A 247,756-nucleotide genomic window follows, 5' to 3' on the forward strand; every position below is an offset into this window, starting at 1 on the left:
TCTTTCCCCAGCTCCTGCAGATAGTCTGGCATGATTTTGGCCTAAGAAAGGCAGGACGGAGAAGAGTGTTTGGTTGAAATGACAGTTTTAGAGTTCGCTGTGGACCTTCCATGCAAGGTTGCCATCTGTGCAAGGAAATGGAGCTCGCAGAGCTTGGAATATGTCAGCTTGCTGGGGTGTACCCAGGGGCTGCTTATCGCTGAGCCCACACCACACTCAGATCCTGCAAAGAACTGGCTTTCCTTCTTTTTTTACTCTAAACTTTGATTTTCAAACTTCGTAGGCTTCACGAAAGTCAGGACACTGAACACCACCAGCAGATATACCCAATATATCACAGTAGATCCAAGCATTTTCAAGAAGCACTGGAAGTTGTCTGCTTTGGCATAGGAAGAGACCACCCAAAAGCTTTTCTTACGTGCAGATTGGCTTTGGATTATCAATCCTCAGGTTTCTTGCCTTCTCTGTGAAGTAGCTGTTAGGGATGAGATGGGATCCAGCCAGACAATTCCTGCACTTTGAGGAAATTCAGACTCAGCTGCAGCTCCTCAGCCAGGGTTCCTGTCCAGCTGAGCCCGTTCAATGGTTCCAATCTGTCCACAGCGTTTTGTTCAACTCCACTCGTGATATTTTGTTGTCTCTCTGGCACACTAGGGAAACGGCACCACTTTTCACACTGAAAAAATTGACCAACCCCAAATAGGAAATTACCTGAAATTGTAAGGCAGCTATGATTTTTTACTTTGCGACACGGGTATGTTTTGTGCTTCCATTGAGTCTCTTATTATAGGAAATTTAGATATGGAGCAGAAGCATCTGGCCTTCAAAGAACTCTGAAATTGCCATGGGATGTTATGATAATACTGCTTTCATGTGACTGATCTTTTCCATTTGTCCTTTGCTCTCTAGGTAACAGCTTGGAAAATGTCACCTTTTCGTAGGTAAAGAGAACGCTATTCTGTGTAGGGTTTGCGATACAAACTTTTATTGTAATCATTCAACACGAGATGCAGATCTTTCAGCAGCCAGCAAATTCTTGTCAAATGAACCCAAATCAGGAAGGTCAAATGTTCTCATGAAAAATGCAAGATAAAGACGACTTCTGTGTCTGTTTTTGAATATAGCATCTTCTTTGATTGTTCGGAAAGATATTTAAAATTACTTCTAGCAGCAGGCTGGGTAACAATATACCCGTGTGTGCCAGGCTAAAAATAACCATTGGAACTACATTTGTACTACACTGTGAAGTGTGTGATCGCTGGGAGAGATTTCAAAGCTTACTTTCCTTTTTTGCTTTCTGTCTTACATTAATTACACTTTTCCTACATATCGTTAACATATTGGATGTCAGGTTTTCTTCCTCAGTTCCATGTTCACCTTGGTTTTTGGAACGTGTCGCTGGATTTTTGGTGGTAGTGTAGCTATTATGAAGGTGGATTTTATTACATTAAGTGTTTAAAGAAGTTACTGTTAAAATAAATTACAACGTAAAGAACACACACATAGAAATAGGTTTTTATAAAATCCTATGGCAATGGTATAGATCCTGTAATTTAGCCAAAAATCAGTGAAAAAATCAATTATAGAGCTTTACTTTAAAACTGTTCCTATGCAGAGCTTGCAAATTAAACATTACATACAACAAGCTGTTATATGAAAGAAAACAAAACAAAACAAAACAAACGTATTAGTTAATACAGCTTCTAAACTGAAGCATATTTTCTTTATGGAAAGTGAATGGGACACCTAGAACTCAAACTACTGCTGGGCTAAAAGCCACCAATGGTATAAAAAATGTATAGGTTGCATGATGAGGGCTCTGGTCGGGTTGCTGCTAGTGGTGCAGATGGAATCTGAGCTCTGGAGCTCTGCAGCTCTGCAAATCTGTGGTCAGATGGGGATGAGATTTGGGATCTCCTGAGTCCCCGGGCACTTCGTACCCACTGTGTGATCCCATCCCCTTTGGCTGCTGTTTGTGCAGAACTCTCACTCCAAGAGAAAGCAGCTGGTAGATTTTGCAAAGATGGAATTGAAGCTCAGTGGAACATGGGGCAGTTGGTGTCTTTGGAAGATCTACATCCAACATCGCCTGCCCCATCTCGTGTGTGTGCTGCTGTCTAGTCATACCTGCTGTGAGTGCACAGAGGAACTTGCTGCTGTGGGGAAAGGGTTTTGCTTTAATGTCCTTCATGTTTCTGAAAAAAAACTCTCAATAACACGCCCATATAGAGAAGATTTTCTTTCCAGACAGCTGTGAAATGCACTGTTGAGAATTTTTTATTAAGCACCTTGAAATTTGTGGAGTGAATACAGACTCTCACCAGCAAAAAGACAAGAAGACACATTGGTTATGTGGCCACCAGAGATTTGGGGAGCCCAACAGAGGAGAGGAGATGTTGGTGTCCGTTTGCTGTTGAGGAAACTGAGGCACGAACTGTGATGGTGGGGGCAAAATCCTAAATTAGGGTAAGGACAGTACTGGGACCTCCGGGAGGAACCTGAGGATGGTGGGTGCTGAGGGCTCTGCCACAGCCCCTGGCACTGCAGATGGTCCCTTATGGCCGCGGTGTCACCAGCTCCCAGCACTCACAGACGTGTTCCCACAGCACCCACGGCCCTTCCCTGTGTGGCTGCCTGGATCATGGGATCGTCCTCGTTTCTGTATCTTAAATACCTGCAGCACAGCAGGTGACTTCTCACACCTTTCCTCCTAAAACGTAGCTAAAAAATGAATTCCAGGTCTCATGATACCCAAAAGGGAGAGAAAAGAGGCTGGATCTATCCACCCCCTTCCCAGTCCCTGCATTTATCTGCATGCAGAAAATGCTCGGAGGTGTCTGGCAGAAGCTATATTTCGATAACAAGAATGGAACGAACATGTGTACACAGTTGTTTTCTCTGACTGGGGTCTGTGTAGTTCTTCCTGAAGGTTAATAAATGGTATGCAAATCCTCTTAAATGGCCGTGTTTACACCAGAGCTTAGTGGCTCCAGCCATGTCCTCTACTTTTAACTCCCTAAGTTTTAGTGCAAAAAGAATGTGCTTCCCCACACTCTTTAGAGCTCTCCCAGGTTTGTTCATGCTTTTGTTCAGCTATCTGTTCTTGGGATCATAAAGGACATCACCAGAAGAAAAAAAAAAAGCTAAATTTGCCTTATTGAAAGAAAAAAAAAAAGATGTTTTGCTTAAAGACAGGAGGCTACTGTAGTGTAAAATGAATGATTAATAAGGATAAGAAAAACCTAGTTCAACAGGGCAAATGCTCAATAACAGCTCATTTAATCATTGGCAGATTAGCTGCAAATGCAAAGTGTCTGCTGCAGCACTGTGTTAACTCGTGCTGTAAAGTGTTGGCTATTTCTTTAATGACAGCATAACCTTTCATTGTGCATTTATTTTAAACTCTGGTCCTTAAATGTTGGAGTGCTTGATTTATTTATTTATTTATTGCTTCTGTTGCTCTCAATGGATTTTACAACAGAGGAATATGCTGTGAGCTGTGTCACCTTTGCTGGAGTTGTGTCTTTGGGGGAGAATCAGATTTCATAAGGTACAGGCTTGGCTTTGGCAACACTGACTTCTCTGGATTTCATTTTCTGGCAGCACTGACGCTGTCCTTGCATAATTGTCCTTATGAGAACCAAGTACACCATAACATGTGCGTTTATTTGTGACCATGAGGAGGGTTGTCTAGCTTGGAGAAAGGCGCTGATACAAGATCTTCTCTTAAGCAACATAATCATTGCAAACAGAGGATCTGATTCACAAAGGTGCTTTTAAAAAATATAATTATTTCTCTTGTTAATTGTCCAAAGGATCATTTGTTGTGTACAGATTGTATTTATTATTTGCATTCATGGTGAACATAGGAGCCTCTTACTAATGGACAGTGGGCAGGTTGGGGAAAGGTCTAAGCAGCTTTTTGGGATGATGGTGGCTGTTCGCAACTTTCCAAACCAGGGCTGACAATCAGCAGCATCACCCCTGGCCTTGGGTTTGCAAGGCCATGCAATGTGGATTCCCCACTTGTTTTTATCAGGAAACGGGCTGTTTCCCCACGTCACCTACGTAGCCCTTCTCTGCATCTACTTCATCTTCAGTTGACCTTGCTTAAGTGTGGACTACCACACCTGGGTCAGCTTGGGACACAAATAAAGGTAGTGGTTTAAATAAAAAGAAGATTTTGGCCAAAAAGGTGCAGAATTGGTGACTGAATTAGTAGTAAAATTGATAGAGAGAGCTGGGCTGGGAGACAATCTATTTGTTATTCACAGTGGCCTCCATGAGCAATTCCTGGTGCATGGAAACACCACGGCTGCTCTTTGTCACGTCTTTTGTGGGACCGGCCGCTTCAGCCTCATAGCATCACTCCCCACATGCAGGTAAGTTCTGTGATAACAGGATAAGCAGGAGGTGATTTCCCTGGTAACATACAAACCTTGGGTTTCTGCTCAAATTCGTAGCGTAAAGAAAAATAAAAGAAAAAGGCTGGGTGAGCCGCAGTGCAAATGCTGTAAATTCTAGTTCACAGTAATGTTAATAATGATTCTGTTTTGCATTCATCCTTTTGTTAATCATCATAATCACTGAGCGTTTTCAAGCAGCAGGGGCTGTTTATCAATAAAATGTACTTCTTAGCCGAGCTCACCGTTCTCTCCCTCCTCGGACGTGTTTGACCAGCTCTCTTGGCAATTGTGCTTTCTGTCGCATTGTAATTCTGCAGATCGCCTGTCACATTGCTGAAGAGATAGAAACAAAGTCATGTGTATGGGAATTTGATCATTTGAGCTGGTTTTAAGCTCATTTCAATTAACTTGGTAAACTATTGAAGATAAGCTGCCCCTGCCTGGAGTCACCTTCAGTGATAGTCAGGAATGGATGTGAGATATATGAAGTTCACCATGGATTCAAATTTATTCCCAATAACTATACAGTGATGAGAGGCTGATAATGCACACTCTGTCATTATGTTTAGCACTTTATATATATATTTGGCTTCCATGGCAGAAATGTTCTCGTGGCTGTTGTAAGTGAGGCATCACCTGTGTAACAGATTTTCTGACGCTTCCACTCGCTTTTCAAATTCAGAATAAGAGGTGTGAGCGCGATGGGCTCTGGAAGGTGGTGGGAAGGCTGCGGAAGACACAGGAGAATCGCAGTAGCTATCGGAAGGTCTTACACAGGCTGGAAGCATTTGTGTTCCCCATTTGCAGGTGAGACTGTATCACAAAATCTGTTTTTTAGATGCATTATTCCCCAGAAGGATGGGGCTTTCCAAAGCACGTAACAGCTTTAAGAGCAGCAGTGCCTGGTCTGTGACCTCTGGTATCTGCAGAAACCTTCTCCTGGCAGCTGCCTGCAGTACAAGCAGCTCCACAGTAATGAAACCCAACATGAACAAGGGTGTTAGGAGCTGTGTGGATCTGGTCTTTCTTAAAGCTTGACTGCAAGTCCCAAATAAAACATTGAACTACCTTACAACCCACCAGAGCCAAATACCTGCTTTTTAAACCATTCTGCAAGGGACCTCTGAGACAGAACACATTAGATAGTTGCAGCCTCCAAAACATTGGCAGTTTTAGAGATTATTTCTATTTTAGAGATCAAAGCTCATGACAGCAATTACATTTAGAAGAGACAGGTGATCAGGGACTAAAACTTCTCATAGGAAAGACAGGCTTGGCATAGGAAATACAGAGTAATGTTGAGATTTCTTCTTTGACTATTAGTTACAAGTTGAAGAATAACATCATTAAGATATTAACTAAGTACCCAGAGAGCAAACATTCATTGTAGGTTCTTCAGCTGTACTGTGCTCACTGAGCTCTTTTTATATTTCTCATCCCATTTAGGACTTTTTTCTTTTTATAAAATATAACCAAACCACCAGAATTTAGTTAATAAGCAATTCTTCTTTTCTGCCACAAACTTTTTTTTTTTTTTTATTTTAAAGTGAGTGTAAATCCTAGGCACACATTCCTTGTTCCCCTTGGACTGGTGTTTGTTGAGGTGGTACAGACCTTTGGATTTCGCTGACTTTCCAAGCAGCAGCAATACAGGGCTGTGATGAGGAGGGAGCGTTGCTGGGCACTGGGAAAAGCCATTTTGCGATCCCCCGGCTGGCCTGGCCTCTCTCTGTGGGGAACACAGCCCAGCTGTACAGAAACCGTGAAAGAAAATAAGCCTGTGGATGATGCCACTGAGTTTTTGCTGTACATTTTCTGATTGTCTCTGCAAAGCACTCAGACTGTGTCCTCTTTTCTGTGTTTCTCTGACATCAGACCTGTACTATTAAGCACTGGGTTCTCTTGATCAATAACCAATATGTATTTCATAAACACTTGGCCAAGGTCAGTAAAACAAACCCAGGAACAGACCCACAGTACCCTCTCACTAAGTCCATAGGTCTCTAGGGAATAGTCACTGCTATTGGGGTGCAGGTGTTATTTCTGCTTCTCTGTTTTAATTCAGTTGGTCCCTGAAGAATCCTTATGGGCTTTGGAGACCTTCTGGCCACACCTTTTATCATCTCACACTATCCATCTGTGGCACTGTGCTGGCCTTTCGTGTGACCCATCTTCAGTGTGACCTTGATGTTGCCCCATCACTAATCTGTAGAGTCAGTTCTGGCTCCTCGACTATTTAACCCTTCACTATTGTAGGTCTGATTTTTCTTGCACCACAATGGAAATAGAAAACCAGCTATACAAGCTGCTGCTGCAGAAATGCCCGTAAACAAGGGACGCAGGTGGGCACATTTAACCAATGAGTTTTATTGAAGCCTTTGGGTCAGTCATTGCAAAGAGGCACCAAAGATCATTGGAAACACCTGGGTGTGGTGCTGGGTGCCTCACACAGGTGGGATCACTCAAGCTCAGTGGTGCAGCCAAGTTTATAAAGTCCGTAAGAGCAGCTGTTACTTTTTTCTCATCCTTGAACCATACAGGTCTTTGTGCTGATGAAGTCAGAAGGTAATAACTCCATCTTTAATTCTTTTTGTTTTAAAGTTTTTTTAAAGAAGTTGTTTGTTGGATTAGTGCTCCAGGAATTGGAGCATTCAATCAAAAATATGGATTGAATATTTGGATGAGCTCAATTAATTGAAAAGCTGCTATTCATAATGAGAGTGTATCTGCATGTTGGTGATCAGGCCCTGGTACTGCTCTGCTCACATTCAAAGCCCTGTTTCTCTCCCTGTCAAATACTGTAAGGAAGGAACTTCATCTCTGTAAACCATCCAGTTTAAGTATTTGAACACTAAGTGGAAGTTTCTGGTGATCAAAGTAATTTCCTTAAATAATGTATTCATACATAAACCTGAAAGAAATGTCATAATTGCAATAAGGTGTCTCTGGAGAGTTTGGTTATCATGATATAATCACATCCCTGGAGAGGAAGAGGCATGAGGCATAGCCTTGTGCTTAATAACACCCCAAGGGTGTGATTATCTTATAGCAATTGCACCCTCATTGTGCCATGTGGCCCAAAGAACTGCAACAGGGATGGCAATCCACAAAATTTAAGTGGAGGCAACAAAAACATGGAAACCTTGGGTACTTGGACACCAATTTCTTCATTTTTTTTTAGATAAAAAGAAAAAAGCTAGGAGCAGCACGATAAACAGCAGAGAGTGAAGCTGTTCTCTTGCAGAGCAAGAATGGGATGCAGTATCTGTCCTCAGCCATCTGCTATGCCTTGTCCTGCCTTCCCTTGTCTATGTTTTTTTTTTTTAATCCACCAAGTTGAATTAATGCGATAGGGCTCGTTCTGACGCGGCGCGGATCTGACAGTGCGTTGGCAAAGTGGCACGCTGCCTGCGGTACCTGGGCACGGGAGGCAGATTGCTGCCTTCTATGGGGAAAAAAAATTAACGAAGCTTGCAGGGAAGGATTGAGGGGTGGAGGATGGGGAACAGTGCAGCTCCGTGCAACCCACCCTCTCCCCATCCTCCTCGCTTCTCCCAGGCTCCTTCTGCTCTGGGGCGGTGGGAGAAGGGAGCCTACGAGGCTGAAGCATTGGTAGGAGACGCAGCAGGATGCTGTGATATATGGTGGCCGTGCTGTTTGTGTAGGAGGCTTTGAAACCCGGGGACCTCTCTCCTTGATATGGATCTGCTGGCACATCTATAAGTTGGATATAAAGACGAGATGTCCTTGCAATGGCTGATACCGCTTAAAGTTGCATTGTGTTCTGTGCAGCGTCTCCATTGGTTTCCAGGGGGGTATGATGAGTGTTAATGTGGGGTTTGCTCCTCGCCCATTGTTGCACCCTGTCTGCAGATGCAAAACATGTTACAAGACCCTCAGATGCTGTTGCTGAGGCTGTTCTGAACAGTCTCAGCAATAGGATGTGAGTGGGTCGATTGAGTACAATATTACAAGAAAATCACTGACGTTTGTGTTTAACCATAAGGACAAAAGGAATGAATTCCCAGCGCTATTGGAAGGAGTCTACTCGTGCTGCTCACAGAGGTGATTTCTGAGATTCACTCCTACAGCTTCTCCTGAAATGGAGCCCTGAAGGTGCACTATGCTTATCAGCAAAAGGGCAGTCAGAAACATGTATATATACACACACAAAAAAGTGTTTTGTTGTAGATATTTCTCCTAATTCTCAGACACAACCCATCTAAAATATAACTATATGGGTCTACTGCCGTAGCATTTGATTGGAAGAGTGTACTATTCATCAGGGAGAGTCAACATTTTGCTTCTCTAAGTCTTTTCTTAACCCTCTGATTGAAAAGAGCCTCAATTTGACTCTTTTTTTGATAATGTTGGAATAAAGCGGTTGCCCAGAAAGCAGGAGTTTTACAGCTTTCCTTCCTGCTCTCCCTGCCCCAGCTCAACAGACACAACCTTTGTGTTCAGGAAAGAGTTACCCCCTGTATTCACAGGATGCTGCAGAAAATGTATCATGTTCATAGCTGTTTTTTGAATCTATTGTGTGCTCCCTAAGGTTTGAAAAATCAGAGTTGTTTGGGAGGGAAATCATTAGCTATATTTTTTTTTTTCTTGCTGGATGGTGTTTATGCAGGTATGGAGAAAAAGCTGTTTCATTGTGCTTTGTAGTTTGCAATGACTTGCAGATGCAGGTAGGAAGGAAGAGAAGGGCTAAAATTCCTACAGTGCAGCATTTCTGGGCCATTTCTGATTCGGCCTTAAGGGTTTTGTAACAAAATTATTGTTTTCTGTAGCATGGTTTGCGGCATGTCCTGTTGTTGCTTTACTCTGTTTCTAACAGCTGGGGCAGAAGAGGTAGGATTTTTGGTAGCTAATGAAGTGCAACCTGAATTGTCTGGGATGACGAGTTTGTGGTTTGAGTTGCCACTGCAATTTGTGCTGGTGTCAAATGTTCTTAGGATGACTTGATTCCGAAAGGCGAGCGCTGTGCTTTCCTCCACATCCCGACTCCGCGTGTTCCTATCCTTCTCCATGGCTGTGAGTTTGGGGAATTTCTCAGCTGCTTTTCCTTTAGTTTGTGAGATTTTTCACATATTTCACAGTGCTGAAAAAAAGGTTGGTAACAGACTTGGTAGGACCTCATGGGTGTTAGATCAGACCTCTCATGATAGGCAGAGGTGGTGTTTCCATTCTGAGTAGTTACTTCTGAGTTTTGGGTACTGGGGAGCCTTTTCTAGAGACTCCCTTTTAATTTGGTTTTGGGGAAAACACTCCATGAATAAATCTAGTGAAAAATCCTGGTGAGAGAGGAGAATAAACTAAAACAAATTTGAGAGGTTGGGTGCTTATTGTCTAGTCAGCTTATTAGATTTCTTCTACAATGTTTTTTCAAAATCTGAAAGCCTCCAAGGTGTAACTAGCATACTTTATGTTTTTATAGAGTCTAGGCAATTTCCACAAATTGAAAAATTATTTTAAGCTTTCAGAACATGTCAGGATGATGAAATGAGTAAATTCCATCTATTTTTTTGATGACATTTTCTCATTCTCATGCATGGTAGGCTTATTTTTGTTTACTGTTAGATGATGTCAATGAGTTCTGAGATGGGTTGTTCATTGCTAAAATAACAAAACATATGCTTGATCTCAGGAGGAAAAAAACACCCCACTCATGTCAAGGGAGATCCAGTACACAGGGAAGTGGGGGAATGGCTGGTCAGGCTGACCGCTCGTGACAATGTCTCTTTAAGAAAGCTCTGTACTCTCTTGCAATGTTGAAGTTGCTAAGGTAACTGTGCATTTTTTTAGAGCACAGCAAAGTAAATAGGTACATGACCTGTATAAATTCTCAGTGCATAAATTACTAGAGCCCTCAAGCTAGAGTAACTTATGCACTTTCTTATTTCCAAATGACTTTTTAGCTTCTCTGCATGTCTAATGCAGAAGAATTTGATGTGCACAGTTCATGCTGCAAAACCTCCAGACCTGGGGCACTGCTTTCTCTGATGGTTTTGGTGCAAAGAGGAGCCAGTATGGCTTAATGATTTGTAATGGGCCCTCGAGGAGTGGAAGAGTGCCTGTATGGTCTTTGTCCCTCCAGACTTGCACCACAGCACGTGTCACCAGTTCATTCCTATGTGGAAGGTTCTATAACATCCTTGTGTTTGGCAGCCAAAGCAGCTTGGGCTCTCGCTGGAAACCTGTCTGTGTCTTTGCCTGGTCTCCTACACACCTGGGTGAAAATGCAGTTGTTTGAAATAGGCTGCCTGGGTCCACAAATGTTAAGTAAGAGGTGCCTTAGTGAGTCCTACATCGTGTGCATAACTCACAGCAGCATTGTTTGGTGGCAGCTCTGTGTGGTACCCCTTGTGTGCTCCTTGGGTTGCAAGAGGCCAGACTGAGAAAAACTGAAGTTGAACAGCTTCTGCTTTGGTGCCAGATTCTGCAACCCGCATCCTTGTCCTTTGTCCTCTATTGTTATTGTATTTTTGCAGCATCCCCAAATGCAGAGTTGCTGGAGGGGATAATGCAGACCAGTTAATTTTATGCCTGTGCACACTTGCTGTGTCTGTGCACACAATTGTGTGTGTGGCTTGAGAGTGGTGTTGGATGTTTGGGTCCTGCTGCCTTATGATAAAAGGTGTCACGCTCCTTATTGAGGTTTCTTGTACAGAAATATGTGCATATACACTGTGTAACATGTGTACAGTGATTTTTCAAGCTGTGTTAGGCCTGCTGCACATATGTTGCAAAAATAGCTTGACCACTTGCAGCAAAAACAAATGCTCTGAGATGTTCTGTGTGTGCACAGGGGCCACTTGTCTGGGGTTTCTGGGTGCCCACATGGTCAAAATCTTCATCCTCCATCCAGACAAAATGTGCTGAAAGAGGGATGAAATGGATGGGAGCATCCAGGGGCAAGGCAGCCCTACCTTGGTGGGACTTACTGCTGATATCAATTAGGAGGTGAAATGATCTTATTTCTAGAAATATCTGCTTGCTAACATCCGACTACCCACATGTGCCTAGCAACATCCAGAACACAGCTCTGCGGTGAGGTCATGGACCACCACGGGGAACGCGGGACTGGCAGTGCCAGTTCCACAGGCTCCTTGTCAACAATACCATCTGCTGGATGGATCACTGCTTGGAAAAGGATGGGAGGACGTGGCAGTTGACCATGACGTGCAAGACTTATTTTCATACTTACCTGTGGATCCAGAAGGGCCCCTGCATAAAGAAATGCTTTGGCCAGGTTGCATCTTACCCTTCACAACCCATTAATTTCCCTAATGCTGTTTACTAGGGCTTTGGCTCAGACTTCTCAGATCTCCAAAGTGGAATCAGCTTGTGCCGAAAGAGTCCCAGGGGATGTCACATTGGAGAAATAATGTAACTCGCTCTTTTCCTTTAGTACCCCAGTCCTTTCTTCTTTCTCAGCCAGAGAGAAAGATCTCTGGAGACTTCTCATGTGGTGTAGGAGGACATGAGCAGCCCAATGCTGACAGACCAGAATGGTGTCTGAAGAGAGGGGGTTCTATCTGGAGGCCAGTTTGGAGGGGCTGTTCCTTCCCAGGCACCAGGACTTGATGGTTCACTGCCTGAATCAGGTCTTTTCTTCTCAGGCTGCTGGTTCCTCCTTAAGTGTTGTGGTTTTACAGCAATAGCAGTCACTCATCAGAGGCTGGGCGGAAGAAAACTGGGAGCTTGATTTTGGCCATTGAAATAGGCCAAGTATTTAAGGAGCAATCATTTCAGGAACAGGAGGTTGCAGGAACTGCTGTGGGGAAAAGTCTGGTACCTCAACTGGACTGATTTGGTATTTGCTCCCATTGTTGTACATAGTCTTATTTCTAAGATAGAAATAAGTTAATCTGAAAAAGTCCCATCTGCTGTAGTGGGGCTGGAACTGGTAGGTTCTGGTACAATTATACTGAGACTCAGTGGAAAATACTGGAGAATTTATGCAGAGATTATTTTTCCTTTTTTCAAGCAAACCAACAGGAGGTGGGAAAACTCCTTCCCTCGGCTTTCAAGGAGAGTTGCTGTCTTATGACTCCTTACTGCAATGAAAAGTTACTTCCTCCAGGGCAGAAGCCTTTGCAACCAGATTACTTTAAATCAAGCAGGAAAATTCAGCAGTCAATGCATTGTTTTTTCCCCCAAATCCCACGGGCTGGTTCCTGGTCCTGTGACACCATCCATGGGTCCCCCATCCATGGCAGGTGACAGTGCTGTCCTGGGGACTGGGCAAGCGGTAGCATGTGCAGCTTATTTTTTTATTATTATTGTTTTTTAACTGGTGCACTATTTTCAGGAGGAGATGGAGTGGGCTGGCACGGGGCCAGAGGCAGCCCGGTCCTTGCCAGGAAGCCAGATGCATGGTCACATTGCCTGGCTCTCCCTGGCAAGACTGGGAAAGCTTCAGCAGGTGTGATCAAACAGCATGCGGGAGCCGCAGGTTCAGAGCAGCCTGCCTCTGAGGTGCTGCTAGATTTGTCGTCAAAGCCCCTGGACAGCAAATGTCACTGCGTTAAACCAAAAAAAAAAGAAAAATAAAGTCCTTTGGGTAGCTGTCCGTCCTCGGCGAGACCGGAGCATCCTCCGCTGGGCTTGCACACTATGGCTTTAAGGGATGGCTTTGGAGCAAGGAGCAGCAGGAGGATGAAAAGGCTCTTTTTCCCCCGCCCTCCTCCCCCCACAAACCTTCCACCTCCTCAGCAATGTTGCGGAGAGAGCAGAGACTCACAGTCAGCAGACTGCAGTGACAGATGGCAGGTCATAAGCCCTCTCGCTAATCTAACACTGCAAAAGAAAATAGGGCTGGGGGTGATTCAGCTGCTAGGCCTCAAAGCAGGAGGATGACGGGATAGCGTGCTCCTCTGACATGTCCTTGAAGGATGCTACATCCCAGAGGACCGCGGGAACAAAAGTAAAGTGGCGATGAAGCAAAAATCCGTTTGCAGAATAAGGCAAAATTTGCTAAAAATGGATAATGTGCTCCGAGTCATTCTGAGTAATTGGATTTCTATTAGCAAGATGCAAATATTACTAATAGAATCCTCTAGCAGGAATAATTTGTACTTTGGAGCTCAAGCTACTCGGACATGGTCGTCTTCCCATCCGTAATTGTCCGCTGACCGGAGCTGTCTGCACCCCTAAACGTATTTATCTATCAAGCTGTCTCTTTGTATGTGCGGATCTGAAAGCAAACTGAATCCTTTTAATTCAGCACAGCATTCTGGAAACATTCATGTGGCAAGAGGAATTTCTTGGCATTTCTAAGCTGTGACTTGCATTTAAAACTAATATATTTTATTTTTTTCTGAGGAAGAATACAGGCTGCATCCTGAGCCGCCTGCTCCTGCTGGCAAGAGCCCATCTTGCCGAAGTGGTAAAGCTTGTGACACCATGTTGGAGGCCAATGTCAGAGACTGTCAGTTGCCTTCATCCTACCATAAAATCGGTTTAAGGTCGGGAGATAAGTGTTACTGATTCACAGGAAAAACCTTGCGGGGGGCACAGAGGATGCTACAGATGCTGCTGGGCTGGATGGCCCCGGTGAAACCAGTTGGGCTCTTCGCTGTGGGAGGCCACTTGTTAAGGAGGGGACAGAACAGACCTTAAAGCATCTGGGAGTAGGGACTACGGGCCAAGTTTGCAGCTATAAAGCTGCTGTTCTTAAAACCAGCTCCTGAAGAGAGTATTTTAGGGATGTTTAAGAAGAAAATGTCTCTTCAGTGGAATGAATACCTGTACACGATGTGCTTCATATTTTCTGGGGAGAAAAATACCCTAATTTTTAAAACAGCTTTTGCAAAAAGTGTTATGAGTTTTTTCAAGCTACGGTTCAATTATTTTTAACCCAAATATTTGTTATTTCCCCCAACACTTTTAAAAAATATTCAGTCTTGAAAACATTTTAAAGTGACAGGAAATCAGGAAGTTCTACAAAAGTCACTCTGCTGGAGGAGAAACACTTGTGGGCTGGTACCAGTCTTGACATCATTTCTGATCTTTAACGTAGTAGCAAGTTTGAATCGGTAGAGGTTTCTTCTGGCCATTCCTGAATCCCATTTGGTTTATTTTTGGAGCCAAAGGAAAAAGGCTTTAGAGAGAAGACTCTTGTTTGTGTGCTTTTGGATGCTGGTATTGTTGTAACGGGGAAAGAGGGTTATAGAGAAGGAAAAGATTCTTGTCAGTGTCTAGCTAGAACTTAATACTGAAAAGCAGGACATAGTATTGAAATTATACTGGCTCTTCAAACCTTTAGGAATATCGTCAGTGATGAAGCGGCCCCAGTTCATGCCATTTCGAAAGTCTGCCCTGAAGGTTGTCTTCAAGCAGAGTTAAGCTGGCCTGACACAAAAGTGATGTTTATAAAGCACCGGGATGCTGCTATTTTAGTGATATTGACACGAATATAAACATTCACATGAAGGTTTGGGATTAAACGAAAGGCACATGGTGTGCAAAGGCAATTCCTCAGGAGGTCAGATGAGGAGAGAAGAGCTGTCTTTTTGGTTTGTCTTGTCCTTGAAGTGAAAGTCTTTGGCAACCTCATACAGGCAGAATGAGAGGGGGGAGCTACTGTGCCAAGGACCAGCTTCTCTATCTTTCAGGTGCAAAATAAATGGTGTGACCGTGCTTATAAATAACCATGTGTGGGAGTGGAGGGAAAGGTCTGAGAGGACATGCTGGCTTCTCCCAGCTCCAGGAATGCTTGAAGTTGTGCAACCCGTTCTGTATCCGAGATCAATCTCTTCCAAGGATCCTGCACTCCATTGCTAATGACCTGCTCATTGATCTGACGGGAAAGGTCCATTTAAAGATGCAAAACCCCCAACAGATGACTAAATGTAACGGTTCTCACGACCACTTCTTGGAGAAGATTTAGCCTTTCTGAAATCCAATATAGATCAACCTTTGCACCTGAAAGCTATAGAAATACAACCCTTTACTAAATGCGTTGATCTTTGCATTGTAGTTTGATCTTGGGAGAAGATGCCTTAGAAAAGAGTTTCACCAACTTTTTGTCTAGGCAGATGGCAGCAAAGATGGCTGAGATGGGCAAGAAGGGTGGTGGTGTTGTTTTCTCAGTAAAGACATACTTAGTAAGAAGGTATAAGTTCTAGGAATACATGCCATCAAGTAACATTTCCTTAATGGGGTCTTTGGTTTATCCAGCCAGGGGCAGGGTCTTGCTGAGAATCTGTTGTGCTGTTTGGGAATCATAGGAGCACATACTATTTCCATCTGCTCAGAAATCCAGGGGATTGTTTTCACTTATGGCTTGGCTTTTTCTTGGAAAGTGGGATTCTTCCCACCATTATCTTCCCTGAATATCTGCCCCGGTGAAAATAATTACAGATGCAGAAGAGAAATCTATGTCCTTTGGTATCCCCACTCTGCTGTTGGAATGCTGAAATAAATAGGATAAATATATATAGTTTTACTGGAAAATAAAGCAAATATGGAAGGGAGATGAACAAAAGTGTCAAATCCAGGGTCCTGGGTTTAGAGTCCTTCTAAAGTAAAGGTAGCCAAGGCGCTGGAGGTGAAAGAGCTGCTAGCTTCAGTTATGCGATGATAATAATAAGGAGTAAAAACAGTGGCAAAGCTGAAGGAAGGAGCTTGGGCGAGGGAACTCTTGCTGTGTAAGTCGGTTTGTGTAATTCCCACAGCTCTCCTTATCTCCCTGTGCCTTTGGTTGGCATATCAGCCAGACAAAGAGCTTAACACAACTTGGCATAGCAACTGGGGAAATCATTTAAAATTTCCAGCAACTGGAACAATTAAGTAAGCTTTCGAAAGAGGGAGAATAGTTGTCCCCTTAGGATTCCTATCACCGAAGGATAACATTTCCGGGCTTTGTCCAGCAAGAGATGTCACTTCATTTACAGAGATCTTCACAATGTTGAGGTATATTGGATATTGGTTATTATATGTGAAAGACTATCAGGAATCACTCAGCTGGGCTAATTGTTCCTGGGTTCAGGGCTGGCGGAATTTTAATTTTAGTGGTGGCGATGGCTGGAGAAGATCCCCAGAATTATAAAAGATGTTAAAAAGCCATGTTTTTTTTGAAGTAATAACAGTGTCCTGAATTCAGGGAATTTATTAAGACTTCAGTCAAGTGTATCCCTGTGTAAGAGAGCTTCCTGAACTGGGATTTACTGCTGTCAGCTTTTGGGATGGAGACGGGATGTGAAACTGACACCTACAAGAGATGACTGTCGCAAGGGCTTGATTCCCTAACAGTCATGTTGACATTGCATTCTTCAATGTTTGTTTATACAGCTTGCAAAAAAAGAGAAGTGTTGCCCTATTTTGTGTTACTGCTGATCTTTACATCCTTTCTAGGGTGCTTCCCTTGCCTTACGCTTATTTTCTTTGTTGAAACTGCGCTAAGCATGTCCTGCCTTCACAACCTGCTCCCTTTGGGTGGGGGAAAAAGTGGAAAAGGGGTAGGGGGAGAAGTAACACGGTGGCTCTGTGGTACTGTATAAATAGTTGCTTTATTATCATAAGAAAATCACGCTCTAAAGATTTTTAGGATCAAAACATACCAAGGAAAATGTAAAACAAAATTAAAATCAAGTCGGAATCCACATTGTCAGCAGTTATTTTGTCACTGCAAAGCATCTCCTCAAAGGAATATTGTGCAGCACAGCAGCAAGCGAATGAAGCAAGCAGCTCTGGCGTTTACTTAAAAGAGAAGTGCAGGGACATCTTCAAACCGCAGTAATGGATCCCTGGGGTTTCTCTAAAGTCTGATAGTGGCACTGACATTTCCTGTGAAGTTGGAGGCTGGCAGGTTGTTAAAACTTCCTGGTTTTTAACTGCATCAAGTGTTGCTGCAGTTTGTTGAACGTATAAAATAATTTCTCCACCTCCTTTTTTTTTTTTAAAAAAAAAATCCAGATATCAATAAAGAACTTGAGAGAGGAAAACACTATAATTATAGCCAAAAAGCTGGCACAATGCCTGCTGTATAAACCCGTTATTTTGGTAGCATAGTATTCGGTACTGGAATAATTCTCTGGGTGGAAACTTGGCAAACATGATCTCAGCCTGTGAGCTAATCTTCTCTTTTTCGTCCTGTAATAACATTTTTTTCTTCTCTACAGATTTAGCCATTTAAAAATTGTGCATCCTATTACAGAGATTGTGTATGCACAAATGACCTATGTTATGGGTCTCTGGGGTGATGTGAATGTAGACAAGAGATCTGCGTGTTAGATTAAAACCCCGTCGCTGGAAAATTGGTACCCTGTAGATTCAAATACAATCAGCCTTGATCTGAACTGCTGCCACGATGGGAACCAGCTATAGCTGAGGGTGATAGTGGAGGATGGGGACCTCGAGAGCCTGGGCGGTGTTTGGGGATCAGGCTTTTGGTTTGTGGTGATGGGGAATGTTTCTGGTTTGATTCTTCACTATTTCAGTGTCTACAGCCTTGCAGCTATTTGTGTGCTAGAGCTTACCGGTCTTGAGAAGTAAATACCTAAATACTTGCATAGATTTGAAGATCTGAGTCCTTTGTCAGATGGAGATCGGTTCTATCTCTGTAGCGTTGTAAGAGGTTTCATGAGCCACACACAAATACCAGGCTTTATTGTTAACCCTTATTTTTAAGAGGGCTGAGGCACCAGAGCACCTCTGTGAAACTGTGAAGAGCTTAGATAACACAAAGCTCTAGTACATTTTTTTCTCTTTTGACCTACATCTTCAATTTTTAAAGAACAGTATACTTGCCTCCACTTGCAGGTTCTGGGAGCTGCAGATGCTATGGGAAGAGAGTGAGGCTTGCATTGAAATTCGCATCAGCCTGCCACAAACATCTTTCTAAATGAATATAATAAGATCAAATCTATTACTGCTGTTGTCGCTCCATCCGAAGCGCCTGGCTGCTCTGGCAGCAGAGAGACCGTCCGATGTGTTGTGACTGCCTCGGCGGGAGCCCGGGGGGCAAAACTGGCCCAGTGGTGCTTCAAAACTGCTGTGTAATTAGTTCCACTTCCCTGCAGCAGAAAGGGGGGACTGCAGCCGCCTTTGAAATCTTCTTACCAGAAAGTGGGATGTGCAGTTTGCTGATGTGCTAATTTTCAGAGAAGTCAGTCCCTCGATGAGGGATTTTGTTTGGGGGCTCAGAAAAAAAAAATAGTGCTGTTGAAGCTGGAGTAGGTTCGACCAGAGATGCTCTGTGGCTGCTCGTGCTTGTTTTTGGTGGTCAGTAAAGCTGTCTGTAGCTTTAACCTTTTCAGCTGGAGACACTGGTGTTTTTCCTCCAGCTTATGCATGGATTGACTTTGTTTTTGTGTGGTTGTTTTTGTTTTGTTTTGTTTTTTACTTCTGCTTCCAAAGTGATGCTGAATGCAATTTGCAGCCGGGTGCCTTGGTGAGGAGGTGCAAGCAGCATTGGTGCTGGTGATCAATCCCCTGTGTATCGCTTTGTTCTGCATTAAAGTTAAGTGTGATTCAAGATGAAGAACCTAACATTCAAGGCATCTATCTGCTCATGAGATGTACTTAAAAAGATGATGACTTTTAGCTAGTATTAATTACTATGGCACTACTGGAGTAAACGAGCCTTTGGTGCTTCATATCAGCCAGATGTTGTTACTCTTGAATTGTGCTGACTGCTGAAGGTTCCATGTGCTTGGGTTGAAGTCAGTGGATAAGCCATAGTAAATTTTGAGTCAGGAACAGCACTTTAAATATTTTACCTGTTTGAGCTGCTCTGGGCTTTCAGAAAAGCTGCTGTTGTCTCATGGCAGGTAGGAGACCTAAAATGATGGTGCAGCTGTTCAGTGAGTGTGAGGCTATTCTACCTCAGCCCTGGAAAGCTCACTGTTACCGTTTGGGTACAAACATGCAGGTTTTGTACCAATTTTCAGTGCAGGGCTTGGGACTGATCACTTGTGAGAGGTTTGGTCCTTGAGAGCAAATTCTGGAGAAATAGCCCAAACCCTCTCCATCGTGCTTGAGCTGTGAGCCCTGAGCTCAGTCTGGCCCAGGGGAGCCACCAGTGAAAGGCATTTAAAAACACGAGGCTGATCAGCTTCCCTGCTAGTACCTGGATGAATCACGTGAATCACTTCATGATGAATCACGTTCACCATGAAGTGTTCCCCAAAAACCTCATGCTCAAAAAAACAAACAATTGTAAAGGTCCAAGGGGAAGCAAACCCAGTGTATTCCTTTCTCTTGCCTTTTCCAGAGTTTGTTTTTTTAACCTTCTTACTGCAAAATGTACTGGGAACAGAGAAAAAAGCATCACGGAAACAAAACGTGATTATTAACTTCCCTCTGCAAACCCAAGTGTGTTTTCTTGGAGGGGAAGGTGTTTTGGTGGGTTCTTGGTCCCTGGGAACTAGATTTACGTCTTTCATCTCTGCTGTCCCCATGGACAAGAAGAGAAAAACAAAATACCAGCCCTCAAATATTTTTATCCTGCTCTGCAGGACCTTAGTGGATCTCTCCCCAGGGACCATAAATTCTTTCCTGACTGTCACCGCTGCTCCTGAACTCTGGTGCGGCACATCGGGAGAGTGAGCTGTGTTCCTCCATGGCGCAGAGGACATGCCACAAATAATTTAAGGCACCATTTTTCTTTTTATATGTCGTTAAATATTCTTTACTTAACGAAAAAAAAATCATCCACACCACTTGGCATAAAGTAATATATCCAGAAGAAGGGCAGATGCTGTTTAATGAAAGACACAGCGTTTGCCTCTGCTCTGTGTCGAACCTGCTGGATCCTTTCCTTGGTGGCGGCAGCGAGCCAGCCCCTTCGCACCTCTGCTGTGAGGACAAGAACACGCTCACTGCTGGGCCAAAACTCTGTAAGGACATTGTTTGTACCTGCAATTTGACTGCAGGAAAGAGAAAATTGTGATTTCATTGAAGCTGGCTGGAATGATGATTCCATCCCCCCCACACCAATTTGAGCATCTTCCAGTCTTCAGGAGAAATCAGGTGTTGAAATTCTGGCTGAGGCTGATGCTGCAGCCTTTTGAAGGATGTGTCCTCCAGGACTTGCTCTGGTTTCTACCCAGAGGTTATGATTAAGCCTAGAGAGGGTGTTTTTAATAGTAACAAAGAGCTTGAGGCTGGGGAAAAAGTCCTTTTTAAGAGTAAACAGGTTTCACTAAGAAAGCAGTAAAAGAGCAAACATCCAGAACTCCTCTGGTATATTGTATTTGGTCTTTTCAATGGAGAAATGTGTAATGAACTGTTTGCAAATGGCTATTATAGCAGTGAAAAGCAGGTGTAAAGGGGGAAAAATCTGATTTCTGACTCACTTTCTCACTTCTAGTCTGGGGGAAGTTGTGGGAGTTTGTCCCCCCACTCTCTTCTTCCCTTTGCTTTCCCTTCTACAGAAACAAAATTGGAAAGAAATCATATATAGGGAGATGGCAAGCAGAGAAATGTTATGGGAAGGGAAGGAAGAGAGTGAGTCAGAAATGGAGTAACACCAATCCAATTGTTTTTCAAAGACCCTAAAAATATTGTAATGATTCAAGCAACTGAAAGTTAAGGACACCTTAGACTTTGAGAAAAGCAGGTTATTTTCCAGCCCCTCACACTGTCATACCCCAAAAGAACCCTCTTGAAAACTTATTCCTCAAACTTTCTTATTTCTTTAATGGAAAGTTTGCCACCTGCTTATCTCCTTCCTTCTTTGAGCCTCTGAAAGGCACCTTCACTTGTTTCTAAAACTTTCCTTCAGTGCTAAGGTATATATACATTTTACTGTGTGAGCAGAGATTTTTGGAAACAAGATTCAACTATGTAAACTTTGTGATTTCTGGGTAAAATAGGAAATAGCTTTTTGATTAATTTAACTACCGTGTTGAGGCTCTTTTTGACATTTGAGCCTTTTTCTTTTCCCTTTGTAATATATTCTAATTTTATTAGTATTTTTGTTGGTTTTGCCTAACACCTTATTTATAATTTTCAAGCAGTTTCACTTGGGCATCTGAACTCGTGAATTAGTGGTGCAGGACTAGAAGAAGATGACTTGCAGATTCCTGGTTTTGTTTGGCAGCTTCTTATCCCTTGTACCAATTTCATTTCAAACACCCAGGAAACTGGTTTTGGAGCAGCACCAAAAGAATTTCATAGGTAACATGGACACAGTCAATGCAAAACCACCTATACCCCTGTAATGCAAACACAGAAGCGTGCCCATAATTTTGACTATGGCTGTTCCAAAAAGGTGCTGGTGGTGTTATCACAGCTGGGGCCTCAAAATTGTCAAACTGCTGCTTTTTTCTTTTTTTCCCCTGCTTTCATATGGATTTTCATGAATGACGTATGCATTTGTGCTTTTTTATGCTTGTGTCATAGTGTGTTTGATCTGGCTATATTAGACATCTGCCTTGCATAGTTCCCATCTATACCATGTTAATTACATTGCTCTGGTGACATAATAAACACTGAGTGAGTTGTGAATAGATTATTTACGATGCCACCTGAACTCTAAGTAATTATAGCTGTGTAATTTAGCTTCCCCCTATTTCATTTTGTATATAATGCAATATTTCAAAATATTCCAGTGCACATCTATCTTTAGCCCTGTGTTTGAATGAATAAATTGTGATTCTCTTTCAAAAATGATATATCAGCAATGCCCTTAAGGGAGGGCGCTGTAGCTCTGTCAAGAACAATCCATACACTAATTTGCACATAAACAAAGACAATGAATACTTATAATGAATTTGCACCTTCATTCACAAAAAATAATACCATACTTACCTGCCCTGGTGTACTTAAGTCTGATGTTCCACTGTCAGAGCAGTAAAGGAAGGTACATAGTAAGTCTCAACCTAATGGTTTTTAGTACAGGACCTTTCCTGTAATTTAAGCTGTTGGGACAAAACTAGTGTTGGGCAACAAATATCTTGCAGTAAATTGAAAGTATTAATGTTTATAGCTGGGGAAGTAAACTTACTACTTGTGGAGTGTTGTTTCAGGCTGATTGTTGGTATTTGTTTATGGGCTGCAGAGATTTAACTTCAATACCTACTACAGCAGCCTGGTACTTGGGAAACTAGACCTTGGCATTACTTAGGGGATGAGTGGTACTTGGAGGGTGCTGGTCCCTTCAACACTCCTGGATCTGACTGGTCAGTACATGCTGGGGTGTCTCAGCACCATTCCTTGCTCTGACACCCAACAGCCCTTGACTTTTGGACCAATAGTCCCAACCTCCATTTGCCTCAGTTTCCTCTGCTGTAGATGTTCTGAAATAATGCTTGCTTTTTAAATGGATGAGGCAATGTTATTCAATGTTCAAACTAGGGCAGGTTGGCTTACTAGAAGGTGCTGAACAAGAAGTTATAGATTGAAATGATGCTTTCATATTGAATTCGGAGTCAGGAAAGCAGCCTCAAATGTTCGCATTTTGCAAAGTACTTTGAGATCCTCATATCAAAGGCGATGGAAGTACAGTGTATTATCTTGTTGTAGCCTTGAAAACCCATCCAGTACGATTTTGTCCTCTTTTTATTTCCTTAGAGCCTTGCGGGCTCATTCTTCTGCTTCCTTAACACAAAGCCATGGTTAATGACAGTGGCCTTGAATGGGTGAGTAATGCCACTGGCCTCCATTCTGCAAGAGCCATCACACCCAGGGCTCCTGCGGTACCAAAGATGTGCACACATTTATGTCAATTAAAAGGTACTTAAGAGAGTCAGATTTTTTTTTTTTTTTAATTAAAAATGTCAGGATTCAAACTTTACATGGGATTTGTGATGGCTCCAATTCCCGGTTGGCATGTGCAAGGCGACACCCAAGAGATTCGAGGTTTCCATGACATCATACGGTAACTGTGAGCCTATCAGTTAATTAAATACTATATCCATGTATTCTAGTTAATTGATGCTTCCTTTACATGGTTTATTGTGCTGCAAACTGGTATTGCTTCTGTCTCACTGAGCAAACACAGAGAGGGAGAGAGAGAAAGAGGCGGTGGGATGCTCCAGCCACGGCTGAGGGAGATTGGAGCTGTTGGCACGTTGCACTGTGCCCAGGGGCATCCTCGAGGAGAGCCCAGTGTCACCTACACACCCGGGCTTTGGGGCAGCTCTGAGGGTCAGCTGGAGATCTTTTATGAATGAGCTGAGTTGAGTCTTGGGAATTAATCACAGGCACAAGCAAGCCCTGCCTTTTTCCAAGTCCAGCTTTGTCTCAGGCTTCTGTGGTTCTGTTTATGCAGATGAGGTCATGCAGAGAAGGGTGCTCCATTATGTTTGTGCAATGCACAAATGTGACATCACCTCTGTAATAACCATCCTGCAGGGATGTGACTGTGCCCAGACCAGGTTTGGGGATGCAGCTGTACTGCCTGCATGCTGGCCTTAAGGGAGGGGAAAAATATCATCTTTGTATTTTCAGCAAATAAAAAAATCCAGCTTGATTTGGAGTCAGTAACATGATGTGATCTGGCAGTGGGGTCTGACCTCCAGCAGCACACCTCGGCCTCCTGCTGTTTTCCTAAAGGGTGTGAAATCCCGTAAGTAAAAGCCAGCACAGGTTGGCTGCTGTGCTTGGGCCACCTGCAGAATAGGGCAGGACATGTCACCAGGCTTACCTAGAGATGAGCACGGCGTTAAATGCTGAGCCCAGAGTGAGCATGACCTTGTTTGCTGACAACACAACCGTGTTAGAGTGGGAACATGATAAAAATATACAGTGCCCACAAAAATGCTACCTGATATCTGCCCCTTTCCCCTGCCTTGGTCAGCTCCTGGTGGCAAAATTCCAGGGCATCAGGACACATTCACCTGTCCTCCTCAAACTTGAGACTCAGCTGCCACTGCAAGGGGGAAATAAAATATTTTTGATTACAGGATTTCAATCCAGAATATAATTTCTGCGGCTTTTTGCTATGAGTTCATTTGCCTTGTAGTCTGTGACTGTGACAGATTTTCTGGTCTCCTGTTCTGACCTTCTGCTGTACTGGGGTGATTTGTGTGCCTGTGTGTGGGAAGGAAAAGGGGATTTGTTCAACACTGAGGCAAGGCTGAGAACACTTCATTCACAGAAGATGAAACAAATCCCAATTTTAGCTCAGACTCCAGATGTGAAACTCTAAGACACATCTGTATGCTGTTGTGTATTGCTGTGTCCATGTTGATACCGGAGATCCTAAAACTTGAGACACTTGAGTTGGCAGCAGGAGCATTTCTCCACTTAAAATTCCCAAGGAAAAGCTATTCCAGAGGTTTCATATGAGAATGTTTAAAGAAAAAAAGTGTAATACTCTACATGCAGATGGAACACTGGCTACCTTCTATCGCTCTTCTTTGTCCTCTTCTATTCCACCTCTTTTTCTCACCAAATGTACAATTTCTCCTCTTCTAAAAGAAGCTGAGAACACTACAAGCATGATGAGAAACATTTCTAAGGATGACCTTGTAAGGTTTCCATGTTTATTGTCTCTTGGCAACTTTCAGGCTGAGTTTTTTCAAGCTCACAGTTCTTGTCCACTTGCATCTCTATACTTCTGGTGAGGGGAAGAAACCCCATGAGAGCTGCTTTCCCCCAAAATATTTGCTTGTGGGTGCTGACCTGGCCTTCTTCCAAAAGGCAAAGTGGCCTCAACCCTGTGAACAGACACTATAGACGAAGCCAGTTCAGATGGGAGGGGAAATGCAACAAATTTACATACCATTTCAGTAATACCCCTCCAAATTATCACCTCTCTGATCCTGCCACCATGCTAAGTGCTGCAATGGTGGTGCACTTTGGAAAATGGTGCTGTCTTCTATTAAAGGCAGGTATTTTTTTCTGTAATTCTCTTTAGTGTTGCCTTTAGAGGCCCCTCTATGTGGCTCCTTTCACTTCTAATTACTGCACTAGGAGATTACAGTGTGGTGCTGGTGACAGAGAGAGAGAGGAAGGGGGAGGAATGGGATGGTGGAGAGGGAAAGATTTCTGCGGCAATTTGCATTTAAAGCTGGCACTCAGCATTATATCTCCCTGTTCACCCATTGTCTATAAACATTTTAGCTCTTCCTTCTGCCTCATCAGAATGAATTAAGCATTTTCATTGCACCACCAGCCTAATTAGAGTCATTTACTATGTTGACACAAAGGGTTTTTTTATGAGCATCTCAGCTTTAATACACTACAGCAACATTGGAAACCTCCGATCAAAAGGTAAATGTTTGGGGGTCAGAGATATTTTTCAACATTCTCCCAAGAATACAAACAAGTTCCTGGAGAGGTGACATGCGCGTTTGCAGCTCTGCTGGGGCTGGGTTGAGTTTGCACCAGTGCACTCGTGTGCTGCTCCAGCCTCCTGGTTGCACTTGTTGAAAGGGGTTGGCTCAGTGTATAGGTGATTTCATGTTCTGTAAATGCTGAGCAGCACGAAGTGTTTGTTGGGTGAAATAAAAAGGCAGATACTTTTTGTTGGTGGAGCGGGCACAGAGATGAGCTGCTCTGTTTCTGGAAAGCATGTGCAAGTTGAGCACTTTTGACTTGGGGTACATCTCAGGGCTTCCTTGGAGCTGGGGTCTCCATGTGGGCAGCTCTGTGCACTGAGGCGAGAAGGTTTTAGGTGGGTCTTGGCATCTCGTAGGCTGCAATATCAAGTGAGACAGTGCACCCTCTGTCTGGACAAGATAGCAGGACATGAAAGTCTGGTTTTGAGGGCCCACAGGCACACCAAGAACTAAAAAGAACATTCTGTCCTTACTTAAAGCCGGAGGCATTGCTTATAACTCTCCCTAGCCTGATATTCAAAGATGTTTGCATTAGCATAGGAAAGTTGCCTCACGCACAACCCAACCCAAGATTTAGAATTGGTTTCAAGTTGATTTCAAAGAGTTTTGCTTTCTTTCCTTTCCTAGTACATGTTTTCCCAGTGTCACTTCTCTCATGCAGGAACATGTTTGGTTTTGCCCGATTCAAGGTACATGGAAATTCCTATTCAGGGTCGCATGCAATGGGGATTTTTTCAGACAGGTTTGAGGAAAGTCATGTTGTTGCTATCTCTGGGCAAATTGATCTCAGCACCTGACTGTGTGCATGCAGAAGTTGTAAGATAACACAGGCTTGGATGTACAATATATCATAATTTTGGAATGTAGTCATCAATCACAAGAACAGAGATGTGCAGTGGCATGACATGTGCAGGACAACCAAGAAAATCCTTCTGCACTTGCATTTCAGTAGCCTCCAACTTGACAGCAACATGTTTGGTGCCTGTCCAGCAGACCTCTGGAGTCAAAGCTGACCTCAGGTCTGCTCTTGTGTGAAGTTTACACTCACTTTGTATTGGACAAATACTATCCCCCACACAATCATAGGCCAGGATGAGTATGAAATCTATTGCTGAGAATCCTGTAGAGTGCAGATGCCAGTAAAGCATAGGGGGACGCTGGCTATTTACTTCAAGTTAGAAGTAAAAACCTTGGTTGTCAGATGTAATGCGGACTTTGTGTCCCTGCAGTGGTGCAAAAGGTCTGAAACAAATGTGCCATGCAAAGTATCAGGATGACCAAAGAGATATGGTGAGGGTTTTTCTGGTCCAGCATACTCTGTTCAACTGTGGAGAGGCCTCCTGACAAACAGCGGTGTTATTTTTCTGTATATCTGCTTACTGATATTGTTTCATTATTCTGTCAGCAGGCATAGTGACATCTTTTAGAAATAAGTAGTAATCGGTTGTTTTAAAAGGGATGGTTCTCAAATGACTTTTTACTGGCTGCAGACTTTGCCCTCTTGTTGTTTGAGACCTTTTCCAGGTCACTTAAGCAAGATGAGCACCAGGGTGACTGGGGCAATCTATTGGCAACTTCATCCAGGCGAAAGCTTTTTCTCCCTATCTTTGACTTCCCATGTTGTCACCAGTTATGAATCTAGAAGGGAATGTTCCCTCTTATGCTACAATGGCTCAGTTTCTGTAAGAGATTCTGGAGAGGGAAGTGGCCGGAAGCTTTTCAAAGATGCAGGTGTTGTCACAATAGTGTCACCTTTGTGTTGGATGAATTAGTCACATTTCACAAATCTACTGCAGATCTTAGGAATTTGTGTATGTACACATAATTGCAAATACTTTTTACTAGCTATGTGAGTTGTACTTACAAGTCTGTAGTCCTTGGGTTCGGCTTTGGAGCACTTTTAAAAACTGCTGTGGTATTTCATGCTTTTAGCCATGGCTGATTTCTTCTTGGATTCCTTCTATAAAGATGTACTTGCCCAAGGCAAGGAGGCCACCCTGTTGGTGAAGAACCCTGGATATGCACAGAAATCTTTGCTGTAGGCTTGATCCTCAAAGTTTTGAACAGGAAATGTCCCCAGGTGATCTGGCTGTTCAGATTTCTTGCAGTCATCAGCGCTGCTATTGCAAGGAAATCTGAATAGTTGTCTTTTCAGAAATTTTGCAGATTCTGAAAGTTGTTTGCCTTCGTAATAAAGAAAATGTTTATAAAGCTGTATCTGAAAAGTATGCACCAAGATGTTTGTTTGAAATTTCATCATGAGGATTTTTTTTTTTATTATTTTTTTAAAAAAGCAAGTTTCATAGAATCACCGAATGGCTGAGATTGGAAGGCATCTCTGAAAGTCATCTGGTCCAACCCCTCTGCTCAAGCAAGGTGATCTAGAGCTGATTGTCCAGTACTGGGGCCAAACTATTTTTTAGTATGTCCAAGGATGAAGAGTCCACGTCCTTGCTGGGTAACCTGCACCAGAGCTCAGTCACCCTCACAGTAAAAGAAGTGTTTCCTTATTTTCATACATAAGAATCTTCCCGTGTTTCAGTTTGTGTCCATTGCTTCTTGTTCTGTTGTAGGACACCACTGAAAAGAGCCTGGTTCCATCCTCCTTTCACCTTCGCTTCAGGTTTTTATATCTAATAAGAAGATCCTTCCTGAGCCTTCTCTGGGCTCAACTGTCCCAGCTCTCCCAGCCTTCCCTTGTATGAGAGGTGCTCTGGTGCCTTAATCATCCTTGTGGCCCCTTGTTGAACTCTCTCTAGTATGTTCACATCTCTCTTGTACTGGGGAGCCTGATCTGCAGGCTCTGGAGTGATATTCCAAGCAGGGAAACAGCTTGGAGAGCTGAGGTTCCTCCAGTAATCATCGCCACAATCATGGTCCACAGCAGGAGATTGCTGGATGACATCTCTTTCAGAGCAGCTCCTTGTTCGCTGGTGCACAAGTCTGTCTCAGACTGAAAACTGTGATCGCTCCCCAGCTCTCACCGTGTGATTTGGCATTGCAGTGCTACAGTCAATGTTTTGCTCTATCTAAACATAATGTAAAGCAGATGTGAATTTAGAGTGGGGGCAAGGACTTAGCTCTTGGCTTTCTGGACTTGTACAGAGCTTTGGGTTTTTTTCCCCTGTCTAAATCTATTCTTAAATACAGTGTTTGCTTGGTCTGTGGGAATGGCATCAGTGTCTTATTGATTTAAATGCTTTCTGCATGTGGCAGGATTAATTTTTCTACCTGTAGGTGCTTTTATCACTTGGAAAGTGGTGCAGAACATTATCACATCCTAGGATCCTCGTGTTATTAAGTCCTAGGCCAGTCCTTACTCTGCATCCCCCATCCATGGAGGGACTCGATGCTGCTGCCATGCCCATCGCTCCCTGGGGTCAATGCTGTGCAGCATGGCAGGAACCAAGGGGCACCCACAAGAGAGACCTGTAACTTAAATACCTTTCTCCCCTCTTCATGAGATCTGTTATTATCTTACTGTGTAAATCCCATTTCTCCCTGTCCTTGAGTGCTGTGGTGGAACTTTTAGCGTGTTCTCATGTATTGCACGTATATGTCCATGTGTAGCCACATGTAAGCTGGCCACAAGCTCTTTCTCTTCTGGGAAACTAAATACCTATTTCCATATTCCTGCCAGGCCTAGATAAAGCCTGATGCTGTTCCCTTGAACTCTAAACTCGTTGCTCTGATTAGACGTGGTTGTGTCCTGTGCTTCCCAAGTAAGGGCCAAATTGCAGCCAGAGCAAATAGTGCCTATGACACTGAAGAGCAGCAGGATGGTCTGGAGGAAAAGCCAGATCTTATAAATGTATCCCTAGGATCACCAAAGCCTCAGGCATCTCTAGCTACATCTGCATGTAGTAATTATTCTACAGACTATGAGGAGTGGTGAAGTGTTGCTTCAATTTACGCATTTTCTGGGCTCTCTGCATTTGTTTCTTAGTCAGAGACTAATGGCTAGAGCACTGGACTGGAACCCAGGAGACCTAATTTATTTCAGGCTATGTTACCAGCATGCTGGGGAGCTCTGACCGAGCCTTTCCCCCCCGGTCTGTTGTTTCTTCCCCTCCGTAAAGCAGAGATAGCGATAGTGAACTTGTTTGTAAAGTTTCTGATAAAATAGTAGCAAGTAAGATTGGGTATTAATAATGTAGTCCATCACTATGAAAAATTGATTTTACGCACCAAATTATTAGAGGAACTGGTTAGTTACCATGTTATTTAAGTGCCAGTTGTAGGGGAAAAATTGCTTTTTCTTATCTTTGTTTTTTTTTTTTTTAGCCAGTCTGTGAACTGCTCTGAATGTCCACAGACCCAAAACTTGGCACCGGGGTAAATGTGGCCAATAACAGAGCTCGGAGGTAGGGGAAGATGGAGGGAGCAAGGATGAGGGGCTGAAGAGGAGGGGAAGGTGTTAGAGGGGGGGATATTGGATGGGAAAATAGAGCAGAGTGGGCAGATTGGAGAGCGACAGATTGTGAAAGCGGGGGAGAGAGAGAGAGGGGAGCAGAGATCCTATTAGAAATACCATGTGTGTGCGTGCATGGAGGGTACGCAGGGAGGAAGGGATGTGGTGTCTACGATCGTATTATTCAAGCAATCACATGTATCACGTACTAGATAACTCTTCTGGTTGGTTAGCATTGCGAGGACTGGGAACGTGTTTTGCTTTAATCCCAGACGCATCACGTTTTTAATCTCAAACACATCAGGCTTTTCCTGAAGGGTTTTGGAGGGGGGAGGGTTTGTTTTTCAAGAGCAGATAGATGCAAAAGTTCAGCATCTCTGCAGCTTTGGGGTGAACCTGCTCACAGTGCTTTGGAGGGGGTTGATCGTCCATCAGGTCACTAAAAGCGAACAAAGAGGAATTTATTCTGCCTGGGAAAATGGCTACTGGCTTGAGACAACATGCACAGGATGACTTGGGGGGAGTTGGGTGGGAAATAACCCCCTGGAAAATATGTAATTTCAAAAGCAGATTAGAAAGCCTCAAGCCCCCTTCCTAAATCGTTGAAAAATCAAACTTAAGGGGTCTGAATTAAACAGGTGCAACGTAAGAAATGTTGAAATAGGGCTCAAAACTCCATATTGACACCATCAGCCTTAATTTACCCCAAGTGCAGGAATAAAAATTCATAGAGACATGATGAAAGGCTGAGAGTATCAGACAGAAATCCAGAGACTTGACCCTGAATTTACTGCTCCTGCAATGGGTTTGTGGTCAGAGTATTTTCCATTGTGTGGATGTAGATTCTGGGTTTGTATTTTTGTGGTGGGTTTTTTTTTTTAATAGTTTATAGAATTTGTTGTATACCTTAGAACCAGGATAGATGCTGTTTATTGTCATTTATCTGTGTGTGTGTGTGTATGCGTGTGTATGCGTGTGCACACATGCACACGCCTTTGAGCATTTTTTTATGTCAGTGTGATTCACAATATAAGCACAATAATCATGTAGTTCTTACTCTTGTGGAGGTTTTGAACTAAAATGCTTTTCACAACTCAAGGATGCAAATTTTACCGAGAATAACATTATTTAAAAAAAAAAAAAAAAAATAAAAAAAAATTAAAAAAAAAATAAAAAAATCCTCCTCCAAGTAGAAAAAGAGAACTTGATTCACATGGAAAGGAGATGAAGAGAATTGGCAAATTGTGGGCAGGTGCTGGGCCAGTTTCCTCCGTATGAATTTGTTAATGCGTCTTAATCCTGACCTGCAACGCCCTGCCTGGCTAATGCTGTGGCCTCTCATGACCAGGAATTGCCGAGTTGTGTGGCACTGGGTTTTGTCTTTTCCTTCCCCCCCAGTATTGTAGGTTGCTGATTATGTTTCATTAGGGACCCAGTTAAAATTTGAAACCAATTCTCTAAAGTTTGTGGTTTTTTTTTTTGTCAGAATGGTATTATTCTGTTTTCTTCGTATGTGTACATCTATGTTTGCAGATTGCCCGCTGTGAAGAGATTTCCACTGCACGTGGCTGGAAATGTATTATTTTGAAAAAGAGCCCTCAATATATATTTCTTGTGATTGAGCGTGGCAGCTTAATACAGTCCCCTTTTCTTCAGTTGTGCTTTTAATTTTGTAAATAAGTAATTATTTGTTGTGGCTCTTTCTTTGGATTTGGGTAAATGAAATGTGTTGCCCTGCGGAGCTCAGTGTTGCTATGCAGATTTCTGATTTTGATGGTAGAAACGTAAAGCCCTGAAAAGAAGGGCGGCATCTCAGCAATCCGGGAGCGCGCACACGAAATCGCGGCTGCGATTCCACCCTCCCGGCAGCGTCAGCCGGCGTGGGCTCAAACCCCGACCGCTCGTGGAGTCCAAACAGGTGCTGAATGTTTCGGTTGCAAATGAAAAGATGAGAAGTTGGGATAACGGCATTAATAGAGGGATGATGTACACGCAGCGAGTTTGCAGAGAAATTGCTTGTGGTGCTCCCAGAATACAACTTGCATAGGAAAGCGCTGGTTTTTTGCAATTTAGTGGCATGTTGAAATAGCAAATATCTGTTTTTATAACTGCGTTTGTATACAAACACAGAAATATTTGTATCTTCCAGCAAAATAATAGAGAAGCCTGGATGTCTGTGGAGTTTATATAATGGAAATTGATTATTTTATTAATTCGCAGTCAAAAATAATGCAAACTTTCCCAAATCGGTTATATTCTGTCTCACTTCATTCCTCCCCCACTACTTTTCCCCCTTCTTTTTGCTTGCAAGTAGCTGAATTTCGTGTAGAATATTAGAAGTCAGCATTGTCTTACCCCACTGTAGACTCTGCCTTTTTCTGTACCTTTCTACTTCAGTCACGGACAAAGACACAAACCCAGAATCTGTGTGATCATGTTCAGGTTTTCTATTCTATCCATCAGATATATTCCTTACAACCATTAATAACTCCCCTCCAAGAGGGTCATAACCATAATGTAAATGCATCTTTCTCTGACACAGTTCTGTATACGTAATAAGTAAACCTAAGAGAGTTTTCAAAACAAGGCAAAGAACATGATGAAAATGAATGTATTTTCCAAGGTTAGATTGTAAGGGCTGAATTCACAAATGTGGATTTTTTTTTTTTTTTGGCCAACAATTTTTCATTTATTTTTAATTTAATCACATGTTTTAGTTTGCAGGCACTTTCTGAAAAATGATCTTTATAAAATATGCAGCTCTCTTCGCAGTCTTATTACATCACTAGTGCACTGGGAGGAAGGCTTCTCTCTAAATTGAAAACCATTTTTAATGAATTGTTGTTTTATTTTAGGATCCCTTTAGATTTCCTAGAACATTCAGTCTGAGTGGTCTGTCTGAAGGAATCCTGATCTAACAAATCAGAATAAAAGAGATATTCCACAGCCCTTGACCTGGCTCACAGCAACTCTCCGTGTTATAAAACATAGGGTTGTGGCGATGGGGGGGAATCCCACTGTGGAGTAAATAATTAGCATTATTGCTTAGCCGTGGATTTTTGAATTAAATCGCATATGAGATTTAAAAACTTGATGGAAATCCTGTGACTTTCTGGCTTACCTACAGCTGTAGTGGGAAGACAGTGACCCTAGAAGAACATGATTTAGTGGTGAAATAAAGAGAGCCTTAAAATCTGAGTAGGATGGGTTGTTGTCAGTAAAAAGCATAAAGACAAGGAAAAAAAAAATCTAAACTCTAATTGCCACTGTAAGGAAATATAGAAAACGAAAGAGGGAGATGAAGGGGAGAACAAGAGCATCCCCAGTGGCAAAATGGTTAAAAGAGATGACTAAAATCCAGCAAAAAATCAAGCAGTCAAGTAGTTAATTGACTTTGCTTTAATCAGCCCAATGAATATTCATTAGTGTGCTGGTCCTAATCATGGGGGCCATGTTGTCCGCATTTAGCAAGCGCACGCTCAGCATCATGCATGCCTCAACAGCTTCCCTTCCTCTCCGCACTGACATTAAATTTAGAGGCTTTGCGCCTTCCCAGCTCGCGGGGAGCGGGGATTGGCCCAGCTGCTCGGCTCCGAGATGCCATAGCAACCCCTGGCTCGTTGCCTTGGCAACATTTTTTTTTTGTAAGGGCCTGAGCCAGTAATCCATAGGCTTAACGTAGAAAATATGCCTTTGTGGGGCATGTGTATATAGATATATAGATGTAAGGGAGAGATTGAATGGGCGGAAGGCGTGTGTGTCTTCTATTGTGAGGCTTTAACGACAGGAGTGGGTTGCGGGATCTCCTCCTTGTCTCGAGCTGTATTTTGGGTGATGGACATTACAATTTTTTTTTTTTTTCCTTTTTTAACAAATTTGCAAAATACCCCAGCTTTCTAGCTGTGCGGTTCATTCCCAGACCCACCTAAAAGGAGTAGGAATATTGCTCTGTACCATAATTCCCCCCCTCCCCGCCCTGGAATGAAGCAGCGACTGTTTTAAGAGATATAGGAGCTCATTATTCACACCGAGTTGAAGTTCCTCCTCCTGAAGGAGGTGGGTCTGGAAATGAGCTGCCCCATAAATCAATGGCGAAGCGCAGGCACGAAGCTGGAGTCACGCAGCAGCGAGTGCGGCTGCTGCTCCTCACGTTTGTGGCTGCTCCTTCCCTCCTCGCGAGCGGGGGGAGGCTCCTGCCCGAGATTGGTTCAGCCAACGCGACTCCAACCCCGTTCCCGTCTGTTAATATTCCAGATGTTGCTGGGGAAAAGATGATGTCCTGATCCCGGTGGTTTAGAGGAGTAGCTTGTGTCTCTGCCTTCCTGAAGGCAAAATATGGGAAAAAAAAAAAACCCAACCCAGCAAAGTCCCCAGCTGTGTCAAATGCAGCATTCCTAGTTTTAAAAATAGAATTTAAAATTAAAAAAAAAAACAAACAAACAAACAACAAAACACAATAAACAATATCAAACTAATGCATTCAGAATGTCTGCAAGGAATTTTGGAGCTGGAAAATCCAAATGGTTAATGTTGTTTTGTAAATAAAGCTCATCCCTTAAACTGAAAAAAAACACCTCCACATCCTGACCCAGTGAGGCATCATCTCCAATGGAACAAAACAGCTGCAGGGGAAAATGCGCAAAACCAGCCCATCCTCTTTGGAGCCGGGCTGTGAGTGTGCGCGGTGCCGTGTAAAACAGAGTAAAGACGAAAGCTGCACAGGAATCCAGAAATAGTACTGCAGAAGATTAAGCAATAGGTGCTTTCTAAAAGGCATTAGTAATTTCCTAATATTCCCTTCTCTCGTGCTTCTTTTTTATAGCTCTTAAGATAGAGCAGAAGAGGCTACAAGCGAAAAACTAATTCAGAAGCCACGAGAGGAATTGGGTTTGGTCTCCAGGAGAATTTTTTTAATGTTTCTATTATCGTTATCTTAAATTATTCAAAAGTGTCATTTTGAGCTCATGGTGCAGGCACATGGTTTAATACAAGCACGTGAAGATTCCTTCTTATTTCAAATAAGAAAAAGGGGAGCGTTGTCCTCGCTCCTTCCATCTCTAACGGAAAAGGTCCTGCTGGCTCAGCATCACCCATGATTTTTCTAACTTTTTTTTCCCCATCAGGAAAGTATTTTGCAGTGATGCTAAAAATGTAAGGATATTCAGGGATAATTTCCAGATCTAGTTGTAGGGCAGCATGGGAAGGAGTAAACTTTATTTTCCCTTGATTCTTACATTCTGAAAGTCAGAAAAACCCTATTAATGGTCTGTGCAGCATGTGGAGGGTTTAGGGCTCGGGATGTGCGTTGGCTGATGGTCCAAAGATGGTTTCTGGTCAATGTGAGTGGGAAATTATTGCTCAACATCTGCATGGGCACATAACAAGATAAGGTTAATCAGCCTCTCTGTTCACCATCAAATAGAACTACTCTGGTTTTCAACTTTTTTTTTTAAAGTGTGAAAGGAAGAAATCTGCCACCCACAATCAAATGTCAAAATTGAAGGCTGGAGGCTTGATCTCTGAGGTCTTCAGCAGCTCCCATCTGGCTTGGGCAGCCCCGCTCCATCCTGAGCACCCATCACTGGGGTCATTTCTGGCAGGAAGAGATGAAGATTGTGGTGTTTGGTTTTGTTTTCTTCTTGGGGGGGGGTAGTGTTTTTTTTAGCTTTTTAGGGTTTTTTTTTGGTTGGGGTTTGCTTTTTTTTTATTTGTGATAAAATGAAACCCACCAGTAATTATAGCTGTAAGAGTGGAGAGGAGAGAGAGAAATCATGAAATGCACAAATTGTAAAAGGCTGCTTTAAATCAGAGTCGCTGGTAAAGATCACTTTATCCCAAGAAGCACTGAGGCAGAAGGACTCATAGGATCCAAGAGTGGCAGAGCACTGATGTGAAACAAAGGGCTCCTGAGGAGGGAGCGAGGAAGAAAAGTAGGTTAAAAATATTTATGGTGAATTTCCAGGGGAAATTTTTAATCTTGATAAATCCGTCTTTCTAAAATAAGTTGTTTTAGGAAATCTCTCAAATACGTTTAAGAAGTCCAGACCGAAGTATTCTGAAGAAATTTATGTATGCATCCTACTGAGTTGTATTTGTTTTTTTAAAAAAAAAAAAAAAATTATAATGGGGATAATTTTATTTTTCTAAAGATTCAAATATCTGAATGGAGCTTCTCTGCTTCCATCTAGTTAAACTCTGGCAGCTGTAGGTGGTCCACTGAAAAATCAATTAATTTACATGAGGAATGTACAATCAAATGCTGAGCATCATGACACCATCCCTTAGGCCAGTAGTGATATGTGCTTGGTATCTCCTTTTGGTGCTTTCCTTCAGTTTGAACATCACTTGTGCTGATACTCATGACGATGGGATATGTGGAGGTGAAGGACAGAGGGACCCTTCATCTTGGAAATGGAAATGGAGGAGAAATAAAAGGCAAAGAGCAGCCACTCACAAGGGAAAGCAGCATTTGCTGCTCGGAGGAGCCACCTCTGCTCCTTCGCTCTGCATTCAGAAATGGTCCAGGAGTTTTCTGCAGTGTTTGCTGGTGGAACTGGAGGAGATTGTCCCGATTTGTATGAGTGATTGTCCTGAAAGTCATGTTGGTGGTACCTGGAAATTAATCCCTTGTTAACCTTGTGTGGTTTTAATTGTCCAGCTGGGGAGCAGAACCATAGACTGAGTTTGTGATAAACTACCCAGGTGCATATGACAAGATGTCCCAGAGCAGTTCTGGGACCCACATTTATTTCAAATGTGGCCAGTGGTGATGAGGAAGGAAGGGGCTGGAAGGAAAGGAACAACACTAAAGATCAGAGCACTAATGTTGCCCAACAAAAATGAGGATAGACCTATGATGAATCTTTTTTTGCTGAGTTTAATCTGATCAGCTGTAATACTATACAAAAGTCAAAATAAACCATGAAACACATGCAGCTTTTTAGAACCGGTATGCTGATATAATGTCTTATTTTGATTTGTTCTCATAATATTTTTCTTTTTTATTTTTTTTCCTCTAGTTACAAGAAGCCCAGTGAAGCAATCCCCATTGGAGAAAAAGAAACCTCCAAGCCAAACCAGCCAAAATCCAAGGTAAGCATAAATTATTGTTTTTCTTTATCTGTAAGTTGTCAGTACCTCAGATTTCTTTAAAACTATTCTAACCTTGGAGCATGACAGTGTTGCATCTGCTGAGCCACAGACACAGTGTCTGAACAGAAACACGCGGTTTTTTTTTGCTAGTGATGCAAATCCAGGGAAATTTTCCTCACTGGGTCTGCCTGTTAAAGGTAAGCACACCATACAGGGTGCAGATTTGATATGACTGCTCCCTCCGCACAAAGGCTGCTTAGAAAAGCACAAAGCATCGTTGTCGGGACCATTTCACGCATGATGCCCTTGATAAAGCTGCAGGCAGGAGCCGGGGGTCATGGGCAGGCTTGGCTCGATGCATCGCACAACCTCCCTCTGCATCTTATCTACCCAGCCCGCGATGCTTTTGCAGTGAGGCGGCATGCAAACCAGTCCCCCTCTATGATTAAAGATGGAAAAATCCCTTCTTTTATGCAATTGCGTCTTTTCTCATCTCTATTTTTGTCACTGGCTGACAGGGTGGGAATAGAGAAGGGAAGGATGGGAGAGAGGCACCAGGGAGAAGGAAATTATCACCAGATAAGGAAACCGAAACGAGAAGGGAGGAAAGGGAGGGAGAAGGAGAAAACAGATGCAAATTCCTGAAGCTGTTCCTTGCAAACATAGTTCAGGCTCCTTTACAGGTGCTTTGGCTTGGTGAGTCTGTGTCAGGATCATAAAGCCCAGACTTGAGCAGGTTTCTCTTCCAAGGAGGGCTCAACCCTTACATGGTTTAGCAACATCAAGCAATGTGCTTCAGAAGATACAACACGGCCATGGTGGCTGTTGTGAGGCCTCTGCACCACTGGGTGGTTTATCCTGAGCTCCTGAGGGTATCAGCCAGATGGGCGTTTGCTACTGTGTCTGCCAAAGGGATGCTGACACTGGTTGCAAACAGAATTCACACTGTGAATGAGGAATTGGTTTGGTCCGTGCACAGCTGCCTTCCCTCAGCTACAGCACGTTCCAAGCAGAAAGGCAAAAGCAAAGGTGTTCTGCTTGTGAACCATGGCAGTGCTGCGGAGATCTTGTGTCTAGTGGTTACCTGTTGAAACTAGGAGGAAGTCCATTGCTTGGCTTAGATTTACTGATTCAGGAAGTTCTCTAGAGTTTGAGATTTCAGAGACATTTGAATTATGCCTTGGAAAGACTGGCTTTTTCAATGATGACCAAGCTACTACACAGCTAGATGCAAAGTCTTGAATCAGGAAGAATATGTTTTGTCAAATTGTTCTGCAGAACAATGATTTTGGAAAACAAAACGGCATCAACCAGAAAGAAAACCCCAACAAACAAAATAATATTTATTTCTGCCATGGCAGCTCTGTGAACTGAAAATGGGATGTTTTGTTTTGCTGGGCTTGTGTGCAGAAAGTGATTGTATCCAGTTGCAGACAAAAAAAAACCGTCTGGGCCTTGGAAGGGGGATGAGGAGGGCGGGAAGATCTATGTCTGCAGAATCACTGATGCAGGAAGATGCAAGTGCTGTGTTGTGTCTAGTTGCATCATGTGTGAATCCATCAGCGACTTAAAGGAACAGCAAACTCACTGCGACCTCTTACCGTGGTTTTTCCATCTGCTCCCTGATCTGCTCATGACAAATGTTCAGCTTTGTCATCTCCTACCCTCGAGAAGTCCTTTGTGGGAGCTCCTGGTGATTTTTCTTAGCTGAAAAAATACCCAGGAATGTCTGCTAGCTTTAGTGAAAAAACCTTTGTGAAATTGTTACAATGGCATGCTGCACTGTTGTATTGGTAAAAAGTAATGTTAGGGTTGTCGATGACTTTCTTAGAACGTGTTTTAGTTTTGTTGTACATGACTCTACACTCCAGTGGGCTGACAGTTATGGGTGGAAAAGTAACTGCTTCAGCTTCTAGTTTGGACCTTTGGGTGCAGCTGTGGGACTTAAGTTGGTAACGTGCAGGTTGCAAGGCCAAAGCTACTCTGTGAAACTGCTGATTGAAGTTAGTCTTAGGAAGAATTGTCCCCCTAAAGCATTGTGTATGGCTTAGTGTTTTACTCTAAAACAAATCCTTCTCCCTTACGTTGCTCATTGAATCTCGAGAGAGCTGTCTGCCTCCAAAAGAAATCTGTCAGCTTGCTACCAACAAGCTCATATCCGCGTCTTGACCCACTCAGGGACTGACCATTTTCACTTTTAGCTTATTTTTTCTCAGGAAAGCAGGTCTGTGCCATCCCAAGTATTGTGTAGGTGTCTCTGTCTATCAGTTTCCATAATATTTTTCAAGCCTGTCAGCTAATTTCTGCCAGTTTTGACAGAGGTAGAAGTCTCAAGGGTATTTAATTCCTAGAAGTTTTCCAGCATGGGCAGTGGGGGAGAGGAGAGATCCCATTGCTCCTCTCCCTGAAATGAAGGGAACTGCACAGTTTATATCTTTATTATACATCAGAGACTCTACCTGGGCAGTAGGTATTTTGAAAAATCAAACAGAAACACCACCAGTTCATTTGTTTGCTATTTGCTCACTTGTTGAAGGACTAGTGTGTGCGTGGTGTGGGGTTTTTTGTTTTGTTGTTGTTGCTTCTCTTTCTACCTGTCCCAGGACCTCCTTTCCCAGACAATACATCACCTTCATTTGTAATTATTACAAAAGCATGTTTTAATTGGTATCTGAAATACAGCCTTAATTACTGTGGGTGCTTTCAATATTTCTCACATTGGTACCATATTGAATTTGGTCATTGTACAAGAACACCTGTGATTTTGCTGACCCACAATGAGAGCAAGGACAGTGCTTGACACAGCAGAACCCTCCAGTTTTTTTGCAGTGACAAGTGGCACCATCCTGCCTTTGCTCTGTAGCAATTACAGGAATAGTATATTAGTGTGAGGCAATACATTGCACTGGTGTTAGGCAACCTTTGTGCTGCAGAACTTTATACTATGGCATGCATGTAAAGTGACTTGGGTAAGACAAGAAAGAAGTCAAAAAACTGTCTGCTGCTACAGCAGAGATACTATAGCAGTTGCACATCCACTCCATTGTGCTATCATTTGTGCCCACGAGTATATTACTATAGAAGGACTGTTGCATTAGCAAGGGCTATCCTCAATGGTGGTAATTTGGTTTTGTCATGGTAATACAAAGGCGATACACTGCAGACACAAAAGTGAGTTCTGCATGGCTTGGCAAAGAGATTTTCACAGAGCTGCTGGGTGAGTCCATTGGTTTCTCAATGTTTCTAAACAGGAATGGGTCAATGGTAATTTTTAGGAAGGCAGATGCCCCTTGCTGAGCTTGTCTGACTATAAAGTGCTACACAAGACATGCAACGTACATAGCATCCTCAGAGCCTCTGTGTAACTTGCAGGCTGTTAAAACCGCACAGCAGGAATGAGGACTCTTTTAATCCACTGAATTTGCTGTTTAGCATGACCTGAATAATCTGGTAGGGCTAACGTGATCTTCAGCACTAGCCTGTTATCCTCCTTGAAGCTGCAGGATATCAAAAATATCTGACTGGTTTGGACAGAAGAAAGTTGCTTGGAAGGTGTCTGTGTAATTTGTTTTTCAGTGACATTGTTCCAGGCTGTGCTATTCTCAATGCCAGTAAGTCTCTGCTTCTGTGTGAACTTTTAGATAGGAGCTCTCTCAATCATGTCACTTCTGTTGACCACAGCTGCCTGTTCATCATCACTTTGTTTTCTCTTTGGGTAAGTTAAAGCAGAGGAGGGAAGAGCCAGCGTAGGGAAGTTAAAAATGTGTCAGTAACTGCCTAGCAGGAGACAGACTCTTTTCTCCGGATTGCCTGACAAATGAAAGTAGAGCTTTGCTTGGTGTAAATTGCCACAGATGAAAAAGTATTCTTATTCAAATTTATAGCGGCTATATGGACGTTTGAATTCCACCCCCTGTTCAGCAGCAGCACAGAACTGATGGGATGATGGTTATGAATAATTGGATCAAAATGTCTTTTTCCATGGCTGGTGATCTTAGTGGTCAATATTTGGTTACATCTTTCCACACACTGTAACTAGCTGAGTGCATACTTGTCCTCTCCAACCTGTCTGAAAGAAATGATCATGTGGGAAAGGGAGGTAAATTTTTGGGAAGGGTTTCCTGTAAATCCAAGTGTTCTGTGTCTGTGTCTGACTTGTAATCTACCCAGTCTTTCTATTGCTAATGTTAAGAGGTTCTCTGGGGTTATGAGAAAAGGATGTTGATAAAGCAAACTTTCAAACCTAGCATCCTTAAGAGGGCATCCAAATGCTGCACTGTACAGAGGAACTGAAATTAGCTCTAAATGCAGTTGGCTTTACCTGCCTTATCGAATAAGAGAAATATATTTTAAAAGGATACATTTCATGTAATCACGCTGGGTTTATCAAGTGCAGAAAGATGTCTCCTAACAATACCCAGGAAGATTATTATTGTCAATCAGAGCAGAGGTCCTGTTTTTGCCTTGTTGCCTCCCTCCCCTGTCACTCTGCTTTTCCTTGGCATAGCAGCACTGAACGAGACAAAGAGTGTAAAGAACTATTTAACCATCAAAAGACAGTGCCAGCCAAGCATGGCACCGACTTTCAGCTCTTAAACATGCCAATAATGAAGTTTTTAAAGGGAGAAACATGCACAAAAACAAGAGTTGAAGCCATCCTGTGTGGCCTGGTGAATGGTGCACACTCTCCTTCTGGGGCTCCTCAATAGCATGAGGGCTGCTGCGAAGTGGGCAAAGCCCTTCTTGAAGTTTGAAGGCCTCCTGGAGCTTTCCAGCTCATTGCAAGATCCTCAGAAACCCTCAGCATCCTCCTCCTCTTGGCACGGCAGGGTCGATAAAATCAGATCAAGGCTTAGCATTTCTAAACAAAAGGGAGTGGTTAAATGGGCTTTTAACCACTGGAACCTGTCCAGCTTGTTGGGAGGCAGAGCCTGGAGAGGCGGGGGTGAGGAGCAAGCGCGCGGTGCCAAACTGGGAGTAGAGTGGCACTTGTGAGCAAAGTTGTTGGAAAGTCATTTAGTTGCTTGTGTTGTGCAGCGTGTGTGTGTGCAGAACAGATTGGCAGACGCCTGTGCCCACCACGGCGGGCTGGGGGCCGGGGGGAAGCTGCTTTGGAGAGGTGCCAGTTGTTCCATGGGCTTTCTGCCATCAGGATTTTTTTTTTTCCTTTTTCTTCCTCCCCATCCCAACCCCCAAACGCACATGAACAGGCTGGCAGGAAGAGCATGCTGAAAAGGATCTGACAGTTTGAACAACACTCGATGACTTAGTTTGTTTTCCCTGACTTTGCGCCAGCAAGCAGGCCCATGGATGAAAGACTTTATTAGGCTTTTAAAGCCACTGACACAGGTCTTTCTTTGACCTGAGGTGCTTGAGTAGAAATGAAAACAACATGTAACTTTCATGGAGTTGAAAGACTGCCCATATTGAAGAATAAGGTTTACAAGGGATCCAAAGTATCACAAAAATGCTTCCCAGGGTGAAGCACGGCAGAGCAGAGCCGGGGGGAGAGCCCGTCCTGGGCAGAGGGAGGGGATGTTCGGTTGCTGCTCGTGTTGAGGAGGAAAGCTCATCTGGTTAATTAGGATATAACATGATGATTGCATTCAGAGGAAGGTGCCATAACTAGTCATCAGCTTTCTGGGTGTCCAACGTAGGTAAGTGATGGAAATTAGCACTTATCACCAGCAGTCTGTAGCTGCCCGGGTACCACTGTGGGGCTGCGTGCTCAGCAGCTGCTCAAGCCTTTGGGAGAGCCGTGGAAGAAAAGCCATGCACTACTAGTGATGGCAGCATCCATGAGGAGAATGTAGGACAGTCAGATCCTCCTTCTCCTGTAGCGATGCTGGAGAGTCTTAAAAGGGTCAGAACTGGTTCTGAATATCACCTAAATTATCCCTTCTTCAATCCTCAGTGGTAGGGGAAGAATTTCTCATTAACTTTCAGTATGCCTACTTTACTCCTCAAGGAGCTGGCTTGAGGGATTTTAACAAGAAAACCAAGAATAAGGCTTTGCTTATTAAAAAAAAAAAAAAAAAATAGAAATAAACAAGACCCTCCGTGAAGGAAGAGAAAGCATCAAAGAAACTGCAGGTGCCAGAGAAGGAATGGCGCAATGGATGCTAGAAGTAAGTAACAGTGTGAAGTAGCCCCCAACTCGGAAAAGCAATGAAAAAAAGGGTGATTTATCCTCTTTTTTCTTTCTAAAGCTTCATAGAAGGAAAAAGATGGCAGGCTAGGTTTGTAGAACTGAAATAGCTTCTCAAAACTGTAGACCAGATGACAGATATAAGTAATACGGATGCTGGCTTATCAGACTTGGAAAAGAATCACAGAAACTGAAACTGCATCTATTGAAGCCTCGGTAGGCTGGGGAAGGAGTTTTAGTGGTTACAAGCCATGACTGAGAAGTTTTTCTGGAGCTCACTACAGGGTCTTATTCTTCCTCAGACTGAAAATAAAAGGCTGCAGTCAGTGGAGACCACAATTGGGGCAGCTCCGGGATGAGCCAGGGTTGTCACACAGCGACATCTTCTAGGAGAATTGCAGGGAAAAAGACCATGTTTTCCTTGCAGGGCCAACACCACCTTCTGCTCTCTTCAAACCCTTGTTCTGTTGGTAGCACAGAGGGATGAGGTGTTCAAGGCTCCATTTTGCTGTCACTGAGGTGGATGTGTGTGACAAGGGCCACCTTTGCACAGAGCCACCACTACCTCCAGTCATCTCAGCACAGCTTTGCTCTGTCTAGCAGAATTGCTTTCCAGGTTGCTCATAGGCAGGATTTTGTGGAGCTGCAGCTCGGTGGAAGCATTAGGTGGTAGCTACTCGTCAGCAACGCAGATCTAAAAAATGTACCCGGAGGGCTGGGTTTGCACAAGTGTCTCCATTGCACCCGCAGATGGTTCATCTGCATAGATGTGTCCCACCGGAGGGGCTGGGATCGCCGGGATCTGTGCCCTGTGTGGAAGCAACACATGAACAGTCTCTCCAAAGGTCTGATGTTCACAGTGAACTTGTGAACATGACCCCTGGAGGAAGGTGATTTGGATGCAGAATTTGCTCCTGTCCCTTTTGTTTCAGGTTCCAGTGCCACCTTTGTGTGTGTGCAGGAGCACAAGGATGTGTCTGTGTTTCTTGTGTCTCTATAGGACTGAATGTTCTGAGTGATCATGTTATTGTATGTGTCTGTTGAGCCATATGGAAGCTGTGAGGCTTCAAGAGTGTTTTGGGAGTATAATGCCAGGAACTGATAATCTCAGCAGTTCTTCCTTCTTACTATTGCAATGCTGTTGCTGCCATACCCATTTAGTCCCTTGAAACTATTTACACCCCCTCCCCGAGAAGCTGGTATTTCCCCATCGCAATCTTCGTTCTCCACAGTGTAAAAAGGCTTTGGGAAATGCTGTGTGAGGCCCGTTGCAACTCAGTAATGCTTTGCAGAACCCGTTCTGTTGTCAGGCTGCCTGCGAAGGGCTTGTAGCATGAAATAACTCAGCCTCTCTGATCGGCAAGGTTCAGTTTTTGCAGTACTATTAGGCAGACAAAAGGTGAATTAGCCCCACTCTGTGAAGCAGCCCTGACACGGGGTGGTGCTGCTCTGTCACCAGCATTATTTTGCAAACTCGTTTTCTACGGTCTTTGATTCCAACAAGGCAACTTGCAAAATACACAAAGGATCAGATTGTATCTCCTGGTGCTGGCCAGCATTCCCTTCCTGTGGGACATCGGCGGCTGCTGCTTTCTCTCTTTCCACACCTTTGCTTCTCCTGACCTCCTTCCAGAAAACCCACTGGCAGCTGTTTAACAGTTTCACTAGCGACTCGGGCAGTGGGCACTTTTCCATACTGTGTGTTTTTCTCCTCCTGCGTTTGAAGAGCCTGTTCTTCCCCTGCACCTGTGGAGCTTGTTAATCTCTGCAGAAGATTCGGTTCCTTGACTGCAATCCAAGCCTGAGCCATCTGAAGCAAACTGCTTCCTCCTGTCGTTTGGATGATCCTGATCTTGTCTTTCAGTCTGGCTCAGCCCTGCACGAGCAAGGAGGGCTGACAAAACTGGGCTTGGATCATGTAAGAGGGGTGGACAGTTGGAAAAATTATAATCTTCATTTCTGTGCATCCAGTGTCTGAGATGTGATGCTTGACCCAGGGGTGAAGCTAGGGCTCCATGTGTGTCCTCTCCATGGACATGACCTGTTAACATGGCTGTACTGGAGAGTCTCTAAGTACCCAAAATTATGATTCCTCCATGTGCCTGATCAACTAAGCTACAGCAGGGATAACAGCACCCTCTCCTCCAAGGGTGCTTATTGAGGTGTTTGGACCACAGTGTTTGACCAGGACGTCTCAGTGGCACAGCTCTTTTCAGGAGATGGGTTGTTCAATGTCCACTGCAGCCTCAGTTCAGTCTGGAGCAGTTCAGGATAAATTCTGTTTACAAACTGTTTGTTTTTTTTTCATGCAAAAGGCAGGAAGTGTGAGACCCATGCTAAAAGTTTACCTCCCCTTAAATAGATTAATGCAACTTTACTAACTCGAAAGGCTTTAATTACCATTCAGTTCTGGCAACATTGGAGGGAATGTCTAACCTGACTTAAATGCTTTTTGAATCCTTTTAGCCCCTTGAGTTTTCTTAACCCCTGTGTTATGTTTTGTGATGCACACAGCCTCTGTGTGCTGGGCTGGGGATAAATGCCAGGCAGTTTGAGCATTATGTGTGTTATGCACCCAGCTCATCCCTCTATGGGCTGTTCTTTTGCATATGAAACATTTCTTTAAATAGCAACAGTCTCAGGGGCTGAATTTTATTGTCCTTGCTGTGGCTTATCTCTGGCATGGTGCCCTTTTGAACATCCTGGCTTATTGTTTATTTGGGGTGATCTTTGTGGACCTGTAATTACTTCTCACCCATCCATTTTTCATACCAGAAGATTTACGCTAGTCTGGTCCCAGATATTTGCCATGTTCCTGGTGGTGTGTCTCTCTCTAGTAAGAAAGTCCTGGTCTTTACGATCTGTCTCACCTTCCCCATATCTCTCTCCTAAGGACTAAAGAGGCACTTGCATCACTCTTTGACTGTCCTGGAGAGAAAGGGAAGAGAAACCACATCCCAATGTACTAGGTGTTGAGGGTCCCATGGGATGTCTGTGCTCACCCATGTGGTCCCAGAGGACAACCTCACCATGCTGGAACCCAAACCCCACTGCTGAAGGGAACCAACTAGCACCGGGTGGGGGGAAAAATTATTTCAAAAGCAACACATAGCATTTCCAAAGCAAGGAAGACAAGCCAATGAAGTGGATATTTTATTTGAAGGCTCCTTGGTGTTTCTAAAAGGATTTGTTTTAAATAAAAAGGCTTGCAAACGAACAGGTTTGTTTTTTCAGTAAGTCCCTTTGAATGTACATCTCTTTTTGATAATGAAACTGCTTTGTACATGTCCCCTCTTTCAATTTCCTTTCAAATTTAAATTTCCCCTATAGGAAATAAATGTGCCTGACTATTTCCAAATAGCTTCTCTGTTAGTCCTTGCAAAGCTGTCCATATGCATACATCTGTATTTTTTTCCAGATTTTTCTTCCTTTCCCCAAATATGTGCGCTGATCTTCTGTGTTCTTTTAACGTCCTCCAGGAGATTTCCATTCCCCACATCAAGTCATCCTAAATTCTCTCTTTAATCCCCAGGTTCTCAGTGCTTGGCAATGCTACTTGTTCTGAAGTGCTGTGATGGGAAGGTGGAGTTTATTTTTTTTTTTTTTCCCCTCATTAGCTGCTTTTAACATTCACCTCCTTTGTTTGTGTATCTTCTTTAGATTCCCTTCCCTTTGTGGGCAGGGCTTTTGCTCTTCTGAGGTGTTAATAAGCCTCTGGCAGAGACGACATCTGTGGCAGAGGACATTAAGTTCTGAAAAACATACTACTTGTGTTATGAGCCCCGTTACCTCATCTGAGCAGCAACTACAGCTTTTAAAGAGCAAGGACAAAGGAAACACTGTTTTAGGGCTGCTTCATGGTGGTGTATATAATTTTTTATATCAAGATGTAGTTCAAAGTGTTTGGGAGAGGGGGGAAGAGAGTGCTGGGGGGGGGGTTGAATATAGAGGAAAACTTGTGAAGGGGAAAGGAAAAATAGAAAAGGCTATTTAAAAATACTGTGCATTTCTTAAACCAACACCTAGCGAAGGATAAAGGCTTTACAGTGTATATATGTGATCCATCCATCTGTTCATCCCTTTTATCCAATCCTATAGTCATGGGTATCACAAGGAGGAATAAGAGCGGTTAAAGCCTCCCCATCACAGGCATGTCAGATGTTCCACACGGAACAAGATCAAACCAGGGATTTGCAGCCTGTGGGATGCAAAAAGATGTCATGGGGGGATAAGTGCTCGTCCCTTCCTACAGTAACAAACCGGATGGGGATTGTTTTTAGCAGGATGGAGAAGAGGGCGCTGGTATCACCTGCACAAAGGGATGTTAGCAACAGGATTACCACCTCACTGCTACCAGGTGTAACCATGTCAAAAGTTCCAAACTGAATGCATCAAGGCTTCGTCTCCTTCTTAACCTTATATCCTGATACGACCTATTTGCAAAACATTTTGGGGCAAAAAAGGGCTGGTGCCAATTCAGACTTGAGTGAGGCGCTGTGGGAAGTGTTTGCACTCCAAACTAATTTTGAATTGGAATCAAACAGTTTTCTCTTTCCTTTTAAATTTCCTCTGATTTACCTGGGAACATTCTTCTGTGATATTTTCATTAATTTCACGTTGTTCCACAGGATGCTGTAACAGAGACATGACAGTATGCTTTCTGGTCTGTGAAAGCCAGTCTGACGTGAGATCTAGGTGACATATTCCAGTCTATTTTTAAACGAAGGTATCAATTACTTTGCTGCTAGCTGAGCACCTTCTTGGCTATCAGATGGTTCTGTTGCTTTATTTTCATAGTTGTTGGTATCTTGAAAGCTGAATAAAGCAAAAAAGGTTAGTCGCATGAGGTGCAGATCTTGATCTTTCCATCTCGAGCTGTCAGTGCATGGAAGAGAAGTCCTTGCCACAAACTGGGAGACTGACTGGTGGCAGTGATGTTGTACTGTGCCATTACACAGATCTCGGCAGCGATGAGGGGCTTGGACTGTGCCTCCTTGATACTGCTTCTTTATTTCATCAAAATCCTTTCCCTGTTCTGACCCACCATGTGGGACCAACCGCACAGACCCCAACGTGTGTCCTTCAGCAGCAAGAGCCCTTTGCCTGGGGGTTGCTGTCACCTCCCCAAGGACAGCTTTCCTGGAGTAGCTGTTCTCTGCTCCTGAAAGGCATCCAAACCCCTGCGCAAAAACTGAAGTGAAAAAACGGCTGGCACATGTTTTTGCGGTGGAACTAGGTGACTCCTGCGCCTGCAGATTGACGGTATCGCTGCTGCTGGCATGACAAGTCTCTGCGTGTTGTAACCTGGCACCAGTCAGTGCCATGGATGCGAGCTCACCTCCTCTTTCATTGCTCTCAGTAGCTCCTTCCCTTCCCTGCTTAGGAAAAAAAAAAGAGCTATTTATGGACCTGGACAAGGTGACCTCCATATGGTAGATTCTGCCACTCACCGTGGGGACTCGAGCAGGCACATGCTCCTCGGGCAAGGCAGAGAGACGCTCTCAAAGCGGTGGGCACGTGTGAATTGTGTTGCTTTCAAAGCAGCAGACTTTTTTTTTTTAAGATATAGTTTAAAAAAAAAAAAAAATCAAGACCCAGAAAGCAAATGCTTTGACTTCATGCCTTTTAGGAAAACAATTCATTTCTGCAGATTGCATGTTTGTAAAGTTCTGAACTTTTATCTGGAATATTATTAAAATAACCTAAATATTTGTCTACATGTTCCCTCTGCCCATGCCCTCAAAATGAGATAACTCAGTTCCTGTGCACAGAGAGCTGTCTGTATTCCTATAGCATCAATCCCTACTTTATTGTCACCCTGGGAGCCTGCACAAAAGCAGTTTTTGTTGGGTAAAGCTGTGTTGGTGTAAGCAAGGTGACCCAAATTTTGAAAGAAGTGGAGAGGCTGAGGGGAAGGGTGAGGAAGGGAAGAGGATCAGGAGAAAAGATGCAGAATTCCCCGGGATGGGGAGCGGCTGTGCAGCTCAGGTAGGTCGCACAAGGCTGCGTTTCTGCATTTGATCCATTTAATTTGCTCAGAGTGAGCAAAGTTAGAGGAAAGGAGCTCTGTTCCCTGCAGTCTCAGACAAGCAGAAGTGCAGGTTACCACCGTTCTTTGCGCGCTGTGTCCTAGAAAAGGTAGGTGAGCCCAAGTGCCGCCGACTTCATGCCAAATTCTGCTTTTTGACCTGTGTGTGGTTCGGCCTTATTGTTATAAATAGATTTATACCGGCTTAGTCATCAGCCACTATTTTTTTCCCCAAGTGCGTCTAAATAACTGTCAGTATTGCAGTAACAAAATTGTAATTTTAGTGAAGAATCACTCTTAGTTATATCAGGGCTGCAAGGGAATCTGTGCTCTACAGCCCTAATTTTGGACTGTGGGACCCAGACTGTCCCAAGGCTGCAGTATTTTCTGTGAAACCCTCTGGGTGCAGCAGTAGGTTTTCAACAGAGGCATTATGTGCTGAAAGATCCTAGTTGCATGAAGCAGCTTTAAAACAAATATATGTGCTCTCCGTAAGGCAAAAAAGAGCATATTCTGCCTTGTGTACCCTTGCCTCCTATTGGATTTACTTGAGGCGATGCGATTCTCCATAAGCAGCTTCCCAAGCGAAATGTTCTGTCTGGTTTGTTGCAGGACAAATGCAACATGCACAAAGGCAAGATCTTGTCTTTCTGTTTGTGTCAATTTTTATTTGGAGCTGCTCGAATGATTCATAGCAGATCTTAACTATTTCTTTCTATCTCATAGTTATTCTAAGACAATCTTACTCATGTGACTATTTTTTTCTTGTACATTTTTGATATATAGTAATACAGGTAAACTAGTAAGAATCACCTCCTTTTAATGCTGAACAAGAAACTTCATTGCAATGAGCAAAACAGTAGCAGCTCAACAGTGTCTGTTTTATTGGCCATCTGAAGAGATGTGCTGTAATGTCTTCTCTCTCCCTTTCTGCTCAGCTCCTCACTAGGATGCTTGTCAAAAGCAGGTATCCTGCTCATAAATCCCTTCTTCAGGCAGGGATGAAAGCAAACACAACAAAAAAGCGTTTTGCAGCCAGCAGCAATCCGTGGGTATAGAAGTGCACAGAGTTTCACGAGAGGCATACATTAAAAGTATTTAAGAGTTTGTTTTAAAGGATATGTTAAATCCATCTTTTTGTTGATGCACAAGTTAATATTCTAAATGCATTTGCGAATATGAATACCTTGTTTCAAATGTGAGGGGATGTCTCAGGATGGTATTTCAGCTCTCTTTGTGCAGATGCATGTGAAAATCTAGATTTTGCTAATCACACCCATCATTCTGCTCTACTCCTGGTGATGTTCCTGCCAGACAGGTCTTATTTCCACTCCGTGCTGGGTTCAGTAAAACAGCAAACAAGGCCAAGTTCCTACTTGGGGGGCTGCAATCATTGTGACATTTTTTTTTTTTTTAGCCTCCAAATCCATATTCTAGATGCTTCATTAGAGTGGCCACACTTGGAAACTGGTTTTTAGGGACATGATCCAGTGTCTATTGAAAGGAGGAAAACAAAAACCTCCCATTGATAATTGATATCAGTTTTAGTAGGCTTTGCATCAGCCTTTAAATGTTTTTCTACTCAGCATGTTTTTATTTTCCCCTTTTGAATTACTATTTGTCCCTCTCTTTCCCTCATCCCTCCCCTTTCAAAATCAAAGTCAGGATGTGATTCTGCTTTCCAATCTGGGCAGATTTGATCCGTTGTGTGAATTCCTTATAGAGAACAAATATATCTGGAGGATGTTAACTGTCCTATGTGACCAGCTGGCTATTACTTGCTTGCATAATTTATTTTAGGGTGGGTTGTTTGTTTTTTTAGTGGTTTTGTTTGTTTGGGATTTTCTCTTTGTTGAAGTGGTTGTTGTTTGGTTGGGTTTTGTGGTTTGGTTTTTCTTTGTGGTTTGCTTTTTGTTTGTTCAGTTTTGGTTGTGTGTTTTTTTTTTTTTTTTTTTTTTTTTTTTTTTTTTGGGGGGGGGGGGGGGGGGGGGTTTGTTGGTTGATTGTTTGGTTTTGTTTGTTTTTCTTTGGGATTTATATCTAAGAGCATCTCTCCTAAGCTCTAGATGCTTGCTAACCCTGCCCGGCAGCCTGCCAGTTCCAACCAGCCAAAAATATATCACCTTACTTGGCTTGCAGGCATTTTTGTGTCTTTAAAAGTTAATCCAGATCTAAGCTGGATTAATAATGGAACATCCCTTTAACCAAAGGCACGTAAGGTCAAGGCAGAGCAATGTGGATATTCTGGGCTGGTAACCACAGAAGTAATATTTTTTTGTCCTATATAGAACCTGATATGATTTATTTCAGCAGTATTTTTCCTGCTGGACTGAACAAGGAGCAGAGGAGTGGGAACAGGTCTGGGCTGAAGGAGGGAAAGGCAACCTTGAGAGGTCAATGGTGTTGCAGGGGATGGGATGAGCAGGTACCAAAAGGGAAGAAGACGGACCAGAAAAGCATCAGCCTTTCAGTGGGGGGGGAACAGGGGGGTGAGATGAACTCATTGCACAGATAAAGCAGAAGCAGGCTGGCACGAGGATGCCTTTGGAGATGCTGGAGCGACAGCAAAGCAGGCTCAAGCTGCGTTCGTGTGGCTCGTGTCGTCACTGGGGTACTTTGATGTGCTCGTTTCGCCTTGTAAATCCCGGCTGTCTGGCATTTATTCGGCAGCGTTATATAATGTGCCGTTCAGATCACTGACTGTGCACCCTCGGAGAAGCAAAATGCTTTTCCCTGCTCCCCCTTGAATAAAGAAGGCACACAGAGATCTTCAGATAGTCACCTCCTCCCACTTTCAGTTCTGAACCTTTAAAAATAAAAAGGAAATGGAAGGGCCTGGGTTTTGCTTTCATGTTTCTATCAGAGGGTGCTTGACTGGAGCCAGCTGAATTGCCCTGGGCTTGGGAGCAAAGTGAGAGAAGCATTGGGCCTCTTGACCTCCGAAAACATGATGGCAGGAAGTTGGGTGGTTTTGTATCGGAGCCGTGTCCTCATGAAGCTGATGTTGGAAAGATCAGATCCAGCAGCACAGGTGTTAAACCACAGTGAGCCCAGACTAAGACTCCTGAAGGCAATAGAAAATTTAGGCATCTTGAAGTCTGTGGTTTGGGGGCTGTTATTTTTCTCTTGAAATGTTATTCTATTCCTTTTCCTCCCTTGAAGCCCAGAAATCAATGCTTTTAAAAGATCCCCGATGGATAGGTTTCTGAAGTGTTCTCTTTATTGTCTGTTTTAGTGCTTTTTTTCCCCCCGATTTCTCCTGCTCTCTGACAAGAGTTGCTGGGGTGGCTGAAGCATGGAGGTCACACTGTGTCTCATCAGTGAGGGACATGGAACAAGCCATCGTGGCTCCATCCTGGGCATATGCATGTCCTGTGAGCTGTTTGTATGGACACAGCGGGTGCTTTAGGGGTCTGGAGGGACAAAGGACTTACTCAATGGGTGGATGTAAATCAGAACTCAGCTAGCCTTAGTCTTTGGAGAAAAAGACTGAAAGTCTTGCTTTCTCCACCCAAATCTATTTCATTTGTTCCCTGAGAATCTTCAGCTGCTTGGTGCTGTATAAGGCTATAAAGAGCAAATAATATAACAGAAACTGGCTGGAAATTTCTTATAATTTGGGGTTAGTCTTTTTCTTCCTGATGCTTCCAGGAGCTGGGACAGCTGAGGGGTCCCAAACTCCACCAGCCTTCAGACCCTGCACTTCCATAGATTGCAGGTTTTAAATTGTCAGAGTATGAATCTTGAATTTGAACATAAAATACCTTATAGCTCAGACTGTTCTGGAGGGATCGTGCTTGAAACACATGTAGGAGACATATTCTTCTATCTATATATACATACATACAGCTGAAGCATCTTTATTGAACTTCTCAGCGTGTTTATCAATGATGGATGAATCATTGATATTTTTAATGCCAGTTCCTGAAAATACTAAACCAAATGAGTTAGGCAGTGAGATCGTGAACGGTGCAACACAGAGATCTCCTAACCAGGCCCATGTTATAAGATACATTAGCTGTAAATTCCTAACAGATGGGGCTATAACAAGCTGTTGGAGAGCGTCTCCTCTGCTGTGGGGATGTGCTGCTAAAATAAAGCCACTGAGCCCTAACAAAACGGTGACGAGCTGGAGGCGGCTGTCATCCATCTCGGGTGTCGATGTCCTGCTCATCACCGAGAGATCTAGTCAAGCCATTGACCCCCTGTTAAACTCGTTCAGCTTCTCTGCATATTTACGGAGGCATGAATGCCATGATGAGACTTCCCTCTTGTTAAACATGTGCCTTTGCTGTCCCGAACATTTCACAAGTGATTTGGAGATGGTGTAGAGAGCGCAGGGCAGCAGAGATTTTTTTTTGGGGGGCACATCACATGAATCCATGGTGCATTAAAGAGTCTGTTGCATGGAGGGTTTTTCCTTTCTCCCATCTTCTCAGGCGATGGAGTCCTGTGGAGTCGGAATGAGACTTTTTAAGAGCGTTGGCTGAGACTGAGTTCTCATGTATTTTGCATTGATGTGCAGACCTGTCGTGTAGTGTGTGCATAGCTATGGGAATGTATATAAGCAGCAACATGTTCACAAACATATATAGATGCATTCATATACTTGTTTGATGAGCAAACTTGTTTAACAATAGGAAGAATTGAGGAGTGGCTCATTTTCCCAGAAAATAAGGTTGATCTATAAAATTTCGACATGATAAAATAATTTTAAAGTATTAGAACTGTTTTTATAATGAGGTGACATATTTCATCAACCTTGTGTAACCCCTTGAAACAATTCCAATATTCTTTATGAATGAAGAAGAGAGAAGACAAATGTTTTTTTCCTGTTTTTATAAAATACTTTGGCCTTAATTTGATGTTGTTGTCCTCCCTACCCTAAATAAACTGGAGGTCTTCTGAAGCCTGTTAAATCATTGCTTCACTAATCCCATAATGAAAAGCAGGATTACCTCCAGTGTAACATGTGCAGGACACATCTTTGCATGATGCTCTTGCTGGGCTCATCACCTGGATGGAGGTTTGAGGTCTCTGGCATAGAGGTTTGCCTGGATCCCTGCAGCACCTTCACCCCCCATGGGCTCCCCATCCTCTGCCATGGCAGTCTGCAGGATTTCAGTCTACTATTTTATTGGACAGTTTGCCCTGAAACTGAAAAAGGATCAGGAGAACATTAAAATGCTCACTAAAATCAATTAACAAAAAAAATATTACTTTCCTTGTGTGGGTTTTTTTTCCTCTCCCCTAAAATCTGTGAGATTACTGTCCATTTTAAAGACTGCACCATTTTCTAAAAGTGAGGATTTAATATATAAAACCCATCCCCAACTGTTGGATTTGGGCTCTGTTGTAATATCAGATGGAACTTGCTCTTAGCTGTATTTAGCGCACGGATGCAGAAGTGTCAGGCGCAGGAAATGGGCCCCTCGTGCAACTAATTCAGGTACCTCAAAATCACACAAGGGAATATGTCAAGGGTTTAATGAGACTCCAGAAAGGGCCATCTCTAAAGAGCTGCAGATTGAGCTTGTGTGTGTAAAATACATAATTTTGTCTATAGGTGTGGTTACGTATATATACAAATTCACGACCATAATAAAGTAGTTGGTGAAAGTATTCCCATGAACGCTTTAAGAAAAAGGGGATTCAAATTAATTTGGCATGACCTAGCTGATACACTTTTTTTAAAGTGATCTTCTGAATCTTCAGGATGTCCTTGTTTATTTTCTTTGATTGTGCTTTGATTTAAAATTCTAGGCTCATTAAATGCCATAAAAAGAAACATTTACATAATTTACAAGCTCTTTATATGAACATTTTAATAAAAGAATACACCTTTAAATCAAATCACAAAGGCATATGACATCTTTGAAGGAGAAACTTATATTCCCAAACACAATAAACATTCTTCTATTACTATGTTAATTTGGAAAACAGGTCATGGGAAATTAAATTGCTTAAAATAGGTCACCAATTATAACTCTGCATTCTATTAAAGCAAATGCATCTCTGAAATCTTTATTAGTTTATTTTAATTAAAGGCAGAAAATATTCAGTGTTAAATTATTGCCATTTGTATGTTTTACATTGATATGGACACGCATTTATTATGCAGTGGAAAATGCTGCACATCATCTTCATTATGATGCTTGTATTGTTCTTACTTACTTTTCCCATAAAGTAAGTCTATAATAATGCTGTGGCTTAAACATAAAAGGAGGGGGGTCCAAATGAAGTAATGGTGCAAATTTAATTTGATCATTTATAAAAAGAAACACAAAAACAAATGTTATCTATATTTGTAAACAGTTATTGACCTCCTTAAAATTGTTATAGTGTAGGAAAAGCCTGAATTCCATTTGTGTCAGGTGTTCATTCACAGTATCACTGTTCCTATTACGTGTCTAAATTAAATACATTGGGGTATATTCCCCATTGATGTTCTCTCATAAATTCATTAATACTAATGGTAATTATTGTACTAGCCTATGGTGAGAACTGGAATCTACCCCACACGCCTGTGTTTGCAAACACCCTTCCAAATGATGTTTGCAGCCTTCAACAGAGATTGAGATGGGCTGAGTCCCCTGGGCCAGCCTGGGACCTCAGAATTAACGAATGTGCAAACGCACTTGTCCCTGCACAGATCCAGCCAAGGTGCTTTAAGGCAACCTTAGATATAATCTGTTCCTTTAGGCTGAAAGAGGGGCCTAAGAGTGGCTTTAACATCAGTGAATACCAGAACTGTGTAAAGGAGAATTTTACCAGCAGGCACCATGAAGCACAAATGTTGCCTCTGTGCTGGTCTTGGGTCTTCCCCACCTCTTCTGCTATCGAAGATAAGGAATGTTAACTTTTTATGCATATAAGAAATGAAAACATTGGATGTGGGAGAACTGACAGGATGTCAGCAGTGATTTTTATAGAACAGCGGGAGCACCTGTGTGGGGTTTTTAGAATAGTGTTAAAGAACTATCCATGTCCATACCATTGCTTGAATTTGTTTCATGTTCTCGTGGTCAAAGTCGTTGCCCAGCTTGGCTGGAGAAGGTCACCACAGCTTCACAGAGATGTTTAGAAATGGTTTGCCCAGATGTCAAGAGGAATTTTATTCTGTAATCCTTCCAAATCAGGATAGTGAGGAGTTTGGATGATCTATGAATTAGCAAAGAAACATAAATGCCCTTTTACCTTTTAGCTATTGGTTCAAATTCAGGATGGTAGTTTTGGCTTTTTGCCAATGGAGTCATCTATAGATTTCTTGTGTGCATTTTTTTTTTTTTCCTTGGCTGCTCAAAGCACATCCTTAAAAGAGGCTCAAGAGATCTTTAAGTCTAAACAATAAAAGACCTATTACTTACTCAGGAGACCAACAACAGCTCTCAAGGGTAAACTCACATTAATTATGTATTTGGGCATTTGTATGTTATGCAGTTAGACAGCATACACGTTATTTACTGAATAGCTGGTAATGGCTGTGAAGCAGTTGTGATGATCCAGGGTAAATATGGATATTGGAGGATTCGAGGTGAAGTGGTGATGGAGCACCAGGCATCTCATCTCCCTCGCCTGGCTGAATCGTGCCCGATGCTGATATTTTGTCAGCCTCAGGATGATGGAAATATGAATGGAGGCAGTGGAAAGCCATATACTTTTGTTGTTAAGGTCCTCAGATTGTTTTGTAGCCAAAATCTACCTTTTCAAACCCAATAAGCTGTATTTAGTATGGTGGTTGCAAAAGAAAGGAATGCTTGTTTCTGTGAGAGTCCCTGGAAGATGGAAGTTCCTGAAAATTCAAAATTTTTTCCCTTGTAACCATGAATTTGAATTTCCTTAAAATAAGAAAAACCACATATATGGTACTCCTGTCTGAATGCAGTGCTTCCCCTCTATAGAAACAACAGAATTTCACAAGGGATTGTTATCAAAGATTGCTATGTCCTTCAACAGAGGAAGGAAAAACAACCAGTGGGCCATCAACCTGACATGCAGGTTTGCGGCAGAACCAGAAATGAAACCCAAACCCCATTCCGGTGCTGTCTGCTCTGTTGCTGCTGTCACAAATCTGGATTCAGCAGCAACTCTTACGGAGAAACAATCTCTCTGCAAATCCACCCCTCTCTGGGGACCATCTGATAGAAGAGAGGTGGATTTGGGCCGGTCCTTCTCCATGTTGCACCAAAAGCTGTTTCGAGGAGAGTTGCTTTCTTCCTGCATGACTCTGTTTTTCTAATATTTATTCCAATGCAGTGTTGTAAATATCAACTAGATGGTTTTATGAGGGTAACTTTCATTAGTGACTGTGTAGCTATTACATCAGGTAGCAGTAAAACTGAACAAGCAAATCTAAAAAAATTAAGATTCATCAAGCACTTTTGTTGATTCTCTTCTGGAATGAAATTTGCCAAAGCTACATAAAAGTGCATTATTACTTTCCTGGAGTAGTGTATATTTATTTTTTCCCACCTTTCTTACAGCTGGAAGCATTGTTTTCAGTAAAGTTATAATTGAATAAGTTACAATCATTATTGATCACGTTTAGAATGTCTATTTTTCTCTGTCGACCTGATACTCTTCCCATTAAAGCCAGTGAGTATTTACACTTTTGTTCACAGTTTTGACTCTGATACCTGAGGAATTTGCACAGACATAAGGAGTCTCATGTCACAGGGTTTGCTTGTATGAGTTCAGAGTAGTGAGTTGCAGGATTGGGTCCAAAAATGAGATGTGTTCTCTAAAATCTTGAGTCAACAAATATTTCCTTCAGAGAGGCACTGAAACATATGTCAATATGTCACCGCAATCAGTGGGATTTAAACGTGCTTAAAAATGAGAATAATCTCAAATATGGATGGGTTTTAGTCTGTTCTTAAATGCTTTTAGAGCTGTCGTTTGGATCTGTTAGATTGTACACTGCACTCAGAAAAGATAAATTTTATATAATTAACACAAAATACAGTCAGCTGAATGTATTCACCATGTCTGCAGCTTCAATTCTATGTTTCTGTTGAAGACTGTTTGGGTTTTTGTTTTAACTTGCAGGGTATCAGGTTTGGTTTTGATTTTAAATCTTAGTCTAGGTGCTTCAAAATGAAAAAGTTGAAATTATACAACTGTGCAAACAGCATTACTATAATCTGCATAAAGATGGGGCCGGAAGAGCTGTGGTATTAGCAATTCATTAATATGCAATGAAAAGCTTATTTGCACTTTGTCTAAAAGTAACAGTAACTTCAGTTTTTCTCTCATTTGCATAAATGATACAGCACAAGACTAAACCACTCCAATAATAGTCCTTAGCAGGATAATCTTTTAAAGGTTTTATGTATAGGCTACTGAACTGTCTATTTAGGCACATTTAAGTTAACACACAATATCCAGCTAGGAGGATCATGTTAAGGAATGTGCTAATTTACTGAATCTGGTTTCCCAGGCAGCATTTACAGGGGTCATTTTTCATGAACTACCATAGTCACTTAAACCATAATATTTCATAATAAACTTCAAAGGCTACTGTACGGTGGGGATCATAAAAAGGCAACAAAGCTGCCCCATGCTCATATTTGCCTTCAGGTTGGGCCTTTGCCTGGCTGGGTGAGCATCATCCCTGATTTTCACTCACGAGAATTTTAAACGTATTTACAGCTCCATACCAGCGAAGTTTGACTTATAATGGTGCTTGCTAAACCTGCATAAATATCCAAAATAGGCTTCCCTAGAGGTGCACTTGCCCTCTGGAAAATAAATCCTCGCCTCTCGTAGATAAACAACTGTATCTTTGCTCACAACAATCCTGCTGCTGAGAGTTGCGGCGCGGTTCTGGGAAAAGCAGCCTCCGAAAGCTGCTCCCACTGTGCTGGTTTTTTATTTGTTTGGTGTTTTTAACTTGTGCTCATAATTCTGCAGTGCTTTTTGGGATCGTACCCACTGGGCTGCCAGCGCTGCCAGAATCAATCCCCTTCACACAAACATTTAACCATATAAGCGCTTAAGCAAAACATGCTTAATTTTCCTTTTAAACCTGTCCTTAAGCCCAGCTGCTTTCACTGAGGCAGCTAGTTTGCTGAAAGCAGAACCTGTCCCTGCTCTGTGCTAGATGGGGAGAAGATGCTCAGGGTTGGGACAGGATTTAGGCAGCAGCTGTAGAGGGTTGGATCAAGGACCTTCCCTTTTTCTTTCCTTTTTAGCAGAAATACCATCATTTTTCTAGGCATACATCAACTGCTCCCCGATGGGGTGAGGCAGCTTAACGTGTGAATCGCCTGCTAGTGAGATCCTTGCCTTTTCCTCTTCTAGTAGCCCCTGCAGTGGGTGCACCCTGGGATCACCACCCTTCTGCGCCTGCTCTGTCAGCGGAAAAGCAAAGATCCTTTTAAATGAGGCATCGGTGACAAAAGTAATCACCCTCATCTTTACTGGTGCAGTTTCCCATGTTAATTTAAACTTGAAGGAACTGAGCTGGCGGTGTTGCCTGTTGCAGAGGTGCACACAATTGTGAAAAGCCCTTTCCAGAAGCGTAGCAGCTCCGTCTTCCCTTGGTACAGCAATATTTCAGCTTCAGAGCTTGATCCTGAGCAGCGCTGGCTGCCCATCAATGTCAGAGCCCGCAGAGCAGCTGATGGGTACAGTTATGTCCTTTTAAGCAAGGTTTTCCTCTCAGGGTGGATTTTTACTGATATAAATCCATTGATTTTTGTGTGTTTGGCTGTCAAGTTGCATATGAGAGTCTAATCAAGCCTAAATGTCTCTAACTTCTATAATACTGGCAACCTCTCTACAGATGAACCTTGATCTGAAATATTCATTTTGGTGGCATGTCTTAATTGCATTGCAATTATTTCTGAAGTTACTCTGAGTGCTTTTCCTTTGCTGCCTCTACGTTTTCCATAGACTCTTACATCATTCTTTAAATCAAATGGTGCTCAGATACCATGGTGATGGTTGACCTTATTATTATGGGTGACCTCTTTCTTTTGGCCTCAGACAGCAATGGCTGACAATAGAGAAGAGCGTTTGCTGTTTCTGTGTCAGGATATGTGGGTGTTTTACAGTACGCATGTGAGATGGTGGGTGCAGATTAAACTGTGGATTTTAAATCATAAAGCCAGAAGAATAAAAAAGTCAAATGTGCAAATGCCATTATCAGAGGCTCAGCTGATTTCTTTACATTGCCACCAGCATCCCTGACATCACGAATTCCAGTTACAGGGAAAACAGATTACACCATTTTTGCAGGGGTGGAACACGTATCTGCTGAGAAAGCAATGTGATTTTCTGCCTTGGCTTTGTGTGTGTGCAAGAACATACTGGCTGGGGAAGGGTTAGATATTAAAATCTTTTGCCTCAGTAGCATAAATGTCTTGATTTAGTCTTGTAGAAAAGAATCGGGTAGGAAATTCAGCCTGCAAACATGATTTCATAGGGGTGTCTGTCAATTCGTTTTTCAAAATAATATATGTATTTGTACACACACATGCAAACACAGGGAGATGTTTCCCTTTGGACTCCAAGATTTTCATTACTTTCTACACAACAGCCCTGGTCAAGCTCAGGAGAATAAACTGTAAAATGCTGTAGTGTAGATAGATTTATAAACCAAAAAATCCTTATCAAAAACAAAGAAAAAAAAAAAAAGTCTGAGTCAAATTTCTGACTATTTTATTTGACCATGAGTAGGGTTTGGAATTTGCAGCCTGAACCTTAGAGGCTCTGAGCTGGAGAGCAACTGCTAAGCCGGCTGCCCAGCAGCCAGTTACACTCCCGCTTTGAATGTTTAAACATCCTCAAAACAGAATGAATTTTTCATCTATCACTTCGGCAAACAATCTGGCTCCTGTGTGCTGAGGGGATGAATAGCTACGCGTGTGGGATCTTAACGCAAAAAGACAAGAAAGCATGAAGTGATGCTTTTTAAAGAGCGCGAGAGGAGCCCACCTCACTCGCGTTTCAGGAGTTAGATGTCAAGAATTGCGTTTTGCAACAGCGTGACTTAATAAATTCTCTTTTTGCCTTCTTCTGTGATGTTGTCTGCTGCGCCGACAAAGGGTTTTTTGCTCGGTTATAATTTTAGGTTGTGGGATTTTTCTCTGGGTTTCGGAAGATCACACCTGATTTAAAGAGGTTGTGACAAGGTCTATTGAGCTACTGCGTCCCTGGCTCATCTTTTATACAATGCTGGAGGCTTTGATAGAGCCCGTCAGCACATCCCGTCCTGCCTGTAAGGCTGCGATGGAGGTGTCCAAAACATGGACCACCTCCCAGATCCCTTCTGTTGCAGAAACACAGGCAAGAAAGGGTATTTATAGAAATGAAAGCACCTCTTTACAGTTCCTGCCACATTTCTTATTTCTTTTTAATCTCTGTTCTCCATATTGGTGACTAAGTATTAGCTTGGCTTGCTATTTGTAGCCTGCAGATTGCTTGTAAAAATAGCAAATTTCCCATTTTGTTTCTTTTATTTTTCTATATCTGTTTTATTTTTATGCTCTCAAGGTTTTAAAATTAATTTCCTCTTTACACCATAAGTATTTAAAGAAAAATTGCTAAATCAATGTGACTCTAAATCTGATCTGTTGCCCTGAGAGTTTTACTTTGGCAAGGAGGGCATGACAAGCTCACAAAGTTTGAAGATGATGGAGATGGCATCTCTGGTTTCCCCAGTCTGAACAAGGTGGTTGGATGCAGTGCGTGAGAGTTAAACCCCAACTGATTTAGGGAAGGGTTTGGTCCAGTGAGGTCCCAGGGCTGACAAAGCCCTTTGAAGAATTTCCCCATTACAGAAATACTGTAGAATTGTGGTTTCATGCCAACCTCCAGAATAAAAACAAGCAAGAGAGAAATAGGGCTGTAAGAAACGTGTTTGTAAAGAGGGGAGATCAGCCCCAGAGGATGCTGTGAGCAGCGTGTTGGTGGGTACCAGAGAATGCAGAGGGATACATTTTAATTACCAGCAGCATTTCTGGCTGCTCTGGCTTATGCCAGTGGCTGCAAAGAGCTACTTGTGGCAGTAAAAGTTAATGGTGCATGTGGTTATGCAGGATGGGGCTTGTGGAGCAGCTTTTCTCAGGAAACCTTGCTTTTATGTATGTGTTTCTGCCCTCACCATTTTAGTCTTAATACTTGGAAAGCAATTTGTATATTAGAAGTGCACACCGCAAAAATACACATGAAAAAACAAGTATGAGGCATTAATATCTCTTTGTAATTTCATTTTTATGGTTTCACAAATATACACTGCCAGTCTTTAATTGCAGACAACGCACTGCAAAGCAAGGAGGGATATCCTGGGTATGTAATAGCTGGCCAGAATTAAGCAATAGCTTTGCCCCACCTGCAGAATCCTCGGTGATTTCCTACAGTACTCAGTACAGTCGTCGGTATGTGTGGTGCATTAGTTAAGTTAATTACAACAGCACAGAGATTCATTGCAAATTGTTTCTAGTTAAAACTGAAAATTCACTGGAACAAGGAGTGCTAATTATATTCCACTTGTTACTGCTGTGTCTAGTTAATATTCCAACAGCTGCTTTGGCAAGATAATGATGGCTCCAGCAGAAATTACTGAACAAATAGATTTTTAAATCAGTAACAACATATTTACCAGGATTTTTTTTTCCCTCTTCATACACAAAGTTAAGCCCTGCCAGAGTTGAGCATTCATATTCACTGAAAAGTAGAGATAAAAAAAAAATCAACATTGCCATTATTGTGTTAATTTGGCACACTTAAAAAAAAAATTAAGCAAGAAAATATTATCGATAAATAAATGTTTCTGTCCTACTATAGGGATGTAGTGCACTTCTCAGGTTCACAAAACCTGGTGTAGCTTCTTGGTTGACCGTACTCAGTTAATTGCCCAGTGCTGTCGGAGGCAGCATCAAGGATGTTGCAGGTGCAGGGACCAGCCTCTGGACCATTGCAGTGAGGCACGGAGGGGATTTGGCTGACACTCGCCCAGCGTTGTTCCCAGTTTGTCACAGCCTGAATGTGCACATGGCTTTCTCTTACTGCCCTTATTAATGGGGTTCAGGCATTTGACAAGGACTCAGGAGGGAGGGCTTCCAGCACAAGGTTTCTTGAGTAATCTGGAGCAAAATACTTCTTTTCCCATGAACCTTTACAAATCACACGGACTCGCTGCACAAACCATCATGCAGATCTTGTTCTTCCTCCACAGACTGAGTAATGAAGTTAAACACTTGTGAGACCTTGTGAGGCAGAAAAATCCTTCCCTTAAAGTTGCAGAATGTGACATGGGAAAGGAGGAGCTGCCTTCTGGGAGGGGCAGCAGGGGTTGCTTGGGCTTTGCTTTGTGCAGTCTTAACCAGATGGTAAATGCCTTGTCCCTGGAGACATCCCAGGCCAGGCTGGACGGGGCTCTGAGCAACCTGAGCAGGTCAAGATGTCCCTGCTCGTGGCAGGGATGGCACTGGGGGAGCTTGGAAGGTCCCTTCAACCCAAACCATTCTATGATTCTAACCCACAGCATGTGTGGCATGGGGACACTCTTTAGGCAAAAGTTTTGAGTTGCATCTAACAGACCAGCACTTGTGACCTGAAACAAATCACTTCTGTGTCTGAGGTAGAGTTTCAGGACTTTTGACTGTTGATGTCTCTGCCTGGGCAGGAGCTCAGACCCTCCTCCAACCGGACGAGGAGACCATCTGTGTGCTGCAGCTCAGACCAGTGCTGCATCCTGGTAGTGATAGACAGCTGTGTTTTGATAGAACACGTGATCAGCCACCTTCCATGCCTGGTTATACCTAAGACAACTCATTTCTAAGGTTTTCAGATATTTCTCAGTAGAAAAGCATCTGCCTTATGGGACTGTGTAAGACACCACCGCCTCCATCCTGCCCTTTGAGCAGCTGAGGCACAGCGAGGTGGAGACAACCACCTAACTGAGGGTGAGAGCTCTGGTTTTGTTCCTCCTCCCATCTTGTGTGCTTATCTCTGGGTACACATAGTAGCTTGTGCATATGAAAAGATGCAGGGCATTTTTAATGAGTCGCGAACAAGGAGTTCAGCTGGCGCTGAATGTTTAAAATCAGAGGCAAAACAAACATGCTAGAGTGTCTGGGGTTCTTTTTAATGGATAGCACAGCTTCTGGTTTATTATTACTGCTATTACAGTTCACAGCTGCAAAATGATCTGAAATTTCAATAGCAGCATGCCTCTTCATGCTGCTACAGGAACGTATATGCTCGGTTGTATAAATCGACATGCACCTCTCATCCAACCAGTCTGGAGCTCTGGATCACACCATTTTATAATTCATCTCCCGAAAAGGTGAAGAGATTCACTTTAACACCTCAGCTAACGAGGGGGAGTGTTTAGCAGCGCTACCACTGAGAGAGACGCTACTTTCCAAGGGGGAGCATGCAGCAGGGCTGTCCTGCTGGAATTACTTACATTTTCAATTAGTTTTCTTTGGAGAGAGGATTTTCTTCCCACTTAGTCATAACACCAGGATGTGTTAACTAAATTCACTCTGGGTTGTTCCCTATCTGGCAAAATGATTTGTGAATCAAGGTGGGGGGAAAAAATCTAGTTAGCAGCAACTGAACATATAAAGTGGGGTGACCGGTAACTCTCTGCTGCTGAGCCAACATTGATATATGTCCTATGGTGTCTTATGGTGGTTTCTAATTGCAATATGAGTTTTGTGTTGTAACCTACTGGGAGAAGGGGAGAACGCAATTGCTTATCAGTTTATCATTACAACCTTTTATTAAGGTTTTTTTTAATTAAAATGGAGCGACAAATGTACGCTCTTATCCCTATAAGCAATCTTATCTAGTGTGACTGCTGCTATATTAGTGAACTAAATCCTCTTGATTACATTGGATGTGATCTTATGAAGTATGACAGCTTTACATATTAATAATAGGAACTGTCTGAATAGGCTGTCGCATGACCCTCTTCTCTGTGGCTCTCCACCAGCACAGTTTTAATCTATTTATCTCAGTCGTTTTGCAAGATAAGCTGTCATACTCTCAGGAAAGTGCACTTGTCCCCATTTCACAGATGGGGAGAGGAAACACAAAGTCCAGGAAAGAGCCAGGGCCAAATCCTAGGGCCACAGCCCCTTTGTCCCAGGATCTCCAGCTCAATCTCTTCCTTCTTTAGCAATGCAGAGCAGGAGGGACCTGTATTATTCTCCTGATCTCAAACTGAATCTCCTGACATCAAATCTCCACTTGCATGACCTGATCAACCACTTTTGTTTAGTCACCTCTGCAGTGCCAGGAGTGAGGGGACAGTTCTTCTGGGTGACTTCCTTGTGCAAAAGTGCACTTATAATGGGTGTGCAAGTGACTTGTGGCTCCAGGTGGCTACATGCATCCAACTGAGATGACAAAATGAGAAAAGGGGCCTAAATAATGGGACTGAAGGATTACATGTAGCCAAATATGGGTATTTGTATACATATATGTATTTCACATGTCCAAATTTACCATCACTAACACAGGTTTTGTATTATGCAGCTACGTGCTTTCTATTGCATTTTTTTTACTAAAATTGCTCTGATGGAGAAGAAAATAAAGCTCTGTGGCATAATGAGAGTGATGAAGTATGAAGAGGGGTCTCATTCACTAGCTCATTTGCTTGCCTGCTTTTCCTGACTCTGAATTAGGATCCCCTTTATGCCAAAGGAAACCAGAGCTGCTCCGCAGCCACTCAGCTGCTGTAAATCCATGGGGCTGTGGTGCTGTAAGAGCCATTCAAATCCAGCTTAGATTTACTGAAAAAAAAAATACGTACTGTCCTGCTGTTTTCAGTCAGTGGCCCAAATTCTGCTGCCCTCAGCCTGGGTGCAACGTGCTGAAGTTAGTGGCGCAGTTGCAGACTTGCAGTGGTGTGGGATGGAGCCGTGTGCTCCCACGGCGCCGGCTCTGCCACTCATGGGAAGCTCCTGACATCTGCGCCTTTCATGGCGAGCCAGTAGACCCCTCCAGAGCTGGTGGGTTTTTATGGCACACAGAAAAATCAAAATGCTCTCTGTGGGTTAAAATTTAGCAAATGTGGAGGTACAAATGAACGAAAAGAAGGCATTGGATGTGCGATGCAGTTTAACTACTGTGGTCCCTTCAAATCAAAAATGCGGCTAGAAGTGATCTCTGAAATCCTGTAAACCAACATCAAGCCAAAGAGAGTCCCAGGCACTTACAGCTTCTGTGACTGTGTCTAAATTGGAGTCTAAATGTCTCTTCCCCCTCACAACTCCACATTGCAGTATTGTTCCCTTAATGCTTGATCTTCATTCCACAGAAGTTCTGGGGGAGGTTATGTTCTGTTTCACCCTTGCAGGTGGTGGGACCTTGCTTTATAACTTCCAATCACTTCTCTTAGTTGTGTTTTAGAAGGGCAGTTCATTACTATTTCTACATTAATTCTACTTTATTATTTCAAACTTCATCTCTTTAACAGGACAGGCCTGCTTTAATAATGATATTTTGTTATCTACAAACAACTGAAAGAAATAGCCTTACTTCCCTAGAAATTCCCATGTCAATACAGTGGTACTTCACACATGTTCACAAGACTTTTACAATTCTTTTCAACCAGTCTAGATCAGAGGACTTGCGGAGTACCTGGAGGATCAGCACTGGTCTTTGTAGGCTAAAAAAGATGAGCAGTGAAGTTTGCTTTCTGCGCAAGGAAAAGGATGCACAAGGAAATGTGTAAGACAGTCCAGAGGAGAAAAAACAATTCTATTCCCCAGGGAAACTGGAAATACTGGTGCCCAGTGGCTCATTCAGGTCCTGATGGGGGTTTCAGATGGTGCAGCTGGGCCATGGTATTCGTGGCCTATTTGCACCAATTATTCACCTTACAAGTTGCTGAACATTCGGACGCCTGGGAAGTGTAGTTGCTTAGATAGTGCTCTAATACATAGGCTTACAAAGAATTATGGTAAAGTGAGTGTTAAATCTAAGAATAAGTCTTCTATACTCAGATCTGAAAAATACTTCTCTACCTGCGACAAAAAGCTTGAAAATATAGAGGTCATTAGAAATGCTCAAATTCAAATAAATGTTTTCAGTACTTGGCATAAAGTTGATTCAGAACTGAGGTTGTTCCCTTCCGCATTAGCAAATAACCACCAAACGATTAATCTGAAGGGCCTCAGATGCCCCAGCCCAGCAGTTGACGTGAATGATGTTTATGGCCCCATGTAACACACACAAGGATCATAAACAGTTAATCTCAGCCAAAAGGGAGAGTGAAATATTGTTTGATATCATTTTTAATAAAGAGAATAAATTAGGCTTTAAATATCATAGCACATCTTTAAACATTGGTTACAGCTCCTGCATGCAGAGAGAATTAGCAACTGAATACGTGTGTCAGGGGTTATCGGCTGAATTATTACCTCCCGGTCCACTTTGCATTATACTGGTCGTTGTGTCCATGGTAGCCAGCAAGCTGGCCACCTGCTTACGATGTGTACGGATAACCAGCTTTGTCTGATGAATTAAAATGGTGGCTTTAATCTTGTATTTAATTCCTAATTCCGCTAGTAACATCAGTCACGTGAGGGAGGAGTGCATTGTTTTCCTGTGTTACTTATTGATATTTTAGGTTTTGATGATGTCCATTCTCCCTGCAATGGCAAATTTAACTCTTCAGGCCTGGCCTGGAAATGCAATAGCCACGGTGGTTTATTATTCGCCATAAATCCAATGTTGGCAAACAAAAAAGGAAGGGGTTAAAATGAAATTCAGTGCACACGTCCCTTCCCTCTGGCTGTGCATCAGATTGAATTCTAAGAAAGATTGATGGTGGGCTTTAAAATTAATTGCAAGTACAATTGTTATTATTAATACACATGCATATAGATCTAATAACACTGCACAAGTCTTAGGAGTAACCATGCTATGAGAAGGTAAATCAGATGTAAATGCATGGTTTGGTTCTATTTATCAAATAATGTTCACCTTTGTTATAATGCTGCCTTCAAGAGCAAGAAACTGTCATTAGAGCAGTTGATGCAATGAGGCTTATTATGTTGGGGTTTACAGCAATCCATGAGGAACAACGAATTGCAGACCCCACAACAGCAGTCGTGGAAGTGACATTGTTGCTCCTTGCACAGGACTGGGATTTGTCACACTCTGATCTGTCCTCCTGCTTCAGGATCCATGCAGACCTAGAGCAGCCTCTGTCTGCACCACCAGAGACATTCAGTGCCTTTGTTTCCCTCTTTATAAAACAGAAAATGTGATGATCTCACTGTGCAACCAGCAGCAAACAAGCCATGTGCAAGCTAATTTATAGCTCAAACTAATGTTAAAAGTATGAAGATATTTTCGCCCTTCTTTTCTAAACAGAGGCACGAATACTGCTGGTCTAAACCCATAGATGCTGGTATAAACCCAGCATTATCATTGGTATGACCAAGTATAAGTCCCAGTGGGGTGCAGAGCACAACTGCGATGCTGCTGGGACTCAGGGTCATGCTTCTGCAGGGCATTTCTCTGTGTGGTTCAGCTGTAGCATTAGGGCAGGGTTCCACACAATGTGTCCGTGGCTTGATTGGAACCCAACACCTTCCCTGCCTTGTTCTTCTGGAAAAAGCCCATGAGTGAGGAGTGACACTCCCCTCATCCCAATTGTACTGGCACTGAGGGCAAATCAGTTCCTGTATTTCTGATTCTTCCTGTTCACATACCTTATTAATTATAGCATCTAAAGCATTTTTCCAGAAATATATCTCTTTTGGAAAGAAACCTACATTTTGCTCTGCATGGTTAAAAAAGGGGAAGAACTTGAGAATATCAGGAAAAAAATAGAATTGGAATGGTTTTCTTTGTCAAGAATTATTTGATCTTTTTTATTTTTGAGGGGGAGGGGGAAATCCTAAACTTTGCATTTCAATGGATTTTATTATTATTATAAATCCATCTGTGCATGCACACACATACACACACACACACAAAAGTCTTTTCTGTTCTGTACGAGGCACAATTTAAGGCAGCTTTCAGAAATAAAAGGCAGAAAAAATGTTATTGTTATTCCTAATATACAGATGTTTATTCTTATCTTCCCAGCGCCCCCCCCGCCTTCCTTTCTTTATTTCTACTACTGTCTTTTCAGTGACATCATAAGTAGGACTTGTCTCTTTATCGTCTTGCAAAGACTTTTGTTTTCTGGGACAGGAGCCTATTATGTCGTCACACGCTGGAACAGTAATAATCTCCCCCCTCGCCTGGAAGTCTTAATAGAAGACAATGAAAGGAACCATATTGTTTTCTGCTGGCACTAAATAAAGGAAGCAAGGGAATCTGAAGGGGGGAAAAATTACATGAGAGAGGCAGTCACTCTGGCATTTTGCTTTCTAAATTAATGTTTGGGTAAAGCAGGAGAGGGTTTCCACACTTAATAGACAAGGCAGGACATCTTAATTACTAGGTCAGGCACCAGGCTGAATGGCATGTCAGGTGAGAGGGCCTGATCCTGGAAGGAGTTGGGCACCTTGGGAGAAATGATCTCTTCTCCTTACCTTGCGATATCAAGCTGCTATGGTTTGCCTTTGCACAAGGTGACATTTTGTAGATGGAGTTCATGCAACTCCAGATGCTGAAGCACTTGAACTGCTCCAGTGCTGGCCCATCTTCTCCAGCTGTGCTCAACCTCCCTGCAGCTGGATGGTGGGATTTCAGAAACAGGGAGGCTCTTGTCATTGCTTTGTAACTCCTTTCCTAAGCAATAGAGCTGGCACAGCCTTGCTCCTTGCTTTGCTCTCAATAGCCAGTGTCCAAGGGAACATCTGGAAAATCCAGATATATTTTGCCTGTGTCTTTCTCATGGTCACAGACTCACACCTTCGTCAGAATTTACCTATAGGATGTAAACCTTCTTTCCAGTTTCTGGGATGCTCTCCTCTTTGACTTTATTTGAAGCAATAAGGGAGGGCTCAGACTCCAGGGTAAGAACAAGCCCTAGATGTATCACCTCCAAAGGGCAATGCCCACCTAAAGACTTATCATCCTGCAAAGGAGATACATGTGTAAGTTATGATCGTGAGCATCCGAGTGATCTCCTAGCTTGCTCTACCTTCTTCTTTCTCCCTCTGATCAGATAAAGATGATTTCTTGAGAAAGGACTGAGATGCTGCAGGAGGAGAGAATTTTGAATAGGCAGGATTTTGTCTTCCTGTGGGCAAATAGACTAGAAGTCCTGAAACAAAAGCAATTCTTTTTTTCTTTTTTGTTCCTCATATATATATTGAGAGACAAGCAGATAATCCCCTTACTTACTGTAACATTGTGCAGCAAAGAAGGCAATATAATAATATCATATGGGAATTCAATGTTCTTCACACCGTGGCTGCCTCTTTGGGAGTTCTTGTGTATAATGTGTTATCCCTTTTTATCTCTGATTTTCAAACACATTGAAGTGCTTGAAAGGAAAGATAATGTATACAAAATAAACGTACATTAAACTAATATTGTGGCACAAGAGTGAGCCTAGAATCCCATGTATGAAATAAAAGCCATAGGAAGAAAGTTTGCATGTATGGGGGCAAAATTTTCTAGGACAGGCTTTGCTCCAGGTGGGGACACCTTGTTGTGAGTAGGGCACTAGCTGGGACAAAGAGATCTCTATTTCTCTACCTGCTATCAACCTGCTCTATGATCTTACCTCATTTCTTTGTTTTCTCTCTCTAGCTAAAAATACCAGCTCATCTAAAAAAAGCAGCTTTTGCTTCTTGTTCTTTTGGAGCACGGCTGGGCCATTGGCCCTCAGAGCTCTCTGCACCCCTATGAACTCCTGAGCAGTAATGAAATTCCCTGGCTTCACCAAGTCTGGGGCTTTTGTATAGGACAAACTAGATAATGCTTGTGTACTCCTCAGTCATAAAATGGGAGGGTTGGACACCAGCAGCACAGAGTGGTATCAACCCCCTCACTGCCAGTCCTGGCTCTAAAGGAAAACCTGGCCATGACCTGCAACTATATTCTTCTTTTTTTTTTTTTTTTTTTAATATTATAAAGCACTCATGTCTATAGATTGCATTGAATACATCCTCCTAGGCAGCCCCATCAACACTGAAAACATCCCTTTAAAAAAGTGATCCCAGAGGAATTTTTAAGGTGCTATCTAAAATAACGTAGAACTCTGTTATATGAATGTGGTTTTCTATTGAAGTAAATATTTACCAGTAAATTTGCTGTGTACATTCCTGTAACAAATATTTTTTTCATGCATAGCTCTTAAAGAAATCAAGATCTTTCATCTTAGAAAGGTAACCTCTTCTAAATTGGCCTTAACTCTGCCAAGGCTGTGAAGAAGAGCAGGTGCAAACCTTCTGACTCAGAGCATGTTGTGTGGTTTGGACAGAGTCACAGTGCACAGTTCTGGCTGGGATGAGATGGTCACAGATGCTTTTCCAGAGGCAAAGCTGCATGCAACGGGGCTTCTCTTTTTATTAACGAATTCCTCCCCTCTCCCTGTTCATCCCCAACAAGTGACATTTTTCGTACTCTTCATGCCTCCAGCCGGAATTCTAAGCACTTTTCTCAGGGAATTGGCTTCTACATGCAACGCTGGGCAGGTTTCTCGCTCCTGTGATGCCACTGCTTCAGTCTGGTCCATACTCCAGCACTCAGAAATTCTGCTTTTTCTGGTAGCGAGATGGAAAAGACACTACTCCTTCAAATCCAGAAAATGTAGAAATCCGTGTGACATTTCAGTGAAACTCTCCCTGAGAAAGCGTGCTAAAGCAAGACTGTCCAGCTCTGGCATCTCAGAACCTGAGAAGCTGGTAAACCCCATATGGGGAGAAAAGGGCATGCTGAGACCAGAGAATTTGGTCACAAAGCCCAGTGATAGATGGATGCATCCAGTAGTCTGTGTGCAAAGTGTTCATCAGACATTTCCAGAAGCACAAAGGCTTGGCCCTTCAGCGAGTAAAGCCCACTCATTACTTTGGATGTGCACACACATTACAATTGGTGACAGTAGAAGTGACCTGAATCACTCATAAAACAAGAACTTTATAGCTGGTGGCACAAATACAAAAGTAATTCATTGACTTTTGGCCATGTTTTCTCATAAAAGAAGTCTGCACACCTCCTCTGAACACTGCCTTGCCTGATTAACTCACTCCAACATCTATATGGGATTGCAGTGATCTAGGTCAGACCTGCAGAAAAGTCCAGCTCCAGATCTGATGCATTCATCACAATCTGCTTTTTTCAGAGGGGTTCCTGGCATATGACACAATCCTAGTGAAGTGCCCACTGTGTAACCATCACCCAGGCTGCCGAGTGCTGCTGAAAAGCTGGATCTGTTGATACATACCACATTTATTTGAACACCTGGTGGTCTGTAACTCTTAATTTTTATAAAGACTCTCTGGCACACTATCAGTGGCCTCATCCACTTTGCCTTTTCAGTTTACTAACCATGCATCTGTGTCTCCATCCTCTTTCCATCTGTAGAACCTGCCTGTCAGAGACAGATTCTTATAGACAAGAAGGTCCTGGGTCAAAACACCCTGAAATGATATATATTGGCCAGACAGAAAGTTAAAAGGCATTTGGGATTCAGAATAGATAGAAGGTGTTTCACTGGACCTTTGCAGAAAGTGTGGTATTTAGCCTGACTGAGGTTTGAGATATATTTGCCTTTTTGAAGTGGTTCAGTTGCTCATTTCTGTCAACTACCAACTGTGTCCTTAATTCCACTGAAGTAGAAAAGATGTTGCTAAGATCAGCTTTTGGTCTGTATCATTAAAGCTTTTTTAAAAGCAATTAAATTGCATACTATTGTGAGGAAAGGTGTAGAGCAGAAATCACCCCGTAGTGTTGTCGTGGCAGAATGATTAATGAGTACCGTTTTTTTCCCTCTGCCTCTTTAAAGTGCTGCTGACTTTTGAAAAGGTGGTTTTTAGGTTGAGAAAAAATATTGTCGAAGGTCTCAGGGCTGACAGTGGCATTAGCATCTTGTTAAATTGCCAGTAACTTTTCAACCAGGCTCATTTTTTGATTTGCTTCTGGTCAGCAGAGAAATGAGTGTGAGGTGCAAGGTGTAGGTGATGCTGCCTGTCGGGTGGTGGAGATGCAGGTCAGTGTGCCTGGAAATGCCATCTTGGTGTGTCACCTCAAACCCCTGGAATCAGGTCTCAGCCAGATCACAATGATGTTGCCAGAAAGCTGAAATGAAAGTAAGAACAGAATCGCTGCTTCATAGGTCTTATGCTTCTTTTCTCCTGGGATGTAGAATTTCTCAGTTAAATGTAGCCAACATGAGCAAGCTACTCATGTTAAAACATTGGTAAAGACAAATTAACTAATGGATCATGAAAAGCAAGGCTAAACTTGCCTTGGTCTATTTTCTTCCAACCTCATTTAAAACTTGCTGCCTTGACCTCTCTAGTTGAACCCCAGGAAACACAAACTCACTTTTCCTGCACTCTCCATATTCCAGCCTCACATTCAGATGAGTGGCTAAACCCAGATCTTAGCTCAGATAAATCATCTCTGTTCTCATAGATTTGAGCCAGTGGAGACTGTGACATTTAACTTCTCCTTATGGTAACTAAGGAAACTCCCACAAGCTGATGTCCTACCAACTGCCTTTTGTGCTCATGCAGTGACAGCCTTGGCTCTGCGATAAGAACATTCCACCCTCGTCTTCAACTTCAGAGCCAGCTTGGGTGGCTTTCAGGGCGATACTTGGTTTCCAGATGCGTCTGTTCTAATCTGAACAGCTAGTAGGGACTGACATTTGATTTTAAATTGGGCATTCGTGGAACTGAAGAGCAAAAAAATCACTGTCCAGATCTAGATCTAGAGTTGCAACCTTCTTATATCTCAGCTCAATCTGCCTAGAAATAGAGGTGTTTTTTCTACTCCTACCTCTTTCCAGAAAGCCAATTTGTGGATAAATTATGCACTGGGATCAGGACATAACCCTCGGCTACTGTTTCAGAAATTTATCCTCTCCCAGATCAAGTGATGCTACTTGAAGACATTAACTTTCTCCAGCTGTCTATTACCAGCCCTGCAGGGAGGAGTAATGGTACATGCGCTCCCTAATCCACTTCGGGCAAAACCAGCCAGGTTAGTTTAAACTGCCAGTGACTGCAGATAGGAGATGGATGACGGCGTGGAACTGATTAGGGAGCGTTCGCACGCTCCCGGCTGTTGGCAGGAAGGAAAGCTGGAGACTAGTAAAATCTTCAATCAGTTCTGCAGTTTGCAAAGAAATAGATTTTATGCTCTTAACTTGCGCTCTCAGCTACTTTGGAAACCTTCTTCCATGAGGACAAGGTGATATGTGGAGCACGATGCTAACTGCACACACACAGCTTTGTGATAGTCAGTGCCCGTAAATAGGTGACTGGCACTTTCCAGGAAAATTCAGAATAATTTTACCTGCTCTCTCTTCTAATTTTGCTCTTGAAACTTTGAATCCTGGGGTCAGTTTTGGGCCCGTCACAACAAGAAAGCCCCTGAAGTGCTGGAGCAAGTTGAAAGAAGGGAACGGAGCTGGTGAGGGGCTGGAGCACAAGTGTGATGGGAGTGGCTGAGGGACCTGGGGGGTTCAGCTGGAGAACAGGAGCTGAGGGGAGACCTGATCTTTGAACTGCCTGAAAGGAGCTTGGAGCCAGGGGGGTCGGGCTCTGCTCCCCAGGAATAAGGGCCAGGACCAGAGGAAACGGCCTCAAGTTGCACCAGGGGAGGTTGAGGTTGGATCTGGGGAACAATTTCTTCCTGGAAAGGGCTGTCGGGCATTGAAACAGGCTGCCCGGGGCAGAGTCACCATCTCTGGAGGGGTTTAAAAATGCACAGAGGTGGTGCCTAGGGACATGGTTTAGAGGCAGGCTTGGCGTGTCTGGTTAACGGTTGGACTCGATGATCTTAAAGGTCTTTTCCAATGTAAAAGATTCTATGACTCTGTATCTCAAGGACAGTCTCTGAAATGCGAATGAGGAGGAAATTTTTGTACTATCAGGAGAATGATATTGGGGTTTAAAATGAGGTTAATGACAGGTATTTTGCTGTGGATGGTGGCAGCCAAGATAAGCTATTAATGGGAGAGCAAGGAAACACAAAATATCTAACTATTAGAGAAAGATCAAAGGAAAACAAAAAGCTTAGATGAAAAAATATTTGTCTGGAAATTATATATAGGCCTTTGGATGAAGGCTGGCCTCCAGAGGTAAACATGCAGGGGGCTGATGGGGATTATCAAAACCTGGGGAAAGATATCAAAAAAGATGGGGAATGGCATTGCCAGTTAATGGCAGAGATTTATGGATCTGTTATGAATCACATTGACCTTATGAAACACTTTTCTCTCTCCCCAGCACCTCTTTTGCCCTTCCCCTCCATGTCCTTTCGTTATTAAAAATGCATGTTTCTGTCCTCAATTTCATACATGGGAACACAGTGACAATCAGTCCCATTAGTCTTTGGAGCACCAAAGCCATCGACCTAAGGTTTGAACAATGAGCAGAGGATGTCAGAGTCCTTTCTTTGTCCAGATTACAGCCATCGCTGCCATCCTGGAGACATGGTCCTGGAGCAGTAGCTCTCCCCTGGATTTCCTTGGGCTCTTGTTTAGTTCCTGGCCCTAAGGAAGGTAAAAACTGAGCCTGAAATACAGCCCAATGTGGGAGGGGGAAGGCATTTATGTGACTCAGGGATACCAGCCTGGGAGCTGTTATTCCTTCCCCATCTCTCCATTTGCAGATGCCTTTCCGAATGTCAGGGTGGTTGACCGTCCTGAAGAACAAGGGGCAGAGGAGGTGTTTTCCATCAGGAAAAGAGAGTACAAAAAATATGCAAATAGGTTCATAATGGTAAGAAGTAGGAGGAAGGCAGAAGTAAGGAAATGCCTGGGATCTCCCAGAGACGTAGGGAAGTACAGCAGGAAACTCTCCTCCAGCTGCTTTTCTTCAGGCAGGTAAAATATGGGGAATCTCCTATTACAACACATGTTTTTGAATTGCCTGTTGAGTAAATTGTGGTTTTCCATCCCCATTACTCTACTGGTAGCTATCACTCATAACGCAAATATACAAAATAAATTAATTAAAAAAAACTTGTAATGATTTTTCCCTGCTTAAGTTTTCAATTACATCAGCTATCTCATACTCATTAGAAGGACATGAGCTCATATTCATTAAATGCAAAACTAACTTTCCAACAGCAAAAAGGCTTGGGTGAAGAGGGTAATGATTTAATTTTCTTCATTTCAGAGAATTACATCTCTTATCCTGGGGCAATACGTCTGTAAATGCAGACAAAGTGCTGTTTCAGACTCAGTTTAAATTCCTAATTTGGTAGAGCTACTTGGTAGGAAAGCCTGAGTAAGGTCCAGGCCCCTGTTTTGTCTTTTACACTCAACCACAGCAAACTAATTATAACAGTTATTGAGGATTCCAGGTAGCACTTTCAAAAGCAACCAGCTTCAGAAGAGTATTTTTCTGCATTCTTCTGTATTCATCCCTGCAAAGATTACTCCATGTTTGTAAAGACTCTTCTCTACCTGAAAATTCATAGAGCTGTCTAGTGCAACTTTCAAAACTTGTGGCACCTAGCTGCTGTTAAAGAAGACATTCGTGAGCTTTCACAAATCACAGTGTGGACATATGCACCTTCAGGTGCCAAAATATTTTTTAAATTGCAGTAAAAGTTGGTCTCTGAGTATGTAGATATGGTTAGTCCTTGTCTGCTGGAGAGGAAAGGGCATCAGCTGCAAGTAAAACTTCTAGAATAGGATTTCTTGAACTTGCCCGAGTACATCAGGTATTTAATTCTCTTTGGTTTTTAGTGTAATCTGCATCTAGACTTGTGAGACTTAGAAAAAAAAACAACAACTCAATACTGGGGGACAAGAAAAAACTGTTATTTTTTCTTCTAAAGATCTGTAAAATCACATACCAGCTTCTGCGTGTAAATAATTGAAATGGAAAGTTTGCAACTGGCAGAATTTTGCCCATGAGAATAAAAAGAAATCACAAATCAGCTGGTGTGGTTGTGCATCCCCTGAAGGTTCCCAGTCCTGGCAGTTTCATGAACACAGACTGTGTGATAAAACACACTTGCATTTTGTGTGCAAAGTTGCCTGTTAAAACAGAAATATCAAAATATGATGACAAATATCAGATACGTGTCTACCTTTATGGAAAGCTACTGTCTTAAAAAAAAATCATTAGCTGTGTGCTTGGTCTCTTACATAGTATATGTGAGCAAATGTGAGCTGCTTCTTCCCTGCATCTCCCTGTGAACAACACTAACTGGGGCAAACTGGGAGGGTGTATTCCAGTTCCAGTGCTGTCGCCTTGCAGTGACCGTTACTATGGTTCATTAAGAGGTGAAAGTGGTCATACAGTGCAGCAAGGAGAAATGTCAAAAAAATCTGCTCATTTTGCCTTTGATAAATCTTGCCCCAAGTCTTGAGTATGAATCTCTGTCTTCTGGATGTCAGCAGAGCAAAGTCCCTTGGACTTGACATGGAAAATTATTTGGAAAAAAAAAATCTAGAAATACACATCTCTAGTGTATTAATGGGTTAGAAAATGAATTTATTGATTGACTAAAAAAATAAAAAGTTAATTGCTAACAAGTGCACTTAACTGTGTTCATCCCTTTTAATCATCATGGATATTCAAGGTGCAGGGAAATATTTCTAGAACTATTGCTCTTGCCTGCTCACCTCATACATTAAAGTCACATAGGAGGACTGAACAATCGCTTTCCTAGAGAGGATTTTTTTATCACTAACCACTGATAAAACAGATGCAGGAAACACTGATTAAGTGTGGGCCATGCCCCAGAGTCCCAGAACTTATAACATACACCAAGTATATGGCTCTTCTGTATCTGAGATATCTGATAATTCAAGACTAGAGCAGATAGATTTGTTGTTCACTAGACAGACCTGTTTTCTAACAACACTTACACCCATACACATCTTTGGCACAACATACTTTGGCTTAGCTGTTCTTCAGAAACCCTCAGAGCCAATGTCTTCCCTGTTTGTGAGTCCTCAGAGATACAACTGTGATGTTTCTGTTTGCCTGTTGCTTACTGTAGCTGCTCAAGATACTGGGGAAACCCAGAATTACCAAAATTCTTACTGGTTTTAAGTATTTTTTCATGTATTTCTTAAAAGATGTACATGGCTTTTGTGAGATATGTCAGAACATTTCCCAATTTTTTATGGACTGAATCAAATCATGAGCTAAAATGAAAAGTTTTAACGGAAATGTCACAATGGTTTCAGCAAGAAAAATGTGGCCAGTGCCAAAAATCCACGCTGAAAAGCCATTTGTGTTCAAACAAAAAAAATCTTTCCTTAGAGCAGCTCCTCAGATCAGGTTCTGCCCACCTGACTTCCTCTGTAGCTCTCTGATTTTTTCCCATTCCTTGTCCAAACTAATTAAACAGCTGCATTTTTATCAACTGCTCTCTCCACCCCAGGGGCAGCTGCATTTCACTTGAGGGAGAAGCAATTTTTATATTCAGTGCCACTTACAGAGCTTTGCTATCGCATGTGAGGTGGGGGCAGCACCTCCGTGCAAGCTCAGGACAGCACGGGCTGGATTTCAACACGCCTTTATATTGCAGTAGCGTTGCGACAACATCTAAGTGCAGATATTGCTTTCAAGCAAAGCTTTTTTTTTTTTTTCTCTTGAAGTTTTCCACTCTGTTTAATAAAGGCACAACATTGGGTTTCTCATTTCTTTTGCTGGTGGTGGCTACAGGGCTCTGCAGGCAGAACGATCGAGAGAGCAAAATGTTCTGAGCAGCAGCTCAAAAGAGATGTGAGTTTTCTGCTAAAATCTGGGTCCGTGTTAATGCATAAAGATCAGCTCTAGTTCCAAAATAGCTACACGAGGCTTTGTGAAAGTCGGCAAGCTCCGGCTGTGAAGTCAGCCGCCCAGCGTGAACCGAGGGGACGTGGAACATTTGATCATTTGGCCTTTTTCTTATGTAGCCATAAAGATAAAATACCCTTATACCGCTCTAAGCCTATCACAGGGCAAACTGAGCCAGGCAGCTAGGGCAGGATTTGCTTTGGTTTGCAGAAACCTTTGCAAACAAGAGAATTAAAACCGCAAGTGTGTGGCCCAGGCTCCATCCATTCAATGCCATTAAACCTGCAGCTTGTGGTTTAAACAGGGCAGTTTCTGTGCCAAGATGACTCCTTCAAAGCAGACCAGGATGCTCCTCCAGGAGCACCACTTTGATATAATCTCCTAAATTAATTTTTTGAGGCTGTTTTTAGGCAGGATCATGTTCAGATTTAGAAGTCAGGTTCTGAGTTTCAGCAAACTGCCCAGATTTGGTTCTCTGGGGGGGACTCACTCAGTGGAAGACGTTATCCCACATTGGGATGAGGATGAAAGGTGTCCCAGAGGGACTAGAGGATGGGCTATTTCTCCTTGTTAGAAACATTTCCTTACGTCTGCAGCAGCATTTTTCCCTGAAGGACTCTGTGCTGGTTGTAAATCTCAGAAGCAGCAGTGCACATCAAGAAAGAGCAGTAACAAGTCAATTTTTTTTTTTGCTCCGTTTTGGAATTAAGATCTAATTTCAGTTGTGCTTATTTTGGATTATTACTGTGCAATAGAGCAGGGAGAGGCAGAATTTGCAGGGAAGTCCTGGAGGACCATAGCAAAGCAGTATCCAAATAACTGCCAAAGTCTGAATTGTGCTATTTAATTCCAGGTAACTTCATTTCGTTCACCTGACTGACTCCTGAGCTAACTTCTAAATAACACTCAAAATATTTAAGAATAGAAATTGTGATCTTGCAAGTGATAGCAAACAGGAAAGCTGCCATCTGACTCTGGAAACCCAAAGGGGATCCCCAGATGTCAGCTGGACCCCACTGTGCTGCATTTGCCAGCAGCCGCAGGGTATCCCAAATTAATACTGTGACATGAGCACGGGAGCTACGTGAACATGTTACATTGTCACATTGGGCTAGTTTTGCAGAAACATCTTTCTTTCAGACTAATCTGAAGTCTCAGCACTCAATGTGATTTTAAGTACAATGATTTTTCTGTCAAGAATAAACTTTGCTCTTGAAATAATTAGCACATCATCAGTTGGAAATAAGCCTCAGCTTGAGTGAAAGAATGGAGTTATGTGGGTTATTTTTAAATAGCACAACAATAAATGCTAGAAAAAATAATCACTTAAATAATTTACATTATTTACACTATTCTCCTGAACAGCATCTTCAAAAACATCTTTTTTTAAAATGACATTCTTAATTGAGGATTTTTTTTGAAGAACATTTTTTGAAGTTTTCGGAGAGCTGATAAAATACCAAAAATGACCTCAAAACGTATCACAGAATAATTTGTCATCTTACTGGCGTTTAGATCATGTGTGGAGTTTGGACCAGTACAAACACCTTCCCAGGGTGGGCGAGCATCTCCTTGTGAGAGCCAATCCAGGGCAGTCAGACTTCAATAATGCAGGGAATCAGCCATCTGGCCCCAAATGAAACGACTTACAGCCTGATTCCTGTCATTTTACTCCTATGAGTAGCCCAAACACATCTAGTCGTGCGTGTAGGAAGATGCCCCACGTGTAAGGAGGTTGCAGTGGAGAACATTGCACTTGGAGATGGAAGCTGGGTGAGGAACAGTGCTAAACCAGACGGTGTTTCACACCGTGGCTTATACCTATCAGCAGGACCTGGAGGCTTCAATACAAGGTTTTCTGGTGAAAATCATTTCAAAACTCAAAGCTTGTCCCTTTGGTGCATAAACCAAAAGTCCCCTGTGTGTCCCTGGGACGGATGCTGGGCTTTGGGGGGTGGCTCCATCTGCGTCCCTCTGCTTCGGACGAGCAAGACGGGGTAAGATCAGGCCTGAGCTCTGTGCCGAAGCCTGACCCTTTGTTTCGGCGGTGTCTCTGTTGGTGACAGATGGTGATGCTGTCCTGGTGAATTTGTTACCTTCTTGATGACATGCAATATGTCTGCATCCTGACAGTGAGAGGAGAGACTCCAGCTGTCCCTCCAGTAATTGACAGCAAGGAGCTGTTTTCACTTTTGACAGAGCTAAGAAGCATTAGCATCATATTGGCTACTAGGAGGGGCTTTATTATTATGTTTATCATCTAAGAAAAGTCATTGTGATGTGGGGATGGGTGGGTTTTTTTTACAACTTCGCTCCTGCAGCCACCCAGCCCTCCCATTGCAAACTGTCGCGTGCCCCAGAGAAAAAGAAAGGGAAGGAAACGTGGGCTCCAGCCACCTCGTCCTCAAACAAGCCCCGCTCCTCTCATACTGATGGAAATGACAAAATCCCACCTCCTTTCTTCAGATGCAGTGGAGGAGGCAGGAGAGGAAGGATTATTTTAGGATAATGAAAGTGCAGGAACCAGGTTGCCAAGGTTAGTCAGGAAGAGGTCCTGTGGATTCCTTACACACCTGATACCTGCTGAAGTCACTACTTGCTGTTATAGTTTGGGTCAGATCCTCTGCTCTTTGAAAAAACAAACAAAAATTAAAAAAAATCTTGCTTTTCCATGGGTTTTAGGCTCTGCTGGCTGGCATGCAGGATGATTTATGTCTGGTTTTCTTCCCTTTCACTCTTCCAATCATGCATGCGCACCCCTTGCTAGCAATAAAGGGCACCTCTCCCATCCCCTCATGGACTCTGCAGCCGTCTTCACTCTATAATAAGTCCTTAATAAGATTGAGGGAGCAAAATCAACTCTGAGCACATAAGTCACAAAGACATCCATAAAACAAAGATTCTTCCCTAAATTAGATTCGAGCTGACCTAAAACAAAGGTTGGGTCTCATTGCAGATTGAGCAATAGCAAAGCTACCGAGACAAGCGGTTGCTTCAGAAAGAGCTGAGTATTTCCTGTTGGTCCTACCAGTTTTAGTTCCCTGTGTGAAAACCAGGCACCGTTACACTGCTGAAATTATAGGAGAGGAAATAAGCCATTGCCATGAAATCTGGAAATACCCAGAGAATTTTTTACAATCTCCAAAGTGACTTCTGTGAATTTCTGAAGAACAAAAGTATGAACAAATAAAATATGTGTTCTGCCATAGTTACAAAAAGTCCTTCAAAGTTTATTGAATTGTAATCCTGAATCTTTCTTTAAAGAAACATGTCTTCAACTCCCGAGTTCACAATCAGGTCCCCCATGAAAACAAATCCACAAAGTAAAAAAAATGCAAAAAGTATTTGTCAGCTCTGATTTGTTATTTATCTAGGCATTTTAACAATGGTTGCTACAATACTTCACCCGTTTCTTGAAATGAGGATTGATTTTTAAGTCTCATTGAATACCTTTGTTGAAAGGTCCTCTTCCCAAATAGCTTTAAATATGCAAGGATAGCACTCTGTTGTGAGGCTGTTTGTGCTGACTAAATTCTGCACTTATCGATCTGAAAGCATGGCACTGACCTCAGAAATTAGCTGGCTTGGGTGCAGCATCAGGCTCCTAAACTCATATTGGTGTTGACATGAGTGCATGACGAAAACTCAAGCCAAGTTAGTGCTACGCAGAAAACCCGATTGTTGGTGCTGATTTGGGGCCAAAAGCTTGACTCACACCTTGGACTGGAGTTTGGAGGAGGGTAAATTTTACTTTCCGGCATTTTCATTCAGTAATTCCTGAGACCCAAATCTTAATGCAAAAGAAATGCACATATCCATACCTGTGCACACAGGGATGAACGAGGGCTGCTGTACGTTTGGGGTTGGGGGCCAGGACCAGGATCCACCTAGGGATGCAGAGCCCCTGAAAAACCCACTCCTTTGTTTAAGAGTGAAGTAGATAGCTTAAGAATGAAGTGGATGGTTTAAGAGTGAAGTGGATGCCACAGAAGCCCCATACTATCCATTACGTGTCTTTATGAGCTGGTATTAAATAATTCCTATTCCTTTCAATACTGTGATATGTACTGCACCTTAATGGTTCCAGATGTGAAAGAGAGTGAGGGAGAGGGCACGGGACCGAGAGCAAGGGGGGAACCCACTGCGTAACCAGTACTTGTCAGAAACAGGAGTAATTGCTGCTTTTTGGTGTGATTTATTGAGGTAACAAAGGTTAATAACAATGTCACTCAGTCAGTTTATTCTATTCATTTTCATGTCATTACAGAGGATCAGGCAGGGTGTGTGTTGCAGCTGGGGTAAGGACAGTGTCTCTCCTGGAGAGATGCTCCTTTCTGCCTCCTGACCCCAGGGCCTTGGAGCTGGACTGGTCCATGTCCATACAGGATGGTCATCACAGGTGTCGAAGGACTGTCCCTTTGCATCTTGGAGGCCTGAAATTTTAAACAAATTTTAAACAAATTATGGAAGGAGCTAGCATGAGTAGAAGTTAAAGTGGGGCCAACATATCGGAGTGATGCTTTGCTGGGAGCACATAGGAGTGAGGGGGTAAGAAGCAGCCTGAGATAGCAGATAACCCCACAGGATGCCCAAGGGATGAATGGGGCTTCCCTGGGAAGAGGTGGATAATGCAAAGGAGCTGTCTGTCATGCAAATGTGGCAGTGAGAGGAGTATTCCTGGGTGAGCTCCTTGTCCAGCTCCTAGGGAACAGGGTAGGTTTTAGAGTGGGATGCTGCTGCTCCAGCCCATGGGGCTGCGCAGGGAAAGCCTCTTGCAAGGGGAGATGACGGAGAAGAGCAGGGCAGGTTGGGATTGCTTTGTTGTTTTGTTTAGGATTTGGCAAAAGCCACCAAAAAAAAACACAACTGGGATGTCAGGGAATGAAGGAGGCTGGCACTTCAAACTAAAGAGATTCTTTGTCAGCTGATGAGGCTTCCACAACCCAAACCCTCACCCCAGCTTCCCCTGCCTAGATGAATTTGTATTTACGGTGTAGGGATTTAAAGCACACTCCAAGCTGAGCCTGCATTTATCAGTAGCTTTTACTGAAACCTTCTTGTTCCTACCATGTTTTTTTATTGCAAAGGGCTATTTTAGGTGATCACAGTATCTTCTCTGGGCTTGCAGAAAGAAGTCATCAAGGCTTGGAAACTTAACGGCAGTGTGAATCCCTGCTTTTCAGGAGTTGGGGCTTGCTGCTGAGTTGTGTGTACAGAGGGAGATGCAAAGGGACTGAGTTTCCAGAGTTGCTCAACAACCACAGCTCCCAACAAACTCAAGCATTTCCACAAATTAAGTCAGAGATGTAAGAAATCCATCAGACCTCTTTTCCCCCAGTACTGAGTACCAGTATCCACAACACACAACCATAGAGATGCCCTCCCGTGGGCTTAGCCCAGATCCATCCTTCAGCTAACCTGTGCTCAAACATTTGCAGCCTTAAATCTCCATGTCTCAACCCCAGACAAATGGGTGCATGGGCGGCTCTTTGTGTGAGAGAGGGTTAAAGAAAACCCAGCATCTTTCTGCAGATCATCCCTCCCTTCCACCCACTGGCTGGCAATCTTGCTCTGTTCTTTCATCCAAGTGGGCATCAGCACCAGCCCCATGTTCATAAGTGTCAAGAGGTGTTGATGCACATTGCATACGGCAGTCGGCTGCTTTTGCCCACCCCGGAGACTAAATGCCTCGCACCTCCGCTCGGCTGCTGAGACTTGGCTGGCTTTCAGGTTTTAATTTTTAGAAGGACTTTGAAATTTTTCCAGCTCTCTCTCTCTGCTGTTTTTCACCGCTTGCTCAGTGAGGTACCTGGGCTGCTTTGTTCTCGGGAATGCATTGATAAATTAGCAGTCACAAGCTATGGTAAACTTTGCTTTTCTACACTGTTTTGACCCATCTCAGCTCCTGTTGTAAGGCACAAGATAGACAGCAGAAGACAGCAAAGCCTCAATGTGCTACAGAACTGTCCATCTAATTGCTCCTGCTGCAGTTTAGGGGAGAGGATGTGGATTGATTTGGCTGGAAAACAGCAAAGAAAAAGACAAACCTTCACCCACAGTGGTCAAAGTCCTAATGCTGATGGTAGAGCATCCAGCTCATGTGTCATCTGATCCCTCAGCTGTTTGAGAGAGGTGGTTTCACTCAGAAATCTGTCTGATGCAGATTTCCAAAAGGGTCCTATGACAGTCTTTGGTACTGAAAGAACATTTGGTGTGGGTGAAAGTTTCTTCAGACAATTTTGGAATACTTTGAAAGTCCTTGAGTATTTTCTTGGTGTTTTCTAACCCTTTGAGGACAGGTCATGACAGTGCATGTTTGCTGGTATCTCACAGATATGACAGCAACCCATGGAGGAATATTGGAGCAGGTTAGTGCTGCCTGGCTTGGGACTGAGCTCTATACAGACCCAAAACTCAGCCAGGAGTAGTTTGGCATATAGTCCCATAAGGAGATCTGTGTTTTTATACATATCTAAGCTAGCTTGTTTAAATCTTGGTCTGTACATCTTTGTTTTGTTGGGGTACTAGCAGCACTTGACTAGATCCAAAGTTGCCTGGAGAACTGAGTTTTTAGCTCTTCTGATTACAAGTGAAGTCTCTCAGTATTTTCCAAGTATATTGGGTTGTGAAAGGCTCTGTCACAGTCCACAGTTTGCAGCACTAACCCTGGGGGCTTTACTATCTGAGATCTCCAGGCAGGAAGGCAGAAATCTGCTCACAAACCCATCCCTCGCCTCAGGTGCTCCATGTCACCTTCCGTCACTGCTTTCGCTTGAGGAGCCAAAGGGCTGAACTGATGTAAAGAAGCATAAACTGAGGGTGGTTTTGGTTCTTTCCAATTTTGCTTTTGAATTTTTGTGTATCCATTTCCCCTTTGCACCATTAGGAAATGTTTCCCTTCAGATACTCCACAGTTCTCCTTAGGAAAGAGAAAACCTTTTTATTTAACCTCATGGCAGCTCTCAGACTCCAAAACATGTATCTGGAGATACGTTCACTTTTCCTTTAGTAGGGAAGTAAATAATCTCTCTCTCCCCCTCCAGGTGCCACAGTCCTTGTCTTTGAACAAGGCCTAGGGGTGCAGCAGGATGAGTCCTGCTGACCTAAGCTCAGCTCATGAATCACTTGGTTCTCCCCAGCCTTCCCCCACCGTGTAACATCAAGGTCTTTCTTCTTTGTAGCAAGGTTGGGCTCTATATGTCTTAACCATGTGCCCCAAGTGAGGAATTCATTAGCATTCATTATGCATTCATAAGAAACAAATGGGCAGGGGAGTGGGAGGTTTTGCAATTCGTCTCAGCTGCTCCGTCACACCCGGCATGGTGGGAGGGGGTCCCACCAGCTGTTGGGCCCCTGCCAGCCCCACCTGCCCCTGCCACGCGTGCATGTACAAGACCGACCATCCTCCCCTGCACACCCACCTTTGCACACCCATCCACCGTTGCACACTGATTCACCATTGCACACCTACCTTTGCACATGTACCCTTGTACATCCACCTATGGTTGCATGCCCTCCCTTGCATGCCTGTATTTGCATGCCCACCCTTGTACACTCATCTGCCATTGTACATCCATCTGATGCTGCACACTGATTTGCCATTGCACACCCACCCTTGCACACCCATCCTTTCGCTAAATCTACTGAGAAATCCAGTTCAAGAAAAAGTTTATAAGTTTCACCTGATGTATTCAGAGATAAATTCCTGGTGTCTTTGGTACCCAGGCATCATCTGGGACCCCTCCATGGGGAAAGAGAGCTCTTGGCTAGAGCCGTTTCTGCTCTTTGCTGTGCCGCTGTAAAGCCCGACTTGCCTCCTGGTGGAAGGTCTCATTACAGCAAGGACAGTTTCCAGCTCCATGAGCTATCAGAAAAGAAGCAGGACATGAGCTGCAAACACCTTCAGATGAGGCTGACAGGAAGGCAGGTGACTGGCAGGGTGCTAAACCAGTGCGAGGAACTCACCAAGTCCTCAGCTCCACGTGCACCACCACGGCAGGAACGAGATGTCCCCGTCACGTACATCGGCACAGGGGTCTCCTAACCCAGCAGACTCCAAAAGCAAAGCAAACAAAATGAAAGAGCCCACAGCCCTGGGAATTAGTGCAAATCTGCTACACTAGCGATGCTGCAGTTCTCCCCATAAGCTCTCCTTTGGACTCTCATCAGTGTCCAGCTGAACTTACAGATGCCTTATACAAAGGCTCACATGATGGTCAACCAGGTGAGAGAACTTAAAACTATATATTTTTCTGTAATCAAAGCAGAGGTTTTCCTTTCTGAATCACAGCGACACAGGCACAGCCTCACGCCTGTCCTCCTGTCCTTCTCGGTGATTCCCCTACAGCTAATCGCTTTTTCCCCTGCCCAGAACCTTTACAATGCTTTAGGCATCACTGCCATGTACACCACTGTCCTTCAAAAGTGTGAGATCTCTGTAAGCCAGGAACATGTTAGGAAAGCATCTGTGATAAGTACTTGAACTCCTCTCGTGCATGAGTGTTTTTAAAGCTAGGAGCTGCCAATGAGCAGAGGTCCTCAGAGGGTTTCAGAAGTGCAGGTAATGGGTGGAAATTTCAAGCTATTGACAATCCCAGCAGGTCTATGTACATCCCCCAACTCCCACCCGCCTATTTGCGATTCGGATGAGCCTGTGCAGCATCCAGAGCTGCATTGTGCTGCTCCCTGCATGGATTGCTCACACCATGTGTACAACCTCCAGCGCATCATCTCTGCAATAGCTGGAAACTCCTCTTTCTCTTTGCTTCTCCCAGCTCTGCTGTCGGAGCATTATTCCTTCAGACTATAACCTAGAAATGGCTGTATCTCTGCCATTCTCTTCTTGCAAACGGGTCTTCTCTTGTTTGCATTTTTATTTTTTTTTTACATGAAAGAAATTTCCTCTTTGACCTGGAGGGAAATGTAAAGGTTTGGTAACTGCTCTTATCTATAAACCTCTAACCAGCACACAGTTCTGGCTCTCTACCTGACTCTCCATCCCTGAAAAGGGCAGCAAGGCAGGAAACAAGCATTTCCTTTGCAATGAGCAGAGCCACTCTCCAAACAAACACCAAATCAGAGCTGTGTGGCCCCCTCATTAGCAGTCTAACATCAAGGACTTTCATGCAGCAAAATTAACTATTTTTTGTAGGATGTTTAACAAAAGAAGAGATACTAATGAGGTTAGTTAAAGGGTGGCCCTCTTTCATTAGCTCTGCTGGGCTAAGTCTGCCAGTGAGGAACTATCAAGAAGATTGCTTTTTTTAATTACTCTGTTAATTGATATAAAACAAAAAGGACGCAGATTAGTTGCATGCAATTAGCAAATTAATTCTTGGCAATTACAGACTTAATAATGGAGTACTTTTGCTGCTGTGTGTTGGTTTCCTTGGCCTATATTCATTGCCTGTATGAGCTGGATAATTTATTTTTTATTTATTTTTGAAAAGGAACAAGAGTTAAATATAGACATGCACACGTTTCTTTGGAATTATCTCAATAACATGATGAGGAAGATAAAACGGGTTTTTCACCTTTGACACAGAGGCGCCTCATAGCATCTCTATCGCCTTGTTAACACAGGAGCCTAAAGGTGACGGTAACGCGGCCCTGCCAGATCGATGCCTTCTGCGTCGTTCTGACTCCAGCGTGGATAACTCCAGTGAGACAAGAAGTCAGGCAGAATTCCCAGTTTCTTTCTGAATGGGGCCGATGGGTAGGAATATTAGAAATCAGGTCTTTAGCATCTAACCTCAATCTAGGACTCTCCCCAGCACTCTGACGGAGCAAGTAGGCTGCAAAATATCTCAGTTCTCCTTGAAAATTCACTGTTTGGTGGTGGTTGCTGTTAAATGATGGCAGCAGAATAGTGATGGTGGCAAATTCCCTTTGCAATACGTAGATATTCCCTGGCAGTGGAATACTATCCTCTTTCCGGGACAGGGCAGGAGGAGGAGGAGGGCTGGCAGTGACATCTCTGGTTGAATCAGTCTGGTGACCTTGGGATGGAGAGATTATGGTAGATAAATAACGAAGATTGAAACATATCACTGTGTCACCAGTACCACCCAGCACGTTTGTCCTCCCTCCTCGGTCTTAACTGGGGCAGGAACAGCCAGCTGAAATGTCTTTTTTCCCTTCCACAAGGAAATCTGGACTTTAGAGGCTGCTTGGTAGAGGTTTTTGAGGAAGCAGCCACATGGGAAGGCAGCTTGCTGCTTTGTGCTCTACTTTTGTGGTGTTTTCTCATTCCTCCTCTCACTCGTCTTCAGTAGACAGCAAAGCCCAGCTATTGTTTAGGATATATTCCTTCCCATTTATCCAAGCTTTTCAAGGGGAATTATTCCATGTAACTGTCCTCTTTTCACTCACTATTTCTTTCCTGCAAAAAAACATGTGCTTGACTTTAAATTCTCTCTCTCTCTTTTTTTTTTTTCAAATGAGACATCTTGTTTATTTTTTTCCCTGTCTTTTCTCCTCGCTTACGGCGGCTGCTTCTCCTGCTGGTGCTGCATTGCTGCTTGCCAGAGAAATGTTTTTCTTTCACTTTTATTATAATTTATTGATTTCCCCCCCCATATGGGCTCAGAACCTTTTGCTTCTACAAAATAAGGCACTACACATTAACAACATAATATACACAACTTATAGTTAAAATAAGGAGGGTACGCTCATGTCAGACACAGACAGTTAGAACATGGAAAGACCTGAACCACAAAACAGAAGCCAGCAGTGTTATCTGTCTGACCTCTCCCTCTCTTCACACACGTCGAGGACATTTTTTCTCACACTTCTGAGGAGTTTCTGCCTTCTCCTCAGCTCTGTCGTCAGCAGTCCCTCTTGCTTCCCTCTCTGTCTGTAAATTGGTTGCGATTTGTTGAATTCAATCACTGCTTCTTCCCCAGAGGCTCTGGAAAGGAAATCCATGAGCATGGACTTCAAGGAGTTTGTTCCGTCTTCTCTGTTCTGATGTTTCTCCTTCCCAGCCAATGCTCGCAGTCCTTCAGGAGAACTTCAATAGTTATTTTCAGGGGACCTCTACAGAACTGGAGGAATTTATTTTCTCTCCAGCCCTTGCTCAGTGTTCCATGAAGCTACACCCCTGTTTCCTAGACTGCTTTGGTTTCCACTCCCTTTTTTGAAGGACAATCCACACGCATTAAAAGATCTCCATACAGTTATCTAGGAGGGTATGATCTTCCCCATCACAATTATTTTTGTCCTGATTATCAGACATGACACTCTCGTACAGATCCCATTGGCTTCAGAGTTGCATGGGCTGACATCCTACAAAATCCAGATTTTTGAAGACTAACTTCCCCCCAAATCTGTCCACTAGTATCTCTTCTGAGCTGACTCTGAGCTTTCAAAGACCTCTGTTCACAGAAAACACAGCACATAGATGGGAAGATAAGGTAATACAATATACTATTGTAATAACATATGTTTGGCATTAATTTAAATAAGAAACACAAAGCTTAGTCAAAGATTTCTAAGGATGGTGTTACCTTTCTACTCAGTTGCCAACCTGCAGATCCCTTCTGCTGCTCTTCCCTCCCACCCCTAGTCTCTTGATACAACATCAGCTGTGTGTGCAGCAGGGTAGGAATTGCATGTTAGTGCCCAATAATGTGTGGGGCAAAACTCTTCTGAAAGTAGTTTTTGGGGTTATTTTTTAAGCTGAGAAAAACAATTGTGGAAGAGAGTGCTGCTCTGGGGCTGTGTCTCCTCAGCACTGTCATAGTAACAATTCTTTATACGTTGTTTTTCCAGATTTTTTTTTTCACTGGCTGCAGAAGGACTAAACAACAACAACAACAAGCCAACGTTTGAAGTATCAGCATCTTTTTTTGCAGATTGTTTTTTCACATACACAAACCATCAGGGATAGAAAGATGCGTTTGCCAGTTCATCAAGATATACATCAGTCTTCATAAGTATAGGTTCAAAAATATGTATCAGATCCTCCAAGTTTTTCTTACACCTACGACCATATTTCATCAATAAATTCGCTATCTAGACAGTACACAAAACTAAAATTGGACCAGCAGCTGACAGCCTAGGGACTGTCAGAGTTGGCAGGGTTTGCTAATTGAGTTAAAAGCAAGACACCCTTTTTCGTAACTGGGAGAGTCTGACACATTTTCTGGGGTCAGGATCCCTCCCCAAACAGTCACCAAAGGGTCTGATTTTAAGCAGTAAGACAGGCTTGGATTCAGGTATCCAAAAGCTTGCATGGCTCAAACTGTGTTATTTGTTTTTCACAGTCAATAGGCAATCGTACATGACAACAAAATATTGGATCTCGCCTGCAGCGCCGTATAGCCTTTTTCTTTAATGTGCCAGCACTGAGAAAGAAACTTCCACAAGTTGTGCAAATCACTGCTGGTCAAAGGAAAACTTCGCTGTAGCATGAAATGCAAAGTGGCACCTTAGATACAGCTAATGGAGCTATCATGGTTCTGAAAGTAACTCTCAGGGCACCTTAAAGGGATTTGTTTCTTCACATTCAGCCTCTCTGTCTTCTGGGGACATTTTTCATTGCTTGTCTCTTAGTCTTCACTCGAGCTCATTGTTAATCATCAGGTGCTGGGACTTCCAGGCATGTAAGAGCGTGCTTGGCAAGACCTTGGACAATGCATCATTTCAGGTGAGGATAATGCTGAGCTCATCGTGACCTTGAATATACCATAGATAAAAATACCGTATGGCTGAGGGACCAGGGGCCGTTCAGCCCAGAGAACAGAAGGCTGAGGAGAGACCTTCTCAGTCTCTGCAACTGCCTGAAAGGAGGTTGGAGCATGCAGTGTGTCCGTCTCTTCTCTCAAATAGAAAGTGATAGGATGAGAGAAAATTGTCTCAAGTTGTGCCAGGGGAGGTTTAGATTGGATATTAGGAAGAATTTCTTCCCAGAAAGGGCTGTTGGGCATTGGAACAGGCTGCCCAGGGCGGTGGTGGAGTCACTGTCCCTGGAGGGGTTGAACAGAGATGAGGTTCTCAGGGACATGGGGTAGTGCCAGGGGTGGGTTAAGGTTTGGATTCGATGATCTTGAGGGTGTCTTCCAACAAAAATGATTCTATGATCTGTTCTTGGAACAAACTCAGGCAAGATACCAGGAGTGCTGGAGGAGGCACTGTTGGCTTCCAAGGTCCAGATGAGGACAAGGGGGGTCCGGATGGAGTCCAGCCACAGGCCCACCTCAAGGTCCAAACTGGTCCAATGACACTGGGTGTGGCTTGACCTAGCTCACAGCCCATCTTTAATATGCCAAAAGCCCCTTTGTAAATATAAGAAACTAATTGTGGAAATGGAAGCGGAAATGTCATTACATTTTCAGACTAATGAGCTAGGCCCCCACCCTGCAGTTAATTAAAACTGTAGAAGTCTTAATTCAGCAGTAATCAACCTAAATCTGAGCTATGAACATAGTAATTTTTTTTTTGTCTGGGTGTGTGGCTTTGCTTTTATGTTAGTAAGTGAGCTGGGGAGGAGATAGTGTGTTTTCCACCATGGCAGGAGTAGGTATTTTGACCTTATTCCTGGACTGTGTGATGCAGTTCCTATGGGGGCAAACTCCGTCCTGCTCTTATTTAGGTCCAGTCACCAAACACAGATTTATTTCAGTGCTTCAGGTTTTCAACCTGATTCAGGATGGGCAGACACTTCAAAAATAATAATCAAAAAGATAGAAAAATAGGTAACTCATCCCTCTTGATCTTCAAAAGTGGGTTGGTTCAAATTTTTAGGTTCGTTGTTTCTTACTTCATCTGCATTGCCTGTTCTCCCCAGCTGAGGCACATTAATGCAGAGATTGACATCCTCTTCCCAGTATTTCTAAATGGATGGAGAAATCCTCCTGAGGCACATGTGAGGTGAAGATGTGTAAGAAAAACGTCAGTTTAGTATTCTAATAAAAATTAGGCACCCAGATTTCTTAGGCAGCTTTGCAATATCAGACATGAAGCACAAAGGGACCTTTTCCTGAGCTCAGGGCCATGACATGCTTGGTGGACCAGGCACAGAAGAACTGTTCTGGTCTTCCCCAAATTACATTTTGCTTCCTCAAAGGTGCTTATTTTTATTTATATCATGAAATAAGGAGTTGTGGAAAAAAATCCTGATCCTTTAGAAAGCTGCAATGCTGGCAGACAGGCAGATGTTACATGTGCTGATAGGGAAAAGATAGAGACACCTTTTTCTGCAAGCTTTTTTTGAGAGAAAGAAAAAAAAGATAAGGTATGTTTAAAACACTAAGCACACAAATGTGTGCACACACAAACCCTCCAGCCTCTACGCATGAATTCACCAGGGGTTCAAATTAAACTCCAAATTGTGCAACTGTGATCTGTACAGATAAGAAGCGGGCTTAGATTGCAATTAAGTCAGGGGAAGTCAAGAGCTTAGATAACGATTATCATTTTTTCCTATTTGGAAGAAGCAATTGAAAAAAAAAAAATAAAGAAAGAAAAGATTAAAATACACTATATCTGTGCACATACACTAGTAAATTGTCATTAAACAGTTCCATCCTTATTGTACAAATGGAGATACTATGAAATATTTGTAATTAGCAACACAATTTATTAAAGCCACACTATCTTGGCTTGGTGCTGTTTCACAACCAAATGCAGTTTGGGATTTTGCAGCCAATCATTTTTTAATCACCGGAGCACTTCATTTTTAGTAAATCCAACCCTAATTTTTCTTATCCCCTGCTGGGCTTTACTTGAAAAAAAAGTTTAATTTGGTTGAGATCCCCTCAAAATCATCTCTGCTTAATGCCTTCCAGCCTTCTGCAGTCTGTCTGCCCATTTTGTACAAAACATACAAGTAAGAAGTAATCAGCAACTATACCCAAGTCTTGCTTTAAATGTCAGTTTTGTGCTTTGGGATTTTTCATGTGCTTTTGAAAAGTGCATAGCAGGATGCAGCCCACATAAAAAAAAAAAAAAAAAAGAGAGATACAGCAGAAAAATAGTGTTCATTATCAGAGAGAAGTAAGTAAATGATAAGAGATGATTTAGAGGTCCTGAATGTAAAATGCATGATCCATACGCTCAGAAATGGACTGCTCCTAGACTATTAGAAGTTGAAGGTCATGCCACATGTTATTGGAAAGGTAATTTTCTCTAGATTTTGAAATAGGATCTCAGATTTGACCTATGCCCTCTGTGTCAAGAACATCTGGGCATCCTTAATACATTCTATTCCTTTTATTTTTTTCCTTTTTCCTTTGTTCCCAATGCTAGCGGACAGACTCTGGGTTTGAAGAAAGAGAAAAAGAACTCCTAAATTTCAGTTTTAGAATTGCCATGGACTTGTCTGTGACCCTGGACAAGTCATTTCATGCCTTTTAGTCTCCCCTTATCAGTAAGATGGGCTTGGCATAGAAAACCCTGGATAGCTCATGCTTAGGTCTCGATACTTGACTAATTAGTGCTCATAAGTTCTTTTGTGATCCTCACGTGAAATAAGTTACTCACAGTGCATTCAAAAATACTTCCATTGGTTTAACAGGTTTGGGAATTAGACTTGTTTCCCATAAATAAAACAACTTTTTTTACATCAGTAGGAATTTAAGTGTGATCCCACAGGGTGCAAAATAGCATGGATAATTTGAAATACTTATACTGGATACTTTTCACTACCTTTGGAAACCAGAATTAAAACATCCTTCTCTTAAGACTTCTGTTCTTGTTGAGCTTGTCTAGAAATACAAATATTTAGTGCATCTGGAATCCAAGACATCATTTTCTGAAGTCAAGCATCCAAAAATATAGTTCTCTTTGAAAAATATAAGTGCCTATATGCTTCATTTTCCCTCATCTTTAGACTGGGAAAGATGAGATTTATATAAACAAACTAAAGGGAGGAAGGAGGAAGAGAAAGCAGAAAGCTCCCAGGCAGTCCCTGCAGATGTCTTTGCTAAATATTTTGAGACATCTTCTCCACATAAGTCACAACTTCAGCCTCTGTGCAAAAATCCAGCTATTCAGCACACTTGGGTTCCTGATTTCCAATGAACTCTTCAAGAACTAGAGGCCAAAGTTGCTCCAAGGCTTATATCAAAATCCTTTACCTTCATAAAAATGTTCTTTTCACACCATTATAAATGCTGCTCTGTAAAGATGCTGAACAGCCATAAAATACGTAATTTTTCCTGGTGTAGCAGCAGTGTTTCAGGAGGGGAAGCTCATTCTCCTGGTGTTGGATGTTTGCACCATGATTGCTGGATGAAATCAGGGGAGCTTTGTGCTGCTGAACAGACCAGAAATCATCATTTCTGCTTTGGCATCAGCCTTGTTGGGGTGTTCATCACTGGGCTCCTCTGCTGCTCCCCTTCAATTCTTGTTTCTGTTTATCTTCTCCTTTTGAATGGAGCTAATCAGCTAGATGGCATGTTGGAAAACATGCAGAAGGATGTAAATCCCTTTTCCCTCCTTTAGGAAAGTATTTCCCTGCAATGGAAAAAGGGTTGGTGCTTCTGGCTGCCTCTGAGGTGCAAGAGAGCAGGGGGTCGGTTGTGACACTCGGGGACAGAGCAGCTACTTGCAGACACAGACTTGGGTTTCACTTCAAATTGCCGGCTAAACATCCTGTCTAAGGTGAACTTAAAAACAAAAGTCGTCTTGCAAATGGTTCCCCCAGCAGGTTGAGCACACGCTGTTGAGGATAATGTTAACTCCCTGCAGTCTCAGAGAGACAGGGAGAAAGCAGCTTATTTCCATATCTTAATTAAAATTTCCATTAATCCCATCTGAGGCCTCATAACTTCAAAAACTTGGACAAAAAAAAACCCCAACACTTATTTCTGATAAATATTTTAGACTAATTGTTCTGAGGTAGCAGACATCTCTGGCTGGTGAATATCAACTAGCTGCGGGTCTTGCATATTATTTAAAGGCGAACCGCAAGGGTTTTGTTTGTTCGTCTGAAAATTAGTGAACATCTTAAATGCCCAAGATAGGAGGCACAGAGAGCAAATGCGCTGGGCAGAGCTGCACAGCCCCAGCTCACGGAGGATTGCTGGGATGGTACAGAAACATGGTTCTGCAGTTTTGAAGCTGTTTTTGTGGCTCGCAGGCACCTTCCCACAGGCTCGGAGTCCTAGTGCTTCCCAGGCAAGGGGAGGTGATGGGCTCAACTGTCCCTTTTGCATGGTGCTAATGTCACCAGAGCCCACAGCCTATCTCTTACATCCCCACTTGCCCCTCTGCTCACTTTCTTCATTGCCCTAAAGTGGGGCACTGTTTTGGGATAAGAAAATACTGATTTAGGCTTTGTGGAGTGCAGATAGGTTTGGATGAAAATGGGTATCGGTTGTATTGGGTTCAGGCTCTTTCCTGCATACAACTCAGCCTTGTAGACAGATCATCAGGTTGATTTAATGATCTTCCACTTAATTTTATTAAATATTTATTGATTAATTTGTTCCATGGAAAGAAGCATTTTTTAGTCTTTGAACGCATGCAGCAATAAGCAAAATGTATTTAGATTTCTACTGGGCACTGAAATGTATTTGGAGATGCACAGAGAGGGGATCTCCATCCATGGCAATTTGTTGTACAGTGTTTAACAGGTATAATGGCTTTTCCAGTACCTATGTGAGAAATAACTAAGTTAAAGCTGAAAGCTGCTGTGGGAAGAATGGGGTGGAAGGCAGAGCAGGAATTCGTGTGTAACGGCTGTCGGTGAATGGAAATGGGAAAGGGAAGAGCCTCTCTCCAGCTTTTCACTTATCATGTAAGTGGCAGCCAAGGAGAAGAGCAGCCACGATTAAATCGTGATGTTGAGCCCTGGTGCCCTGGAGGTAACATCCTCGAAATAAACTGAACATTGAGAATGGCAAACTGCAAGGGATGTGGTGACAGATTCTCCGTGGTCGTAGATCACCTCTGAGTGACAGAAAATTGGACGCAGATCATGAGGAAGGCAGGAGAGAGCACTGGGGAGGGGGGAGGAAGGGGAAAAAACAACCATTCCTAAAACAAGCCTAAAATCTGCCTGGTTGCTAGGGAAGTGGGACTCCTGGTAAGTAATTTCAATTTGTACCTATATTTATAACAGTATGAAGATACGTTTTATAATCTGTGTAATAAAGAACCTCATCAGCAACTTCTCAAAGAAACTTGTTATTACGAAGAATGACACTCTAATTGCCTCCAGACATTTAGCTTGTCTAGTGAGTGAAGTAACCTGATAAGCTATTGAGCTATTAAGTGATGTAGAATCAATTAATGTACTTAGATAAGAAAGTAATACCCTACCTAGGTAAACTAAGTAATATGTGTCAAAGTAGTCACTATTAATTCAGGTCCAGAAAAGCATAGTAGACCAGTTAAATTTCCAGGAACCTTCATAAGATTGAGGGGGTTTAAATTTTGACCAAAGAAGAGTAGTTTTCAGGATATCTTTTACAAAAAAAAAAAAAAAAAAGACAAATGCAGAATTCATTTCCATGCTCATTTTCTCAATAATATCTTCCATACATTTAAGACATAAACAACCAAACAACAGTTTACAGATGGGGAAGGGTCACAGTGGCTTGTATAGATACAAGCAAGAAATGTGTGAGGACTGAGTTCTAGTTCCAGTTAATTTTGTCCCTGTCTGATCTGGCTTCGGGTGTGATTATCTGGAGTGTGTTAGAACAGAAGAAAGGAGAATGGGTGAGAAATTATCATCCTGTCTGTCTCGCTGCTGCTGCAAGTTTCCTGTCCTGATATATTGTCTCTCTACTTGGGGAGTGCAGAGGGAGGTTAATGAATCTTAAAACATTTGCAAGTGGCAAGTGTAGCTCCAAGCAAGCCAGGGTATGCGGGAAAGCGAGTGGGAGTCCCCAGCTCTGTATCACTGTGCTAATTTGGTGCTCAATGATTGCTAATTAGCCCAACCAGGGAGCGACCAGCACCACGGGGACAACGCAGCGGTACGGACCCCAGGGCTGGTGGTGCTGCCTCCAGCCCCGCTGCCTCCACATCCCCATTTTGGGGGCTTTCCTCCCATCTCCTCAAGTTTTTGGGAAGAAATGTTTTCAGCTATAAAATTACAATCTGGTCTAGGTCTTGCTGTAAGGATTTGTTCTCATCCAAGCCTCCAGCCTGCCTAGTTAGGTGCAGTGCTACATACCCAGCTGCAGTGTTTAGAGATCTTTGAAGTGCCTGAGGTTTAGGACTGAGCCCAGGAACATTTCTCCCAAAATCACGTCCATTGTGGAAGGAGTGTTTTCATATACCAGTCTGGTTTGTACAGACTTTTTGCTCTACTGCAGGACTCGAGGCGGAGAGTCAGAGGTGGGAGAATAATTTCGGCTCCCGATGGGACAGTTGGCATCAGCATAACCTGCCATGGTTAGGTACCAAACTTGCTTAAAGCTCTTCAAAAATCCTTGGAATGGCTATTTGCAGCTTTGGAAACATGAGCCCAAAACTGTGGGGAAAATGGCAAACTCCTGCTGGAAGCTTTTTTATGTATTATGTTCTGGATAATCTTATGACAGACTGTTTGGGGAAAAAAATAACATTAACAGCTCTAAAATGTCTTCCAGCCCATTACATGGTGTGTACCTACATGGTACACTTAATATTCCTTTTATTTGAAAAGATCTTCTGTAAAGGACCACAGCAGTTCCTTATGGACCACAGAGCAGCAGTAAAAGACTGATCAGCTGTATTAAATGCAGTAGAATAAAAATAACAATAGTGAATGTTTTAGTGCCTCAGCTCTTGCATTTAGATGTGGTGCAGGATTTGAAATTTTGTTCCTGATCTTCTTTAAACAAGAACAACTCAGAGCCATCTGAACTGATTTGCTTAATGTGCTGTTCAGCATTCACGGTGTAAATTGAATTGTTAGCCTCTCTGTCTTTGCATTTGAATGTTTTGATTCTAATATTACCAGCAGAGCAACCTTCCCTAACTCAATTGTTCTCACAAGTAATGTTGATGCTTTGCACTCCCACTCAATTGATGTCATTGTGGCTACTGACAAGAAGGTGCCTGTTAGAGCAAACAGGTTGAGACCAAATAAGAGAAAAGAGAGAGTGACAAATCAGAAATATCTTATTTTTCATCAATGTTCTTCATTTTTTTTCACCCGTTTCCAGTTACTTGCTTCCTGCACTTCTGACAGAGATGGGCTTGCAGTTGCTTTACAGAACTTTTGTGCTACCGCTCCTTGAAGCCATACAGGAACTAATCAAGCTACATCCTTGAGCTTTGTGCTACCACAGCTAAAGCTGCTGAGGACCTGGCTTGGATGTGTCTATGTCTTTGCATACAGCATAGAAATGTCCATCATGAAGCCTTCCTGCAGCTGAGCATCAGCCCCATGACACTCGTATGTCTGCACAGTCTTTGTGCACAGTGCTTGGAGATGACCTAGCTCGTACTATGCCAGCTGGTCCAGATTGTCCATACTGCTGGAAACCAGCATCTTCTGGGGTGGGTGAGCTTCACCAGGTCATGTCTAGGCCCATGTGGACCCACTGTAGCTCTGAGATACATATATACAAAAATATTACTGTTTTTCAATGCATTGGACCTGAAATAACAGAGTAACATGCAGCAGCTTGACAGCTGTGGACTTCTGGAGAGCAGTTAAAAGCATGGATTGTGCAGGGGATTTGAGGATGCAAGACCTTGTGGAGTTGGTGTTTTAGTTCTTCTGTGGAGAGAGAGATTTTAAAGTGTCTCTTTGGTGCTGACAATGGCAAAGAGGTGGTGCCTGGGTCTCTGCAAGTTGGATCTTGGCAGCAAACCAGGATGGGTGCAGCCAAGACCGCCAAGGACCACAGCATTGAGGTGGAGAAGGGAGCAGTCAAAGTGACAATGCAACCATATCTGTCAAGAGCTGAGGAGCAAAAGGAAGGGATTTGCAAGGTAAATGTAATAGCCATGGAAAACAGTGTGGAAAAACAAGTGTAGGGTTTGGGATAAAACAGAAATGAATTTGTCACTACTAGCTCTCAGCAGAGTTTTGGAGAACTATTACCAGAGAAAGAGAAGAGCAGGACTCCACTCTGGGATCCTTCATACTTGAGTAACTATTGTGACCTACGTGGTTTTCAGTCCTTTCCAGAATTTGATGTTTCATGCATAGACAGTTGCCAGGGGAAATTTTGCTTACACCGTTATTTTCCATTTGCTGCTAGACTTCAGACAGATGAGTGCAAACTGTTCTTTCTGCAACTCGGGAGATAATTTTGCAGTCAGTGTGAACACTGCGAACCTTCTAATTTTTTTCTCTAATAACAGTTTGGCAAATCAAAGTATCTGTTCAGTTAGTCAGTAAAAACACCTAGGAACAAAAATATGTAATAAATATACAGAGGCATAGAGATGGACTCTCAGCTGGCTGTGTCTCAGATTAGATCTTCCCAGTGATTAGGGGTATCGGCCATTTTTTATTTTATCTTTTCTGCATTGAAACAGATGACTATAGAGGGAAGAAACTAACACACACACATTTTCTAAGTATTTTTATTTACGCAAATTCCTTTGCCATATTTTCCAACATATGAAGACAATGGTCATCAAGATACATTCAGAAATCTAGCCACTATTGAGAGGAGGTCAAATGGAAGGGCAGAGGGGAACAGAATTAATTAAAAAAAAATTGTGCTCAGTAGGATAAAAGTTAGGGAGACATGATTGGATTTCTTACCTTTCAAATAATTTCCATTTTAAGCCAACAACCCTGATGGTGGGGCAGCAAGTAGGAGGTAAGGACTTTCCCAGTGAATGGTTTTTAATTATTTTAAAAAACTGGTAAATTTTGACACATTTACCCAGATTGGTATATCCACAGTAAATAATAGCAATAAACTCTCTCATCCATTTACGTCTTGCATATATACAAGCACACATAAACCCAGGTTAGCAAAACCACACTTGCTTTTGTTCTCTTTGTTCCCTTTGTTCGCTATGCAGTAATGAAAAATGACAGTCATATTTATTGTAACATTCCTCCAGGAATGCAGAGATAATTACCTGCCCTTAGCATGGGAGAGGAGAACGGGCACGAGCTGGAATCCAACCTGGAATCCAACCGTTGCATTGGCATGAAACGCAAAGTGGAGGATGTTGGGAGCAGAGATCTGCTGCCTTGTGAGGTTGTGTTTAGGGTTCAGTTTTTTGTCTTTTGCAAAATAACACCTGAAAAGAGCTCAAATGCCTCTGTGTAAATGGAAACTGCCTTGAATCCTACCTATATTTCTATTTACCCATTTCTAAAGAGAAAGTGTCTGCGTGTTTGTTAAATCAGTTTGAAGTAGTCTTGACTTTATCGATAATATCCGTGTTTTCATTGGGACTCTTGCTGGGTCTGCCTAGCAAATCTGACTTGAGCCCTGACCATTTTACTAGCAATCTAGTCATTTTGTTTTCCATTAAAGGAAACCCAAACTTCACCCTATGTATTATTAAGAGGGGTTATGATATCTCTGAAAAGCACTAGATTAATAGGCATAGAAACTGGAATGCACTCATCTAACAAAAAAACAAACAAAAAACCCACCACATTTTGGTGCTGTGAGAGTGTGTGTGACCTGGTTCCTGGTCCCCCCTCTGGTCTGTGTGGTGGTGATGAGCAAAACCGTGATCTCCTCCCGGAAAGGGCTGTTGGGCATTGGAACAGGCTGCCCAGGGCAGTGGTGGAGTCACCATCCCTGGAAGGGCTGAACAGACGTGGAGATGAGGTTCTCATGGACATGGCCTAGTGCCAGGGGTGGGTTAACTGTTGGGCTTGATGATCTTGAGGGTCTCTTCCAACCAAAATGATTCTCTGATTCTGTGATGAGACAGCCTGTGCATGGGAAGGTCAGGGGAACTGAGCATCCTTCCCTTCCCACTGCACAGTGGGAGCCCCGGTGTCAGGAGAGGTCCTGCTTCCCTCTCTGCCTCTGCTTTTTTTGGGAAGATCACCCTGCATGAGCATTTCCCCATTTCTAAGATCCAGCACAGGAAACTGAGACGTGGCTCTATCATTTTTACTCTTTTGTTTAGCCTGGTATGGGCAAGAACATTCTATCTCAAGGAGGTCAGGTAACTAGGTGCTTCCCTATGGTGTTTTATGATTATTTTCTGATATGCACTTCTGTTTAATGGGAATTTAAAAACAAGAACTATTTAGCCTTTAATAAGAAAAATCTTTCCATATCTTAATATTTCTGTCCTCTGTATTTATTTCCTCACTAGCTGGGATTTTTCAGCTGATTATTTTTAAGGTATTAAAATATAATCCATGTGATATATTAAAATATATTTAAAAGTGTTATCATATTTTCAGCAGCATGTTATGCCTAGGGAGATTTTAAAAGTGCAATACATTTTTGCATCATCCATGCTAGTGAAGGAGACCAACTGACCATTGCTAACCCTTTTTACTGATAAGAAAATGGAAACAAACAAAAGAGGAGAAGGATTTTTTATGCTCCCAGGTGTTTCACCTTGACAGCATTTTCTTTCTGATCCAGAACGTCTCCCAGCGGTACCAGAAATGGAGATAAGAATTAAGTTCACAGCCTGGATTGGCGTGTTTTTCAGGTTGTGATGAAGAAGTTCTAGCATGGCAGGGTGATGGGGAAGTGGGTGGTCTGGGAATGCAGAACGGTAGTTGTTTTGCATGATCTGATCTCCTGCCAACCTGGGGTGGGAAGTTACTGGAGAAGCCCTGATCTTGGGTGTTTGTGATTGTGCCCTCGTGGCCAGATGTAGGCTGGATCGCTTTGCAGAACACAATGGTTTGCTGGGCACATGGCATAAACCAGACAGAATGGACATGAACCTTGGGATTTGCAGCTGCACACCCCAAATCCCCTGCCCAGCCCTCCTCTCAATCTCTTGCCTTTCCAGTGCCATTTTCCAGCCCTTGGATGAGACATGACACTTTGCAGAAGGCTGATATTCATGGCAGTGCTGCAGCAAGCTGGGGTGCAGGAGACATCTGGCTGTGCAGAGGGAAGTGGTCACTCCTGAGAGGGGCCAGCAGCAAATTTTCTTAATGGGGATGAAATGGGTGGAATCATGGTTGGCAAGTGGGTCTTGAGCTGGAAGCATCTTGATGCAAACAAGATTGAGTGGCTAATAGGGCTTTTTTTGGTAGAGGGCCTTCAAGTTCTCATCTTGTCTAGCCCAAACCCAGAAGGGAGCCCTGAAAGTGTTGTGAACTTGTTTATTCCTCAGTTGCTTATGGAGAGATCAAGGGTTCAGAAATGGAGGGCTTGGTGGCTGGAGGATGAATCGGAGGGTAGCATCACGAATTACACTGGTGCAGGCAAAGAGTTAAACCGTTGTGGGAGTCTGCTCGCAGGAGTGTTAGCAACAGGAAAGTAATTGAAAATAAATATGATCGAAGTGCCCAAGTGTTTTAGGAACTCGATTCTCTTTATTCCTTCTCTCCGCTTTTTCTCTGTACTCCAAGGAACTACTTATGTTCCTACAGCTCATGTTTTCAACAGCCTTTAAATAAGTGTTTAATGGGATTTATAAAACCACCTGAGCAGGTTAGATAGGTTATAATTCCCACTGATTTCACTGACCTCTCTGGAGGTGGGACTCAGGCTCCTATATCGCACAGGCTTATTTGAAAATATTATTCAAAATATGTTAGAAAATGTTAGTCATATTAGATTTGTGGTTCAAGTTCTGGGACGTGCCATCAAAGTTGGACTGATGCATAGAAATATAAATAAACATAAGGGTATCTTGGTGCCTTCCTGTGCATGTGTGTGTATAGTCTTTATTGGTGACTGAAAACCCCTGCCTGCTCCTTGGTTTTCCATTTTAGCTGGCCTATTATCAGAGATTTCTGGAGTGTGAGTTTCATAAGTATAGGTTATCGTACATTGCAGGCCATCTCTCCTGCTGGGGAGCAAAATGAAGGTTTGATAATGAGATCGCCCAAAGGCAGATAAGAGCTCGAGCTTGCTGAACAGTCCCTCAAGGTTTCCTGTGATGGCAAAAAGGAGGGAATGCAATTTATTATCCTTCCCTCCTTGTACCTTCCCATTGTTTGAGAAGTCAAAGCAACAAACTATGTGTGTTCAAAATAAATAAGTTAATGACCAGAGCAGGAGACCTGGTGTGCTGTTGTTTTGCTCTGAAGAAGGCCTGTGTGCTCTAAAACCACTAAGGAAGTCTCTGAACACTAAATCATGAAATCCCATTTAAAGGACAAACTCTCTCCCCTTTTCCTCTCACCCTGCTAGGATGGATGTTCTAAAATTGAGTCAAGTGCTTTATCTTGATAGAAGATGGAGGATGGCTCCATAACCACTGCCGATAACCTCCCCATCTCCCATTCTGTTTGCTCTTCTTTCATGCTAAACGCTACAAAGTGCATTACAGTAAAATGAAAGGTCAGATTTAAGCCACAAAACGTGGAAGATTCAGAGCTGAGGTTGCCACATCATTAAGTCACAGCGTCTTCATGCTTATGTTTTCTAGCACATATGGTATATAAAATCACCTAGTGTTTCACAACCCTCTTAAATAATTAGGCACAACAGGGTTTGCTGGGTGACCACCTGGATAAAGGCAAAACAGTGGCATCTGCATCAACCAGATGGGAGGCTGCTCTTCGCTGCCATCGGGAAACGGACAGCCGGCTTCCACTCGAGTGAACCAAAAGCTGCCTTCTTCCAGATAAGAAAGGGAAAGGAGAGTTTAGGAGAGACCGATAAATGTGTCTTCCTTCAATTTTCAGGTTATCAAGTCTCCACCGAAACCAAAAGGATGAGATCCTGTTCCCCAGCCTGGGAAGCAGCAGGGAGCAGGTAAGGTAAATTTGTACATAATCAGCAACCCCTGTACCTGGCAATGGTATTTTGAAGGCAGGTTGAACAAAGGCTTATATTTTTGTTTCTGTCATTTAAAAGAAAAAAAATAGTGTAGGAGAGAGAATATTAGCAATTTAGTGTGAAGCTCTATTAGATCAGATCAGTGCCGATGATAGTCACTTAATTCCTCCATTTCATAATGATTTACTCTGTAAATTAATGTCTGCCTATTTAAACACACTCAGTGATTCAGTTCTGGGTACCATGGCAATATGTGACAGGGAATAGGGCTGAACCCACCAGTCATATGGCTCTCCGTGCTGTCATTATGCTATATGTGCGCCGACGCTATGGTAATGGGGGGCTATGTGAGAACGTAGACAGATATTATGCAAACATATACTGACATAAGTATCAATCTGTCACTGGTGTAACTCATTGTAATGGCTCCACCAAAGTCATTACAGAATAATATGCATTACAGCATGTTAAACATCTATCATGGGTGGAGGTTCAGAGAAGTCACGAAGAAGTTATAAGAAGCTACCAACATCCAAATCTGGAAGATTACGCAGATGTAATGTTTTCAGTTCAGCAAATCCCTAGCAGGGTGTTCCTTTTTTTCCCCCCTTCCACTCCAAAGAGATGAATCTGAAAAAAAAGGCTCATAGCTTTAAGAAGAAAAAAGGAAATAAAAGAGAGAATTCTCTTGATGTCGTATGTATGAAGCACATGCAAGTTAACTGCAGCAGTTAAATTCAAATCTCTTTTTCACGGACATACACACAGGTACAAATATGGTTTGATGGTGGGAAAGCTTTAGCCTGGCTGTGCTACATGGCAGGTTTAGTATGTGATCCCTTCTCCTGTTAGCTCTAGGAGTCACTCAGCCCGATTTTGTGGTACAAAAGTGGAAAAAGGGTGTAAACTCTGCGTCCCTCTTCAGCTGATCCATGACCTCTCCCCTGACACACCAGGGTAATGTATTAGCACATCCATAACCCAGATCAGTCCTTTCTCCAATACAGAATTTGTCTGGTTAATAATAACCTGGAGTCTTCAGTCCCAGGTTTTGCAGTGGGTCGTTCCTCTTTCTGACGGATCCTGTTCAGTACCAGACAGGGTCAAACACCTCTTGGATAACCATAGTGACTTAGGTTAAGCTCTGCCCCAACTCTGCATTTTGTTATTTGTTTTCCAAAGAATGCTGCAGCGCTAGCTCAGTGATCTAAGGTGGAGAGAGCATTTGGCATGGGCAGGTGAGGATATTTCATTGTTTGGTGCAGACTTGGTTATTTTGCTGCCATAATATGTGTTCTTCAGCCAATCCAATGGACTGAAGAAGAACTCTATTGAAAGGTTAAACAGTTGATGTTCCATCAACATGGATGGGAGGTAACAGACAAATCCAAAGTGATCCAAAGCGACTGGCTCAGTCTCCAGTCAGCTTGGTGGTGTAGCCAAAGATAAATGGCAAGTGCACAGATTTGTAAAGCGACTTTACCCACTGCTTACTGCTCAACCTGGGCACTCAGCGGTGCATTTACTCACTTTTTTGTGTACTAAAGCAGTGCTGATACAGCTCACAGCATCCTCAAGCAGTTGTATAGAGGGTCAGGAAACAGGCTTAATAGGCTGAAGGTGCCTGAATGCAGCATTACAGCAAGTAACCGACTCTCTTAAAAAGAGAGACTGGTAAAAGAAAAAGCCCAGGGAACAAACACTGGATCTGTTGTGCTGTTACCATTTAACCTGCATTCACTGCCAATTGAAATGCACTTTACATTACTTCAGTCAGATACTTCAAAGGAAATCCTGGAGATGGGAGCACTTAAGCAAGAGCACTTCTGGTGGTAATGTGTGTATTTGAAAGCCTGGCAATTGGGAAGGTTGTGAATGCAGTAGCATAGCCAAATATAGCTGTAGCTTGTTATGTGTAAACGGTAAGACTTATTCTGAGATTCCTGTTCCTATTCTGCCCTTCCTTCCTGCAAAATGGTGCGATTCCTCCATCTGTCAACATCTCCAGTATTTGTGTTTGCATGTAACAATGTTTGCCTGTGCACATTATCCCACACAGCAGCTCGGTGAGAATAGCTGATGCAGGATATAAAAAACTCAAAGGAGACACTCAGGAAAGGATCTTGGAGGAAAGCATTGTTGTTTCTGCAGCCCTGCCTGAGCCTTACAGACCAGGGGGAGGCAGAAGTGTCCAGCAAAACCATGCTGCGGGCAGGCAGAGTTTATGCTTGGTTGGTGCTAACTTTGAGCTTGTTGGGTCAAGCATCACCAAGAAGATTACTGGATAAAGGTGTAAATCAGGTGAAAGGTTTGCATGGAAGCTCTCAGCTCACTGCAGCTCACTGCCCAGTCATGAGTCTGTCTTTCTACCTGACCTCAAAGGCTGTGGTTTGAGCATGGTCAACGCAGAAAACATCCCAGGCGTTTGCTGCTCTTTGTCTTCTCTTGCTCTTCATTTCTGAACTGCACCGTGGCTGGTTTGCTCTGATCATCACGTGCAGTCTGGGGAGGGATTTCACACAGGCCGCTACAGCAGCCGTTAAGTGCTCAACAACTTCCCACGGCCTGCCATGAACAGTTGTGATCAGCGCTAATTAATCTACGGCTATATTAATTGCAAGCAGAAACACTTACTGGAAAAGCACGCCTGGTTCCTGCCCTTTGCAGGAGCAACTTCTTGTGATCCTTCCGCAGAACCTGCGAATAGCTACCAGAAACGGGCAGATGGAGAAATGAGTTTAGTGGCTTCTCTGCAAAGCTGATAAATAGCCCTGAATTAATATATCTATGTATATACGTACATATTTAAGAGCCCTATGATGAGATGTGAAGCTTTTGTTGAGTCATTTCACTCCTGCAAGATTCTAGTCTTTAAGGTCTGTATTGCTGAGACCTTCCTGACATCACCCACACTCATGTTAGTCCTCTCTGAAATGGAAACCTGGTTATTTCTTGCTGTCTGGGAGAAAATACCACCATCGGTCTGTTTTTCTTCCTCTCCTGCATGCTTGTTGAGCACTTCTTGTCCCATATACACCCTTACTGATCCAGCACAGCCAGCTGGATCCTCACCCAGAGTCCTATGCCTGGCTGAACAATGAAAAAAAGAAATCATTTGAAACCTCTTCACGGTGAGCAGGACTATGATAGAAGTTAATATTTTAAAGTTCAACTTATGAAGTAAAAATGCTGGCCATCAGCCAAGGGAAACTCAGGAAACTAGATAGTTTTAGTAATTAGAGTATCCTGTAAAAATACATGCAAATTCCCTTGTAGAGATTTGTTCTTACTGCACAAGCAAAGTAGCTTTGTTGCCATTTTATTTGTAATTTCAACAGATATAAGCTATTAATTATTTGTTGCATGTTCAAGAGTAAACACTCACTTCAGGGAGGAAACGAAAGCTTTTTAAAGTTCAGCTGTTTCTGCCTCCCTTCTCTCGGACACAAACGTCCTGGGAGCACCACAGGCAGGGCCACAGTGCAAATAGGAATTTGTGTTCATTTGCGCTTTTATCTCTCATTTATAGGTAAAGGTACTTTTTCAGTTTGTACTCCAATATTCCACACTCAAATTAAGAAAAGCAGGAACGTGTTTGTACCTCGGCAGCATCATCTCCTTGTAAGTCCCCCTGCAATCAGTAGGGACAAACCTATGAGCAGAATTCCTCCTTGTTCTCATCTCCAAACCCACAAAACTCTTGAATTAATTTTATTTTTAATTTAATAAAATAAAATTAATGACTCAAGTAGGAAACATTTGAGGACAAGTTTCAGCTCAGAGTAGTTTATTATGGCCGAGTTTTAATCCTCGGTGCATAAGAAGGATTATGCTGAGAACACTGACATCACCTTAAATATAGCAGCATGAATATGTCATTGTAATAAATCTTTTCAGCTTTTAATTTCAATTCAAGAAAAATGTTTGGTTGAAAATATCTTCTTTCCTGGTAACCTTCTTCTGTCTCAAATGTCCCGCAGTCCCAGGCACCATCTGGCACAGCCTTGTTATTCGGGAGGTCCAAGAGGTGCCATCTCCACCCGACACAGCGTGTCTGGACAAAAAATCTTTTGCAGATTCACATATAGTAGCAAAATCCTGGTTTTACCTTTTGCACTTGCCACCTGGGGAGAAGGGATGATAAAGCACCTTGTTAAACCATAACAAAAGAAGTTTGACCAGTAAAACCTGAGCTCACAGTGTGAAAATTTCCCCCTTACAAAGATTTTTGGGAGACATGAGGAAGGTGGAGGTGGCCTCGGTGCTGGGCTCCCAGGCCATGCTCAGCAGGAATTTGCTCCCGCAGCTCAGGAGCGGAATGAAACCCAGCCAAGTATCCAGAAAGGGGAAATTTGATTTATAAGTGAAGCATCAATACATGTCTTAAAATGTCTCCTGGGAATTTGTAATACTCTGGAAGAGCTGAGAGTAATAAAATGGAATAAAATCGATTACAGAGCCAAGTTTCTAGCCTGACTGGCACACCTAGAGGAAATCGAGCACTGTGTCTCGCAGGCAGAACAGTCTCTGCAGCCGGGGTCTGAATGCTTTCCTCCCCCAAAGGTGAGGAGTTGGGAATGGTCCAGCTCCAGCTGAGGTCTGATGACCCTCACCAAGAGCTTCACTGGGTATAAGAAACATCTTCCCAACCCTTCCAGTATCGTCCGGCACTTTTGTAATTACCCAGGGAGTTTGTCTCCTTCATCTTTAAGGTATCATGGGACTGTAGATCCATTTGGAGGTTTGCATGGTGACTCGGATGAAGATAATACGTAGGTTTCTTGCAGAAATGGCAGATGTTGAGAAATTAATCTATGAATAACATTATTTTGTGCTCACAGAATATTTGCCGGTTGGTTTTTTTTGGTGGTGGTTTTTTTGTTGTTGTTTTGTTTTTGTTTGTTTGTTTCGTTGTGGGTTTTGTGTGGGTTTTTTTAATCGGTATTATAGTTACTGTAAGCAGAGTGCTGTAGAGCCAGCTACTACAGTACATAGATATCACCAGTTCTGGCCTGCCAGTGATGTGCGAGCAGGATCCTCTCTGGCAAGAGATGCGAAACATTACAGCACTCAAAACCAAATCCCAGCTACGATACCACCCGTCTTTTATTGCATATGGAGTCTTACTCCCAAGTGTCAGTGTGAGCACCTGAAGCTCTAAGGCTGCCTGATAACACACCCGCCACGCAAGACACGTGCACACAAACACATGGAGCTGCACCGCTGTTCACAGCTTCAGCAGCCAGAGAGAAGGGTGCAGTTCCATGGAAAAGCACAATTCACAGCATTGGTGGGTGAATAAATGCAAATCGGCATATGAATCAGGCTGATGAAGCTGCTGCAGTCACCACAACCCCCAAATAAGTGTCTTTTTTTCCTTTAGGCTAAGGCTAGCACTCGCTGAAGTAACAGCTGCATGAGCCTGATGAGACCCATGCAGCCCATTAGAGCCCCTGTCTGTGATGGGTTGAATGCAAAACGCTCTTTACAAATCTCTGGTCCTGCTAAAGTTTTTTTTCCTTTGGTAGTTCGATCAGCATTGTGCTGTTGCATATGTTTTCCCAGAAGGGTCCGCACAGGGCTGTTACTTCTATGGTGGGGATAAAAATTACTTTTTTCGTCTTAATTCCTAGTTTTAAATTAACATTGCAGTTATTTAAAACAGGCTTAACTGAGAATTGCTAAAATCTTTGCTTCAGCCTGATCTGTCTGCTTTAAGGCTGTCAAAGTGAAAGGAATTAAAATGCAGAGGAAATTATTTAGAAAAGAAAATGCAACTTTGCAATTTAACTTTGCTACAGGGATGAAGTTTTAAATTATGATGAGCAGTTTGGATGTCTTTCGTCTTGGGAGCTTGAGGCTGGACTCATTAGATAGAAAGAGTTTCCAGAAAATGTTGAACACCCACCTTTGGAAAATCTGTTCTCTACAGGTAGCTAAAAATGGGCCCTGAATTCACTGGTCTGTCTGAAAGACTCAGCTTAGCCTTAAATAAGATTTAAATAAAAAATGTGAAGTAACTGCGATACTCCACATGCAGGAAGGCAAAAATATGTTTAACAAAGGGAAGCACTGATGTAAAGGCAGCAGTGATGCTCATGTTTGGAGGAGATGAGGTGGAAATAAAAGCTATTCTGGGCTAGTGATAGTAGACACAGAGTAGTGGTAAAACAAGAGGGAAAGCTGACCAATCTTCATCACTTATGTAGATAAAGACCACAAGGTCTGCAACATCTTGGGACTTGTTGCTGCTAGTTCTGAAATAATGCAAGTTTGAGGACCTCTGTATTTTTGAATGGATCTGACTGGTTGACTTCCTTTCAAGCTGAGTATTTTGATGACATTGGGATTTTGCTGCTTTAAGAAAGATTAATCTGGGGATTAAAAATCTTAGATGTGCGTCTCGTCTTTTAATTTAGGTTTAAATAAATAAATAGTCAGGAATAAAACCAGAGTGATTTGGTGTCATTTCCAGAACTGGATAAGGGGCTGAACCTAACTAAAACCCACTGATGGTGAAAGATAAGCTAGGAGTTTAAAATTAATCCCATTATTGTGCTCTAAAACATTACTAATAGGTGCAGAGATTTTGGCAAATCCTGTTATTTTTATACTAGCTTTTCTCCTAAAGATTTCATACCCGGTTTTAATTTCTTTTGTTAAATAGTCGGTTTAGAAGAAAGATAATCATAGAATGTGCTGAGTTGGAAAGGACCCACAAGGATCATGGAGTCTACCTCCTCTCCCTGCACAGGACAACCCAACAGTTCACACCTCACCTCAGCTGGGACTTGAACCCACAAACCCTGCTTTAGGAGCCCAGTGCCTCTGGCCATTAGGCCTCTGAGGGTTTGGTCTATATGAATGACTCTTCACTCTATGGCTGTGCTGGCCCCTCAATGTGATAATGTTGCATTTGCAAGATGATAATATCATATTGATCAATTCAGAACCACAGATAGACCATATTCTGTAATCCCTACACACGCAGAATAATAACCGCACTTTGCAAGTAGCCCCATTCATTCCAGTGGGACTCTCTTGTAATCAATATATTTGTTTCCAAATTATAGTGTTATTGGTCCAACCTGATCTTTATTCCAGTTAACCAATTGCATGTGCAGAAGGCCTGGAAACGATGCCACAGCGAGGGCTGCTCTCATCCCACTCCCATTGTTCCAGGACTCCCGTCCTCCTAGTTATTGTTCAAGCTGCCAGTTATCTCCAAGTGCTCCCAGCAGATGTTGGGGGGAGGGGGCAATTTTGATTTTTTTTTAAGAACTTTGCCTCTTTAAGGACCCACCCTGATGAGAGTAGTTCCGTTTGCTCTCCCCTGCACTGTGTTTTCTATCTTTAAGTTGGAAAATATTTAGAGAACAAAATGTGTTTTCTTGCTATTCAAAAGAATAGTAATTTGCCTGGGAAATTTATTGCTGACTTCAAAGGAAGACCTAAATTTGCTGATAGTAAATAAGGGGCATTCCTGGTTTCACCACAGTCAGTGTAACTATTCTTGTGGGCCTTCATAGGCACTGATTTTAATGTGGAGATATCCACAAGATGATATTTCCATTCTGTGAGCATCCTCTGAAGTTCAGCATTCATTTTTGTCTGTGGTGGAACAAAAGAAAAAGAGTTTTGAGCTGTTTTTTTTGAAGATATAGGATTTGTATAGGATTTGTATCAAAATATTAGTTTTCAAATCAAACCCTAGCTATCATAAGAAGGTTTCTCAGATTTAGGACCGTTGGATGATCTAAATAAACAGAAGAATTTTCTGGGTCATAACCTGACTCTGGGGTGGTGGTCATGGTCATAAAAGATGCAAGGTTCAAGCTTCTTCTGAAGAAGAGATTTTCACTCTGCATCTTCTGCTTGATGGTCCACTCAACCTCAAATGAAGTGATGGAATATGACAGCTCTCTCTTTTCTGCTCTCTCTCATGTGCACATGAGAAATAAACAGGAAAGCTGCTTAATATGGATTTATCTCCATGGAACTTTTTTGCTTTAATGATTCATCCTGTTTTGGTGACATTTCATGAAGATGATGATGTCCCAGCCAGTTCTGCTTTGACGAAGGTGAAGGTGTAGAGCAGCTCAACGAATGAAGCCAACAAGATCTACATGAAGGGCTCATCTCCTACACTTGGAAGTTCACATCCCATCCGAAGGGACCTTCTTGGCTTCGCTCCCTCCCTAACCCTAACCTTATTGCTGGATATTTAACCAGAAACTAAACAAAACAAAATTAATCCATGCCATGCCTTGATTAGGGATTAGAAACATTAACTGGCCAGTGCCTTTTCCTGCAGGAGTATGCAGCCCCTATACCTTTTATTAGAGTAGCCTGTGGTACTTGCCATAAAGCTGATAAGTAATAAATAGCTGCCTTTGTCACATGCAAGTTCAGCATTGTGAAACGGCACACGGACGGCTTTAAAAAGCCTTTGATTAAACCCAGCACTACAGTAAATCTACAAACACAGAGGAAAGAAAAGAAGCTATTTAGTCTGTGCCAGTTCCCGGCATTAAGTATGCAAATTTCTCGGTGTCTTCAGCTCCCAAGAACAGCAGGCGCTGAATGCAGCAGCAGCAGCAAGCGGCACGACATCATTCATTTCAATCATTAAAACAAAAGCGGGATAAATCGCTACCTAATTTGTAAAATATGCTTATCATATAGGCTCTTTGGTCTTTAAGAAAAGCACCAGCTGAATGAGAATCACTGAATTATTTCGGAAAAAAAATGCCTGAATCAATTCTGGTTTTCCCCCTTCTCCCAATGATTGTTCTTTTCTTTCTTTTTCATTTCTTTTTCTTTCTTACCCCTCCCTTTCCCTTCCTCCTTCCCTTTCCCAGTTTCAGGTGAAACCAATCCATAGCTTTCCCTCAAGCTCCCATCCCAAGCCACCAGAAAACCAGAATCTTTTCTGGCCTCTCTCCCATTCCTGGGTGCTCAGCTCAGTCTCCGTCACTGTTTTAACAAACAGCAGCAGTGAGGATTACTGGCACACAGGTAGCATCACCCCGGGATCCCTAAACGGGTGAAATTCTATCCCATCTGAATGCACAGTGGCCTGTAGATAACTTGTTTTTCCAATTAGATTGTTTTTTTTATATCAACCAATTCAGTTTTTCTTCGACTCATGGCTCCTTGGGGTGCAGAGGACACGAACGCTCTTCCCGAGGCTGCCCCTACAACATGTCGTGTATGTGGCTTCTCTGCCCCAGCTCCACAACTTGTGTGCATCAAGAATCGGGGCCAACAACCCCGCTCTTCTGTGAAAAGTGTCCTTGGATGATTTACCAGCTGTTCAGTCATTCAGCTGTTCAAGAACAGTGCCTCTGGCAGTACAGCTCCCCACTGTTGTTCTGCTGGGGCGTCAGCAGATGGAGCATATCGTGGTTATTGAAGTTGGATACAGTGACTGTCAGAAGCCTTACGCTGCTTGGCATATGCAAATAGATCCCTGGCATCTGGTTGTGTCTTGGGCTGGCCATATTAAAAAAATATTAAAAAATACCCATTGGTTAGGGAGACGCACCGACTGTAGCCTGGATGTTACTGTGCAATAGCTATTGTGCGATTCATGATGTGGTAGATAAGCCAGGGAAGGAGGAGTTTTCAAAGATAGTAGGTGTGTGCCTGGCTGTGCAAAATGCCAACCTGATGGCAGACCTGGGTGCTGGTGGGACTAGATGGGTGTGGTAGCAAAGCCACGGCTGGGTGCAGCACCCACACACCACCACAGCACCTGGGGGGTTGTTATCAGAACAGCGGTTTGAATTAAATCCTTGATGCATTTTGGATTCTTGTGCCACCTTTCACTTCACTTTGGTATTGATTTAGTTTGCCATTGGCAGAACACTCAAGAAAGGGGAATTCAGTGCTAGCTTATCTCCAATGTTCTTCTGGGTGACTGCATGTCACCTGTTCAATGAGCAGATGAACAAACCAAGTGCATGAAAAATCCAGCCCAAAGTGGTGCAGTTTGCTTTTGAGTGTAAAGTTTACACCTCTGTATACAGAGCTCGTAGTCCTGCCACAATTTCTAATGATTTCATGTGATCTTCTGCAGCCAGGCCTTACATCTTTCCAGTTGAGTCTGAGAAAGGATTTTCATCCCCAGTGTCAGTAGGAAGACTCTTAACACTGATGTATTGCACAGCACTGGAGATGTTCTTGCATTAAACAGCATCACTGCAAAACACCTGAAAACCACAGTTTGATGCTAGACCATTGAACTCTGATCTATAATAAGGGACCACTGAAATTTAATATTTTGATGTGCAGGTATCCCCGGTGTCAGTGCCCTGGAGCTGTCCCAACTTGGCAGATGCAGTAGAGTACAACCCCACTCTTCTTTCATGGGGCAAGTTGGGAAAGTGATGTTTTCTTTCCTTCCCCAGCAATACTTGGCATTACAGAACAGCTAACCAGAGAGTTCTCTTTGCTTCTCATGTGGAAATGAAACATGTTCTCCTCTTGCCTCATCTGCTCTGTTTCTCTGGAGGGTGTGAATGGGACCACAGCATCCCAGTGGGGTACACAGCACCAGGATGGCTCGGGCACATCAAATCTCCCCTGCTTGGCCCAGCAGTCTCCTGGCACTCTTTACCATGCAAACACCTTTCCCAGCTACTGCCTGGTCTTGTGCTTCATCCTTGGTTCCTTTTCCAACATCAGAGAAACATAAAATGGGGGGAAAAGAAGATAAATAACAACCTGAATATTGTGTCTTCTAATTAGGCTGGCAGTGATCAAACAGCTTTTCATGAGCCCGCTGTGGCAGGCTTGCTGGCATGGGGCTTTCCATCCACGAGGGTTATTTCTAGGGGAAAAGAGAGCTCCATCCTCATGTAAGCATCCGTGATCTCCTGGGGTCACAAATCAGCTTTTAACTAATCCTAGACCTGGAGAAAGAGTTGAAGTCCAGATTCCTCCTCCAGCTTTGGTTACTATGTCCTTACAGTAAAGGGACTTGTAGAAACTTCAGCAGCACAAGCTGTTCCTGTGATGTTGTTGTATAAATATGTTTTATGTATAAATATGCATTTGAAGCCATGTTTGGACTCAAACCTGTCTGTTCATCCAGCTGTCGAGTAACCTCTGCAAACAGCAGGGTCCTTTGTGACAGATTGAAACCAAGAAAACCACTGCCTGTTCTGCAAAACATATTTAATTTGTTAAAGAGATGGGAACTTTGTTGAATTAATAAGACGTGTTGAAGAAGGGAGCTGCTCTCTGAAGAGCTGAATCCTGGTTACAAGTGCAGTTTGCAGCTTGCTGGTAATCCTGCAATTAAAGCTACAGTACCAGCGTATCACAAAAATGAGATTTGCATAATTTGAAATTTGAGGAAAATCTCTAAATACTTTAATTTTGATAGAAACTGTTTCCACTGCTGACATGTGTCTACACCTATAATTTCAGTTGATAAATTGCTGTAATTTCTCCTCCATTTCATGTTCTTTCTAACATTAATTGTCAGTTGTAGAGTAAAACAGTAGAAAGAGAGAGAGAGGGAGAGAATAATGTCATTGTGCTTTTGTGGTGTGAATAGCCTTGTGAGGAATGATTATCTTCCACACAGATGCAAATAAAAAAAAGAAAGAGAGAGAGAAAGGGAGAGAGACCTCTTGGTTTGCACAAAACTACCACGATGGCTATCAATGTCCCACTGTGAGACAGGGAAATAAGGGGTTAAAGCCATGTAAAGGTACCCAGGAGTGGATGTGGCCACTTCCCAGGCTGCTGGAAGGAAAGATGGACTTTCCACTGGGATGTGGAGCTGGGGAGGATGGATGCACAGTGATGTACAGATGGGCAGGGGAAGGCCTGGGCTGTAGGAATCCTCTGGTCCAGCCGTCTTACCTGCCCCAAGCAAGACCCTCATGGAGCCATCAGTGATGATGGACTCACCTGGTTGGGTTTCCCCAGCCAGGTAGTGAGAAGATCCTCCAAACTGAGGGGGATGAAGGCAAGTGAAAGGTCCCTGCACCGTGCAGCCTCCACCCTGGGTCTGCTCCCCATCCCACATCCCTAAGTGCCACTTTTCAAGCAACTTTTAAACAAAATATGCTTTCAAGTAGAGGGCTAGTTGTATTAAATTATTCTATTAATTTATTATTCATGATGAAAAATCATTCTAATAAACGGTGAAAAATTATTCTAATAACATTCTATCCTATTAATATTCTGCAGCCGAGCAGTTAAACTCACTTCCTGTGGCTGCTCCCCTCCTTAGCGCTGATCTATTTCTTACAGAGTTTATTGAAATTAAAATCTGCTTCTTTGGAAATGTGCTGCATTTAACAAAACCAGTGGGGGGATATGAGCTGTGAGTGAGGAGAGACCCAAATACTGATTCTTTTCCCTGCAAGGGGCTGCAAGGGGCGGCGTGAGCAGAGCAAATCTATACAGTAGGTGGGATATGGTCCAGCATGGGTCATTTGGGTGCTGGCACCCTGTCAACCATTAACTTTTAGCACCAGGCATTGCTAGTCCAGCATCTCCCTACATTTCTCAGTGCAGGGAGATGGCTCCTTGCCTGTCCCCTTCCCTTGGCAGAGGCCCTGCAAGCTCCACTCATGCACCTACATCGAAATCCTGAACTTGCGTCTCTTCTCGCTTCCGTTCCTCACTGCAAAAACCTCCCTAAAACCCAAAAAGCTGCATCACCTGGACATCAGCCCTCATGGGAATGAATGGAGGTTGTAGCCAAATCTGAGGTTCTTAGGGACATGAGTTAGTGCTAGAGTTAGGTTATGGTTGGACTCGATGATCCTGAGAGTCTCTTCTAACTGAAATGCTTCTATTATTTTGTTCTAAGGATCAAGCTGGGGACCCTGTTGTCACCCGGACCTGAGGGTTGGTCCCAGCAGCATCCTGCCATCCCTCCTCCCCGCAGCCTCCCTGTGCGCTGGCACCACGCGCTTGCCAGGCTTCGAGCCAGAGATATTTTCCTAATGGTTCCTCTGCCTGCTTTGCTCACCACTCTCCTTGCCTGCCAGCTGGCTGGTGTGGTTCTGCGCTGTTGCAGGCATCTGGGGTGGGGTTTCATGGGTATGTGGGTTTCGGGAGCCCTGCATACAGGTGGCAGAGCATCCCCAGCACCCTCTGCAAGGTCTCCTGGGAGCCCCACTGCGACCCAGCAGGACCCAGGGCACTTTCTGCATCCCCACGCAGGGCAAAGGGATGCGGGAAGCTGTGATGGGGGAATTCCTGGTCCCCTGAGCTTGCAAGTCCACACAGGCATCAGAGATGCATTGAGGAAACGTCCTACAGAGATGTTGCAGAGAGGTTGTAGATAACTCAGGGGTTCTCTTGCAATGGTATGCGCTGTCTGCAGGATTTTGAAGGGTGGACAGTGGGTGAGCAGGTACAACTGGGCACTTCTGAACCTGCCTGACCAGCCACTAAAGCTCTGCATCATCTGGTTTTGCTCTCCCTGTCATCCGTACAACTTGTCAGAAAAAAATTTCTAATTTTGCAAGGGAGCAGCATGTCTTTGGGTCTGTTGGCCACAAGTGTTGCTTTCTGCAAAGCTTCTCTGGTCGTCCTTGGTTCTGTCTGCACATTATCTACTCCATGCCAGAGCCAGATCTTCTTCCAGTCCTTTCTCTTTCCCATCTTTTTTTTCTGATGTTCTCTACAAATCTAATAATTCCTTACACAAATATAACCATTCCTACTTGCACCTCCCCAGCTGGCACAGGTAGTTATACCCATTGCATGGCAAATTAGATGCACAAGTGTGTGTTAAATGTTCCTGTGACTCTAAGTCCTAACAAAAAAGCTAACCTCCAGGTGACATTATTACAGATTTAACAAGTAGAGTGCCTTCGTAAAAGGACTTCATCTCAAAGGATTTTCACTGAAGCCATCTTCTTCTTTGTGCGTTCCTCCCTCACAGCATGGGTAATTAAAGGACCAGCCACAGCTCAGAAGATTCCTTAGCTTCTGCATCTGAGGATATCTTTCACTCTATTTTTTCCCCTCTTCCCTGATGGCATATTAGATCAAGCCATTAAGCAACATCCTCTGTTTCTCCTGAGAATATTCGTCAATAATAATGAATAGTATTTGCTCCAGGGCTGCCTCCTCCTTGCCCATATCACTGGCACACGATACAACCCCGTTGGAATGACTCTGGCATTTGTGTTTATTTCTGAGATTCATTTAATGTGTAATTTTTTTTTCTCTCTGGGACTGTAGGCCCCGTATTGTTCTGGGTTTGGAAGCAGATAGTCAGATGAAGCTGAGATTTTTATCTGATCCAGTGGGGTTTACATCAAAGTAACACACAAGTGGAAACTCCTTAATACCAATTGAGTGCACCAGTGTACAACTGCCTGACCTTAATTACAAAAGGACTCAGCTGTCGCATGCTTATCTCTTTTTGCCCCAGTACAATTAGTGGGCTCGCATGAGAGCAGAACAAAACCAAAATATTTTAAACGAAGTTTCCTAATATTGGCTTATTTGTCCTAAACCCAGATGGCAATCTCAGAGCCACACACTGTGCAGCCTGTGAAGGGGCTTCTCTGAGGGATTGTCCTGCTCCTGTTCAACAGATGATGGACAAAACCAGGAAATAAAAATTCAGTGAGTGAAATAAAGGATTGGATTCAGGAGATGTGGGCAGTGCTCTGGAATTAGAAATGGGAGCACACGGCTAGAGCCTCTTTGAGCAGCAGAGAAGCTTCTGTTGTTCTAACTCTGTGCACACCAATCTTCTTCGCCCTGGTAATTTTCTAGATTCAATCAGACTACGAGCAATGTAAATCTTGCTTTGCACCCTTCCAGCATGCCTCTTGCATAAGGGACTTCCAAGGAAGTAACTACATCAATTGCAAAAAGGGAAATTATTGTAGACAATATCTTAAGATCCATTTGTCTCATACCACTTATTTCTTCCTTTTCCAACAAGTGAATCAAGAGGTTTAATTCATTCACATAGGTGAATTTTTTACAGTCAATATAGAACACATGCAGCTGTCCGGTCCTGCCCCATTCGGTCACCAGGACAGTCCACGTTATGCGGGGACCTGAAGGCATGAGGCGTTCAGTCACTGCTTCAAACCCAGTGCAAACCTTGTGCATGGAACTAAGCAGCTCTTGCTCCTGAGCTCGTCTGTTCATCCCTGTTTGCCCTCGGTGTAGCATGAGCTCCTGCTTTGCAACCATCGGTGCTTATGGCAAACCAACAACTCCACCACTCCCAACCTTATTTGAGAATCAGGATCAGTCACTTTGGCCTCTCTGGGGTTTTATGAGGTTGCTGGTTTCTCTTTTTTTTTTTTTTCAAGCATGATTTTAACTTTTGCAAGACAAGCACTTGTCCCAGAGACAATTATCGCAGCGATGAAGGGCAGAATCCCCCTTTGGTGCCGGAGACCCCCTGACTGCTCTGGAGAGCCTTGGCACATCCCTCTGTGCTGCTCTGCTCTCCTGCAGTGCCTCTTGATGTGGGGATGTTTATCTTCTCTCAGTTCCTACCCATTGCTGTGTCTCTCAGATAAAGTGCTTTTACTCAGGTTGTGAAACCCACTGTAGTCCCGGCTTTGTTAAGAAGATAAGCTATAGCAGGAAAGCAACAGCAAAAAAAAATATATATCCTCTAGTGTGTTATATCTTTTTTTCCCAAGGAATATCACACAACTTGGAGAGCTACTGTAATGCTAATATACAAATCAATACTCTGAGGAGCCAAATAGAAACATCCAACCACATTAAATAAGTTTTTTGTGTGTGTGTTTGAAAGCTCACAAAAAATCTAGGTATTAAATTGATGTCCTGGCACTTGTGTGGTGTAACAGGCAGATTCAATTAAAAGAAGAAAAATATGTCCAGTGTGTAGTGTGGGCTAAGCAGCAATAAAAAAGCAAATCAATTTTTCAGGAGTTTGAAACCCTGGTGCAGATTTCCAGAAGGCAGAAGCCAAAAATATATTTATTAAAAAAGACCCTAGGGGCTCAACAGTGTCATTTTAACCAAACTACCGCACCTTCAATATGATGAACTGTCACTATATCTGCACAAACACTTTGTAAATAATCCATTTATACATATAGATATAACATGTTATATATGTATAGAGAAATGCATATTCTTATGTTGTACTTATTCAAAGTCATCGATTATTTGATAGAGGTGCAATGGTATACTGCAAAGAAACCCCACAGATGGAGCTAAACTATAGTCATTTGCGTTCTCATATACCTGGTCTAACAGTAGCAGGGAGTTTTCTGTGTAGTGTTAAATTAGGGAACTGTATATGTATATATACACATATATCTGTATAAGTGTGGGTGTATATATGTGTATGTATATGTATGTATGCATGCACGTACATCTAGATACACAGGTTGATGGATTATTTGCAGATTATTCCAGCTGTAACTACATCAAAACTTCTGGTTTGAGGTTCTTTTTGTCATTGTTGTTTTCCGTAAGTAGAAAGCTCGCAGAAAATGGTGCTGCTCAGTGTGCAGGACTGAAATCCGAGTTTATCTGTCCAGAGCCAAGTGTGGCAGCTCCAACTTCCCGCTTCGCTGCAGTCACCCCCAGCAACCTACAGAAACCAAAGCCGGGGGGAGCTCCCATCTCCCTTTTATTTTTAATCCTATTCCAGCAATATGTCGCAGCCAAACCGCAGTCGTGACCCCGTTTAAATCAACTGCAAAACTGCTGGGTGAGTAGGATAAGAGTTTCCACCAAAAATAATATCTCAAGGGATCCATTTCACTAGGTAGCTGGGTCAAATCTAGAAATCAAGAACAGCAAATCCCACTGAAAACCGTGGACTCAACCTGCTTCTGGTTAATCCTGAGAAACTTCTTCACGTTCACACATTTGTTGCACCAACAGGGAGGTTCTGCCATCCAGCCAGCTTCCAACACTTGCATGAGGGATTTTTACTGTCCCTTTTCTTCCCCTCTTTGTTTTTTTTGTCACTGTTGTTGCTAGAAACAGGTGATCATAAAACGTCTCACCCTGTTCAGGCAGCGAACTGAGCAAAAATAATTCTTTCTCGTTACACTGAGCCACAGATTTATTTCCCTGAAGAAACCCAAGTGTGACCGCAAAGATTAAAAATAAAACAAAACAAAAAGACGGGTAAGCAGCATGGTGGTGATGATTAAGGTGCCCTTCCAAGAAATAAATAAATAACCTCAACCTCCTGGCACCTTTGTGTAGATTGGCATCCCACCCGGTGTCATTTCACCCGCGTTCTGTATAATCAAGATGGGAAAGAGCTCAGCAGAGTGAGGACCTCCCATCTCAGACCCTCAGTGCAGAGACAATATCCACCCAGCTGGCAGGATGGAGGTGGTTTTTATTTAAAACACAGACAAACATGCACACAGAGGGAAAGAAACCCTGCAAAGCCAAATTTACTTCTAAATCTATTTACGTTTTGCAAGACACAAGATCACCTTGAACCATCTTTGCTGTTTCCCTTTCTTTTTCATTTGAAGTTGTAAGTTCTACATAAGCCCTTGAGAAAAAAAAATAAAATAAAATTTTAAAAAAAAAGGAAAGAAAAAAAGGAAGTCTATAAAGAAGCTATTTGTGAAATGTATTTTTTAATACTGACATTTTAAAAGGTTGAAATGTTATGGCGTCTTTTGCAAAGTTATGCCATTTAAACAAGATAACATGGCATTTTACCATTAAAGAAAAGACCTTCTTTTTTACTCTTGCCTTTGAACAATTTATCATTTTGCAATAATATCCTTCAGCTATGTAGCTCTCTGTTCTTTTTCAAATGGAGGACAACATCTTATTCTAATTGTGCTTATGATACCAATTAGCATTGGGGTTTTCTGCTTTTATTAATAAACAGCCTTTCTAAGAGCACTGTGACTGTCCTAAATATTTTTTCTCCTATATGGGATTCAGGAAGAAATTGTAATTAATTCCTCTTTCAGTGAAAAAGCAAAGCTATTTTTAAATTGCATGCCTGATTGAATTAACAAAGTGTTAGACAATTAACAGTCTTTCTTTTTATTTTTGTGTTCTTTAAAATGCAGATTCAATTTAATACTGGTTTTCCCTTCATCCTTTTCATGTGCCCTAATTGTTAGCTAAGTAGTGTCAGGACTGCATGTTATCGGCCAAGGCAGGTGTCAGGTTTAATATTATTAAAGATGCAATTACTCCTTTCTCAAACGCAGCTTGTCGGTTTAGCTCGTCAATGGATATATCAATACATTTTTAAATGACAAACAAACAAACAAAAACCCCTCTGCTTCTCATCCATAATTTTCTCCTTGGTATCTTGCCCCTTGTTTGGAAATGTCTCTCTAACCTTAGCACGTAGGAGTCCTGGGGAATGTAGTGAGGTCTGACAGTTCAAAGGAGCTGCACAGCCAAATTCTCCAACATAGAGAACAATTTAGGTTGGAAAAGACCCTTGAGATCATCCCAAAGCCCCGCCTGTGAGACTCCAGGTCTGCTGTGCCTTCTCCACTTTGGACAAGGACAGCCCTGAAATCTTGGGGAAAAAAGCAATAACAGAGGGTTTGATTGATCTCCTGCCATTGCACCTGCGTCACATAAGGGACACAGGAAAGTTGTAAGAGAAAATGTTGGTTTACGATGCCAACACCCATAAAAGAGATGGGAAGGAAGGGCTGGGGATTTCACATACTGCCAAGCAGAGCTCCCAGTATCTGCTCTGGAAGCATCATGGGGGAAACCCTCTGAGTTACATGGAGTTGAATGCCTCCTCCTCTGTCCTTGGAAAGCCAGTGGGTTCAAAATGCCGCTATCCCAAATTAAAACTTTTGGGCTCAGGTTTTTCTCCAATCACCATCACAACTGACTATCCCAGAGAATGCACTGGATGGATGGTTTAGTCGCTGTAAGTCAGATCCAACATAAATCAAAACTGTTCACTAAATATGGTTTGAATTCATAAATTGTTTAGCTGGCAAAATTTCCTAAGTTATACACTTCCAAAATTTCTAAATCATGTTGTCTTTTCATCTCTGGCTAAATTTTATTTTAAAGGAAGGTTTAGGGATCAGATGTTTCATTTTGGATTGAACAACGTGCTCCATTTGACCCAAAGTGAAGCACACATGCACACATCCCTGCCATTTGGCCACCATTCAAAAAATCAATTATTCTCCAAGCTTACACTGTGCCCCTTGAGGGAAATTGTTCTCTGACCATTCCTGGTTCAGATGAACCACATCCTGAAGGGTATGTAAGCCAAATAACAGTTTAACAGATCAAGTTATGGTTTATTCAGGCATGTTCTTCCAGCATCAGCACACCAAAGGTATTTTCACTCTGACACATTCCTATTCATCTACAGCAAGCTCTTTTTCAAGATGGGTACCCAGAAAATCCACAGCCCATTTTTATTACCATCCCAACCTGCATCTTGCAGACCGGCCATTTCAGCAAGAGGATGATGCACGTTGCCAAGCCAGCTTCCATTTACTCCGGAAATGTGCAGATATTTTTTGCTGTGGGACCTAATCTGCTGCCAAAGAGCTTCTGCGCAAACCCAGCTGAGAGAAAAGTACATAAAATGCAATGAGCTATTTTACTGAAATCTAAACACTTATGGGAAATATATGCTTCTTCACTGTTTTCTCTCAGAATGTCGTGCTCGGAAAGTATTTTCAGCAAAGGAAACTTTGAAAATAATTGGCCAAATGTGTGAAAAAATTGCTAATACCCCTCTCCTGCACCCACTCTTTCTGCCTTCCACTGATGAAAACTAAAGTGTAAAAGCCTCCCACAGCATGATGCTGCTTCGGCATGTGCCAGTTCCTCCACCCTGGCAATGCTGTGACAGGTTTTGGTGCCGCAGCTGGAAATCAGCTCATTGTACATCAACTGGAAGCAGAGTGGGAAGAGAGGAGCTCAGTTTTGGGACTGTTTTTCGGGTATTTCCAGTTATCCTTGATTAACGACAGTGGTTCCCTGCTCCGGTGGGTCACGCGTGTCCTTGTATGGGCTCCCCACGCTCCTGCGACCATGCCGGTGGCTGCACCTGAGCTGGGATCCCTGCCAGAACGACCGTGGATCCTCCGTCTGCCAGCTCGGTGCGTGGCTGGAGACTGACAACTAATGGTTAGTTTGCAAATAGCTGCATAAAAGATCAGAGGATAATGTGTGAGGGGCGGGGAAAGGAGAAGGAAGGGGAATGACTGGTAGTACTTTAACGAAAATTGATTCCTGATTAATTTTTATTTGACTCGATATTAATTCTCAGCAGTAGGATTCTTAATACAGAGTCTCAGTGAGATTCATGCCATACCAGGATCTGGCAGGGTGGTAGAAACTGTGACTGTAATTAAAAGGGCCACATATTAGTTTTGAACTTAACTTCTCCAGGCTTAATTCTCTTCCCAGCCCAGGACAGATCAGAAATCATTTCATTTCAATTAATACATTTCCCAGCCATATGAATCTGCTGGAACAGCACAGCCCTTGAAGTCCTCCATTCCTTGTTGAAGAGAAGACATTACGTGTGCCACAGCATTACTGAGAATAGGAAATATGAGATCATGAGATCAAAGCCTCAGAATAAGGAAAATAGAGTAATCTTTTTAATGAGAGCCTTTTAAAGACAAGGCAACTTGGGAAAATTTACGTTCATGCAAGTAGAAAGTCTGATCAGTTCTCATATTGTTATAGACAAGGAGGGCAGAAAAGACAAGGGCGGGAGGTCAGAAAAGCCTGTAAAATAGGATTTCTGGGAGACCGCAGTTCATTTTGGGAAGACAAGGCAGGAGGAACAAGAGGTCCTGTGTCTATGGGCTGTTGACAGAGACTCTGTGTCCAGGGAGGGCAATGAAGAGCTTAGAAAAAGGAGGACCTGCTGCCTGGAGACCCTCCAAGCTTCAGTGCCGGAGGCTGAGAACAAGAGCCTTGTGAGGGCTGCAAGGAGGAATGTGAAAGAGGAGGATCTGAGACACCGAAAACATCCAGTTCTGTGTGAGCTACCTGGCTACATCCTTTCCTCACCTTTGAAATTCTCCACTCATGAATTTTAGCTCTGAATTTTGCTGTCGCGAGGCAGTCGTGCTACTGCTCCAAGACCCTTTGCGTCATATTGGCAATAGCATTTGATTGTTGCACTTTGATATAACTGAATAGGTAATCAGAACACTCTTTATTTTAGCCTGAGGATATGCCTTTGATTTGTAGAGGTTGGCCATTTCTTATCTGAGTTTGAAAATGGGATTATTTAAATGTGTATTGATGTTTTTCATGTGGTCTAACTGTGCAGTTCAACATGGTAATTCAACTCATAGCTATACCAGATTGTTATCTAATCTGATAAGATATGAACAGCACAAAGCCGAGATGATGAAACAATCAGGATTGTTGACTCACTGGGGTCCTGCTAAATCCAGTCTGCTTTCATACTTAATTATCCTGTCAAGTTCCTTGAATCTTAGCTCCTCCAGCCCTGCGATGGCAAGAACGGTGGTAGTGACACCACTTGGTGAATACATAAGTTGATCAAAATAATTTCAGCAGATACAATGGCTGTTTATGCCTCAGCCACAATATGAAAAGCTACTGATTCAAATACCCTAGACTGCAAAATTGGCCCTCTTAGCATTTCTAGGATCACTGAAAGCTGTTATTAAAGGCCTCTGCAAGTTAATATTTTGCTAACATGAGCTGCCACCTGACTGTCTCATACCAGAGGGAAAAAAAGAGCAAGTGAAAATTCAGCCTGTCTGATTTATTCCTACACCAGGCACTTTACCTGACCCTGAAAACTTGCCTGGAAATCTACAGCCCATTCCTCCTGATGCTGCTTACACAAAATTTTATTCTTATGATCACTACCATTTTTAGTAAAAGATAGTTAAGCTGTGTTAACTAGATCTAAAAGATAAATTTTAAAGGCTCCCTCCGCTGTTTGCAAATAACTTATATTTTCAGTCTGATTTTCTTGATCATCTATGGGCATACTCACGAAAATGAATGTCTTATCACAACAAGTGATGGCAGTAATGTTGTCTATAGCAGGTGAAAACAGGTATTTCAGGTATTCAAGAAAACAAGCATTAAGGATAAAGCAGAAGTAATGGAAATATTTTAATGGTCTGAACTGAAATCACACTCCTGTAAGTTTTACAGGAGTCTATGCAGTTAATTTGAGGTCAATATTTTGCTATTGTACAGTGTTTAGCTGTAGATTAATATGAGAATGAAGGGGGCCCATTGGTAGTGATGTTCTAAATGGTTAGAAAAGGGAAAAAGAGCCCATAAATTTTCATAGAAATCCTAAAGGTCAAAATATCACTGTGTCAAGCACGTTTTGCTGATTGGTTCACTGTCAGATTCATCTGTGAATGTATCTGGAAGAATCATTAAGAGCTTTGTCACGGTATAGAGCAGCCAGTCAAGCATCCTTGTATTTAAAATCGACACTAAAAAATATCCAGATATTGAAAGATGCTACTATATCTACCAGGTGTATTCTAAAGGGAAAAGCACTGCTACAGTTAAAAGCTTTATCAACCGTGGGACTGAGTGATCTAGAGCAAAGCCATTAATGTTCCCATCCAGAGATGACACAAAATACCCAGTTTTCAGAAATCTGAGCACCTCACTGTGGAGATCAGTGCTACCAAACTTCTCAGCATCTATAGCGTGAAAGCTTCTGGCCACAAATGGTACAGGACCCTCCAGCCCCTGGCCTTTCATGTTGGTCCTGTTGAAAATTGTAGCTATTGTGTTTAAATTAATTATGCTATTTTCTGTGGAAATTGCAGAGCGCTGTGCCAGAAGCCTTGCCCAGCCCTGGTACACTCAGGGTGACAGGAGGCCCTGCCCTGGTCTTTTGGAAAAGCTGTAATTAGCATGGAAAGGAAAGACCAATTGTTGTTTGAAAATGTTCATGCTAAAGGTCTCGTTTAAGCCGGTGTCTCTTGTAGAAGCCCATGTCTTTCATATAAGCTGATGATAAAAAGAAGTTACTTTTCTGCTCTGGCTCTTGCCTTCCCCCCTGTGGGGAGCTGTGCCTCTCGGGGGCTCTTGGAGGTGGATTTGAGCATTTTCTCCTGCTCATCCACCTCCCTGGCTCCCTCTGTACCATTCTCTGGTGTTTTCAGCCCATTTCTATGCAACCGCGATGCCAGGAGGCTTTCCCAGCTCCTGCTGCCCACCATCTCACTTCCATCCCTTCTTCTGTCTCTCTTTGTCCTTCCACCCAAACACCCCATGGGTGAAGGTTAAAGCCAAGCCAGGAAAGGATTGAGCAATAGCTGCTCTGTAAAAAATATAATGATGGGGAAACCTCCCTACTTGGGCACATATTGAAGCTGTGTGCCAGCCCTCTGCTGGAGACTGTCACCGCTGACGGGACCCCAACCTTGTGCTTCTGCCTAAAGATATAAACACATGTTCAGCACCACAGACAGACAGACAGCAGAGCAGCCAGATGCCGGGGCTGCAAAAGAAGGTGTTTTCTCTGTGGTGTTTCTGCGGGTTACAGCCTAAGAAACCCAATCACCTGCATGTGTATGACAATGTTTCCAAACTGGATGAGCAAAGGTGTGTGAGGAGAGAGGGATAGAGATGTGCTTTTCTCTGCTTGTCCAAACCATTTGCATTTGAGATTAGGGGTTGTTCAGTGCAGGGACCCAGATCCTTAAATAGTTTTGCATGTAGCAGAGCTATGCAAGCTCATCCCTCTGGAGCATCCACCCCTTGCACCTCCATGGCTTGCAGATAGATGCAGAGCATCAGACCTCAGGGTTCACATTAGTGTTTGGGCTGACCAAACCTCGCTCATTTGGGAAAGCGTTGAGTATTTATTTTCCTTTTTGTAACTGCAAGCCTTCTTCTCATCCGATACGTCTTCCACCCCTTTGTGTGGCTGCTGCCACCCAGGGCTGCTGTCACGTAACCCCCGGTGCACGTGGACCTGGGGGTGACCCTCATTTCCAATCACACCTGGGCTTGCTGATGAGGTCCAGAATGCCTTAAAATAGATTAATTTGTAGGAAGGTGACAGAAATAAATTGCTGGCACTTTTGTGTGCTGATAAGTTTAACCTTTTTTTTTTCCTCAAGTAGCTAAATTGCCAATCATCCGGAAACACACTGGAGTTCACCCATTACATAAAGGAAGCTGTTAGTCTCATTTAAAACAATATTGACCTTTTTCCCATCCTTTCCATTTTGACTAAATTACAGGGTACATTTTTTGAAATGTGGCTTTTGTCTGACTGTAACCAGGTGACCCTGATTTTTCCTCTTTTTTTTTCCTGTTTTTTTTTTTTTTTTCCACTTTAGAGCTTTCAACCTTTTCTTTCTACTTCTAATGCATTTCTTAGTTTAACCACTGAGATTTTAAAGTCCAAACATATTTAAAAAAGAGTTCACATGATACCTATATTTTCCAGTTTCAAAAATCTATACCTTGAAACTAAAGCAAGTTTAGCTGGTGCACACTGAAATACATGGTGTGGGGGCAGCAGGAGGCATTTTGAAAATGTGTCCGTGTTCTTCCAAATTCAGATCAGTGAGTGTGTATGTGACCTTTCAGTTTCACTCAAAATTTTGGTATTTTACGTATGTCTCCTTCATTATTTCCTGAAGAAATATAAAGAGACAAAATCTTAATACTCCACCTTCCTTCCTTCCCAGTTAGTGCCCAGTATTTCCATAGTCTGAGCTGGAGCCTCAGCTGGGCTAAATCCCTGCATGTCCTTTGCTACAAATGATGGAGGCTTAGTTCCATCAGCTGAGGAGCTGAAACATCCTCCTGTACATCCATTAATTTGCTTACGGCATTTTTTTCTTGTATTAGCTTTTCCTGGATTAAAAAATTAAATATTACCATGTATGTTCTGCTAGCTTTTGACTCATGTAGAAATGTGTCTTCTAATGGCAAACTTAAATTGATAGAAACAATTTTTTTTAATTGAGACATATGTTGGTTCTTCATATTATTTTTTCTAAATCATTGAAGTGTGGGTTTTTTTCCACTATTCAGTCCTATTTTAGTAGTTCCAGCGATTTTTGCAAGAATCCTGAGATGTAGGAAGCTTTAGGATTCCCTGGCAAGGGAAGCATTCATATTTCTATTTAAGTTAGAAAATACAGTCCTCTTCTGTGGGAGCATTTATCCCACAGGATCCAAACATCCTTTTCTAAGTACACGATGCAATGATCTGCACACTGGACTCAAAAGCTATAGAAATAAAATAGTCCTACCTGCTGTATGCAGCCTTTAGATTATCTGGTTTTACTCAGCTTTAGTATTTGCCTGCATGTAAAATTGCCCCGCACAATTATTCAATCTCATGGCAACTATTCAGTTTGCAAAGCAAAAATAATCATGTGATTACTCTGTAATTAGCTGATAGTTACTAATCAATTACATCTGCAGAGTTTGCGTTCCACTGAGGCAGTGCGTTGCGGTGATTTGCAGGGCAGGCACAGTGTCCGCCCCGAGCAGCTTACAGGCGTCCAGCTTTGCTTTGCTTGATAAAGGAGCAGTTGCTGTGGCTGGAGCAAGAAATATGGGATCAAACTCTCCATCAGAGCTGAAGAGCAGGAGCTGGGCATCTCATGTTCCAGCTACAGTGTCGGTGAGGTCTGGGTAGGATGTGCTTAATCTTCTTATGGGGAGATTAAAGCTGAACAGGTTGGCTGCAAAAGTGTGTTTAAACGAGGCCTGAGTGAGGAAAACAAATGCATTCCCAAAACATTTGGATATTCCTGTTGTCACTTGTCTTCTCCAGGCTTAGCACAGCCAGGGCTGCTTCATTCACTGGGGCGGTTTAACACCCCTGCAACAGATATAAAATCAAAGTGATGTGTATTCTACAGGTATTTATTTAGCTTGATATTCCTCATTTCCTGAAGGGATGAGCACTACAGTCTGTGCACAGGCAAAAAGTGAATTTTAGCATATACATTGGCAGCACGAGTTTGCTTTTCTGGCGTGCAGCTGGAAACAAGGCACTGGGTTTACCTGTCCCTTCCCCACTTAACCACATTGTCTGAGTCTGGAATATTTACCAGCGGGTTTGAAGAACAGTTTGGTAAATATTTCTGCCGTGAAAGAAGGAAATAAGACATGACAAGAATAGAGATGTGTCTGTGAGAAGTTAGCCAGGAGTTTAAAGGGAAGGCTGAAAACTTGAGCTTGATGTTGCAAGGGAGGTTGTTGACAGAGGTGGGGGGAAAGGGTGACAATATAATGGAAGAGGGAGAGGGACAAACCCTGAGGTTATAAATGAGGACAAGCCATGCTCGAGGGAGCAAGAGGGAGGCGGCTTGAGGACCTTTGGGCAGAAAAATGTGTCGTCGGGTGCAAAAACATGTCACCTGCCCAGCCAGTCATGAAGCCTGGCAGGACTGTGCTGTGGTCCCGATGCTCAGATCCCAGGTGGATGCTTCCAGCAGTCTGCCAGAGCTGAGGACCCTGATCCAGCTGGGAAAAGCTTTGTGGCTGGGGACTGGGGCTGGATGTGAGCGCACTGGTCCCTCACACCTGCACAGCATGCGGGAAATTCATCCTCCTCGACAGCACCTTCCTCCCTCCCTGTCCACCACCCCAACCTCCTATTAAGAACGATTCCAATGACACCATTAAAATGTCTTGCATCAATTGCAAATTCATTGTTCGCTAAAAGCTAATCAAAGCGCGGGTAAACACAATGGTCCCCTTTTCCCCCAGCCTGACGTTTCATTTACACAAGAGCTCAAGCCCTCGCACCGGCGCTCTGCCATGCAGCCGTCAAGTATCGATTGTGCTCTTCAGCAGGATGGCTCAATAATTACAGCCCCGGATCTCCAAACCACACCAAAGAGCAGGCTTACCACTGCTTGCCTTTGTTACTAATTGTCCTTCAGGATACTTGAGATGAATTACCGTGGCTTACATTTTCCTGTTTTTCTTCTATTGGGTTAAAAAAAAAAAAAAAAAAAAAAGAAATCTTTCCACTTAGCAAAGCTGGACGGATCAGACAAGTGTAGCATTGACTGTTGACAGCACTTCATAAGAAAACACTCTGACTACAAACTGTCTCATTGATATGTTCAGCTTGACACATCTGATTGATTTTTTATTGTTTTACAAAGCTCGCTTGTGCATGTTTTCATTATCAAGGCTGGGCAGTTTTCATACTAACACTTACAAAATGGTAGAGCTACCAATATAATTTGATATCATCTATAGTGGATCTAATTCTAACAAGTAATCCAACAAATTAAGCCCCTTTCACCAAAGCTCTCTGAAATGGATTGCGCTTCTGATTATCCTTTTAGTTTGTTTTGTTTGTGGGCACTTGAAACAGTAGCAAAATTATTTTAGGTCAGACTTTATGACTCTGCAAGTCGGGAAGACAGAATTAGGGCTAAAAGTTTTAAATTTAAGACAGGTGAATGCAATCAGCACCAAATCTGTCCTTATTCCCAGCAGCTTCCTTGGGAACTGGATTGGTTCCCGTGCAAACTGTGCTTCCTCCTAAGACCGATTGAAGACATGGGTTATATTTGAGCAACGTGATTGCTGTGGGTAATCAGCCCGTATAGAGAATACATTCCTTCTGCTGCTCCTGTTTAGCAGTTATCTCTCAGAAAAAAACACAGCCTGCACTGCCTTTGCCTTTTTTTTAAATGTGGTATGTAAACAGGAGGAACGAAACCATCTAAGCTGAATTTATAAGGAGGCCCACGGTCCAGATGTGAAACTGCAACTGGTTCTGCTCCCACGTTCGCTTTATCTGTGTGCGTAGCCGACGCAGCGCACAGTGACCAGGCATCCTGTGTTTCACAAAATTGTCCTTTTTTTCTCCAGTCACAGGAGAAAAAAAAGTAATTTCCTATCACTTTCCCCCCCCAATAAATGAAAATTTAGTATTTTCATTTTTCTGAACCCAAGATACGATTATCCCAATTTCCATCAACTGGAGAGCGGCTGGAAATTTCCACTTGTGAACAAATTCCTTTCTTGGTTTTCTTTTTATAAAAAAGTGTGGCCCTAAATAACGCGTAAGCACCCTCCTTCCTCATAACCCTTCCACTTGAACCAAGTGGTTGTCTGAACTGAAAGCGCTTCACTGAGATGATTAAATTAGTTCCTACATGCCAGAGATGTACAGAGGTCTTGACATTTATATTTGGGTACTAGAGTCTGACATTGAAATGCATTCATGTTTGAAAACTGCATCCTTTTAAAAGTAGCATAAAATCCATTAATGTAACAGGAAGAGAGGACGATGTTTTGTCTTGTTTGGGGTTGGTGCAGGCAGGGAAGACCTGTACTCCCCAAAATCTCTGACACACCAACACTCCGTGTGCTGGGCTGAAATATTAAACCCACAGCAGTCCGGGTAAAACCCACCTTGGTCTGCAGATGGCTGAGATGTGTCTAATTTCAATAGGTTTCTTTTGACATGGTATAAACCACTATTTCTTCCTGCAGCTTGAACTCCACCTGTGACTGGGATGTCAAACCAGCAAGCACACAAGGGTTAAATCCCCAAAAATGCAAAATAAACAATTAAAGATTTTTCTAAGTGATCCCTGCAAGTGAAAAGCAACAACATATTTGCAGGCAGCTTATTCCAAATTCACCCACCCCCCTACAAAGTGAATCTGACCCAACATTAAGTTCTGTGTTATGTGATGAGGATGCTGTAGGTCATTGATTGCCATTAGTTAGAAACCAAAATTATACAAGTTTTTAAATTATTTTTGGCCTAATGATATATTTATTTACCATGTATATTAAAGACCTCCATCAGAATCCAAATCCCATTGTTTTATCACAGCTTGGATACCCAAACAGACATTCTCTTTTGCCTGGAAATACGACTTCTTACTTTAACACAGAGCAGCATTGCCACTTTTCAATGCTATTTTGAATGAGTGTACGCAGATGACGTTATTCAATTTGCAGGAATGGTTTCATTCATGATGTGACATTAACAACTGGTACCTAAAGGAAACATTCTTTGCCAACTAAAATTAAAAAAAGTCTGATTGATGGATTCCTGAGAGCAAACTCTCCACTACACCAGCAGTGAAACAGCCCAGTAGTTTCATTCTTCTGCATCAAACCATAACTCTGTGTCGGGATATTCATGTTTTTCCCAGGATGTTCCTCAAACATCGGGGAAGGGGGAAGAATTTAAAGGTCTAGGCTGGAGCACACGAGCATGCATGACCCAGTGGAAAAGAAGAAGGATCCAGTGATAAATATGTGTGCCCACATTTTGATGGTGTGTGTTGGCACATATTTATTGTTCTCATCTGCAATATTGATGGCCAAGGGCCGATCTCACTGCTCATGCGTCTTTCTGTCTTTCTCCCCACATCCTTTCTCCTTGACTTGTGCAGCTGAAAAATGTTTGGATCTTTTTTGTTCTTGTTGCTGGTTTGTTTTTAGGCAGTGAGCGAAATGCCCAAATCTTAATGCCAATTCATTTTCTTAGGCGAAAAATTAAAAAAAGAAAGAAAATAAATCAAACCAGCAAACAGAGGAATCGGGGCAGGCCATTGCAATCAACAGCCAGCAGGGCTGGGAGATGTTTTTTCAGCTGTTGGGAGCAGGTCAGTAGAGGAGAATATATTGTCAGTGCTAAATATGGGGATTTTATTATGCAGGGGAACCCTCATTTTAAAGGGGCAGGATAAAACCACATTCAGAATCAAGATCAGCCTTCAAAACAGTGAAAATTACTCACATGGCTAGGATGACTGGTATCTCTTTTTTGGAAAAACAACTCTTAATTAATTGGGAAAAACCTGGCACAAGAATAAGTGTGAATATACATATGTATAAATGGTGTGTGTACATATACATAATACACTTATTTATTATGCACGTGCTGGAGTGTGTATACGCGTGTGTGTGTGTATGATAAGAATAATGAGCTATAACAAAAATGAAGAGACAATTATTCTGATCTTTTGTAACCCATCTTGGCTGGGCAAATTATCATTTTGAGCAGGCTGAAAAGAGAAAACTAAGCATAATAGACTATAGGGAGGCATATTTAAAAAATAAATTAAGGAATAAAATGCACAGAGACAGAATGCCATGTTTTGTTATGTCATTCCCTGCCTGCCTTTCTTCAGGAGGAAGATTTCGAATTAAATTCAAAGACTCTACTTTTAAATAAATTATGAAAATTGAAAATAGGCTTCCTTGTTAAAATATATTAATATATATCTCTATTTCCTCTTTCTTTTTTTTTATTAAGTAATGCAGTACTGTGCAACGGTACAAAAAGAAAAAAAAGGACAGCATTAGGTATTAGGATTCCAAACGGGATAGTACATCTTTAATGATACATATGATAATTAAAGAATACAATAAACACAATTAGCATATGTTTTAAACAGTTTATTAGTGAAGCTTACCATAAAATCAGAATATATAGAGCTCCAGGGTTTGTTGGGATAACAGCTTCTAATCCTTAGAGTCATAAAATCCCTGGCTTGGAAGAAATGGGCATCTTTAAAATGATTGAATCAGCAGGCCTCGAGTGAAAACACACAAATTAGCAAACTCCAGCAGTCGGGCACCGCGCGATGCTGCGGCGCGCGGAGGCGAAGTCAGCGCCGCCACTGCCCCGGCAGCTCTGATGGAGCTCAGCAGGGATGTGGTGCTGCTGTGGACATCCGAGGAGATAATGACTTTAACTCCTTCCAGACCAGGGACAGCCACGAAATAATATAATAATCCTAAAAAAAAGTTGCCTTTATTTTGCAAATAGTCATCATGGGGAGAAAAGAATGTCTGAGTAGTCTGAGTAAGTGATGGGTGTAAAGGGGGTTTGCTTGGTTGACCTGTCCCCCCTCCCTCCCACCCCTGGCAGAGGGACCCATGGGTGGGTGACCTGCACCCTGGGGTGTGCGGGAGAGCTGGGACCCAGGGGAATCACTGCAGGAATCACCAGGAGTTTAAAGGGTGAATAACCCAGTTAACCAGTCTGGACAGGGCTCTGGCAGCACTCTCACATAAGGACAAATAATATAATACTCTTGGCCGTGGCACTTTGTATTTCTTGCTCTTGCATCTTTTATTTTCCCAATGTCCGTATTCTCCCTTTATCTCGCCCTTTATTTCCTTCTGACTTCAGGGCAGTGTGAGCAGTTAGAATTTTTTTTCTGCTAATGATTAACATATAAGCTCTTTACATTCATCACCCTACCGTAGAGATAATTTCTTCCCTCTTTTCTTATTTGTTTGCTTGTTTGGAGGGGGCGAGGATGGGTTTAATCCTGCAGTTCAGATATTTTAGGTTTCTTAAGAGCAGCAGGGAAGGTTTCGGATGAGAGTCGGTGTGGGCTGAAAGGAATGAAGCTCTGCTGAGTTTTTTTGAAGGGAAGGGGCAAATTGTCAACTTTATAATGAATCCTCATCAGACGCGATGACTTTCCAGCTCTGCAGCAAGGGAGAAGAATAGCAGACAAGCGGTGTTTGAACACATTCTTATGGGGAAATTGGAGTGTTTAGATCCTGAAATTAGATCTGAAGACAGCCAAACATCTCCATAAAAATAGGAGCTTCACTCAAATGAAGGCATTTTGAGTTTGCTCAGCTCCTGGTCTAATCGGAACAAATTCAATCCCAGCTCAGCACAAAGCCAGCAGTTTCTTTTCCTGCTGCATGGCAGAACCGGAGGGCATGGTGCTGCTTTGCGTTAAAGAGCCTGCCTGCTAATTTGGGTGGTTGGGAACAAATTTTTCTGAGTCATCTTCAACATGCGAAGAATACTGAAAACACACAGTGTGTGTGCATGTATGGAGGCAGCATGTTGCTTTACCTTCATCCCATAGCTTGGAATTTGTGCTGGTATTATTTTCCTTAACTTCTGGCCAGAGACCTCAAGTCCAGGAGATGGATGCACTATGTAGTAGCAATGCAAATGTGCAACATAAGCCACGTTTTGCCCTATAGATATTAGTGTATTGTTACCCCGTATAAGTCTAAATACAAAAGAAACAAGCTGGAGGAGAAATGAAGGTCCAAAAAGATGAAGTGACTTCCCCAAGGTCAAACAGCAGGACGGTGGCAAAGGCAGGAATATAAACATGAATTATATTGTCACTCTGCTAGAGAAGAAGGTTGAAATGCAGCTTATTTTCTTCCTGTGGTTTAGACCCAGCTTGACATATTTGACCTCTGTGCATCTGGCCAAGGTCCAGGGAAATAAATAAATATGAAAAATAGGATTCTCTGTCTACTCTGGGGAAAGAGATGAAGGTAAAGTGACGTGTGTCATGGGTTAACTCAACAGTATTGTCTGGTTTAAGCAAACCAAGGGGTGAGTCAAGGTCTAGTCAACTGATTTTTCTATTGACTTCATTGGCTTTAAGTTGCATTTAGAGAGAGAAAGAAATCTGTCCCAGCAATCTGGGAGGAAGGGAGAAAAACGTAACTGCACCCATTTTTTATTGTGATGTTTCGCTATTGACATTCTCACACTGATTCATAGCTGATGGCGCTCGCCAGACACGAGAGTCAGTGCAGTACAGGGATGTTTGATCACAAGTCCTGAATTTTAGCTCCATCTCCAGCTTTTAGCAGAGGAAATCAGCATCTAGTGGAGCATTCACAGCAAACTGACAGGGAAGCGCAAAGCAAAAGCAGCTTCACGCTCAGGTCATTATTTCAGCCCCTAAAACCCTCACCCTGGGTTTGCCCTTACCTAGAAGAAGGTTCTGCAGATCTCCAACCCTGCCTTGGATTTACACGATCCTTTTGGGGAAGAGTTTATAATCTGGGAGGTGTAACGTTGTATGCAGCTGTCTGACGATGGCATGTGAACCTACTGGCACATGGGCTTTAAAAAATAATATATTACATGTGCCAGATGCAACCCAGAGCTGGCTGAGCTGGAGGGTACCGGTCGCTGCTCCCTTGGGCCGGTTACCCACCAGTGTCCCTGAGATGGGGGGACTGGGGTAAAACTGCAACTCTCAGGAGCAGAATATCGTCCAGAAATAAGCGGTTATACCAGTAAGAATGAAACTGGCTCAAAAATCAGAAAGAAAGTTTAACAAAAGTCAGTTACCCCTCTGTGCTCTTGCCACAACAGAAAAGGACATGACGTTTTATAAATCTGAGATTTTCAAGGAAACATTTTAAATAACAATATGTGCACTGTTCTCTTTTTCAGTCAGGTGTAAGCATTAACTCACTTTATTTTTCTTTATTTATTTTAGCCAGCTAGACACATGGCACAAGCAATTTTGCCATCAGTACTTGCATTTTGAATATAAGATCAATTTAGCAAATGCAGAATATTTTCCCGTTCTCTTTCCATCTGCGTTTTACATTTATTAGTGAGAAACTCAGAAATGATAGATGCTGAGTTCAGCTAAAAACTAATTCTACACTGAATATTTGACTACGACATTGCCTTTAAACTGTGTTAGTTATTTTTATAGGTATTCTAAAAATAATACCATAGTGTTTATTACCTAACCCATATCATGCATAATTTGACATTTGAATGTTGAGGGCTCATACATGTGTTAAAACAGTGAGAAAATATGTACAGAAATTTGTCAAGACTTCTTTAAAATAGAAATTAAAAAAATCAGAAATTGATGATGTGCCCCAATGACATTGTAAATTGAAAAACTGACAGTGGTGGGTAGCCTACACACCAACATTTATTAGCTTGGTTCCTCTGCACAGATTTTTAGGATGCTCTATCACGAATTAATATCTCCTAGCAAAGGACGTGCTATAAAAAATAAGGAATGCAGCTGATAAAATTAATGAAACAAATCATTGTTGAAAAGCATTTGGTGAGGTGTGAATTTGAAAGCTAGTTTCCTAATACAATATTTGTAAAATAAACAGAAATTAATATCCATTAATATTAACATAATTATCTGAACTGAGAATGTTGAACTGTTGCCTGTTTTGTTCTTTTCAACTGCAGCATCTCACTATAACTGTTTCTGTAGCTGCAGAGTAATCTGCTTGTATACACTGTAATGACACAAGAAATAAAATGTAATGAAAGGAATAAAATCTGAATTCCCATCTCAGCGAAAAGTAATTCCACAATCCTTTTTGGGGTGTGTGGTTTTCCTATGAGGTGAATACTTCTGCATGGCTTTATTTCCTAGACCCGTTTTCACAGCCACCTTGAGCTGGGCTCGCATGAGAAACTCATTCTGCTTAGTATAAAAGCCTTTCCCCAGATCTTAAAATGACTCTGAGTGATCCTAAATTTCGGAAGATGATGTGAGTGGGTACAAACAGACATTGGCCCTACTCAGGAGCCAGGGGGTCCCTCTGAAATGACGTCCACTGCATGGGACAGCCCTTTCCCACAGCCTTTCCCACCTGGTAGGATGGGTTTCCAGGTGGACATCCCGACTTTTTGCAGGCATAAACTTCAGATGTTCACAGCTCCACACGTAGCTGCCTTTCAGACCAGCTAAAATCTGGAAAATGTAACAATTTCTGTGAGAAATGGCACATACTGCTGTACTGACGAAACCAGGCGCTATGTGGACTGACATAAAAATACCAACACCTCATAAACACAGACCACGGAGAGAAAAAAGGGAATTTCATCTTTGAATCACCAAAGTAATACGACACATATTCGCATCGCGGTAGTTCCTTAGGTTACAATTTGCCAAATGCAAACACCACAGTGCCAGATGATGATGATGGGTGAAGGGACAAGAGTTCTTGGGCAGTCTGGGAGGCAGGACAAGCTGAGTCCATCCCTTTGATGTTCAGACAACTTGGTGCTAAAACCAGAGAGCAGCCGGTTTTATCGTGAGGAAGCCTCGGCAAGCAGGACGGGAAAATCTGAGCTTTGGTTTCAATAAGATTTCAGCTCTAATTTGCAGTTTGTTAGGTCCCACAGTAGTGTTTATATGCCTGCTCAGGTAAAGATGGTAACATGTTTTATATAGGATCCCTTCTTTGAAGCAAAATGAAACAATGAAGATTTTCTTAGCAAATTCTCCTTTTGAAAACTTCTCCTTGTCCACACAACCATACATGAATTAGTGTCTGTCCGCCACATCACCACTAACACTTATGTAAAGTGCACACCAGGTCCAGTCTGGAGGGACTGGAGAGAGAGGAATAACTGACTTTTCAACTCATCAGCTCAATAACCTCATTAATTTCACCTTAATCAAATTATAGCATCCAACCCTCCCAAAAAAATATGTTTTACTTAGACATTTCTTAATCACATCTATTATTATTATCAAGATCTTAAATGTTGTTTTTGAAGAATAAAAGCCCTGAAACATTTTGTTTTGGAAGTGTGGAAGCAAAACTTTTTTTAGTCTCTTTTCCAGCCCGCCACGTTGCCATATTTACCACGGCGCTAACAGTTGTCAGAGATTATCTGGCTGAGTCACAGCTTTTATGGGCTCGACTTCGGTACTAGAGATGCGAAGCAGCTCCTCTGCAACCCAAGGTTTATGTTGGCATAAGTGAGATCAGAATTCGCCCTTCTGTTTACCATTTAGCTGAATCACCCCATCACAGACCAACTGTCATCTGTCACTCCATACTTTTAATGGTACATTGCACTGATGTTGTCTATTTTTTCCCCTTCCTAGCAGCCCTGTCACTCTGGTATGTGCTAATCTCTTCTTCCAAGCTTCTGTTGGATCTCTTAATGATGATGCCACTGCAATAAGGAAGAAAGGCTTTGGGGAGCTAGAGGGAGAATCAGATTTGCCCTGTAACCAAAGTTGCAGACTAAACAGACCTTGATTTTTTGGAAAGTGCCCCCAAGAAGCTCCTTATCTATCGTTGTCGGAGGGGAGCGGGGGAGCCACCCCTCCCATGGTCAGGACGGGGCTGCCTCTCTCCAACTAAGTGCATTGCAGAGAATTAATTAAATTTAAAATTACATTCTGTTCTTAATGATAGTGCCTCACTGCAGCTCTGTATTCCTATGGCCAGTGGACCAGAAATCTTTACCCTGTGCTTGGCTTCCTTGGGGCCCCAGTGGTGACAGCATTTGGATGCTTATTAACCCGTGTGGTGACAAAGGACTCATGTGGCCCTGCAAGCACCTTTGCAGCACGTCTAGTGCCTGGTTTGCATCCCAAGGTGGGGCGGTGCTTTTCTAGCACCTCCAAGATGAATCTCATATTCTTTTTGTATTGCAATAAACAGCATGGGGAGAGCAGTGCCTTGCAAAAGGGAATTCAGTTGTGGGAGGAACGGCCCACCTACGGCAATAAAAAATATTTAAAGAGATTAATATGTTTTGCTGCCCTCACAGGGGTGTAGGCAGGTGTGGGTGTGGGGGGAAATTTATGCTACAACAATCTTCAGTGCGTTTTTCTATGTGTATTCCGTTTGTACACAGTTAAATTGTTCATCTAAGAATTTTATCCTTTTTTTTTTCCAAAATCTACAAAAAAAAAAAATGAAGTTTGTTCGTGATCTTTCCAAATTTACCCATATGTATGTGAAACAAGCATTAACACTGAGCAGTGAATTTAGTGTGAACTATCACTTAGCTAATGTGGGTAGCGCCTGTACATTTTAACCCATTTGGGGGTCCACATGTTTTTATATTGGCAAAGGTTCTTCTTCCCTGCAAAATGCAATTTAACATATGCACCATTTTGATGAGTCCAAGTTCAGGAGAAAAATTGTTTTGCTAGTTCAATTGCTATATGTATGCGACATACAGTATATATAACTTACAGAGGTCCATCTGGTAAGAGAAATAATTTCGTGTCATTGCATAATATGTGTCTGGGTGTGAGTGTATCTCTCTGTATTCCTTCTTCGTCATGATTCCACGGTTTAATTTAAATACATGTTTCACTTGGCTCCATATTTCAGGTTTATTACAGAGTACGAAAATCAAGAAGCTTTTTGTTCACTTCATACATCTCTTCCAACAAAGCCAGACATCAGAACCCAGTGCAGACTCCAGAGTGATTATTGTTACACATGATCTATGGAGCAGATAAATTACAGCTTGATTTTTATAAGGTATGTTGAGCCTGCAGGCTTCAGCAGAAACAAAAACAAAACAAAACACAAACCCTTGGTTTAACTAGTAATTTGAGGAAGTATGACAAACCTGACATGGAAGTCACAGAGCAAATAAATATGCACATCCATCATTTTGTAAAATAATGCCTTTGCTAGAGAGACCTCTGCTTGCTGTAGTCTGCAGTGTAAAATTTCTTTGTGGTTTGCTACTCTCAGATCCTGCTACATGAAGAATCAAGTCAGTTATAGTTGAAAGAAACAATTGTATGTATGAGAAAAACAGTGTCGTACAGTGAAATAGTGCAAATATCAATTTGTGTGAGTCAAAACTAAGCTGATTTTATGACATATTGTAACATTCCTGGAATGTTTAGGTGTGGGCTTTTTTCATAGTATGACTGCTAAAATACCGATCAGAGAGTCTTTTCTTTTATTGTAAAATAATCTATTTCCTAGAAATAAAATCACCTGGTGGTTATTGCAGATATAAAATCATACTTCATACAAAATACAACAAAAGGTAGTTTCAGAGTCATCTTCTTAGTACAATAGGGGGTTTTTGGTGCACTGAAAAGAAATTATGTACAAAATTCTCACTTCAGGAATCGGCTCTTGGTACCTACTTTTTTTTTTTTTCCAGCTTGCCAATATTTGGAAGGTTTTGAGTGATGCTGAGGAGGCACCATCAGTGCCTTTTGTCAGTTATTCCTGAGTTTGAGTTCACAACACAGAGAGGTGTACCTGCCCAAAGAGGAGGCTGCGGTACGGACACCGATGGGGATGTCGCCTTTGATGTTGGGATGTTGATGTTGGTTTTACTTAGAGAGTTTAAGAGCTAAACCTGATGATTTGTGTCAAACTGCCTCTGGACAAAATACAAAACAGAACCAAATGCTCCACTCCTAAAGAAGCATTTTCATCAAAGCCACAATCCCTTTTGTGTTCTGTTCCTGATCCAATGTGTCCTCAGGTGTTTCTCCTTTTCCAAGGTATCAGAGAGCTCTAACATCCAAAGTTGGAGTGCCAAAAAAGTAAATTGTTTCAGGTTAATAGGTCAGAAAGTAAGGCTGAAGTCCCCTTTGAGGTGTTTGCCTCCTTCATTAGATATGATCTGCATAGCCTGGCTGGGAAGTCTGAAGGAAACTAAGTTGGACTATGAGCCTCATATCTTCTGCTCTTCACCACAAGATCATCCTACATATACATCACGGGTGGTGGTTAGAAAAATAAGTCTAAGTTTGATCTCTACAGCAACTGTTCCAATCTGACCTTGTAGCTTTTGGTCCATATGTATGATCCTATGTTTTGGTCCAATCCTGTAGTTCTTGGTCAGGCAAACCTTTCTTGAGCCACTTGGAGCGTGGTCTGTGTGAAGAGCCCATGGTCTATTTCTCTGTGTCTTCCAAATCACATCTTGCAATTTAAAAGCAAAATACATCTTCACTCTTTGTAGCATTGCAAAGTCAAGATAACTGTTTTGTGCTTCATCCTTAAAACTGCTAGCTAAATTTTCATTCTGGAATCATTACTCCAGGTGTTTGTCAAGGAAGATGTACAAAGCAGGCAGAACACGTTTAGCATTTCATATACCAGGTTAAGCTGCTGGAATGACAGGTTGAAAAATCTTGTTTGGACTTGTAGACTGAAACCATTTAATATAGAAGTCACTGGTGGATTATAAATATGGAAAACCAATGTGCCATATTTCCACAGAATGCCCATTCTGCATGTCTTTTAAACATATTAGTACTTCAGAGAAGCTGTAGAATCTAAGCTCACCAATTTTTGCTTTGAACATCTACAATTCTTCAATGGCTGAACCTTCAGAAGCCCAAATGTCTGCACAATCTACAATTCATTTGAATGTGCACTTATATTAACTGACCCTGCAAAAGCCAACTGTGTTCATTTAGGCCAGGAATTACCCAATTTGCTCACATAATCTCAGCAATTACATGTTCACCTTGTTTAAATATCAGACCTATGGTGTCATTTACGTAGTAGCTGATCTTTCTACTTAACCTCAAAGATATTAATCTTTATTAAAGGGGATGAGAAGGAAAGAGGGAGAAGAGCGTCTGGTGACAGATATTCTGACAGCTAGGAGAAGTCATTTGTAAAATGAACATCAGTAAACATTAGGGGTGACATATTGATATCAGCAGCAAGTAAACGGAAGGCCAAGCTAGGATAAAGTATTGCACCTTAAATTGTAGCAACCGTTCTTTTTCCCAAGGTTGATCTTTTATATTTTTTAAAGAGAAATTTACTCTTATTCCTCCTGCTTCCCCTATGGTAAAATGCTAGAAATTTGACTGAGATTTACTTAAAGTGACAGCGATGCCCCATTTTGTCCAAGAAAGATGATCACTAAATGTCACGTCTATCTACTCTCGTGTGGATCACTTATTTGACATGTTCATGTCTAAGCTTCATAGCGCTTTGCAACATGTTTTCTGTTGCTCTGAGGCAATTTGAGATCTTTGTGGTGAAAACGTGAGCTGGCCAAGGGCGGTTCATTCAAATAAATAAATAAATGATAAAGTTGGGATTTGTTCCCCTCCATCCCAAGGGTGTCAGGCCAAAAACAGGCATAAAAGGCCCTTACAAAAACAGACCAAGAGCGTATGCTTCTGGTCAGGCTGCCAGAAGGGCAGTATTGATGGGATGTGCTTGCCATCCCAGCTGAAAAAAAAGAAAACATTAGTGTTTAAACCCAGAAAATAACCTCATACAATTTATTCTTTTTTTTTTCCTTTTTTAACTGTGAAATGCTACAAAAATCTAAGTCAGGGAAGAGCGTCTGTTATTCCATTTTGCTGCAGAACTGGCTTCTTTTTTCCCAGTTTTGCTCAGTTCCTGGAGGGGACAGATATGAAAACCACAACTGGACTGATGGAGTCACAAGTCTGTTTACGTCTCATGCTTTGCTGAGCCTTGGAAGTAACCTAAGGAAAGCAAAATGGAAAGCAAAGTAGAATGTTTTTTGGCTCAAAATAGAACAGTAGATCTCAATAATTAATGGATTTCTACCTTCTTTGCTGTTTTAGCTTGTCTTTCTTCATAGTTATTGCCTTCCAGTCTAAAAGTGTGTCTGTAGATTGATAAACTAATCCATGCAGGTTTTGGAGACCATAATGCAGCAGCCTGAAGAGTCAAGAATTAAGGTGTGTGCTGGAAATGTGAATTCCCACCAGACCCAGGTTTCTTGCACAGTGGTTTTCTTCCCATCCTTTTTTAAAAATTTCTACCAGTCCTACTCAAATAACAACATTTAAGAATAAAAGAGAGAGCATAAGATCTGAATACAAGGACATAAATACATCTAATGAGAATTGTACACCTTTGTATTTGTTTTAGCATCAGAACCAATCAGCCTTCACAGATCCCCAAATATTTATGAACTTTGAGGCAGCAATACAATGGTCACAAAATACAGCAACAATACAGAGTCATGGCTTATCCCATTGAGTGCCCTGTGCTACCTGTGCAGTCATAACCTCAGTCATGTTTGCATCATCAACCTCTCCCAGACTAATGACAGATCTATAAAATTTTGCAGGTTTTTTTGCATATATGCCTCTAGATGCCCAGTTACCAGCTCCCACATCAACACTCACTTTAGTCACAGTTTAACTCCCAGAAAACCTGCAGGAACAACAAGACTAGCTCTAAATGTATCCTGTGTAATATGAAAAGGGGAATTTTTTTTCTCTTTTTTAGCGTATGGTGGAAGATTAAAGCCATTCCAAATGAAAGTAGAGTGTGTAACTGGATACAGGATTTCTAAATAGGTGGCATATGTCAGCAGGAATTACAACAGTGTCTTTAGGTGAGCCTTTGATACAGACTGCTGAATAGTTCAGTGAGATAGATGCGACCATGAGAGAGTTTCACAGCCTTGATTTGTTTTCCAGCTAAAATAAATCTGAATAGAACAGACTTAAATTACCTGTGATTTTTCCGTCTTTAAAAGGACACATAAAAGCTCATGAGATCACGATGCTCCCTGGGAAAAAAAATAAGAAGGAAAGAATAAAAAAAAAGGCAGGAAAACTATGAAAGATTCATTTTAATGGAATCCAGGTTTAGCTGTTTCATATTTAATAATGTTTAATATTTCATTTGCTACTGGGGACTCACCTTTTTCAGAAGAATGTAAGATTCAAGGCACTATCATGCATTAAGATTTTATGTCTGACTGTAGCAATATTGTAAGGGTTGGCTTTGGAGCTGCTCAAGCCTGATGCCGAGAGCCTGGAAGCAACAAGGTTTCTTTCTTTTTTTTTTCCTACAGCCAAAATAGGAGCCGAAGCCCCGGAAAGCGGTGGAGTGGAGCTGTGAATCCTAGCAACAGGCGGAGAGAGAACTGTACATTTCTTCATGTCCTCCAAGTGTTGGTGCCTTCTGGTACATAATTCACAGGGAGCAACAGAGACCTTGGAAAGGCCCTTCATGCCATTCCATCGAGAAAGGGCATGAAAACACAGAGTTTTTCCAATGGGGTGGGTGACTTATTACAGTCTGGGGGGAAAAGCAAACAAAGCAACACTCCAGGGTTCATTCTGGTGTTGCTGTTGCACTTTCCTTCATCCCAACTCACTGCCTGTTGGTGCGGTTTTTTTTTTCAATTTTCTGTGCTTTTAATCTTTTTTAAGCCCTTCCCAGCGATAATGTGGGCTTTTCTTTTTAAGCGAATGCTGAAAATTTACACTCCAAAGTGTGAGCGCAGTGTTCTGCAAGAAAAATCCATACTTCTGCAGTCTGCAATGAAAGTACGAGTGTTAAAAGCTATCACCTGCATTTTGCAGAAAGGAAACTGAGACCTGAGCACATCTTTCCTGGAAGGAGAGGCTCCTTTTCAATATGCAGCAGGTCTTGTCTTGCCAATATTAAACTAGCTTTTCTTCCTGGAGAGTCTGTCAATACAGTTTGACCTCTCTCTGGATATTCTTTAGAGCCTGAAGCGCTCAGATAATCTAAATGGGTCCCCCGACACCACCGTAGGAAAGTGGTTTTCAGTCAAATGACTTCCATGGAGCCTGGGACAATGAGCAAGACTCCTTGGTCCCATCACCTCATTCAGAAATGCACCATTTCACAGCAGATGCCAGTTTGTTAGTTTTTGCCACCAGTTTTCCTACGGGGAGAAGCTTGCAGAGTTTTGCCTGGATGCATATGGTGGGAAGAGGGGCACTGAGAAGAGCAGGGATGTGATTCTGTGGTGCGATAGAGACTGCTGCTTCTGTTAAAATATTAATTTTGCAGTAAGTAGCACCAGTGGGCTGTTGCCTCGGATTGGACCAGCTGCTGCAAAGCTGAAGCACAGACTCAGACAGAAGGTTGGAGGAGAAGAGAAGAATTTGGCTCCCAGGTAGCACCAGAGCTCAACAAGGGTCCTACAAGACCTTCTGTCTGGTGGGGGGGCATGTTCAAAATACACCCCCTTCCTGGAGCAGCTAGCTTCAAGATTTTCTAAAAAGATTTTATTGCTAGGAGAGGGCAAGCTTATTTTTTTTTTCAGTTTCATATCTCATTGAGGGGCTGTGGCATTTGCATAACTTCCCACGGAAACTGAATCAATGTTTGACATCATGGAACAGAATCTCAGGTGTGATTTAGCACTAGTAAGCCACTAGTCATCAGCATACTGTCATTCCCCTATATCTGACATCTTAATATAGTCAGCCCCATGCACACACATGTTCAGCAGCAGCAAACTCTTATGCTCACACCATGCATGCGTTGTTTAACATGGGCTTGCATGTATGAACATCCAAAAGACACTGGTCCAATCTGATCATTTCTCAGTGCTCAAAATGCATTTTCCTTTTAGGTAAAAAGAGAATTTTAAGTCCTCTTAAATAATTGAAGATACTACTGATACAATCAAAAGTCAGGCTTCCCAAGATGAAAATGTCTAGATGATGAATAAGTTAATGGAACTAAAATCCCAGTCGTAGCTGATTAGGGGGCCAGGAGAGTTTATCAGAGATGGAATTGTACAAGCCCAGTCACAGCCTGACCTTGTAACGAATGAGAGCTGAAAAGCAATTAATTGAGAAATTATCAGGGAAAAGCGAAGTTGTATGGTTGGTTAGGTAAAGCAATATGTCAATGGGCCAGGGATTGATTTGGCTGGAATACCTCAAGGTCTCTGTTCTGATGATTCAGGACTTGAAGGAACTGGCCCGAGCCAAGCAATAAAAATAAAACAGGGTCAGCAGAGGGAGTCAGCAGTCAGCACGGTGGATCAGTGGTCATGTATTATTTAGCTGATAGTTAAGGGAAGTTGCCAAACAAGAGCAGTCTTTAAATCCAACATTTTTCCCCCGGGTGAGAGGAAATGAAGGGAGAGAAAAGAAAATTCTCCGTTGTGCAAACGCTCACTGTCCTCAGCTAAAACATTGAGCTAGGGGGTGGTTCCTGGGAACCAGAGTTGCCCTCAGTGTGTGTTCATGGCAAGTGACAGCTGGTCTCACTTGGGGCCGCAGTGACACAGTGACAAAGACCTACATTGACAAAGTTCAATTTTCCATACCCAGCCACCGAATCCCATAAACCAGTACTGCCCCATCTCCTTCCCTTGACTTTTCCTTCCTCCCTTTGCCTGCCAGCTGACATTTAATGTGCATTAGAGCACAGACAAACTGAGATGTGGTTATTCAACCTCTGCCCTGCTTCGACTTGACAGTGGGCACCATTTTCTGCCATGATATTTTCTTCCTTCCTGCTGCCAACAGGCTGCACAGGACTTCTGCTCCCACCTCCAGTGGCTCTCCCGGGCCACCAAGCCAATGGTGACCTCCTGCCCCTTTGTATCTTCATCATGTCAACTCATCCATACATCAGCCTCCCACATCCTACACATTTGGGAAGCTATTGCTGAGAACAAGGCTTTATCATGCTGGTCTGAGCTGCAAAACATGCCTGGAAACACAGTTCCTGTCCTTCACAAGATGCTTTAGGAACTAAATATGAAACAACCTGAATGAGCATGTAGTATCCTGTAGCTCAGGAGAACAGCACAGCAGAAGAAATTATATATAAAGTATTCTAGAAAGATCAGTGGGTTGGGTGGGAATAGCTGTCTCTGCTTGTCTTGTGACAGTTTGCTAAATAACACTAAACTATGTGTGTCTCTCTCTCAGAAAAGCAGAGTAAACCCCCACAGAACCAGCCAGCATATATTTCGTGGCAGGATCGGGGCCTCAGACACCACAAACTGTTCCTTTTTGGGATCAAGATCCTGAGATGCTGCAGGAAATTTGGGCTGGAGGTTTGTTGGAAAACTACAGCTAGCTTTCCCATCAGGACAATGTTTTAAGTTCTGGGGTTTTTTTTGAGAAAGGCTTTCTAAACATTTCAGATTTGATACTGGGTCTTTTTGTCATTTCCTTGACAAAACCTAAATGACAGCCGCCTCTGTGACTGAAAATAGGAACGTCATTAACATCATCGCTACAGTAGGGCAAGAGAAAAAGGTTTGGCAGATAAATATAAAGTGTCCGGTGATGCAGATATAGGATGGGCACATTAATGTCAAGGCTAAGGAGTGCTGCCTGGAGATAACAAAATTAAGAAAGATTATAACATGAGGACACATTTGCATATCCCCATCACAGCAGAGAGGAGTTGGACTGGGCTCTGCTTGTTGCACTGCGAGGATGCAGGTGGGTAGTGTGGCCGAGATGCACGTGGATCTGGTTTACTTGTGGGGGTCTTGTGGAGGAGAACCCCAAATGAGGAGTTGAAGGAATGGAAGGAAACTAAACTGATGGGCATGAGAAAACAGTTTCCTTGCTGAGCCTGGTCTCTGACTGCAGGAATGGTCAGAGTCCAAGAACACCAGACGGGGAGCTAAAATCCCCACTTATCAAAATCAGACTGAAGCTGATTTTAGCTTCTTAAATTTCAATTTGTAATAAATAGAAGAAACTCTAGTATTGCACTGCAAATAGCCGTTGCTGCTACCAACACAGGTTTTTAGAAGGAGATTCCAGCAGCAACTCGGAGATAAAGGAACGACTTTATCCCGCTGCCTATGGACATATCTCCACATGCACTCATTTCTGGGACTCGCAGTGTGTCACGCTCCATGTAATGCATTTTCCATTTGTCCTGACCTGAGAGCTTTGCATTCAAGGAGCAGATCCCCCACGTGAATTCATCAGGAGGAATAATAACCAACACGTAAGGCAGGAGTTACTGGGCCAGCAGATCCATCCTGCAGTTGTCAGTGTGCTGAATTTCAGGGCAGCATAATTGCAGTTTCCCTTACTTGAGGACCAGAAGGTAACAGCAATATCTTTCCACCTTATTTTATTGAAATGTGAATGGAAGAATAGAGTCTAAGCAGCAGGAAATGACTAAGTAGCAATGCCCAGCAAGGGGGTCATCAAACAGAATATATTTTGTGAATAAAGGATAACGGTTTCAACGGTTTCTGTCATTCCAGCAGATCCTCTCACACAGGACATCAGATGTGATCTGCTCCAGGCGTGGGATCCCCAATCCAGTCAGATGGGATGGGACAGGTGAGCATCACGTTCTTGCTTTTTTCCTGACTTCAGGAGCTATGTGCAGTCTTGGCTGTGTAAATCAGAAAAGTTGCCTTGCATTTGTATGATTTCATGCCAGGAGAGCATTCAGTCTGATGGCCAACCTGGGAGAAATATATGCACTTTCTAGAGTGATTTACTACCTTGCCCCTCTGAGCATTTCCACATCAGTGAATTCCACGCATTTTTAAACCCATAGCCAGATTTTGTACTCCAGGATCTGTTAAAAGCCAGGCGCATAGCCACTGCTTACTATTAATAGTGGATCACTCAGAGGAAGGAAAACAGGATTTGCCCCAGTATGAGCAATGTGTTTTTTTCTGCCTTTTTTCCTTTTGGGGGCTGCATCCTTCCTCACCCCTGAGGCTGAGCTGCTGTGCAGCCTCTGCACAGAATCTGAGAGTTTATGAGGTGGTAGTGGAAGTGCTGGCATGTCCCGGTACTAATCACATATTATCACCTTATGGTAATTATCAAAGCTGATTCGGAATGAATCCTCTTTGGAGAAGGTCCTTGGCCTGCCGTCTGCTCTGAAAAATGCACGAGGAACCACGTGTAGAAACACAAGAATCACCAGCAGCAATATCAGTGAAATCCAAGATATGATATTACATTGCATGAAGCAACTAGCTAGCTATTAGCACTGAGATGTAATAAATTCATGTTGATACAGTAGGAATGAGGAAACATTTGTAGATACATGTAAAAATTCTGTCTGAAAGAATTCTGCAATCCTCTGACAGTTTGCATGTCACACTTTATAGTTGGTGGCATGATCTTACTAATATGGGTTTGTGCTTTTGCAAGCTGTGTAGCTGCAAAACCCAGAGCCCAATTGCTTGCATGATTTTTTTTTTACTTAAATGTACTGATACCTGGAATTCTTTTGTACTCCAAATACGAGTAGAAATAAGAGAACACAGGCAAAGCAGAGGTACCCGAGTACAAAGAGAAGATTCTTGGCTTTCAAAGCACCCTGCTCTGCAGAAGGTGAGCTGGACCACTCTGGTCTCATATAGCTGGGGTGAAAGTCACAGATTTGGCCTCTATCCTCTTTATTGTTTTCGCTGACAGTCAAAGACTTTGAGTATAAAGGCTGCGATGCGCTAATACTGTCACAATTTGGAAGGGCAGGAAAGTGCCTAATTTAATGTCTTTTCCATCATAAACTAAATGAAGAAAGCCCACCAAATGCATGGGACAATCCCAGGCATCACTGAACTGGGGATCTCTGTGATCACTGGTGTACTTGCTCCCTGTATTTCTGCCCTTATTTGTAACAACAAATCAATTTATATTTGTGATTCTCTGAGGAAAAAGAAATAATTCAAACAGGTAGGCTTCAGGTGTCAAAGGGGACCCTCATTTCAAAATATTGTGTACTAGGCTCAAACAGAGCTGGCATGAAACACAGGCTTAGTTAAATCTGCAAATCTCCCAATTGGGTTTGTGGTTGCTATTGTGAAGGGTTAACAGGCACAGAAAACATTTCTAGGATGAAGTGCTAAGATTTAGTGCACTGAATTAATTCTTAAATTAGAACAGGGGATTTGCACATGATTTCTAAGGGAAATTATCTTCTGGGTAAAATTAATACAGGAGATGTTTCAACATCTGGGATGGCATTATTATGAGCAATGATTACCCAGACATTGCCAAAAGAAAGAGATCACAGTAAACTCTGCTTTTTCCTAACCAAAATAAGCTGCTCACCCTGAAGGAAGAAGACTATTTGCAACAGCACTGGCTTATTTAGAAACACACAAAAAGTAAATTCTATATGAAAAAAAGCTGCATGCTTTGCTAATGGGAGGTTGGGAAATGGAACTGCAGACAGGGAAGGTTCTGTACACGGGCTCCGGGCATCAGGCTTCCTCGTCTTCCAGCTCTTCATCAAAAAAAGTGCTTAATGCAGAGCTACAGCTGTCCAGGTGTTTAGCGTTCGGAGGTTAAAAAGGAAACATGCTGGCAGATGTGACCTGGAAAACCTCAAAAAAAAGGATCCATTCCCCACGCAGAGACCACAAAATTCATCATATTCCTCCACCCTTTAGAGGGCTGGTTTTCCCCCCACCTAAAATTTAAATAGGGCAGAGAGTCAAGCCAAAGCAAGACCTGCGCAAGTTGTTTTGTCAAAACAAACACACACCAGGAGGAGCTTATAAATATTTATTTTGCTTCAGAGTGTTTCATTCTGTCAAGAAAAGAGGAGGGTGCTTGAGTGGGAAAAAGAAGACGGGTGGCACACTGGCCCCTGCTCCTTTCCCAGGGAAAAACACCGATGTTTAATTTAAAAGGGCATAAATATGAGAGAAATGCCTCTTCACGTTCATGTTAGAAGCTGGCTATTAAATTACATCACAAGTGCTACGTGTGGGACTAGGCGAGTGCACGGTTATTTCTGTCTTCTAAACCGGAGTGCAAGTCTCAAGGTAATTACTTGGGATCCAAGTGTAATTACCAACTGATCTGCAGGAACATCCGCAGTGGTGACATCCATCCCAGGCAGCATTAAAGCCTGATGATAACCCGGCGTCATTAGCACAGCTTAGCACCTCCAGACGTGGCTACAGGCCACGGTTTTCCTCGGGAAAGAGCTCACAGTTCTGTGACCAAGTCTGGAGATCTTGTCAGGAGTCGCCTCAGATCCTGCCCCCATCATCACGTCTGCGTGCACGGGTGCATGCAAACAAATCAGTGCAGACAGCAGCAAACATGACATCCTAAGCACGGGAAATTCAGCCAGAACAGACTTTTTTCTAAGATATATCTCCTTGTTTTGGTAGTTCTGCAACCTGCCTTTTAATTGTTGTTTGTTTATTTGTTTGTTTTTCCCAAAGCATTGAACCCCCTGAGAAGAAGGAGGGTGCTGAGTCCTGCTGCCACCCCTGGGGTCACTCCCTTTTTATTTAACTTTTATCTGTTTTACTCAGCTTTACTGTGACAGCATCATGCTCAGATTTTGGAATATTTTCTCTTGAGCTCACACATCATCTTCCTCCTTTTGGCAGACAGCAGGTATAGGGATTTTCTTTTATTTATTCTTTTATCTTTCTTTTTTTTTTTCTTTTCTTCCAAGGATGCAAGCATCACAGTAAACAACCCATTTATTCTGATGGTCTTGAAAGCTTTCTCTACACCTCCAAGAAGGTCAGAGAAAAGCTTCAGAAAGAGAAAATGAGAAAAAAAATCCTCCTTTCTTCAGAAAATTGCCTGGTGTGTTACCACACCTTCCTAGGGATACTGTGCTCTAAAGGCAATGCAGTAGACCGATGTTAGAAATTCAGAGGCATTAAAGAGAAAGAATTGTTCTTGGTTTTTAAGTTAGTGTTTTCAGGTACCTTTAGTTGTGTCAGTTCTAGTGTATAAACACAAACAAATGAAAATATGACAAAACACAGCTTGACATAATTTCCTGTAAGAAGTATGGGAGAGAAGATTATACAAATAAGCAAGAAAATCTCTCCCAGCTCCTGTGGGTAACAATATATTGGCACACAGCTCAGGTTCAGTGATGTTAAAGGGAGATTGACAGGGTAACTAACCCCTGTAGAAGCGTTTCCATGTTGGACAGTCCCGTTAAACCATGCTTGATGCTTTGAATGAGCTCAGTTGCACAAATATATCCGTTTTCCCCCAGTTTTTCTTATACGCTGTTTTTATCAGAGCAGCTCCACAGATGTCAGTGAGACACATTTTGTTTGCGGTTCCATCAGTGTAAATCACAACTGATCTAGTGAACTCCGAGATCCCCTCTTTACAGTGATATGGGTGACATTAAGAGTTTGGTGCCACCGTATTGTGACAGCTGAAAGCCCCTCCACACAAAAACAAAGTCAGGCTCAGCACTGTCCTGGAACGCAGTACAAAACATGTTTATTATTGCGAAGAAGACAGCATTTGCCTTGGCTGTGAAAAAGAAAACCAGATCTCTAACAGCTAAGATTTCATCTCTACCATCTATCCAATGAGATTTCCAATCCTCTTGCACAGATACCCTGCTGCTAACATAGCAGTCAAGATCAGAGCACTTAATCAATCATTCACTGAGGACAAATATGCGTAATCTAAATTAGAACAAACCCAGGCATATTTTATATGACAGCCGTACAGATTTTTAAGAAAAAGCACTGGCAAGAAAATTGCATGAGAACAAAATTGTCTTGTGTTTATGCTTAAAGTGGTAGATTTCCTAAAAGCTTCTGAAGAACTAGGTAGCCTTGAATATACAGGGGCAAATTCTGCTTTCACTGCTTTCCCTTCCACATTTTCATTAATAAACCAGAGTTCCATTTGGCCCCTCCGGCTCTGAAGCAAAATAAAACTGCTGCAGAGCTCAATATGATGTAGACTCCTTCTTAAAAACCTTTCATATTTTATGATCACTGTCGATTCTGTGATGATCAGTGTTGGTTCAGGCTCTCATGAATCAAAAATCAGCTCGTGGCACGCATCTTACAGCAACCTATTTGTCTGCAGGTAGCAAAGGAAAGTGGCACTTTGAAGAATAAAAACCCTTCAGAAGGAAACACAAAACACAGGCTGCACGGGAGGCTGGAGCACAAGCCAACAACTTCGACCCCGTTTTCAGGCTCAGCTTTAGGCTACCGACCTTGTGTTCTCCCATTTTCCCCTGGGTGAGGTATTATTTATCCATGATAATACCAGGTGTTTCAAAAAGATGGACTCAATTTCAAATTGAAATTACTTTGAAACTGGATCCATCTTTTTGAAAAGCCCTGTAAAATACAGGATTCTTCAACTCCAAGTCATGGTTTGACCTAGCATGTCAACTTGCACAGTTCCCTTGGGGGAAAAAAAGAAATCAGAGGTATTAAAAGGCATAAAAAACTAAGCATATTTAACCAAAGCCACACATTTCAGTTTATTGCCATGTTTGGGGACTCTAAAATAGGCATTTCAGCCCCTGCATGAAAGCAGGTCTGATCTGAAGAGCAGCAGGGCTGATTTTCTCTCCTCTGACTCGTGGTTTGGAGACACTTGTGAGGTTTTTCAGGGACAGTTGTCAAAGATGTCAAATTCTTCTACCAACCAGCTTGCTGAGGTGAGGCATTGCTGTCACTGCTGATGAAGGTGGCAGGGTTGATCAGATCCTTTAGAGAAACGGTAGGATCAATGACCCAACGTTGCTTGAACTAAAGGCAATGGTGAATACCCCAGAAACACCTGGCGGGGCGGGGGGGGGGATGTTAGGGCAATACTGAGGACTTTTAAAACTTTATCTTGGGTGTTTAAGCAAGAATTTATATACCTACTTGCTTATTTTTGCATCCAAAGTTCCAATATGTATTTTACTAAGATCTCTAAGCACAGGCAACACTGTAAAACGCAAAAATCCTGTCTCTCTCTTATCTCCAGCAAACAAAAGAACCTCTGCCCCTTCCTAAAACCCATATATATTTTTAAAGTGTTGACTTCTTTCCTGTTTGAATCAGTCTCAGTCCACCAGCTCTTGACAGCTCCGATCAAACGTCTGCCCAAACCCAGATGGCCCAAGGAACCGGCATGGTTGAGGCACGGTTCAGAGTGATACGGTTAGCATCACATCTTGGATTCACCAGCCTGATTTATTAGGTACCACTGACAGCCCGGAGGACTGGGGGATACACAAGTCCAAACTGACACCATCTCACTTGGAAAAAATAAATAAATAAAAAAAATCACCATGTCCTTGTCATCGTTGGGCCTTTGTTTTATTGTCCTCCCTCCATTTCATGGAGAATTTCTGCAAACTGGAGCCAACTATCCCAAGCAGAGAGGAAACTCTGCAGGTACCAGTGATGTGGGAGCAGGACTCCCACTTTTTAGCACCCATACCATTTCCAGAAATCACTTTGAATTACATTTTAAACTTAGATGCTCGGTTAATTCCCCCGCAAGCCCCTGCTAAAGCACCTCAGTGCATGGCCTCGCTTATTTTTTAACGTAGCTTTGTTTTTTCTTTTAGCTTCTCAAGTTTTGACTCAGTCACTTGAATGGGAGGCTGCTGTGTGAAGGTGCACAAGGATGGACTGGAGCATCTAAATGGAGACCCCCAAACGTGAGCGTTTTTCCCTTAACCTTCTGCACCATTGGGAGTAATAATTCCTCGCAGGGCTGTTGCACAGCTTGATTCATTAAGGTTTATGAAGTGCTTTTAGCTCCAGTACTGGAAGGCTCTGCTCAGGTTATTTTGGACTGCTCAGGTGTTTGGAAGAGAGGCACAGCAGAAGGAATACAAATAAATCAAGAAGAGAAACTGCCCCTTTCCTCCATCCAGACCCTGCCCCCCGCTGTTCTCCATCACTGTTGGTGTCACACAGTTAATTTACAAGCCCAGCACTTTACAAAGCCCCTGGAGCATCAATTGTCCCTTTCTCGTGCAACATCAGCTCCTCAGAAACAGCCAGCTGAGTCTCCGGGGGTCATCCTGCTCCTGCCCTTCCCAAGGCGACTTCAGCCTCTATGCAAAACCACCTGGGTATGATGCTCAAAGCACTGAAATAACCCAGGGGTGCAGGATGGCTGGTGTTGCGGCTCTGAAATGTGCCATGGAGGCAATATTTAGTTGGTGAAGGTTACCCACATGTCCCATCGCCCACGAGGGCAGCGTCCCCACGCACCGCACCAGAGCCACATAGGGACATGGGGACGCTCAGCCTGGCAGGACAAACCAGTAGAGCAATAGGTAAAGAAACAGGCTTGTGGCTTGGGAAGGTAAAGGCAGCAGATCTCTCACATGGCTTTTTTTTTCCTCCCTCTCTCCCTCCCTCCTCCAGTCTGTTGCACAGGAGCTGCCGGCCGTGCTGTTCCAGTTCAGGGGCTCCTGCAACAGAAAAGATCAGCTGTTGGAGAACCCATGGAAAGCCCTGGGGGAGAGCCATGGCCGCAAGGTAATCAGCAGGCAAAGTTATTACCATTATGCTGCTAATTAATTCCCAGCTCATTACGTTTCCTGTGGCTAATTTGTACTCGCCGCTGATTTGATTAAACTCATCTCTATGCTAATAAATGTGTTTTCCATTTGTTTTAGCGACTGTAGGAAGAGAGCCCGGTATTTACATATTTTGACGTTTATCAAATAAAACGCGGCGCCTGAATTAATTCTGCTCTGATTTATAAGTGGAGTCGGGGGGAAGGGGACGCTGAGGGTCAGGCAGTACAAGTGTGTGCAGCAGGGAGGGGGCTGCATGGATGGATGATGCTCCTGGGAATTAATCCCCACCAGCCCCATCCTGCCCAGTGACGGCTCCTGCAAGGTGCATGTCACCTCATCGGCCGCTCCCCTGCCATTTATTTCCCCTTTCCCAGCCACATTTCCAGACGCGGGGCTTTGGTTTGCCAACACTTCGTACGGTTCACTAACACCTGATCAAGTAGATTTTCCTTTGTCTTTCAGAAATTGCCCCAAATGAAGATTAGATTTACACTGCAGCACCACTTTATAAGCAGTGACTTTGTTTCCCAGTTCCCTTTGGCAGGACTCACTACAGTAATGTTGGATGGCTTGGATTTCTGGTTACATAGGGAAACACAGCCACTTTGCAATGCATACATGCATATATGTATTTTAGGCATGATTTTACCCTCTGTCCCTCTGGTAAACAACTGGGCAGAAAGCTCTGTCTGGCCCTTAAGCAGCTGCCTTTTAAAGCCAAAATTTAATCTTCAGGGCAGATCCTCAGCAAGTGAAACTCCAGTCAAACAGTTGTCCTGTTTGCTGCAGTATCAGCCTCCTCTTCATTTGGGGCAAATTCTAACAGAAAAATACTCCAGGACTGTAAGTCAGCAGGATTTGTGCTATTACATCACTTAGAGGTTTGTGAAATCCTGATTTTGCTTTCTGTAGGAAAACTGGCAGTTGTCACCAAGCACATCCTCTGTCTCTACGTGTGCGTGTTCATATATATTGTATAATGTCGGTGCATGTACATACATATCACATAGAATGGAGGACAAACCCTCTGTATTCAGCAGGGCTGGGTTGGGGGAAATGCTCTCTTTTGGGGCTGGAAAAGGTACCCTAGGATGCCTGGGTAGGTCTGACCCATCCCAATCCTCCTCCCTGTTTTTTCTGTGAGTTTGGCTCAACCCGAGAGGGATTTTTTTGCTCATTTTTGGCTGGTTTCTCTGGTTTCTCTCCCACTTGCTTCACGTTTACGTGTCACACAAGCAGCCGCGGGGCAGCCCACAGCTTTCATTCACACCCCCAGCAAGTTTCCCAGCAAAGAGGGGCCCCGATGCTGCCACTTCTCGCTCTGGCAGTAAGACACTTTCCACTGCCGCTGCTTCACCCCAGGCAATCTGGAAACAGCTTGATTGCTTAAGTAACAATTAACAGCCTTGTCTTTTGGGAATGTTTCTGGTGCCACACGTGCATCCCCTGCTCCGCAGCCTGTGCTCTCCTGCCGTGGTACCCAAACTGTGGACATCCCCCAGCTCCTTTCCACTCCTCATCCTTCCATGTGGAAGGGTAGTGATGGGCTGGACCATGTCTCTGAGCCCACCCCAGGCTTGGCCGCAGCCAGAATGACACTTTTACTCCTCTTGAAATTGCTGCGAAGCTGTACAGAGGTACCTGTGCTGCTGCCCAGGATGGGGAGGATGCGGGTGTCCAGCTGGGGATGACGTGCAAGTCCCTCGCAGGGACATATCCAGCTGTGCTGCCAGAATATGAGTTGTTTTTAAATCAGGTCCTCAAACTGGACCTGAAGAGCCCTGTCTGGAGTGATGCTGAGCTCAGCTCCATGTTGTGCCCAAGCAATGGGGCAATGCCAGATCCCGAGCACTGGTTGCAAATCCAGGTTCCCAGGCGTTACACAGTATTGTCTCAGTATCACTAGAATAACCAGCTAAGCTATGCAGCAGTGCAATTGCTGGACCTTTTTCTCCCTATAAAAGGTTTTAAACCTTTGCAAAACAGGGAAGTATTATTGAGAAGAGGAAAAAAAAAGAACAAGCCTTGTTTCACATTAACAGTCTTTGCTTTTCCTGGTGAAGGTGTGACAATAGCCACACGCTGCATGGTATCAGTGTCACAAAGAACGGACCCAAAAGGCTTCAGCTCAGGACAAATAAAAGTAACATTGATTCCTTTTTATTTTCTTTTTTTTTCTTTTTTTTTTTTTTTTTTCCAGCTGGTATCAATACATTAAACAGCCACGCTGGAAAAGTGAAATTGATTCAAGGCCTTCAGTGCTCCCTGCCAAAAAAGCCTCCTGCAAGGATCTATTCTGTATTGAATTACAGTCTGGAAAAGTTCAATAGGTTATTGTACAAACAGAGAGCAAAAGCCCATCAACAATGGAGCCAAAGTGATTGTGCAGCTTCTTTGTGTTTGCCGGCCCCGCGCCCCTCGCAAGCTCAGATGTTAAATCAGTTTAATTAAAATGGTGGGCTTCAAATGCTTTGCATTTTTTTAATGCATGTCCCTGTGTAAAGACATGTAGGCTGAGCAGTTTAAAGCTGCTGCCTGTGCTGACAGCCCCTCCATCCCTTTCTAGGTCCTTAAATTCCAGCAGATTTTCACAGCTGCAAGTGCCAGGTCCGAAGAGCATCCTTGGCCTCAGCTGCATCCAGAACTGCTCCATGTCCCCTGCAACCCATCCTGCCAGGACAGGTGGCCCCAAGGCTGGTCACTTCTCCCTTTAGCAGAAGGTGTTGGTGACAGGTGGCACCTGTGAGCTGAGGACATGCATGGGGTGGCACTGGAGGTACGTGACCCTTTGGCCAGCCCCTGTCTCCACGAGCTGGAGCTGGGCTTTGGGGTGGAGGGGACTTGGCTGTGGGACCCTCCAGCACTGGTGTCCTCCCCAGGGGGACCGAGCGCTCCCCAGGGATCAGCAGTGTGAGGTCCTTGATGCTGCAGCAGGTTTGTCACAGGTCCTGCTGAGGGTCCCCCCCAAGCGAACAGGAGAAATGCACAGCATTGTGCTACATCACAGTTTCTAAATCCTCCTCCCCATCTCTAATTAAGATTCAAATTGAGTATAGAAATCATGTGTAAGTAAGATGCTAATTATTAAAGTCATTGATCTCCCAGACAATAAAGCAGACACGCTTTTCTGGCCTGCCCATGTTTTGAGGTAGCTCTGAGCACACAGGATCATAAACGCCTGGGATATCTGGAAGGCACTTTGGAGAAATATTTAAGTGATTGATTTTGCGAGGAGGTGAAGTCCCCATCTTGCTTTGAACAAAACCTCTTTGTGGCACCCCCAGCTCCAGCCGACCCCGTCCACACATCTGGCTTTGGATGTAACTCCCAGTTACATCCAAACTCCAGCTCCCAGTAACGACAGCAGTGTTTGGAGAGACCAGGTCCCTGTGGGCATCCTTGCAAGGACGCTGTCTGTCCATCTTCTCCACACCAAAGCTGTCCCCGCTGTCACAAGGAAGGGAGGCAGCGCATCCTGGCCGGGATGCAGGAGCAGGGCTGAGCAGGTTTGTTCATGAGCTATATAGCAAATCCACAGGGCAGGATGCATAGAGGTTTGTCCTCCCCAAATTAGACAACCTTCATGGCTGAACATCCTGCCTAGGAGTCATGGGGCTTGGGGAAAAGGTGCACATAGCTTGAAAAAAATATATATAAGGATGTCTGAAAAATTAGAGAGAAAATTATATAGAAAGTAGAGCATAAGCAGCATGGAGCCAGGCTGCAAGGTGGGAGGGTGAAGGTGGCTGGTGCTTTAGAGGCTGCAGCAAAGGCAGAATCCAGAGAAAGAAAGGGCTCGGGCTGCAGAAGAGAGGGATGCTAGCCTGGCAACATAAAGTGCAGCGCCACACTGCACCAAAATGCTGGAATTAACATCAAAGCAATCCTGGAGCAAATGAGATTACAGTATGCATGTTAATGAGGCAGCAGCGCTAATCAGCAAGGATGCCTCGCTAGGAGGGCTGCGCTGCCAACTTGCGATTTTTGTTGTCAGGCTGGACTGGGCTTCCATTTGGAGTGAAGATTTTGTTTGGTTTAAAAAACATCAGTATTTTTGTGGGGTTTCTGGCAATTTCAGATTTGATTTCATTTCTTCAAGTAGATGTCTGGCCCTCCAGGGTACAGAGAAGAACTTGGAAATGGGATTGAAGTGGTCCCCTGAGCCAAACTGAAAACCACTCCAAAGCCAAGGAGCACATGAAAGTTGCCCAAAATGTATTTTACTCTATTTTTAAACCTCATTATTTTTAAGCCAACCTCACCAGCTTGCAGAGAGCTGAATTCATGGCTCTGCACGTAACAGGCAGTGTATTTGTGTGTTAAGCTTTCCTAAGGAGTATGAAGCCACTCAAAATCCAAGAGGTCCAGCTCTGCTCACACTTGTAGCGGGATTTTTCCCAGTGTCACAAGGCTGATGACAGAGTTATGCTTCACCATTGAGCTCCAAAAACAGAGCCGTTTTAAAGTCAAGGCCCTTTAAAAAATCACTTGCTTGGGAGTCATGTGGCTTCAGGCAAAAACCTACGAAAGGGGCAGCCCCTCCCCAGGGAGGCTGAATGGGGAGGGGGGCAAAGGATGGCAGGAGGGTTAGGGTAAGAAGGGCATCATGAAGAAGGAAAGGATTGAGATAAGGAAAGGCAGATAAGCTGCTCAAAAGAATTAAAAGGGCAGGACCCGGGACAGAGGACAGGATTGAGCTGTGTCTTTGCTACCACTGAGCTGCCTGAAACCTGGGATGCTCCCATAGGCCAGGGAGCAGATTCAGCTTGGTCAGGGAACGTTTGAAGCAGGGTCAGGGAAAAGGGAAAACTTTCCGGAGCTTTTCATCCATCTCTGTGGCAAACTAATGCCTTGGGAGCCAGAGGAAGGCGGAGAACCACCCGCAGCAGGGGATGGGGACATTGTAGCATGTGCTATGAAGGTGCGAACCAGGCTGGGGAACCAGCCCCAGCATCCTCGCAGTCCCTCTTGAACCCTTTTTATGGAAAGTGCTGTTCTGATCTACTCCCTTTGCAAGGAAACTAGGCTTGTTTTGATCTGTTTTTCAAACAGCCTTTCTTCTTGATTGGAGAAATTGGCTTAAATGGGTCTCTTTCCCTTTTCTTAAGCAAAGCTGCAATTCATTTCTGCTTCCTTCTCTTTTCACTGATAATCTTATTTGCTGAAGTCATGCATAAAACAGAATTTGAGACATTTGAGTGTTTACAGAGCAGAACACTGTGTTTTATGTTTAAGTTTACCATGCAAACACGTACATTGTGCAGGTGGCTCTGAGGAAGGTGCAATGGCGGAAGAGCTGAAACTCAGTTCCCAGCTCTTGTCCAGCTCTAAGGAAACACCTTCTCACTTTTTGATTCAGCAAGGACAGTGACGTGGTTCGGCCTCACAGAAATCTCACATGCCTTAACGCTGAAATGCTGCAGGAACCAGTTCCCAGAGCTGCATTTCACTCGCTGCGTCTCCCAAGTGAGTAGATCTGGGCAGAGCGGCAGAGGGACGGGGAGTGGGAAGGTGCAGATGTCCCTCCCTTCTGCTGCTGATTTACATGGCTGGGAAAAGAAGCTGTTCAGTAGCGCTTTCCATGCCAGGGAAATCATTAACAAATTAATCATTTGCTAATTAAACGGCATGATACTCATGTAAAGGGAGTGTGATTATCCTCTTTTGTAAGTCAGGAAACTAAATGGCTTTCTGATTTTAGACTGAATATGTCCTTCTTGCAACCACGCAGCTTCTGCTGCCGCGACCTTTGCTCTGTGGCCAAAGCAGCTTCTTCAGAGCCCCCGTCTCTGCACAACCAGTGGGAGAAACCACCTCGATTTGCACCATGTCAGGCACCAGTGCTGCCTGGCAGCTGTTCCCAGGCTCCTTTTGGAAAGCTTTGGAGGCTTGGTTGGGTTTTTTTCATGCCTATTCAAGGCAGTGTGGATGCCAGAGGGCTGGAAAAGCCAGGCAAGGCGATGCGGCATCGTGAAGCCTTGCTGGGTGTTCACACACCCTTTGCCACCCCTCCCGATGAATCATGGTCTGCAAAACTCATCCACAGAGTCAGAAGAAAGGAGAGCCAAAGTCTGATCTGCTTCTTTTCTCTCTTCTGATTATATTTGGATCACACACGTGAGGTTAAACCTCTGCTTTATCCCAGATGAGCAGCCTTTGGTAACAGGCAGGGTAAGTGAAAATTAAACTGCAGCATACAAGCATAAATTTATTTTAAAATTGAGAAGGAGTTAAATTGGGAAGGCAGAGCAGTGACAATGCTGTTCAATGAAGATGATGGAAATACCTTCCTGATTGCATGTTTGAAGCAAGTCTTGGGGATGCAGTGAAAGAAAATCTAGAGTCAAAATGCCAAGTTCTTGCATCACAGGAATGTTTGTCCTTGCTAATACCACTCATACTGCCCCGACCACAATGCCTTCCAATGAAGTGCTCAGATATAGCAGAAACTTCCCAGAAAAAAAGCCAAAATGTTTCCCCTTACCTTGTGATCTCAAGGTGTAAAACACACGAGAGCTGACACGGTGCAGCAGCCCCAGCCTCGTGCGCCTACATGGAGTTACCACAGGTATTTACTTTTGCTAAGTGCAGCTTATTATTATTGCCTCCTCTGGACTTGTAGTACAATGAAAACTAATTCCCCACGGCCTTGCCCAACAGCTTTTGGAACAATATATCTTCCAGTTTTCTTTACTTTGTGTGATGGTTTCATATACTCAATCAATTGCGGATGTCATGCAGCCAAGTGGTCCTACCACAGAGAGAAAAGCGCCCTGGACTTTGCTGTGCAGTTGTTTGCTTTGTCTTGTATACACAGAATAAAAGCTAATTCAGGAGCAGCTAGGAAAAAAAAAAAAAAAAGAAAAAAACACTGAGATTAGGAGCACGGAGATATAATTGTTTGAAAACTAAAGCCTTGCTGGCTCCAGGAAAGTAAGAGATATCTAAGACAGTTCCTTTCCCCATCATAACTCAATACAAGTAAGTAGAAGAAAGTGGATGGAAATTGAGTAAATTACTTCACTGCCCAGAGCAATAAATGAGCAAAAACAACTGGGCTGGCAAAAAATGCCATGCGCAGCCACCTGCTACCGAACTTCATGGTGGTTGTCCATCCAAATATTACCCTAACCGGGCAGCCCAGTATCATTTTCCAGCTTGATTTCCTAAGCAGCATTTTGTAGAGTTAAGGTGACACAGAGATGGTGCCCGAGAGCCTCCTCTCCCTCAGCCCTTCACCACTCCTGGGGACTCCAGGAAGATTTTAACCCTTGAGCACAAGAGCTGCCTGTAGAGAATCACATCTGGGTTTTTGCTCCTTTTGGAGGCTCCTTCCCCACCACCAAGTGCCTGAGCGCTCCAAGGACCAGCCCCGTTTTTCTAAGTCAGAGCACATCTCTAATTCAAACACAAAGTGAAAGGATGCTGGAAAGCCACTGGCCTTTATGGTTTATTAAGCTCCTTGTGCAGGCAAATTTTAGGCTTTTTTTTTTTCTTTTTTTAGTCTAGACTATTTCACCTCTGTGTTGCACTTTGCAAAACCCACCAAGCCACCATCCTTCCTTCAAGCTGATGGGAGAAGCGAAAATCCCACCTTTTTTACTGAGAGATTATATAACTTTTTTTTTTTTTTAAGAATAACAATCAGATTTCTAAACAGCTCTTTATTAAACCATCCAAACACATCATCTGCACAGGAGGATGTAAGGGCTGACACCAGACAAAACCATCAGATTGCTCTGAGAAAATGCATTGGCTTGTCTTGACAATTCAGGACTCCGTGGAATACCCTGTTCACATTAGCTGTTGATTTTAAGGCTGAAATTTGCAGTATGAAAACAGACATGTCCAAGAAAGCATTGCTCAGCTTAAACTTAAAAGGACAGAGATGCAAGATTACAGCAGAGAGATGCAGCTCCTGGCTCCCAGCCCTTTCTTAGGAACCAGCTTTCACTTTGCTTTGGGCTTTTGGTCTATCAGCATCTAATGAAAGATGACAGTGCAGCCTCCCTTAGGGGCTAACGTGGGCAATTTCAGTTCTGGCATTTTAATTTATCTGTAACCAGCAGTTTTCAAAAGGGTAGAGCTAAAAAAGAACTTGGCTTGGTCACACACACACACAGACAGAAAAAGGGGGAGCTGTGACATAAAATGCATGAGGAGGTTTGCTGCATTTTAACTCCTTGGGATCCTGCTACGCGGACGTTCTGCCGTGGCGTTGGCTCAATGCTATTAACCCTATACACCAAGTAGCTGTTTTTTTCTTTAGGTGAAGTGGATTTCTCCATGGTTTATGGCTGTTGGTTTTAGTGCCGGGCACATCTACTATATTCCTGACAGATAAGGTCCCGACTTTTCCCGTTTATTAATCCCCAAAGTTGCATTCAGACACTGTGATGGCAAAAGGTTACCTTATGATCAGTAGCAGCCATAAATCCGGAATTAAAGGCTGAGGGTTCATCGCTAACCCACCTCATGGTGTGTGGGTGCTGGGGGGGGCGGTCAGAGGCTGATGTGAGTGGACACGAGCACTAATGCGCTCATTGCACATGTGCAGCCACCCCTGCAACATCGCGGGCAGCCCAGGAAGGGCTGAATGGGAGGTTTTCATGGCAAAATCTCCGGTGCTGACACAGCCCAACACTGCGGCACTGCTGAGGGCAGCACCTGGCGCTGGCTCACATCCGAACCCCATCGGGAGCTTTTGACGCTGCTGTTTATTTGTTCCCTGGCAAGTGCAACATACCCTCCAGGCACCTGCGAACCTCAGGGCACCCGATATCACCGTGTGAGTTCCTGAAGGATGGAGCCAGTCCAGCCTCTGCCTGAACCGGGTTGGGGTTACAAAAATGTTATTCAGGCTGGAAGGGGTTAATTTAAAAAAAAAAAAATAACTTCTTTCCATGGAAGAATTTCACTTTGCCTTTTCTTCTCCCTGCTGCCTCTAGAGGACCAGGCGATTCAAGACACAACTCTAGCAGATGGTTTTGGTGATGTAAAGCACAAGGGGATCGCTCCCAAGAGCTGCTGAGGCGGTGAAGTCAAAAAGGCGCTGATGCGAGCGGCGTGCCACAGCCCCATCCCGCCAGGGTCTGACGCTTTCTTCTGCAGCCTGCGCTGTCCCCACGGCCTCCGCAGCGATTTATACCCAGAGCTTGCTCTGCATCTGATCCAAAATCTGCTGAAATATCCCTTTGCACAACCCACCACGAGAGCTGCACTAGACCGCGGGCAATGCAAGCTGCAATCTAGCTGGAGATCAGGAGAATATTTTTCTTTCATGTTTACATGCTATCATGTAAAACCTTAACCTTTTGTCCATGGCAAATATTGCCAAAGTTGTTGGAGACTGAGAAAAGCTAATCCATATTTTGTCAATAACAGTCCGATAAACAAAATTTGAGAACTAAACACATTCTGTGCTTAGCAAATGAAAATTAATTTCTGATACATGAGAAGTGACTTTCTCATAAGATTTCCCTTGCTTTACTGAGATAGTCCAGAGCTATATTAGGAAATACAAACATTTTTCAGAAGAACTATACATAATTCATAGAGAAGCAGATCTGAATTAGCTGTAGCATTGCACTGAGCTTTACGACAGTCCATACGCCTCTCTCGCCCCAAAGCCTGGATCTCAGCTGTGCACAATGACTCTGCGCATCTCTCTGATGAAACTCTCTCCCAGCAAGAGTTAAACACAAGAAACCAGAACTGATCCATAAATTAGGCCTGGCTATAGGTTCAAAATCATAAGTTATGGCCTATTGACCTCATAGTCTGAGGGGAAATCAGAAGCATTTTTCTAAAGAGCCACCGCTGGAGGAAGGCAGGTTTAATATATGGCACAGCAGAGCACTGATGCAAATAAATACAGCGCTGCATAATTGCAGGGAAAAATCAATACATGGCATGGTGGTTAAAAATAAAGATGTGCATATTGAGGTTTCTGGTTTATATGTGTGAATGGCTTTTTCCCAAGAAGTGGAGGAAGATTTTTTTCCTGCATAGAGCCTTTAAATACAACAAAGGCGACACCTCCACTGCCCCTTTTACGAGGAGCAATTTTCAGCTATTGTCTTCCTCGGAGCAGCTATCTTGAGTCAGGATTATTAGAGTAATTAATAAGTGCGGTTTGCTCATTTGAAAAAATCCGGCAACGTTTGCCACTCAGGCATCATGTCAGTGCAAGACACGAAAAATCGCTGTGACAACTGTTTTGCAAGTTACGGTTTTTATTGACGAACACCACAAAGGGATGAAGCCCAGAGCAAGTCCCTCTTCACTTTAATATTTAAACCTCTTTTAAGAGGACGTCAATATTAACTCTCATAATTGATGCTGACAGTTGACTGTCTGACCATAAAAAAAGACAAGCGATGTAATTAAAAAAAAAAATTAGTAATAGCAAATGCAATGTGCTGGCCATAGTGAAGGACACTGGGATGAGGGACTGAGGTTTCCTGCATCTCTAATGCCATCGATGGAGCTGGTGATGCTGCCCAGGAAGGGCTGGGACCCTTTGGCCAATGCTTTTAATAACTAAATTCCATTTGTAGCTAGTTAACCTCCAGATTTCCAGTATTAAAGATATTTCCCACAGGAACCAGAGGAATGGATAAAGGCTAAGTTCAGGGAAGTCAATGGGAAACAGCACATGGCCCTTTGCAAATCCCGATGTGCGGGGAAATTACCCAGCAAGTGCACTCTGCTCCAAAAATAGTTATTTATTGGACAGAGCTTATGATTTTCATTGATCTTATTCTGAGGAAGGAGTCTATTGTTTGTGCTTAAACTTCAGGCTAAAAGGAGTTCAAAATATTAAACAACCTAAAGCTGAGTTTTAAGGCGAAGTGCTTGATAACTTGAGGTGTGTTTATCATTGTTGCTGGGTCTATAATACAACCAGAAGGAATTGGGCAGTAGATCATCACCTCCGTGGTTTTTAATGGGGGTATAGAGTAGTTTTGATGTCTTTGAGTTCTACTAATATGCAGAATACAGCATAAAATCAAAACCCGAGAGAGAACGTGGTTAGTAAAGCTGATACTTTAATTTCTTTAGTTTTAAACTTTTTGAAATTAAAGGCAGGGAAACAACTACAATATCTTGTACACACTGAAAAATTGAGCTGAGTTCACTACAGGGAAAAGTATTTCATTGATAGAAATCTGAGATTTCTAAAGGGTGAGGTTTGATTAAAAAATTAATCAGTGACAATTCTCTTTTTCTCCCAAGCAGGTTGAACGGCTGAACAGACAGAAATCTTTTAGAACTAACCCAATGCACTTCAGTTAAGCTATTTTAGGTACTTCCACTCTCACACTCAGCCTTAAACTGAAACCAGCAAAACTCCTTAGCAACCCTTTCCCAGCAAACACGCTCCTGCTCCATAGGTATTTAAGCAGGATGTTCCAGCCCTTTTCTTTATGCTCGTGATGTTTTTTTCTCTGTGCTTTGGGTTTCTCCAGGCTGGTTTTTTCCTCCTTGCAGGGGAAGATGCACAACAGAGGAATTGGGATTAAAGAAACAATAAGAAGTTCTAAGCGCTGCCGTGCGGCAGAGAGCAGGTTACGGATTTAGCACTAACAACAGAAAAAAAAGAAGAGCTTTGTAGCAATTAAAGCTGCACAAAACCCACCAAACATCAGAGAAAATAAGGAGGGGGGGAAAAATCATTGTAGTATTATGAGTCTAAAAAAAAATTAATCAATATTCTTATTGTTCCCTGCAAGAGTCTCACAAGGAGGGAAGAGCCATTCCCAAAGTCTCAGGGCTGGCTGCAAAATAAAAGATTAGTGGTTAGATCACTATCAAAATGGCAATGGGAAGCTTTTTTTTCAAAGGTCTACTTAAAATAAAGGTGTCCTGACTGGTACTGTGTTTATATTTAAAAGCAAGAGGACCACTGACATGAACTAGCTGGCAGTCAATGAGTGTGCTTTAAATAATTATATTAGTTTCTACAACAAAGAATACTAAGTTAAAGCTGTATCCATGCGCACATATACGTGTGTGCACACGTGCTGGCAGGTTTCATGCCAAAGGAAAAGGCTGCTGGACAAATATCAGTGATAAATGCATCAGCTTCATCTTAGAGCTATTCTTTTCCATTCTGGCATCACAAATAAAACACGATGTGTACTGTAATCCACCCCTTTGTACAGTAATGCATTTGTTACCACTATGGCTCTTATTTAAGCATCTGACTACAGTAATTGTTTTATACATTAACTATACTCCCTGATGGTTGCTCTATTATCATTTTTTTTCCAAAATGGGGCTTGCAGATATTAGCAGCTTGATTACTTGTTTTATTAACAATTTCAACACTATGTTAGTGTTGATTTGGTGCTGTTGACACCGTGGATGTGATGGTGGGTTTGAGTTTCAGCCATGCTTTGTTATTTTGCTTTGTTACTTTGCTTTGCCTTTCTTAACCCAGCAAACCCGGCTTGGAAGCCAAGAGGAATCTCAGTTTCAATCCGAGTTGCGTGTTGACAATCTATACGATCAAGACACTTGGCCACAGATCAGCATTTGCATTCAGCTGGCCATCAGGGCCAAAGCCACGCCAAAGTGGTTTGCAAAAAACAGGCAGAGAAATGATGGATTAGAAACGGAGAGAAGGACGCACAAAATCACTGCGAGGCACTGACAGGCGCTCCCATAAACACTGTGCATGTCTGCTTGCACAACTCAGAATGGCAGGACCGAATTTTATATGTTCATGTACCAGTGCACCTTTTATAGATGAACAATTCCTAGTGGCAAGTGGAAGGGGAGGAAAACGCTGGATCCTGCAGCGCAAAGCGCCTTTGCTCGTGCATCACTTCTGTCACCGAAAGGAAAATCAGAGTCTGATGCCAGTTATTAAATATCTTCATTATAAGGGCATTCCGTCCAGCTGACTTTCAATTTTGTTGTATCCAGGGGCCTTGTGTTAATAACTGCATACAAAGGACAAGTGTTCTTAAAAAACACTGACTATTTAAATTCTTATAAATAATATGCGGCTTCCCCATTCTGACTGATAGATATATTGTTCAGCCAAGCCATCATAAAGGCAATAAATATATGTACTGTTATGGGTCATGAGTCTAAAAATTAAATCAAATGCAGAAATTGAGTCTTGACAGAATCTGAAGGGATAATGTCTTAGCTTCTCCAATTACACAGTTCAACATTTGGATAAATCATATGAAAGTAAGTATTTAGCCCCATTTTTCATAATCACTATTAATGAGAACAAAATGGGAGCTGAGGGCAGAGGGAGAGAGTTCTGACAAGATAAATAGCATATGGGGTGTGTTGTCAGCCACAGAAAATCAAGGCTGTTTAAAGCCCCTAAACAGCAGAAAGGAAAAAAACAGTAAAAAGGAAAAAAAAATAGAATAGTGGTCATGTGTTCTTATCAGCGACAGTCGCTGTGTCAGGGCATTTGAGATGTGGCTTCCCAAACACGACACAGGGCACAGAAGTATCATCTAGAGCTCCCCAGGATGGTGTGAATGACTGATATGTAATGCATGTCGTTTAAGTATTGCCTTTTCTCACCCTGTAAGCAGCACTTTAAAATGTTGCTTAAAAACTTCCTTATGAAAAAAAGCACAGATTTTCCCTTCGGACTGGTCCCTGTGGGTCTAGGACAGGTGGCTATAGACACCTTCAGTGGTCATCTCTTTGTTTCAGGGCAATAAAAACATAGAGGAAATTGTGTCATTTGCACTGTGGTTTTCTGCAGCTTTCACACCAGGACACACGCGGGATGTGCAGGGCTGGAAGGAAGGAGGGAAAGGTATAAATTCCATAGCCATTTTCTATCATCTTCTCTGTCTTTCCTGCTTTTCATGTTGAAATCACTTTAAGCATCTGCGGCGGAATTATTCTTAGAGAGTCTCTCATGAAATTAGATGTCTCTGAATTGAATTCATTTCCACTCCATTTTGTCAGATGCAAACTCAGTGAGAATCAGATCCAGCTCTAATTGGCTTCCAGACATCGTCCCGCTTTCTGCCTGCAGAAGTCAGGGCTTCACACTTGTGCCGAATTTTCCCCCACCCTGAGCTCATGCCCCACGTTTCAGCATCTCGGAGAGCATCCCTTGCTCGAATGCAGACAGAGGCTGAACACTCATGTTAGAAATCCTAACAGCTCGATAGGAAAAAAATATATCAGGATATTCCTACAATATAAAGTATACAGTCACCTTTTGGCACTGAATTAGAGTTACAATATCCCCACTAAAGTCAACAGCAGTTTGTGCTATTAGACACACGTATGAATCCTCTGCAGCTCTGAAAATAAGCGTTACGCTGTAAACCTCTGCATTAAGCTATAAATACCCCAGCAGTCCAGGGGAGATGGGACCATTTCAATATCTCATGCAACATTAGCAGCTCACAGATTAAGCACGTGGGGCCAGGGAGATTATCTCCTTGAATCAATATAAAGCAGGGAAGCAAACAAACAGCTGGCCGGGTTCCCCCAAAATAAAAGTGTTTGATTGTGGCAAGCTTCAAAGCGACTGGTTGACACGAAATAAGGTTGGGTGCCCTCCCCTGCTGTGCCCGATGAGCAGAGGGTAGCAGGGAAATAAATAAACATATAAAAATTACTGCTTGCTCCTCCCCCCGCCAACAAACCACCTCCCAAAGAAAATCAGGGAAGCAACGAAAACCGCCCCAGAACATATGGCGGAATCAAGCGCAGGATCCCCTGTAGGTTTGGGTTGTACAAGTAAATATTAATCTGGGGGGGATACTGGGGGCTGAGATCAAAAGAGCTGCTCCCGTTTCTATAGGGAAAAGGAGCGCTTTGATGTCACAGCGTCTTCCCTGCGCCGCCTAATGAACTGAAATTGTGACACAGTGACATCCTGCAAGGTTTGAAAGCACTTAGCACAATGACACGTCTTTGGGGTTTGCTGCTCTCTTTTTTCATCAGGCTCCTTTGCCAGGCAGCTGGTGGTGGGGCAACAGTGGCGCAGGGGATGGAGGGGGATTTGGGGAGCAAGAAGGGAGCATCCTCATGTGATGGTGGGGATGAAAAGGGTCTCAGGAGGATGCAGAATCAGGTGCAGGATGAGCTGCTCCCCAGGTCCTCTGGAGGCAGAACCTCCCCTCATGCACATCGTGCCAAGAAAACACCCAGCAGGTAGAAAAACCTATGGGCACCTTCCTCACACGGGCTCTTCAGTCTGGCTTTGGCCAAAGGGCCTGAATATTTCACCCAGGATCCAAAGAGAAAACCGTAAAACAAAACCCTGTGCCCCCAGCCTGGGGAGGGCAGGAAAGCCTCTGAGAGGATCTGTGAACCTCCAGAGGAGTATTAGATTGGATATTAGGAACAGTTTCTTCCCAGAAAGGGCTGTTGGGCATTGGAACAGGCTACCCAGGGCAGTGGTGGAGCCATCATCCCTGGAGGGGTTTAAAAGAAGCATAGATGAAGTTCTCAGGGCCATGGGTTAGTGCCAGGGCTGTGGTGACGGTTGGACTCAATGACCTTAAGGGTCTCTTCCAACCAAAACAGTTCTGCGATTCCGTGATTGCGGATGGATCCCCTCCAGCTGTTCACCAGGAGGTAGCTGACCAGCAGTTGCCTGTGGAGCATGGGATGGTTTATTGGTCTTTTCTGGGAGCATCTCTTTACCCAACCCATGGCTCCTGGCAAGGACATGAAGCCCAGTAAACCCTGGGCAACACCAGTGGTCAGGGCTGCACCGAGCTGCTCAGACAGCGCAGGGTTAAACCCACTTAATCCTGGGGATTTACTCCAGATTAACCCAGGGAAATGAGAGCAGTATTTAGCCCTATGTGAAAAGGTCGAGTTTTCAATGGTGGAGAAAACCCAACAGCATTTCAGCCTTTGGGGGGTTCCTAGTCTGGGTAGGAGAGTTGCTGGGACCAGAAGTCAGGAAATGTAGTACAGCAAGACAGACCTGCTGAACCAGGCAGGGAAAGGAAACTTCATTCAATCATCTGCTTTACTTATTTTATAGCTGAGGAAATTCATCTATTCCTTGGACTTGTTTGTGCTGTGAAAGCTCCGTGTTGTCACAAGGCAAAGAAACTGTTAGAGAGAATAAAAAGGGGCGATGCTGAGCTGTAAACTGCATCAAAATGCTGCACCCAGATAGGAAGAATAAAACCACAAATTAGGGAAAAGAGCTCCACAGCATTTTTGAAGCCAAGAGCGTGGTCTGATCGCTCTTCACCAAGTCACTGGGATTAAGAAGGCATTAACGTGAATGACAACTTGATGGGTTTTAGCAAAGCATCATGACACTGTGACATCGCCTTTCCAAAAAATACCGTATTTGGGTGTGTGTACGCAGAAATACAGACACGTACACATACACACACACAGAAGGAAAGCTTGTAAGGATTCGGGGTGTCATTAGAAAAGCATGAGCGTGGGACTGAGCTCTCCCAGGAAGGCCTACAGGGACACACCAGCACAATTGCATCAGTCAAAGGTAGACAGAAGAGTTTGCTGTCAGGGTTTTGCTGTGGGTGGACTTAGCAATAGGGCTCAGTGGGAGCTGGGGCACCCCAAGATGCCCCTACCGACAAATCATGGGGGGAAAGGCAGGGTGGTTCCCAGCACACATCCATGCACAGCACACATTTCTGGAGCAAAGTAAGGGGTCAGTCACATGGAGATGTTTTTGCATTAAAAACTCATTGCTGCAGCAAGAGAATTTGATTGTACAGAACAGACCAGGGCTGGATGCAACTCCTAGATGCTGCTGCATAGAAATATTCTATAATAATAGTGGTGAGAAGGCTCGTCTTGACCTGATCATTGAGGCAAATTGATGCAACTTTGATACAGCCTTGGGGTGGGTTGCTCCACACAATTCACATTGCAGCATTATGGTGGCCAGGACCAGGCACCAGCACCCAGGGGCAGCCCCGATGGCCACTTGTCACCCTCCTGCAGGCTGGGGCATGAGGGACAAGCTGTAGACACTGAGTCAAGAAGCGATAAATAACCCACATCTCACAGAGGGATGTTTCTGTGTGTGAATTAGAGGCCTTGCCAGTTTTCAGGGAGATGTCCCTTACAGAACAGCACAGCTCCTGTCTAGGGCAGGTTTCCCTTCAGAGCTGTCGCTCACCAAATCCCACTCAGCAGTTATTTCATCCAAGCAGTATTCCATTATTTTTTTCCCCCAAATCACCCTTATGCGGATTCCTCTGTCTCTGCTGTGCCAGCACAACCCAAAAGTCTTCATAAAGAAGGGTTTTGGTTGTGGGAGTCCTAAAACTTTGTGGCACAACACAGCATCTTAGTGAGACTATCTGGCAATTTCCTTAGAAAACCTACCACAGAGGTCTGGATGCCTTATCAGCCATTTTTCACATCTTTCTCGTATCACAAAGCCTGTATCAGTTGGATTGAAGAAGTACTTTGTATAGCATTAAAGGTGTTTTACTAGTCTGTACTAAGATTGTAAATGTTTACCACAATTTTCCTTAGCTCATAGCTGTGTTTGACTAGTAAAGTGAGAGTTTACCAACATCCAGTTTATCCATTAACATCTTCAGTAACCCACAGTTGTTTCATGTTTGAGTGGGGCTGAGAGCAGAAGTGACTGTTCCCTTAGCTGGGCAGAGGGATGGACCAGGGGAACACTGATCTGTGAGCTTTCCCAGCTGAGTCACGATGGATGTGCTTAAGCCTCAATTAAGGCTATAATGCTTGAATTAAAAGTTTAAAATGAGGATAGACAAGGAAGCTAAGAAATTATGAGAAGCAGGTTGCATCACTGGCTCCTGCCAAGCCAATGAATCAGGCTTGCTTTAGAGATCTTGAAGAGCATTTAGGCTCCATCATAGGGAGATGAGGTTTGAATGGGAATCCTGTCCATGACCACTGTGTCGCTGCATGGATAAAAAAGGGGACTGTGGCCCATGACCAGTGACGGTCCTTCTGCTGCCACGACCACAGCATGTGGTGACACAGGGCTGCTCGCGCCATGGGGCAAACCACCTCCCACCTGCAGCTGACATGGGTGGGATGCAGGTGCAAAAGGAAAACTTGCCCCTTGCCCCATGCAGGCTTGCTCCAGGAATGGTGTGTCCCTGCACTAGACAGCCAGGAAGGGATGCTGGTTGCTGAGGAAGAGGCTTCAATCTGGTGTGGGACGTGGGTGTGGTGGGTGTGATGGGTGCGATGGGTGTGGTGGGTGTGGTGGGTGTGGTGGGTGTGGTGGGTGTGGTGGGTGTGATGGGTGGGGTGGGTGTGATGGGTGGAATGGGCGGGGTGGGTGGGGTCTATTGCATGCTGCCTGCACCCTGCCTGCAATCAGCCTATGCACAGCTTGCACCCTGCATGCTGCCTGCATCCAGCCTACAATCAGCCTGTGCACAGCTCGCACGCTGCCTGCACCCTGCCTGCAATCAGCCTGTGCACAGCCTGCGTGCTGCCTGCACACCGCTCGCACGCTGCCCTCACGCCGCCTGCACTCACCCCCCCAAACCGTCCCCTCCCCTCCCGCCGCCCCGGGCAGGCCCGTGCCTGTGCTGCCCCCTGCTGGCGCCATCTGCGCACTGTAGCCGGCCCGGGTCGCGGTTGCCACGGCAACGGTGCGGGGGGGGGGGGCGGAGGGTTGTCGGGGGGGACGTCGGGGGGGGGGCTCGGGGGGAGAGCGAACGCCCCCCCCCCACCCCGTTCCTCCTTACCCCCAGTGCCCCCCACCCGTTCTGATTAGGATTCCCGCCATGCACTCGCCCAAAATTGCAGCCCATTGCTGGCGCTGCAGCGGCCATCTGGTTGGGAAAACAACAGGCCAAGCAATTTCAGCATCACGTCATGGATCCGCCAGCGGAGAGAAGAGGAAGGGGAGGGGGGATTATGATGCAGAAATGCCAGCAGGATGGAAGGCGGTTGGCGTGGATGGATGCTCAGGAGCGATGGTTTGGGCGATGCTGTGACCCTGTGCCTCAGCTCCCAACCCCGCTGTGCAGGGATGTCCAGCCCCACCGGGAATTCCTACTGAGGGAACATTCCTTGTTCCCATCGCTCACTGCACAGAAGCATTATAGTTTGCAAGGATTTCCCCCTCGTAAATTAGTATCTTCCAGCTGTTTCCTTCCACATAAAAATCTCTTCTATTTCTCTCTTATTGCTTTATATAAACAAACACGAGAGTGACTCATTCTAAATAAAGTTATTTGTCTACGTAAATTAATATATCATATTCTCTCCTGAAATATAGAGAGCTATTTGTCTCCAGAGAAATCATGTTAAGAGTGACATAGTATAACCCTATTCATTTGCATATGCAGATATGTCTAATTATTCAACTTGCAATTAAAGGCTTGTGTGTCAGCAAATGAGACTAATTAGATACATTTATCTATGATAATCAGCTTTATTACAAACAAAATAGATTTCCCTTCACTTCCCAGGCAAGTGAGATGTGTTGACTGGGGGTAGCTGGTCAAGTGCCCATGGACTTAAATCTCTGATGGGATTTCCATCTGCATCAGACCGGACAGAGGCACATGGTAGTTTGTTACATTTTGTGTCCAAAGCACAAATACATAGCTTTTCAGCTTTTTTTTTTCTTTTACTTTCTTTGAAAATACCCTGCTGGTGTAATCTATTCTTTACTACAGAGCAGGACATAAATACTAGAAACAAGGTCTGGGTTCTAAGTGCTTTAGGCTTCTGTGTTAAAATAAATCACGTATGTTCTCTCTGTGGGCTGGTGGAACAAGTAAGGGAGCAGCAAAGATGTGGACATAGTTGTTACCTTTCGTTTAAGGCAGGTAAAAGATACTTGAGCTCCTTTGGGTTAGACAAAACGATCGTAGCCCTAACCCAAAGCACAGATTGATCCTACCGCTTTCGGCTGAGGCTTAGCAAGGTGTGGGCTACAAAAATACAAGCTCTGGGGCTTGCTATTTTTAGGCAGAAAAGTCCAGAGGCTCTGAAGGGAAAGGCATAGAGGATGTGCCAGATGTGCCAGTGAGCAAACCCTGGTACCCGGAGCAGCAAGAAGGATGTTTTGGGCTGTTTATTCCCTAGAAGGGGCTCAAAGCTGCAGAGGCAGAAGCCGGTTTCTCCTGGCAGAGTTTCAGCAAAACATTATTTTTTAATATTTTTTTTTTAATATTCTGTGGAGCAAATCAAAGACACAAAATAATATTGAAGTCCCCCATTTTTTAGCTAATTGCTCAGGCCAATAGAATGTGAAACATTCAATCTCAATGGCTGGAAAAGTAATATAGTAAGTTATCCTCTTCCTTCCATATAAGAACATTTCAACTGATTTGTTAGATCATCCACCTACTACAGAGCAATTGTTTTTCACAGCTGCTTATATTATAGATGATCTATTGAAAATAACATGTAACTTCTCCAGACTGGAGATAACCAAGGCAGGAGTGGGTTGGAAAAACAACTTTCTCTGATCTCCTGCTCCCTTGTGTTGCAGTATTTCCTGCTCGTGGGCAGCGCTGGACACAGACTGTCAGATGCAGAGAAGCTGGACATGGAGTGGGTTCTGATTTTCTTGCTCTTTTGCCAAATCATGCTTTTGGACATGTTCTTACCAGTGTTTTACATTTAAATAACATTAAAGAATACACCTCAGATAGTACTGGATAGTGCTTGCAGGGAAAATGCCTCATGTCCCGACACTATAGCAAGAGGATGGGTAACATGAGAGAGATGCTGAAGTGATGCCGTGTACCTGTAATTCCTGTCCCTTCCTCCTGGAATTGTCCCACATTACTCATCCACCTCAAAATCAGGAGAGGTGAATCCTGGAAATGTTTGAATTAGAAACAAAACTGGTTTTAGAAATCACTGAAACAAGACCTTTTGGCTTTTTCTTCAAAAAATCTGGCTAGACTTATTATTCTGTGTTGGGAAGAAATCCTCAAGTTGTTCTTCATATTGTGATTCACAGGATGATACAAACAACATTTATCATGGTCACCCAGGACAATGTTTTCACAATATGCACATTGCAAATCAAAATAAATGCATTTTCAGACAACAAGCTTATTTTAAAGCCTGTATTAGTTCTGGTGGAACCACAGACAATTTTTTACAGGTATAATGCAGAGTTACAAGAAGGAATTATTTTTAGGAAATGTCAGAATGATCTAATTTTGATAATTTTCAAACCAATACCTTTTTCTTTCCTAATTTCAGACCTCCAGTGGGGGGTTTCTTCTCTGTACCTTTAACCATTGAAAATGTAGACATCTCAGCTGGTTCCACAACTCATGAACACAAACTGCATATCCCTCCTTCGCATTTTTGATGACTACCTTCCGATGAGAGAAATTGCTCTCTGGATGTGCCTCAACTTAATTTGAAAATAAAATGGGTTTTAAAACAAAGGGAAATTAAACCGTATCTTTGATGCAAAACGGTGGCTTGTTTCATTCTTTGTTTTTCTTTCAGGGAAAGGAAAAGGAGAAAAAAGAACATTATTTTCTAATTAATCCAAATATGCTGGAAATTTGTTATATTTCTCTATTGGGTGGAGAGAGAAACAGGAGGGGAGCGAGGGAGGGAAAAAACCATCTCCAGGAGCGGCTTCCTGAAAGTGTGTTTTATAATCATGATTCTGCATTTTCTATCTGATCCGACGTTTCAAGGGTGAAAAAGCACCAGTACAAAATTTTAGGAGCACTTTGTAGGTCCACAAATCTGAGTGAGACAGTGAGAGACCTTTACTTTTTCCAGAGACCAAAGATCACTGAATAAAAGTGATACTTTCCCAGGAGCTCAAACTCATCTGCTTTTGTCATGATGCTTACAGCAACTTTCGAAGCCCAGCATCTCTGGGCACTTTGGGGCGGGAAATGTCCTTTTTGTTCTCTGTTTCTTTATTACCTAGTTCAGTGGGACCTCATCCATCACTCGGGAATTTAATGTTTTTACAGGAATAAGTGGCCTTTTCCCTCTTCAACACACATGCTGTAAATAGTCATGACTGGACCATAAACGGGGCTGGTGGTCCTGGCCAAGCTCCTGTTGCCTCCTGTATGATGCATCTGGTTGAAACACGTTGGGGTTAAATCATTCTTAGCATCTGGGCTTTACTGACAGGAGTAAATAAGTATTGTATAACCTTCCCCAAAAAAAGCATAACAAAATAATAATGGGAAAACGAGGTTAGGTGAAACCATTTCAATAATGTTATAGGCCTGCTTTCAATCAATGAAAGCTGGGGAATTCAGCATTTTAGAAGCTCTCATTTCATTTTAGCTCCCTCCACTGCTGAACTTCTCTTCACAAAGAAATGAGTCAAAGACTTAGCAGCCGATTCATAATACATCTGAAATGTACTTTTTAAGTTTAATATTCACTGAAATGGTTGGCTTTGCTGGATTTGGTTATCAAGAGGAATAATAGTTTTCAGTTTCATTGAAGCATAAGATATAATTCCATTATCTTTTTTTTTTTTTGATAAAATAATCTAGAAGAAGTAGAGCAAAATGGGAGAAGAAATGATTCTATAGACCCTTTTAATTATGTATCCATCATATAAAATAGCAATAATAGCATAATAATTTTTCATTAAATACGGCATGGTAATATTTGCAATCTTGTACTGTCAAGTAAGAAACAGCTTTAAAAAAAACCCACTTACTCTATTTCAATAATACTAACTAATTTTGGAGCAATTAACACTAACATTTTGGTACCCACTAAGTAGGAACGTGACAATTTTGCAGTTCTGAATCAATTTGTGCATTGCTCCATACACATTAATCTCAAGTTCAGCCCCTGTAACTTCAGGGACTTAAAACTTAGACTCTTGCTCTAAATTTGGTGCCTGAACTATCAACGCCATTCAGGGACGGGGACCTCAGACTTGTCCCCATCCCACAGCTTTGCCACCAAGCTGCCCTGTTTTCCAGTCTGTATCTGGATGCAGAAGAATTGCATCACCATATTTTAAATTAATATAATTGAAAGAGGTGCCATTCTATTCTCCCTGCAGGGAACAGCCATTTAAGCATTGATCTTAATTTCAGGAGGCTCAGGACAGAAATGAACTAACTCCAAGAACTTGCCCGCATTTGATCTGAAATGCAAAGCTACACTCCTGATGCCCAATAAAATACTTAGATAGCAGGTTCAGAGAGAAGCATGGCTTTACAGGGACAGGAACTATTCTCTCCGGTCTGCTCTCCTGTGCAATACACCAGTTTTTGAAGATGCTTTAAATTATAAAGACAAGCTGGTGTATTGGGTAACTCAGAGACACCTCAGCTTTTTCCCATATAAGTATATCCCACATGTCTGCCTAGGAATGCCAAGCCTCATGTCAGGGGAAAATCCTTTTTCAAGCAGAGAGCTGTTTTCCCATTCAAACCAAACCCAAGAGTGAATGGCAGAGCCATGTTGCAAAATGCAGAACAAGGTCTGGTCCTTGCAGAGGTGCATCGTTAAAAAGGAAAATAGTTGAATGTTGAAAACACAGTTTGATAAAGGACATGAGAAGAAGGAAGCAAGCTGGTGCTGCTGCTGCTGCAGCTTTAAATTAAAATGCTGCATCAGCCAGTCCCTCAGGACTTGATAGAAATCTAATTAGTCAGACAATCTGGCACCAAATGTCCTAATTTCCCCAATCCATGTGGGATTTGTGTATTCTCTTATTCACTGCAGTTCTAAATTTCAACCTGAGCCTTTCTAACCCCTCTCTTTTTTCTGTGCAGACGTGGGACTCAAGAGAAGGTGATCCCTATCAAAACCTAATTGTTTTTCATAAACCTTTAATTAATTAGTCTCAGGCTCATGAAAGACACTCAAAATATTAACAGTTTGTTTAGAGACAAGTGCTGGATGAGGATTGCTACAGCATCGTATTTTCACAAGAAACCCAAATGTAATTAATGTACATGGGGGTACACTCGGTGTGGGGTCCAGGAGGGCAGCTGAACTGGGAATCCTCCCTGAAATGAACTGGGAATCATCCATGAAATGTACTGGGAGCAGAGCAAGGACCATGGTTGGGCTGGATTGTGGGCAGCATCGCAGCCAGCTCAGTAGCATGGATGGATGGATGGATGGATTGGATGGGGCCAAGGGTTAAGGGCAGCAGCAGCCCTGGGGTAACAAGTTTCAAGAAAAGCTCCAAAAAGACATCAGAGTCCCCCCAGGTTGGCTGTATGTGTCACACTCAGAACAGCAAACTCATAAGGCAATTAGCCCTGTGCTGGAGGAACCATGAGCTCTCAGAGCGAGGTGCTGAGCACTTCGGAATCCCCCAGCATCCTTGGAGAGTGAGGATCCCACCTCACACAGGATTAAGCCATTCGAGAATAACAGATTTGATTATTTTTTTTCCAGAGCGGCTATGACCTGTCATGTCAAAGCTTTTTATTAAAGTCTCTTAATCCCCAGATTATCAGCACAATAGTTCCACAGGCCCATTCCAGATAAGGCAGGGCCTATTGTGGAGATGCACATTGGAGCGAGTTTTAATCTGCAAATTATTGGCATGCAAGAGCATGAGGGGCTGCTGTGCTGGGTTGCCCATTGCGTCACGGGGAATTGAATATTTATAAAGAAGACTTCAAATGGGCCATGCACTGTGTTCCTCCCACACACGTGCAACCCCCATGTGGCAGAGGGGCCCAGGACCCACCCGTGGGCTCCCCCAGCAGCCACACAGCCTTGGTGGAAAGGTGAGCAGGGCTTGGGGCTGGTCCCCTCCTCTAAAACCCCCCATTTCAACCACACAGGATCTGTAATTTCATTTTTTAAGAGAGAAGTGATAAGAGTGGAAAGGCAGAGCTGGTGATGGACACTCCATTTCTCTCCTGAATACCGGGGGAGGACAGCAAACAGATAAAGTCCCTGATAGGGATCCTTTGCAGACACAAAATATACCATGTGGAGCGAAGGCTTATGCTGTACACAAAACTAATTAGCAGTTACCCTCTACAATAAGGAACAACTCGAGCATGTGTTTCACTGAAGGAAAGAAAAAAAAAAAAGATGGCCCTGTTTAAAATAGCCCAGCAGATCTGCAAATGTCATCCCTTGGGTCTGGGGGCTCCCAGAGGAGATGCTGGGGAGCCCAGGAGAGCCCATCCACCTCCTGCCCACATTTCCAGGCTGGTGAGCGGGTGCCCACCCTTCCCCACCCCATGTTTGTACAAGCACCTTGTCACACCTCACTGCTAAAGCCACCAAACAAATATTACCATGGAGCTGCTGTATAAACAAGTATTGCTGGGGAACATGGTAAGTCTGAGCGGGGTGGGCTCAAAACCCCATCCAGCCCCTGGCACTGAGCTGGACCTCCCCAGCTGCATTGGGAGGCAGGTTATACCTACTTATATTTATATACATGCATGCATTCTGCAAGATGAGCAGCTCCTTCGGCTCTCCCCAGCATAGATGCTGCTGTACAAGGCCAGATCCTGTCTGTCAGAGATGCTCTTGTTCCTGCTGAGATCCCAGCCCTTAGTTAAGCTGCAGCGTCCATCAAGGCAGATCAGTCTCAGCCCTTAGCAGCAATTTGAGACCTTCTCTGTCAGCAGATGAGGCTGCGGATAGTCCACACAGCTCAGCTCTCAGGGTGTGATCTCCCATCGCTTGCTTGGTGAGGATGTCACCCAGTCGCTGGGGATCTGGCTCAGGATCTGCAAACTTGGACTCAGCTCCGGCTCTGCCACAACCTTCCCCTATGACCTTGGGCTTAGATTTCCTCTATACCTGTTTCCCATCTGTTAGAAAATGACTGGGTATATTAAAGGGTTTGTGTGAAGATAAGAAAACTGTAAAGCTATTATTAGCTGTTACACTGATAGGACCCAAATGTTCCTATTTTCTGCAACGGCTCAAGAACTTAGGCAAAAAAAGGAGAAAATAAAGCATTGCCTGTCCAAGGTCCCCTCTCAAAGGAGGGGTGTGTGTCTTCCTTTAGAAACAACTCTTCATGCATTTTATGAAATGACAATGCCCACATTTTCCCTAACAACCTTCGTTCCAGCCCGTAAAATGGCCCCCAATTGCCTTTGGCTCATGGAAACCTTCCAATGTGCTTCATATTACCTGCCATGCCTATATTAATCATAACGTGAAGGTGCCAAAGCCACCAGAGGGAAGGAGAAGGGAGAAGCCAGATAATTTATTGCTATGGCCCAGCATGAGCAGTTGCATTAGTCCAAAAATTACCTTGGTTTCTGGTTCCCAAAGTTCTTAGGAGTACAAAACAGGAGAGAGGGTTATCTGCGAATCATCTGTCATTTCTAAAGCTTTTGGCTACAACCTTTTCATGACTCACGGGAAAAAAAAAAATATATATATATATACACATATATATATATAAATATATATATATATATATATAAAGTGTGGGGGTAGGGGGAAGTGACTAATTGAGTGCAATAATTAAACACAGCTCCCAAAAAAGCTGAGCATGTTTCTTTGGTGATCAGTACCCTGAGTGAGGGGTGAAGATGCCGCCAGGATTTGCAGAGCTCAGTTACTGCAGAGTTTTAGTAAAAGGGCAGCAGCGTCTGTCAGGGTGCAACAGAGCCTGTTTTCATGTGACGCAGTTAATGCACAAGAAAAATAGTGGGTTTTGATATGCAGCAGCCGGGGCGGTGGAGCTGAGGCAGGCAACTAGCTCTTCGTTGCCCTGTTTGGGGGGAGCCAAAATAAAGGAGCATTTGGTGCTGGAAGGAAACATAAGGCAAGGACTAATACTAGCACAAAAATTCAGAGTACTACACATTCACCTGAGCCACCAGATTCACAGGCAAGGCCACCAGCTTCCCCCAGAGAAGCGAAGGCACTAAATAAACCTGGTACCCAGCCCAGAAAACTTTCGCTCCAGCTAATAACAACTTGCAAGATAAAATACCAGGATCAATATATCCCGCGTGCCAAATGAAACCATTTGTATCCACTCATTCCCTCTCTGGATCAATTAATAAAAGCAAGCGAAGAAATACTGAGGATATTTCCTTTCAGAAACACCCCCAAACTTGGTGACATTTGGAATCACACAAGACAGCTGCACCAGGAGATAAGTTAAATGATGTATTCAGAAACAGCTCGGTTCAGAAGGTTGCATCTTTCATAGGAGCCTGGCGCCGAAATATGTGTTGTGTTCCTCAAATTTGGAATAACTCCTCTTCCCGGTTTACATATATTGATGAATACGCTTGAAATATGGCCGAATTTCTGTATAGCACAGTGCTTTCTTTTCCTGACACATGGATCCATCTGCCAACATCACAGACCTAATTAGTGCTCTCTTATTTCTATTCACCGGCTAGTAAGCATGTGGCATCTTTCCACAAGCCTATAAATCCTCACTCTACGCAGACATATACCATATTGTGATGGGTGGGTCACAACCTCCATGAAACTGGCAGTTGCAGTTGCTTTTCCATTGAGGCTTAATGTCACGACAGCCAAAACAAAAGAGACCATCACCCAAAACACAGGCTGGCACAGCAAGGCTAGGGATGATTTTTGGAGTTTCCCAGCCCTCTGCTACCATGTCCCTGTCTCCAAAGAGCCACACACACTGCTCCTGGGTCGCTATAATGGTTTATAGGGCCATCACTGATTTGTGTAATGGTCAAAAAAAATCCAGCAGAGAGGCTTGGTCATAAAGGCAGATGTGATCTGCCCAGTTTAATATAATAAAGCAAATGCAAGTGCTAGGTGAGAGAAGTAGCAGGAACATGATGAGCCCTGGTGAGCCAGCTCTGAGAGAGTTACAAAATCCCTTAAATGAAACAGAACAAAGGTAGGGGCATAACTGGCTTCAGTTCTCCTCCAAACAGAACAACTCACATCCCCCCCCAAATCTGGTCAGTCCCATAAGCCAAAAATACTGTATGAATAAGCACTAGAGGTTATTTTTCTTTCCATGCTGGGAAGAGTTATTTGGAAGCCTCCTGCTGGTGTTAAATTAAATTACCCATATAAATAGCACCGGAGGTGACGGACAATAGATCCCACTGGTTTGCATGCGGGCTGCTCTATAATGGGCTGCAAGGTAGAGCTATTGTAACAAGCCCTAAAAGGCACCTATTTAACTTAGATATCACCAAACTTCCACCTGTTGTGACTTTACAGACCCCCCCCTGCAACAATACCCAGCTTTGGCTGTGCAAGAGCCAAGCCCATCAAATACCTAAGGAGTTAGTAGTAAAGTGTCTTAATTACTCTTACAGTCTTATTTTTGGGTTTCCCCCAGTTTTGCTAAAAATCCACTTGAGTGTCTGTGTTCAAATTTCTAACATTTAAAAATAGTGCTCCTTTTCAAAAATTTGCCTGCTCAACAATTACTCTCTTCTTTCTTAAACATCCTTCTTGCTTTGCAAGATTACTCCCTAACAGTCCTTTTTACATTTAAACAAGGAGTTAAAACAAGCAAGAGAACAAATTTTCCCCTGGGAATGCTAAAAAAATTCATATCCCATCACGCAGCATTTCAGGGACCAGTGATGCCAGATGTAAAATGCTTGAAATGTATCACAAGGAATATATATAGTGTTCATGTTGCTAGTAAAATAGCAACAGCAAAAGGCTTGGCAGTTTTGCATTCTGTCAGGGCTATGGGTGCCATTACTGGACTGGTACCCAACAAATAAAAGTGCAGATAGGATGAGAGGAAAATTGGAGGCTTATTTTTTACAAACAGAATCTCTCTATACCAAATTAACCTCTGATATAAGCCCACTAAAGTCAATGGTGCTATTGGGCAAAGGTAACTTGGTTCTTTTGCTCTGTTTTCTACTTATTTTAGAGGAGACAGCCTGTTTTCACATTGCTGGCCAAGAGACACTGTGTGAGGATTAATAGTCAATTCAAGGCTGCAAAGCGCTGCATTGCTGTGAAGTCTTTAATTTAAATCCTTTTTGTGTTTCTGGGGACATAGCCTAAGCTGTCTACAAGAAAAAAAGGTAAGATGCAGCCCAGGACTTACCACCATGTAACAAAATAGAAACAAAAAAAGTGGCAAGAAAATGAAACAACAACAAAAACCTATCAGTGAGTGTGAAGTTCACCTGGATCCCTCCTAAGGGGTTTACACATTTCTGTGATTAGAGTCGTATTTATAGGAAAATCTTGTCACTTCTCCTCACACTCTGTGGGGCTGTAAAACACGTTGCTGCTGCTCACAGGTTTTTTTGGAGGAGCTGCTGAGAAGAGAACATGTTGTGCAGGAGGGACAGAACGTGTCGTGCAGGAGGGACAGAACGTGTCGTGCAGGAGGGACAGAACGTGTCGTGCAGGAGGGCCCCCAGCCCAGGGTCCTGCCTCTCTGTGGGTTTTAATCACAGTGAGATGCCAACATCCACGTGCCAACGGATTGCACAAGGGGCACTTCACTGGAAAAACAAGCCAAAACGCTTTTGGACACAACTCCAGAGGCTTTTGGTAAATAAGGACACTCTCATTTTGCCTCTGGCCATGGTTTGCAGTGCCAAAGCACTGCGGAGGGGCTGGGGAACTATCCCCTTTCTCACCTAAAAAGTCCAGAATAACATACAGCTTGGTGCCAGGGGGAAATCCTGCTCTTGTAAGAAAACAGCTGGTATTAAAACAAACAAGCAAACAAACAAGCAAACAAACAAAGGCTCCATTAGAACCCGACATCCTCAATAACAGGATCTTGCTCACATGTCAACTTAAAAATCTCAGTGATCTCCAGAGGAATTATAAAATCCAGTTGGCAGCAATTGCTGCAACCACTGATTTCCCAAGCACTTTGTGAACTGCTCAGGCACAAGTGTTTGCACGAATAAATGGGATAGCGAGGGAGAACCAGAGGGAGTGGGAGAAGAGGTAAAGGGGTAAAATAAAAGAGAAGACGAGCCCAATTCTGTGTGGGCAATCTTGGCTGCTCATCTAAATTTGATATTTAATTTCTGGGCATACCACAAAGTGACATTGATAGATGTGTTTCTCTTGCAGGGCTGTCCAGTTTCATACATTTCAGGTTGCTGGTGCCACGTTGTGAAAACTCACCCAACCCATTTTCCCCAGCAGGAGCTCCTGGGGCAGAAAAGGGGATATTTCTTTTTCCAGTTGTCACAGGGATGTGTTGGGCAGCTAATATATCTAAATTTAAAAAAAAAAAAAAAAAAGGCATACAGAGAACAGCCAGAGCCCTGAATCAAAGATAAAAGACTAAACAAGTGCACTGAAGTGTAAGGTTAAATGGAGAAGGAAAAGCCATTAGGGACAGTAGAGCTTTGGAAAAAAGTGGAAATAATTCTTAAGGAGAAAGTGTTGGTGAAGTATATCTTAAAACACAAAGAAACAGAAGTCAGAAAAACATGGAGAGCTAGTTTTGGAGCTCAAGACAATACAAATGACTTTCCCTTGTCAACACTGACTCTGTCTGAGATCTCCAGCTCTCAAGTAAGATGGTATTCCTGTCTGTGTACTACCTTGCAAGGCCTGGCTGCCTGAACACAAACACTAGCAACGTTGTCACCACAAAATAATAAAACAGCAATCGTTTTGTTGGCTTGACACATATTACAGCTAATTATTTAATTACTCTAATTTAAAGTTTTACTAGATTCAGCATCAAAGCATAAAAATCTAGTGATTGCAGTGTCAGAAAGGAATAATATAATTAACGCATTTACTAGTAACATATTAAACTGTTGATTGCACTGCATTAATCGGCAGAGATGATATGATACATGGGAAGCGATATGAAATACGTGTCTGTATTTCACTTCCATGTCCGTGGGGTGGGAGATGCGGTGTGGAGGAGAGTCCCAGGTCCTGGGACCTTGGCAGACCCATTTCTGCTGCAAGTGTCTGTGGACACAAGCTGTGGATGAGCTGATGGCATGGTCACAGAGGCATACGCCAAGGACAAGAATGTATAACATCCTCCATAACCTGGACCAAAACACAGATGACGAATCTGGGAACGTCTCTGGCTGCCAGGCACCATGAGGGCTCTTCACCCCAGGTGTGTGCTGGAGTATCCTCAAACTGCTCGGATTTACACAGATCTGAGTCCACAGCCCTCAGCTTCTCACTGCTTCTCCCACACAAACACACGCCCCAAATTCAAGCATTTAAATGAATCAAGATCTAATTCTCAGCATTATCCACAAGACACAAAATTCAGAAGCTGCTGGTTAGTCCAATTCTTGAAGCAATAGGCCTTCTATTTTGACACTACCCTCCAAAATTAGCTTGCTGGTCACCAGGCAACTAGAAGTAGAGAAACTGTTTCTGCCTGACATAACCTAATAACCTTTGGTTTTTTTCCTCCATTGCTCCAGAGCCAGGCAGCCAACAGAGGGAGCACAGATTCCTGAGCAGTGCTACATGCCTGGGCTCTGCCATCCTCTCAGCTGCGACTGCTGATCGCGTTGGCACACACAAACCAGGAGGCACCAAAAGGCACCAGACTCAGAGGAATAACCTGCTCTGCACCCCCTTCCCCGCGACAGGACACGAAACAGCTCAGCTCTTTGGAGGACGCTACTCCAAATTAGAGCCATGACCTGAAAATATGAAAATGAAGCAAGATATTGGTAAACAAAAGGCCAGACCGGAAAGGAAAGATGCAAAAAAGTGAGAGCAGATAAGGGTTTATATTTTAAAGCTTAAGCTCTTCTACAAAATAATTCCCTGGTCACAAAGGGAAAGGCAGCAAGATGGAAAAGATTTAAAGTGAAACATAGAGTCAAAACCAGACACACATCTAATAATTACAAATTGCACCAGCTCATTTTTCTCAGATTAATTTCTGCCTGAAAAGAAACACTATTTATTCCTTTTTCTCCCTCAGTAAGCATAGTGGCCTGCTCGCCTTCCTTATGAGACAAGATCCGTTCTCCAGCATCACACAAATACGTGCCCACAGCAGAAATGCTCCCTGCACCAGTCCAGTTTCCAGACCCACATCTATCCAAACATGGTTTGCTCTCCAGCCACCCCAGGATAGTCAAGTAAATGTTTTTCATGGTAAAGCTGCCTCTTTATCCCAGCTGAAAATGCCATTATGCAATAGTTTTATCTAAAAGCTCTGGATTATTGTTAGCATTCACAGCCAGGGCCAGGGTTGGGGTTCTCAGTGTGTCTGAAACAACCCAGCACCCGGGCTGCGGTGCTCAGAATGGACCAAACTTTGCAGAATTTCACAGCAGCAAGAGAGAGAGATGTGGGAGCAGGAGAGCACGTCTGGCTCAGCCAAACTGGAGCCTGCCCCAGCTGTGCACAACTTCTGATCCACGCCTAAATGAGGCATTGTCACAAGACTAGCACAGACTGGATTCTTCAAATTAGAAGAAATAATTCACTTTTTTTTTTTCTCCCAAAATAACAGAATTCGAATATATTATTAGAAAAGAATACATTTTTGTTTTCCACCTCACTGCGTCCAATGATTGTGGTGTGATTATTAAACACTTCATAAATAATAATGTGACATTTTCAGATTGTGCGTCTGATTAAGCCGCCATTCTTCTCCCCCTGCCTGTGACCAGGGACAGATGAGATTGCTGCAGACACAGCAATCTTGGCGGCTCCTTCCCTGGGGATCAGGGATCAGAAGTCACCCCTGTAACCCAATTAAATCCAAGAGGATATGAGCCGATCACTTCAGGCCAGCTCCAAAACTCACATCCATCAACAGGGAATCTTGAAATAAACTTCTTGGAACTGCAGATGTGACCCATGAACACAGCTTGATGCATTTTCTAGGGAGGATATTTTACACAGTGAGTCACTTTCTCTGCAGTGGGTAATGATTTAACTCAATTATAGTTTAGTATTAGGAAGCCAGGTCTCAGAGCAAACAAGCAGTTCCAGATGAAAACAGAACTAAATCCAGGGAACTGAAATATCAGAGAAGACAGGTTTCATTTGAGAGCAAAAAAAGTGAACCTGAGAGATAAATACTCTCTCAATGAAGGATCCGAGTCCTTCGAGGATCAATGTCTTGCAGAGACCCTCCTCAAAAAGTTTACCAGCCCCCTTTCATATATATATAAAGTAGTAAATTTATTTGTGGAATAAAGAGCCAAAATCCAGTGACACTTATTCCCTGGTTATTCTAGTGCCTGAGATGCAGCTGTGCCTCTCAGAGCTGTCATACAGAGTAACACAGATGTCAGCAAAAGGGACAATCTCCTAACCCAAATTCTCTCTTGCCTGGTATAGCATTCAGATGAGTTAATCCCAGTCAGAAAACCTAAATGCTTTCTTTTTTATTTTTCATTTTTTTCCTGAGCACAATCACCATTTCAGAAAAATGACCAAAGAAATCAGACCCTCTCCATAAACCCCCCAGCCATCTGTCTGGATATTACTGACCTTTAATATTATGCAGGAGGGAGGTGGAAAGGATGGGATGGGAAGGGGGGAGGAGGTGTGGAAAAATGTCATTGCTGTAACAATGGCTTATTGCATTTGGATAATCTTGCTTCTTGTACCGCTGCTAACAGGGTAATCTTTCTCCACCTCCTGTATGTCAATAATGCAATAACCTCGTTCTCCCCCTGCATCAATAACACAACAGCCGCTCTCCGCTTTCAGCGGCACTGATGAATTCTAGAATTGCAACAGCTCAGATGGTCCATGCGAGCTTGTCCCTGCCTCCCACCCTCATTACATTTTAATTTCACTTTAAAGACAGTTGCTATCAGCATTGTTTGGCTACAGCTTCTGCAAAAGAAGATCAGGCTGTATTTGAACTCGGGAGGTTCCTCAGCTCAGCGCAGTTGCTGGGATATTTCCTATCATCAGTGTCATTTCTTCGTATATTCTCAGATGAAAAATTAAGGTGAGATTTGCCAAAGACTTAAGTGGCCAACGGCTCAATATATTCTCCAAAGAATCTGCTCTAAGCTCAGCCATTCTGAAAATCTGTTACTTACGTTTCAGCGTATGGACAGTGGGTCAGATTCTCAGCTCCCTGTCCCTACTGCAGCTTTCAGATCTGTGCCGATTACACTTACACCAGTCCACCAGTTACTGATTAATCAGTGTTGGTTTAAAGCATAAACATACACAAGTGTTCTCCATGGGGATGTTAAGCAAATAATGCTTTAAAAAAAAAAAAATATATATATATATATATATATAATAGCAACAGCTAAAAGAATAGTTAGTCAAGTGATGTGATGGGTTGTAAAAAAAAATCTGAAAGTATAATCAAGTAAGTTTAGTATCAGAGAGCATATGGTAAAAAGATCTTGTAAGAGAATCCTTAATATTACAGTGGGCTTCACACAGCGATGAACATCGCCTCCTCTGTAGAGTCTGGCATGGACGGATTCAAGAAGAAGCTGCTAATTTTCAGAAATGCTGCTCCTCATAATGATCGAAGATGAGGTTTTGTGAGTTATGTTGAAAATTATTGGCAAGGGTTAGGTGATTTCCCACTGGTGCTAGAGGGAAAACATTGCTTGCAAATTACCAGCATTTGTCAGCACTAATACCACATCCCCCAGCCGCTGAACCTGTCAACATTAATAGGTGTCTTTACAGCAAAAAGGGGTGACGATAGTCAGACCTGATCAGACCTTGAAATGAGAAGAGGAGCATGATACAAAGAATAAAGAAATGGAAATGTGCTTGCAGTGCCGCCTGCCTCAGCTCCAGCATCCCGCCCGTAGCTGTGTGGGTGGCACTGCTCACCACCCGCTGCCAATTAGCACATTTGCTTCCCCGTTTGCTCTCCTTCCCATCTCTCTTTCATTTGCCAGATAGATTTCGTTAAAGCCTCTTCCATCCTCTCTCCTTCCAGTGACTGCTCTGTTATCACTCTCTTTATCTTCAGCACAGCATTTCTTTTTCCAAAAAGCAGATGCAAGATGCTGATGCAAGATGCTTTCCCAAGAAGCAAATGCAAGATGCTAATGCAAGAAGCAAATGCAAGGTGCTTTCCCAAGAAGGAAATGCAAGATTCAAGGCAGGAAATACAGCCCATGAAACTGGAAACACAGCTCAGCCTTGTCCCTAAGTTAACACGCTGATTTGTGGTTTGGTACAGCCATATCCCACCAAGGAGAACATACAAAATACAGACATCTGCTCTCCTGAGCCTTTCAGCACCAGAGGTAGCATTAATTTAGGTCGGCCACAACCAGAGATAAAAATAATTTCCATTTGACTCGTCCTTCTGTCAAACTGAATAAAATATAGTTCACTTATTCACCTCGCCCGGCCCCTTGGTGATTAACGTTAGTAAATGCAATCAGCCCGTGGCCACCTCGTCACTCGCCATTAATGCGAAAATGGGGGAAGGCCTCGGCCACTATCAGCACAAAAAGAGAGGCTTACCTTTTAATGTGCTCATTCTTCACATGGCTGCTGGTGATAAAAAAGCCATCAAAACAGCTGGACGGGCCAGCCCAGACAGAGATAGGGGCTTTCTGCTGATTTCTCGGGGAAAACAAAAAAAGCACATGCAATGAGCACGATGCACATCATCAGCAGTTACCACTCACGGAGCAACCCAGGCTCTGGCAGGGCCCCAGGGAGTTGTAAGCTCAGCTTTGCTAATTCTGGTTTTGTCTGTGCTGCTCCCTGCTGCAATACAGCTGCTCCACCCGGAGCAGGGGATGAGTTTCCCAAGTGGGTCCCACCGCAGGTCATGTGCTTTGAAAAAGCACAAAAAAGGGTCACCACTGGCACATGATGCCCAGGAATGCTGCTGAAGTCTGGCTTGCTTGCATGCCCCACCATCAGCCAAAGCTCTTTTTCCTGGAGGCAGGATTATTAGTACTTCAGACTGGTATTTTTAGCAGTTTTTCCTGCTGTTGCAGATGGCTAATACACCGTGAAGTGCAGAATGGAAGGCCCAGGCTCATTTTCCCCTCTGCGCACCAGCAGTTAAGGGCAGGCTGACCACATGGCTCTCCTTGGCACATCTCTGCTCAGGCAACTTTGAGTACAGATGCAAATGCTGATTCTGCCAAACACCTGCATCTAAAGGGCCAAACCCCCATTGACCACAAAACGATTTGCATCTGAGTGTTTGGTCCTTGGATTGTAAAAACACCTGATGCTGTCATCACCGAACTGTGAAAATATGAAAAGGAGTACTAGGCTTAATGTTAAATATCTCATTCTAACCCTGCCTGTGATACCATAGTTCTGGGACACACACCATCCACACATGATACATCTGGGTAATCTAAGAATTAGAAATCTGGTCTTTAGCAACCTTATTCACCCTCTGTGACAATGGGTGAAATGATACAAGGTCGTTTCCCCGTGGAACTGGACTGCGGGTGTCTCTGTGCAGCAGGATGGCTTGAAAAACTTCATGCAGAATCTCAGCCCATATTTTGAAGCTTTTTCCTTAAAAATATTTTCTGTGATCCATACTTGGGCAACACAGGTTGTTGTTTTAAGGCAGCTGAATTCATTATTATTCTCAGATAACATTGCATGCTCAAATACCTTTTCTTTTTTCCCTTTCTTTCACTACATCCTCCTCTTTGGCAAATAGGACTCCCAAGTCCCTTCTGATCACTAATAACATGGGCTTTCATACCTTCTTTGAACAAGTGAAATCTCTTTGACGTCTTAGCTTTGTACAAATAGATTTTAATGAGGGAATATCACCTTGCCTTGAGCTAACTCTCTTCCTTTGCTCTTCCAAGGTTTTTGTAGTCATTTCCCTACAACTTACAGAACATTAAAGTTCAGCCAAGTGTTTGAACACTGCATACCATTTCCCATGGCACTTTGTTTATTCGCTTCAGACTGTCACAGGAGGGACACACTTTCCAAGATATGATGTAAATCAGGCAAAGGAAGAACATCCTCTGCAACCCTCCATTGTCCTGACATGGGCTTTCATGTCTGCTTGGGGTACTGCACACAAAAGCACTTCCCATTGGGTGACAACCTGGGTGATGCTACTCATATAAATAAGGCTCTGAAGTGTTGGTGCACTCACAAGGGCTGTGGAAAGTCTTCAGTATAACTTTAGTAACATGCACTTGTTGAAGGGACAATGAGAGCACAACAGATGTGGAAGATAATACCAAGCTACTTGCCAGAGGATGGATCAGTTCATGTTCAAACTCATCATAGACTTTATGAAGACAACAGCCAGAGTGGACATCAACCTCCAAGTTCTGAAATCAGAAGAGGATATGAATCTGGAGTTAGGAAATATTGATCCTGCTGTCAATTTCCTCTTCATGCTCCTCCCAGAGCACAAAGTTGAGACACCAGACTGACAAGCCAGACGTTTCCCATGCTGTCACTTCGAGAAAGGTTCCCAGCACAGAGGGACACCAAAGGATGGACTTTTCAGAACAGTTGTCATCTGGAGTGGAGCAAAGTGTTGCTGTGACACGTGGCAGAGCACTGGCATCCTGGGCAGATGCTCACTGAACCCATGAGTGGGATTCAGCTGTCCCCTTTGCTGCTAATTTACTGTAATTAAACCATATGTAAAATTCTTTCGCTCTGTCACAAGCAGAGACCTTCTGCTGCCCATATGCCAGAAAGACAAATGAAGGGCAAGGCTCACATGAAGAAAGTAAAACTTTTGCTCCTTGATTAAGGAACAGTAAAGACACTTTCCATAAAGATGTCTGCTGGTGCTCAGGTAATATTTTGATATATGAGACCCACCATGAGACACAAGGAGTCCCCAAGAACAGTCAAGAAACAGTCAGTGACCACAGACTCTGGGTCTCCAGTTCCCCTCCTGCTAGAAATGGGGTGTCATCAGCATCGGGTCTTATCCCTAGCACAGCTTAGTGCTGCTCAGGGCTTGCTCACCCCCCAGGCTTACACCCACATGTAAGGACATAGCAGCTGGGGGAATCTGGGTGGTCACCACTGAAAGGATAAGAAGCAATGGGCACAAATTGAAACACAGGAAATTCTCTTTAAATGTATGGGGGGAAAAAAAATACCATGAGGGTGAAGTTCAAGAACCATTTGCCAGAAGGATTGTGGAGTCCCCATCCTTGGAGATGTTCCAAACGTGAATGGACACAGTCCTGAGGACCAGGTGGCCCTGCCCGAGCAGGAAGGGTGGACTACATGATCTCCAGAGATCTCTGCCACCCCAACCATCCTGTAAGTCTGTGAGATTAATTCATGCAGCTATGGAATATAGAGAGGGAGGCTGAATTTTGAACACTTCAACCTGTCAAAACTGAAATTATTCCAATTTCTTAAAATACAGGTTCTCAGTTATAGACAAATTATTTCTGCAGACTTGCCAGACAGGAGAGATGAATATTTCACTGTTGTTCATCTAACTGCCCTTCAACAGGTGCAAAAACAAAAACACAAGTAAGCCCAAACCTTTCACAGAAGCTGCAGTAAATTGTTAGTTGATGTGGCTTTTTAAAATTGTAAATATATAAATAAGAGCAAGAATCTGGAGTTTAGTGCAATAGAAACAGAAAGCTGATTCAGCAGAACAAGGCGTAGTCATAAAAGATTTATTACGCTTTATCAGCAATATCCACAGTCTTTCTGTGATTAGAGTTGCATTGTGTGTAATTATCTTATAGAAATTCTGCTCTTTGATGTGCTTTATCCTCCATGCTGAAATACAGTTCAATTCTAGTGGGTTTTCATGGTTGACTGGAATTTACATTAATTCCTTTGGGCCTGCAGGGCCAGCCTGGTCTGTCACTAGCAAGCTCTTCATAAATATTCATATATATTCATAAATATATATATATATATTCTGTAAAGCCCTCGACACTCTGACCCAAAAATAAGGGAAAACAAAGAGTCTGACTTCCCAGAAATTATCTTTGATTAGTGTTCCATGGTCCAGCCTATCCTCCTTTTTACCATGAATTAGAGAGTGATTGAAATGTTTACAGTAATTTGCAAGCAGAGGTTACACTCTCCTTTTAATTTAAAACGTCCAAGCAAATTGAGGGAATTATTTCATCTCAGTTCATTAGGCTTGATTTTTCTCAATCAGAAAAATGTGCTCTTTTCATTTTGCTTTTTAAAGTTCACTGATTTTTTTCCTTACCCGCTATGCCCATTAATGGTTGCTATCAGCCAGGAAAACTACAGGTGTTTGCAGGCTAACCTGTCTAAGATACAAATGCTTAAAACTACCTTGCTTGTGTACCTGATTGTGCTTTTGTGAGTTTCAGCATGGGGGAAGTAATCACCTTCAACGGGAGCAGAATCAATTTTCTGAATAATCACTTAATCCTTGGGAGATGCTCAGCACCAGGCAGGAAGGAAAGAAGAATGGAGAGCAATGGGGGAGAGATGTTCACAGAGTTTGTGGTTTTTCATAAACAAAGCTCATTTTGCTCCCATGTTTGATAACTAAATGGAAGCTATTCTGATTAAACATGTCCAAATCACTCTCAGAATTGTAACTCTGTGCCATTTCAGGCAGCAGATACAGTTAAAGTGAATGCAGAAGATGTAATTATGTCTGTTTTGCATTAATCTCACCTCTGTCACCTACCTACAGGTGTTATTCTGCGGATATGATTTGGTTTTTGATTCAGTATCTGATATTAGAAGAGATGGAACCTAACCACTTTTTTAAATTCAGAGGTGGGAAAAAACACAGAGCTAATGAGCAGAATCCATTGTTGCAAATTGAAAGGCCAGGCCACCGGTGGGTCTGGTGGGTCTAGAGAAGTAATGGAAAACCGATGAAACCACAGAAACCAACCCATGTCATCAATTCCACAGTCAAATCTCACCATCAGGAACACGTGCCCAAACTTTTATAATTACAGGGAACACTTCATCATCAACTCATTGACTTCTAAGGTGTACATGGATTTAGGTCAGACTCAAGGTCAGTTCAAGGAGAGAATAACATCCTCCATCATCAACCTAACCTGATCCTCACCTCTTTCCTTCCAGCCCTTCTGGGTTCTTGATGTTCTTTTCAGCTCTTCCTACAACAGGTTTCCTGAACTACACAAGATCACCAACACACAGATAATTAATTGGTGGGGGTGGTGGTGTTGGCAAGATCTTGACTTGCTTGTGCGAGGGGGAATTATAAATCCTGTTTCCTAACGGAGCATCCACACTGCTGCTGGAGACATGAGAGGTGATGGAAGGAAAAAATATTCCAAGTTCTCCACTGTTAATTTATCTGAATGGAAGTGGGATTGAGCAGGTTTGACATGACTGTGCAGGCAGGTTTAGGGAGAACAGACACCAGTACAAACTTTCTGTGCTGTCAGAATAGAGGGAGAGACGAAATCAATACATTTGGGTAAGAATTGAAACAAGTTAAGAGCTGCATGCTTATTAGCTCCTCACAGCAAAATAATCTGCCATTGAAAGCAGACGGGGAAGAATATCAGAATGACTGTAATGGAACACAGATTGGTTTAATGGTATCAGAAACTCTTTTGAAGGCAGCTGTGTAGCTTAGAGCAGGTGGGTGCAACTCAACAGGGAAGACTATCTCTAGGTAGAGACTTTGTTAAAGAGAAAAAAAAAAGAGGGGGAGGGAGAAATTGAAATTCTGTTGTCAAGTAACATCACGGTTTAATTTCATGGCACATTATGACAATCTGGTCTGTAAGGCACTCCCAGTGTGCGGCTGCAGAGCTGCAGTAATACAGCTTCTGCTCGCAAAGCCGATGGGCCCGAGAGACCTGCAGCCCTCAGCTAATTGTAAACCCGATTAAATAGCAGTGTGAAGAAGTTTGATTAATTCAATCTATCTCCATGCATCAAGACCAGAACCAGACGTGGCACAAGCCCCAAATCTTTGGAGTATCAAGTTCTTTGTTCTTTGTGTTTAAAATTAAAAAAAAAAATGAAGGGAAGCATAGGAAAATAATGAAATGATAACATTATGATGAAATATAAGTGACAATTCTATGTTTCCTCATAGAAAATCTGCAGCATTTCTGCCTTTAAAAAAATAATGCATAAAAAACCATTTCAATTAGCATCTTTATGCGCTTACCCAGATAAATTACCATACTAATAAACTTCTGATAGACTTTCAGGGGCTGCTTAACCAAGGGCCTCTGATCCAGCTGAATTCATGGTCTCTTGGACAGGAAGGATTTCGACTTGATTAATTTTAGTTGTTTCAATTGCAATGAAACTATCAATTGTTCTCATTCTTCTAAGTGCATGTGAGACAGAAAAAGAGGATGTGAAGCGGGAATATCGCTGTTAACATGGCTGGTCTGATGGACCTTTCGGAAACCACAGCATGCAGAGCACCCTGCACCAAGCAGCACAATTTTGTGCCATTCCACTTCAATCCATTCAATTAAATTATTTTACACTAATACAAATGCTTGACATATTGCCTTCCACTTCCTAAACCACTATAAGACTGGCAAACAGTATATACAACTTACAAAGTCATGCATTGGAAGAGAAATTTTGACCAAGAATAGTACAACTATTTTTAGGGGACATTTTTACTCTGCATGTTCCTATTTGAAGACAACTGCAGCTACACGTGTTTAAAGTTTTTGGGTCTTTTTCCCCATTCAACAGGGTCTTCACCCTTCATACATTTCCAATACAGAAGGAATTGAGGGATTTTCCCATGCTCAATTTGCAGGGAAAAGAGAGAGAACTAGTCAAGTTGCTCTTTGCAGTTTTTATTAGTCTCTTACTACCTACAGAAACTTATACAGGAAAGGGTTCAGGAGCAAGATAGTAATTTCTGTGTCTCATGAAGTGATCTACAAACCTGTGTCTAACTCTGCCTTTCACTCTTACAGCTCACTGCACATGAAGTGGTTTAGTTCCTACTGCACCACATGTTAACAGTATGGCTTCTAATAACACCAGTAACATGGCTATACAAAGATTAATATTAGATTATTTCTGTTATTCATCAGTATCACGGTTGGACAGAATCCTCTTAAATCTACCTAAAGTGGCTTCCCATGGATGCTAGTGCTACCACTAAAAAAATAATATATTATGCATACATGTATAGCTTTGCAGCTACCCACGGGCTGCTTTTTGTATACGTTTATAAAATACCTGCATGACCCTCCTAAATTGAATATGATTTGAAGGCAGAAGCTGAGCAACTGCAGTACTCAGAAGCCTTAAATATTTCAGAAGCCTTCTCCCTCCTCTTCCTTTTCTCCCCCACTAGCGAACATAGAGGACTTCCCAGGCCCCACCACACTCCTGGAATGCATTCTCTCAAAAAACCCACTGAACCTCAAATTATTATTCCGTGGTGAGAAAAGCAGTGAACAGTAGAAAATGACAGTTTACCCAAATGGAGGTGAAAATGCACTTTCTCCTGTACTTAAGAGAAATAACAGCTTTCAGCAAAGACCTAAATCCTAGCAACAAGCACTACATAAATGCAAAAAGGTCATCTCTTTGTTAGAGAAAGGTTACTTTGCTGAACACATACTTAAAAAAAAATATTAATCTACCAAAGGAAATTAAGCTTGTTAACATTTCTGTTGTATTTGCACATGGAGAGAACAGATCTTTGCACTCTCAGCACAAGAATGAGAAGGAAGTTTGGTTATAATGAACAATTTTCTCTGGGAGATAGAAGAAAGAGAATCAAAGATGTGTTTCAAATAAATGACTATTTAAAAACAGAACTTGGACTCTGCTGAGTGAGTTGTCAGCTGTGAATTCACCTGGATAGCAATAAAAAGGGACTTTACCCGCCTTGCTAGAAACAGCCAGAACCATGAGTGTTCCCGCACTTTGTTGTGCAACTTGTTCCTTGTCCTTCTCCTCTAGCCAGATGAGTCTCTGCCCTCACTTAAGAATGCTTGGGATAAAATTCTGGTTCCACAAAGGCCACAGCAAAACCCCCTTTGCCATCAAAAGAGAGAGAGGACCCCCAAAGTTTGGGAGATGTCAGGCTCCAAAGACAGGAACTTTCTGTTTGAACAGACAAGCAGGCACGGGGTGTGGAGAGAAACAAAGGCACAGAAGGCTGATCTGTGTAAATCCTTATTAAACAGGAAAGTACCTAATATGTCTAATTTTACTCCTGCTCAATAAATAAGCTCTGCCAGCCAGGTAGGGTAAGCCGCCATTCAGAATCATCCCAAGGAACAGGGAGGAATAAGATGATGATGCCAAATGTTGAGGGGACAAAAGAGGGAATATACAGCAGAAAGTCTCTCAGAAATACCCAGAAAGTCTTGGTCCTTCAAAGCACACCAAGGAGAATATAATAACTTGTGGGCTCCATGAAACAGTGACTCCAAAACACTTGAGCCCAACACAGAAGGATGCTGGTGGGGAAACTGCAACAAGGAAATGTCCACAGAGCTTACTATCCTGGTCTAGAGCCAATTAATTCTTATGTGATTCAGTACAACATCATCTTCCCTTGACCAAGTTCCAATCTCCAAGGGAACAACTGTTTAGAAATGGTCTAGGCTTCTTCTCCAGGTCTCTTCTTGTCTTAGGTGAAACTCTGCCCCATTGAAATCCATTGGAAAGTCCTGTTGACTTTATTGGGAGCAAGGATTACATTGTTTCCTGGGGAAATAGAAACAGTTCCCTTCAGAGCCATTAAAAAATGGAGGATAGAAATCTCTGGTCAATAAGAAGTTAAGCTTAGGAAAATAAAAATACAATTCCATGTCACCTTGGAAAGATCAACATCATTTATCTTGTGGTGTTTGTTCAGCAGAACAACAACTGCATTTGTGCTTTTAAAGGGAAATGAAAGAGAAAGTAGCAGGAGGGGGGAGTGGGGGAGATCTGAGCACAGGAATGTACTGCCACTCCAGCCTGCTATCATTAAACCACATCAGAACTTCATAATCATGGTGTTTAATTAAACAACAGAGGCATGGGTTTATGCATTAATAATGAGGCCTAGCACTTTAGCATGTCAGGCTAAATACAGTTTTAAATTAATAATGTAGCACCACAGCATTAGTGAGAAAATGAAATCTTATTAACAACTTAATAAAGTCCCTTATTTGCTAAAGTTCTAGCTCTCGGGGAACAGTGTTATAGCAAAGCATTTGTGTCCCTTAAGGGGGCAGATGGGAGGAGGTGCTGCTTTCTCACACCCTCCGTAATCCCATTATATATAGCTAGCATAGTCACTAAGTATTGCCTGGTGTCTGCCAAATAATGCCGTATGTTGCTTCTAAACCTAGGTGTGATGTGCTGGATAATCTGCGCACACTCTTTTTATACACCCAGGAAGGGCATTTGCTCACTTTTTGCTATTATTGTACCATCTTACCAGGTAACACTGAAGAACATTGGTGGGACTCTAGCACTATCAACAATATCAGCACTTTACAATCATCTGTGTCTGATCCTCTCAGGTCCCAGGACTGCAAACACTGCTATTTTGAAGATGAGGCACAGCTGAGAGCAGGAGGAACAACAGAAAGCAGTTGATTGACTGTGGCTTCCAGGGTTACCACACATCAGCTGATCCCTAATAATCATCTATATGAGTGTTCTTGGACCACTCTCCAATTTTGGGTGTTTTATTTTCAGAACAGGCTGAGAATGCACATGATTAGGTTCTCCAGCTCTGCTGACAGGACTCACTTGTTAAGCCACAGAAGCTCTAGCACTTTATAACCAGGTTTTCACAAGCCTTTGGCTTCCTGACTCCCACTGATTTCAAGGCCCTGGGCCACCTCAGACACCCAGTGAATTGGTAACAGACTAAAGCTTGGAACCTCATCTGCTCTGCCCTTCAGCAGAACCTGAAGGCCAGGGCCAGGTTTCCAATAACCCGTGTGTTTGGCACAAATTTATTTCCAAAATTCCCTTAAATCCAGAGAAAGAATTATTTTCCCCCTCCTCTACCAGCAGTCATCGCTTCTACCATCCAAGTAAGGGCTGTCTCTCCGCAGGCTTGTCCATCTATCTTGAAAGTCCCACCTGGGCTTTCTTTGCTGAGGAAACAAAGAACAGGCTGCAGGACCATCATGAAGTTAGTAACTTGGAGTCAAGATCCAAAGCCAATGAGCTGATTTCGAATGGTTAAGCATTAAGACCACAAAGAACTGACAGCAGCAAAGTCACAACCAGCCACAGCCACTAAATTCAAGGGAGGTCATAAAAAAGAAGACTAATAGAGATAGGAACAGATGAGGTATATCCAGCGATGAGACTGTCAAATAAAAGCTTCTTTGGGATGTAAAACACTGATCATACATCTTGTGCAGCTTGAAAGCTGTTGGATTAGAATGGAAACCAGCCAGCAACACTGCTGGGAGTAGAGAAAAGCTGTGGGGCAAATCCTGCCTTGGGTTATACTCATGGGACCCCAGAGCTATTTCCTCCTTCTTCCTCTGTTTTCTCCACTCCCCAACTATTCTCTGAATTTGTTGGACCATACACCAACATAAATAACTTTTTTTGAGTTTTGGGAAAGAATGTGAGTGATGCGAGGCAGATGCACATACACTTCTACAGCCTTTGGATGAGAGTCAAGCAAGCCCCCATCTCATGGTAACTCCCTTAGAAAAGAATGGTCTTCCATGTTAAGTGCCTCCAAACTTTCATTTGCATTTTCCATGTGTATCCTGTGAACAGAGAGAATGAGAAGTGGAGTAGGGGCAGAATAACTGCTGTTCTCATAGGAGAGCAGATTTCCTTGCAAACCATGTGCACATTATTCGTCCAGACCTGCCTGTCTGCTCCTCTCCTGCTTCAGAGACCCAAGGACATGGGTTTCACTTGGGAGCCAGAGTTCATGGGAAGTAGCAGCTTGTGCAATGTTTGGGCAAGCGAAGCGTCTAGGACATAAAAATCATCTTGGTGTGCCTTGTCTTCCATCTCCTGTGTTAAATAATAAATAGTTGTCTAATGGAACTGAATCTAACTGCAGGATGCAGAATAAGTGAAGCCAGAGCAGACCTGCATCTTCCCCCTTACTTCATCATCAGTGAGTAAATGGGTCACTGGTGAATGGGATCTAAGTAAATCTCCATCCTTTTTCTTCTGTCTTTATAGTCAACCTACTGCAAAGGGATGTGGCTAAACCTCAAACACCTCTGCTACAAAATGCTAAACAGAATTAGACATGATCTCACCAAAATCTCTTATGTTTCTACTCTGAGCTCAAGAAAACTCGAGGAAACAAACTTTTTCATTCTACAAATCCTTCATTTGCTTTTTAATTGCGCAGTGGGATGTCTTGGGATCTGGTCTTTTTCTCCCCCCGTGTTTTTTGTTGTTTTTTTTTTTTTAATTTTCTATTTATTAATATTTAATCTCCACACAGTGCAGAAGAAAATCACTTCTGCAATAACATCAGAATGGAAGGGTTAGAAATCAATAGCCAGGCTCTCACAAGACACATTCAATCCCTTCTTAATCCATTTTCAACAGCTCCCCTGTCTTATTAGAACAGCCAAGTTTTCCCACACTCGTTAGGTTGGGATATTCACCTTGCAGGAGGGAACTGAAAGCACACAGAGAAGCAGAAACCTCCTGAAAGGCAGGAAAGAGAACAGAGCATTTGCGTTTGGGAGAGAAGTCTAAACTTTATTCTGAACCCAAATCCCTACTCTAAAAACCTTCTGCTAGAAAGCCTGGGTTCAAAATAAGTTTCTGTGAAACCCGACACATCCTGCACACACTGTCAGCCCTGACCCACGCTGGAACATCTTTCCATTGCAGTTTTTCTTCAAGGCCATCTGTCACATCTCATCACCTTCTGTAGTGCATGGGACCGTTCTGCGGAGGGGGAAGCGCCAAACGGGCACACGCAGTGGGACCAGCCGTTGTCTTAGAAAGTCACTTGGCAAAAGAATCCTCTGCACCTTCCTTAATGCCTCTAAGGCTCGAGGGTTTAACAACAGGGACTTATGATTATGCTTGAGCGCAGAAAGAAAAGCACAAGATTGCCAGCCTGCACCAACCCGACCGCGCACCTGCATTAGCAGCGCACATGCCCGGGTGGCTCCGAGCTCGGGTGCTGCAAAGCCGGGCTTTGCCAGCAGAGGGACCTGCAGACCAGAGCATCACTCCTTCCATCCTGAAACAGGCACCCAAGTGGCAGCTACACAGTCCTCCTTCTCTCCTGCCTGTTAAAGAGAGGTGTCAGGCACCTCTGCCAGTGCTTTTGACCAAGTGGGTGATGTTTGGTTTGGTTGTTGAGGTTTTGGGGGGAGGGAGAAAGGGGTGCTGCTAAAGACATCCATTCAAACAGGAAAACAACTGAAAACTGCTTGCTGTATTAAAAAAAGAATTCTGTGAATCTTTATATACATCTTCTTGCTGCCACCTAGTGAAGGGGAAAAAGTATGACTGAGTGACATAAGCACAGCAAAACCTATCCCAGTTAAACAAACTCTTACTTTGGAGAAACTGCCTCAAAATAACCTTCAAAGGTGCCCAAAGTTCATTCCTTCCCTGCTGGAAAGTCTCCTTCAGAAAGCACCCTGCTAGGTCCTGGAAGGGACAGTTACTGATGGAGGCCTCACTTCATCCTTGTATCTGAAAAGCAACACAATATTGAGCATTTTGTTGTACCGAAACTCCTCAGGGTGCTTTTATAAGCTGTAGGAATTGTTGTGGGTTTTGCAGGATCAGATAGTAAAAGAATCTTTCACTATCTTTCATTTTATCATGAATACGTAATTAGTATAGCCACTATGGCAGAGAGGATCATAAGCACAGACTCTTTACACATCTGCCTAATTTCTCAGGCAGGTGTCTTAGCCAAAAGATCTTCCTTCCCTGAAATAAAAATGGTATGTTCCTGCCTCGTTCGGGGATTTTTTGAGAGGAAGCCTCAGCTGTGTGATAGACAAGTGACAGACAAGAAGTCAACAGAAACACTAACACTTCAGCAGCTCCAGTTCTTGTTACACTCCTGTCATGCTTCCAGGGAACAGCCATGACCTCGAGCTCGTCCAGATCTACACATTCAGAGAAGGGAACGGAGCTGGTGGGGGGCTGGAGCACAAGTGTGATGGGAGCGGCTGAGGGACCTGGGGGTTCAGCTTGGAGAACAGGAGCTGAGGGGAGACCTTCTGATCTCTGAACTGCCTGAAAGGAGCTTGGAGCCGGGGGGGTCAGGCTCTGCTCCCAAGGAACAAGCACAAGAACCAGAGGAAACGGACTCAAGTTGCACCAGGGGAGGTTGAGGTTGGATCTTGGGAACAATTTCTTCCTGGAAAGGGCTGTGGGGCATTGGAACAGGCTGCCCAGGGCAGTGCTGGAATCACCATCCCTGGAGGGGTTGAACAGATGCGTAGAGGTGGTGCTTAGGAATGTGGTTTTGAAGTGGACTTGGCAGTGTGGGGCTAATGGTTGGACTCGATGATCTTAAAGGTCTTTTCCAACCTAAAAGATTATATTATTATATTATTCCAGGATTTTATGATTTCATGATTCCATGACTGCCAGCCTTGCTGCAGTGACAGGGTTGCATTCACAGGCCAGGGACCCAAAACCCGAGACTCGTAAGCGCACATGGGTCCTATTGTTCCTGTTAGCTTTGGGGGTGATTTCTGATTTTTTTGGCGCTTTGCCTCCCCGTGCCGCGATGCCGAGCGGGGCAGGAGGAGCCGCTGAGCTGCGGGACTCGGAGCAGCCGGTCGGTAGGTGTCAGCCTGGGACCGTCACAGCGCCCACCGCTCCGGGCTGCAGCTCCTCGGGGGGGCTGCCAGGCCCTCCAGCCTCACCAAAACCGGAGCATGGTGATCGCTCTTAAACCTCCTTCCTTCTCAGCTTTTCAAGACATTTTCCCTTTGCTCGACTTTTAATATCCAAATCTAGCTGCTGGGGATGGAGACAGCATTTCTCACGGTTGCCTCCTCCTCTTTTCTGATGGGAAAAAAATCCGTCTGTGAATCCTCAGTTAAACATGCTACTAACCAGCAAAGCAACTAATGTTTTTAAAGGAATGCAGCACAGCAGTCTTTGCAACTGATTTTCTTATATACACAGAAAGGGCTGTCAGGCATTGGAACAGGTTGCTCAGGACAGTGGTGACAGTGCTCAGGACAGTCACCATTCCTGGAGGGGTTTAAAAGGTGTTTAGATGAGGTTCTCAGGGACATGGTTTAGTGCTAGAGTTAGGTTATGGTTGGACTCGATGATCCTGAGGGTCTCTTTCAACTGAAATAATTCTATAATAATAGGTCCCTGGGGTCTTTTGTCTACATGGGACATTTAACATGGCTCTGAGTAAAGGTTTGTGCTTCATAGCTCAGTCCTATTTCATCCCGGTCCTCTAGACATGCAGGCAGAAGGCACTGACATCATTTCATTCAGGTGCATGGCTGCAAAAGTAAAACTGAAATTGAAGAAAAGATGTATTTCTTTTGATGCTTTTCTCCCTCTCTTCACATTGAAACTGAAATAAATTGTATTCAAGCTCTTCCTGTAGTAACAGGTGCTACAACCTCCAACCTGCAGCTGGGAGCTGTAGTCCTGAAATAGCCCAAACAACAAGTGTTTCTCTTCCTGGGCAGTTTTCACTCATCAAACTAACACAAACCCCTTGAATTTATGAAGGCAGGTGTGGAGAACGCAGTAATTAGATCATTGACACTGCCTATTACTTATAAAATGTTTGTGGCTTGGAAGAGTGTTAAAGGTGTGTGTCCTGCCTTGAGGAACTCGCAGTTACAATAACTGTTATAATTGCAGTGGTAATAGTCTGCTATTCATTATTAAATATTCATACCAAGTAGTGAATATGTAAAACAGTACAAGGAAAAAACCCATTTTAAGCTGGCAAATACTCTACAGTATCCGATAAATTTAATTCCTATTGCATGTGTCCATTTTTCCCCAAGGCACCTGGAAGAGATTTTATAATATTTTCTGCTATGTTTTTCCATGTAAGTCACTCCCTTCTGCTTTTTTTTTATCTCTTCCTTGGTTGTTGGTCTAGTCTGTGATGTCAAAAACCAAATCATATTATTCCATTTCTCAGTTTACAGTAAGAAACCAGGTTGAATAGTTTCAAAGATGCATATTCATAGTTGAAATTTGAGGAAGAATTCCAAAACAAATTCTTCCATGTGCATTTTTTGGTAGCACATTGAATCTGTTTTTACTTCAGCTTTATACAGGATTTCTCCCAGTTTTGCATTTTGAAATTACATATAAAGCAGCAAATCCTTCTGCTCGGTTCTCTTGTAGTTGATATATCTACCAAGCTGACTTTCACTGTTGAAATAACCCTTCAAGAACACTTCTGTTTATTAAACCACTAGAGAGCCTGTGTGAAAAGTGTTTACTTCTAATTTCCAGCCCACTGCTGCTCCTGGCATTACCCTTGTTAGACGTATATGACATACCTAAAAAGCCAGTGCTACTTGTAACATGTCTTTACAAACAGAATTCCTAGAATATTATAACACCACTAGTCCTTCTCATTGCAAGATTTCAACACATTAGGAAAAAAGGTAAATCATTTTTAGTAGGGGACAGTTATGCTTTTAACAATCCCTGATCATCTTTCTTATGGGAATGATTTATGCCAGTGATAATTGTTTAGTGCCTCACTCCTTTTGTCTGTTACCACTTGAAGTGTAGGACTGATTCCAGAGATGAGCAAAAGTTATGCTATGCTCACCTATATTTGAAAGTCACCATGAACATATACAGTGATCCATCCCAGGAGTAGTTAAGTGGTCCAATTCTCATAAAACAATTAAGTGACTAAAACCAGTAATCGATCTTCATGGTCTGATAAGCCTGATAAGGGCAGCAAAAAAGGAGACATGATGATATTGTAACATGTTCAGACACTGTAGGTGAGATAAGAGAAGATCAGTGAAAAGTACAATACTCAAACCTTGTACATCCCCTGATGGCCAGGCTGGGACAGCAGATAGTTTAATGTGTTCCACCACTCCAAAATGCAGAACCACGACCTTCCAGACACACATTTCTGGAGCAGGGAGCAGCCTCATGCCAGGCAGCAGCTCTCCAGCCACGGGTGCATGTGTCACCACAGATCTCGGTGCTCTTGGCTCTGATGTGGAGAAGGAAGAGAGACAAGCTCGTCATTTCACGTTAGCCCGCTGCGTAAAGGGAGCTGATGGGAAGAGGACAAGCTAACTACGCTTTGTAGAGGGCCTGATGAAAACAACACACATTCTGGGAAAAGCCTCATGTCACCTTAACACCCAAACTATTTACTACGGCAAATAACCTACCAGGTACATCTGTATCAACTGATTGCATCTGCCTGTAGGCAACATCCACCTATTTGCATCTGTACATTAGGATACAGGATTCATCCCATCCTTCCTATCAGGCACTCAAGAGGCCTGGACCAGGTACATGCCATGCTTGAAGAAAGTCTGGAATGCCCTTATACTATCTTTATAGCAAAGCTCAGTACTAGGAAGCAGTCTCAGAAGCCTAGGGAGAAAAAAAAAAAAGACTAGGACGTCTTTCTGTTGCAATTAAAGACTAAGCCCTCTCTGTCATCTCAGTGCAGGAATATGGGACAAAGCACCCTGAATATCCTTCCCTCTGCAGTTCTCATCTTTGCCAACGTCTGCCTTGGATTCTCCATGTGATTTTTCCGTTGTTCAGACACTCCAGTGGTCACAGAAAGGATTCCTCCCCCAGTGTTGTTTTCTCACACACTACAGGCCATTGCATGGAGCTGTTTGTTTCCTTCTCAGCTTAGCATTCGATTACTGGTACTCGCAACTGGGAAGGATAGAGAGTCCCTTCAGAGCTGGACTGATTCACCAAGGATCAAATTTCTTTTAGACACACATGGAAGGAAGGAACAAATTGAATCTCTGAAGAAAATGGAAATAGACGGAGCCTTTGCCTTGGAAATCTCTCAGTGCAACAGGTGCCTCCTCTGTCATCCCCACCTAAATCAAAGGCCCTGATCAGCAAGCCATGCCCACAGCTGTCAAGACCTTGCATGCCTTTGCCTCCCATCACAACATGTACCATGAGTGGTTCATGGTCCCATGTCTGTGGTGGGGGGGAGTGTTCCCTTCTCCAGTTTTTCCTGAGAGTGATGCTAGAAAAGTCTCCAGAAAAATATTTTGCTTCCCCAATCACTTCTTTATTTGCTTTGAGGCTGACAAAGACTAAGGTGAGAGGCAGCATGAAGCAGCAGTTCAACCATCACCTTTTCTCATTACTTTTAGAAAGAGAAAAGAGCAAATTCACAGGCCTGGAGCTCAGCACTGTCACCTGCTAAGAGCTGAAACTCCTCTTATGTTTCCAAAGAGTTCATACACTGCAAGCCAGAGGCTGGACTGCAAAGTCACAATGCTTTCCCTGCCCTTCCAGCATCCACGTGCAGCTTCCATTAAGTAAAGACTCTTGTTGCTGCGCTGTTCATTTTCTCCTCCACTGCCTTGTCCCAGCCAGCAAATACAAAATCATAGGATTGTTTTGGTTGAAAGAGACTGTCAAGATCACAGACTCCAACCATTAACCTAACTCTGGCACTAAACCACGTCCCCAAGAACCTCATCACCCCATCTTTTAACCCCCTCTAGGGATATGAGTTCTAGAAGCTCAATAGCGATTCATGTCCACCCCCACTCACTTTCCAGACCTGTTTTGTCCTGCTGCTCCTCGGGCAGTGTCTCCTTTCACCCGCAGGTGCCCACCAAGGGGTGTCTGTCGCCCCGTCAGACCCCGGGACCTCTCCGCCGGGAGCCCGGGGAAGCCGCGGGGCTGCAGTGGCGGGGCCGGGGGCGAGGGAAGCCGGTCACGGAGGGAGGGCAGAGCCGCTCCCCCATATCCCCCACGCCCCGCTGATTGGGCGGCGGGGGAATCCCGCCGGGCCCATCTCCGCCGATATAAGCGGCGGCGGGGCCGGTACCGCGCTCACTGCCCGCCCCCAGCCCGGGCGCAGTGGGGCCGCCTCCTCCTCTTCTTCATCCTCATCATCCTCAACGCTGAGGCGGCGGAGCGCGGCTTCTCCCCGCCAAGGCCATGGCCGAGCTCAAGTCGCTGGGCGGCGAGACGTACCTGGCGCTGGCCCCGGGCTATGGGCCATCGGCTTTCGCCTACGGGACCGTCCGCGGCGGTACCGAGGGTCCGCGGGGGACATACCCGGGAGGCGGCGGGACGGACTTTCACCCCGGGGCGCTGGGCAAGTCGGCGGAGAGCAGCGGCGAGCAGAGCGGCGATGAGGAGGACGGCTTCGAAGCCGGGGTGAAGGGCGGTGCGGGCTTCGAGCGGGAGGGCAAGCTGAAGGGGGGAGCCCTGGGCAAGAAGCCGAAGGAGCAGCGCTCGCTGCGGCTCAGCATCAACGCGCGGGAGCGGCGGAGGATGCACGACCTGAACGATGCCCTGGACGGGCTGCGCTCCGTTATCCCTTACGCCCACAGCCCCTCGGTGAGGAAACTCTCCAAAATCGCCACCCTGCTCCTGGCCAAGAACTACATCCTCATGCAGGCGCAGGCTCTGGAGGAGATGCGGCGGCTGGTGGCTTATCTGAACCAGGGCCAGACGCTGAGCACTCCGCTGCCCGCCACCCTCAACCCCTTCGGACAGTCGGCCGTGTACCCGTTCGGCAGCGCAGCCTTGCCCGGCTGCCCCGAGAAATGCACTGCCTTCACAGGAGCCACCTCCGCCCTCTGCAAACACTGTAATGACAAGCCTTGACTTCTGGCTTCTTTTTGGTTTTTATTCGTTTTTTTTTTTTTTTTTCTTTGCACTTTTCTTTCCACTACCATCAGCCCTGGCTTCCTACCATCAGTTAAGTCTGGGTTTTCTTTTTGTTTGCTTCTCTTAAATACTCCCCTCCCTGCACCCCATTTGGAAATACTTGGCAGTTTGTGTGGACCCCAAAACTATCCACTTTTCAACTTTCAGTTAACCCTCCCCACCCCAACATGTAACTTCATCTATAGAGTTATTTCCTTCCCGGCCGGTTAGTGAACTGTGAGCATAATGTTGTGTTTCTGCTTGCTCTCATCTATGAAGTTTTTGAGCAGTTTTTAAACTAAACTGTAGAAAAAGGGAGGGAGAGAGATCTGGAGATGGAAATCTCAGTGAGTTTTCTTTGGCATGATCAACCTGTGTTAAAAAATAGCTTAAAAGGAGGGGGGGGAAGCAAAATCCAGCTGCAAAACTATGCAATGCTTCAGAATCTTGGGGGGGTGTCCTGTGTAGCCTGCTGGGGTTGGACTGCAGCCGTGAATCCCAATGAAAATGTCATTCAGTCAGCTCATGGGAGGGGGGAAGGTCAAGGCTCTTGATAAAACAATAGGCGCTTCAAAATAAGATGCGCTTTTTTCTTTTCTTAAAAAGAAAAAGGAAAAAAAATAACCTCTTCTTGAACTGAGAGGAACCTGTGATTGTATGCTAATGCTTGCTTTTTGCCTGTTTCTCAGCTTGGTTAAGTTTTCCAGATGATTTTTTCCAAAGTTGTTGCTCATCATGATAAACAAAGCAAAAAAAAGTCACGTAACATATTTATATGTATTTATAATAAATAAAAGACATGAATAACAACTTTCTCTGTCCTACATGTCTCTAAAATGAGCTGGCAGTCAAAGCTAAAGCCCTGCTGAAGTAAAGTAAAGCAGGGATGGCCACAGCCGTCCTCTGTGGAGGAGCAGCACTGTCAAGTTAGCTGAATGATGGGAATACATGGGGGAAAGCTTGTGGACCTTCGCTCCTTATCAGCAGGGATTTGGGTTTTTTCCTCCAGTTTCTCATGGATTGTGAACACGCACAGAAGTGTTGTTTCTGCCTGATGTTTAGAGTTAAGTAGGCAGAGATTTAGCTTGTGTATTTTGACACTTGCTGGAGGATGCTGTGCCCTGGAAGTGGTGTTTGAAAGGGGTTATTGTGGCACCAAGTTTGGCTCTGAGGACACCCCTGTAAAACATGGCAGGGAAGAAAATCGCTTAAAGACTGCTTATCCCTTTCACTTGGTTTTCTCTTATATCTACAGCTTGACCCTAGACCTGTGCAGGGTGGGGGGGCTGGACCACTTAGTATCACGGCTCAACTAATAATCTCTTGCCAAGTATTGACTGTGTAAGTAAAAGTTACAAAGTGAGTGCCTCGCTGGCAAAGTTTGTGATGTTGCTCGTGTTGGTTCACTTTGGTTTATGATGTTTAAAGCTTTGGTGGCTTGCACGCTTCACTAGTCATTATATAATAATAATAATAATTGAGGCGCATTCAGTGATTTCTGTTCAGATTGAAATACCTACCCAATGTCAGAGCAACTGCACAAACTGGTACAGCCGCAGCCTGAGGGGCCCGAGCTGTCCGTGCCCATTTGTGTTAGGAGTGGGGTGTAACTATTTAGGGTTATTAAACCAATTTCCATGCCTGTCGCTAGTGTTATGCTAATTTGAAAAGGACTGCCATCCCTCTAAAGCTGCTTGTCTGTGGCACTTGATTTTAATTAATACATTTCCAAAAGACTTTTTGTGTTTGGAAAACGAAGTGTGTGATTAAGCCACATTCATAAAGACATATGCTTGAAACTGGTTCCTGCTCATTTCCATTTTTATATCTTTATTTCTTCTGATGAAGCGAAAGCCAACCAAAACCACTCCTGAAGCAAAAATGACACAAAACTGCAAATCAGCAAAGGTCATTTAAAGTGTTGCAGCCTGAGCTGTTGCTAGATAATATTTTGGGGAAAAAAAAAAATCAGTTTAAAATAGAATTATGATTTATAGGTAAATGCTTATTATTTCTGGTTAAAAGTATAGAAGATTGAGCAGTTGGAAATATTTTAATGGGGATTAGTTAAACTCTTAATTTTTCACCAAAACTAAAATAGCTGCAGAATTAAGTATTTAACAGCTTGATATTAAATGTGAGTTTGGTTTCGTTAAAGACTTACACTAACAATAATGGAATTTATAATTGCTTCTTTCTCAAGTAATTGTGGCAAAGAAAGTGGCTCACTAATTTCAGAGTCTAAAAAAGTCTTCATAGTCATAGAGAGAAGCTATTTTTGGAACAATTGTTTTTAGTACAGTGATTGTTTAATTCTTTATGTGATTTATGTATCTACTTAGAACCCTAAAAATCCACCTCAAATATTCAGAAGGCTGTTGGAGAGCCCACTTAGAATCAAACAGTCTCAGGAGGCTAAACATGTAATCTCAAATACAGAAGATAAAACCTGCATTAAATAGAATTTTGATTGCAAAAATACCCAAGCTTGAGTATCTAAGTCCTGTAACAAATCTAGGTATTAAAAGCAGGAATATAGAACTTATCAAAACAGTACTAGAGGAACTTGTAAATTATTATTAAAATCAGCCTTAAAGTACACAGGTTTTTAATTCTAAAGTGAAAAGAAGTAGAATCATAACTTTTCCTGCAACAAACAAATTAACGTGAAACTAAAACAAAGTTGCCTTCTCAGTTAATCTGAAAATTCAGTCCAGTGAGTTGCTTCTGGTCCCCAAGGCTTGTAGGATTTTAACTGTTCTCATATGGACTTGAAACCCATCCTGGGACCTTCGCATTTCCCCTCACCCGGAGGCAGCTATTCCAGTGTGATTTACACTTTGTTCTGAGCTGCTGCTAAAACCACTGCCCAATACCCCCGGAAAGGTGATTTGTTGGCAGGGGATAAACCAGTCTCTGATTATTGCATTTGTGTGTGTGAAGCATCGGTGCTCACCTTGCAAATGTGCGTGGTTGTCCTGGGGATCAGATCCTGTAACTTCTCATTTGTTTTGCCCCTTGTCTGGCATATGAAAAAAGAAAAAAAAACAAGCTTATTTTGTGGTCCATGTGATGTTTTAAGTGTTTGCTTCCAGTTGGTGTTTCAGACAATATGAAGGGAGGACTTCAAAATGCCGAAGATCCTTTTTTCTGCTCAAATGTTCTTGTTATAGTGCTTGCTTTTTCTCCAAGAAGGATTTATGGTGTATGCTCAGATGGAACTGAAATATAGATCGTGTGTTCTAATGTACTTGTTACCCTGGTATGTTCATACTTAGAAGAAAACATAATGTCAACTGTTAATTAAAGATAATATATTATTTTCTAACCTCATTAAGTTTTTCTTTAAACTTCAAGAGTGATCAGCATGAGGCGTCTTTAGGAAAAGATACAAAGAGCAGATGCAGCTCCACTCCCTGTTGCTTTTTTTAAGCTGTGGAATTCCAGTCACTAACCAAAACTAACATTTTACTAATAGGGAGCTGGAAACTGCCGTCAATTTGCACTGCACCAGTCAACATTCACCATTAGCAGGCTTGAGCTTGCAAGGTAAAATCTTGTTTAATCGAATACCGGGAAGCAACAGGTTTGAAGATGGTGAACCCAGGAGGCTGCTATCTACTTCAGATACCAGCAAAAGGTTAAATCAGTTGGAGTTCCTGGAAAGAAGCCACGAGAATCGTGCAGTTTTTCTTATGCTTTGATGTGTATAGCTGATTTTCTGACAGACTGTCACAATATCTGAATACGGCAGCATTGCTGAGCTTTTTTTCGAGACTTTAGGTGGTGATTGATCGTTGTTCTCAGTTTATTTTTCAGGATTGTTCTTTACATATATATTTCTATAATTTCCATTCTAAAATAGGAGTTGACATTTTGCAATGGTGAAGCGATTGCAGGGTCCGATCCTTCTGCTGTTTTACTAAATGGTGGCATTTCTGGTGATATTAGTGACAGCGAGACATGGGGCCTGATGCTCCAGAGCACAGAGGTGGTTTCAAAAACCAGCATAATGCTGCTGCCTTCTCTAAGAGGCTCCAGAGGACCAGAAATGTCTGTACAAGCTTTATCCTTTCACTGTATTCACCTCGTAGTGTAACTGTGAAGTGTGGGCATGATGGATAAAGATCTCGCTTAAAAAGCTTTTGTGGTTCTTCAGCCCAAACCTTCTTGCCAGCTCGGTGTCCTGCAAGGCTGAGTTCTCACGTATGGCAGGTTTTTAGTCAAGCTTTCTACAATTCAGATTATTCAGCTTACAGTTTAGAAGAACAAAGCTAGGCATTCCACATTGCGCTTTCCCCTCCTCCTATAGCATTTCTTCAAACAATTGCATTTCCTGAAAATAAGACTTTACGGCATTATTGGAATTTATTTTTGCCCATGCTTGTTGCCGGCCATGTGAATTTTCAGCAGAGAAATCACTGCTGTGATCTCAAATAGGTAAAAATACTTTGAAAGAATACCAGAATACACCAACCAATATTTTTAATTTTCCAAACTGCTTTTACTCTGTTATCTGTCATTTGATAGGATTTTGACTAGTATTGCACAATAGAAAAGTTGGGGTTTTCTGTTTTCACTAATCCTGATTAAGGATGGAAAAGACTCTTGATTACAGTAATTTTAATAATGTAAATTTGTTTGTGATATGTCTTTAGTCTTTAATCTCCTTTGGCATTCTATTCAAAGGAAGATGAAAAATTTGGCCATTTCTAACATTTAAATCAGTCATTCTCTGAATGCTTCTCAGGCAGTTGTTCTCCTACTTGAAATAAAAAATACCTAATGGGTATATAAAAAATATTTTGCTATCAATCTAGAAATGTTTGCATATTTTTTTGTAGAGAAATAGCTTAATATCAAGTATTTTCTCTTTACAATAAAACTTGTGTATAAGAGAACACGGAAACAATTATCAAAACAAAGAATAAATTTGAGATCTTTGCCATTCATTTAGATGTTTCAAAGTATTATTTTCACTATGAACTTTTAGTAATCTTTTCATAGTCAAAATTTACATTAATTCTTTTCCCTGTTACCTCAAATTCTTATTTCTATTTGTATTTATAAATATATAGTTTTAAAACCATCTTGTTAAATTTTTAAAATATTCTTAGCTGCATTTAACAATAGTAAAATCTGTGTCAGTGTTTATTCCCGAAATGCTAAACAGTTTCAAGCATCATTCTCAAAATGTTTTTCAGGCCAAATAGGTTAATCTGAAGTATTAGAGTTGAAATTAATTATTTTGTAGAGATATTTAACCAAGCTGTTTCAGACAAAAAGAATAACAATAACAATAATAATAATAATAATAATAATAAAAGGTTTTAATTCTTTAGCTACACTTAAGGTATTGAGATTTGCAGAACAAAGACTTGCAGAAGACAGACCACAAGTACGTAATATCTTACACAACAGAGGAGAACATGCTGGTTGTCAAACTCCTTGTCCTAGCAAAACAGTTAAAATATGTATTTTATTACTATTATTTAACGCTAATTTTCATTTTTAAGTCTTTAATTTCATCAGTAATTCATGTTCATTAAAATCTGTTTCATCAATGCCATTTGCATTTACTTATTTTCTATTTCCCCGTGCTAACACTAATGTTTTCTGTGTTTACGCATATTGATAAGAAATTGTACTATGAATATAACCCAACCTCCCACAGCTACCAATGGGAAAAACTATCTGCTCTTTTGCCTTAAGTATTTCAAAGGGAAAAACATGGCCGAGCAAAAAACCATCACCCCAGTTTTTCCTCCAAGCCCACTTTTGTCTAAAGTAATGAGGCCATAGTCAGTTGGCTCCAAAAAGCGGCGTGATTTAGTGTGACGTACAGTGAATCATTGCAGATCCACTCGGACTGCATTCGTTATTTTAATGAGACGCAGGCAAATCTGGTTTTTGGCCGCAAACCTTAAGATGCAAGCATAATGTGAAACGGTTGTTGATTGCCACAAGGCAACTGACATTATAGATTTTTATCGCCATCATTATGTGGCTTAAAACTCGCCACATCCCAAGGTATTTAGTCCCAACCTTTTTTTTCCAGCAAATGACAGGGAAGTTGCAACCCTGACATTTAAAAGCAAAAAGCTCATCTATTTAATTTCTGCCCTTATTAAAACCATACGTTACATCCTAGAGTCTGCACTTCTTTTTTTATTATTCACATTTTCCCAGAGGAGCAGGAAAATCCCCCCGCAACACGGTCACCCAAAAAAGGTCACATACAGTTGGGCGACAGCAGCACTAGGTCCCCACCAGCCTTTGCTTGATGTAGGACAAGAAATGACAATGGGGCGGGCAGATCTTTGCACAGACCATAATCACAGTAATGGTGTTCATCAGAATTTACTAGTGCTGAACTTTTCCCCAGTCCGTAGTAACGTTTCCTCTGCCGCGATACCAGTAAGGAATTTATTGTGCTTGTATTTGCCTTGAAGCAGATGGTGGTCAATTGATTATTGACTAAAAAAACTTTCAAAATCAGGTTATGCTGATAAACGTGGTTGTATGTGTGGGCATGTTTATCTGTGGAAAATGCACATCCACATGCACGATATATTAATGCATATTCACAATGACTCCATGTATATTGCACCTGCGTTAACAAATATTTCTATAACATACCCAATGTGTCTTTTTCTCATCAATTGTTGGTATCTTTCCTGGAATGCTCTTATTATGTTTTAATGAAACTTCGTACACCACCATTTAATGATAGAACAGAAAGTGTCATCGCATAAAAACAACTGAAAAAATTGCTTTGACCTATTCAACCTGAGAAACCCATGAATAATATTTTTCAGCATTCTATTTTACCCTTTAAAAAAAAAAAAAAAGCAAATGTTGTCTTGGGGTGGAACGGGGTGTTTGTTTCATGTTCTGCCTTTGGCAGCTTTGCAGGAAGAACAAGAGAGAATCCAGCGTATTTTTGCTTTTACGGGTTTCCAAAAGCATGCACCCTCTTTTTATTGTTTTGCTAAAAGTAGAAGTCATGCATTGGGTGCTTCACAGAGATGTCATGAAGAAATCCTTATGCCTCCAATTTGAGAATTACATTACCTCAAGTATTTTTCCTCTCCTGGCAGCTTCAGTGTAAAGCAAACTCCGCAGCTGACAGCCGGACTGGGTGCGCTCGGTGTTTCCAGCACAACTGAGGCTGTAGGGGAAAAAGATGAAAATCTCTCGCAAAATGTTAAAATGGCTGCTGACTTGGAGGCCTCTGGGTTAGTTTTACATCCTTCCCAATGTCCAAGAAAATACAATTTTACTTCTAACAAGTTTTCTCCCCTTGGCTTTTTCCCTCTCTTGCCTCAATCAGTTTGCTGGAAGATTTGAGGACAGGAAACACTTTAGTTACAGGAGCTCTATTACTCCTAACAGTCCTCTTTGCAATTGAATGTGGCACCGTATAGAATAATCTTGGTACTGGGAGGTTGTACAGCATTTTCAGCTTATTCCTGTGGACCTGACTGCTTTCAGATGTTTGCTTGTTCACAAATACCCTTTTGAGGGGAGGTATGCAGTGCTTCAAAGAGCATCATTTCTCAACTGTTTCTTTCCTTTGCGGATGTTTGGGGGCCATCTTACATTGCATCAAAAGCAAAACCAAAATCCCTTGTCAGGCAAGAGATTTTCCTTTCCTTTTTGAGCTCTTATGTACGCTTGTTAGGACCAGACAGCTTGTTGAAATTCTCCTTTTTGCAAATTAGCCCCCCATAAATGCTTCTGCCCTCAATGGGATTGTGATTCAGCCTGCAAACAGAATAGTTTGCATGTATATATGTGAAAAATTAGTTCTCAGTGACACTGAGTGTTGCATGTCTGTGTGCATCTGCAAATATTTACTTGGTTTTGTTTTTAGAGTTAAACCAAATTTGGAAGTGACATCTGATCATTTTAGTGCAATTCTGTTGCTTTTGACTCCCTCCTCCAGTTGCCTTGCCCTGAGGCACAGAAAAGATCAAGGCGTTTGCCCATGGACACACACTGACTCCAGTGAGTGGCTCCCCGTAGCTGAATTCAGATGATCTCAGCTTGCTACTTGCCAAAATAAACCCCACATAACACTGCCTCCTCAGCAGCATGCACATGGACATTTGCTCACTCTGCCCTCTCAGGGTCCCTGAGAAGATTGAGCCTCTATGGTGGCCATCGTGTCACCCAGGTCACCTCCTGGTTCCTTCTGGTGCAGTGACAACCAATGGAAAAGGAGATTTAGCTACATCTTGGGTATTTTTTAGCCATCTCCTGCTGCTAAAATAGCCCAAGGCGACTGACTTGAACCTTCTCCAGGGACCAGTCGGTCCTCAGCTGCTTCCAAGGTGGAGAAGCAGAGAGGTGGCTTCAAGCCACCTTTGTTCTCCAAACCTCGTCTTGTGCTGAGTGCAGTCGAGTCGAGTCGAGTCGTAGGGGAGAATCTGGGCCAGAGTTTACAAAATGCTTTGCTCTAGAAAACATTCCCTGGTAGCAAAACACAGCTTTGTGCTGCTCTGAGCTCCTGTCTCAACACCCGTCACTTCTTGCCCTGAAACGGGGGAGATGGCAAAGGCTCCAGCCAAGATGCCAGCGCTGTCTGTGGGAGCACCAGGCTGTAACGCAAAGTGTCACCGCAGGGATGTCCCTTGCTGCTTTCTCTGTGTCTCTGTCTCTATTCCAGCCACAGGCTTCTGCCTCAGAGGGTCCTGCATGAAGCTGGTAATCCCAGGAAACACCCAAGACTGATACACGATGGGAGGAGGAGCTGCTATCACGGGCTGAATAACACTTTGTTTTTCTTTCTACAAGAAAAATAGGCACCTCTAGCACAGTTTTTTTTATTATTATTATTCATATACTCACGTCCCTACTTTAGCCTCACCTTTGGTTTTGAACCAGCCCTGGTTTGCTCTCACTCATCCTGATGTGATTATATTAATACTTACACACCTGTAATTCCCCTCCCAGTTTGATACCCAACCTTTGATTTTCATTCAATGTCCATTTCTGACACTAATTTTGCATCAGCATCACTCTCCTAACCTCAGAGAACCTTCTCATTTGAAAATGATACAAGTGCCAGCCTTATAAAATCCACTTTTTGTGATTAGCAGTATTTGAACAGTCAACTTCTAGCACTTCATTTCTGTTCTCTGGCCCTTCCCAAGATTTTCTGTGTAACGTCAGCACTGCTGATCACACACACACACTTCTGACAGAAACACTTTTAATGGCCAATTTTAGTTGTCTGAGATGAAAGAATTATTTTCACCCAACAGCATTGAAGACTCTGTTAGGAAATGACACAAGGAGTGCTCTGGTCAAAAGGAGACAACCCCGGTGAGCAGATAAGACACAGAAGATATTTAATTTAACCCAGACAAAAAGGTGTCTTTGCTCATTGTTGAATGTGGCAGGTGTGCTCCACAGGAGAGTATCTCCCATCAGGTCCTCTTGTAGTAGTAACGCTCATCTTTTGTACTTTAATAGAATCTAGCTTGGGATAGACTGGGGAACCTCTGTTCACATAAACTCAGTTGTCACAGTTCAGTGATCTTGATTTCTAGTATCTGCCTGGATAGTCCCAGACAGAGCAGAGTATCTTCACTCTTTCAGGAGTTAAGAAGTAGAAATTACATGTCTTTCCTCCTCATTTTCTCTGGGAAAATCTTTTAACTAATTTATGGAGTAGTTAATCTGGTTTTGCACGTGTGCGAGTAAATGAGCATGTCATGCGTCTTTGCGTGCTGGAGAAAAAATGATTTCCTGATGGCAAGATAATGGAAACATATTGGGGGTGAGAACAGGGTTTCATTAGAAAAGCACAGCTTCACAAGTACGATTCTTGCATACGAATCGTGACTCATCTGCTCCAGAGTGGAAAAAAAAATCACTAGGAGTCAGATTATTGTACTTAACACCTAAAAGTCAGACAACTAATTAAGCCTGGGCTGTGTCCATGCTGAGGAATAATAGATAACAGTTTCCCAAGGCTGATTCGTGTCACTGTGGAATAGGTGGACACATTGCCTTCTGGGGATGCTCATCTCTTGCCATGGTCTGCAGAAGCTACACAAGTAGCTTAGAATAGATCCCAGCTTCCAGACACTTAAACACAGTGAGAGAAACCCTGGATTACAGCCTAGCACCAGAACTTCCAATGAGAGCTTGAAAGGTTGCAGTTTCCTTGCAGTTAGAATAACCTGGTCCAAATAAGGAGCAGTCCATCAGCAGTAAGAATAACCCCAGGCGATGTGAAATTAAAAGCAGCTTTCATTAAAGCTGCCGAGGGAAAGTGTTTCTATCTGTGGGAAGCAAGTGTGGTCACTAAATAATATGGGATAGTAACAATGAAAGAGATAAATGAATAGCGGTAGATGGAGTAAATTATGCTGACAAACCTCAGAGTTAAGCTCTTAAAACTGAAGGTTGAGGAGAGTGTCTGCAATCAGGACATGTAATGTTAACGCAGGTCAGAGCCTCTTTCAGAGGCCCCTTGAAAAGATCTACTGAGTAATGCAAACTGAATTTATCACACAAAATACTTGAGTGGGTGAGGTCAAATTTGTACACCCAGAAGCTGAACATGTTGGTGTTATTTGCTGTAAGAAGATGATGCACAGACACGCTGCAAAAAACAGCCAGCAAGAACCTAGTGAAAAGTCCCAGTTCCATAGTTACAAACTGGAAAGAAACACTGTACATGCAAGATGGCATTTTGCACCTGGGAACACCGCAAAAAACAATGTGTTTCTGAAATGCATACTATGGCACTGCATTATATGCTTACATCTGATGAATGTAATGCAAAGGTGGCTTAATGCAGTCTGTTATTTGTCCTGAAATATTCTGGAGCTTCTGTGAACAAATATTAAGGAAGCTGTGAAGCTGTCACACTTTGTAAAGGCCACTCAAAGGCTATAGATTTAGTAAGCACTATTCTGAAATGCAGTTGTGTTTTTAAAGCATTTCTTATCCCCAGGTGGAGTTTTCACAGACACACAGAAGATTTTTTTGGTTGATTTCCGTAACTCTTTCCAGGTGTGAGCAGGGCAGCAGAGAGGGCACCGATCCACAGTTGCAATGTGGTTTACTATCAAGGCTTGACAACAGTATTCCATGTGTATACACTGGAAAACAGTCTTAATTTCCCCTCAAAGACAGTAAGTCTGCCATCCAAGATACCGACAAAACCTGAAATTCCGTGATGGAGTGAGGGTGGGCAGAGTCATCGCATTTAACCCGTGACTGCCGCATTTTTCATCCTTACAAGGACATTAGACGCAATAAAATGAATTGTGGTGGATGCGTGTGTCTCCCTGAAGTGGGCAAACGATAGGTTAAGAGAAAGCAAATGAAAGGTAAGATTAATAGCATTTATCATGGCAGATAGACTAGCAGTTTGCTAATTAAAGATGTTAGAACACAGAAGCAGCCAAGGATCAGTGGCTTTTAATGAGGATGTTGTAGGGTGATTTAGGTCTAATTTTCTGCTTAATAAGGCTGGTTTAAAAAGTAATTTTGTTGGGATGTGACTCTCCTAAACCTGTTCATTATCAGTGATGGGACTTCACTTCAACACTCCAGGAAATGTTGTGTTTAATTAATATTGTGTCGGCAAGTGGATATGCTGACAGATGAGAAAAAAAATTGATGAAGAACTTTCAAGGACATTGACTTCATTACACAGCTTCATTATACCCTGAATAACTGGCTAAATATGTCATTGGAAAGATAATGTGCCACTTTTAACTCTGTGTGTTGTTCATGTAAGTAAGCAGAGTGTATTTTCAAAATAGTCACTATTGGAAAAAGAAAACAGCAACAACAAAACCAATGGATCAGTTCTACATTATTTTCTGATTGCTTCTTTCTCTTTATGAGATTTCTAACTGATGGTGGACTGTTTAAAGCAAAATACTGTAGAATATTTATATTAATTTAGCAACCATCTTACTTGGACAGAATAAGACTTTAATAAGTTCTTCACCATTGGGTAATTTCCTACTGCACTCCTGAGACATGAGTGGAAATTAATTTAAAAGATTTTTATTTCTCTGCACAAAATAACATCCTAAGGTATAGTGATGGATCTCTCTCAATATATCTATGGATGGAAATACATTTACATCTGTTTGGCCAGTTTGTCAGCACGGCAATGAATATTTGTCCATTTAAAGCCTGTGATCTTGTATACACACATACATTTTATGCATCTGGGTTTATTGAAGTGAAATTAAGTGTCCCCAAAAGGTCCTAAATACTTTGCCTCTACATAGAGGGGAACCGATTTTAGCAGGTTGAGTGAATCACAACTGGGTTGTGTACAGGCAGGGCTGAGTGCCTTACTCTCCTTGAGCCAGGGATGCTTTTAGTATCTGCCATGCAAAAAACTGGTACCTGGGAGGGATCTCAAACAAACATTTTCATCTCAGCTCAGAAAAGCCACAGTGCAATCTTTATTACCCACCAAGGAACACTAGTTTTAGCTCTGACCTAGTGGATAATGTATTTGCAACCTGAACCATCAGCATCTGCTTCTGCAACACCCTTTAATTCTTTGATTATTTTCTTTGCAAACAGACTCAACTTTCCCCTGGCTAAGGCTGAGCTTTGAGAAAATCACCCTATGGAATAATTCAAAAAAGAGAGTCTATTAAGTTCAATTATTTTTTTAACAAGGGGCCACAGAAAATATAGCAAAGATCACCACATTTACATCTGTTTCAGACAGGATGATGTGACCCAAGTGTGACATTAGAAACTTTGGGTTGGGATCCTCTGATCTGTGTTATGCGACTTCTTGCAGCAAGGAAAAAAGCTTCTAAATCGATCTTTTAAACAGGGATTGGAAGAAAAAAAGGAAAGTACTGAGCATAAGGTCTGGAGCAGCGTTTACCTGGAGGTTACAGAACAGCATCCAAAAGGTGTCTTACAATCTTTCTAGAGAAAAGCAGGTCAAGCAGCAAACCGCTGACTTCCTGAGTTTCAGTTGACTCTTCTTTGAGAAATAGGACTGTTTAAAAAATGAAAGGAAGAAAACAAAGATCAACCTTTGAGGCTGAAAGCAAAAGATGAAATAAAAAAAATGTTTTCAATCTTAATCATTAGGGATATTAGCCAAGAGAAGAGGGCCAGACAGGGGGAAGAGAAGAGGCACTGACTGGAGGCGACAGCTGGAGTTTATCTGATGCGTCAGTCCTCTTTAACACCTCCACTTGGTGGCTGCTGTCACCTTCAGATGAGGACTTTTACAGAACAGGATTCACTAAAGCGTCCTGCTGTATCAGCCCTGTTACACACCAGAGTGCTTTGTTCCCATAGCAGTATTTGCATCTACGTTCATGTTTCCTATAGCAGAATTTGCATTTACATTCCTATTTCCCATAGCTACAGGGAAACCCACACGAGAGAGTGTCTGTGCCAATGCAGCCATGGGCATGTGTGGAACTTGGCCCTCACCCAACACCTTTGAACTTTGCCCACGTGCCAGCAACCATTAATAATGACTCGTTATTTTTTTACCCTCGGTAATAAGGAAGGCAGCACTCAGCCCAACTGTTCAATGAAAGAGGAGCAGATAACGTCCTGTCATCACCGTGGAGCTGAATCCGCTCCAGCACCTTATGTCTAGAGAAACTTGGAAATATATCCTGGGTTTGGAAAAAGAGGAAGGGACTAACAAAAGCCATCAATCTACACCAGGTTTGTTGTGTCAGTACATGTATAATAACCTCCCTAATGGGTAATTGAGGGATTAGAGTTTAAATATGGCAAAGGGACATCTGTCAGCAGAGCAAACCATCGCCTGGCAGCCGTACGATGCTCTTAGATGCTTATATGGGTCAGCCCACAGGAGAGAAGGTGCCTGGGAGATGTAACACTGGTTAAGCCTGTTAAACATTGCAGATCCCGGGAAAGTGACTGTAAGTGTTCCCTGGCTGCCCGTTTCTTGCATGTGAACATGGGATGGGTGGGCAGTGTCCACATTACCCCTGCCACGGACACCTTGGGAAAACAGGGGTCTTGTTCTGTAGTGGCAGCAGGGAGTAGCTGGGAAGTGGCATTTCAGGGTGCCATTAAATGTGTCACAAGATTTGCCATCAGCCGTCAGAGATCTCAAATGGAATCACACCTAATGTGGAAGACAACAAGGGCCAAACAGCTCCTGGATGGAAGCTTGAGTCATACCCAACTTGACTCCTAAGGATACGCATCTTGAACACCACAGCTGCTTCTCTCTCCTGACTCAGGGTAGAATCAGGGTTGTACATCTTCAGGAGCAGAAACTTTCTGCTCACCTTTCAGCAATTTGGGTGGCATGACAAGCACAAACCCCCAGGCACAGAGGAGATCACCCAGTCCATTCCTTCACACTAATCCCCATTAAAATGCTGTTGGCCAATAAGGGATTCAACAGCTTGTAATGGAGGCTCAGGGAATATTTTGTGGCTTTAATGGAAAACATGTCTCTTTTTAAGGGCTGGGGTAATATTCTCAAGGAATCTTTCCACGGTGTTCTGGTCATTTTGGAGGCCACCTCATCTTGTGACAGCAGCTTTGGGCCATCCCCTTTGATAAGTGTGTGTTGAAGTGAGGTTGTCAGAGCACTGTCATTGCCTATGGGGTTGCCCATCCATGTGCTCTGTCAACACACACAGGTGGAAATCACTGTGTGCTTTAGAATTGCAGCATTATCATTTGTGTCTAAGGAGTCCACCCCATTATGAGCCACTCAGTGCACTTTGTCGCCTGTGATTCAGTTAAGGATGTGGCCTCTTGGGTAAAATTCCACCCACATGGGATTTGGTCCTTGGTTTTTGAAAAGTTGGACAGCCAGAAATATCACAAGGACTTCTTCTAAAATAACATCTTCTCTTACCTCGGTCCACAGAGGGATGCGCCTTACCTATTTATCTGTGTTTAATTGCATTGGTTGTGCTGCTGCATGCTCTGATGTAAATGATGTGCAGCATATGGCTCCCCATTCTCTCCAGATGTCTTGTTTCTAATAGCTTTATCTGTGCTACTCATGTAAATAATAAAAGCTGGGGTCTGGTTGTTGATCTGGGTCTTGGCAGGTAGAAGCTTTGTTTAGTCGCTCAAGATCTCATCCGCAGGAAAAGGAGAAACCTCATCCCCCACACAGGGCACTTACTGGTGCTGCTGACAGTGTCCTGAGTCTTCTCCTGCACCCGGGTACACTCGTGTTGTAGTGACATCTTGCAGGGAGGAGGCGACATGACCAAGGCCAGCGGGGAGGTCGGTGGCAGAGGAGGGCATCATCTCCTGACTGGATCATCTAGGTATGAATTAAATAAAGAAGCAGGTGTAAATTTGGAACATATATATGTCAGCAACACATACGCCTGTTCATCAGAAGACCCTGTTGCTCATTTTTGTAGTTTCTGGAATATCTCAACTGAGCATTCACCTTCAGGGCTGGAACAGAGTGTCCCTCAGCACACACTCTATAAATATTTAGAGGGACTTTTCAAACCAAATGCTATTAGAAATTTGGCTATTGTATAATCCACTACCATGCACAATTATATAATTGTCAGAATCCCAGAGTTTAATATTTTGTAACGTGCCAAAATCAAAAGCATGTTCTTATTAGCATCCCAAGTGTACCAAGTGTTTAGTAAATACTGGAAGATCTGTTTCTTGCCCCAGAGAACATTCAGTCTGAAAAATTAATATTGATTCTAGACAAATCAATGTTTACTTACTGAGATCATGTGCTGAATACTTTATAGCACCCGCACAGCTGCAGGGAGATCGTGAGCAACGTCTCCCTGCGATGCCATGAAACACAGCATGAGCCTGTTCAGAAGGCTTCGCCTTCCCGCGCAGCTTCAAAATTGTGGCAATGATGCTACAGAACAACATCTCCCCTCAGTAATAGTGAGGGTAAAAAAAAAAAAAAAAAAAAAAAAAAAAAATCAGACTTTTTCTGCAGATCCCCAATGGGTTTCTTTTAGGCAGGGACGGTGTACATTAATACAAATCATATTTTATGTTACTCACAGGACATAGAGATAATCAGAAAGCTATCTTCATAAACAGAGGGTTATTCATAATCCCTCACATGGCATTTCAATTATCAGTCTGATGACGATGTGACATTATGGATGAGGTTGTGATTAAATTTTCTTGTGTAATGACCCTAAGTAAATCTTTGCAATTTTCATTTTGCAGAGATTTAATATAGATTGGTGGCCTGTTGTTTGGCCCCTGTTTAATCCAAAATCGTTCATTAAATTGGGACCAGTAAACATCTGATGATTGCATTTCATGGGCTGAGCTATGAATTTAACATATTAAATCTACATTCCAGATGGATATAAGCATCTGTTCTCATTATGGTTATTGGTGTTAATCTGAAACTCTGACCTGTTTCTCCTGACATTACTCATATTAAATTCCATCCCAAATTCTAACAAATATTGGCATGAGGGCAGAAGATAACTGAAATACCTTCACGTGCACATAATCCGGTGAAAGATTAACAGCAGAAATTAGGGGACAAATAACATGAACCTCTTCCTTGTCCTCAGAAGGTGGCTTTCATTGCTGCAGCATGTCAAACAACTGCTTTTATTTTCTACCACTGAAAAAAAAATTAAAAACCCTTGAAAAACCCCAGTAGCCAATTCCATTCAACCATGTACTTGCTAATCACCAGGCTTGAGCTGTATCCTTTACAGAGCAGCACATCCCTAATTTGTAAATCTGATTCGTCACTAAATCTCTGCAGAGTTTGACCCAGCATCTTGCAGGCACTTGCCTGGCAGTAGCCAGGCTCCTCTGCTTCAAAGCCAGTCAGCTCAAAGTCAAATTAATCGGTGACTTCCAAAGACCATTAGGAAGAAGATATTTGTTACAGGGCTGCTGAGAGCTTCTCCGCACTGAATGATTCATGTTTATTGCAGCCGGGGCATTTATTTATTAGATTGCTCAGTGTAATGGGAAATTTAAAATGACACACATTGTATTACAGGGAGGCTTAGCAAAATATTATCTCCCTGTTATTGTAAATCAAACAATTCTCAATGTCAGCTCGGATCACCTTTGCTCAGCAGAAGTTTTTCCGGAGGGTTTGTTTAGTTTCTTCAGGTTTTTTTGCTTTACTTTTAACAAATATGCTCTCTTCCCAACCTGATGTGTGAGACAAGCTGCACAGGTCGGTGCCACAGACCATGTTGGGATACTGGCTGCAATCCTGTAATTCCTACTTGGGTCTTCACAGCCAGGTCCTGGGTATAAAAGATCAGGCAATTCAGCCTCCTGGTAAAAAGAATATATATATAAAATAATAATAATAATAATAATAATAATAATAATAATAATAATAATAATAAAGTTTTTACCTTGAAAAGGAAGAAACTATTCAACATTTTACAGGAGCGGAAGTTGATCTGTTCTACCCACCTTGTACCAAAAGGCACAAACCCCGTCCCAGTGCCTCATTAGCTGATGCCCATGGGTTTTCCAGCTTGAGGGGCAGAGGGAAGGAAGGATGCAGCTTCTGGGGTTGGGGAAGAAGGAAAAACAACCAGGAAAACTGTAAATACCAGAAAAGCCTGGCTGAATACTGGTAAAGCCGGGCTGGAGCCAAAAATCTGAACTAAGCCGATTGTGAGAATTTGCCTTCCCATGGCACCTTCCCCAGTCAAGACCACCTGCACATGGACTGTGAGTGACTGATAGGAGAAATAAGGGCTGGGGAAAACGTTCTGCTGGTTTTTAAGCACCAAATATTCACCTGTGGCAAATAAACTATGTCCCTGCAGTACAAAGTGTTGGAAAATGTATGAAAGATGGGGTTGTTGATTAAGCAGTAGGATGCAGCAGTTCCCAAGGGCTGCTTCCTATGCCTGGCAGTTGCTCGTCTGTAAACTTTCCCTGCAATTTTAACAGGTTGAAAAGTGCAGAAACACAAATATATTGCTTCTAATACAAATTGCAGCTTGTACATAAAACAAAAAGGGAAAATGAGATTTAAATATGTACTAGGTATTAGAGAGTGCATCATGTGCACACAGAAAAAGGTGTAGCTACCTGTGTTCATTTTGTAATTGGAGAAAAACAAAATCTGGTCTTTCAAATACCATCTCACAGACCACAAAAAGAAAGGGAGAAAAAGAACTACAGCATTCAGTGGGTGGAAAGGCCCACTAAGGTGCTTATTTACCATCATTCACAGTTGTAACAGAAGGACAGAAAAAAAAAAACACAACAAAACAACCACCATCTCTGTCATTAGTAATTAAGCCTGCATCATTCATGGCAGAGCCGTTGTGTATATGCAATGAGGCTAATTATCTCCAAAGTACTGTCTGATTTTAAAGAGTTGGGTTCCCGCGGACGCACAGAGGGGCTCGCACAGCCAGGCTGGCTGCGCTTCAGTCGGAGCAGTTTGACTTCGGCTCCTTGCCCCAACGATGGGGTTGGGAGGGTCGTTACTGCTCATCAGCATCTGCAGCTCCTGACAGCCGCAGCGTGGGAAGGATGGAGCACAGCGGTGGGATGATGGCAGCGGGTGTGCAAGTGGAGATGGAGGAGATGCTGCCTGAAATGATCGACCCAAATTCATATTTGTTCCAGAATGTGTATTTTTCACAGCCATGTTTTTGCCTGGTTGCTCCCCGGACAGGTGCGGCAGCAGCAGTTTGGGTGTGTGGGCATCACCAAGAGGGTCACCAGCTTATCTCAGCTACAAGACATGGTGATGATTTGTTGGGTCATTGTATCTAATGGTGCTACCCACTGGCTGCAGACCACAGCCGTGGCACTACATGCATGCAGGAGCAGACACATACATGGTGGATATCTCTCTATCTCTCATCACCTGGAGACTTCCACAGCAGAACCATGGAGCTAGACAAAATCAGAATTAAAAACACCCTCTCCAAGAACAGATTCACACAATTTTAAGTAGAGGAAGAGCCATCCGTGCCAGTGAGGGTAGTCCCTGAAATTCCCCCCAGCCTCCAAAATGGGGATTTTTAAGAGAGGATAATGCTGAACGATGGCTCTGGGGAACCATCCTCTAACTTCCAACACAACGGACCCAGGATTTTAATTGCTTGTTAACTACTATTGTCGCACACAAGTTAGCAAAGCTGAAACCGTCTGACATAAATCACATGTATCAGCCCAATAAATCTCCTCTTGAAATGACAGCTTTGCAGACAGCACTAAATTAGAGCGGCCGTTGCACAGACCTGTACTTACAACTGCCGCCTGCAAACCGGTGACAGATCTGTTGGGACCAAAACACTTGGCATTCTGCTAATGTCTGTCATTACTGTGATTGATACAACCCCTCTATCACATTCTGCAGTTGTCTGCATTTGCAAAGCTTTATTAAATTACCACGTCTCCCAACTGTTATCCGGCATCGGTACAAGGAAATGACCAAGAGCAGTCAGGGACAACTTGAGGGTTTTGAACTCCAGAGATCTGGGCTGGTGGAAGGGGCTGAAAGCTGGGGGTTTGGTGATTTTTCTCTAGCCGAAAGCAGAGTACAGAATTATCTTTAAGCTCACGAATGGGAGCTGACACTGTCCCCACTTCTGGCAGTGACGGGGGTTTGCTCATGATAAAGGAAGTAGGTTACACCGATAACTCCCCCTCTGCCTCTCAAGGCTTGGCAGGACCAAGGGAATTTCTGCTTCCTTCAATGTATTATAATTATAAAGGATTAATTTTGCAAGCCCTAATGCTCTCGGGGCCGGGGTTATTTAATGACTCTCCTGCAAATGTTCCCTTTGACCTACCTTCAGTGCAAGCCCCAGTAACAGGTGCCATTACAATATATTCCACCCCTCTGAAAGTCCTGTCTTCATGGAGACTTTCGGAGGAAGAACACACAGATATATTGTTTCTATAAATCCCCTGATATTATCTTTTATCGGCAGTAATAAATGTCCATATTAATTAACTTAATGGTTTTAACTGCAGTAATGACTTTGTATTAAACTAGTGCGCTTTCATGTCCCATATAAAAGCTGCAATAATAAAATTCATCTGCGGTATTTTTTTTTTCAACTTCTATTGTGCTGAAACAAAGCAAACCCATTGCTGGAATATTCCAGCCACCAAGACCAGCATATGAATCAAGCTTGGTGTAAGTCACATTTTAAAATAAAAGTATATTCAAATTTGGAAAGTTTTGAGCAAGCCACAGGTAGAATAGACACAAAACAGGGCAACCACTTTTTGTTTTTCTGTATTTTACTAATAAATGAGTAAATCTGTTACTCTGTCCTCTCTTATCTGTTGCTGTGAGTATTCTGGGTATTCCCAGAAATATTTGAGAAAAATCACGGGCTTTTGCAGTCATTTTGGAATATGTGTCAGTGCCAGAGGAGGTGTTGGCCACCAGTAAGGGAGACAGAAATACTGTGTGTGAGAAGAGTAGCAAGTGAATATCAAATAAATATCTTCAAAACTTCATTTGCTGAAATTCCTTTACATTAAATGGCAACTTCTGGAACTGGAAATGTGGAAAATTGTGATTATCAGTAGCCAAGGCAGTAGTGGAGGGGGAAAAAAAAAAAAAAAGCTTATCTCCATAAATTGACATCTGTGAATAGTTTTTACTGATTCTACCAGAGCTATGTCTGAGCCAATTTTAGTCATTGGTTTCGCTGTGGATTTAAAACAGCATGATTGTCTCCACCATCTGTGTGAACTGGCCCCATTTTCTAGCTGACTGTTACAAACCTTTTCCCAGCTTTAAATCACTTGGACTCATATTTGTTCAGGGCTCCCAAACCTTCCCAAGAAAACCCGAGATCCCGCAGCATCTTAACACCACCTACATGGTTCCTTTCAAGCAATCCTTACCTGCTTCTGGAACTGGAGATAAAGCCTGTAAATCAGAGTTTCTTGACACACAGGAAGCACTGTTTTCCAGAAATAGTTTCTCTCTTGTATTTGATTTGGAAGATAAAAAAGGGGATGCAGCAGAGGGAGTGGTCCACAAATGGAACCCACCATCCATTCACAAGGATTTCCTTCACATCTGAATTGCACTGGAGAACGACTTAGGCTGGGTATAAACAGATTTAAATTTTACACCATAACAGCAATGGATCTCTGCAAACAAAGACACATTGCTGGCACAAGCTGGTTAAAATAAATTGGAAGCCATGCTCACAGCCAGCTCACAGTGAAGGCTTCCTAGTCTGTTCCATATTCCCAAACTTTAAAAGTGCAAATTAATCCTAAAGTCTTTTCCAAGAAGAAATTGTTTGAGAGAATTAGCCCTTACAAGCAACCAAGTGAATTGAGAGGCTGTTGCTGTCAAAAATCAGCCCCCATTCCTACTGCTCTAACAACTGACCCAACCTGCTGCCCATGTCACATACTCCTTCCTTGACTTTAAGATCAGAAAGTCCTAGTTTTTCTGTGCAGGGAAGGTACTTACCAATAAGCTTACAGTGCAGCAAGCAACAAAACTGTTCTCATCTGTTAAGATGGTTTTGAGCTTTTCTGAGCAGCTTTGAACAAACTCAGGCTGAGTCCAGAGCAGCTTCTCTATCTCCTCTGAGAAAAAGGTCAGAAAACATTCAGGCTCTTGATGACTTATTTAAGCCTTGATGCTTTTTAACCCCAAGGGCTGCAGCTGTGTTTGCAGCAGTTTGCAATTTTAAGCCCTGGTTGTGCTCTGCAGATTGGGGCAGCTGAGCTGGTGGACATCACCCCAAAAACAGCTGGTTATCCTGCAAGCTTTATGTAAATATTTTTAAGTGGCACATCTGTCTGAATTATAGCCATGCCCTCCTGGATTGTTAATTGTGGGTGTTAATTCAGTTCTGGCGACCAGTTTACATAAATTAGGGAGCTGGCAGAGAGCAAGCTTTGAGGAGATGGGATATGGATATAGCGAAGGCTGATTTTTTTTCTCTCTGAAATGTATTTTCTTCTAAACTAGTACCCCATCCCAAAGCTTGAATTACTGGGTGTGGGCAAAAACAAACAAAACAAACAAAACCAGAGTGATCCAGCTCTGATTGTTGTAAGCAAGCAGTGTGGTTCTGTTTTTACCCCAGTGCTGGTGTGTCCAACTCACACCAGTAGTCTAGTTGACTTTAATTGGCTATATAAAAAGAAAAGGATTTGGCATTTAATTTTGATGGCTTATCCACTGGGCAAGAGACAGAACCAGTGTAACTCGGCACAGCTCCACTGGCAGGTGAGCATTCGTTTTCTCCAAACACTGGCCTTAGGACTGGAATATCTTTGGTTGATATTCTTATCCACGTCATTCTCTGTCTTCTGCCTGAAATTACTATGATCATGAGCCATTTTTCCTCTGTCATGTTCTCCTGTTCTCCCAAGCAAACATGCATTTAACACTGCAACCACTGACACAACTGATACAGCTGTTTAACCATCAAGACACCCAGACATCCCAAAGCCCATCAAGTGTCCAATGTTTGGATAGAAGCTGTAAACAGGGAAGTCAGAGTTTTCTTTAGCAGCATATGTTTGTAAATAAAGTATTGCTGCCTTCAAGGAGCAGTAAGCATGTATTGCCTGCTGGGGGAAAAAAATCAATGTCTTCCCCATAAATATGTGTATTCTGCAAATGAAACAGAGGTGTTTTGATCATTCTCTGCCTTTTGCTTTCTTGAAACTCTGCTTTCCTCAGACATTTCACAACTTAAACTTGAGACTTACAGAAATACCCCCAAACATGTGCTAGTAGAGAGAGATTCCTCTTTGTCAGTCAAGATGGATCTGCAGTCACCTACCCATATACTGTGTAAGACCATCATGCTGCACCTATGAAAAAATCCATCTGCCACCTGGCATTGCCCGCCATAAACACTGTAATATTTACTGCACTGTTAGAAAGAGCTTTGCAAGAGGAACGGAGAAATGCATTATTAATAACCATCTATTTTATGGGTGGCTCTTTAGAAAGATCAGCGGTCGGGCAGGAGGGGTACGGGACCAGATTCAGATTAAAGGAAGAAAAGAATACGAGAAGCACAGGCTGGAAATCTAGTGAGATAATCTGGTTAGATGCACATGTGCTTAAACTGTAATTAAACTGTCTAATTAACTGAAATAGTTGCTGCAAGCGTATTTTGCGCTGTGACTTTGTCTCGACTCAATTACACACTTCATATCTTCTAGATGGTTGGTGAATAAGAGGAATATGGCACCTCCTTGAAAAATGTCAACCTGAAAAAGCAAAACTAACTAAAAATGTGGTTATTCCCTCTGTCCTGTCTGAAATGAGACTGCCAGCTCCCCAACACACTGAGCGATGCCTGCTTGCTTGCTTTTTTCTTCTGTAAAACACCTCCCAAGCCTTTGGGCCATCTATTATAGTCAGAGCATCCTGATCCCCATCCTTGCTGCCACTGCATGTTGTTTTACATCCCAGATTGTCTCAAATCCAAGGAGCCAAACTCACCACTGATGCAATGAAACTGAACAGGACTGTGGCTGGTTGACTTTTTGACCCTTCTTCCCAATACATACACTAAGAATAATGAATTTCATCCACTTTGGCGACAATTCAGCCACCTCCAGGCTGGTCCAGAGCTCATTAAGGCTGGCAGGAGTCTTCCCAATGCTCCAACAGACACTGGAGCAGACCTGCTGCCATGTGCGTTGCAGGCGGGTGCCACCGCTACCAAAGCACAATTGCGGTGCACCACTGCATCCAGCAAACAGACTTTCCAGAACAAAAGCTTTAGGGTTTTTTGTTTCATTTTTTTTTGCTCTGGCTGGCTGATACTTTTTATGGAACCACTCCAGGGCCAGGTTGTAGTTTTGTAATTGTACAGGGCTGTCATCCTCATAAATATTAAACACCGCTTCCAAGTGAAACTGCAGCTCCTTTTATTGCACAAAGCGACGGATATCCCAGCTGAAACCATCCTGCTTCCTTGCTGGTGCCTGCTCAAAAGTGACTGTGGTTCAAAATATTTATCAATGCTTTGTTGTATTGGGAGAATGCTCAGTGACAGATGGACACTCTCTTTAAAACCTCAACGTATGCAAATCTCCATACAAAAGAGCCCAGGATGTTTTTAATATCACACACTTGCCTCAGGACATGTTTTTAAATCCCCACTTACCAAGGGCCCTGGCTTTTTATCAGTCAAACGCCGTAAGCACTATGTCAATGTGGACATCTGGCCGCGTGTTTAAAAAAATTTTTATTTGCTAAAATATTTAGTGATGTGACAGGGGTTTTAACTGGGGACATCAGGTCTAATGGCATATGTTTCAACCCAACTGCTCAGAGAGGACAAACTAACGAGGTAGCTGTTCGGGGCAGTTTACCATTTGGTGTGTAGGAAGGCAAAAAAAGGGAGAGGACCAAAACCAGGCGTTACTCTTGACTAGTGCCAGGGCATAAAGAATTTGGGTTAAACACACTGAAATAGCTCATTGGGATTATTCTGATTCCCCTCCATCATTTTGACAGTCTCATAAGGATGTGTGTGTGTTTTAAGAGCTTCTCCCCGGTTTTCAGGCTGTTGAGGTTGGCCAAGGATGTTGACTCCAACCGTTCCCACCTGGGAGCCTGAGCAGCAGTGAAAAGCAGCTTGGGACTGGTGGGGAAGGTTGAGAGGAGAATCCCAAGGAGTAAAAGAATGAAAAATAACACATAAAAGTGTCTTGAGCCTTTCAGAGTTCTTTCAGACCTCTTGCACTTAGCACTGAGTTACTCAGCAGTGACAATTGTCACTCAACGCCATCTGGGGAGCAAGTCTCAGAACTTCCCGCAGGTTTTGGTGCTCCATCAGCATCCAGACCATGAAAGAGTTCTGATCCCAGCAATACCAAGGATCGACTTTTCTTTGGTCCAATTAATCCTGGCAAATACTCTTCAAGGAGATCATCAAGGTTGGAATTGTACAGAAAGTATTGAATAAAAACCAGCATCCTACAGTAAATGATGCCAGGGTTGTCTGCTGGGACTTTTTGAGGCCCCAGCCTGGTGTCAGAAGCCCTTTTGCTTTCAGAGCAGTCATCTTTTAGCTTTAAAAATTGGATATGCAAAAGTGATTTCCAGCCTACTATGCACGGATGTGCCACGATACATTTTGTAATAGCAGGAGCATCAGCTAATTGTTGCTCACCTGCTAGAGCTATTCTGTTCCCAATTAACACACCTATTATTAGAAAGTCACCACAAGTGAATTGAAACATCAGGCATGTTTGCCTTCTGCATGGGCAACCAGGCAACATGAATTGCTTAGAGAAATCCAGGCTTCCTCACCTCAGTGCTAAGGCTAAATCTGAGGACCATAATTTAAAACCATCATTAACTATTTCATTGCTGCCATTTCAAAAGGAATTTATGTGAAACTGCTGCTGCTACAAAATGAGCTCGTGAAGGCAGAAAGTAATGTGGGTCACGTCACTGTTGTCATGTTTGATGGTAAGGGTTGAAGAATCACTTCATTTGAGGGCAAAAGTTTCCTCTTCCTTCATTCAAGGAGAAAAATCAACCAGAAGAACCAACCTGCTGTCTGCCCCTTTGTCTTGTGTACACGGGATACCTGTGTTTTATGTCACTGCATTATTCATGTCTACATTTGATTAACTAAGACCCCTTGGGGTTTAATGGTATTCAGGGTGGATGCAGATATGTCAGCGTGCCACTGAGTTTTAGGTCAATATGTTAGAATAAATGAAGCCACTTTCTCTAAAAATAAAGTGCTGCCTCTTGTACTGGCTGGCAAACGTTGTATCAGTCCATTTCTCTTGTAAAATGAATAAGAAAACAAATTTGGTAGAAGAGCTGCATATTACAATGCAATGTGATGATGTAAGGCTAATGAACAGTGAAATCAATTAATTTCAGCTCATTTATGCAGAAAAGGCCAAACTGTGTCAGAGCCCAGCTCCATCCGTATTGGTGTCCTGTCTCTGCTGGTGACCAGAACTCTGCTGAAGGTCCAACAGCCACCAGATGCTGATGTGATCAAGTCAGGTGTGAAATCTGAACACACCACCACCAGAAACAGGTTCGGATCCCAGAGCATGAGGTTCTTCTCTCTTCCAAAGTGCTGTTTATTGTGATCATGCGGGAGGTGGGGTGGGGAAGTATTTAAATTGAGTTTATTAAAATTGGTTTTACCTGGGAGGTGCAGAGATATTACAGTAGAGCCTAAAAGGTCTGACAGGAGATACCTGGACCTTCTTCTGATGGTTGTGCCTGTAGAAAAGGGGGGGTTTCTGCAGGGGTGAACCAGCAGAGGACAATTGCCACACAGTCCCGGTGGTCATTCAGGGACCTCCTGGGTTTGGTGCCTCCCACCGCAGAGTTCCCAGCTCTGTATCTGCTCTGCGCTTGGAAGGAAAGATTTCTGCTTTCCCCCCTTTTCTCTTCTGGAAAGAGAAAAAATATCAGGACTGGATCCAAGGCATATCGAAAGAATGAGACATCATGGTAGGCATCAAGCACTATGTTAGATTTGCTGCTTATTTTTCGAACAAGATGGTGATACAGCTCTCCTGAAGTTAAAGCCTTTTAGCAAACCCCTAAATTACTTCCTTTTTAAAATAAAAAGTTATTTTTCTCCTGCATATATTACTTCCTTTGTGCCATGTGCTTGTCTTTGCTGCATTTCTCCTGAGAACAGTTGGTCACTCTATTTCTATGAAGTATTAATACCCCACCAGTGATATTTATGTACCCAGATCTCTTTTTTTTTTTACCTTTAGATGTTCAACAGCATGAATATTCTTATTTTTTATTTAAAACTAATTTGGAGTTCTCGCTCTCTAAGGGGTTTCTAATCACCAAAAAGTGCCTGAGGCTAGAACTGATTGACAGGAAAACGTTGTGGCTTCTGAAAAGTAAATTGGCTATTGACAGAGCGGTATACAAAGGAAAATGCTAAATGCTTATTATTTATGAGCTATTAGGGAAAATGTTATTAGCATCTGTTTCCCACATGGGCAAAAACACCTGTCAGACATCAGGAAACTATAAAACGATGCACAGTTAACAGTTACTTTGTTAAAAAGTCATTAAAATTGAATGTCAGCTGAAACTTAGGAAAACATTATTCTTCAAACAACTTTTAATCTTGCTGTTCAAAAAAAAAAAAATAGAGAAGACCTTGCCACATTTTAATTTCTGGGAGCAAAAAGGCGGAAGACGTTTGATTTGAAAGTGATGAGGTGACTTCTGGTACACAACAAACAAGGTATTGAAAAAAAACCACAGAGTTAAAAAGGACAAGTTGGCTCCTCTCCTGGACTTGTACAACAGAGGGAAAGCAGAGCAAGGTCAGGCGCTTACATGGGTTTTCAGCGCACATCTTGGGGATGTTTGCATTTAATTGAACCTGTAAATAGGATGCGTCTGTCTGTCTCTGCCACGATGCTCTTCCCAGGTGGAGCTAAATTGTAGAATGTCAATGGTTTGACTCCAGAGCCGGCACTGGCCACAGACCAGGCTGGGGGCAGGAGTCATTGGTGGCCTTTCTGCAGCAATAGCAATTACCTTAAGGAGTTGCACTTAATGGCCATACTAATGGTTGACTCTTCTCCCAGGTGGGAGAAACCTCAGGAGCATCATGAGACCTGAACCATGGCCAAACTCTGCTCTGCACAGGGTGGGTCACATCCAGGTTGGACTTTCTTGTGTCTGCAAATAAAAAGGAAAATTGTGGTCCAGGTGTCCCAGAGAAACCGACACACTCCTGTCCCCAAGTCTGCATCACGTCTGAATACAGATTGACTGTATTTTTATGACTTTTCCAACTGCAGAGTTGCAAAGAGCTGTGTCTAAAAACACCCCAAGCATCTCTCTGCCCTACAGCAAGAAAGGGGATAAGGCTGGGATAATCCAGGCATTTCACGCTCAGTATATTTAGATGTAGTCTATCAAGACTTGCCCTAAATCAGCACTATTTTTTAGAGTTACTGAAGAAAATGAAGACTCATCTGGGGTTTTCCACCTTGGATCTAGCCAGTATTACAGATCAGATAACTGGCCTTGATTCTTATTTTTACAAAAGCCGTAGCATCTTTTGCTGTTCTATGTGCCATCAAAATTTATTTACATAGGGAGACATTTTCCTTTTACAAATTCATATATGTTTTTTCAAGCAGCCTTCTTCAGGAGGCGAACCTGAGCTCCGTGTTCTATAGAGAGCTGAGCACACCCCCAGCATTTTAACAGTCGTATAAACAACCGTGATAAAACCAAAGGCTTTTTTTGACACACGTTGCAATGGCACTTTTCCCTCCAGCTTGGTTGCAACTTTAGCACAGGTGGTGAAACCAAACCCAGGGGGTGTTGAATGGATGTAGGGCCTAAAGGTGAAAATATGCTTAAAATATTTTGTTCTTAGTGTCTGAGCGAGTATAACAGCAAAATATACACACACAAGCCTTGGTGGTGAACAGAAACATGATCCATCTTCCCACAATTGCACAAAATACCTGATGTTGCAAACTAAGAAAATCCTTTGTCTATACAATTTATGTTCCCACCTGAATAGGAATTTCATATCTGGAGTTTTACTTTGGGAAATAGAAAAAATAATCTTTAAAACAACCCCTCACCCCAAAGTCATCCTTGGTTTGACTTGCGGTGAATGGAATCTTAGTGATCCAGGACACAAGGACAAACCCAACGTGACACCAGTAAAAACGCCAAAGAAATAGAACATAAAATATTGCTTGTCTGTTTAAATTATTTAATGTTATTAACATTAATTACCATATTCGGATACCCTGAGTGATTCACAGGTTTTCCCTCCCACATCTTCTCCTCCAAAGTTTAACTCTGAATTTTGACACCCGCTTGTTTTCTCCATCCATTTCCATAGAGCAGCAGAAGGGGTTGGGCAGATGGTGCCTCCGCATCCTGGTCCTCTTTGCTCCAAACCTTATTTCCTCTACATCTCCTTTTGCACCACAGCCACAAGTCCCAGTTTGGTGTGACCCAGTTTCCAGCTGTCACCTCCATGGGGTTATTGGGGGCTCTGGAAGGGTTTGGCCAAGACCCAGGGTGGGCTCAGTTAGTGCTGTTGGGTATCAGGGACTCACAGGTGGCGAAGTTAAAGAGATACTGGTGGAGATCAGCACTCCAGCACAATAAGAAGGTCATATTTTAATATAAATAGGAGTATAAATTATCCTCACCTGATGAAACTGTTGGCTTTCATTGCTAAGTTTTAGCACAATTTCTTCTGTAGCCCGTAAATTGAGACAATGTCTGGTCTGCTCGAAGGAAAGAGCATCCTCACCATGTGAGGGGCCGAGGAATTTGGATGTCCCCAAGACACGCTGGCAACCTAACAGCAAGAAAAAGGATGCCTCATCTTCTGAAAATGGCCAGGTAGGGATGCAGAAGATGCTTTTAGTTCATTATTAAATTAATTTATGGGGCTGGTTCCGATGACACTGTTGACACTTCAACAGCACAGGACAAAGCAGTGACTTTCCAACCAGCATCATAAGCAGATGTGCTTCCCAAAACCCTGATCCAGACCCCAGATGCCTTCAGAAGGACATGGGGCTGCCTCTCGCCCTTCCCAGCCTCTCTCTCTGAGGTCTCCTCTGCCTTGTCCCGTCCTCCAGGCAGGAGCCCTCCTGGGTGGGTGCTTCAATATCAGGCTGGAGCTGCCTTTGATGTGCCATATTCTCTTTGAAATGCAACGTCTCACTCATCTAATCCCCATCACATTTGGGAAGCTTCTCTTCAGTCTTTCAGATAAGGATGTCAGGGGAGTAGAGTTTATTTTTGAAAGGGGAGAGCTTGAAGTTTTTTCATTTTTTTTTAAACGTAAATGCCATTTTTTTGATCAAAATGTAAATGAACCCCCTTGGTGGTTGTTTTTGGTGGGGATGGGTTGAGGTTTTAATGTTTTGTGGGGTTTGAGGTTCTTTTGCTTGTGATAGTAAATAGCTCTCAGGCACCTTGTATCTGTTTTCCCCAACTTTCCCTTGATGCTTACTGTATAGTCCATTTATTTCAAATCTCTAAATTGTCTTTACCAAGCATTTATGTGAGTACACTCGAGAAAAAGCTGTACTTAAACTCAACAGAAACCAACACCGTGCCCACTCCACTCCCAAGGAGTAAATCCTAATGAGTAGAATGTGCAAAGACCAAAACCTGCTGTAATTTGTCCGATTTGGCTCATTGAAATGATCGCCCCCAGCCCCTGTGCCCATGACAAAATGATGGGTATTTTCTTTCCAAGGAACCGATGTGAAGGATGGGAGCTGTGCTAGAGCTGCTCCCAAATCCCCCAAATCTGCATTTTGCACTTTGAAACAACTCGTCCTCAGCCTGTTTCTCCCCACACTCACCTTTCCCTCTCCCAGTCTTGAAAGTTAGAAACATCTTTTCTATTCCAGAGGCCAAAGGGCTAAACTTGCCTTTAATTAAAATGCATATTCTTTAATTAAAGGCCCCATAACACATGAAGGGCATTCATTGAAATACGATGTGTGACATAGTCATTACCCTGCTGTTAATTACTAATTAATGAAGCTATTTCAATTAATAGCTTCCCCACTGTCACTCTGGCTTTGACAGGGCTCCGTGCTGAGAAGCCGTAGTGGAATCACAGGCGATCGTAACTCCTGGAACGGCACCAAAAGGCATCAGCTGAATATTCATGTCGGACGACGTTAACACTTTTCAATTAAACATAATAAAGTAAAAGCTCCGTCAAAAGTGTATATCAAACATGCGTCAGCCTTTCCCTCTCCCCCCGTCCTCTTCCAGCTTGTCAAAAATAAGTAGAAAGGAGTAGAAAAAAAGAAAAATTGGGGTTTTTTTCTTTCCTTCTGACACTCCAGGCTTATCAAGCAAAGGATGCTGCTGCATGCAGGGAAGATTTAAAATGAGCTGAGGCTCTCACAGGCAGCTCTTTTCCTTCCAAGGTCTGAGCGTCGCGTCGTTCTCCTCTTTTCTCTCCCTTTCCTACCATAAAACTGCAGCGGGGACAGGCCCTCGGTGCCTTCTCTGCCTTGGGCTGAATTTGGGGAACTCAGGAGCAACGTGTTTCCTTTCCACACTTCAAGAAATCGCTTCCCAAGTGCAGGTTGTAATTACTGAGCTGTGTCACCAAAGAGGCTGCTGCTAAGGGCTGGTATAAGGAACAGTGTGAAATAAGCTATTTTGCAGTTGATGATAAGTTATATCAGGCCTAAAAAAACTGCAAAGCTGTGATGAGCTCTCTTGGGCGCCATCTGGTAGAAGTTTTCCATTCAAAATGCTCAGAAAGTGAAACCAAGAGAAAGTCCTGTGGAATATATGGGTATTGAACCGCAAATGGTTTATTTTAAGAGCAGTTTTTTTCAGGCACACCTTGAGGAAATAGAGGAATCTTTTAGAGAGAAAACATTATTTATAGAAAACAAGAAATTGGGGAGAAAGGAAGGTATTTTCCAAATATCCATATTGTTTGGGTACACAGACATCTTGTATGATTTGTTGCAGAAAGCAAAAAAGATGGTGACCTGGTATGCGATGGGAACAGGGAGGGGAGATGGAGATTCCTGTGGAAAGAAGGAAGAAAGCAAGAGGGACTGCAAGGAAATGCTTCAATCCATGTCCCAGCTTGCAGTTTCTCTCTGAAGCCAAGCAAGACAATACTCATTACGTTGTGTGTTGGTAATGCATTGCTGAGGTATTAGCTAAGAGCCCATCATGTGATGGGACTAATAAATAAGTCACGTGGGTTGTGTTTATTCTTTGTGTTAGGTTGTGTTTCTGCATTTCAGTGTCTCAAATCGGGCCGTGGCACAGAGGGAAATGTCCTTACTGCCCAATCCTAAACATCAGCTGGAGAAATGATTCCTGGTAGTTTTCAGAAAATGCAAATCCATTTGTTATGTTTGTTGTTTAGCAATGAGAATGAAACTAAAGAATTGTGAGGCCATGTGGTTTATCAGCCCTGGGTGGAGCGATCCATCCCCCATTTCCTTCTCCATCCTTACGGACATGTCGATGATTTTCTTTGACACTTCAGGATTTCGCACTCTGCTCCTAGACCAAGACTGGAAGCTCAAATCAAACCAGGTCTTAAAACCAAGTATTTCAGACTCTCAGAAAACTGTGGCTACAACACCCAGCGCCTTCCTTGGGTTGGAGGGCTGTGACCTTTTCCTGCTCTACAGCAGCTGCCAGATGTGCTGATGATAAGTCAGGACAATTTCCCCTGCAGGCACCAGTCCCCAGCTGGCTTTCTAACACCTACTCTGCCTTACAGCAGTGTTGTTTGCAAACCTGGGACCATGCAAAGAGTGCAAGCAGATTAAGTGGTCAATACACAGAAGAAAATTCCCAGGGAGGGATAGGCAGTCCTTCCAAATGCTTTCTTTTGCCCCCATGCCAAAAATCTTATTTTTTTATTCCTTTTTTCTTTTTCCTTATGGCCATCACCATAAAGCCAAGTGAAAGAGGAGCCCAGCTGATCTGTCCAAGCACGACAGAGGATCAATCGTTTTTTGTCTGGCTGATGAACATCTAAAGGCTGGTCTCTGAGGTCTTAATTAAGGTTCAGGGCTCATTCACCTCCACCTCTCCTGGGACAAGGTTTTGCTTCTTCTGCTCAATTATCCACAGTGTCTCCTCCACATGCAAGACAGACCAGGAGGGACGGAGCTTTAGCTCCATTTTAGTTGTAACCTCTGAAGAATAATTCAGAACCACACATTGCTATAAAGGCTCCACAGATTGTTCTTATAACATAATAGGCCCTTGATCTGCTACTTTTGTGCAGGATAGGGAGGCCAAATTAGTTAATTGGACAGACCCTTATGTCGTTTGAATGCTGTGTCCTCTTGCACGTAGTGGCAAGTGGGGCTACACAGGGATTTGTACCAGACTTCCTTGGTGCTGGTAGTAATTTTCTGTCTGACGTGTGTCTGTTTTTATTCTTTATTATTAGCAAAGTAAAGAAAAGGCAGAATTCACACAAATCACCCTTTGTATATTTATGATGGGAAATGCCGGTGTTAAAAAAGATACTGATGCTCCAATGCCAGTGCTGTGATCTTCTGCTGTCTATGTCTGGCCACTAAATATGCTCCTCCATGCTCGCAAAAGAAAAAGTTGTTTCAGGGTATGATGAGAGAAGTATTGGCTGAGATCAGAGTTGCCCTTCCCTGGAAATATTAATCCACCAAACACGGATGAATCTCCTGGAATAATCCTCACTAATGCACATTCAGGAAATCAATTCAATGCTTTATTCTTTAATCCAGAAATCTCCAAGGAGGAGGAGGAGGAGGGAAAGGATGAACAGTCACTAGTGGAAGAGGATAAAAATCAGCACTGCATTTAAGGAAAAGAGATAAAACAGTGTCTTTATGGGGAGCAGTAACACGTTCTTACCAGCCCAGTGGTAAAGATTTACCTACAAACACTGAAGCCCTGAGCGATGCCAAAATGTGCCATTTCTTACTCATGCTGTAAGTTTTGGTTCTGCATTAAACCTGCCAGAAAAGGACAGGTGCTAAAGAAAACCCCTCCTGGTTGGCAGTGCTCTGGGACCCTCCTGGAGGCAGATGCCTTATTGGAGCTGTCCGCCTCGGCCCCCTCTCAATCCAAACAGCAAAAAACCCCAGTAATACTGCACATTGCATCACCTTGGAGTTATATTTACAAGCCAGATTTTCATGTGTCTGCTCCATGTGTGTTTTAACTGCGACCATGCACAAAGGTCCAACCCATACAGGCAGGTCTCAGCCAGGGTAACTACCACGGCAAATTCAGGAGATTATTAGTGTGTGTATTAGCATATCTGGTTTTGAAACACCAGTGAACCTGGTTCAGTTTCCACCCTGAACAGCTTTATCCATATCCTTTAAACCTGTGAGTAATACATCTTAATGATGCTCTTTCAGGCATGGTTTCTATCCTAAACCCTTTAAAATACAGCCAGTTCCAGGCATGTTTCTCTTTCAGTTGTCTCAAAAAGTTCCCATTTTCCAACACCAAGCTATTATGAAGAATTTCCAAAGCTTGCCAAGAAGACTTTGTCCATCTCTCTGTTCCCGGATAGTCAGTAATTTTATCCTAACTTGTTTCAAAGCTATACAATGCATTTCTGAAAATATTTAAATAACCTGGGGGTGCTGAGAGAGATCAGTTGGTATTTGATAGAGCTCAAAGGATGAAGAGCTGTATCTGGAGTTTGGTGACATAAAGGCTAAAGCTTTTCATCCAGTTTGTGACAGTCATGAAACAAGGAAAAAAAAAATATTTGGAGTGAATCAGAATTTTCCCAGAGTTTCTAATCCCCCAAAAATGCATCACTTGACTAAGCTATAAGTTAAATTTGAATTTCGTGCTCTCAGCTGACTCCAGGCACAAAATCCCCAGAAAACAGGCACCCCTTTGGAAAGGTTTGTCATGGTCCCTGGATCTGAACTTTTTTGTCCAGGTGCAGAACAGCCCATCTCCCGCTGGAAGGACAGGGCTGTGCAAATATTTCTCAGGTCACACACTTTGTTGCAATTTGTGTCCTACTTAGAGGCTTCTGTGTAATGAAATCAGGAGGATGGAAGTCCAGGTGGCTCCTGCAGTGGGAACTGCAGCCTCCAGCCTTTTTCAAAGCATGATTGTGCCCCAGATGGGCTGAAATAAAATGAGATAAAGCAGATCACAATAAACTACTCACCTGGAGACCTCCTCTCTGATATCTGATTATGCTCTTGCTGATAATACTGTTTGTTCAGGGAGGTTATTTTGCTAAATAACCAGTAAATAAGTGGGGTCAGGGGTGCAGAAGAAGAGGACATGTCCTTCCCTGAGCATGGGATGTGCAGGGACCTCATCTGCTCCCCAAAACCAGCTCAGGGTGCTCACGAGAGGGGCTGAGAGAGGGATGGACAGCGGGATGCAGGAGCCGGCGGGAGGATGCTGGAGGAGGCAGCACACGGAGCTGCAGGTACCGAGTAGCAGCAGCAAAACCGCACGAAGGCAACAGCAGCTGGGAGATTTGTGACACTGGGTTTATGGGCACGAGCCGTAGCTTCTCGTTTGGGGCAAAATAAGAGAAAAAGCATAAAAAGGCACCTGTGACCAGCCAAAGTTTGCACCAGCTCTGGGTACCTGAAAGGCTGAATCTCATAGAAGTGTAACCCATGCAGGTACATGGGAGAGACTGAAAATGAATGGGTTTGTACAAAACTCAGTAGAAAAGCAGGGAAAAATCCCAATGTGAAAGGAATTTAACAGCTGCAACGACCCTAAATGGTTGCACAGGAAAATCCCCCGTCAACCACAAACCATTTGCTTTTAATGATAATGCAGGACACGCACAAGCAGGTTGCTAATTCTTTGTGTAAAATCCTACCGATAATTGCTACATGTGTACCTTTCCATTGTGTCCTGTGGAAGTGGGATTTTTATTTTTTCGTTTGGAGATGAAATTACAAGCAATTTATTAGGGAATAATTAATGCTGAAGTGCCAGAAGATCGTGCCTGGTGCTGTGTTTGGAAGAACAGGAGCGAGTCACCAGTAAATCGGTAGTTGGACAGAGCAGGGGAAAGCAATTTGGGAAAGACTCAAGGGATCAGCAGAAGCTTGTCTGGCAGGCACTTCCTCAGTCAAACCATTAATTTTTGTTAATCCTTTGCAAAAATCTGGTGATTTGGGAACAAAATTTCACAACAATTTCAGTACTGCTCTAGGAGGCCAAATCCTATTACTGGATAACGGGACTTTGGCCTCCCAGGAGCAGACACACTTTGGAAGATGTGGGTTTATAATAGGTTCTCTTTTCATTATTGGATTAAAACCTACTCCACCCTTAATCCTGCACAGGGAACTGTGTAAGCGGGGAGCTACACCAGTCTGGAAACCAACTGAAGCATAAAACCCCAGTGACCGTCCCTGCGGCTGGCGCCCACACTCTGATTTCGGGTTATTCCTGAGACTTTCTGCTGATGGAGCTTGGCTGTCCTGGCTTACACGGGCTGGGATAGCTTGGCTCAAAATGATGCCACAAGGATCTCCCTGCTCAGAGACACCCCCAAAAATGGCATCCCACGAGCACTGGCATTTTGGAGGTATTTTGGTAGAGAAGAAAAGCTCTTTTCTTTTTCAAATCACGCTGTACTTGTGGGAATTAAGATTGGTTTTCATGTGGTTTTCAGGCCACCTGCCCTGAGGACAGTTATGAACAAAACCAGGAAAATTATTTTGAAGAAAGAAACAAAGCTGAGAAGAAAAATCAGGGAGAGCATTTAAAGCTGCTGGTGGGAGCTTGATGCCCTGGACCGCAACTCCCTGCCATTGCCCCCCCCCCCATTTTTAATTACAAGCAGTCAAACTGTAAAGACCTTAATGGACATCTTAATTATTGCATTAAAGTTTGAAATGGAAAATTCCTCATTACTTGCCATGAAGTAGGTCACGGCTGCAATAAATGGTGATATTTTGCTTGTTACGGCACTGGGTGCCCTTTGCAGAATGGTGGTGACTTTGGGGCACGTCCCAGCCCCGGGGACCTGGCAGGTGGATGTTAGATCAGGTTTCTGCTGTGAGAGCATCTGCTTGTGTTTTCAAGGCGAACGTATCAGTGATAAATGCTCTTTGCTATTTCTTTTCTCCTCCACACAGTGCTTTTTTTCTTCTGTGTTTTGCTTTCCATCTGCTCGGATGGGTTTATTGATTTAGTGTTATGCAAACTGCAATAAAACAGTATTCTTCCAATGCTCCAGAGCCAGCTACTTGAATGTGCCCTAAACAATTTAAATACAAACCAAACCATCAATTCCAGCTCTCGGCAGGAACACAGTGTACCTGTGATTTATCAGCCT

The 247,756-nt window shown here is 43.0% G+C and overlaps 2 protein-coding genes and 3 long non-coding RNA genes across 5 annotated transcripts; 3 read left to right on the forward strand and 2 right to left on the reverse strand.

The window, feature by feature from the left end:
- The first annotated feature begins 4,254 nt into the window (after window positions 1-4,254).
- LOC102098211 (uncharacterized) lies at window positions 4,255-157,609 on the forward strand. Its single transcript, XM_021282924.2, has 9 exons — window positions 4,255-4,382; window positions 5,089-5,213; window positions 37,073-37,145; window positions 104,876-104,950; window positions 146,242-146,354; window positions 149,096-149,223; window positions 150,403-150,481; window positions 156,474-156,566; window positions 157,285-157,609. Exons 2-8 carry the CDS (start codon window positions 5,108-5,110, stop codon window positions 156,518-156,520), a joined length of 621 nt encoding a protein of 206 aa, XP_021138599.1. The 5' UTR covers window positions 4,255-4,382; window positions 5,089-5,107; the 3' UTR covers window positions 156,521-156,566; window positions 157,285-157,609.
- Window positions 157,610-160,224: 2,615 nt separating this feature from the next.
- LOC135575579 (uncharacterized) lies at window positions 160,225-171,159 on the forward strand. Its single transcript, XR_010466584.1, has 2 exons — window positions 160,225-162,908; window positions 166,391-171,159. It is a non-coding gene; the product is annotated as an uncharacterized LOC135575579 (long non-coding RNA).
- Window positions 171,160-207,728: 36,569 nt separating this feature from the next.
- Window positions 207,729-210,079, reverse strand: LOC110355767 (uncharacterized). Its single transcript, XR_010466585.1, has 2 exons — window positions 209,872-210,079; window positions 207,729-208,308 (listed from the first exon to the last, which is right to left on the reverse strand). It is a non-coding gene; the product is annotated as an uncharacterized LOC110355767 (long non-coding RNA).
- Window positions 210,080-210,093: 14 nt separating this feature from the next.
- On the forward strand, window positions 210,094-214,299 carry BHLHE23 (basic helix-loop-helix family member e23). The gene has a single exon (XM_021283807.2). The coding sequence runs from the start codon at window positions 210,255-210,257 to the stop codon at window positions 210,927-210,929; it is 675 nt and encodes a 224-aa protein (XP_021139482.2). The 5' UTR covers window positions 210,094-210,254; the 3' UTR covers window positions 210,930-214,299.
- Window positions 214,300-227,257: 12,958 nt separating this feature from the next.
- On the reverse strand, window positions 227,258-232,536 carry LOC110356342 (uncharacterized). The gene is made up of 4 exons (XR_010466586.1): window positions 232,402-232,536; window positions 231,819-232,023; window positions 228,034-228,251; window positions 227,258-227,574 (listed from the first exon to the last, which is right to left on the reverse strand). It is a non-coding gene; the product is annotated as an uncharacterized LOC110356342 (long non-coding RNA).
- Window positions 232,537-247,756: the final 15,220 nt, after the last annotated feature.

The sequence above is a fragment of the Columba livia genome, chromosome 16 (genome assembly GCF_036013475.1).
Source record: "Columba livia isolate bColLiv1 breed racing homer chromosome 16, bColLiv1.pat.W.v2, whole genome shotgun sequence".
In the NCBI taxonomy this organism is placed as follows: domain Eukaryota; kingdom Metazoa; phylum Chordata; class Aves; order Columbiformes; family Columbidae; genus Columba; species Columba livia.

Bases quoted from the DNA above. Each gene is read 5' to 3' on its own strand.
- LOC102098211 (XM_021282924.2), top strand. From the start codon at position 5,108: ATGGGCTCTGGAAGGTGGTGGGAAGGCTGCGGAAGACACAGGAGAATC. The intron at 5,214-37,072 runs GTGAGACTGTAT...TTTTTCCTCTAG, and splicing joins TTTGTGTTCCCCATTTGCAG to TTACAAGAAGCCCAGTGAAG. The intron at 150,482-156,473 runs GTGAGCATCACG...TTTTTCTTTTAG, and splicing joins AGTCAGATGGGATGGGACAG to CTTCTCAAGTTTTGACTCAG.
- BHLHE23 (XM_021283807.2), top strand. From the start codon at position 210,255: ATGGCCGAGCTCAAGTCGCTGGGCGGCGAGACGTACCTGGCGCTGGCC.